Below are 288,358 nucleotides of genomic sequence, written 5' to 3'. Positions count from 1 at the left end.
TTGCATTGTCTTAGGTAATCTTCATATGTTATGGTGGATCTTTGTTGATTGTTAGGCTAGGGTTTTGTGGTTGAATTCATTTAGCCTTTCAATGTTGTTATTATTGTTATCCATTTTCACCATAAACATTTTGGCACGCCCGATGGGACATGGATTTTTCTTAGATCTATGTTTTTTGCAGATTTTTCTAACCCTATATTGCTATTTTGTAAAACAATTTGGAGAATAACCTTGTGCAGCTAGGGTTTTGGCCACAAAATCAAGATCTTGGAGAGATTCGATCATATATCACAAACGGCTAGGAAATTTTGCACCAAATCTTTTTTGTAGGTTGAAGAAAGTATCAGGAGCTCTCAAGCCAAAACTCAAAATTTTTGGAGCACATTTTCATTTTCTATGAATTTTTTATGATTTTTCATAAAAAATTAATTTTGAGAGAAAATGAGAGAATTTTTTGGATTTTATTACATTTTTGGAAATCTCTCATAATTATACATAGGATCTGTTATTTGTGATTTTAATTTTGATGCAAAATATTTCCCTAAAAATTGGATCTTTAAAAATTAGGGTTTTTCTTTAATTTGATCAGATCTCACAAACCGATTCGAATTTTGACATCAAATTTTTTATACAGGTCAGGAAAAGTATCAAAAAGATTCAATAAAAATTTCAGATTTTTTAAATCTATTTTGCATTTATTATGAATTTTTTATGATTTTTCATAAAAAATTAATTTTGAGAGAAAATTAGCGAATTTTTTAGATTTTCTTACATTTTTGGAAATGTCTCAGAATTATACACAGGATCTATTCTTTGTGATTTTAAATTTGATGCAAAATCATTCCTCAAAAATCAGATCTTTGAAAATTAGGGTTTTGCATTATTTTACTCATATCTCACAAACTGCTTGGATTTGTTGCAGAAAATTTTTGTGCAGGTTTGGAAGACCATTAAGACTCTCCCATAAAAATTTCAAATTTTTTGGATCGATTTTGCATTTTATATGAATTTTTTATGATTTTTCATAAAAAATTAATTTTTGGAGCAAATTAGCAATTTTTTTGGATTTTCTTACATTTCTGGAAATCTCTTGAAATTTTACAGGTGTTATTTTTCTATGATGATTCAGATCTTTGAATTGGTCAACAAAACGCATTATTGAAGGCCCCTATTTTCACAAAGTCTTTTGGATCTAAAATTTACCTAACTTGTGTGCTTGCGGGAAGGGGTGATTATTTCAAACAATCCAAACTACTAATAAATCTTTGTTGTAGATCCTTGGCAAGGGTTTTTGGATTTTTATTGTGTGCCTTGTTTTCATAGACTAGCAAACACTTCAATTGGTGCACTAAAATTGAATCATTTTCTTTTGTGTATGAAGATTACCTAAGACAATGCAAATCACATGAAATCACAAAGATTATACCATCACATGTCCAATAGGGTTTTGATCTTCATTCTTCCTATCTCCATTGATCTTGCTTGATATATTTGCTCTCAGATTTTATGTGCACAAGAGCTCAACAAAGAACGGAATGTGGTTGCAAGTAGAATCGTAGTGTAGTCAAGATGATCATTAGGTCATTAAGTCATTAGGGTTTGATAATGAAGGAAGCATCTCCTTAAATAGAAGACACAATATGAAATGGAGGGATAAGATTAAGAGGTGTAAAAAGGAGGTCGGCTATGATTAGAGGGTAGGTAAAAGAAATAATAAAATAATAAAATGGGTAGGTAGTGTATGAATTAAGAGATGAATGACATGTGTCATAGGTAGAAAAGGCTAATGAATTAATTAAATAAATAAAGATTTATTTAATTAATAGAAGAAATGGGATTAATTAAGTGATTTTGCTACAGTACCGCATGAATAGTGTTTTTGCTACAGTACCGAGTGAATAGTGTTTTTCCCACAGTACCGTGTGAATAGTGTTTTGCTACAGTACCGCATGAATAGTGTTTTGCTACAGTGCCGCGTGAATAGTAAAAATGGAAAATAGAGCAAGAGCAGTCAGCAGCGATGGCTTTCACTCACAGATTTGACCGCGTTCGCCGATTTCAGAGGCCAGCAGAGGCAGGAGAGCCGGTAAGTACCACCAAACCTCCTCGTACTTTGACGCATTTAATTTTGTCATTAATGCATGTCGAATAGGGCAATAAATGCACTTAGAAGTAGAGTTGAAAAATGTCAAAAACCGTCTAACCGCGTCTGCGTCGGTGCCAGACGCCTCTGTGTCCGACAGGCGCATCTTTGTCGGTGCCAGACACAACCCACACCTGGTGGACTCTAACCAACCACAATTTTCTGCCTTTGTTTGATTTTTCAATGTTTTCAGTGTTTGGGTTTTGCTTGAGTTTTCAATGATGTTTCACCAAGGAATAAAGAAAGTGCAAATAACATATGCTGCAAACTAGAGTATGGAAATGAGAGCTACAGCCATAAGCATTTTATCGAACATTTGCCATGCAATTCCTATTATGAAATGTTGACTTTCAGCTAGGGACATTAAGACAAACAGTTATCTTGCAAACTGAAATAAATACTACAAATATATCATATGCAACTCCTTTTTATTGATGTCCCAATTACCACAGATATGAAAGGGCCAAGACTCTTGGCTGACAGCTGAATATGATATGAAACAAAATACCCAGGTCTGAGTACAATGGCAGCATACAACCAACTTCGAATGTCTATTAAAGACTGAAATTAAATGCAAGAGGAACCTAATAATAGTGATGCTCGATGATGGAGATGAAAGTTGCAATCGGAATAAAGCACAAATACTGTAGCGCGGCACTGTTCACGCGCACTGTTCATGCGCACTGTTCACGCGCACTGTTCATGCGCACTGTAGCAGCAAACACAAACTTGCAATCTGCTCTTAACACCTTGAATAATTTGTTGATAATCTCTCCCAACAAGAATGATATAACTCCATGTGCCAAAGAAGGATGATTCACAACCAATTATAAATGTTCTCCAACAACAAACTTCAAACCCTTGTAGAAAACTTCACCAATTTGCACAAATGAAAGAACTGAAGTATTATTTCCCACAACTGCAATAATTCAGGTGTGAACTGGGGCATTCCTTGTTTGTGACTGTCTTATCTCCATGCAAACAGGTACAATGACTTTCTGGATCGAACATATGCCTCGATTGTGATAATAAAACCTAGCCTAACAACAAAGATCCACCATAACATATGAAGATTACCTAAGACAATGCAAATCACATGAAATCACAAAGATTATACCATCACATGTCCAATAGGGTTTTGATCTCCATTCTTCCTATCTCCATTGATCTTGCTGGATATATTTGCTCTCAGATTTTATGTGCACAAGAGCTCAACAAAGAACGGAATGTGGTTGCAAGTAGAATCGTAGTGTAGTCAAGATGATCATTAGATCATTAAGTCATTAGGGTTTGATAATGAATGAAGCATCTCCTTAAATAGAAGACACAATATGAAATGGAGGGATAAGATTAAGAGGTGTAAAAAGGAGGTCGGCTATGATTAGAGGGTAGGTAAAATAAATAATAAAATAATAAAATGGGTAGGTAGTGTATGAATTAAGAGATGAATGACATGTGTCATAGGTAGAAAAGGCTAATGAATTAATTAAATAAATAAAGATTTATTTAATTAATAGAAGAAGTGGGATTAATTAAATAAATAAAATATTTATTTAATTTAGGAAAAGGATAATTTAAATAAATAAATGTATTTATTTAAATGAGAAATAAGGCTAGAAGAGGATAAATGAATTAATTAAATAAATAAAGATTTATTTAATTAATAGATAATTAAGCTTAGATAATTAAATAAATAAAATATTTATTTAATTAGACATGACAATTTTAGGTGTCTACATTTTGCCCCTCTTTGAGACAATGCGGCTTGTCGCGTTGTTTCAAAGAAGATAAGATGAACTGATACAGAGTTGCCCCAGAATGGGAATGATATGCCCCCTCGAGAGATTGGATGAAAATGTCTGAAAAGATTGCAGATAATCTCTCGATAAGAAAGAAAGGCTAGAATGGATTGACCGAATAAAGTGACAAAGTCACGGGATAATGAAGACTGACTCGGGAAATGAAGGCGAGGGCTAGGGTAGGCTATAAGATAGACCACAGGCAAAAGACATCCTCATTGTCATCTACACCATCACAAGATCAAAGTGCAGAGCGAGAAAAGAGCAAGAGCAATCAGCAGTGATGGCTTTGGTTCACAGATTCGACCGCGTTCGCTGATTCCAGAGGCCAGCAGAGGCAGAGAGCCGGTAAGTACCATCAAACCTCCTCGTATTTTGACGCATGTATTTTTGTCATTAATGCATGCTAGTTAGAGCAATAAATGCGCTTAGGAATAGGGTACCAAAAAAGTCTGAAAACGTGCAACCACGTCTGCGTCGGTGCCAGGCGCGTCTGTGTCCGACAGGCGTGTCTGTGTCGATGCCAGGCACGTCTGTGTCTGGAACCGCGTCTATGTTAAATGCAAGCGTGTCTGCGTTGTGCAGGGGTGTCTGCGATGTGCAGGGGCGTCTGCGATGTATAGTCGTGTTTATACACCGCCTAGGCACGTCTATGTCCTACAGGTGCATCTGTGTTTTTCAGGCGCGCTTGTGCAGTCTGCAGGCGTGTTTGTGTCAGTCAAGCACGTTTGTGTTGAAAAATGCAAGTTTTGGTCTTTGAGGTCAAATCGGCAGTTCTGTGATGAACATACGCTGTCGATTGGATAAGCTGCTGAGAGGATACACTCAAGCAAGTCCTCTAGGAATACTAGGATAGATCAAGGCACTTTGTGATGAACAGTGAGTACCAAGATAGAGTACTTTGTGATGAACAGGGAGTACCCCCAAAGTATGAGAAGCACTTTGTGATGAACAAGGAGTGCAAATGTGAGTAACACTTTGTGATGAACAGGGAGTGTCACACACGTAGTACTTTGTGATGAACAGGGAGTACTACTAGAATAGAAGTAACACTTTGTGATGAACAGTGAGTGTCACTAGGATAGATAACCATATGCATTTAGATAAAAGAGTAGCATTTTGTGATGAACAGTGAATGCCACCATGACTGACATGATTAATTTGCTTGACTGCAGGAGTACTTGCCTATGCTAGAGTCACGGGAGAGATTCCCGTCGACACAGAGATTGCGACCTGAGTTGTCGTTTCAGGATAGAGCTATCATCGAGGAGATGGGTTTGAGACATATATTGTATGTGCCTGAGTTTCGGGCAAACATGGGTTTGCTGACTGCGCTGGCTGAGAGATGGCACTCGGAGACGTGCACGTTCCATTTGCCGATGGGTGAGATGACAGTCACCCTTGAGGATGTCTACAGGATTCTATGGATACCGATTGAAGGGGAGCTGATTCCGTACGATCGAGATGGAGACAAGGATGCCCTTAGATGAGTTTTCTAGGATCCAAGACTGGAGATGAGGGTGAGACACGTGGCATGGGATACCATGACATGGATAGGATTAGCACTACCAATAGTGTTGGTAGGAGTGATCAGTGAGTTCCTCTGTATCAGTTTTGTACCATTTTGTATAATGATGTAGACACCTGCGGGTGATTGTAGCCATATGATTTTGACATCATTGTATCATGACACTTTATATATATATATGAAATGATTCATCTTTGCGGCAGCTATATGCATGTGTACCTATGTGATGAGATGTTCTTATCTGATGCTTATGATATGGATGCAAATATGAATATGATGCAATGCAATTTTTTATTTATTTTTCGTTCGTTTATGTTTTCATATGTGTATGCATGATGCAAATGTGAATGTAAGTAATGCAGATGAATATGATAATGCAAATGTAAATTGTGCTAACAAGTATTGTGTGCAGGATGTGATGCAGTTGTGATATCTATATGTATGTATGAAATGCTTATATGTGGTAATGCAGGTGCAACTACATGAAATGCAAATGTTTTTGGTGTGTCATTATACTCAGTCATGTGATAGCAGGCTACGCGGACTTGAGAAGGACGATGGAAGTTAATCAAGAAAGGGGGATGGAAGACAGAACATATGAAAGTGAAAGAGCTTCTTGTGCGTTATCATCATTGAGCTTTATTATGGCAAAATAGGTTATGACAATCGAGGCATATGTTCGACCCAAAAAGTCATTGTACCTGTTTGCATGGAGATAAGACAGTCACAAACAAGGAATGCCCTAGTTCACACTAGACTCACAGTGTGCTCATATCCTTGGAGAAGTCATAGCATTACTAAGAGACAATCCACAGACAGAAAATACAAATAGGTGACAATACCCCATCCTCGCCTTTCTAGTCAAAGACATCCTGGAGATAGAAGCTCTAGTCAGAGACATCCCGGAAAAGCTAAAAGACATGTCACCAAAAAAGATGAAATCAAAAGAAAACCAAGACTCGACACCAACATCCACTGTAGTCCTCAAGTTTAGTGTCTCTTGTCACTTGTATAAGTCTTATTTGATTGTGGTCACAATGTTTACTTTCACAGAAAGGATAGATAGCACTGAACCATAATGTTGTCTGAGTCTGTTGAAAGATCTGATTTGTTGAAGCCCATTGTTGCTGCTGTGTCTCATCTAAAACTGACTGAATCCATGAAACTGATACTTTATTGCGGAGAAGATGAAACTTTATTGCGGATCTGTGATGCAAATGTTGCTTTATTGCGGATTGTGCGCGGATAGACTGAAGGAAGCTGGAAGAAACTATACTCCTTGAAACATATGATGTTCTCAGTTCCACACCCATCACTAGACGTAGGATTTTGCCTTAGCCACAGATAGGATCTGATTTGTTATGGATGGAAAGGGATGTGAAAAGGGAGGTTTATTATGAATGGCTAACCAATCTTAGGTAGATCAATAACAGGCCATGATGGGAATGGGTAAGTTTATTATGGATGAATAGGTTGTGAGTGTGTGCAAAGTGAAAGATGAAAATGAATCCTGAAGGAGGGAGGAGCAATGTCTCTACGCATGGCGCTGGTGACCCAGTTTTCACCATGGTACTTGCCCAGGGCGCCACCGAAGTGGTTTTCACTGTTGGGCGAAATTATTTCTCTTTACTTTTTTGATTTTTCAATGTTTTTTTTTGTGTCACAAGGCGCTTGTTTGCTAGGTTTTCACCAAGTAATGATTTTTTTGTTTTATAATTTTTTTGTATTTTTGAATTTTTTTGATTTTTTTTGTATTTTTGAGTTAGGATATTCCGACGAGCTATGTGTAGAACCTGCGAAGGTGCATGCTGTTGATAGGATCCTCCAAAGGTTCACCTTCTGTAGTTGAGATCTGATGTGCCCCAAAGCCATATACTGCTGTGATGATGTAAGGACCAAGCCAATTTGGTTCAAACTTGCCCTTCTTCTCTCTGTCCTGCTGATTTTTGGGATTTTCTCTGAGAACCAAGTCACCTACCTCAAATGTGCGAGGCTTGACCTTGTGATTGTAGCTGCGACTCATTCTTTGTTGGTAAGCTTTGAGATGATTAAAAGCAGTTTGTCTCCGTTCATCCAGCAGTTCTAGTTCTTGTAAGCGAGAGACTCTGTAATCTTCATCAGTGATGATGTTTTGCAAAGAGACCCGTAAAGAGGGTATCTCGACCTCAATAGGCAAGATGGCTTCAGAACCATAGACTAGTGAATAGGGTGTAGCTCATGTAGGCATACGGATGCTTGTGCGGTAGGCCCAGAGTGCAGGATTGAGTTGGATATGCCAATTACGGCCAGCGTCGTCGACTGTCTTCTTGAGGATTTTAAGGATTGTTTTATTAGACGCCTCAGCTTGGCCATTACCTTGGGGGTAATATGGTGTGGAGAAATGATGGGAAATATGGAAGCGGTCACAGAGTTCACGAACATCCTGATTTTTGAAGGGACGCCCGTTATCAGTAATAATGGAAACCAGAATACCGTATCGGCAAATGATATAGTTAAGGATGAATGTAGCAATTTGTTTTCCAGTAACTTGTGTGAGAGGCACGGCTTCAATCCATTTTGTAAAATACTCTGTGGCAGTGATAATGAATTTATGACCATTGGAAGAAGGAGGGTGAATCTTGCCTATGAGATCGAGTCCCTACTGACAAAAGGGCCAAGGAGACGCAAGTGGTTGTAGTTCTTGTGCTGGAGCATGTATGAGGTCTCCATGAATTTGACATTGCTTACATTTCTTGACAAACTGATATGAGTCTTTTTCCATATTGGGCCAGTAATATCCAGTCCTAATGAGTTTCTTGGCCAAGGTAGGACCACTAGCATGTGGACCACATATCCCTTCATGCACTTCACGTAACGCAATCTGAGCTTCGTCGCTTTCTAGACATCTAAGAAGAGTGCCATCTAGACCTCGCCGGTATAGGATATTAGCTAAAATGACATATCGAGAGGATTGGCGAATGAAAGTGCGACGTTGGTTATTTGATAGATCAGAAGGTAAAGTATTGTCTCGTAGGTATGTGAAAATGGAACCATATAACTGGGATTCGGGACCGACAACACATATCATCTCAGTAGGCATTATCGCATATGAAGGGACTAAAAGGTTATCCACCAAGAACTCATAGCGGGTCTCGTTTGGAGGTAAATCAATCAATGAAGCAATTGTAGCCATGGCATTTGCGACACGATTCTGCTCTCTTGGTATCTGCTCAAAGTCTATCTTTGTAAAGTGCTATTGCAGATCATCCACCATTTGTTTATAAGGCATTAACTTTTCATCTTTTGTTTGATAATCACCAGTTGCTTGACGGATAACAAGTTGGGAGTCTCCAAAAACACGAAGTTCTTGGATCTTCCATTGAACTGCAATTCGTAATCTTGTTGTTAATGCCTCATATTCCATTATATTGTTAGTGCAAGGAAATCATAAGCGGTACGATTTTGGTATAGAATCCCCTTGAGGAGTTATAAAGAGGATGTCAGCTCCTGCCCCATACTGTGTGTATGAGTCATCGAAGTACAGTTGCCATGGCTTTGCATGTGATATTGTTAAAATGGATTCATCTGGAAATTCGGAATTTAGAGGAACATCATCAATCATGGGAGCATCTGCTAATTGATCTGCGATGGCTTGTCATTTTATTGCTTTTCTGTCCACATACTCGATGTCGAATTCACTCAATATCATTACCCATTTGGCCAGTCGCCCAGTAGGTGTTGCTTTATTGAGAAGGTATTTTAATGGATCAATTCTTGCGACCAACTTAGTCTTATGAGTGAGCATGTAATGTCGTAATTTTTGTGAAGCAAAGACCACGGTGAGACATGCGCACTCAATTGGTGTGTAGTTTAGCTCATATCCCACCAATGTGCGACTGATATAGTATACTGCTTTTTCCTTGCCCCCAGCAATTTGTTGTGCTAAGAGTGCCCCTAGTGCTGTTGGAGTAGCTGATATGTATAGTAGCAGTGGTTGATCTAGAATTGGTAGCATCAGAACCGGTGGATTTAGGAGATAGTCTTTGAGCATTTGGAAAGCCTGTTGACAGTTGTCATCCCATTTGAATTTGATGTTTTTATGTAGTAGGTGCTGAAAAGGATTACACTTATCTGCCAGTTGTGCTATGAATCTTCGTATGGACTGGAGTCTGCCTTGTAAGGATCAAAGTTGACTGATATTTCTTGGTGGTTGCATTTCTAAGATAGCTTTGACTTTTACTGGATCTGCTTCAATTCCTCTTTTGGATACAATGAATCCTAGGAGCTTTCCAGAGGTTACTCCAAAGACACATTTCTTAGGGTTTAACCTAACTTTGTATTTTTCCAACCGATCAAAGGCAACTGAAAGTATGTCCAAGTGTGTATTTCTGTCTATTGATTTGACCAAGAGGTCATCAACATAATCTTCCACAGTTACATGCATGAGATCATGAAAGATAGTAGTCATAGCTCTTTGATATGTAGCACCTGCATTTTTTAGCCCAAAGGGCATGACATTCCAACAGAAAGTTCTCCACGGACAAGTGAATGATGTTTTGTGTTGATCCTCGGGTGCAATTCTTATCTGATTATAGCCAGAGAATCCATCCATTAATGATAGCATTTCATGACCTGCTGTGAGATCAACGATCAAGTCGATGTTTGGTAATGGGAAGTCATCCTTTGGACAAGCTTTGTTGATGTCTCTGAAATCTGTGCAAATTCTGATGCTGCGATCTGGTTTACTGACAGGTACCAAGTTAGAGATCCATTCCAGATAATCAATTAGGCGTATGAATCTGACATCGAGTAATTTCTCAAGCTCTGCTTTGACTAGTAATGCCACTTGTGGATGCATTTTTCTTAATTTCTGTCTTACTGGTTTTGCCCCCGGCTTGACCGTCAGATGATGCATTACCAAATCCGGATCCAATCCGAGCATATCAGTGTATGACCATGCAAAGTTGATTTGTCGCTTTTTGAAGAAACTTATGAATTTTGACCTTTCGGACCCTGTCAATGATTGAGCTAGGAATATGTTGTGCGGAACCTCTTCTGTACCGATGTTTGTTTTGATAGTTTCTTCTACCAACATGGATGATTTTTCCTCATATGATGATGGGAGAATGTCGAGCCTTCCATCTTCGGGCACCTCAAAGAGGTTTTCACCCTCAGATACGTCCTTTCTTTTTACTTTTTTGGAATCAGATAGTGCCACAGTGTGGTTTTCGCCATAAGACCCTTGATTTGTTCTTATTTTCACATTTTTGCAACTGGAAGGTCCGACACCCTCACCAAAATATGCCACGCTATTGAGTTCTATGGTGTATCCCGCTTTATGGTCTCCAGGGGGAAGATCATCTCGTATACCTAGATAATCAATAAAAGCTTCATCGTTTTGGAATGTATCCAACTATGCAAGTCCTTCATTATCCCAGTCAATGAGTTGGTGATGAACAAGGGGAAGGTCGTTAATGTCTTCGAAGTTAGCGGGGCTAAGAGTGAGGATGTGGTTATATTCGGGTATGTCAAGGTAATTATCGAGGTCATCGATGGCACTCTCCTCATCAGTCTCGATCGCGAGCGAGTCCAAATTATCATTACTAGTAGCGCATTCCGGAACAGGTGTTCTCATCCTATGTGATTTCAACCTAGAACCTTGAGACAAGGACTGTATAGACTCTTCATGGGTTGTTTCTTGACCAACTCTGAATTTGTTATAAAATTCCTCCTCTTCTGTGGGTTCATCTAGCTCTCTGAATGTCTCAGTGAGCTCATAGTCACTGGAAGATTTGTCTGAACCCCATTCCCATTCATTGGAGTCTGTAGAATAGTGATCCTCTTGTTGAATTTTGGCAATTTTGATTTGTGATGCCTCTTCTGTCCTTTTAGTGTGGATCTTGGAAGTCAGAAAACCAAGTCCCTTCGAGCGTTCTCTTTTTTCAGTCAATTCAGGTTGTAAGGGCTCCATAACGCCTTCTTTGCGTAACCCAAGAGGGCTTTTTCCATCATACCCAAATTTTTGTAGAATCTTGAAGCCTTTGCCATATTTCTCACAGGGTATATTGATCTGATCTTGTGTGTCCTCTTCAATGTCTTTGTAGAGCATTTTGTATAAACCTTCCTCTTCCAGTTCGCCCCATCTTTGAAAGGTAGTAGGGTCCCATTTGAGCGTCATGATAAATGTTTGCTTGTTAGGATGCGGCCTTCCATATTCTTTTGGAGAGTTCATGACTTGTCGTAAATACATGGTCTGATTTAAAGTGTATTCTCCCATGCCTTTGTCCTGAAATTTGCCTTTAAGTTCACCTTGTTTTGATGTCGAAGGTTTTAATGACTCAGGATCAATGTATGCCAAAGAAGAAACAGCTTCACGATTACTGGGAATGATGGTCTCAGTATGTGATCTCAAGTTATTGCAATATATGAACGGATTAGGATCGTCGTTAATTGTTACCTTGACTCCATTGTGAGGAAACTTAATGCATTGATGATATGTCAATGGGACTGCCCTCATTTCATGAATCCAAGGATGTCCTAGCAATATATTATAAGTGAGATCTAAATCCAGGATTTGCCAAACCACATCCTTTGTAACTGGCCAAATTCTTAGAGGTAAGGTGACTTTATATAAAGATTGCCAGATGTGTTTATTATCAATAGTCCTAAGAGTGGTTCCAGCGAAGAATCTATTGAGCATATCGCCAACCCTCTTGATAACTCACATAGCCTTACCATATCATCAACTCATTCCATTTCCACTCCACTTCTAGACTTGGATCAACAAGAATCACAAAAGCCCTTAGTCATTGGGGATCAAGAATCAAGCTTTGAAAAGAAAAATATAAAAGTCAATAATAAAGAAAAATCCTTTAGTCCAAATCAAAATCAAAAAGCTACTGGACTCTACAAAAATCAAAGTCAAGGATAAAAATCCTATGAAGCAAAAAGAGCAAGAGTTGATCTCCCCTAATATCAAAATAACTGGGGGCAAAAGTTCTACAATTTTAAGTCAAAAATCATACTTGTTGATCCTAAGTCTCCATCATGCTATCCTACTTTCACTTCTTTTCACAGTCATAAGCCTTCATTCCTCATCCACGCGTTCCACACATCCTTTCTCTTTTGGCGATACGTCATGGACTTTTAATGGAGCTTCCTCAAAGGACTTTGTTATCAGGGATGCCCAAACTTCTTTAGATGACACGCATATGGGCCTACGTAGTCCACACACTAGTAATTCTATCTCAGTTCCTTCATCAAGGAAGACAATCACTCGAGCTACACATCATTCAATCAAGGAACAATGCAGTTACAATCACAAAGTCAAGCCTCGCACATTTGAGGTAGGTGACTTGGTTCTCTAAGAAAACCCCAAGAATCAGCAAGACAAAGAGAAGAAGGGCAAGTTTGAACCAAATTGGCTTGGTCCTTACATCATTACAGCCGCATATGGATCTGGTGCATATCAGCCCTCAACTACAGAAGGTGAACCTTTGGAGGATCCTATCAACAGCATGCACCTTCGCAGGTTTTACACATAGCTCTTCGGAATATCCTAATTCAAAAATACAAAAAAAGCAAAAATTTTTAAAATACAAAAAAATTATAAAACAAAAAAAATCGTTACTTGGTGAAAACCTAGCAAACAGGCGCCTTGTGACACAAAAAACATTGAAAAAATCAAAAAAAGTAAAGAGAAATAATTTCGTCCAACGGTGAAAACCACTTCGGTGACGCCCTGGGCAAGTACCATGGTGAAAACTGGGTCACCAGCGCCATGTGTAGAGACATTGCTCCTCCCTCCCTCAGGATTCTCTTTCATCATTTCACTTTGCACACACTCATGACCAATTCATCCATAATAAACTTACCCATTCCCATCATGGCTTGTTATTGATCTACCCAAGATTGGTTAGCCATTCATAATAAACCTCCCTTTCAATCCATAATAAATCAGATCCTATCTGTGGCTAAGGCAAAATCCTATGTCTAGTAATGGGTGTGGAACTGAGAACATCACAGGTTTCGAGGAGTACAGTTTCTTCCATCTTTTTTCAGTCTATCCGCGCACAATCCGCAATAAAGCAACATCTGCATCACATATCCGCAATAAATTTTCATCTTCTCCGCAATAAAGTATCAGTTTCATGAATTCAGTCAGTTTCAGATGAGACACAGCAGCAACAATGGGCTTCAACAAATCAAATCTTTCAATAGACTCAGACAACATTATGGTTCAGTGCTATCTATCCTTTCTGTGAAAGTAAACATTGTGACCACAATCAAATAAGACTTATACAAGTGACAAGAGACACTAAACTTGAGGACTACAGGGGATGTTGGTGTCGAGTCTTGGTTTTCTTTTGATTTTCTCTTTTGGTGACATGTCTTTTAGCTTTTTCAGAATGTCTCTGACTAGAGATTCTATCTCCAGGATGTCTTTGACTAGAAAGGCGAGGATGGGGTATCGTCACCTATTTGTATTTTCTATCTGTGGATTGTCTCTTAGTAATGCTATGACTTGTCCAAGGATATGAGGACACTGTGAGTCTAGTATAAACTGGGGCATTCCTTGTTTGTGACTGTCTTATCTCCATGCAAACAGGTACAATGACTTTCTGGGTCGAACATATGCCTCGATTGTCATAACCTACTTGCCATAATAAAGCTCAATGATGATAACGTACAAGAAGCTCTTTCACTTTCATATCTTTTATCTTCCATCCCCCTTTCTTGATTGACTTCCATCATCCTTCTCGAGTCCACTTAGCCTGCTATCACATGACTGAGTATAATGACACACCAAAAACATTTGCATTTCATGTAGCTGCACCTACATTACCACATATAAGCATTTCATACATACATATAGATATCACAACTACATCACATCCTGCACACAACACCTGTTAGCACAATTTACATTTGCATTATCATATTCATCTGCATTACATACATTTACATTTACATTGGCATAACATTTTAAAACATAAAAGAACAAAAATATGGCATTACATACATATTTGCATCCGTATCATAAGCATTACATAAGAACATCTCATCACATAGGTATACAACGCAGACGCGCCCGCATTTGACATAGATGCGGTTCCAGACACAGACGTGCCTGGCACCAACGCAGACATGCCTAAACGTTTTTTGACATTTTTCAACTCTACTTCTGAGCGCATTTATTGCCCTATTCGACATGCATTAATGATAAAATTAAATGCGTCAAAGTACAAGGAGGTTTGGTGGTACTTACCAGCTCTCCTACCTCTGCTGGCCTCTGAAATCGACGAACACGGTCGAATCTATGCATGAAAGCCATCGCTGCTAACTGCTCCTGCTCTATTTTCGCTCTGCAATGTGCTCTCGTGGATGTGTAGATGACAATGAGGATGTTTTTTCCCCCGTGGTCTATCTTATAGCCTACCCTAGCCCTCGCCCTCGTTTCCCAAGTCAGTCTTCATTATCCCGTGACTTTGTCACTTTATCCGGTCAGTCCATTCTAGCCTTTCTTACTTATCGAGAGATTGTCTGGGATCTTTCCAGACATTTTCATCCAATCTCTCGAGGGGGCATATCATTCCCATTCTGGGGCAACTCTGTATCAGTTCATCTTATCTTCTTTGAAACAACGCGACAAGCCGTATTGTCTCAAAGAGGGGCAAAATGTAGACACCTAAAATTGTCATGTATAATTAAATAAATATTTTATTTATTTAATTATCTAAGCCTAATTCTTCTATTAATTAAATAAATTCTTATTTATTTAATTAATTCATTTATCCTCTTCTAGCCTTATTTCTCATTTAAATAAATACATTTATTTATTTAAATTATCATTTTCCTAAATTAAATAAATATCTTATTTATTTAATTGATCCCACTTCTTCTATTAATTAAATAAATGTTTATTTATTTAATTAATTCATTAACCTTTTCCACCTATGACACATGTCATTCATCTCTTAATTCATACACTACCTACCTCTTTCATTATTTTATTATTTCTTTTACCTACCCTCTAATCATAGCCGACCTCCTTTTACACCTCTCAATCTTATCCCTCCATTTCATATAGTGTCTTCTATATAAGGAGATGCTTTCCTCATTATCAAATAAAATATTTATTTAATTAGACATGACAATTTTAGGTGTCTACATTTTGCCCCTCTTTGAGACAATGCAGTTTGTCGCGTTGTTTCAAAGAAGATAAGATGAACTGATACAGAGTTTCCCCAAAATGGGAATGATATGCCCCCTTGAGAGATTGGATGAAAATGTCTGAAAAGATTGCAGACAATCTCTCGATAAGAAAGAGAGGCTAGAATGGACTGACTGGATAAAGTGACAAAGTCACGGGATAAAGAAGACTGACTCGGGAAATGAAGGCTTTGGTTCACAGATTCGACCGTGTTCATCGATTTCAGAGGCCAGCAGAGGCAGGAGAGCTGGTAAGTACCACCAAACCTCCTTGTACTTTGACGCATTTAATTTTATCATTAATGCATGTTTAATAGGGCAATAAATGCGCTTAGAAGTAGAGTTGAAAAATATCAAAAACCGTCTAACTGCGTTTGCGTCGGTGCCAGGCACGTCTGTGTCAAGAAGGTGCATCTGTGTTTTTTAGGCGCGTCTATGCAGTCTTTGAGTGCGTTTATGTCATGAAAGCGCGTTTCCATTAAAAAATGCAAGTTTGGTCTTCTAGGTCAAATCAGCAGTTCTATGATAAACATATGCTGTCGATTGGATAAGCTGCTGAGAGGATACACTCAAGCAGGTCCTCTAGGAAGACTAGGATAGATCAAGGCACTTTGTGATGAATAGTGAGTACCAAGATAGAGTACTTTGTGATGAACAGGGAGTACTAAAATATGAGCAGCACTTTGTGATGAACAGGGAGTGCGAATGTGAGTAACACTTTGTGATGAACAGGGAGTGTCACACACGTAGTACTTTGTGATGAACAGGGAGTACCACTAGGATAGATAGCCATATGCATTTAGATAGCGAGTAGCATTTTGTGATAAACAGTGAATGCCACTATAACTGACATGAGTGAGTTGTTTGACTGCAGGAGTATTTGCCGATGCTAGAGTCACGGGAGAGATTCCTGTCGACGCAGAGGTTGTGACCTGAGTTGTCGCTCGAGGACAGAGCTGCCATTGAGGAGATGGGTTTGAGACATGTGTTGTATGTGCCTGAGTTTTGGGTAAACATAGGTTTGCTGACTACGCTGGCTGAGAGATGGCACTCTGAGACGTGCACGTTTCATCTGCCGATGGGTGAAATGACAGTCACCCTGGAGGATGTATATAGGATTATGCGGATACCGATTGATGGGGAGCTGATTCCATACGATCGAGACGGAGACAGGGATGCCCTTAGACGAGTGTTCTAGGATCCAAGACTGGAGATGAGGGTGGGACACATGGCATGGGATACCATGACATGGATAGGATTAGCACTACCAATAGTGTTGGCAGGAGTGATTAGTGAGTTCCTCTATATCAGTTTTGTACCATTTTGTATAATGATGTAGACACCTGCGGGTGATTGTAGCCATATGATTTTGACATCATTGTATCATGACACTTTACATATATATATGAGATGATTCATCTTTGTGGCAGCTATATGCATGTGTACCTATGTGATGAGATGTTCTTATGTGATGCTTATGATATGGATGCAAATATGTATATGATGCAATGCAATATTTTTTTTTTTGTTCTTTTATGTTATGCAAATGCAATTGTGAATGTATGGAATGCAAATGAATATGATAATGCAAATGTAAATTGTGCTAACAGGTGTTGTGTGCAGGATATGATGCAGTTGTGATATCTATATGTATGTATGAAATGCTTATATGTGGTAATGTAGGTGCAGCTACATGAAATGCAAATGTTTTTGGTGTGTCAATATACTCAGTCATGTGATAGCAGGCTACGCGGACTTGAGAAGGATGATGGAAGTCAATCAAGAAAGGGGGGATGAAAGACAGAAGATATGAAAGTGAAAGAGCTTCTTGTGCGTTATCATCATTGAGCTTTATTATATACATATGATTTTGGCATTTTCTACACATGACATAGACGCGGTCGCATCTACATATCGTACAAATGAACAAAGTTGCATCCATGTCCAATAGGGTTTTGATCTCCATTCTTCCTATCTCCATTGATCTTGCTTGATATATTTGCTCTCAGATTTTATGTGCACAAGAGCTCAACAAAGAACGGAATGTGGTTGCAAGTAGGATCGTAGTATAGTCAAGTCCTTAAGATTAGTGATTAGCATGCATAGAATGATTAGGATGATTGATTATAATGCATAGAATGATTAGAATGATTGATTAGGGTTTGATAATGAAGGAAGCATCTCCTTATATAGAAGACACTATATGAAATGGAGGGATAAGATTGAGAGGTGTAAAAGGAGGTCGGCTATGATTAGAGGGTAGGTAAAAGAAATAATAAAATAATGAGAAAGGTAGGTAGTGTATGAATTAAGAGATGAATGACATGTGTCGTAGGTGGAAAAATTTAATGAATTAATTAAATAAATAAAGATTTATTTAATTAATAGAAGAAGTGGGATCAATTAAATAAATAAGATATTTATTTAATTTAGGAAAATGATAATTTAAATAAATAAATGTATTTATTTAAATGAGAAATAAGGCTAGAAGAGGATAAATGAATTAATTAAATAAATAAAGATTTATTTAATTAATAGAAGAATTAAGCTTAGATAATTAAATAAATAAAATATTTATTTAATTAGACATGACAATTTTAGGTGTCTACATTTTGCCCCTCTTTGAGACAATGCGGCTTGTCGCGTTGTTTCAAAGAAGATAAGATGAACTGATACAGAGTTGCCCCAGAATGGGAATGATATGCCCCCTTGAGAGATTGGATGAAAATGTCTGAAAAGATTACAGACAATCTCTTGATAAGAAAGAAAGGCTAGAATGGATTGACCAGATAAAGTGACAAAGTCACGGGATAATGAAGACTGACTTGGGAAACGAGGGCTAAGGTAGGCTATAAGATAGACCACGAGGGAAAATACATCCTCATTGTCATCTACACATTCACAAGAGCATATTGCAGAGCGAAAATAGAGCAGGAGCAGTCAGCAGCGATGGCTTTTGTGCATAGATTCGACCGTGTTCGTCGATTTCAGAGGCCAGCAGAGGCAGGAGAGCCGGTAAGTACCACCAAACCTCCTCGTACTTTGACGCATTTATTTTTGTCATTAATGCATGCTAGTTAGAGTAATAAATGCGCTTAGGAATAGGGTACCAAAAAAGTCTGAAAACATGCAACCGCGTCTGCGTCGGTGCCAGGCGCGTCTGTGTCCAACAAGCACGTTTGCGTCTGGAACCGCATCTATGTCAAATGCGGGCGTGTTTATGTCATGCAGAGGCGTTTGTGATGTGCAGGGGCGTCTACGTTGTGCAGGAGCGTCTGCATAGTATAGTCACGTTTATGCATCGCCTAGGCACGTCTATGTCCTACAGGCACGTCTGTGTTTTTCAGGCGCACTTGTGTAGTCTGTAGGCGCGTTTGTGTCAGTCAAGCACGTTTGTGTTGAAAAATGCAAGTTTTGGTCTTCTAGGTCAAATCGACAGTTCTGTGATATACATATGCCGGTAAGTACTTTGTGATTAGAGACATTACTCTTCAGCTGGATTCAGGTTTTGGCTTTTGCATAGGTTTTTTGACTCAGATTGGCACACTTACTATTTATAGTAAGTTACTATTTTGGGAGAGTCAGGGTTCCTATTAATAGAAAGACACCTGAGCAGAGCTTATTGGCAGTGTCGACCTTGATTGGGCCTTTGCAGCTATTTCTAGACTCAGTTCCACATACTTACTATTTATAGTAAGTCACTATTCAGGGTTTCTATTTTTAGACAGGCATCCAATCACATGGAGAACAGGGAGAGTCGACTCCTGGCTCAGACGGCTTAGCAATCAGACAAGTACATCAAGAGATATTAAAGTTTACGTGACTTAAGTGATTTATTTAATATTTTAATATTATTATAAAGTTCTAAAGTAACTTTATAATAATAAAGTCACTTTAATATAATAAAGTGCGTTAAGTGAATAATTTAATGTGGGAATAAATCTTTTATCCCACATTGGCCAGGAAGGTGTTTGAGCTCTCTTAAGAAAAGAATAAAAGGGAAGGCAAGAGTTCATTCTCCGCATCCAGTTGATGAATAGTATTTTGATTGATTTTTATTGTGGAGCCTAGGGCTTTCACAATTTTCTTCTTTGATCATAGGAAACGAAAACTTCCTATTGATAGCAATTTTGAAGGTGTGAAATAACATCTAAATTATTGCAGTTGTGGGAAAGAATACTTCAGTTCTTTCATTTGTGCAAATTGGTGAATTTTTCTACAAGGGTTTGAAGTTTATTGTTGGAGAACATTTTTTAATTGGTTGTGAATCATCCTTCTTTGGCACATGGAGTTATATCATTCTTGTTGGGAGAGATTATCAACAAATTATTCAGGGTTTTAAGAGCAGATTGCAAGTTTGTTCTTGCTGCTATAGTGCGCATGAACAGTGTGCGTGAACAGTGCCGTGCTACAGTATTTTGCTTGATTCCGATTGCAACTTTCATCTCCATCATTAAGCATCACTATTATCAAGTTCCTCTTGCAACTATTAATAGCTAGTATTGAAATATTAGGCATATAATTTTGCTGTTGTAAGTGATAACTTAGAATCAGATTTGGCATTGATGTAGTCTTTCTGTAAGCCAATTAGTCTTGGCAAATCCATAAAACCATTTTACTTAGGAATGAATTCAATAAAGAAGATATATGTTGCATACCATTTGTTTGACGAAATGTCCTTTTAATAGCATATATGATCAGCATAATAGTTGCATGCCAATTGTTTGTCGAAATGTCAGTTGGCTGTAGGTATGCATTCCATATCTAGTTTTCATGTATATGCATTAAAAATACCAAAAAGAACTGCACTCGCATACTAGTTCATTGTAAGAGGTATTGTCAACATCATTGGTGAACTTCCTAAATTTCATGGCAACTTTCAAAGTGTATCAAACAATCTGAAATACAAAAATCAGAATAGAGAAAGACAGCATACAAAGTGTTTGACAATATTCCTTGAGCCAAAATCATATCTGAAGATGGCCTACCGCACAAGCATTTGTACACCTATAGGAGCTACACCCTATTCACTAGTCTATGGTTCTGAAGCCATCTTGCCTATTGAGGTCGAGTTACCCTCTTTATGGGTCTCTTTGCAAAACATCATCACTGATGAAGATTACAGAGTCTCTCGCTTACAAGAACTAGAACTGCTAGATGAACGGAGACAAACTGCTTTTAATCATCTCAAGGCTTACCAACAATGAATGAGTCGCAGCTACAATCACAAAGTCAAGCCTCGCACATTTGAGGTAGGTGACTTGGTTCTCCGAGAAAACCCCAAGAATCAGTAAGACAGAGAGAAGAAGGGCAAGTTTGAACCAAACTGGCTTGGTCCTTACATCATCACAGCAGTATATGGCTCTGGGGCACATCAGCTCTCAACTACAGAAGGTGAACCTTTGGAGAATCCTATCAACAGCATGCACCTTCGTAGGTTTTACACATAGCTCTTCAGAGTATCCTAATTCGAAAACACAAAAAAATCAAAAATTTCAAAAATACAAAAAAATTTATAAAACAAAAAAAAAATCGTTACTTGGTGAAAACCTGGCAAACAGGCGCCTTGTGACACAAAAAACATTGAAAAATTGAAAAAAGTAAAGAGAAATAATTTCGTCCAATGGTGAAAACCACTTCGGTGGCGCCCTGGGCAAGTACCATGGTGAAAACTGGGTTACCAGCGCCATGCGTAGAGACATTGCTCCTCCCTCCTTCAGGATTCACTTTCATCCTTTCACTTTGCACACACTCACAACCTATTCATCCATAATAAACTTACCCAGTCTCATCATGACTTGTTATTGATCTACCTAAGATTGGTTAGCCATTCATAATAAACCTCCCTTTTCGCCTCCCTTTCCATCCATAATAAATCAGATCCTATCTGTGGCTAAGGCAAAATCCTACGTCTAGTGATGGGTGTGGAACTGAGAACATCACATGTTTCAAGGAGTACAGTTTCTTCCAGCTTCCTTCAGTCTATCCGCGCACAATCCGCAATAAAGCAACATTTGCATCACAGATCCGCAATAAAGTTTCATCTTCTCCGCAATAAAGTATCAGTTTCATGGATTCAGTCAGTTTTAGATGAGACACAGCAGCAACAATGGGCTTCAACAAATCAAATCTTTCAACAGACTCAGACAACATTATGGTTCAGTGCTATCTATCCTTTCTGTGAAAGTAAACATTGTGACCACAATCAAATAAGACTTATACAAGTGACAAGAGACACTAAACTTGAGGACTACAGTGGATGTTGGTGTCAAGTCTTGGTTTTCTTTTGATTTCATCTTTTTTGGTGACATGTCTTTTATCTTTTCCGGGATGTCTCTGACTAGAGCTTCTATCTCCAGGATGTCTTTGACTAGAAAGGCAAGGATGGGGTATCGTCACCTATTTGTATTTTCTGTCTATGGATTGTCTCTTAGTAATGCTATGACTTGTCCAAGGATATGAGCACATTGTGAGTCTAGTGTGAACTAGGGCATTCCTTGTTTGTGACTGTCTTATCTCCATGCAAATAGGTACAATGACTTTCTGGGTCGAACATATGCCTCGATTGTCATAACCTATTTTTCCATAATAAAGCTCAATGATGATAACGCACAAGAAGCTCTTTCACTTTCATATCTTCTATCTTCCATCCCCCTTTCTTGATTGACTTCCATCGTCCTTCTCAAGTTCGCATAGCCTGTTATCACATGACTGAGTATAATGACACACCAAAAACATTTGCATTTCATGTAGCTGCACCTACATTACCACATATAAGCATTTCATACATACATATAGATATCACAACTGCATCACATCCTGCACACAACACCTGTTAGCACAATTTATATTTGCATTATCATATTCATCTGCATTACATACATTTACATTTACATTGGCATAACATTTTAAAACATAAAAGAACAAAAATATGGCATTACATACATATTTGCATCCGTATTATAAGCATTACATAAGAACATCTCATCACATAGGTACACATGCATATAGCTGCCGCAAAGATGAATCATCTCATATATATAATCAAAAGTGTCATGATATAATGATGTCAAAATCATATGGCTACAATCACCCGCAGGTGTCTACAATACAAAAGAATGGTACAACACTGATACAATGGGAGCCCTCTAAGGCTATGATGAACTCCCTCCCTCAGAGCCGCCTGGCCTCGATGGAATCTGAGCCTCTGAAGGACCCACCCCAGGATCATCCCGCCTGCCCCCTGTATCTGGTGGTGGTGGAGGACCCATGACCCCACCGCTAGATGCCTGCCTCCTCCGACTCCCTCCCGTAGCTGTCATTGTACGTGACGGTCTATGGAAGCTCCTCGCCTGCTGATCTGCTAGCACTGCACCGTAGTAGAGGTCCCTCCAGTGTCCTCCGCCGCCTGCCTCCCTGCCCTCAGCACTGTCTCAGTCTCTTGTAGCGCTGAATCGCCTGATCTCTCTCCCGCTTAGTATCCCTGAGCCTCATCCTGAGTCGGTCTCTCTCCCTCTCCAACTCCTGTATCTCATCTACCTGACTTTGGCAGATCTCCCTGAGCTCAATCAGCTCATCCTCCTCTGGATCCCCACCCTCTGCCTCGGCCTGTGGCTCTCTCTCTGCAGGTGCCTGCCCCTGTATCGGTACCTGTATTGGTGCCTGTACGGGTACCTGTCTCTGTGCATGCCTCTGTCCCTGCACCTGTCCCTGTACCTGTCTCTGCCTGGGATCCTGTGCTGCTGGTACCTGTAGGGGTAATCCACCGCGACCCCTCACCACTCGAGCCTGCCGCTCCTCTCCACCCTCTCTCCGAGGTGCAACTCGCCTCTCTCCCACTACTCCCCTCCGCCTTCGTTGGCCTCTACCCCCATCACCTCCGCCATCATCATCATCATCTCCTCCTCCATCTCCATCCAATAGCTCCCCTGGATCTGTCAGTCGTGGGAATGGATGCTCCGCCCAATATGCTGAATACTCAGCATCCATCCCAGCATCATTGACCTCTAGCCACATGTCCCAGGGTAGAGGTATCATCTCTATCAACTGTGTCACTTCCTGATCATATGACAGTAGCGGCCCAAACTACGCCTGATCCCTGACTGTACGGGCATACATACCCAAGCCTCATGGCATCCTCTGAATCCGGCCAAACTGTCAGCCAACCCTGTCCACAAGCTGCCTCTCTAACACATAGGGCGTCCGCCCAATCAGATACCTACTCCGGAAGGTGTATGGCAACTCCACTGCGTCATCCTCCCACTCCTCGCATCCTAGATACGGTCTCCAGATGACTACATCAATATCATCCAGCACTCGCCGCCAATGCTCTAACCTGCCAATCCGTGGCTGGGAGGTGATCATATCGTACAAATGAACAAAGCTGCGTCCATGTCCCCTGCCTCGGAAGTGTATCAGCCTCGTCACTAGCAGATGCTCATAGGCCCAAACCTGCAGTAGTGTCACCCCGCAGCCCAATCCAACTGACCCATGGTATACAAACTGGTGAAGCTCATAATATAAGTGGGCCAACACACATGGTCCCCAAGCATATCTGGTGTGTTGCGTCACCAGTGTCTCCAATGCTCCACCCCAGCCCACTGCCAATCCCCATGTCGCCCTATCCGGACACAAGAACCCACTAATCACTCCTCCAATCATAGCTGGCAATGCTAACCCTGTGGCTGTCATGGTGTCTCATGCCACATGACCAACCCTCATCTCTAGGTCGTGATCCTAAAACACCCGTCTCAATGCCTCTCTGTCACCATCTCGATCATATGGAATCAACTCTCCATCAATCGGTATCCGCAAAATCCTGTAGACATCCTCAAGGGTGACTATCATCTCACCCATCGGCAAATGGAACGTGCACGTCTCTGAGTGCCATCTCTCAGCCAGCGCAGTTAGCAAACCCATGTTTGCTCGAAACTCAGGCACATACAATATATGTCTCAAACCCATCTCCTCGATGGCAGCTCTATCCTGAAATGACAACTGAGGTCACAATCTCTGTGTTGATGGGAATCTCTCCCGTGACTCCAGCATAGGAAAGTACTCCTGCATTCAAGCAAATTAATCATGTCAGTCATGGTGGCATTCACTGTTCATCATAAAATGCTACTCTTTTATCTAAATGCATATGGTTATCTATCCTAGTGACACTCACTGTTCATCACAAAGTGTTACTTCTATTCTAGTAGTACCCCCTGTTCATCACAAAGTACTACGTGTGTGACACTCCCTGTTCATCACAAAGTGTTACTCACATTTGCACTCCCTGTTCATCACAAAGTGCTGCTTATACTTTGGGGGTACTCCCTGTTCATCACAAAGTACTCTATCTTGGTACTCACTGTTCATCACAAAGTGCCTTGATCTATCCTAGTCTTCCTAGAGGACCTCCTTGAGTGTATCCTCTCAGTAGCTTATCCAATTGACAGCGTATGTTCATCACAGAACTGCCGATTTGACCTCGAAGACCAAAACTTGCATTTTTCAACACAAACGCGCTTGACTAACACAAACGCGCCTACAGACTGCACAAGCGCGCCTGAAAAACACAGACGGGCCTGAAAGACATAGACGTGCCTAGGCTGTGCATAAACGCGACTATACTACGCAGACGCTCCTGCACAACGCAGATGCCCCTGCACAACGCAGACACGCCCGCATTTGACATAGACGCAGTTCCAGACACAGATGTGTCTGGCACCGACACAGATGCGCCTGTCGGACACAGACGCGCCTGGCATCGACGCAGATGCGGTTGCACGTTTTCAGACTTTTTTGGTACCCTATTCCTAAGCGCATTTATTTCTCTAACTAGCATGCATTAATGACAAAAATACATGCGTCAAAATACGAGGAGGTTTGATGGTACTTACCGGCTTTCCTGCCTCTGCTGGCCTCTGGAATCGGCGAACGCGGTCGAATCTGTGAACCAAAGCCATCGCTGCTGACTGCTCTTGCTCTTTTCTCGCTCTGCACTTTGATCTCATAATGGTGTAGATGACAATGAGGATGTCTTTTTCCCGTGGTCTATCTTATAGCCTACCCTAGCCCTCGCCTTCATTTCCCGAGTCAATCTTCATTATCCCGTGACTTTGTCACTTTATTCGGTCAATCCATTCTAGCCTTTCTTTCTTATCAAGAGATTGTCTGCAATCTTTTCAGACATTTTCATCCAATCTCTCGAGGGGGCATATCATTCCCATTCTGGGGCAACTCTGTATCAGTTTATCTTATCTTCTTTGAAACAACACGACAAGCCGCATTGTCTCAAAGAGGGGCAAAATGTAGACACCTAAAATTGTCATGTCTAATTAAATAAATATTTTATTTATTTAATTATCTAAGCTTAATTCTTTTATTAATTAAATAAATCTTTATTTATTTAATTAATTCATTTATCCTCTTCTAGCCTTATTTCTCATTTAAATAAATACATTTATTTATTTAAATTATCCTTTTCCTAAATTAAATAAATATTTTATTTATTTAATTAATCCCAATTCTTCTATTAATTAAATAAATCTTTATTTATTTAATTAATTCATTAGCCTTTTCTACCTATGACACATGTCATTCATCTCTTAATTCATACACTACCTACCCATTTCATTATTTTATTATTTCTTTTACCTACCCTCTAATCATAGCCGACCTCCTTTTTACACCTCTTAATCTTATCCCTCCATTTTATATTGTGTCTTCTATTTAAGGAGATGCTTCCTTCATTATCAAACCCTAATGACTTAATGACCTAATGATCATTTTTTACTACACTACGATCCTACTTGCAACCACATTCCGTTCTTTGTTGAGCTCTTGTGCACATAAAATCTGAGAGCAAATATATCAAGCAAGATCAATGGAGATAGGAAGAATGGAGATCAAAACCCTATTGGACATATGAAGATTACCTAAGACAATGCAAATCACATGAAATCACAAAGATTATACCATCATATATATATGATGCGTCCATGTCCTAAAAGGTGTGACTTTATATATATGTTCGTTTATGTTTTATATGTGTATGCATGATGCAAATGTAAATGTAAGTAATGGAGATGAATATGATAATGCAAATGTAAATTGTGCTAACAGGTGTTGTGTGTAGGATGTGATGCAGTTGTGATATCTATATGTATGTATGAAATGCTTATATGTGGTAATGTAGGTGCAACTACATGAAATGCAAATGTTTTTGGTGTGTCATTATACTCAGTCATGTGATAGCAGGCTATGCGGACTCGAGAAGGATGACGGAAGTCAATCAAGAAAGGGGGGATGGAAGACAGAAGATATGAAAGTGAAAGAGCTTCTTGTGCGTTATCATCATTGAGCTTTATTATGGCAAAATAGGTTATGACAATCGAGGCATATGTTCGACCCAGAAAGTCATTGTACCTGTTTGCATGGAGATAAGACAGTCACAAACAAGGAATGCCCTAGTTCACACTAGACTCACAGTGTCCTCATATCCTTGGACAAGTCATAGCATTACTAAGAGACAATCCACAGACAGCAAAAGAAAATGGGTGATGATACCCCATCCTTGCCTTTCTAGGTAAAGACATCCTGGAGATAGAATCTCTAGTCAAAGACTTCCTGGAAAAGCTAAAAGACATGTCACCAAAAAAGATGAAATCAAAAGAAAACCAAGACTCGACACCAACATCCACTGTAGTCCTCAAGTTTAGTGTCTCTTGTCACTTGTATAAGTCTTATTTGATTGTGGTCACAATGTTTGCTTTCACAGAAAGGATAGATAGCACTGAACCATAATGTCATCTGAGTCTGTTGAAAGATTTGATTTGTTGAAGCCCATTGTTGTTGTTGTGTCTCATCTAAAACTGACTGAATCCATGAAACTGATACTTTATTGCGGAGAAGATGAAACTTTATTGCGGATTTGTGATGCAGATGTTGCTTTATTGCGGATTGTACGCGAATAGACTGAAGAAAGATGGAAGAAACTTTACTCCTTGAAACATGTGATGTTCTCAGTTCCACACCCATCACTAGACGTAGGATTTGCCTTAGCCACAGATAGGGTCTGATTTGTTATGGATGGAAAGGGATGTGAAAAGGGAGGTTTATTATGAATGGCTAACCAATCTTAGGTAGATCAATAACAAGCCATGATGGGACTGGGTAAGTTTATTATGGATGAATAGGTTGTGAGTGTGTGCAAAGTGAAAGGATGAAAGAGAATCCTGAAGGAGGGAGGAGCAATGTCTCTACGCATGGTGCTGGTAACCCAATTTTCACCATGGTACTTGCCCAGGGCGCTACCGAAGTGGTTTTCACCGTTGGACGAAATTATTTCTCTTTACTTTTTTCAATTTTTCAATGTTTTTTGTGTCACAAGGCGCTTGTTTGCTAGGTTTTCACCAAGTAAAGATTTTTTTGTTTTATAACTTTTTTTTGTATTTTTGAAATTTTTGATTTTTTTGTATTTTTGAATTTTTTTTATTTTTTTGTATTGTTGAAATTTTTGGATATTCCGAAGAGCTATGTGTAGAACCTGCGAAGGTGCATGCTGTTGATAGGATCCTCCAAAGGTTCACCTTCTGTAGTTGAGAGCTAATATGCCCCAGATCCATATGCTGCTGTAATGATGTAAGGACCAAGCCAATTTGGTTCGAACTTGCCCCTCTTCTCTCTGTCTTGCTGATTTTTGGTGTTTTCTCTGAGAACTAAGTCACCTACCTCAAATGTGTGAGGATTTACCTTGTGATTGTAGTTTCATTGTTCCTTGACTGAATGATGTGTAGCTTGATTGAATGTCTTCCTTGATGAAGGAACTGAGATAGAATTACTAGTGTGTGGACTACGCAGGCCTGTATGCGTGTCACCTAAAGAAGTTTGGGCATCTCTGATAACAAAGTTCTTCGAGGAAGCTCCATTAAAGGTCCATGATGTATCGCTAGAAGGGAAAGGATGTGAGGAACAAGTGGATGAGTGATGAAGGCTTATGATTGTGAAAAGAAGTGAAAGTAGGATAGCATGATGGAGACTTAGGATCAACAAGTATGCTTTTTGACTTGCAATTGTAGAAATTTTGCCCCCAGTTATTTTGATATTAGGGGAGATCAACTCTTGCTCTTTTCCTTTTATAGGATTTTTATCCTTGAATTTGATTTTTGCAAAGTCCAGTAGCTTTTGATTTTTATTTGGACTAAAGGATTTTTCTTTATTTTTTACTTTTAGATTTTTCCTTTCAAAGCTTCCTTTTTGATCCCCAATTAGTAAGGGCTTTTGTAATTCTTGTTGATCCAAGTCTGGAAGCGGAGTGGAAATGGAATGAGCGGATGATATGGTAAGGCTATGTGAGTTCTCAAGAGGGTTGGCGATATGCTCAATAGATTCTTTGTTTGAACCACTCTTAGGATTGTTGATATCAAGAGTTGCTTGCACCACTGGAGGAGATTTGCATTCAGACCTAGTAGCCACAACACTAGGTTCTTCGTACCCAATTCCTTGCAAATTATTTATAGATTGTTCATGTCGAATGAATGTGTTAGGAGATAGTGGGAGTTGATCAACATGAAATATATACTCACCACATCCTAGGTCTTTAATCTTGAACTTTTCTTTTAGCTCTGCTCGTTTGGATGTAGAAGCTTTTAAGGATTCAGGATCCACGTATGCCGATGAAGGAACAGCTTCGCAATTGACTGGGATTGTTATTTCTGATTGAGGTTGCAGATTGTTGCAATATATGAATGGATTTGGATCCGCTTTGACGGTCACTTCAACTCCATTGTGTGGAAACTTGATGCATCGATGATATGTAGATGGTACTGCGCTCATCTCATGAATCCAAGGACGTCCCAAGAGTATGTTGTATGTGAGATCGATGTCTAGGACTTGACAAACCACATCCTTTGTAACTGGCCCAACTCTAAGAGGTAAGGTGACTGTGCCCTTGGATGAATGCTCTTCATCGTCATATGCCTTGATGGTGATTTTGTTTGTAGAATTCACAGCTTTGTCAGAATATCCCAATTGTGTGATAGTGCTCAATGTACAAATGTTTAGACCTTCTCCTCCATCTATCAGGACTCGTTTGATTCTATGTTTGTGTATGAAGGCTTCAATGTGTAATGGTGCATTATGTGGTTGACTTACGAAGGCGTCATCGGCTTCTGTGAATGTAAGGGAGTGTGGAATGGAAAGGTATCCCACCATGGCTTAAAACTGGTCCACGTTCAGATCAGTAGGAGCGGCAGTATCTCTCAAGATTTTGTCAAGAATAGCTTTATGAGCGGGCGATATGCGTAAGAGCTCAAGGATGGAGATGAGCGCGGATGTCTTCCCTAACTGTTCTACAAGGTCATACTCAGGTTTGGTAGATGAAGAAGTGGTGATTTTAGTTGAAGCACCTGGCAAAGTAATTTTACCTCGACGAGTTGTAACATGACATTCAGAAGTAGGTTTGGAAGAAGGTCCAACACCTCTTAGGAAAATCTTAGGTCGCTGAGGAGGATTCTCAAGGTTTTTGTTCTTGATGGTAATAGTAGAGATATGATTGTCCATCGAGATATGATTGATAGTTGAATCATAGTTGTAAGGTGCTCTAGTATAGTTGGCTTGATCATCTGTGACTTTAGCTTTTCCATTGTCGTGCTTTGGGAATGGTTCCTTAAACATCTCATGTTCTTGATTAGATGAATGTCCCTCAATCTCAATATCACCTCTATTAATGAGATCTTGTATGATGTTCTTCAGTCGATGACAATTTCCTGTCTTATGACCCTTGCTCTTATGAAATTCACAATACTCATCATCATTCCACCAATTCGGCTTAACCTTTGGTTCATATGGAGGAAAATCTGGAACTATGATTACCTTGTTTGCCACAAGCTTCTTGAAAACTGACTCAAGTGGTTCTCCCAATGGAGTGTACTTCCTTCGTGATCTAGAAGTTGTTTGAGTATTTACTTGATTGTTTGTAGAACTTGATCCTGAAAAGATGAATTTGGGTCGCACTGTGTTGGCATCAACAACACCATCATTGACTGTGTTCTTGTTTTTATTCCAAAATCTTGGCTTGTCTTTTCCTTTAAAGTCGTCTTTGTTTTCCTTGAATATTTTAATGACTCCTTGTTCAATTAGGACCTTTTCTGTTGCTAAGCCTTTTTCGATAACGTCCTTGAAGGTAGACAAACAATCTTTCCTTAGATCATAGCCAATGTCTTTGTTAACATTCTGGGTGAACATCTCTACCATTTGTTTTTGTGGAATTTCACAAGAGCATCTGTTGGCTAGATTTCTCCATCTTTGTAAGAATGATGCAAAAGATTCTCCCTCTTTTTGCTTGGTGTTGCACAAAGTAGTGACTGATATGTCTATCTCTATATTGTAGGAGAAATGTTGAATAAATGCTTCTGCTAGGTCACCCCATGACTTAATACTAGGTGGAAGTTGGGAGAACCATTCCATAGCTTGATCACCTAAGCTTTGTGGGAATAATCTCATCAAATATGTCTCTTCTGCTGCTACCTCAATGCAAGCTGTGAAAAATTGTCTTATGTGTGCCTTAGGATCCCCTTTTCCTCTATACTTATCGAATTTAGGCGTCACAAAGTGTGTAGGAAAAGGAGGCATTGGAATTCTCTTGTCAAATGGATAAGGACATATGTCTCTCATTGTGTATGTTGGCTTCGGTGTATTTATGTCCTCCATTTTCTTTTGTAAGTCCCTGATTTGTTGCTCCAAATTGCTCTTAGGTGGAGATCGACTTCTTAGACCATACCCCATGCTTGAGGCACCAATTGGAGGAGGAGCATGTTGCATATATGGATGATATTGATCATACACATGTTCATATGGAGGAGGTCTATAATTATGTTGTGTATATGGACCACTTGGTATAGATTCATGTTGAGGAACACCATATCTATTTTGTGCATGTATACCATACTCTACAGGCATGTCATGTTCTATTGTATTGCCCCCAAATTTGACATGAGGTTTCCTTGTGTCCAAATTTTGAGCATGCCTTGGAATATCCCATTGCTTTGGTGGTTGATCCTTAGCATTGATATGTGATTGAGCATATTTTTCTCCATAAGACTTGCATAATGGTCTGCGAAGGTGAGTATCATATGTTTGACCATGTGTATGTAGGACCTTTGGTTTTTGAAGCAAAGCTGATGGTGATTCAGGTACCATGTGTGGTCCTCTATTTCCTCCACTATTAGGTCTCCTTTGATCCATATTGGAGTGAGGTTGTTGCAAAGGTCTATGTTCCATTATTTGAGACATGTCAAAATCATGAGGTATCTTGGCTCCACTTTGTGCCATCATGTGTAAGAAGTATTGTCTATCCCTCCTCATTATTTCCTCAACCAATCGATTGAAATGGGGATTCATAATGGATTCTTCCACATCTGCTGAATGTACTGAAAAGTTGTCCACATTGTCATTTTGTGTAGCATTGTTGTTTATAGTGTCCATGTTCTCAACATTTGGATTGTTTCTATAGACATCCATGTCAGGTAATGTAGTATGATCAGAATTGAAAAAGATCTCATTGTCATACTCATAAGAACTCATGTTTGTGGACTCTTGAGCCTCTTTAGTTTCTCTCCTAGATTTTTGAAGATGGGTTTCAACCATGAACTAGGTATTGACCAAGATGTGAGAGACTAGATGAAAAATGGAAAGAGTATGGAAGACCAAGAGTTGAATGGAATGTAAATGAATCTGAAGTGTACTTGCAATGTCCAAAGTGTAAGACCAAGTATGTATGTAGTAGAGTAGGTGTGACTTCCAAAGAGAGGATAGTTTCTCTTGATGAGGTAAGTTGACCTTGACTCTAAGTAAAACCAAATGAGACTCAAAGGTAAGAAACCTTGATGAGGGACCACTTAGCAAAGTGTTGTTGTATGTAGTGTGTTGACAAAGTATGATGTCAACAAAATGCATTATTGAAGGCCCCTATTTTAACAAAGTCTTTTGGATCTAAAATTTACCTAATGTGTGCTTGTAGGAAGGGGTGATTATTTCAAACAATCCAAACTACTAATAAATCTTTGTTGTAGATCCTTGGCAAGGGTTTTTGGATTTTTATTGTGTGCCTTGTTTCCATAGACTAGCAAACACTTCAATTGGTGCACTAAAATTGAATCATTGTCTTTTGTGTCTTGAGTAATATAAGCGCGTCTGTGAAGGGCAGAATAGCGTCTGTGTTTATAACAGCGTCTGTGTTGAATATAAACCCGTCTGTGTCAGATAACAGTGTCTGTGAAGTATACAGTCGCGTCTATGTCCAAAATTGCAAAAATCTTTACAGTCCAGCAAACATAAACAAGAAAATCGCAGAAGCGCATCTGGGTTAAACAGAGTAGCGTCTGTGTCAGAAAACCGCGTGTATGAAGTATACAGTCGCGTCTGTGTCCAGAATTGAAAAACTGTTACAAGTCCAGTAAGCAAACACAGTCAGTTTCGGAAATCTTGAGCTTCCTAGGTCATCTTTCTAAAGTTTCATTTAGCATTCAACCTGTCTTTGGGTCTCACAAAGTCCATCATTGCTTCACATCTCACATTACATTCACATTTATCTAAACTTGAGTCAAAAGGTCACTTGTTTGTCCTCATAATACTTTGTCAACACACTACATACAACAACACTTTGCTAAGTGGTTCCTCATCAAGGTTTCTTACCTTTGGGTCTCATTTGGTTTTACTTAGAGTCAAGGTCAACTTACCTCATCAAGAAAAACTATACTCTCTTTGGAAGTCATACCTACTCTACTACATACATACTTGGTCTTACACTTTGGACATTGCAAGTACACTTTAGACTCATTTACATTCCATCCAACTCTTGGTCTTCCATACTCTTTCCATTTTTCATCTAATCTCACACATCTTGGTCAATACCTAGTTCATGGTTGAAACCCGTCTTCAAAAATTTAAGAGAGAAACTAAAGAGGCTCAAGAGTCTGCAAACATGAGTTCTTATGAGTATGACAATGATATCTTTTTCAATTCTGATCATACTACATTACCTAACATGGATGTCTATAGAAACAATCCAAATGTTGAGAACATGGACACTATAAACAACAATGCTACACAAAATGACAATGTGGACAAATTTTTAGTACATTCAGCAGATGTGGAAGAATCCATTATGAATCCCCATTTCAATCGATTGGTTGAGGAAATAATGAGGAGAGATAGACAATACTTCTTACACATGATGGCACAAAGTGGAGCCAAGATACCTCATGATTTTGACATGTCTCAAATAATGGAACATAGACCTTTGCAACAACCTCACTCCAATATGGATCAAAGGAGACCTAATAGTGGAGGAAATAGAGAACCACACATGGTACCTGAATCACCATCAGCTTTGCTTCAAAAACCAGAGGTCCCACATACACATGGTCAAACATATGATACTCACCTTCGCAGACCATTATGGAAGTCTTATGGAGAAAAATATGCTCAATCACATATCAATGCTAAGGATCAACCACCAAAGCAATGGGATATTCCAAGGCATGCTCAAAATTTGGACACAAGGAAACCTCATGTCAAATTTGGGGGCAATACAATAGAACATGACATGCCTGTAGAGTATGGTATACATGCACAAAATAGATATGGTGTTCCTCAACATGAATCTATACCAAGTGGTCCATATATGCAACATCATTACAGACCTCCTCCATATGAACATGTGTATGATCAATATCATCCATATATGCAACATGCACCTCCTCCAATGGGTACCTCAAACATAGGATATGGTCCAAGAAGTCGATCTCCACCTAAGAGCAATTTGGAGCAACAAATCAGGGACTTACAAAAGAAAATGGAGGACATAAATACACCGAAGCCAACATACACAATGAGAGACATATGTCCTTATCCATTTGACAAGAGCATTCCAATGCCTCCTTTTCCTACACACTTTGTGACGCCTAAATTTGATAAGTATAGAGGAAAAGGGGATCCTAAGGCACACATAAGACAATTTTTCACAGCTTGCATTGAGGTAGCAGCAGAAGAGACATATTTGATGAGATTATTCCCACAAAGCTTAGGTGATCAAGCTATGGAATGGTTCTCCCAACTTCCACCTGGTATTAAGTCATGGGGTGACCTAGCAGAAGCATTTATTCAACATTTCTCCTACAATATAGAGATAGTCATATTAGTCACTACTTTGTGCAACACCAAGCAAAAAGAGGGAGAATATTTTGCATCATTTCTACAAAGATGGAGAAATCTAGCCAGCAGATGCTCTTGTGAGATTCCACAAAAACAAATGGAAGAGATGTTCACCCAAAATGTTAACAAAGAGATTGGTTATGACTTAAGGAAAGCTTGTTTGTCTACCTTCAAGGACGTTATCGAAAAAGGCTTAGCAACAGAAAAGGTCCTAATTGAACAAGGAGTCATTAAGATATTTAAGGAAAACAAAGATGACTTTAAAGGAAAAGACAAGCCAAGATTTTGGAATAAAAACAAGAACACAGTCAATGATGGTGTTGTTGATGCCAATACAGTGCGACCCAAATTCATTTTTTCTGGATCAAGTTCTACAAACAATCAAGTGAATAGTCAAACAACTTCTAGATCACGAAGGAAGTACACTCCATTGGGAGAACCACTTGAGTCAATTTTCAAGAAGCTTGTGGCAAACAAGGTAATCACAGTTCCAGATTTTCCTCCATATGAACCAAAGGTTAAACCAAATTGGTGGAATGATGATGAGTATTGTGAATTTCATAAGAGCAAGGGTCATAAGACAGGAAATTGTCATCGACTGAAGAACATCATATAGGATCTCATTGATAGAGGTGACATTGAGATTGAGGGACATTCGTCTAATCAAGAACATGAGATGTTTAAGGAACCATTCCCAAAACATGACAAGGGAAAAGCTAAAGCCATAGATGACCAATCCAACTATACTAGAGCACCTTACAACTATGATTCAACTATCAATAATATCTCAATGGACAATTACGTCTCTACTATTATCATCAAGGACAAAGCATCTGAGAATTCTACCCAAAGACCCACGATTGTCCTAAAAGGTGTTGGATCTTCTTCCAAACCTACCTCTGAATGTCATGTTACAACCCGTCGAGGTAAAAACACTTTGCAAGGTGCTCCAGCCAAGAACACTGCCTCCTCATCAACCAAACCTGAGTATGACCTTGTAGAACAGTTAGGGAAGACACCCGCACTCATTTCAATCCTTGAACTATTACGCATATCTCCCGCACATAAAGCCATTCTTGATAAAATCTTTAGAGATACTGCCGTTCCTACTGATCTGAACATGGACCAATTTCAAGCCATGGTGGGATACCTTTCCATTCCACATTCACTTACATTCACAGAAGTCGATAACGCCTCCGTAAGTCAGCCACATAATGCACCATTACACATTGAAGCCTTCATACACAAACATAGAATCAAATGAGTCCTGATAGATGGAGGAGCAGGTCTAAACATTTGTACATTGAGCACAATTAAACAATTGGGATATTCTGATAAAGCTGTGAATTCTACAAACAAAATCACCATCAAGGCATATGATGATGATGAACGTTCATCCAAAGGCACAGTCACCTTGCCTCTCAAAGTTGGGCCAGTTACAAAGGATGTGGTTTGTCAAGTCCTAGACCTGGATCTCACATACAATATATCGCTAGGACGTCCATGGATTCATGAGATGAGCACAGTCCCATCTACATATCATCGATGTATCAAGTTTCCACACAATGGAGTTGAAGTGACCGTCAAAGCGGATCCAAATCCATTCATATATTGCAACAATCTACAACCTCAATCAGAAATAACAATCCCAGTCAATCGAGAAGCTATTCCTTCATCAGCATATGTGGATCCAAAATCCTTGAAAGCTTTTACATCAAAACAAGCAGAGATCAAAGAAAATTTCAAGTTTAAAGACATGGGATGTGGTGAGTATATTTTTCATATTGATCAACTCGCACTATCTCCTAAGGTATTCAGTCAACAGGAACATCCTACAAACAATTTTCAATACCAAGGAATTGGTTGTGAACCACGTAGTGTTGTGGCTACTAAGTCTGAATGCAAATCTCCTCTAGTGGTGCAAGCATCTCTTGATATCAATAGTCCTAAGAGTGGTTCCAGTGAAGAATCTATTGAGCGTATTGCCATCCCTCTTGAGAACTCACATAGCTTTACCATTTCATCCACTCATTCCATTTCCACTCCACTTCCAGACTTGGATCAACAAGCATTACAAAAGCCCTTACTCATTGGGGATCAAAAATCAAGCTTTGAAAAGAAAAATTAAAAGTCAAAAATAAAGAAAAGTCCTTTAGTCCAAATCAAAATCGAAAGCTATTGGACTCTGCAAAAATCAAGGGCAAGGATAAAAATCCTATGAAGCAAAAAGAGAAAGAGTTGATCTCCCCTAATATCAAAATAACTGGGGGCAAAAGTTCTAAAATTTCAAGTCAAAAAGCATACTTGTTGATCCTAAGTCTCCATCATGCTATCCTACTTTCACTTCTTTTCACAATCATAAGCCTTCATCAATCATCCACTTGTTCCACACATCCTTTACCTTCTGGTGATACATCATGGACCTTTAATGGAGCTTACTCAAAGGACTTTGTTATCAGGGATGCCCAAACTTCTTTAGGTGACACGCATACGGGCCTGTGTAGTCCACACACTAGTAATCCTATCTCAGTTCCTTTATCAAGGAAGACAGACACTCAAGCTACACATCATTCAGTCAAGAAACAATACAACTACAATCACAAAGTCAAGCCTCGCACATTTGAGGTAGGTGACTTGGTTCTCCGAGAAAACCCCAAGAATCAGCAAGACAGAGAGAAGAAGGGCAAGTTTGAACCAAACTGGCTTGGTCCTTACATTATTACAGTAGTATATGGCTCTGGGGCATATCAGCTCTCAACTACAGAAGGTGAACCTTTGGAGGATCCTATCAACAGCATGCACCTTCGCAGGTTTTACACATAGCTCTTCAGAGTATCCTAATTCGAAAACACAAAAAAATCAAAAATTTCAAAAATACAAAAAAATTTATAAAACAAAAAAAAAATCGTTACTTGGTGAAAACCTGGAAAACAGGCGCCTTGTGACACAAAAAACATTGAAAAATCAAAAAAATTAAAGAGAAATAATTTCGTCCAACGGTGAAAACCACTTCGATGGCGCCCTGGGCAAGTACCATGGTGAAAACTGGGTTACCAGCGCCTTGCGTAGAGACATTGCTCCTCCCTCCTTCAGGATTCACTTTCATCCTTTCACTTTGCACACACTCACAACCTATTCATCCATAATAAACTTACCCAGTCCCATCATGGCTTGTTATTGATCTACCTAAGATTGGTTAGCCATTCATAATAAACCTCCCTTTTCACCTCCCTTTCCATCCATAATAAATCAGATCCTATCTGTGGCTAAGGCAAAATCCTACGTCTAGTGATGGGTGTGGAACTGAGAACATCACATGTTTCAAGGAGTACAATTTCTTTCAGCTTCCTTCAGTCTATCCGCGCACAATCCGCAATAAAGCAACATTTGCATCACAGATCCGCAATAAAGTTTCATCTTCTCCGCAATAAAGTATCAGTTTCATGGATTCAGTCAGTTTTAGATGAGACACAGTAGCAACAATGGGCTTCAACAAATCAAATATTTCAACAGACTCAGACAACATTATGGTTCAGTGCTATCTATCATTTCTGTGAAAGTAAACATTGTGACCACAATCAAATAAGACTTATACAAGTGACAAGAGACACTAAACTTGAGGACTACAGTGGATGTTGGTGTCGAGTCTTGGTTTTCTTTTGATTTCATCTTTTTTGGTGACATGTCTTTTAGCTTTTCCGGGATGTCTCTGACTAGAGCTTCTATCTCCAGGATGTCTTTGACTAGAAAGGCAAGGATGGGGTATCATCACCTATTTGTATTTTCTGTCTGTGGATTGTCTCTTAGTAATGATATGACTTGTCCAAGGATATGAGCACATTGTGAGTCTAGTGTGAACTAGGGCATTCCTTGTTTGTGACTGTCTTATCTCCATGCAAACAGGTACAATGACTTTCTGGGTTGAACATATGCCTCGATTGTCATAACCTATTTTGCCATAATAAAGCTCAATGATGATAACGCACAAGAAGCTCTTTCACTTTCATATGTTCTGTCTTCCATCCCCCTTTCTTGATTGACTTCCATCATCCTTCTCAAGTCCGCGTAGCCTGCTATCACATGACTGAGTATAATGACACACCAAAAACATTTGCATTTCATGTAGTTGCACCTGCATTACCACATATAAGCATTTCATACATACATATAGATATCACAACTGCATCACATCCTGCACACAATACCTGTTAGCACAATTTACATTTGCATTATCATATTCATCTGCATTACTTACATTCACATTTGCATCATGCATACACATATAAAAACATAAACGAACAAAAAAATAATAATAATATTGCATTGCATCATATACATATTTGCATCCATATCATAAGCATCACATAAGAACATCTCATCACATAGGTACACATGCATATAGCTGCCGCAAAGATGAATCATCTCATATATATATATAAAGTGTCATGATACAATGATGTCAAAATCATATGGCTACAATCACCCGCAGGTGTCTACATCATTATACAAAATGGTACAAAACTGATACAGAGGAACTCACTGATCACTCCTGCCAACACTATTGGTAGTGCTAATCCTATCCATGTCATGGTATCCCATGCCACGTGTCCCACCCTCATCTCCAGTCTTGGATCCTAGAACACTCGTCTAAGGGCATCCTTGTCTCTGTCTCGATCGTACAGAATCAGCTCCCCATCAATCGGTATCCGCATAATCCTATATACATCCTCCAGGGTGACTGTCATCTCACCCATTGGCAGATGAAACGTGCATGTCTCAGAGTGCCATCTCTCAGCCAGCGCAGTCAGCAAACCCATGTTTGCCCGAAACTCAGGCACGTACAAAACATGTCTCAAACCCATCTCCCCGATGGCAGCTCTGTCCTCGAGCAACAACTCAGATTACAACCTCTGCGTCGACGGGAATCTCTCTCATGACTCTAGCATCGGCAAATACTCCTGCAGTCAAACAACTCAATCATGTCAGTTATAGTGGCATTCACTATTTATCACAAAATGCTACTCGCTATCTAAATCCATATGGCTATTTACCCTAGTGACACTCACTGTTCATCACAAAGTGTTTCTATTTATCCTAGTGGTACTCCCTGTTCATCACAAAGTACTACGTGTGTGACACTCCCTGTTCATCACAAAGTGTTACTCACATTTGCACTCCCTGTTCATCACAAAGTGTTGCTCATATTTCAGTACTCCCTGTTCATCACAAAGTACTCTATCTTGGTACTCACTATTCATCACAAAGTGCCTTGATCTATCCTAGTCTTCCTAGACGACCTGCTTGAGTGTATCCCCTCAGCAGCTTATCCAATCGACAGCATATGTTCATCATAGAACTGCCGATTTGACCTAGAAGATGCAAATTCATACTTTTCAAACGCAAACGCGCTTACATTACATAAACGCGCCTACAGACTGCACAGAAGCGCCTGCACAACACAGACGCGCCTATGCCGGGCATAAACGCGACTAGACTACGCAGACGCCCCTGCACATCGCAGATGCACCCGCATTCGACGCAGACGCGGTTCCAAACACAGACGTGCCTGGCACCGACACAGACGTGCCTGGCGGACATAGACGTGCCTGGCACCGACGCAGACACGGTTAGACAATTTTTGACATTTTTCAACTCTACTTCTAAGCGCATTTATTGCCCTATTTGACATGCATTAATGACAAAATTAAATGCGTCAAAGTACGAGGAGGTTTGGTGGCACTTACCGGCTCTTCTGCCTCTACTGGCCTCTGAAATCGGCGAACGTAGTCGAAACTGTGAACAAAGGCCATCGCTGCTGACTGCTCCTGCTCTATTTTCGCTCTACAATATGCTCTTGTGAATGTGTAGATGACAATGAGGATGTATTTTCCCCCGTGGTCTATCTTATAGCCTACCCTAGCCCTCGCATTCATTTCCCGAGTCAGTCTTCATTATCCCGTGACTTTGTCACTTTATTCGGTCAATCCATTCTAGCCTTTCTTTCTTATCGAGAGATTGTCTGCAATCTTTTCAGACATTTTCATCCAATCTCTCGAGGGGGCATATCATTCCCATTCTGGGGCAACTCTGTATCAGTTCATCTTATCTTCTTTGAAACAACGCGACAAGCCGCATTGTCTCAAAGAGGGGCAAAATGTAGACACCTAAAATTGTCATGTCTAATTAAATAAATATTTTATTTATTTAATTATCTAAGCTTAATTCTTCTATTAATTAAATAAATCTTTATTTATTTAATTAATTCATTTATCCTCTTCTAGCCTTATTTCTCATTTAAATAAATACATTTATTTATTTAAATTATCCTTTTCCTAAATTAAATAAATATTTTATTTATTTAATTAATCCCACTTCTTATATTAATTAAATAAATCTTTATTTATTTAATTAATTCATTAGCCTTTTCTACCTATGACACATGTCATTCGTCTCTTAATTCATACACTACCTACCCATTTCATTATTTTATTATTTCTTTTACCTACCCTCTAATCATAGCCGACCTCCTTTTTACACCTCTTAATCTTATCCCTCCATTTCATATTGTGTCTTCTATTTAAGGAGATGCTTCCTTCATTATCAAACCCGAATGAGCTAATGACCTAATGATCTTAAGGACTTGACTATACTACGATCCTACTTGCAACCACATTCCGTTCTTTGTTGAGCTCTTGTGCACATAAAATCTGAGAGTAAATATATCAAGCAAGATCAATGGAGATAGGAAGAATGGAGATCAAAACCCTATTGGACATGTGATGGTATAATCTTTGTGATTTTATGTGATTTGCATTGTCTTAGGTAATCTTCATATGTTATGGTGGATCTTTGTTGATTGTTAGGCTAGGGTTTTGCGGTTGAATTCATTTAGCCTTTCAATGTTGTTATTATTGTTATCCATTTTCACCATAAACAAGTAGGAATGTTTTTCTCTTTGATAGTTGAAGGTTTAGGTTGAGTTATTTTAGGTTGGACAAGAGGAGAAGTAAGCCTCTCTATATATAAGAGGAAGGAGGTGGAACTACGCCATATAAAGGAGGAATGTTAGGTGTAGGATGAAGATTAGGTCCATCATGAGGAGGAGGTATAGGTCTAACCTTAGGAGAAATATTGTTGTTCTTCTTAGGAGAAGGCATAGTCACATCCTTGGGAGGAAGATTAGTTCTATCCGTGAGGGGAAGAACTTCATCTTCAAGTATGATAGGAATGTCAAGTGTTGGGGATCTAGGTTTACTTAAGGATAAGACTATATCTTTCTTCCATTTTTGATAAGATTGAAAAAGAGAATCGCTCCTTGATGGAAGAGATTGAAATTGCTTAGGCAAAAAGAAATCAATAGGAATGCCAGGGCTTCATTCGGATGGTCTAAATAAGCTATGGTTCACAATTATGATTTCACCATTGTGAGGAATTTTCAAACACTTATGGATTGGAGAAACAATAGCCTTCATGGAAGATAGCCAAGGATAGCCCAACTTCACACAGAATTTATCAAAAGAAGGTATGATAACAAAGCCAACATCCATAGATTTAGTATGAACTTCAACAGGAAGGGTGATAGAGCCAATGGTAGGACAATAGAATCCATCAAATAAATTCACAACTACATTAGAGGCATCATATATTGGTTTATGCAATCGTAAACTGAAAAGATACTCCTCAGTGATGATGTTAACCACATAAGAGGGATCAACAAGAGTGCCATGGCAAGGTATATCCTTAACCTTCGCAACTATGTATAAAAATCCATCGAGTTCTCTAATGGTCTCACTAGGATCAAATGTAATACAATAATCCTTAAGCGTATCTTGTTTTTCTACCATATTTACAAAGTTCAGAGCCATAGAAGTGAATTCCTCAGAGGAGAAAGAAGTATACTCAGTCTCAATCATGTTAGAGGTATGAGAAGGCAAAGGATCAGTACAAATTTTAAGATTTTGATTAGGAGGATCTATTGATTTATTTCCCTTACCATTCACACCTACCACAGATATAGTATTGTTATCAATCAAATCTTGAATCTTACTTTTCAATGCGAAACATTTCTCAGTATCATGACCAGGTTGACGATGAAATTGACAAAAGTAATTGTTATCAAAATAAGGGGATGAAAGTTTATAAGGATCAACTTGTTTTATAGGAGAAATTTTGATAACATTTCTTTGCAAAAACTGAGACATAATACTATGTAAATAATATTCATTCAAAGGAGTAAATTGTCTTTCTCTTTTGAATAAACTAGAAATAGAAGGCACACATGTTGTAGCATTCACATTGTTGTTGTTGATTGTATCATTGAACTTGTTGAAGAATTTTTTTGGTTTGAACTTTGCAAATGGTTGTTGAACATTCTCCCCTTTATCACTTAGAGCCATAGGAGTGGATTGCTCCATTTGACTCACAACCAGTTGATAATTATGGAGTGTTGCACACAACTGCGGAAAGGAAGTAAACTCAGACAAAAGAAGCTTTTCCCTAAATTTTTTTGCAAATTATAAATAAAAATTATTTGAATATCATTATCAGGTACATGAAAAGAAATTTGAGCATACAAATGCTTATATCTACCAATAAAATCAATCACTTTTTCTTTAACACCTTGTTTACAATGCATTAAATCAGTCAAAGGGATTTTAGGACCAGTGTTATTTTGAAACTGTTGGATGAAAGCATTTGCTAGTTATTGAAAAGAAGTGATGGAATAAGAAGGCAAAGAGAAATACCATTGTAAATCCTTATCTCTTAATGTTCTTGTAAAGAGTTTTGCAAGCAATCCTTGATAATAAGCAAAATCAGTACACAATGTTTCAAATGTTTTGACATGCATAAGAGAATCACCTTTTCCATTATAGAGTTCCAATTGAGGGACCTCAACATTCTTAGTTGGCACATCTTTAACAATATCAAGAGAAAGTGGGCTCGCAACAAAAAAGGTAGGCACACTAACCTTGGATTGACTCATAGAAGCAATTGTTTGTTGTAAGGAAGACACGGTTTGAGCAAGATTGTTTATTGTTGCTTCGGTAGAAGAATTGATGTTAGAAATGGCTGATTGAGAAGGTGGTGTGATGTTATTGAAGGAAGACATGGATTGAGAATAAGGTGGTGGGACATTATGATAAGTAGGCATAGGTGATGATTGCATAGGAAACGAGACACTTAAAGGAGGAACAAAATTGTTGAATGAATTGCCCCCTTGTGTCACATTGATTGGTTGAGGGATAATAGGAATACTTATGGAAGACATAGGTAAAGATGGAGGATTAAATAAAGAAGAGGGATTTCCCCCATGACCAATGGTTGTAGGAATGACATTTTGAGTTGATGTAGTCATGATGTTTGAATTGAAAGTAGGAATACTAGCCATTGAAGTGGTCAAAGGAATAGAAGAAATTGATTTGATTTGAAGGTTGTGAATAACCTAAGTTCTCAACACAACTCTTGATAGGCATGACATTAGAATCAACAATACAAGAAATGCCACGCAATATATCAATTCCATTCTTATCACTTTGAATCATGTGTTTAAGGCCTTCAATTAATGGAAGAGCCTCACTATTAGGGTATTCTTGGGACATCCATTGTTGAAAGTTATCAAATTGATTGTCCATTTTTGAAAGCTGATCTATGGAAATTATAGTCAAAGCTTCTTCATGTTCATCATGGGATTCATCAATGGGATAAATGGGCTCATGATTAGGATGGGAAGCATTAACATTATCCTCATTAAAGAAGTCACCCAAATTAGCCTCCATCTCCTCATTAATTAAACCTTGGGAGGCCTTAAGTCTAATGTTTCATCTAATAGGGATATTATAGGTAGGACTAATAGTGGTAAAACTCATGCACTAGAGGGAAAATTGAAATTTTGAATTTTGAACAAAGCTTACGAAATTGAGTAATGCAAAATTTAAGAAAATAATAATTAAACAACTTGAAATTTGTTGGAGGAAGATAACGACACAATTTCTAAAATAATAAATCAAAGGAAATTGGAATTTTAAAATTAGGGCCAAGGGGATACCACTTAATTTTAAAATTAATAAAAAATATAATTTTTAAAATCAGGGCAGATTATAATTAACCTCTTAATTTTAAATTTTTTCTTAAAATTTGAAATGTTGAATTTTGGAGATATTTTTTTTTTAGAGGTATAAAAAATTGACAAAAGCAACCAATCTTCTAGATTTAGTTTATTAAATACAGTCATAACAGTCTCCTAAAATTTTGGGGAAAAGTCGAGGACCATGGCGAAAATGCACACAATTTGACCAACTTTTTTCAAAATTTTCAAGGATGAATATTACAATGATTTTAAAGCTAATCCCAAAAAAAATGGCAGATTTTACGATTTCTAGCTAGGCGAAATTAAGGTTCAAATGTGAAAATAGGACCCTATTAGGGTTTTGGAAGAAAAAAGAGAATTGGACTGCAAATTTGAAAAGGGTCAAACCTAAAGGGGAGGGACACCTTTGAAAATGTTCAGAAATTTGAATTTGAATGAAATTGATTGAAATTTATACAAAATCCAATTGATTTTGAAAATTAGGGTTTTATGACCTAACCACTTAATTTTTGAATTTTGAATTTTGAAAAGAAGAGGGAAATTAAAATTTTGAATTGTAGAAATGAAGACAACTCTGAAAACAGACACAAATCTGAAAATTTAATGGGAATTCAATTTTTGCACAAGTTCAAGATAATTTTTGAAAATTAGGGTTTGAATAATTAACCACTTAATTTTGTAAAGTTAAATTTTCAAATTGAACAAGACAAGGAGAAAATTGAATTTGACAAAAAAAGCAATTTTCAGATCTAAGACAATAGCAAACAAAACACAAGTTCAATTTCAATCTTAAAACTAGGGTTTTGAATGAATTAACCACTAAGTGTGTATAAAAATTAAACTTGCAATTTTGTTCAAAGGAAAGAATGCATGACATCAGGTTCACCAAAATGTAATGTTGGGAATAATGACCGAATGAGAGATCTAGAGGAAAGTTTTTCTTCCCTCCGAGGAGTGATGAAAGTTTCACTTGGGATTTCCCTTCAAACACTTTTCACACATTACATTAGAAGAGGGGGGGAAATGCACTAGATTCAACCTCTAGAGAAGGAGATTGAATTTTGAGTGATATAAGAATGGTAAGTTAATCCCCGAATTTTGAGTGACATAAAAATGGTAAGTTAATCCCCTCTTCTGGAATGAGATTAGAATTGATTGAGTTGCATACTTATGACCAAGTGAAAAAGAGACAAAGATCTGATTATAACTCAATATAGAAGCATAGGATGAAGCTATTCTCCTCGATCTAGCAATAATATGTCAAGACGAAGCCACCCTGTGAATTTGAGAAAAAGTTGCCTAGACCATGGCGAAAGTGTACACGGTCCTCCAAAAAATCCAAGAAACAAAAAGGTTTTTTTTGCCTCTACAAATGGAGTCCAAATCTGAAAGTACAGCTATGCACCTACAACCTATACACAGAAAATAGAGGAAAAGGGGTTGGGATTGGGGGTTTGCCTTCAGGTCAAACCCTAGTTTTGGAATTAACCAAATGTTGAAAGAAAGTACTTACAAGTAAATGTAAATGAAAGATAGAAATGTAAATCACTCAAGGGAGGTTGTGATAGAAATGTTGATAGAATTGCTTATATGAAGTTTAATGTTGGAATGAATCTCCTCTTCAATGGTTGAATCCTTGAATTGAATGCAGCACCTAGCCTTGAAAGGAGACTTGAGAATACTCAATACTGGAAAGGAATTCTTGAATGCTTAAACTTATGCCTACCTTATCACTTGTCCAAATTTTCCACTTGTTTTACCTTATGCAAATGAGATGGCAAATGTGACTTATATACTCATCCATTAGGGCTAATTGACTAATTTTCTATCACAGGCCGACACTGGGGGAGTTTTCCCACTCAGTGCACAATCACCAAAGCACAATTGGAAAGGGTCATGTCCCAAAATAGGGCAGCGATAGGGGTGCCACGCCCCTATCCTGCCCTTTTCTCTAGAATAGATGTCAATCAGGCAGTGCGGAGGGAAAGAAAGATGGAGTTTTTAGGTGTCGAGCAAGTCTCTAGTCTCCGATTAGGCTTAGGTATTTGATTCACATGTGTGAGGACCCTAATGTGGTCTAAAATTGCAAGGGTCACAATTTTATGATGCTACAGATACTTAGAATTATTTAGTGAACTCAAATTTGCCTTATAATTTTGATATCTTTTTTGTGACTCATAGTGAGGAGAACCTTGCTACTTATAGTCATGGTTTTCCCTTCTTGATCTTCCCTTTTACTGTATCGATCGATGTCCTAAGATCCTTAGTCCACTGGGGGCTTGGTGCATCTTGCCTCCTTGACATGGTAGAAGTCTTTCAATCTTGTTTCCTTTTACTTTACCGACAGTATTGGTGTATGCTTATACTCCCGCTAAAGTGGGGGCTAAATGTAGTGTCATAAAATTGTGACCCTTACAATTTGCGACCACATTACGGTCTTCACGTTGGTGATTCGAATCCCCAAGCCTGATCGGAGACTTGAGACTTGCTCAACCCCTGAAAACCGTATTTGTTCTGCCCTCTGCACTGCCTAAGCCTACTTCTTGTCCTAAGACAAGGGTAGGACAAGGGCATGGTGCCCCTGTCCTACACATATACATATATGATATACATAAGTCATCATATAGCATACTAACTCTGAGGAAAGAAAAACTACCTTGTGTTTTGTGTTCATTATCCTTGGGTTTATTCCTCGTTGGGAGCTAAATCCTTGTGATAACATGCTCCCTCTCTTCTCTCTCTCTTGGGTGTATCCTACCTTAAATAAATCACTCCCGATAAGGCGTGCACGATCGCTTTAACGTGGGGGCATACACTCCACTCATATTTTCCTTTTCGATACTTAGAATTATTTAGTGAACTCAGCTTCGCTTTATAATTTTGGTATCTTTTTTGTGACTCATAGTGAGGGGAACCTTGCTACTTGCAGTCATGGTTTTCCCTTCTTGATCTCCCCTTTTACTTTGTCAATCAATGTCGTAATATCCTTAGTCCACTAGGGGCTTGGTTCATCTTGCCTCCTTGACGTGGTAGAAGTCTTTCAATCTTGTTTCCTTATACTTTATAGACAATATTACGGTACGCTTATACTCTCGCTAAAGTGGGGGCTAAATGTAGTGTCATAAAATTCTGACCCTTGAAATTTGCGACCACATTAGGGTCTTCACATTGGTGATTTGAATCTCCAAGCTTGATCGAAGACCCGAGACTTACTCAACCCCTGGAAACTGCACTTGTTCTTCCCTCCGCACTTCCTGAACCCGCTTCCTATCCTAAGACAAGGGTAGGACATGGGCGTGGCGCCCCTATCCCCTATAGGACAAGTGTGTGGCATCAATGTCCTCCTAGGACAGAGGCATGGCACCCTTGGCCTTGCCCTATTTTGGGGCCCCCTTCGTCCTATCTTTGCATTGGACTTTTCATAAAGCGGTAAAAACTTTCCCTATGTCATCTTGTCACAAAAAATCAATTAATTAACCCTAATTGACATGTATATAAGTCGCATTCGCCCTCCCATTTACAAAAAAGTTTTTAAAAAAGTTCAAGAAGCGATAAAATTGATAAGCAAAGAGTGGGCATAAGTTCAAGCATTCAAGCACACTTGAGCATTCAAGCACTCTTAAGCATTCAAGCATTCCTTACAACATTGAGCATTCTCAAGTTTCCCTTCAAGGCTAGGTGTTGCATTCAAGTCAAGGATTCAACTATTGAAGAGGAGATCCCTTTCAACATTCAATTCAATAAAAGCAAATCTACCTACATTCTATCTACAACCTCTCTTGAGGTTAATTACATTTTAGTCTTTCATTTATATTTACTTGCAAGTACTTTCTTTTATTATTTGGTTAATTCCAAAACTAGGGTTTGACGTGAAGGAAAACCCCCAATCCCAACCCCTTTTCCTCTCTTTTATGTGTGTAGGTTGCAGGTGTGTAGCTGTCTTTGCAGATTTGGACTCCATTTGCAGAGGTAGAGAAACACTTTTCATTTTGTATGTGGGTGTCGCGCCCATTAGCACACATGTCTAATGCAATGGTAGTGATCATGAGTTGCCTCACTAGTGGACCTCGTCGGTCGGGTGTAGGAGCCAACTGACCATGATCCATCCCCTTGTCTCATCAGGCATCACTCTACCTATGCAGTAGACCTACTCCCTCTTGTACTTGGTAGCAGAGCGATCAGCTCAATATCTAGCAGTCTCTCCCCTAGTGGGAAGGCCCAGAATACGGTATACATCCTCAAGGGTAATCGTCATCTCCCCCAAAGGTAGGAGGAATATCGAGGTATCTACATCCCACCTCTCCATCAATGCCATCAGCATCGCAGGATGAAATTTGATGGTGGGCATAGTCATCACGTACCATAAGCCTACAATGTGGAGCAACTCTCTCTCCCCCGGTGTGAGCCTTAGAATCTGAATTCGAAGGCTCCAAAAGGTGTGACTAGTAGTGTGCTCATGAATGTATGGAAGAATCTTCAAATCAAAACATCAAATCATCAGTAATTCATCATTGATCGTAATCATCCAAACAAAGACATCATCAATCTATTCTATTTGTCTGATGCCTGATCCCATGCACCCTTTGGCTACCCCGAACAGGGACCAGGGCGTCGTGAGTGGACCTGGGTGCCCCCCTAGTATCAGCTTGCCCAGGTGGGACCAGGGCACCCATGGAGGACTAGGGCATCCTCATGGGACCAAGGCACCCATGGAGGACCATGGGGCCCTAGGAGACCATGGTGCCAAAATAGGGGGCACGAGCATGATCTTGGTGATGACATAATTCAACATGGAATTTATTGCAAAAATGAAAAGTCAAAGACAAGTCAACTCACCTCTTCCAAGGATCGGTTGATGAGTATGGGCAAGCGTAGGATCTCCATCTGTGTAGGTCTCTTAGGTTGGTGTTGAGGCATGATGGTGATTAAGTGGGCTCTTCTATAGTGAATAATGTCAAAAAGTCAAAAGTGACAAATGAAGGTGTCACTTTAAAATTTATGAGGTATGCACTTTTTCATTTTTATGATTTTAAGTTATAAACCCTAATTTCTACACTTTTTCTTCAATCTATCATATCTTGAGTTAGAGAGATCCGATTTCCGTACCATCGGTGGCATTAGAATCATGAATTTTTCCTCTCACTCTAAATTGGTTCTATAAAGCACTTGGATTCACAACCAATCCTTGTTGTGAATGTGTTCATCAAGGTTTTCATTCCAATTCGTTGTGGTAAACATGATACCCTGTTTCACCTCACTAATAAGCAAGCCAAAATAGGGGGGATCATATAGCTACCCATAAATTTCATCACCTTCCTTAGTAAGCATTAGGTGATTTTGTGATCTAACATGTGGTTTTGTAGGGTGTGGGTCCTAATTATGTACTGCGGATACCACTGAGGGCTTCGTCGAACAACTTATGGATATATCCTTTTTCAAATGATGTTTACTTTTTCTATACTTTAGCTTGCATATGCACATAGTGTCATAGGACTACTATAGTGGGGGATAAATGTAGTGTTGTAAATTGTACGCCCTTCCTAGGGTGGTACAATTTTACACTTAGTTTATCACTCACCTTAGTGTGTTTTGTATCTTGCATTTCTAATCTCTTTTAAGCATTTAATTAAATCTAATCCTTATTTCACCTCTTCACATGTTATAAAGTTGGGCCATTTACCCTAATCGTGCCCCTCTTCATCTTATTCCTTCAATAAATCATTTAATCACAAACCCTAATTATGTCTTATTTCAACCTTTAAGGCCCAATTTCGCATAACAAAACATCTTGAAATCAAATGTAACTTTGGGATCCATTCTAATATCATCATATCTAACGGCCCCAAAAATTTGGTGAAAAGTTGGTCAAACCATGTTGAAAGTGCACATGGTCCTCGGCTTTTTTCCCAAAATTTCAAGAGAATAATCTTATGATATAATAATGCTTAACCCCAAAATATTGGTAGGAAATTAAAATCCTAGGTCAGCCTAAAGACAAAATTAAGATCTAGGGTTTCATACTTAAGAGTTATCTTTCTTCATTTGAAGGGGTCTTCTTCTGAGAATCTAAGAGAAAGTTTTTGGAGCATAAAGCGCCTTCTTTGCAGCGAAAGATTAGATCTTTGAAGTCTTCAACAACATTCAACATTCATCCATCAAATGTTCATCAAGCATCATTTCATCAATTGGGGGCTTTTGAAGATATAGAAAAGCAATAGGAGATCACTGACAGAAGATTGGCTTGTACCTCTCCCTTGGGGTTGGCCACCCAAACCCTCTTTTCCAGCTATAGGTACAGGTTCAGATCTAAGAGTGACTAGAAGTTTCAGGACCGGCAGAGTGCACATAGGTTGTCCAAGCATTTAGAACTCATCAAAAACCCCTAGGATAGGAGTGTGGTGCCTTGGTCCTGTTGGCATTTGCATGAAGATTGCATTAATGACATGTTATGTTGTCATTGATGTCAATTAACCAGTAATGATATTGTTACTATTGTTGTAATATTGTTTTGTAACCGGTAGGAAGAATTTGTGGAGTGAACTAATATTGATATATATTGGAGAGTTGAACTGGTAACCAGTAAACCCTACCTGTTGTTTTTGATAAACCCTAACCAATTAAGTTTGGTGAATTGGTTATATTGGTTTATGATCTAATGATGAGTGGCAATGATTATGACACATATGATTATTGTATGAAGGCAATTTTAAGTGATTTTGGTGAACTGTTGTAACGGTTTTTTTGTCTAGGGAATGAGAAAATGTATTGCATATAATAAAAATTGTGTGATGAGTTACTAAGCTCGATGAAGCATTGATCAAGGAGCGATCAAGGTTTTCTTGATTGATGTACAGAGATTGCTATGTAATCTAATGGTCATACTTGAACCAACTTGTTTGTAATCTCTATGAGAATTAGGTTTTTGTTGTGTTACCGACCTAATTGATTTTTTTATAAGGTCGATGAAGTTTTTTAGTTTAATGAGTTCGAAAAGAGTTGGAAAAGATTAGTTGAGTGTGTGGTTGCCAAATCGGATAATGTATTTGCAGTTTGAGTAAAGGGAGATAGGAACATGAAATGGATCTGATCAAGCAAGTGTAGTGTTATTCAGACAGATCAGCAAACTCCTATTGTTTTCTAACATTTACAGCAGAATTGAAATCCCCTAACCGGGTAAGCTCTAGCAAGCTTGGTACTATTCAAATCCTTTAAGAAGGTGATCCATTAGCTTGGATTTTCAAATCCTCTATCGAGGTTACTCCTTATAGGGTATTGCTTCTAACAAGGCATTGTAGTCAATCCCTTAATTAGGTGGTTCCTAATAGGATCAGTTCTTAACAGGACTTTTGTAAAGCTTTAAGAGGCTAGGCTCCTAACAAGGCAAACTTCATAAGAGTTCAAATAGTTATCTTGTGAATCTCATCTCACCGTGGTTTTTCCCATTTGGGTTTCCATGTCAAAAATAATTATGTCAAGTGGTGAATGTTTTTGTGGTTATGTTCTTATGGTTTATTTACTTAACTACTTAACTACATTGATAAGTTATGATAACCAGAAGCATTGAGAAATGAAGTCTATTGACATATGAAAAAACATTTGGATGTTTATGAGTTTGAAGTTGTTTACTGTTAATTTGTTGTAACAGTCAACCAGTTTACCTTATGAGTTTTTATCTTGACAGTGGTATTACATTGATAGTTCTAAGTTTACTTTGAGAGATTGATTTTTGAGATTGGTGAAGTTTGTATCAATTTTTCTATCTACCGATTCACCCTCGCCCCTCTCAGTAGTTGACCAGATACTTATTCTTTCATCATACCATCAGGTCTTGTCCAAGACAAGGGTGTGGCACCCTGGTCCTACCTATTTTCAGCAACATTTGGTAGTACAGCAAGTTGCAGGTCTCAGATCCTATCCTGTCAGTGGCAACTTTAGAATTGCAGAATCAGGACAGTGGCATGGCACCCTGGTCCCGAACATTTTGGCTTAGATTTCGGACACAGGTGCACCTTTGATTTTGCTTCCTAATCTATACTTCTTAGCAATTTATCAGTTGTTTTTTATTCTACATTTCCATATTAGGGTTTGTTTACTTACTTGCACTTTAGGTTAAATTGTATTTTGAATCATTCATCTCTCTCATTTACAGAAAAGGAATAGAAACCGTAAGAGGTAATCCACACCTCTCTCTTTCTCATAAGAACTTGTCAAAGTGTGTTACCTCCCTAGGCTCTTTCATATTCCATAAGTTTTTATGAGAGTCGGATTATCCCTTACACATTTTGGTGAACATCACATCTGGTTCACCAAAATGTAAAGTGAAAAATTGGATCCTAGTGACTCCCCACCTAAGAGAGAGAAAGGAAGCCACTAGGATGATTTTCACTTGGAGGAAATTTACATTCAAAAGAGGGGCTTGAATCCACTAGATCCAAATCCAAGGTAAACAAGGATGCGAATTCTAGGTGGATTTCAAGGGTAGAAGTGTGATTTACCCTCTTTTGTAAATGAGAAAGTTGACTTGTTGATTATGTAGAAAAGAGAGATAAAATGAGTGAAATAAGGAGCTACTGGTTCGGGATCGTGTTATAACTTCAGATCTGAGATATTTAGACTAATACGGATCTACCTTGCAATTTTGGAGAAAATTTGTCGGAACTGTGTTGAAAGTGTCCACGGTCCTCCGAAAAATCTGCGAAATGAAAAGGGTTATTTTGCCTCTGTAAATGAAGTCTGGATATGAAAATACATCTGTGCACCTGTAACCTACAAATAAAATAATGGAAGAGGGGTTGTGGATAGGGGTTTTCCTCAGTCAAACTCTAGTTAAGGAATCAACCTTGAAAGAAAGTAATTGCACATGCTTGAATGTAAACAATGGAAATGTGTACCTTGTAGATCTGCAATTTGTTGATGATGGTTGCTTTTCTTCTTGAATGTAATCATAAATGTTGCATGAAATGGAATGTAACATGACAAAACCCTAACACACACATATGCTTGCAAATGAATGTTGTAAATGTTGCTCCAATGGATGAATGAAGAAGACGCATGAAGAAGAAGACTTGATGGATGCTACAAGACTTGAATGCTTGAACTTCACCTATCATGTATTTCATGTATATTTCCTCTTTTGTCTCTTCTATCTTTTATGTAAATGAGAATATCAAATCCCTTTTATACATGCCTCAGAGAATTAATTCATCTCACCAAAGGCCGACATCTGGGAGATTTGGAATCCTGAAATATGGATAGGACTAGAGGGACCTATCTTGGGGCCACCCTAAGAGGGGGGGAAAAGGGAAACATGCCCTTGTCCTAGGGGGATAGGGGCGTCATGCCCCTGTTCTACCTATCTTGGGGTCCGGATAGGGTCCTGAGGCTATCTCAAGGCTCAAACAAGAAGGGGTTTGAGGTGAAAATACAGAGAGAAGTCCCAATTGGGAAGGAAGATGTTGTCACCAAGGTGAGGACCTCAAATGTGGCTAAAATTGCCAGGGTCACAATTTTATAACACTATATTTAGCCCCCACTTTAGCGGGAGTACAGATTACACCAATACTGCTTACACTAATACTGTCAGTAAAGTAAAAGAAATAGAGATGAAGATGAGAGATGCAGAGCAATTCCACAAGGAGTATAAGATGTCACTAATCTTGAGAAATCAAAGCCCCCAATATTAGGATCTTAACTCACTCAGTAATATGCAAGAGCACACAAGATTAAAAAAGGAACAAGACACACAAAACAAAGACAAAGCACAAAAGACACAAGACAAAAACAAGACACAAAAATACAAACCAACTAGCCAAAGAGACCTCGATACTCAGATGTCTCAATAACTAATCTGGACACAAAGACCAATGTCATCATATAAACATGAGCGATCACATAAAAGAGAAAATCTAACATCATCTATGAACCATCAATAGAAAAACTATGGGTTCATGAGAGGAAGGAGAGAGAGGACATGAATATACACTTTAGTGATCCATGAGAAGAAAGGCGAACAAGAGAGAAACCAGAAACATCTTGCCCCTAAAACTAGGTGATCCATGTAGAGAAGGACATGGAAATATAGCCCCCAAAGTCTATTTGGGTGATCCATCTAAGGGAGGAGAGTGAGAACACCATTAATTCCACCCAACCTCAAGCGTGTGTGTGTGCAATTGAGGTTTGAAGTTCCTCAAAGGAGTCTATGCCCGAGTATGCTACAACCTATATAAAATGTATAGTACAACTCAAAAAGGCATGATATCTCGCTCTAAGAGTCTATTCTCTAGTTTTGAGAATAATCACCCTGCATAAGAGAAAAGTGGCATCATCTCTCTCTAAGAGTTTGTGCTCTGGTTCCGAGAATTACCCACTGTACAAGGAAAACGTGATGACATATATCTTGAAGAGTTTATGTTCTGGTTGTAAGAATGACCCACTGTACAAGGAAAAATCAGTGTCATCTCGCTCTAGGAGTCAATGCTCTGGTTCTGAGAATGACCCACTATACAAGAGAAAAGTGATGACATCTTTCTCTAAGAGGCTGCCCTCTGGTTCCAAGAATATCCCATTGTACAATGCATGAGAGAAGTATGGTACAAAGGAGCGGTGTGGGTGCCCCCCCCCCCCCCCCTTAAGATGTCAACATAGGTTGATGTTGATATTTTAAGGAAAATAGAACAAGGATACCTACCTTCATCCCAAAGAAGATATGCGTTATGCAACAATGTTTCAAATCCAAGAAAGAGAGGGATTACTCTTCAAGCAAGGATAGAATGGTTGAAAATAGATATCTTATTGTAAGTGTAAAGGAGATCTTTGGAGGAGAAGAGATCTATGTTCAAAAGACATCTACCCCCCAAAAGGATTTGTCTTAGACAAATATAACATCTTCTAGAACAAAGCAAAGGAGAGAAAAAGAATGCAATCATTCCTCCTATTCCTAGGTGAAAGGTATTTTTTATGAGGGATGACTCACTTTTAGCCCCAAGAGGGATGGGTGAATTTACCATAGATGTACATTACCAAGTGGACAAGAGGTTGTAGCCAAGGACTTACACCTCTTGTATGAGAGAGAACCCTTAAGAAAACCACCAACAATTTTGTACAAGGAATGACATCAAGTAATAAATTTCACACCAAATACTCAATAGGGAAAAGTGGATCCCTAGATAAAGAGAGAGAGAGGGGGGGGGGATCATTTCCCCCCAAGTGTAGGGACAATGAGAAGAACTTACACAATCTTCTGGAGATAGATTAAACATAATCAAATGCACAATGTACTTGCATGAATGCATAGAAGGAAAGACATTAGCATATGTAAAATGTTAGACATTTCAAATAACTGGAAGACAACTAAGAGAGGGGGGTGAATCAGTTGTCACTAGATTACCAGAACCTTAAGCAATTACAACTTTAATACCGGAACACATAAGATCAATACCGGAATACATAAACCAATTACCGAAATAGTAGATATACCAATTAAGCACAAGCAACAATTAGAGAATAGATACCATTCAAATGAAACCAAGATTTGTACATGGAAAACCCAGTAAAGAGAAAAAACCATGGTGGGAAGCCTACCTATAGTCAGATAATACTTTTGCAGTAAGTATGTGATTACAAATTGAGGGCCTTGCACTTGCAGGAGGCCAACAGCTTAGAGCACACTCCTCATTACAAAAGGAGCTTCACTAACTACATAAGAATCCGGACTACAATCCGGAAGGAAGAATGAATTGCAATGATAGCATATCGTATGCCTGAGTATAGTTTTGGTTAAGCTCAATACTAGAGGACTTAATCCTCTTGCATAAACCCAACTCGATCACCAATGATCGACCAAATCCCCTGCATGAATTATTATTACGTTATTCGCTCCTATACCATTCGTAGATGATCTACAATGAGATCTTACATCATATATATACAAACCCTCAACCATAAACAATAAGGTCAGCCATGAGAAAAAAAAAATCCAACCCATAAGACATCCTGAAAATACATCAAGAAGACCAAACAATACATTACATTAAGCTGGTCCAAAACCTAGATAGAACCGGACCCAATTTAGGTCCACACACGCTAAAGCAATGATCCCAATCAGCCAAGTCTCGAACAAGATCACCATCATCATCCTAAATCTCTACTAGAAGCCACACCAACACCACTTATGCATAGTATCAAAATATCTTCAACAAATCTCTATCGGTGAAACCCTCACCGGATCAATAAACCAAGCTTACCAGCATATAAGATAGCATCCGATCACCAAATCAAAACCAACTAACTGAACATATATCTGAGTAGAATGAATAGAAGATCTAAGCTAATTCCATTAACCAAGGAATACCAGAGTATACCGGATTAAGATGATCTAATCCAACCAAAAACCAAACATCCTATCGGGACCAAAAAGATACCGATAAACAGCCAAAACAGCTAGTGTTGACATCAATGACAAAACATCAATGCAAAACATAATCAATTCCTCCAATATTCCAACATAAAATACATGTCTCAAGAAGTGGTAATCTTTGAAAGGAAAAGAGAAAAAAAAACATCACATATTTCCCAAGGGGGATTAATCATAAAAACATACCATTGCAAGACATGATAATCACATATGAAAAATGCAGCCCCTAAAGGAAATAGTGATACATGAGATTAAAAGAAAGAAAGAGAAAGGAGTGAAAATCCTTTCCCCCCAAGTGAGGAAGACAAAGAGAAAAATTACACATCTTTTAATCATGAGTATTGGCAAGTGATATGCCTTCTTAGTGAAACAAATCCTTGCAAGGAAGGGACACATACTTCGCAAGAGATCATTCCATGCCAGGGGCATATCCTGCTTGCTAATAATTGAGACCATAAAAGAGGTAAGTTTCCAAGAGAATGAAGGAAAGAGAAGAAGGGAACTACCCATTAAAGAATCTTCTCTTCAACAAAGAAACCCAAGTACAATTATATTCTCTCATAGGAATTATTATTATGCTAGAAAAGAGATCTAATCATGTGTAATGCACCAAGATAGAGATTAATATATAGAGAAATGAATTTCATGTTGTTGCCCCAAAGTCTGTAAAGTTGAAACAATATCACCACAAATGATAAAGAGCCCCCAACTAAGTTTACTATTTATGTGATAAGGGTGAGGAGCAACATGAAGAGAAAAGAGTACTAAGGCACTATTTTGATGTCAAGGAAGACAACTAGATCTATTGTAAGATAAATTTGTGCAAGATCATATTGCTTTTGAACAAATTTCTTAAATGCATAACATTTCCCAAGAGAATGTGAATGAGAATCATTAAAAATGCAATATTGAATACCTTTCACTTGCTTAAGATTATTGTTGTTATTTTAAGGAGGAAAGGAAATGTTCCTATCATATTTCAATCTCCAATAGATTCTTGCAGCTAGTCTTTTAGGATGATAGATATTGTCTTAACATAAAGGAGAAGAATTAGTAGAAGAAGAAGGTTTATCATCCACAATTCTAATTTTGCCATTGTCGATGCCATGTTGAATAGATTTTTGAAAATCAGGGCAATCATTAGCAGTATGGTCATGAGTTTGATGAAATGAACAAAAAAGACATTTTGAAGAAGAATAACTCTTGCGGGCTCTTTTGATATGTTGTCTTTTAAGATAATTTTCAAAATTTTGGAGCCTAAGGAGTTCATCCGTAGAAAGAGGAGCATCATTTCCTAGGCCTTTTGTAGTAGTTTGTGTATGAATATTTATAGGGACATAAATTCCTTGCTCAAATTTCCCAATTTCTTGTCCATTACAACCTTGTTTTGTGATTATATGAAAGCCACGACTATAAGGATGTTACAATTGACTAGATGGAGGAATAGGATCATGATTTTTTTGTAAATCTGATGTATAAGGGGGAAGAAAAGGATTTGTAGATCAAGAATGAGTATCATGTGAAATGACAATCTCCTTTCACTTATCAACCTTATCCTTTGTGGGGGATTGGGGATGAACATCTTCATCATCTAGAAGCTCATTTTTAGTTATTTCTATGTGAGGGGAGAGATCATGAATAAAATGCATGACATCATCCTCCCTACATATTCTTTGATGTTAAAGATAAGTCTTAGGAGAATAAGGAGGATCTAAAGATGTAAGAATGTTAATATTTTGATTTTGCCCCCCTTGCTCAAGGGTATGTGTAGAAGAACATGGGTCGTTGTCACTTTCCAATGCTTGCACTTGTTTAAAGAGAGAATTGGTTAGAGGTCTCATCTCCTCCACACAAGATACCCTAGGAGAGGTACAAGGGTTAGGATTTTTGGGTTTAGGATCTACAAAATCTTTAAGGTGATTAACATAGGAAATGCATTTTGTTAACAACATCACCATAATGCAACATAAATGATACATGAAAGCTTTGAGATATAATTGAAAAGAAAATAATTTGGAGATCTTAACAACACAATATGACCAAGTGCTATAAATGAATAGAAGCAACAGGAAATGAAAGAAACCCTTATTTGACACATGATTGTAGTAAATATTTGTGAAAAACAATGTAATCATATGTGAAAGAGCAAGTAAATCCAATTGATTAATTGCCATTGAAAGTATCTTAATTAAAATCTTAATTTGTTGGAAAAGAAGATCTAAAATTAGGAACTTTTTATGAAGATTTAATTTAAAATTTGAATTTGATGAAATTTGAATTTGTGTTCGACCTTAGGAGGTGTTAGAATTAATAAAGTACACCAATTTTTCAAGATTTAGGCATAAAAATACAATCAATTCCGTCTCCCAAAATTTTGGGAAAAAAGTCAGCGACCATGCTAAAAGTGCACACAGTCTGACCAATTTTTTAAAAAAAAATTTAGAGATTATAGATATTATGATTTTATTGCAGAATCCAAAAAAATAGCTGATTTGGAGATGTCTAGATCGGTCAAATTGGTAGTCAAAGGTCGAAAAGAAAAGGATCTTGAAAATTAGGATTTTGTTGTTTAACCACTGAATTTTGAGAATAAAAAGGCAGATTTGAATTATAATTTTTAAATAAAAAATAAATCTGAGACAAGCAATTAAAACTTTGCACTCCACAAGCTTAATGTTCACAAAATGAAAAATTAGGGTTTCGATGCAATTAACCTCTAAAATTTGCGAATAAATCAAACTTGGAAATGATTTTTTGAAATTCAAATTGCACTTAATCAGATCTAATAATGAGAATTCAAAATTAATGTGTAAGACGTCGAGTTCACCAAAATGTAAAGTGGAATATTGGATCCTAGTGACTCCCCACCTAGGAGAGAGAAAGGAAGCCACTAGGATGATTTTCGCTTGCAGGAACTTTACATTCAAAAGAGAGGCTTGAATCCACTAGATCCAAATCCAAGGGAAACAAGGATGTGAATTCCAAGTGGATTGCAAGGGTTGAAGTGTGATTCACCCTCTTTTGTAAATGAGAAAGTTGACTTGTTGACTATGTAGAAAACAGAGATAAAATGAGTGAAATGAGAAGCTATCGGTTCGAGATCGCATTGTAACTTTGGATCTAAGATATTTAGAATGATACAGATCTACCCTAAAATTTTGGATAAAAGTTGTTAGGATCGTGTTGAAAGTGTCCACGGTCCTCTGAAAAATCTGCAAAACGAAAAGATTTCTTCTGCCTCTGTAAATGAAGTCCGGATCTAAAAATATAGTTGCACACCTATAACTTACACAAAGAAAATAAGGGAAGAGGGGTTAAGGATAGGGGTTTTCCTCAATCAAACCCTGATTGAGGAATCAACTTTGAAAGAAAGTAATTGCAAATGCTTGAATGTAAACAATGGAAATGTATACCTTATAGATCTGCAATTTGTTGATGATGGTTGCTTTTCTTCATGAATGTAATTATAAATGTTGCATGAAATGGCATGTAACATGACAAAACCCTAACACATGCATATGCTTGCAAATGAATGTTGTAAATATTGCTCCAATGGATGAATGAAGAAGACACATGAAGAAGAAGACTTGATGGATTCTTGAAGACTTGAATGCTTGAACTTCGCCTATCATGTATTTCATGTATATTTCCCCCTTTGTCTCTTCTATCTCCTTTGCAAATGAGAATACCAACTCCCTTTTATACATGCCTTAGAGAATTAAGTCATCTCACCAAAGGTCGACATCGGTGAGATTTGGAATCCCGAAATGCACATAGGACTGGAGGCACCTATCTTGGATCCATTCTAAGAAGGAGGGACAAGGGCCCCACACCCCTATCCTACCCTATCTTGGGGTCCAGACAAGGTCCTAAGGCCATCTCAGGGCTCAAATAGGAAGGGGTTTGAGGTGAAAATGCAGAGAGAAGTCCGAGTTGGGAAGGAAGATGTTGTCGCCAAGGTGAGGACCTCAAATGTGGTTATAATTGCTAGGGTCACAATTTTATGACACTACAATTTGTAATTATGCAATGCAATCAATCAAAGAATCAAGTAGTTGGATTGTGCATAGAAGTTAGCTCTTAAGATTCAAGGTCTTGGTTGTCACCTATTCTACCAAGCCTATGAGTCGGTATGTTGTAACCCAGTTGTTACTAGTTGGATGTAATCAAATTTCATGCAATAGTAATTATTTGTTCTACATTGCCTCCATCATATATTTGTGTTTTCGTTGTATTTACTCTTGTTGACCAGTCCGGATTGATCTCTTTGAGGTCCCTCCTCACTGGTGACTTCTTCAAGTTGTTAATGTAGAAACCATAGAGAAACAATTCATAGAACAATTGGTCAAGATTGAGAGCAATCAGAAAGAGGTCAGAGGTTTACACTAGGACCTACTCAAAATTTTCAAGGGTTCCACTATGCAGGGTTCATTAAAAAGGGTTTTCAATGACAAATGCATCAAATGTGGGGATGCTACAACCAAAGAGAGAGGGTGGGACATTTTTTGGTTCTTCTATGGCAATAGAGATGAGGATATACCAATGTCAAATCCTTGGAATCTAGATTTAGGCAAATTGGTAGTGCCTAATATTTTTGTGTAGCCTTAATTGATCAAATTCATAACTAGAAGATATCACCCTAAGTCTATGACAGTAAGAATTGTTAGTAAGAGACACTGCATAGATAATTAGATGTTTTCATTTATGGCAACTGATGTTAGATATTCCATCCACAATTCATAATTTGTTCATATTGGAAGTGTGATTGAGTTTTGGTAAGGTCCGATGAGATCTGATGAGATAGAACAGTGTATCTGACAGTATTCATTATTTTGATTGGCAGTTCATTTTGGTTGAATTTTTTGGGTTGCAGATCTGTGGGAAGCTTCATGGATGTGTTATCTACTATATTATAGGTTTGTGGTCTCCAGTGATAATTCTTGAGTGAGTTGGAAGGTCTGGTATACAAGTTTTTGGATAGAACAATGTTCATCAACAGTCTCATGTGATTAATCATTGTGCAAATTATGTGGATGAATTTTGGTGGTTGTTTTTATGTTTGAGTATGGTAAGCCGACATTTTGTAAGCGTGTGGAAAATTCTTTTTTGTTTTCATATCCATTTGAGTTCGGATTGAGCCGACTTGGTATACATGTTTAATTTGTGTGTTATGTGTTTTGGGGCTGACATGAAGAAGACATAATTTGATGTTGTGGATATAAAAGAGCAATTGATATGATCATTTTTTATATCGGTGATTGTGTGGAAAGTATTTGTGAGTGATAATGCGCAGTTTCACGTACACAAGTGAAGAATTTGTGCTCTAGAATATAGAAGAACAGTATAATAGAGTAGTATAGTATAGCAGAGTAACATTATGTATTTTGTGCTTAACCGGAACTATACTCAAACATTTTTTTATTCTATTCAATAGTTCAAACCTTCATGTAATATTTTGAAATCATTTTGTAAGGCAGTGAGAATTCTGAGGTTGTAGCCCTTATTGTAATTTGAGCAGTGAGCTCTAGGCAGTGTGCCTAAATGCATGTGCATTCCCTTTATGTAATATTTCTATACTTCTAGCAGAGTATATTAGTATTGTGGGTCTCAATCCCACTGTGGTTTTTCCCTTAATTAGGTTTCCATGTAAAAATCTTGGTGTTATGGTGTTGTGGATATTTTCCTTATGTGTTTTCATCTTTCTTTTGTTCATTTGCATTAAGTGGTTCAAGAATCGGGTTAATAATGTTAAAGATTGTGGAACATTGGTTCACCCCCCCCCCCCCCCTCTCAGTGTTCCTTGATCCCAACAAGAACTACATAAGTAGACATCATGCTAGATTTGAGAAAAGAAGCTATAGTATCCTATTTTGACTTGAATAGAGAAGCTCTGAGAGAGATCAACTTGGCCAAATTTGAGGATGAATATAACAAAAAGAATTTGATTTTGAGGAGAGATGAAGTGCTAAGGTACAAAAAGAAGATGTACCAAGGAGAAAATAATTATTTATTACAATCAGAAATAGAGCCATTTGACTTTGTTACCTTTGAGCACTATTTTGTCAAAACATATTATGGATTGTGTTAGCTTTTGGAAATTGATGCACAAAAGACAAAAATGTATGTGTCTAATACTGATGGCAATGAGAATATAGCATTATCATTCAAATAAGTTATATGTTTGCTATATACACAAGTATTACTCCCTCTTATGTCATCTAATTTTGTTTCAAAACTAGACAGCATGGAGCCCAAGCCTCAGGCTCGTCATGGGAGATTCTAAAGGAGACCAATGGCCAGTTCAGAGATGGACTCAGATTTAGGATAAAAGATCCAAAAGGTTATATTGTGATGTTTCCTTTGATCATTTTGTTATGAATTTTTTGAGATGGTGTGGTATAGAATGCCAAAGGGTACTAGAATCAATTGTGAGGGCCCTAAGAGCCAAGGATAAAAGGACAACATAAGGGAAATTGCTAGAAAATGTGTTCTCCCACAATTTTGGTGACTTCTTTTTTGTTGAATATTAAATGATGAGAATATATGGGTGCCCTCAAGCACCACATCGGCTACCAATTTGTGTTCCCCCAAGGTTGACATTCATTGAATTTTTGTGGCAATTGATGTGGATGGAGAAGAAGTTGGTGGAGCGAAAGAGGAAGGGAACTCATCTACCTTGGTATATTCCATATATTGATTTTGTTGTAGATTTTGAATCTTTGGAGAAAGTCCAGGACTTCATAAGGGATAACTACCACCTGCACAGTGGAAAGATTAAAATTTATGATCCAAAGGGATATATGACCCACTTGAGGGTAAACAAAATGAGAAGAAAATAAATTCCCCATGAGCCAATTGAATTTGAGGAATGGGAAAGGAATTGCACCCTTGAACAAGTTTTAAAAAATAGAAGAAAATGGAATATTTTAGAGAAACTTGAAAGAGAGAAAAGGTAGAGATATCTCAGATTCATGGTTTTTGTTCAAATGTAAAAACTGATATGTTGAGGGTGTAACTAAACTTGAAAATTTTTGAACAACAATACACTCAATCTCAAGAGGATCCATCTGGGTCCGTAGAGGAAAGGACCATATACCAACTACCAAGTCCCTTGGTGTATGTAGGTAGAGGAAAATAAATTGTAGGCGAGGAGCAACAAGAGGTTTAAGTTGATCCTAAAATAGATCAACCCCAATGAAGGGTTAGGGCAGAACAAATTGAGATTGTAGAAATTTGAGATGATTAAGAAAGGATGGATCGACGTCCCCTCTCCCCTCCACGTGACATGTTCCATGATGAGGAAAATGAACAAGAGCCTATTGATTTCGATTGGGATCTCATGCCAAATGTGATCACACTTGACGAGGTAGAAGATGAAAGAATGATTGCTTCTTTACAATTAATTTACGATGATGATTTTGTTAAAAATCTCGAATTCAAAAGTTTTTGGCTTCAAGAAAAATTTAAAGAGTTATTAGAAGAAGAAGAAGCTAATTTTGACCCAGAGAACATTGACGTTACTCTTGATGAAGCCAAAATAATGGTTAAGGAGAGTGGCATGTTATTGGTCTCAGATTTGGACCTAAAGGAATTTTTTATGCTTGATCAAATAATAGAGCAAGAAGATCTTGCATTTGTCAAACAATTTAGCACAAGTAAGGGCATTAGAGGGTTAGGGTTCAAACCAAGCATGAAGGCATTGGCCCAATGGTACAAAGCCCCTAGAAACCATAAGAACATATTGTTGATATGTATAGAAGAGAAGGTAGAGGGTACAATGATAAGAACACTAAAAGACGCCTCTGCTCTAGAAGTAGCTACAGTTGTAGCTCATCCAACTCTTTTTGCATAGGTTATCATTAAAGAAGAATAAAAGAGACATGAGACAGTAAAAAGAAGGCATGTTGCCTTGAATTCAGCATACAATTATTTATATATACAGAATGTCAAATTGAAGAAGGAGTTGGCAAAGAATGAGTCAAAATCATCTTCCTCTACTATTATAATAGAGCACAAATCTCTTCCTCCTCGGACATCAACTAACCAAATAGGGTTCAACATTATGGATAATACTACACCCATTCCCCAATATGAAGTTAAGAAGCTCAAAGATCAAAATAAGGCATTAGGGTATATGATCAAGAGGAGGGAGAGAAAATTGTATGAAGCAGAGGTTAAAATTAAAGAAAAATATTTGAGTGTGATGGTTGGAACCATTTTGTACTTGTTGTAGATAGTTTTGAATAAATTAATTGACGTTCATAATGCATATCAAAACATTATTCCAAGTTTTCAAGCAATATAAAGAATTTATTGTACTTTTGAAGCCATTGAGAAATATGTGACAACCACAAGCTGCAACTTTGAGAGAATTATATATGGTTGTTAAAAGTCTCTCAATTGCCCCACCAATCATCAGTGCCATATGGAAGATTCTCAACATATTAACCAAATAACCGCAATATACTAAAGGCAAGGAACTGGTTGTACAAGAAAAGGTAGAATCCTTTAAAAACTCCAACATTGGACTATCCCAAGAAATTTGCATGAAAATGGAGAAATAAAGAGCCTAGATGTATGGAAGAAAGATTTTGAGAAAACAATACAAGTAGCTATAAATAAAATTAATGAAGGGGACCAACCCCATGTGTCTACCTACCATCTTTTGATTGACAAGATTATTGACACTGATGCTTTATATGGGAAGTTAATTGCAGAAGTGAAAAATGTGGTGGACAATAAATGCAGGGAAGCTCATGTCAAGGGTCAAGAAATCCAAAATTTCAAATGGTCAACTAGTTTCCAGATTGCACAATGGCATCAAGAGCATTGTACACTCGAAGAGGAGTGAGTAAAAAAACATAGTGCTACAAGGAAAAGACTATGTTTCTCACATGATTTAGCTACATACATAGGAGCCTTTCTAGATCATACAAATCACGGGTATCCTATGAAGATTTAGAGCACCTAATTATGTTGGAAGCATAGGTATTTTGGTCATATATTAATCAATGCCTTGGTCAGTTTACAAGACGTGTCTTCAATTGTTATTTGTTTATTTCTTCTTCAGCTTCATCATCAACAATAATGTCAACAACAAATTTTATCTCCAAGTGAAGCAGTTATCCAATAATGTACACATCAGCATCATGCCACATCACCAAATTTTGTAGCGGTAATTTTGTAAAGGGTAGTTATATTTGCATTTCCCTTCTTTTGGAGTGTAAATAATTTTTATCTTATATGATGCAACCAAAGGTACCTAGAATATTATCATATAGGCAAATTAGATCTTGGCATGTTAGCAATTGGCCTGAAGCTTGTTTTACTCCCTTCTTTTCTATAAAAGGGAATTCAAGGCCAATTGCAAGGGGTTCTAAGATTCCAAATTTTGTAATTGGGTGGGTAGAATAGAAAGTTTGAAGTTTGAAGTAATAGAATGTTATTTTGAAGTGAAATTTGATCTTCTCATGAATGTACCAGCTATTTTGAAACAATGAATGAATAAAGATTGCTTCAAATTGTCTCCTATTTGTGTTTTCTTATTCTGCACTGATTGTTTCTATCAAGGATAGGGTTGTTTGTCTCTGCAAATGATATTGTAGATGTGAAATATGTTGACAGGTTCTTTCCAAGGGAAGGATTAAATTTTGTAAATGTGTTTCTGCTAAATAGAAAGTACATTTAGTGATCATTAAGAATAATTTAAAGTGATTTTTTTTATATGCATTGGTGTCAAGTATCATTGTATGGGATTTATGTGGCTAAGTAATTGAGAATTCATGAAAATGTTTAAGATTCATGAAATTATGATTCTATTGCCCAAATTAAGCACTAATCTCTAAAAAATTTGAGTGAATTTCATATACCATTCAATTATTGTTAATGATAGGACTTCAAAATATGTCCTGCAAAACATTTTTGGTTGCTTGGTAAAACTTGTTTATCTCTAGCTAAATCAGGTCTCTGATATACCTGTTACCAAATTTTGCACATGCCAAATTTAGTGCCCTAATGAAGCCTTGCATTCATTCATTTTGAAAAGATCAAATCATGAACCGGGATGAAATGCATTATTTTTATCTACCTTGTTTGCTTCATGTGCAGATACAAGAAAGTAAGACAACATGTGGGTTAAAATGTGGCTCCCATGAGGGTTGAGCTTGGCATGTTGTAGATCACAAAGATATTATGCTCCATTGCAGATGAAGTGGTGTAGCTATTAAAACCTTAATGCCAAAAGAAACACAGAGCAAATGCAATCGGCTTGTGTAAATTTTTCACTTGGGCACCAAAGAGGGTTTTAAAAGGCTAGAGAACTTCCAAGCATTTTCAGTCGCCAAGCAGGAGGACCTTTTATCCCACATTGGCCACGCGGAGGGAGTTTATAATATTTAAATATGAAGTCACATATAACTATAGTGTCAAATCTTACGAGATTTTGACAAGAAGTGTCTCATCGCTCCGTGGACCCTGTATGCACGCGGATCTCAAGGCATCTTAATTTTGTGATCGGCTAGCGGGAAGAAGTTAAAGGTCGAGCAAGTCAGTAAAGATCAGACGCAGATCGGAGAGATCTAACGGTTGTTGTTGTGTCGCAATGAAAATATGCACACCGAATTATCACCATGACTTGGCGACTAATGACGTGGCTGAACAAGGAGTAAAGATCAACCATCAGATCAAGAGAGATTGAATAGCAGAGTAACATTCTAGGGCTATCCATGACTATCACTGTACCATGGTTGTGAAGTGCCTGGAACGAATACCCTCACGACAGGTGGCAATCCAGGTGGTCGTCTAGGTGGGCTCAGAGAAAATGAGGATGTGCCATATGGCAGAGAGAAGACGAAGAACCATGAGAAGACCAAGAGTAAAGATCAAGCAGATTTGATCACATCCAACGGTGATCGCACAGATCTGATGGTGGTCACTAAGCCGCAAGGAAAAGTTGCTCGCCCAGCTATCAAATGCGACTTGGCGACCAAGTAGTGGGGCCTGCTAAAGAAGAAATTCGGAGGAAGAAATAAAAAATGCAGATTAAGGTTGATCTAACAGAAGAGCTTCATTTTGGCAGTGAGTCCAGGTCGTGCTAAGATGGCAAGGCAGGAACCCCGGAACCAACCAGGATGTGACACGTGGTCGGCTTGATAAAAAAGTAGGTGAAATGGAGCGTATCATTGGTCATCGGAATAAGCATTTCAGTGCTAACCCGATGACCCGATGAAGAAAGCAATGCTAGTTACAGTCAGAAGCCGAAAGTGGTGGCAGGCAAAGTAGCATCCAAGGATCCATGCGAAATGAGAAGAAAAAGCCATCAAGTAGTTTGAGGTCTGGTTACTCAGCTCAGAGCAAGTTTGCATGAGTCTTTTGCATGATCTTGAGGTGATAAGGATTGATTTTGAGCACCATATGGGTCAACTTTTAGTTGACTAAGAGTTTGAACTGAATTGCATGAGTTTTTCTCATGATTTTGAGCCTTTTTGATGACTTTATTTTTTCTACGAGAGGATCGGTTTTCAGAGGAGATATTTATAATGGGAGTTTATCTTCAGTCATTCTGGAGTTATCTTTCCTCTACCTTTTGAAAGGTTTTTGTATAAAGTGACAAAATTTTATCTTTCTTCACTAATTCTTGATAATTCGCTGGCTGGTTTTAGCAGAGAATACATTCGTGTAGCTCATATGGAGTTTTATGATAGAATTCTGAATAAAAATTACCAAATTATGCCTTATGTCTTTATAGTTCATTTTCTTATCCTTGATTGAGAGTTAGTTTATTGTGTTATTGTCTAGATAACCTTTGAATTTTCTGTCTCATTTGTAAGTCACAAGTTGTGCACTGTGATAAATTGGTTCATTTGGTTGGTTGTGAAAGTTTCTCTTTCCTTTCAATTTCTTGAAGTTTAAATCCTTTGCATGAAATATTTATGTGTTATGAACCAGAAGTCTATTTGTGCAGATTGGTGTTTTTAGGATTGTATCTCTATCATTTTGAGATATCTTATTGATTCTTCACCTTCATTTAGCATTTGCAATTTCTTTCTAGTTTCATTTTAAGTTTTCCTATCCCTTTTCTCGGTAAATATTTAGAGTTTTCCACAGGGAACCGGCCCTTCATCTGGAGGTTAATTCTCACTATAGGCAACCCACAGGCCTGAGATTTATCCCATGTGTCACCAAGTTGCTTAAGCTTTCAGCTTGTGCACTATGGGTGCAATTTGAGTGACAACAGTTTTTGGCACGCCCGGTGGGACATCTTTGGATTGATCAATCCAAAGCTTTTTCCATAAAATTCTGATTTTTGGTGTGAAAATCAGAAATTACAGCCTTTGGAGGCAAAATCTACCCACACCTAGCGACTCCGATTTATAAGTTTGTTGGTTTCAGCAGTCTAAGTGCTGGTATGTTTCAAAAAGGTTTTGTATTCTAAATTCTAGTTATTTAAATGAGAAAATATGTCAGATTTTTAGGGACAGTATCATTATCCACCACCCTATTATGAAGGTATTGCTCCTGCACCTTCTTATCAGCCATACCCAAATAGCCATAATGTTGGTTTTAATCCAAATAGCCATATTACTACCAATAATCAGCAGGTTTATCCTTCTTATCACCCACTCACCACAACTCAGTCTGCATGGCAGCCTAATCCACCTTACAATCAGCCTCAAGAAGGCTATATTGATGCAAATTGATATATTTCAGAGCTTAGAGAGATAAAATGCATGGTACAAAAGCAACATGAGTTGTAGAAAAAAACATTGACTGATCAAGCTTATCATTATGAGAAAGAGTTGGAGGCACAAAAGATATATTATGAAGAAAATTTTGCAAATGAGGTTGTTGCTAAAGAGGAGCAACTTGTTGCTAAAGATGAGGAAATGAAAACATTGGAAGAAGAGGTAACAAAGGCGTTTGAGGGATTTGTTGATAGGGTAAACAATGCCAATGTTGTTGTCAAGGAAGAATTTGTTGCAAGAGAAAAGATTATGAGTATGTTTTCTACCAAGGTACAAGAGTTGATGGCTCAATTAGCCCCTTGCATCTTAGGTCAGCCAACAAATGTAAATCCATTGCATTTAGCTATGGAGGAATATCGGTTATGACAAATTGTTTATCCACCAAAAAAGCAAGGTGAAAAGAAAGAGTTAGCAGAGTTGGCTTACCAAGATCAGGATCAACAACATGAAACACAAAAAAGATAGTTTGAGGAAAATATTAAGCAACAGATCGCTGCAAAGGAGAAGGAAAAAGCTTCTGAGATCAAAATACCAAGCTTTAAATGAGGCGAGTCTCCTAAATCTCCAAAATTTAAAATTCCAAGTTTTAGGAGTCCTCAATCATTTCAAGAACCTATTATTGAACAAATGCATCCCTATAAAAAGATCATTCAAGAAGATCCCATCATGAATCAACCTATTAAAGAAGAGCCTCGCATATTTGCATTCCCAAATTTTAGACAACCTCTTTTAGTTCAAGAGCCTCAACAATTCATTCCTGAAGAACCCATTGATATCTTGGTTCCTCAAGATATTCAAGTTGAAGATCAAGAAAAAGAGGTACTTAGTGAAAATAAATCAAATCTCTCACCTATTAAGATGTGTGCTTATGATATTCAAGATGATAGGTTATATTTGTTACAAAAAATAGAAGAGGTTATAAATGAAGAACTGCAGGTTCAAAATCTAGAAAAATTTGATAATTGTCAAGTTCTTACTGATTTGTTTGATGAGCTACCACTTTTTGCTAAAGATGAGGAAAATGAACTTCAGATTGTAGTCATACCAACTGCACCATAGGAAGAAGAGGCTCAAAACATTGTTATTTTGATCACACAAGAGAGCTGCAACAAGGTAGCAGACAGTTCCCTCTTATAGAAAAATAAAAAATTATGATGAAGAGGAATCGTTTTGGGATGATCTAGAGGTTTTTGTTTCAGATTTAGATAATAAGGGGTCTTTTTCTGAAGACATTCGGTTGAAATGATAGGGTTGTGATCAACAAGAGAATGCACATGACAGTCACAAAGTGTTGATTCATGAGCATGAAATAGAGGATAATGTTGTTGAGTAGGTTTAGGAGGTCGATCTAGATACAAACTTGGTTCAGGTAGAGCAAGAAAATCAGCAAGACATGGATTTCCGAGGTAAAATCCTTGAAAGCAATCAGCAAAGTACAGTAAACAATACTCAAAATAGTGAAATTAACCAAGAGGTGAGTATTTTCTCAAGCATCATTGAAGATTTTTGTTCTAATCTTGCTAATAACTTGATACCTTTGGAAAGAAAAAATTTTGATCAGCATACTCAGGTGGAGGAAATAATTATGGTTCAGGAGATAGTTGACAGAGTAGAAACCAGCAAGGAGAGCCCAAGCTTTGTTCACATAAGGGGTTGTCCTATAAGATATCTTTCCAGATTGGAGGCCAAAAAGATAATGCAAGATGAGCTTATGCCTAAAAATGAAGCTTCAGTAAAAGGTTATCATCTTACTTATAACCTCACTGATAGCAGTATATATGAGCAAACAAAAGAGGTAGGCCACGGTATTTTCATACTTACAATACTTTTATTGCATTATGTGATGCACCTCTTCGTACTATATTTCTTCTCAGTTGTTCATAAGATTTTGAAACTTCCTAAGCTGGGAAGAAAAGGATGTTATTTCTCAAAACCAGTGAATGGTTTTGTATAACTAGGTTTCATAATTGGTTAGGGTAGGATAGAGTAGTTTTTTCATTTTCAGTTGAGTTTTTCATAAGTGCACATGATGCACATGTTCTCTGACTCTGTCTTAAACAGAGTTATGAAGGTTTGTTTTTAGTTTATTTTGCTATTGTTTTGCTATGAAATGTTGAGCTACAGAAGAGGGTTTACAAAATTCAAGAATTTTTCAGAGTTGGAAGGGCTGAAATGACTCCATAAGCCCAATGGATAATCCATGACTGATCTATAGTGTTTAGCAGGCAAACACTCCGCAGAAGTCACCAAAAATGTTACCAAATTTTCCACATGCCAAATTTAGTGCCCTAATGAAGCCATGCATTCATTCATTTTGAAAAGATCAAATCATTAGTTATTTTGTAATATAAATTGTTGTCTGCATTTCTTTAGTAAAACCAATCTTCAAAAGATACTTATCCAATCTTGCATACCAAGTTCTTGGAGCTTGTTTTAATCCATATAGAGCTTTTCTTAACCTGCAAACCATATCATTGTCATCTGTCAAAGAAAATCCATAGTCAATAGTACCTTTCAAATATCTAAATATCCCCTTGGTTCCTATTAGGCATATTTCCTTTGGATTCTTCTAAAATCTGGCAAGTAGACCAATTGCATGATCTATATTTGGTATGTTGTGAACAACATATTGCGATTTCCCAATCATTGACCTGTACTCCTTTTCATTAATAGATGTCGCTTCATCCTCTTTAGACAATTTACAACCTATAACCATTGGTGTCTCAACTGGTTTAGAGTCACTCATTCCAAATACCTTTAATGCCTCTTTCACATATTTAGACTGTGTGATGAAAATACCACTCTTCATCTGTTGAATTTGCAAACCTATGAAGAATTTTATCTCTCCCACTAGAGACACTTCAAACTCACTTTTCATTTAATTTGAGAAGTAACTCCTCACATCATCATTGCCTCCAAATATCATATCATCTACAAACACTTCACTAACCAGTATCTTATCTCCTTTAGATTTGAGATATATGTTATTGTCTTCATTGGTTCCCTGAAAACCTATCTTCATTAGGTGTGAATGTAACCTTTCATACCATGCTCTTGGTGCTTGCTTCAAACCATATAGTGCCTTGTGCAACTTACATACCATGTCCTTTGCATCAATCAAAGCATAACCAATATTTGGTTGCTCAATGCATACTTCTTCCAGTATTCCATTTAGAAATGTTAACTTCACATCCATCTAATATACTTTGAATCCCTTATATGTTGCAAATGCAAGTAAATTCTTGACACCTTCCAGTCTAGCAACTAGTGCAAAAGTCTCACAATAATCTTCTCCTTCTTCCTGTGCATAACCTTTGCATACCAATCTAGCTTTTTTTTGGACTACTACTCCATCTTCATTCAGTTTATTCCTGAATACCCACTTAATACCTATCACATTTTTATTCACCAATCTAGGTACTAGGATCCATGTGTTGTTCTTCTCAATTTGATCAAGCTCCTCCTCCCTAGCTTTGATCCAGTGATCATCTCCAAATGCTTCCTTAGCAATTCTAGGCTCAATAGTGCAGATCATGTTTGAATTCTCTCAAATTCTTCTTCTGGTTAACACTCCAGCATCCTTATCTCCAATAATCTACTCAAGATTATGATTGAGTCTCACATACCTCAGAATAATATGATCATTATCTATAGTTTCTTCTTCTTTATTATCATTATCTTCTTCAAAATCTACTTGTTCTGGTTGAACTGGTAGAATAGCATTCACTTTACCATTTTGGGTTTCACCAGTTTTGGTTCCAAAAATAGAATGTAAGGATCTTCATCCTTTTTCTCCACACTGGTTTCTCCTGATACTTCGGGATACTCATCCACTCAAACATTAACACTTTCAATGATTCTCTATGTCTGGTTGTTATAACATTTGTAGGCCTTACTCTTGGTGGAGTAACCAAGAAATATGCCTTCATCACTTTTAGCCTCAAACTTCCTAACATAGTCACCTCTCTTAATAAAACAGTTACTGCCAGATATCTTAAAATAACTGACATTAGGTGATCTACCATACCATTATTCATAAGGAGTTTTATCCTTACCTCTTTTTACCAATATATGGTTCATAGTGTAGACAGTTGTGTTGATAGCCTCTCTCCAGAAAGTTTTTGCTACACCTAGTTGTATCAACATCATTCTAGCAGCTTCAACAAATGACCGGTTGTTCCTCTTTGCAATACCGTCCTGTTGTGGTGTCTTCAATACATAAATTTGCCTTTCGATAGAATTTTTTTCACAATATCTAGTGAATTCCTCTTAAGTAAATTCACCACCTTGATCAGTCCTCGGACACTTTATCTTCTTACCACTTTCCTTTTCGGCTAAGGCCCTGAATGCCTTGAACTTGCTAAAGGATTATGTTTTATCCTTCAAGAATGTGACCCACATCATTCTTGAGAAAGATCATAAAATATCTATCAACCTAAATACTTTTAGTCCTTATTAGTACACAAAGATCTGTATGAACCAAATCTAACAGTTCCACTGAAATATATTTGCTCTTAAAAGTTGAGGATGTAATCTATCCCAACTGACATTCCTTACACAGAGCATTAACTGGTTTGTCCAACTAAGGCAAACCTCTCACTAACTTGGACTTACTCACATTGACAATGTTATCAAAATCTATATGACAAAATATCCTATGCCAAAGCCAACTATCATCTACTTTAGCAATTAAACAGTTGTTGACTTTAGGATTCAGGTGAAATAGGTTACCTTTAGTATGCTTGTCGGTTGCAATTAGTTCACCTTTTCTCCCATATATTTTGCACATTCCATACTTAAATTCCAATGGATAACCTCTGTCATTGAGTTGTGCAATGCTTAAAAGATTATTCTTTAATCCTTCAACCCAATATACATCATCTGCACTGCTCTTTCCATTAAGAGAAATAGTTCCCTTACCTTTTACCATGTAGGGTGAGTCATTACCAAATATCACAACTCCTCCATCAAATTCCTTCAAGGTAATAAATTTGCTCCGGTCACCGGTCATGTGGTGTCAACAACCACTATCAATGATTCAATCATCAAGATTATCCATGCGAGAAACTAATGCTTTCTGATCAGATGTCCTCTTTAATGGCTACAAAAATAATGTCTTCATTAGCATCTCCCTCAGATTCCTCGTCAGTGATACCACCATCAACTATAATGAGACAATATCTTTTGCCTTTTCCCTTGTATTTCTTGAACTTCTCACGCTTGTGCTCATTGTCACCATTAGGACAGTTAGCTGCAATGTGTCTAATCTTGTTGCATGCAAAACATTTCAAAGGTAATTTACCATTTTACTTACCGGTACCTCTGGGCAAAAACTTGGCCAACAATGCTTCAAGCTCAACCAAATTGTCTTCATCATCAGCTTCTTTACTGGATCTAGATTCATAACTGTGACTGACATCTCTATTTTTCCTTATAGAAGGGTTAGAAACTGAAGCTCAAAATGCAAATTCAGATTTCTGAACACTGCCATCATAACCATTTAATTCAAAAGCAATAATCTTACCGATGATGGAGTCAAGGGTTACCTTAGTTTTATCAAATGACTTTAGCTCCTGAATGGACGCAACTCAGATAGTGTATAGAAGGGTTCTCAACACCTTACTAACTGATGTGGAATCTTCCACTTTACCACTAGCACTCTTGATTTCACCAACTATCTATTTGATCCTCTGACCATACTCTTGTATATTCTCACCTTCAGCCATCTGCATCTCATCAAAATTTCCTCTTAGACTCTCTTCTTTGGAAATCTTCACATGCTCATCACCATTATAGATCTCTTCAAGTTTCTTCAATACCTCATAAGCAGTCTCCAGACCATGGACATCAACATACTCTACATCAGACAAAGAATTGATAATAGCCTCTAAGGCTTGATTATTTTCTTGTTGCTCTTTCTTCTAATCATCAATCATAATCCCACTAGGTGCAACATATTCAGTACCAGCATGTTCCCAGTATTGACTTCCTAGACTCTTGATATAAATTTTCATTCTATCACTCTATATTTTTTAGTTCTCTCTATTAAACTTCAGACCTTCTTTCTTCATCATGTTCTACAAGATCTTTACCTCCAGTTGTTAGGCTTAGACCTTAGAGGACCTAAAATGCTCTGATACCAATTGATAGTATGATGAAAGAATAAGGATTCATCAACTACTAAGAGGGGGGGTGAATCAGTAGATAGAAAACTGTATAGACTTTCACTAATCTCAAAATCAACATTCAAAACAAACTCTAAACTGACTGGTTTAAACATTGAACTTCAAATGCAATATTACTAACAAGTTAAACCGGTTGACTGTTATAACAGATTAACGGTAAAACATCTTTGAAACTCTCAAAACCTTTTAATTGAATCATTCAAATACTTTACTGACATAATTAATTACATATTTCAGATTGTTGTCAGTTAACATAACATATCAAAGTGGATTTAGCAGTTAAGCAATTCAACCATAATAAACATAACCACAAAAACATTCACCACTTGACACAATATTTTTGATGTGGAAACCCAAATGGGAAAAACCACGATGGGGATGAATACCCACAAGTATTCTAAACTCTTTTGAAGTTTGCCCTATTAGGAGTCTGGCCTGTTAAAGCTTTACATAAAGACCTGTTAAGAACAAATCATGTTAGGGACCACCTGGTTAAGGGATTGACTATAATGCCCTATTAGAAGCAATACTCTATTAGGAGTAACCTCGGTAGAGGATTTAAAATCCAATCTAATGGATCATCTGGTTAGAGGATTTGAATAACACTAAGCTTGTTAGAGCTTACCCAGTTAAGGGATTTGATTGTTGTAATTGTTAGAAAACAATAGGGGTTTGTTGATCTATTTGAATAGCACTACACTTGCTTGTTCAAGTCCTTTTCATGCTTTTATCTGCCTTTACACATACTATAGATACTTCATCTGGTTCAGTAACCACACTCTCTTACTCTCAATCACAATTGCCAACTCTACAACAAAACAACTCATCGACCTTATAAACAAATCAACAGGTCGGTAACACATCACAAACCTAATTCTCTTATATAGATTACCTTTACCTTCTAGGTCTTCTTGAAATTTGAATTTCTTATTTAGTTCTTGATTTAATATATAATGATTTACCTCTACAACCTCCAACTACTTCCAAGATACTCTTAAAGATTGCATAGGTTGAAGTGAGCTCAAGGCCTAGACTTGAACCTTCATTCTGATACCACATGTTATAACCCACTTAACTTAATCCAAAAACTCAACTAAATTTTTTTTAATATATAAAAATATTGATTTCTTATTTTTACTTATTCTTATTTATTTTTTATTCGATCACATACTTGGTTACATCTATCCAAATGAGATAGGCAACCATCCAACTGGGATGGGTATCTAACCATACGGGTTAGGCATCTATCCATACGGGACTAGGCATCTAACCATACGGGTTAGGCATCTAACCATATGGGTTAGGCATCTGTCCATATGGGATAGGAGGTTTCATCTATCCAATCCGGGATAGGCATCTACCCAAACGGGATAGGCATCTATTCATAAGAATAGGATATGCTTTGGCCAGAGACTTTAGACTCATCGGGACCATCCAGGTCCTGAGCCACTCTCTAAAGACTACACTCCCCTACTAGGAGTGCATCGAGGTCGCCATCCTTAGGAGTATTAAAATAATTATATAAACAATCTTGAGTTATGCCTCGGAATTCGGCCTAAAGCATCGGGAAGTCAAGTGAATCCATACGAGATTCCTTTTGAGTATGCGTTGAATTAATTTTAACCTTTCAATTAGTATTTGCACCATTTGATTAAAAGACCAAGGATTTTCAAGAACCAACTACTCACCCATAACCAAATCCTAATCCCCATCCCCAAACGCCTAAGTACAAGGGACAACTTTGTCCCTAGACTGCCTACATACCCATTTTGGCATGGGATCAAGGCGTAAAGTATGTAGTTCTAGTTTCTAACTATGGTTTAATGTAAACTGTGTGTTGGGTACGCAACCCTTTCTAGGGTCAATGTCCCAGACAGTTTCTCTGCGGTTGCTACCCATGATGGTAGCTCTATAGCAAAAAGGCTCAAGGTGACCTCATGCTTGTGGCCTAAAACAACTAGGTCCTATTTTCTATTAAATACGTCACCCTTAATCCATTATCATACTTTGAGCAATCATCAAGATAGATAAATTCCAAATTATCACACACTGCCAAACCCTAATGGGGTTTTCTAAGGTTTAATTGAGCGGATGTAAATTCATTTAAAAATTAATCTTTTTAAATTATCAATCCAAGGGGGATTACCCGCCCCTTGGATTTTAACTTCCAAATGATCCTTATTTCTCCCCAGCAATTTAGAGGGACGATGCAATAGATGCCGTTATTGAAGATTTATTAGGTGTTAAGTGCAGTAGTTCAACATGATGGTATTACCCATAAGTGTGACCCAGAGGCACCATAGATACCGAACGCCGCTAATTTTTGGTTTGAACTCCTCTTGTTTAGTTATCTAACTAGGAATTTAACTTTGAATTCATGAATCCTAAAAGAAGGAATATACCAATACAATTATGAAAAAGAAACTATTATATACAAGGAATTATCGCTTGAATTTAAAAACTAAACTATGAATTTTATGTAATTGAAAGGAACATAAACAAATTGACTACTTGGAATAGTATTTTCTCCGAAGGAAAGTTATGATAATTAAAAATTCAAAAACTTAAACTAAATACATGAAATTACTAATTGCTTGGAAACCATGATACTTTCAAAGATAACTTATGAAAATGATTTGAATTACTTGCAAGAAATAATTGTTTTGGACAAACCATTACACAATAAGTATGAATCCTAGTACTGATTTGCTTGAAAGAAAATTAAATGATTGAATAGAAAGAATTTGGAAATAAATTTTAACACCTACTTGTTTGAAGTGAAAAGTACTTAATAATAATCCCAATAGAGGGGGGAAATTTGAAAACTGGAAATGGAGGAAACATCGAAGCTAGATCCTCTAGTTCTGATGCCACTGTAGCTCAAGGATAAGCAATGGATGATGAGGATGGGAGACCGGATGGGTACCCATGGCTACGGGACCCTCCTCCTGACCGCAAAAAGATGATAGATTCCCCAAAATCAGGTCTCGAGGCTGTGAAAGTTGACTCAAAAAAGATCAAGGAGGTGCAAGCCCTCAAACCCTGGAGTAGTCTTTTTGCAAGGAAAGCAACTGGAAAACTGACTGGTAAATCGTCCTTTCCCTTTGTGAAAGATATATCTGATAGAAAAATGGGTAAACTTGCTATTGAGGTTCCAGATTTGGTTATCGATCATAGCATTTATTTAATGGCTTTTTCTCTGGTGGGGAAGTTTGATGGACCATGACCCAATATTGAGGATGTTAGGTCTTTTGTAAAGAGAAAATGGAGAATGAAAGGTCAGGTTGATGTTTCTGCCCTGTCTAAAGGATTTTTTGTTTTCTCCTTCTCTTGTGGGGAAGATATGGAAGCAGCATTAAGAGGTGGCCCTTGGATGTTTGGTAAATCCTCTTTATCTATGAGAAAATGGTCTCCTAACATGGAACTCAATGACTCTTTCTTTAAATCTGCTCCAGTCTGGGTAAGGCTGCCAGGCTTGCCGATGGAATTTTGGGTTGAGGATGTTTTCTCAGGAATTGCTAACACCTTTGGGGAGCTTGTTGCGATAGATCCAATGACTGCAGCTCATAAAAGAGTGGTTTATGCACGCATCTATGTCAATATTTCGCAGAAGATGGACCTTCCTAGCACTATTGATATAAGTTCCAAACTTGGATTATGAGAACAAACAATAGAGTTCGAATCACTCCCCTTTGTGTCCTTTTCTTGCAAAAAAGCTTGTCACTGGGCTAAGGCCTGCCCTAGCAACCCTAAAAAACCTGTGACGATAAACACCCACAAACAAGTTTGGAAAGAAAAGAATAATAATAAGGAAGGTAACAAAGTGGAAGGAAGAAGCGGAAGTCCTGGTAATATACCAGAACTCTCAGAAGGAGATAGAAATGACCCTCCTAAGAATCCCCCTTTGAAGGAGGATAAAAAGATTGAAATCAGGGAGTTTGAGATCAAAACAGTCAATACTTTTGAGGCTCTACAGATTCAGGAGGAGGAGAATGCTATTAGTGAAGAGACACTTGAAGATGGTGAGATTGAGAATATCACTGACTCTCATCATGAGGTCCCTCAAGTTTCTATAACAAAAAGAGATGAACAGAGCCTAGATGAATTTGAAGGACATGAAATTAAACTTGGAAGGAGTAACAAGTTTGGATCGCCTAAGGTTAATCTAAATGTGTTATTCCAGAATATTGGAGTTGATACGCCCACATCATCCCAGAAAAGAGGAGAACTATGGAGTAATATGCAAGACGAGCCCAGAGAGGAGAAAGAGGAAGAAATAACAGGGAATGGAAAAAAGAAAAAAAACAAGAAGGCAGGATGCCTTAATGGGGTGAAAACTAGGGCCAGGTCCAAGGCTGATATTGGTGCATCAAAATCCCCGTCGCGACGTAAAACTGTGAAATGGCATAGGGACCAGGAGAGAAAGCAAAACATAGCTGATGGAAGGCAGCAAGCTATACAGGAATCCTACCCCCAGGTTTCCAAATGAAGGTAATATCATGGAATATCAGAGGCCTAAATGGTCTCAATAAACAGGATATATTACGGAATCTCATTCAAGACCAAAAACCGAATATTATCCTTGTTCAAGAAACCTAAATGAGTAAGGAGAAAGTGGAGAATTTAAACTTCTTTAAAAATGGAGGGGTTTGTGGTAGCAGCTCGAATGGGGCATCTGGTGGGGTGGTTATATTCTGGAACAAGAAAACTATTTCAGGAGAAATGATTGATGAAGATGGTAACATAATATCCATGAAAGTTAAAATCATCCATGAAGGAAAGGAATGTGTGATTACCAATATCTATGCCCCTAATTCCAAATCTGCTAGAAGCAAATTTTGGGATAAAATCCAGCAAAAAAGAAGATATTTCCCTAAGAACAGTTGGGTTGTGATGGGAGACTTCAATACTCCTCTACAAGGCACTGATAAATCTGGAGGAACTCAAGCTCAACCGGATAGTAGATCTGACTTGATGGACTTTATCAATGTCAATGCTCTTATTGATATGGATCTTAATGGAGCTTCCTACACCTGGTCTAACCGCAAGGATGGTGAAGACCTCATTTAGGTAAGACTTGATAGATCCCTTGTTACTAATGATTGGATTCTTTCTCATAGATGCTCCCTATCTGTCATCAATAGAATTGGTTCGGATCATTATCCCATTACTTTTGTTGCTGAGAACTTTAAGAATAATCAAAGCTTCCCTTTCTGGTTTGAGAAGATGTGGATTTCTCACCCCTATCTTGAAAAATCTATTGCCAATTGGTGGAATATTGATGTGAATGGAACTGCCATGTATAAAGTTGCTAAAAAACTTAAAAACATCAAAGTCAACATTAAGATATGGAACAAGAAGGTCTTTGGTAATATTTTTTATTCAAAGAAAAAGTTGAAGGAGGAACTAGAATAGATCCAAAACTCTATACAGAAAGATGGCTATAAAAAGTATCACAAAGCTATGGAAGATGATGTTTTAGTCAAACTTCACAACATCATTTCTAGGGAGGAAATCTATTGGAGGCAGAGATCTGGGGCGATTTGGTTGGAGGCTGGGATAGAAACACTAAATTTTTCCACATGACTTCTTTGAAACATAAAGTTGCGAACAAAATTTCCAGATTAATTGCTGAGGACAAAATTCTTCTTAATGAGGATGAAATTAGGGATGAAGCTGTTGGTTTCTTCTCTCAGCTCCTAACCAGGAACAAGGATATTGATTATACCCAACAACATGATTTGGTTAATATCATTCTCAAGATCATTAATCCTAATCAGAATAAGGCCCTTTCTATTATCCCTTCTGCTGGGGAAATTAAAAAATTCATCTTGTCTTTTCAAGGGGATAAAGCTCCGGGTCCTGATGGCTTCCCTATGTTTTTCTTCTAGGAATTCTGGCATATTGTGGGAGAAGACACGGTCAATGAGGTAAAAGAATTTTTTGGCTCTAGAAGAATCCTTAAGGAATTCAATTCCACTTTTATTGCCTTAATTCCTAAGGTTGTTGGGGCGGATTCAATGGGAAAATTTAGGCCAATAAATATATGTAACTCTTTCTATAAGATCATATCTAAAGTTTTGACTACTAGAATTTTGGCTGTCCTCCCCTTCATCATCTGTGATGAGCAGAAAGGTTTTGTTCCTGGCAGGCAGATTTTGGACTCTATCATTCTTGTGCATGAGAATATTCATTCCCTCAATGCTGCTAATAAAGAAGGATTTTTGATAAAGTTGGATCTGGCAAAAGCTTATGATAGAGTGGATTGGCAAGTTCTTTTTAGAATCATGGAGGCTTTTGGATTTAATGAGAAGATAATCAAAATTATCAGAGAGCTGATCTCCACTCCTATGTTTTCAATTCTCATTAATGGATCTCCTACTAAATTCTTTAAATCATCAAGGGGGCTCAGACAAGGAGATCCCATATCTCCTATTCTTTTCACCATCTTGGCAGAGAGCATGAGCAGATTGATCCATAATTTGAAAGTGAATAAAATCATCAAAGGCCTTCAACCTTCCTCTGCTAATGTCTTTTGTTCTCACCAATAGTTTGTTGATGATACTATCCTTATGGGATATTCATCTGTTGGGGAGGCTGATGCCTTCAAAAGTGTTCTTAATTCTTATGCTTTGTCTATTGGGCAGCAAGTCAATTGGGACAAATCGGCTATATACTTCATGAACACTCTGGTCATAAGACAATAGAGAATTGCTAAAATTATTGGTTGCAAGGTGGACATGCTCCCTTCCACCTACCTGGGTATCTCCTTGGGTTTAGTTCCCCCAAACTCCTTCTGGAATATGCTTATTGACAAACTCAACAAAAAACTTGCTAGATGGAAAGGATCCATTTTATCTCAGGCTGGGAAGTTGCAGCTTCTTCAAGCTACTCTCTAGAATCTCCTTGTTTATGCTCTCAGCTTATTTGGTACCTCGGCTAAATTTGTTGAAGCATTAAAAAGAATCCATAAGAGATTTCTATGGTCAGGAGTTGAAGAAAAAAAGAGGATATCCTTGGTTGCTTGGGACAAAGTGTGTAAACCAAAGAGCAAAGGAGGGCTTGGGATTAAAGCTCTAAAAACTTTTAATAAAGCTCTCCTTGCAAAACAAATATGGAGAGCTTATGACATCAAGAAAGATTGGAACCAAATCTGGTTTGACAAATATATTCAGAATCAGCCTCTCCAGGATTTCCTTAACTCTGAAGACATCCCTGTCGGATCCTTCATTTGGAATAGTATTATCAAATCCATAAAAGTGGCCAAAGTTGGAGCTGGATGGGTCCTTGGAAAAGGTGACAAAATAAGGTTTTGGGAGGATCCTTGGATGAACAATGAACCTCTCTTTGATCAAGGAAATAGTCAACTTATTGAGGAATGTAAAAGGAGGTTTGGACCTATGGTGTGTGACTACTAGAAGGAGAACAAATGGGTGAGGCTTGATGTTATACATGTTGGATTTTCCCTGCTCCAAAAGGAGCTGCTATCTTTTTCTATTAACAAAGACTATGATGATGTGTTTCTTTGGAAAATTAATCCTAGAGGTGACTTTACGGTTGCTTCTGCCTACAAAAACACTTTCACTCAGACCAATAACCCCATTTGGGGTAAAGTTTGGAACAGAATTCTGATCCCTAAAGTCAATATGTTCCTTTGGCTTGCTACTCACAATAGGATCCTAACTATTGACAATTTGGTCCGAAGAGGTTTCATATTCCTTAACAGGTGCAAGCTATGCCAGAAAGAGGAAGAATCGGTTGATCGTCTATTTTTCCACTGCTCATTTACCTGGGAAATTTGGAGTAAGTTGTGGGAGAAATGGAAAGTTGATTGGGTCATGAACAAGAGTCTCAAGGAAATTATCTGGCAATGGACATTCCCCACCAATTGTCCTCTTATCAAGAACCTTTGATCCCTGATCCTCCCCATGACTTGTTGGGGAATTTGGAAAGAGAGAAATAACAGAATATTTAGGGAAGCTAAGTGCACCTCTTAGGTGGTCTTTGAAAAAATTTGCAGGGCTATAAAAGAGAACATAAATATTCCTCACAGGATTAATAAGCAATGGCTTGTTACTGATATGAATGAAATTGAAAAAGGCATCCTCACTTAATGGAACTTAATACACAAAGTTTGTAGATCTAACAATAAGAATAGGAGAGATAATATTGTCTAGTGCTTTCCTGATCATGATTGGATAAAGGTGAATTTCGATGGGGCGGCTAAAGGCAACCCTGGGAAGTCTGGTGGTGGAGGAGTCATCAGAAATGCCCAAGGTGTCTATATTGTGGCTATTGCTTCTCCTTTTGGGGTCCAAAATAATCATGTGGTTGAAGCTCTGGCCATGCTAAAAAGCCTCCAGCTTGCTCAAGGATTCAAATTTTAAAAAATTTGGCTGGAAGGGGACTCCCTAAATATCATCCAGGCCCTTAAAGGTACTAGTTCTGTTTCTTGGAATATTACTAACTTAGTTGAAAGTGCTAAAAAATTATTAAATAACTATGTTAGTAGTATCATAACTCACACTCTAAGAGACGGCAATAAGGTTGCGGACCTCTTAGCTAATGAAGGGGTCAATTTAGAGGTGGATGTTAAATATATTGGAGAGACCCATTGTAAAAGGGATGTTAGAGAGCAATTATTTTTTGATCGCATCAATGGGTCAAGTTAATATCATGATTATCTTTTGGGGTCCGGATTCCAAAGACAAATTTTGGGGGCAGATTAACTATCAGTTAATGATTGCCTTTAGGCATCATTTCTATGATCAAATGTGTGAGGGGGATTATAATAATAAATGTTGGTTTTGTGCGGCCATTAACATAAGCTTTAAAACTACGAAAGGGACTTTGTTCTGTTATTCCAAAATTTTACACAAGAACTTGGGGTTATACCTGCGGATTATGAGATACATCTTTGGGTACTTCTACTTGTTGTTCAAAATGGGTGGTAACTTAAACAGGAATGAGCCCAATGGCTGTGAAAACTGGAAGAGTGAACGAAAAGTATGGAGGAGGCTTCATAGATATGGTTTTACTGACTATATGGAAAAGCTACATGGAAGCAAAAAATCGGTGTCACATGGCTTTGCTAGAGGCTGGAACAACAACAGAGTCACATTGTTCGAGGAGACATGGCAAATTGATGAGTATCTGGTTGTGGAGGTCATGGGTCTTCAGAAGGAAGGCACTAAATTCTACAGAGACTGGAAGTATACTGCTGAAGCATTCAAAAACTTCCCGAAATCGGAGGATGAGAAGGCCAAGCTTGTCAAGAAAGACAACATCTCCTACTACCTTCCCCAACAGGTAAAGTCCTTTTGGCAGAAAGTTTTAAGGGTTTTGATGGAGTTTCTCACTGTTGATGGTAGATTCACTAAAATCTATAACTATCATTTTGCAATTCTTAATCACTTTCGTCATGGGGTTAAAATCTCCCTGCCTTTTTACTTAGCATATCTCTGAATGAGAGTTTGACTGATCACGCTAAAAAGCCTAATTCTTACCCCAAAGCCCATCAGGGGCTCATCTTGCTCATTTATGAATACCTGAAGGAAAAAGCTAGGGCTAGCAAAGATGATCACCTGGTTACTAATGCACATATTTCTGAGAGCTGTAAAGATTATAAGTCGGATGAGGATCAGCCTAATGCCCCTACCCATAAAAAAACGGAGAGCTAATACAAATAATGTGGAAATAGAGGTGCATTGTGATTTGGAGGAGGAAAAGGGGAAGGATATTGAGACAAAAATGGAGAGTGAGAAGGATGAGAACGTTGGTGAAGAGAAAGAAGGGGTTAACTCTGAAAACCCTTATTCTAACCCTATGGGCTCGGATAGCAGGAATGTCGCCCTGAATTCTAAGGAGGAAGACAACCCTAATTCTGTGGGCACTGAGCAGAGTGGGGATTCAGTGAATACTATTTTGAATACTGCCCGTAACTGTACTCTAGAATCCTTCAACTTCTAGAAATGAGTTATTGACAACATTACTAGCATTCAGAGCAAACAGAGGGACCTGGGAAATTAGATAAACAATTTGATTAAGGAAACAAATTCGGGGAAAAAGAATGAGGAGACGGAAACCAGTGAAGCCAAGGAGGAAATCGAGATGGAGGACTGGCTAGAAAAAGGCCTGATTAAAGGGGATTTGAAACATCTGGACGATGTTATCAGAATTGTGAAAGAACAGGCTGAGGAGGATAAAGACAATATCAATACCCGAGTTGCTCGAATTGAGAAGGCTCTGAAAAGCTTCATGAACCACAGTCTTGAGGTCCTAAGAGTTTCGTCACATAATATGAATGCCTTGGTGGATCACTTAGAGAGGAAAAATCAAGATAAGAACTTGGTAATCATTGAAGGTGTACCGACCTCCAGCTCCACCCAACAAATTTCCAGGCGAAGGACTAGGCAGGACACCACTGAGATGGAGACCAAAACGAAAGACATCCAGCTGAAACAGGAGAGCAATAATCTGAGGGAAGCGGCTAAGGCGATGATGCTTTTGGTTCAGAACGCTGAGGAGTCTATAAAAGTGATCAATTGATATGTAATGTTGAGTTTTGGATGCCAATTTCTTGTTGGCTCCTTGTTGTCTTTTGGTCCTAGCTGTTGGTTTTTGTGCTGGTCTTTTGCAGCTATTTTGTCTTGTTTCTTTCATGCTCATCTTTCGTATTGTAAGTGGGTTTCGGGTCCCTTAAAACCTATTTTTTCTTAATCAAAAACTTTACATGCCCGAAACTTAATTAACATTAATTCTTAAAAGATTTATATAAGTATTTATGTTATTTTTTTAATGTATTTATCTATATATATTGATTTGATCTGAGTTTATTAAAATAAAAAAATAAACAGAGATAGACTTGGGAATTAAATAATATATTCACTAAAAGATATAATTAATTCACATAGAACAATAAGTGAAAGAAAATAAATAAGTAAATAAATAAATAAATAAATTTATCTCTGATGCATTCTAAGATGGGTAATAATTTTTTTTATTTTTTTTTTTCAAATTTCTCAGAGAAGTGATATTATTCAGGGAGAAAGAAGAACAAATTTTCTGAGGGAGATTAAAATTTTCTTGAATAAATGATCAAGTATATGTTCACAAAAAAACAATTAAATTAATTCATATTCTCAGAGAAGTGATATTATTGAGGAAGAAAGAAAAATGCATGTTCCCAGGGAGATACAAATTTTCTTGAATAGATGAACAAGTATATGTTCACAGAAAAATAATTAAATTAATTCATAGAGAGAGAGTAAAATTTATTTACAGGGAAGGAAAGATTATATTCACGGATGTTTACATAGAGGAACAATTTTATGCTTTATGCTCACAAAAAGAGTAAAACAAGATCTATACACGGATGAATAAATTTATATTCACAGAGAGAATATTTATTCACAAATAATAAATAAGAGAAGTAAGATTTATACACAAGAAATCATATGCTCACATAAATAAGTTTATACACATGAAAGTAAATAAAATAAAATAAAATAAATAAATAAAGATTTATACACAGATGATCAACATATATTCACAGAAAGATAAGTTTATTCACATGGAGATAATTACATATGGAAAATAAGATTTTCTTTTTTTTTACAAAGATCCTTTTTTAGATTTTAAAATTCAAGAAAGCAAAAGCAAAGATTTGATTTTTATTTCTTTTTCTCTAAAACAGATTAAATTTATAGAAAGAAATATTCATATGCATTTTTTTCGAAAAGGAACTTTTATCAGTGTATTACTTTTTTTTATTTTTTTAATATATTTATAATGAAAATAGATTTTCTTTTGATTAATCTTTCTAAACAATTTAAGATGAGCATTTTTTTTATATATACATGAAGATTCCAGAGAGATAAAATCTATATATAAAAAAAAATACAAATTTTTCACATGTAAATGAGAGAATGAAATAGAGGGGAACTTGGATTGTTGAAGTTTGATGTTGAATCCTCTCCAATCTTCCAGCTATCCTTCTTAGATCCTTCATTGTAACTTCGTGAAAAATTCTTCAACCAAACTTAAAAGAAACCTACTATACAAGTGACTACCAAATTCTACTTCTACCAACAAGAACAAGAACTCTAGAAAATTTATTTTCATCCCCAAACTATGAACTCCTTTTTTGAAAGATTTGCATACATTATATAGAAAAGATGCACTAATTCCACTATCAAGATAATTAATTGAAAATAGAGGTTCTTTTTCTAAAATTTGTTTCATGCAAAATTGATTAATCACTTGGTGGAGGAGTTACATGCAAGAATATGCAATTTGAATTTTACCTCTAGAAGCTTCTATTTCCTCCTACGACATGTGCTAAATTAACATATTGAGAAAATAAGAATTTTCAAAATTAATTTCATGCAAAATTATTGTTGTCATAGTGGGGGTTACACTTGACCATGCATTTGAAATTCAAATTTGAATTCTCCCCCAAAAATGCATTTTGTAACTCCTTTGTCATAAAAATGCCATGAATAGAGTTATTCTTGTCATAGAATAATTTTGTAACTCCCATGTCATATATTTGCTAAATATAATATTTATTCTTTAATATTTTAAATTTTAAATTTCTTTTCTAGAATCTTCTTATTTCTCCTACACCATGTGCTCAATTAGGATATTGAGAAAATAAGCAATTTTCAAATAAATTATGACCTCATGTGTGTGTCACCACTTAAATTCCTTTTTATTTAAAAACTTCAACCTCATTTCAATTTATTTTTTCTTTCTAACATTACTCATAAAATTAATATTATAATAATAATATTATTATTATTATTATTATTATTATTAACAAGCCATATCAAGGTCAAAAAGAGGGTTATGACATCATCGGTTAGGGTTTAGCATATCAACGGGTAGGGTTTACCGGTTGATCTCACTCCTTCTCTAGTAATATCGGTTTCCTTCACAAATTCACTTATCGGTAGCAAAACAACATTATTACAACATCATTACCGGTTATAACTGACATCAATGACAACATAACATTTCATTAATGCAATCTTCATGCAAATGCCAACATCCAGAGCGTCATAAGCCAGCACCAGCATCATCTTCGACAGTTTCTAAGAAGGCCAAGCATAAAGAATGTTTCAAGAGATAGTTAGAATATTTTTGCCACTAAGGAATATTTTTTTAACAAGAATCACAAGCGGTCCAATTATCTTGTGACGTGTGTTTTCTCAAGCCTGAATCTTGTTCACTCCCTTGTTTTATTAAACCGAATTCAAGGTCGTGTTTAATGGTCTTTTCTGGTTTCTAGAATTTTGGTTCCAGATGAGTCCTAGTAGAAAGTCATAGGTGAAATTGAGTACAATTTGTTGTCTGATACAGAGCAAATAGATAGAAAGTTCAATGTCAAATTTTGTGAAGTTGTTGAATCCTTGGAATGTATATTGTTTTTGGCAAAGCTAGGAATTGAATTTAAAAGGACAAAATTCAAATCTATTTCTCTCCAATGTACAATTCTGCCATATTTTGAATGAAATAAATCAAGGGTTTCTTTTCATTTAGCTCATTGTTGTGGTGTGTAATTTCTATTTCATTCTTTAATCTAATGGATTAATTAAAATGATTGAATAGAATTACAAATTGATAGGACTTGTGTAGGGATTTCAATAAGAAGTCTTAGGTTTGGTTACAAATGAGATTTATTGTAAGGCAATAATATCTTAGATCTATATACTAGGGTAACATTTTGTCATACATCAATATGCACTTTGTGAATCTAATTTCCCAATGGGATAAGGCACTGATCTAGGCTAAATACTGCTCTTGCTATCAGTATTTTGTCTGAGTCATCTTTGGCTTGATATTTCATGTTGATAGAATTTTGCTCATTCTTAGGTGAATTCAGGTATTCAATTGGAAACACCAACAGATTGGCAACTCTACTGGGAAACGTTGGTATTTTTGTCAAATTGCAAAACCAATAGTCTATCCAGGGTGTTAAAGGGTCAAATATCCAGTCATCTGTTGAGTAATTTGTGAGAGCTTTATGCAATTTGTTAGTATTTTTAAGAATTTATTGGTTCTTATGTTTGGGTTAAAACTTTGAAAGATTGACCTTCTAAGTGGTGAGGCAAAGATCTTGGAAAGCACGCATGAGCGGTGAAAAGATCCAACACACAGCTACTTGGAGGAGTCTAAAAAATTTGAATTTGATTTTTTTTTAAATCGCGCCAAATCAAAGCAAATGAGCTAATCAGAGAAGAGTTGCAGATAAGTGGTCACTCCAATAAGTGGTGAACAAAAGGTGGACTATAAAAAATAAAGGTATTCCTAAATCCTCTCCTTCATCGAATTTGGTAAAAAATAGCATTGAAGTTTCTCTAAATTGTTCTGAGGATAGGTTACATTTGCCTAGTTATCAAAAGGGAAAGGGAATAGTATAAAATTACTTCATTGATTCTCACACACCTATTTATGGAGTAGATTAGAGTAGTGGTGAGAACTCTTCCCCTAGAGAGAGTCTTCATTATGATTATACTTTTCCAATTGCAAACAAAACCCCTCAGAGTCTAGGAGCCTATTTCATTAAGATCTTGTCCAGGCAAAGGTTACTTAAGACAATATAATGGAGGAAGTTGAAAGAGTCAGAGTTCAACAAGAATGTGAGCAACACTATGCAAAAAGTCTACTTACTACACAAAGATCCTTTATATTTGTAATTGTTGTTTCACACCCTACACCAATGAGCCAACCTATGCTCAAGCCCCTTATCCAGCCCATTTTCTAATGTAAACATATGTTCTGCATCTGGGGGTCCCCAAAGAGAACCAACTAAGCAAGAGCTTCAAGCTGAGATTGAGCAGATGAAAGCCCAGATGACCAGACTACTTCTTAAACAAAGAGAAGCCATGGCGCAAGAAATTTTGAACCTCACAACTTACCCTTCAATGTTTCTCCCATTGAATTCAAATTTAAATGGTGCATCAAGTGGACCCTGAGGATCAATGCCATTAAATGTTCCTATATCCCATCATGTGGCATCCTCCGTATGCATTCCTTCCACATCAAATGTGTCACATTCTTTAACATCTGCAATGATTAGCACACATACATCAACTCCCATAGCTAGCTCTGTGTCATTACAATCTACTAGCAATGTTTCCCATAACTAACAAATGAGTTAGAATGTATCATCAATTATGCAAGGAAGTATGTCTTCATCTACTCCCTTAGCCACCATAGCATGAAACACAACAAACATTGTTCCAAATACATCCTTACTCCATGTAGGTAGTCATGTTATGGTCACAAGCCAATGAGGAGCTTCTCAACAACAATATACACAAAATCAATATATTGGATAGGGGTATATTTACCTCCAAGTTCCACCTCAGTACCCTCGAGTCAACCCTATTGGTGGTCTCAATGCATACCAACAATACCAATAGCAACTTGCTAAACAATAATAGTGTCAACAATATTAGTGTCAACAATTTAATCAAGGGTATTATAATTTTTTATATTGATGCTGAAATTCAAATCAATATCAATTGATATCAAAAAAATTCAATTTTAATATCATTTTTTAAAATTTTGATATCAATTTCAAATTTCAACTAAATTTAAAATTATGAATTCATATGCAAAAAATGATAAACTAAACGTCAAAATGTTAATTATAATTTTTGAGATATATTGAATTCTAATATATTAATTTCAATTTTCATATCAATTTTTATATATCTTTATTCTAATTTTGATATATCAATTTCAAGATGTCAATTATCAATTTTGATACCAATTCAAGATATCAATATCAATATTGATCTAAATCAATTCAAGATATAAATTTCAATGACATATCAATTAATTTTTCTTTATCATTTTCAAGATACCAATTTTGATATATCAAGTCAAGATTATGATTATATCAATTTTGATATCAATTGGTTAAATTATGATATTATAATTTGAATTGAATTTGATTAAAAAAATCATTTTATAGCGATTTCAAAATTCAAATTAATTGATATCAATTTGAATTTTGATGTTATCAAAGTCAATATCAATTTTAATTTTGATATCAATTCAAAATCACAAATTGATAAACTAATGTTTAAGATATTAATGTAGATTTTAATTTGATATATAAATTCATTTAAAATGTGAATAATAAAAAACTGATACCAATATAATTGATATCAATTTTGATATATTATATCAAATTTCATATATCAATGGATAATTTTAACAACTATATATCAGATTTAGGTAAGTTAGGGTTTTTCAATTCAATTATATTGCTGAATTAAAATCAAGGTTTTCATTTCAAATTTAAGGTTTATATTGATGAAATAAAGTTAGGGTGTTTTCCTAAAATGGGTGGTTTTATTTCAAATGAGAATTTAAGTTTCCAATTTAGGGTTTATTTCATATATATACATGCAAATATAAAAAAAATTAGTGTTTATTTTTTTTATAACTATTTAATTTTTAATTAAAAATAAAAAAAATTTAAATATTTCAAGTAGGTTGAAGATCTATCTTAATATGGGAGCCAAGAGGAAGAGTGTTGAAGTTGGTGGGTTGATCGATTGATGTAAGGTTGACTTGAGGGCGATGTACTTTTAAGAAATTTGATTTTAACCAAAACAAAATGACACCCTCACTATTTTTTATTTTTTTTTTAATAATTTTAGTCAAAAAATTTTGACCAAAATCATTTCTAGCATTTTTTATTTTTTTTTCAAAACCATTTGCGCCACATAGATGTCGTGTGGTTTTGACTCAAACTTATTTAGCTAAAGCCTTTTCAATTGAAAAGGTGTTGATCAAAATTAATTTGCTAACAAAAAATGTGATACAATTCTAAACTTCACCCAAAAAGTATTAACAATGTTCAGTAAAAATCTTAATAAAAAAAATGACATTTAGATCTAGGATAGTATGGAAATTTTGAAAACACTCTTATTTTCAATGATATGTGGTATTATACATGAAAAAAATTAGCAACAATCTATCATCAAATTGTATTTTTACTTTGGTAGTCTTGGAAATAATGAATGGAACCCAATTTTGATTATATGTGTATATATAATTTTAAATCATTCACAAATAGCTTCTAGTGTCTTAGAACAACATTAGCTCATTGTACTATTTATTGCAATTTGGTGCCTATTGTTGAGATATTATAAAGGTAAATTTTAATCTAGTCTAATCATATATCATTTAAATTTTTGTTTTTTAAAAATATGCTTAAGTTGTCCACAATTTTATATCATGGGAAAACAGTGTGTGATTGCCAATGAAATTATAGACAATTAAGGACAAAGATAATACAATCACCAATGAAATTATAATTAAGGTTAAAAGTGTTGTGTGATTGCCAAGGAAATTTACTAGAATTTAAGAAATATGTATATATTCATTGTCAAATTATAAGCAATTCAAGACAAATGTTTATTATCATTATGTAATAATAAGCATTTTTGAGAAAATATTTATTATCACCATTCAATTATAAGCACTTAAGAGAAACCCTATACACTTGCCTCAAAGATATAAATCATCTAAGGTTGATGTGTATAATTGCCTATGTAAAAAAAAAAAAAAATTGTTTTTGGGTAGAACTAAGTAACTAAAAACTCAATGTGAACTCAATGTGATTGGGGATTTGTATTTAAGAAAGAAAAAACTCTCCATTCACTTGTTGGGCACTCAATTCACCCATTTCTCACATTGTGAATTTGTAATTTATAGTCCTCATGATTGACATTTGACAGGTCTAAAATAAGTTGTCAATTATGAGATAAGAGGGTACATTGTCAAAAGTTGACAAATAGTCAATAGTTGTAAATCTACTTTAGTCTCACAATTGTAGTGAGTTACAAAGATATAATTATCAATTGGCATTTTATTTTATATTAAATATTGTATGATAATCTCTATGATACTAATTCTCCTATGAATCTATGTATTTTTCATTTATTGATATTGATTTAAATGTTATCATTGCATTGTTCTATGTATTTTTTTTATTGCACATTTCTCATGCATTGATAATGATAGAAAATGTTATAATCCATTTATTGCATAAAACTATGTCATTTTTCTCATTGTTCTATATTTCCTTTTTACATAGACCATATCAATGACTATGGCTATTGGTTAAATAATTATATCTACTTTCAAATTAATTCATGTTGATTATTCAAATGGCAAATATGTGTTTTATTTATCTCTCCCCATTAGATCAAATTGCATCAACAAACCTCTAATTGGAGATGTTGAAAAAAAAATCCTTGCTTGCAAACAATTTCAAACCTTTTTAGATGAAAATAAGATTTGAGAAATAGAGGTGTCAATAATTCAATGTGAATTTTTTTTTTAAAAATGGGTAAACCAAGTCCAACAAACTATAAAAATTTTGCAACATGATAAAACTTGCAAGACACGAATAGGGAGTTCATAAAAGGTAAGACAATATATTCAATTGAATGGATATGTTAACTTAGAGTCTATGATGACTTTAAAGGATGTCAAAAATATTGGAGTATGGATGAAGGCTATGCAAATTGAGTATTATGCTCTTTTAAAACATGGAACTTGGAATTGGTTGATCCTCCACAAGGTTGTAAACTTATGGGTTGCAAGTGGGCCTTTCAAATGTACAAAGTAGATGGCTCGCTTGACAAACATAAAGTAAGTCTAGTAAAAAAGGATATGCTAAAAAACAACATAGATCATGATGAAACATTTGCACCACTGGACCACCATTCATGCTTTATTGGCTCTATCAACACAAAATGGGTGAGAAATTCATCAAATGGACATAAGAACTGCATTCTTTATTGATGGTCTCAAATAAACAAGTTGTCTCAACCAAACAACGATATAGTAAGTAGTCAAGAACATTGAGCATGCAGACTTTGTAAAGTTGTTGTATTGTTCGATTCAAGCCCCACAAAACTAAAATAAAAAACTCACTTAACATCTTGAAGTTGAATTTCAAGCACATTGAATTTGATGATATAGCTCTTTTCATCAAAAAAAATTGATGACACATTTGTATATCTAGTTGTTAATGAGGATGACCTATTTCTAACTAATAATAATGAATAGTATATTACAATTGTGAGGAAGAATTGAAGCAAGGATTCGACATTATTGAGTTGGGACACCTTTGTTACTATTTGGGTATTAAAGGTAATTCAAAAACCCAAAGCATATCTTCATCAAATAAAATTAGATAGGTGATCTTTTATGTATGTTTGGAATGTTCAATTGCAAACCACTTAGTAGTCTTATAAAGCAAAGTTTGAAACAAGTAGTATTGAATTACAAACCAGCCAACAGATATTCTCACCAAAGCGCTTAGAAAAGAGGAGAGAAGTCCTAGAAGTTCAGGGACATGTTTGGTTTAACCAAAACTTGTTTAGATTAGGGGTGAATGTAAATATTAATGTTTGCATATTAATCTTCTGAGTTACCAAGCTTTTTCTGTTATGCAACAGTTAAACTGCTCTTTAATGCCCTTCAAATATGAATGTAAATCTACTTTTCAAATAACGAAATAACATTTTGTTCTGTTTTTAAATCCTAACATGACAAATTGGCCTTTGAAAGATTACGCGGCATTTAAAAGCACACATTCAAAGTTGCAGAGTGAGGATGACCTCAAGGTCACTATCATTGTTTTAGCCTTCCATTGATTAGTACAGTGGAAATACAGATTACTGTACAGAGACAAACATATTTATGCCCACATCCATCTTTATAATATTGCATTGTACAATTGGTGATATTGATCTAAATGGTAATTACATGTGTATTAGGACTTGTATGGGTAAGATAATTTGCAAGCTAGAATTTGGCACCTGTAAACTGATAAATGACTAGTCTTCATTCCAAGGCTTATTTCAAACAACCACCTAAAAACACAAAAAAGGTCTTTAAAAAGGATGAACAGAAATATTTGTCTTCTCATTACACATCATTAGCTGTTTGTATGATATCATTATACTTTGATTGCTTCAGGTCCCACAAATGTTGTTATGAGAAACAATGACCAGCAAAATGATGAATTGAAACCAAGCAAAGTGACATTCTTTCAAGTTCAGCATATGTCAGAACCTCTCCCTCAAAGATAAAAGGCAGAATATCTCCAAAAAAGAGAGTTGAGACCAGGATTCAAAAATATCTCCATTACTGTATCTAGTCAATAGTAAATACATTCTTTAATTGGGAAAGTACTTTAGCCTCTGCGGTGACAGAGTTACATTATGACCAGATTACCTAAAGGTCAAAGCTTCCCGTCCAAAAAAATGTTGCTCAATATTAACAAATTGAGCACAAATTGAAATAACCTTACACAATTAACAATGCAGGACCATTTCCTTGGCTGGCCAAGTAGTTTCAAGTTTTTTCAAATGTCCCATCCAAACTTTGTCCCAGTTACAAATGTACAATCTTTGAATATGCTTACTTAATGTTTTGTTACCATCTTAGTTCCATCTCTAAAATATTTTACTGTAACTCAAAAGTTTTTCTAGGAAAATACTTAAATGGGTATGATAAAGATGCTTTTAGATAAATGCAATGCTCTTTAAAGATTGACTTATTTTCTGGCTTCCTGCAATACACTGTCTACTGCTTGATGCAAACAAGGATTCTTTGAATTTGATAATTAATGGGCTGCTATTCAAATATTTCTAAATGCTGGGAGTTAAGCTGATGATACTCAAAGATGCCAAACATTTCAATGTTATATATCAACGTTTGTTAAGAAATCATTTATAACTTTCAAGGGTTTTGTCGCTTCACCCCATTTTATCACTTCACTCCGTGCCAAATTTTCAGATATCTTTTCCTGAGTATCTAGGTCACAGCAGAGACATCTCCACCATCTTCCCTTACAAGCAGAAAGACTTACTCTAACATGAAACTGTTAATGCGGAAGTCTTTCCATTTAGCACAAACTCTAACCATGTGTCAAGCTGAAACGTGGAAATTTTGATTTAAAAATTCAACTGCTCATATATCAGTGGTATGACATTTATACAATTATACACTTGAACATGGAAGCAGAGCTAGCTAATAACTGCACATTCCAGTGAAATGAGAAACTATGGGATACAAAGTTGAGAAAGCAATTACTGTTTTTTTCTCAAACTCATCCTTTGGTGTAAATGGCTCCTTTGAACATATTCCATCATTTCAATAACCATAGAACCTTGCCTCTGCCCAAAATACAAGAATAATTGGTGACATTGAAGATTTCTAGGACTTCTCATAAGATTGCTCTAGATTGGTGCAATGAAGAAATCTTTTGCATTAGCTACAACTATTTTTGGATCCTTATTCTTAACAATTGAAATGAATTTTTTCTTTTCTTTTCTGGGCATTCTAATATAAATAAAAATTTATTTTCATGCATTGCATGTTCAACACATCATGCATTTGTAAACACCCTTTCAATAATTCCATATGTGAATACAATTTTGAATGTAATGGGACAAAAGAATTGCTTCGTTACAATTCATTAGGTATGACCCTTTCAATCTTAAATTCCAGACATATAACCCAATTTTCAACAAAGCACAACACCTCCTATTGATAAAATGGATATTGCGGGCAACCTAGATCATGAAACTACGGTAGTAGATACAGTAATTATCTTTCTTACTGATAAGAACCTAAAATTCGGTCCCATAGATTATGTGGTCTCTGAAAATATCTAGAAAATATCACTTCGGTTATTTATTGATTTAGAGTCCCAATAAAACATCAAAGTTTCTCAGAAATATCAAACATGAAGATTAGAGAGAGAGTATTTTGTCATCATCTCTTGTACAATCAAATAATCATCAATAATTGTCACATGAGTCCAAAATCAAAATTTGCTAGAAGCTTATCATTTGGAGTATCGTCCCTAATCACATATACAATCTACATTAACACTCCTGGACAAGCAAAAGTTGTTCAGAAAGTCCCTCATTGATCTGAAGAAACAAAACAGCCTCATAGCAAGCAAGAGGAAGGATTACCTCTTAAGCATTTGCACCTACAAACACAGGCCGCATAAATCAATAAGGAACAATCTTGGCCAAAACCGAAAATCAAAGAGTATTTCAAAGAATTGTTTGTGGTGGCTATCATCAGCAGAAAAGCCCTTCCTAAAGCTAGCTAGGATCTTATTTGAAAACGAACAAATATCACTCCAATCTAAACACTGTACAAAAGTGATCCCTTGCATAGACAAATAAACCAAAGAAATTAACTGCCCTTTTCTTGGGGTAGCCTGTAGGACTAGAAAAGCTTCCCGGAGACTACATTCAATAAAATAAAATCCATCCTCATGGAAGTAACTTGGCACGTTGAAATCAACTATCCAAAAAAGAGATCCACTATTTTTAACTGAAAAGAAGCGATCAGAGCCCAGACTACTGGCCAGTAGAGGGTCACAGAATCCAAACTTCAGCCTCAAAATGAGTTCAACCAATTGAACCAACGAATCAACAGCAAGAGAGCTTTAAGTCTCATCTTTTAGTGGAAATCATTTCTTTGCACAGCAGCTTAAAGACTTCCACAGAATATCCATCATCCTTCTCTCCTATGCAGATTACTGCTTGATGTACCAACAGAAGTCTGAGAAGAAATCCTATTGGGTTTATTGGTTTCTCTCTTCTGGGGAGAAAACAGTTGGGTGAAACCAAACATGGCACCCTTTGTTGATGCTCCTCCTCCTCCTACCTTGGACGCTCTGAGAGAACAAACAGGTACATTTAGAACAGGAGTAACTCTGACATTGGCAGAGTATGATCTCTCCATTGCTCTCCAGTTTTCCTTCTGCCTGCAATTCCTGTAGTGGGGATCCTTACTTCTCATGTTTGCACTGAAGCTACTAGGACTGCTACAGCTCCTTTCTAGACTCTGGAACACGATTTTACCAGATGAGTTCATCCGAGGGCTATCAACTGAGGACCCTCTGAGAGGAAGCTTCGTATCAATATTTCTATATGGGCTCCTCCCAACCCTAGCACCTCTTCCATCTGAAGTAACATCAGGGAATCTGGGCTTTCTAACATTCACTCTCAGTGGTGCCCTAATAGGATTTGGATTTCCTTTCTCTGAATCCAATGAATACCTAGGCAAATCCTCCAGATCTGCAGCGCATGAAGTTGATGAGACCGAGATGCGGGCAGAGCCTGAATCGGCATCAGAGTCTCTTGGAGGCTGATGAGCCAACAAAGGCTGGCTGGATAGATCTAGTGATGAAGAAGAAGAAGACGAAGAAGAAGAAGAAGAATGTAGTTTTGAATCTGACCCTCGGAAGAGATGCTTGAGGGACTTGGGCGTCAAGTGGGTCTTTGTTGCAAGCGAGGACTTAGGGGCATGTTGGGATGCATGCAGGGAAAGAATATCCTGCTTGTGGTTCTGGAGTTTCTTCAGCCCTAGAAGCTCCTTCCACCTGCTGGAGCATCTGGGGGCTTTGGGAGACACACTTAATGAATCCACATTGTTACAGATCATTTGGATTGTTGTTGGTCTTGTGGTGGTGGTGGTGGAGGCGATGGTACCAGAGGCTGTGCCCCCTCCATCATTAGAGGAAAAAGATAAGGGTTGGTCTGTGAAAGGACCAGACCTTGAGGGGCACTGAAGGGGCATGAGCTTCCCCTGATAGAATAACTCATCTGCTGGCAGCATTGAAAGTGGGTCATCTGGTAAACTCAAACAGAACTCAAAATCATTACTGTTGCTATTGTCTGTTTCCTGCATACCTGGTTCTTGCGGGTCTTCTTCTACTTGTTGATGACTGCTACTGCTGAAATTACTTTCAGTGCTTTCAATCTCCCCTGTTTCCACAAAATCTTTGCTGAAGGAGATCCTGGGACTGAGCCACCCAAAAGAAGGAGCAGGAGGGCAGTAAGATGGACAATCCTTGAACCCCTCTGAAACCCCCACACTCTCCACAAAATCCACACATGCCATCACAGAGCCCACCATAGATCAAACCCAAATGCTATCTCTCAATTGTAATCTACACCCACATGCCCAACTGCAAAACCAAATGCAAGCAAGAACACTCCTCAGACCATTCAAGCTCAAACCGAAAACCACCCCACATGGCTGCTAGAACATGCATGTAGGACAAAAATGCCTCAAAAAACTACCTTTCAATCTAATTAAAGAAAACATTAAACAACTAATATTGGACTGTGGAAGCTACGAAATCTTTGAAATAGGGGCCCACTGATCAGGGCACTCGGATCAAATAACCAACTATTCAACCCCATTTGTTGGGTCCCCAGGAGAGTTCACAGCATTGTCAGTCCAACAGTAGCCTGCCACGCCCGCAAGCCTCCCTGCACCATCAGTACACTGCATCCCAACCTTGCCACGTCATCTGCCACGTACACTACCCGACAGGGCCTATCCCTGCCGGGTCCCGGGCCCCCAGCTGCCTAAATCCAAAAATTGACCAGGCAATTTTATAACACAAGAAAATTTAATTATTCCGAATACCCAAAAGTTATGAGTTTCGAGCAATGTGACAGTCCTGATGTTGACGCATCATCGGGGAGCTCGCAAGGCACGTGAGTAAAAAAAAAAAACAGTATGCCATCGCCTTCCATCCATACATTATCCAGTACCTAGTATCACCTATCTATGCCTTCTCTCCAGATAAGAGAATATATTCCTTTAACCCAGTATTTTGGGTTTCCATCAACGCTTTCTGTGTTTTCCTTTCCATATTCTGGAGTGGATGTCACATGCGCCTGCCTTGGTTCTCATGTTTTTAATTCACAACTCACATGTTTGCAACTTCTTCCCTGCTTCCTGCGCCTGTATTTTGAGGCAGAAAAACGGGATTTTTATAAAAATTACTCAAGTTCCTTGGTCGGGATTGGGTGGTGTTGAGGTTTTTTTGTTTTTTTCGGTTGTGTTTGGAGATTAAATTGTATTAAGATTTTTTAGATTGATAATGTAGTTTTTGGATTTAACTGTGTATTTTTAGTTTGTCATTTCAGATCATATTCAGTAATCTAGTAATTTATTATGAGACAGAGGATAGTAATTCAAGATGTCAAATATAATTCATTATTAGAATGAAGATAGTAATTTCAAAAGTAAAGTGGGATTAATCATGAGAAAGATGAGAGTGATCCCAAATGTAGTGTTGGAGTTTTTGTTGTGTCTTGGAGCATAATTCTTATTAAGATTTTTTAGTTCATGATTTCAATTTTCCACAATTCATAATGTTTAATTGCTGTTGTTTTTGGATATGATTGTGTTTATATTTTTGCATCAAAACTTTTAGGATCACACTTTGTGATCCATCATCAGGATGATAGAGAGCAACAAGGAGAAGTAAAATGGATAATGTTGCAGACCTAGCCAACCTAAAAAGAGAGAGGGAGGTGGAAAGAGAGTGAGGGTACCGATTAGGGACAAGTGTCAACTGAAACGTTTTGATGCAAAAAAATACACACAATCATATCCAGAAACAGCAGCAAGTAAGATTTTTTAGACTTATAATATAGCTTTTAGATTTAGTTGTGTCATCAGTTCAGATCACAATCTTAGGGTGGGGTCTGATGGAGGGGCTAAGCTTCTATTTTTAACAACAGGGGTCCCATGGAGTAAATTTTGTAGTATTAGGAATTTTTTCCTAGAAAATAGGAGCTCTCCTTCATGATTTTTTTCCTAGAAAATAGGAGTTGTGTTTCATGAAAATAATTATTTTTAACTTGTTTTATGGAGCACTGCTTCCTTAAATTTCAGAGCAATTTCAGAGCTTAAACTTTTAAGGTGCACAAGAAAATTCATGGGACCAACAACTTTAAAATATTCCTAAAACATCTCAGTAGCTCTAGAAAACTCATACGGTCTAACTTTTAAGTTTTTTTCCTTGATTTCTTTTGTGGTATATTTATAAGACAACCTTATGGACAATTTTTTTTTAAACTTACATATTTATAGAATAATTAAAATACCATAATTTTATGGTAGATGTTTTGAAGGATGATTTGTATTTTATAAGCATATCAATCAACTAACTCTATTGACACAAAGATAATACTACTCAACATAGCAACTCACATGTAATCAAAAGAATGACATTTCGATTGATAGATACGTGGATAATGGACATACATATGTTTTTAGTAGCCTAGTGAAATGTGATTCATCATTAGAAAGAAGATAATAATCCAAAATGTGCAATGTCAAATGACAAACGTGTCTAGTTGAATCCAAAAGCTAAAATTATCAATATGACACATAGACTACAAAAAAACTCATACCATCTAACTTTTAGGATTTTTCCATGATTTATTTTGTGGTATATTTATAAGACAATTTAGTGGACAGAAATTTAATGCTACTGGACATAGTGACTCAAGGACATTTTGATTGATGGATACATGTATAGTGGACATACATATATTTTTAGTGTGCATTATACATTATGTCTGTAAAAAGAGATCGGTCTTAGGTAAGTTGATGTGTACCCCTCTTTGATTCTTAGGTGAGGTGATGTGCACCCCCTCCTAACATAATTTTGAGAATATCAATAGCTACTCACATTTAATTAAAAGAACGACATTTTGATTGATGGATACATATATAATGGACATACATATGTTTTTAGTGGACATGGTACATTCTTGATAAGGAATAGCCAGCAGCCATTTAATAGATGGTTTATTTGTATCTGGTTCTTAGGTAAGCTGATGGGCCCCCCTCTTTGGTTCTTAGGTAAGCTAATGGGCACCCCTCTTTGGTTCTTAAGCAAGTTGATAAAAGAAGAAGAAGACAATTTTAATGTCCAAGTCGATATGTGCTCCCCTCAGACAATTTTAATGTCCAAGTCGATATGCACTCCCCTCCTAACATAATTTTGTCGTCATTTGTTTAGAAATATGATATAGACTCCTCTCTATCTATAATTAAAATTAAAATTCAAAAATGTGACTCATCACCCAACTGAATACATGAACATGTTCTTAAAATAATTTTTTATCATTCCTGATACACCAGTACAAAAAAAATTCTACCATAAAACAGATTTAAATTTTAAAGAGGACAATCTGCCTCCCCTTCACCAATACAAGACTACAAAAAGTATTCTATGTTAAAATTTTAAATGTCTGTCACTTAACGTATCTACCAACCTCTTTTATTACTCTATTTATTCATATAAGTTGTTAAAGGATTAGTGCCAGACAGTCATTATAAGCTGCAGATTTCAACGGCTATTATTGCAGTCCGTATGATTAACAATGTTTTGCATGAATATAAAATTAGGGTTTTGGATTGTTTTTTTCCATTTAAAACAAATCCTCCATATTAAAGAAACCTCGAATCATAACTGTAAACTGAAACTTTTACAGAGTGGCAATCAAACCTTGCATGTGGTAATATCGCTGTCAAGGGCTATGAAGTGTCGCTATTAAAATAATTAAATAATAATACAATAGTCCTTTTTTGGGGGAAGTCTAAATCTATAATAATAATGACAGTTTTAAATTTTGCTAGTTATAATTATTTATAGAAGCTATTAATGTGGGTTTGTTTGCTGTCAAATATTTTTATTGGGAATAAATTACTTGTTAGAAACATAGATTTTCATTGTAATATTATATTTTTTTTATTTTTAATAATTTAATCGTTATGAAAAAATATAAAATATGTCAATATATTTATATCTTTTTTGAGACATCTATTCCATTTACATATGATAAATTGTGTGGAAAAATAGATATTTTGAGAAGGATATATTTTATGTGTTTTAGATAGACTTTTTAAAAGATAGTTCTACTAGTTCAATGTTGCTTTTAGGTTAGATTTTTTGACAGTTTTTTGCATCAACGTTTTGAATCACACTACATGATCCATGATGATGGATCATGTAGTGTGATTCGAAACGTTGATGCGAAAAACCGTCACACAATTTAACCAAAAGCAACATTGAATAGATCTATGGATTGTGGAAACCTAATATCATTAAGTTCTACTAGTTCTAGTTTGAAATTTTAATTATCTAATGGTGGATAGGTAGGTATACATTGTTTTGATTATAACTTTTGAATGATAGTTCAATATCCCTTATTCTTGAATGAGTTGGATGCAAAACAATGAAATCTGGACTTTTTGTGACTTCAAAATGTGACTAAGTAGTTGATCCTTTGATTGTGAAAATGACCTTTTCAATGGTAGAAATGATTTTTACTATGAGAATGAAATTATTGTCTACAAACGTTTTGTGCCTACAAACAAAGATATGCATACTTACACCTACTATTAGAAAACCTAGTGGTATCAACGAACATCGTTTGAAGCTTATTATGTAAGGATATTCGCCTTAGATAAGCCACATGAATGATTTGATGATTTTGAAAAGTGTTGGAAAAAAACAAGCAACAAATGTAAATAATGTTTGTGTGGATACAATAATTCTAGGCGATTAACACATAAGACTTGATGTAGTGGAATGTGATGCAATAGATATTGGAATGACTTAAGTGTAAGACCTAGTGTGTTGTCATGTGTTGTATAAGACCTAGTGTGTTGCCATGTGTTGATGCGAGAAGCGATGTGACTAATGTGGAAAGATAAACAATGGAGGTTGGTTGATCCTTTATAACAAACAAATGTGGTGGGGTTGTCTTAATGATGGATGGATCCTAGATGATTCACCTAAGGAGTGTTGTCCATTTAAACTTGATATAGGCACATAATTTAGCATGGGAATCAATATATTGTTGGCATGTTGGCATAACTAGTGCAGATGGAGAACGATGACTGAACTGGTAAAAGACCGTTTGTGATGACATTGTCATGAAGAGATTGAGATTGCATGATGGATGACTTTGATCAGTTATTTGTGTTGTCATTGATGGCAACTAATGTTTATTCATGTCTACTGATGTTTACTTAAGATGTATTGTGTCATCTAAATCTTTTTGGTCTACCAGAGAGAGCTTATCGGTAAAGAATTAAGAAACTGGGAATTAGGACCTTAACCAATAAACAAGGAAATATTTTGATTGTATTTGGCGATTGGTGATGATTGAGGCTTTGTAGTTTTGAATGTGATTTTTTATTATTGTAACATGTATTTGACCGGAACCGCATCATGTTGTGACAAGCAGATGTTATGTTTATAATTTATGTTGATTTTTTGCTAGGGTTTAAGGACCGGTAATGATTTTTGGTTTGGCGGTGATCTACATCAAGTTCACATGTTGGTGATAACATGGCATAACCCACGTCAAGTGTTTGAATTATGTTTTGGCACGATCAAGATGGAATTTCTTGGGAATATGCAAAGTGCTTAGCGGAATATGCTAAGGGTTTGACTTTGTATCAGATCGAGTTGTTGTGATGAGTTACGATCACTCAACGATTGATATTGATTTGTAATTGATTGTAATGATCCACATGATGATCTATAATGAGTTGTAAAGATCTGTGATGATCTATGTTGTAAGTGTCGTGTGTGTGAAGTAGGGTACCTGCAGTTGCAACACAAACACTCAATAGATCATTACAAGCATGGTTAGAAAATTGAAATCAAATGAAAGATAAACCATGACAAAGCGACCTATCGCCTCCTAAGAGATGTGAGTGTGGATTTGCTCTCAGATTTGGATAAGCAATCCCAGTGACTTGACTACACCTAGATAGAGGATTTAAAATGATATGATATGCAAGCTAGATGAGATTGATTGTGCTAGATTGATCCAAGAGGCTAATTAAGCTAATGATATGCATGATTAAACTATGACGATGATGCAATTAAGCTAGAATAGAGATTGATTATGCTATATGATTCAATAATTATGCTAGAATATGATCAAATTACACTAGATCTAAGATGCAATTGCTTATGATAACAATGCTTAAATGATATGCTAGAATGGATATGCCTATAGTTGTTGGTATTATGTTTTCATTGATGTCAACCGGTATAGGATGACAACTGGTATGGGAGATTGATGAGCAGTTTTGTCATTGATGCATACCAGAAATGGTGCCATTGATGTCAACTAGCATAGCAACTCACCGATAAGGAAGAGAAGGTCATCTAGTATAATGGCCATTGGAATCACCGGTACACAAGTTAGTGTTGACTTGTGTTGAAGACATAAGGACTGCAAATCGGTAAGTGACATGTTGGCAGTGCATATTTGCCAACCAACAAGAGAGCAAGATGTTGAGTTGTTGTTTGTGATGAAGAGGTGGAATGTTACTTGAATCACATCAACACGGGAGGAGAAGGATGTACAGGTCATCGATATACTGTGTGGATATAGAATAGAAGGACTCCCACCGGATAGAGATGCAGTCACCAAATGAAGAGATGACTAACAGTGAATGTGCCCAACCGATTCACATGTGCCTGATTGAAGATATGTTTCTCAAACAGGGAAGCCATATTGGTGCAATGCAAGATGAAGATTGCAAGGATCCACTACCACCGGTAAGTGGAGCTTATCTCCTATTATGCATGGAATACATCATAGTCCTCCGAGATAAGACAAAAGGTTAAAGGTAGGTGATTGAAGGCTCACACCGAATGAACTAGTGAAACACTAAGCTGCCTTAGGTGCATGAGATCAAGGATATGCACCGGATCAGTTGGGTAGACAATGATGAGTTGTCGGTACAGAGATTAAAGGATATGGTTGTCACTTTGACAAACCAATTGATAGGAGAACCGGTCTACTGATGAAGAAGGAAAGTTTGAGCAGTTGTAGATAGATGGAGCATGTTGAAGATTGATGACATGATGTCATCAAGGTGTTTTCTAGTAAGTATGACCACCGGTAATGCTGACAAAGTGTAGATGCAGAAGGTTCCCATCTGATGAAGGTGATCATGAGGTAGGCTGGCATATGTGTCAATCGGTTTTGGTGCTCCACTGGAAGAGAAGCAGAGTGCAAGGTTGATGGCAGACCGATTAGGATATAACCGATAGAAGAACCCAGTTGTGTGGTTGGTTGGTGATCTTGTCTAGACTGACATAGAAGACTTAGCAGAGGTGTATGTAGACTGTGATGACACGTAGGAGACAGGTGTCATGTATACAATGGTCGATGAAGAGTTATCAATGGAGTAGGTGGTGATTGGTCGACATTAATGTCGATAGCGTGTTTCACAGGTTGAGAGCAGAAGATTGTGGCTCGAGGACAAAGATCTGATTTGATGACTTCATGATCGAGGTCGAGTATCGAAGTGTTGATTAGGGTAGGTAAAGCTAATTGTGTGATCACTTCATAGGTGTTTGACAAGTGCAGACCGAAGAAGGTGTCATGTTTGCCAAATAGGGCAAATGCGTTCTGAATGCAATAGGATTGGCGAAGTTTGTTGATCCGCTGCAGGTGGTCGATCTCTGGATGGAGATCTGATTGGATTTGATCTACCTCGAGGTCTATGAAGAAACCCTAGCGAGCTAGAAGTTTGAATGTCGGTCATGGCGGGAAAACTTAAGTATAAGTATGTCGACTCATGAGTGAAGACAATTGATGATGTTGCAGGGCGAATGATAAATGATAGAGTGTGAAGGAGCAGCAATGAGCCGATCAGTTAGAGACTCCATCAAAAATCATATAGACTTTGTATTGGAGGTGCAACCGGTGAGAGGGTTTAGTAGAGGATTAACCAGATAGGTCAGAGCAACCGGTATACTGCAAAGTGAGTTGCAGTGGGGCAAACTGGTAGTGCATGTACCTGTAGAAAGGCAGAGAAGGAGTTGCAGTGTAGAGCAAGCAGTTGAGGAGATTCAAAAATCCAAAGATCAGTGCAGAGTTAAGCCTACAACTGAAGTAACAGGAAAGTTGAGAATCGGTAGTGTGCAAAGAGCATAACCGACAGAGAAGGAGAAGAGGTTGAACTGGTAAGGTTGCAGCTGAGAGAAGGTGAGAAAAGAACCGACAGAGATCTGTAGAGAGGAGAACCGATGGAGAGACATACATGAGAGTTACAAAGTTCTTTTGTAACAAGAAGATAACTTTTGTATTGAAAATATGAATTTGTAATCACTGAGTTGGAGCTCGGTGCAGGGGTTGGTGCTCCTTGGGTTGGTGCTCTAAAATCATGGGTTGGTACTCCTTGGGTTTGTTCCCTAAAGCAGGAGTGGTACTCCTTGGATTCGTGCCCTAAATGTTGTAACCGAGGTTTTCATTGTGAGGCTAGATTGGAGCAATAGTCTTGAGTAGCACTTCTCACCGAGGTTTTTCCTATATTGGGTTTTCCTTGTACATATGGTATTATGTGGTGTCCCTTTCATGTGTGGTTGCATTTGTGTTATCCTCCCATCAACCGGTATGTCTGCTTTATGTTAGATCTATTAACCAGTGTACACACATAGGATAATTAAAGAGAAAAGTTTGCAAACCACTGATTCAGCCCCCCTCTCAGTGGTACATTGTGTCTAACAATAGTAACAATGCATAAGATGAAAATGAGATGGGATGTGCCTATAATAATAATGCATAAGATGAAAATGAGATGGGATCCTTTGTGCTCCAAAATGGGAGATATTTATAGGATTTCCAAGGCTAGGGGTGAGGTGGCAGGAATCAACGGTCAAGATTGAGTTTGAAGATATCAAGGGTGAAATTGGAGGAGGTTGGAGAAGAGGTTGGAGGGAGGGACATTTGTCATCTCTATGGTGACAAGTGTCAAGGTGCCTTGCTCATAAGAGGGAAAGTGTCCAAGGGAGGAGACATGTGGCATAAGTGCCATGTGTCTCAAAGGGAGGATATCCAGCCCATAGGAGGTTAGGATAAGGAGGTTAGGATTTGCAAGATAGGATAGGGTTAGTTAAAACCAGGGTTAGGTGGAATGGGTTAGGTTAGGGGATGGTTAGGTTAGGTGGTTAGAAGTGACGAGGCATGTGGGTAATTTGAAATAGGCTAATTAACTTTCAACAACTCATGAATTGATTTGTTTTAATTAATTGGGGGATTATAAGGAATGAGTTAAATGGGGGGAGGATCAATTAATTCAGATTAATTAATCAAAGGGGACTATTGAAAGGAATCTATTAAATAAATCCTTAGATTTATTAATAAGTAGATGAATGGGAGAATTTAATCAAATTGCTAATGAATTCAATTAAATTGGGAAGGGGGAATTAATTAAATAATTTTTTATTTAATTAATTATCTTCAAACCATTTTTAGGTGTATATAGTAAGTCTTAGGGTTTTGTTGCCGGCCTAGTTGTAAAATTTATTTATGTCGGTACAGTTGATGTTTGTTGTGTCGGTGATTTTGAGAAGTGTGTGAAGTCAAACCGGAGTGTGAGAAGATTTGCTAGAGTGTTGCAGACTTAGTGATTAATTGGATCTGATCAAACAAGCAGCTGAGTGCTTTACACAATTCATTCACTATTGTTCCCTAACAGTTGCAGCAGATAAAATCCCTTAACCGGGTAGGTCCTAATAGGCCTCACATTGTAAATCCCCTAATAGGGTGACTCAACATCTGAGTTCTAAATCCTCTTGTGAGGTTGATCCTAACAAATCAAAGCTCCTAATAGGGCTGAGGTAAATCCCTTAATCGCGAGACTCCTAACAGGGTCTGCTCCTAATAGGGCATCTTTGTAAGCTCCTAACCGGGCTTGGCTCCTAACAGGGTACATTCTGAAAGAGTGAAAAATTCTTGAGGCTACCAATTCCCACCATGGTTTTTCCCTATTTGGGTTTTCACATGAAAATTATGGTGTTCATGTGGTGAATTTTCTTGATGTGATGTTATGCTTTACTTTCAGTTTATGCATGGTTAATGAACACTTAATGTGCAACATTGATATATTAGTTTAGCGAATGTTTATCAGCAGATACCGGTACCAGTAAATGACTCTAGTGTTGATCTATGTTTGATTTGGTGAAAGTTTTATGAGTCTAAGTTTCTGATTTCAAATTTTTGTTAATACTAATTCACCCCCTCTCAGTATTAACCAAATCCTTTAAGATTAACAATTGGTATCAGAGCGTTGGTCCTCTGTGTGCATAAATCCTAACAGCTTGAGGGAAAGATCCTATGAAAGAATATGAAGGAGGGTCCCAAGTTTACCAAGGACAACAAACAGATATGGAGTGATTGGATGAAGATTTGCATTAAAGGAATGGGTTCACAGCATTGGAATCATGTGGTAACCAAGTATGTTGCTCCTACTACTAGCCCCTTGACACTGGATGAACTTAAAAACAATAAGAAAACATTCACGCCCTTGAAGAAATTGTAAGTACTTTGTTTGAATCTAAGTATATATATGTTCATGGATTAGAGACTACAAATAAGGTATGGGAGAAATTAAAATTAATTTATGGAGGAGATGAACATGTACAAAGGGCAAAGGAAGAAAGTTTAAGAGGAAAATTTGATGATATGAAAATGGTTGATGGTGAGAACATAGCACAATATGGTCAAAGGATTAAGGAAGTTGTAAGTGGTATAAAGAGTGTTGGAGGTAAGATTGAAGATGATATTGTTGTTAGTAAAATGCTTAGAACTCTTTTACCGCAATATTCTATCAGAGTTTCTTCTATTCAAGAATTGAGATCTATTTGTAAAGATAAAGTCACTATTGATTTTCTAATTGGAAATTTAACTGCATTTGAGCTAAATAGTTTTGATAATAGTGTTTCTAAACTTTCTGAATCTACTTTTAAGGCTTTTGTAACTGGGACATCTGTGAGGAAAGAAAAGGACATTTGTCATAATCATGTGCAGGTCTAATCATGGTAGTAGTAGAGGTGATGATGAAGAAGATCGTCTGATGGAACTTGAGGCATTATTGGCTAAAAGATTTCCTAGAGGAACATGTAAATATAAAGGTAAATTACCCTTAAAGTGTTTCTCTTGTATTAAAATTGGACACATAGCTGTTAACTGCCCTAACACTGATAAGAAAGAGAAGTTGAGGAAATTCAAAGGAAAAGGCAAGAAACATTGTTATGTTGCAGCGGATGAAGGTGTGACTGATGATGAATCAGAAGAAGATGACAATGAGGAGATAGTATTTATTGATGTTAAGGAGGATTTGATGGATGAGAAGGCATTGGTGTCTCACATGGATAGCAATGATAAATGGCTAATAGATAGTGGTTGCTCACACCACATGACCAGTGACAAAAGTAAGTTCTTATCCCTCAAAGAGTTTGATGGAGGTATTGCAAGGTTTGGTAATAACTCTCCCTGCATGGTTAAAGGCAAATGATCAATTTCATTAAATGGGAAGAGTAAAGCAAGTGATGTTTTTGGGTTGATGGACTAAAACATAACCTCTTGAGTGTTGGACAACTTAATGATAAAAGATATCTACTTGAATTCAAAAGTGGAGTGTGTAGGATTCTTGGAAACAATGGAGAATTGATTGCTACTAGAAAGTAGACTAGAGGTAATCTATTTTATCTGAATACTAATATGAATGATTGTTTGGTGGCAAAAATTGAAGATAGCTGGCTGTGGCACAAGAGATTTTGTCATGTGAATTTTGACAATTTGATTAAAGTTAGTAAGTCAAGTATTGTGAGAGGTTTTCCCCAGCTTGTGAAACTGGCAGGACTATCAGATGGGTAAGTTGACCTCTGTATCTTTAAAGAGTAAGTCTTTCTCTTCAAAGAATATTCTTGATTTGGTTCATACTGATCGTTGTGGTCCTATGAGGACTAAGAGCTATTTTGGTGATAAGTATTTTATGATCTTTACTGATGATTTTTCCAAGATGATGTGGGTAACTTTTATGAGAGAAAAGTCTGAGGCATTCAGTAAATTTAAAGCATTTAAAGCTTTAGTTGAGAAAGATACCAAGAAGAATCGAAAATGTTTGAGATCTGACCAGGGAGGTGAATTTACTTCTGATGAGTTTATGAAGTTTTGTGATGAATAGGGAATTAAGAGGCAAATGTCAACTCCTAAAACTCCACAACAGAATGGGATAGCAAAAAGAATGAATAGAACAATTATTGAAGCTTCTAGAACCATGATGAATCAAGGTGAAGTACCAAAGATGTCTTGGAGAGAAGCAGTTATCATTGTTGTTTATACATTGAATCGGATACTTGTCAAAAAGGGTAACAACAAAACACCTCATGAATTATGGCATGGAAAGACTCCTAGTGTAAGTTATTTCAAAATTTCTGGGAGTAAATGTTTTATTAACAAAGATGATTACACTGAAAAGTTTGATGCTAAGTGTGATGAAGGTATTTTTCTTGGTTACTCTACAAAGAGTAAGGCATTTAAATGTAATAATAAGAGAACTAATAAGATCATTGAGAGTGTCAATGTGAAGATAGATGAACTCTCTGAGAAATCTGGTGAGACCAATAGATCTGAGCCTGAGAAAGATGAAGAAAGACTTGTGTTTATAGAACCAGAAGTGCAGAAGGATGATGAGCAAAATTTTCAACCAGGAAATGTAGAGAACGATGAAGAAGATGAAGAGCATGAAGTAGGAAGCACATCACCGGAACCGATTATTCTAAGGTATGTCAGGCTAAATCACTCTGAAGAACAAATAATTGGAGATAAAAATGTTGGTGTAGAAACAAGAAGGAAAATCAGAGAAAATTCTAGATTGATTTCTACTATTGAGCCTAAAACATTTAGGGAGGCATTAAAGGTTGATGACTAGATTAATGCAATGAATGACGAATTGGATCAGATAGAGAAGAACAAAATATGGACACCATTTCCTAGACTGAAAGATAAGAATGTGTTTGGCACTAAGTGGGTCTTTAGAAATAAGTTAGATGAAGAAGGCAAGGTTGTGAGAAATAAAGAAAGGTTGGTTTGCAAAGGCTATGCACAAGAAGAGGGAGGAGATTATGGTGAAACCTTTGCACCAGTGGCAAGATTGGAAGGAGTAAGAATGTTACTTGCTCATGCTGCATTTAAAGGATTTAAATTCTATCAGATGGTTATTAAATCAACCTTTTTTAATGGTATCCTTGAGGAAGAAGTGTACATAGAATAACCGGATGGATTTGCTTTGTCTGAGGATAAAGATATGATTTGCAAACTACATAAGACACTGTATGGATTGAAGCAAGCACCGAGAGCATGGTTTAAAAGATTGCATGCACAGCTAATCAAGATAGGATTCCAGTGTACCAATGAGGACAATAACATATATCTAAAGATCTACAGAGACAAAATATTGATAGCCGAAGTCTTTGTGGATAACATAATTTTTGGTGGTAATGATGATTTATGCATGGATTTTGCTGAGATGAAGAAAGAATTTGAGATGTCTCTTATTGGTGAAATAAAAAATTTCATTGGGTTGCAGGTCTAGTAATTGGATGGTGGAATATTTATTTGTCAGAGTAAGTATGTTAAAGAGGTGTTGAAAACATTTGGCATGGAGGATTATAAACCAGTTCGTACTCCAATGGCGATAGGCTACAATTTGTCTAAACAAGATGATTCACCATCTATTGATGAGAAAGAATACAGGTCTATTATTGGTAAATTGTATTATGTTGTTCATAGCGGACCTGATATTGCACATGTTGTTGGATTGGTTGCTAGAATTCAAAAGGATCCCAAGGAGACTCACTTGGTAGCGTTGAAAAGGATATTTCGGTACCTGAAAAGAACATTAGATTATGGTTTATGGTATCCTTATTAAGGAATTTTTTCTTTGAATGTGTTTACTGATGCAGATTGGGCAGACAATGTTGACGACTAGAAAAGCACCACCAGTGGAGCTTTTATTTTTGTAGGCAAATTGGTTGCCTGGACAAGTAAGAAGAAAACTTATGTTTCTTAGTCAATAGGAGAGGCAGAGTATGTTGTAGCATCAATGAATTGCACGCAAGCAATCTGGATGAGATATGTGCTTGAAGGATTCAAATCTGATATGTCTAATCCGATAACTATTTACTATGACAATACTAGTGCAATTAATATTTCAAAAAATCTTGTGTTACATGCAAGAAAAAAGCACATAGAATTAAAATATCAATTTCTAAGGGACAAAGTACAGAAAAAACAAGTCAGAATGGAGTATGTGACAAGCAAAGAGCAGCTAGCTGACATTTTCACTAAACCATTGCCGAGGACAACCTTTGAGTATCTCAGAGGTAAATTAGGGGTTAGACCCCTACACAAGAAGAACTAGGATGCATGCGATGCATCAAACCAGTGGGCTTAATGAGTATTTTTTACTTTGGATTGATGAGATGCAGGCTACTCCATAGGAGGAGTAACTTAGATGAGTTTGCAGACATGTTGAAGACAACAACAATAGATTTGTGATGCTTATGCACCTTTGACATTGTTGTCAAAGGGGGAGAAGAAATATGTTCGGTCATGGGAGAAGGAATGAAGATAAAGTGTAACCGACAGATGACTAACAGATGAGGTGCAACAAAAAAGAGAAGAGTTGCAGAGAAGCTCCAGAAGAGAGCAAATCAGTATGAGTTGAGTACGTTGATGTTTAGTGTTGCCATCAATGTCAAATGGGGAGAATGTTGGCATGATTGGCACAACTGATGCAGATGGAGAATGAGGACTGAACCGGTAAAAGACTGTTTGTGATGACATTGCCATGAAGAGATTGAGATTGCATGATGTGTGAGATTTTGCCAAGATCTAGAGGCAATGGAAAGCTCAAATAAGAGAGAACAAAATAGATGATAGGAATAAACTGTATTCTATCACGATGCAAAATACTGATCAACTGGATCATTAAAAGATGTTCAATGATTGCCCATACAAACAATGTAGATGAGCATGCTTATATAGGCAAGGCTATATAGATATGTGAGCACACAAACATGACATGTGGCTCAATAAGAAACAAGGGTAGGTAGGAAATAGGTGTGGGTAGGTAGGAGAAACAATATAATATTCCAATGAGGTGGAATGTAACAACAAGATAAGATCAACACCATAAAAGGTGGAAATTCTCCTACACACACTATCCCATTATGGCACAAACACCCAAGTGTCTCATACCCAAACTACTTTGAAATGCATTATCCTAAGTAAAATTAAGTAAGGTGTAATAATATCCATGATGAATAATTATTTACACCAACACCCCCCCTTAAGTGCAACTTGGGGGAATGCACTTAAGTCGACAATGCATCTAAGCAATGCAAGATGGGTCCCGACTACAAGGCCATGTTAGGTACCTATTACCTATTTTTCACTACAAGCTCAATATGCCTCAGAAGGAGAAACAAGTGCTAAGTATGAAAAGAATACATGTTTTTGTCTAACTTGTTTTCTTCATGTGCAGATACAGGGAAAATAACTTTTTGTTCATTGAATTATAGCATGTGGGGTAAAATGTGGCTCCCATGAGGGTTGAGCCGAGCATGCTAAGGGAGATGGGTATTTCTTTGCAGTTTTTTGAATTTTTGCCTTATCGGCAAGACCTACCCCAATGACCTGATAAGAAGTGCAGAGTGCGGAATGTTGTCATCGGCTATCGGAAGGAGCTATCTTAGGTTATCCTGATTACCCAATGGAAAGGCCCAGGCATAGTCCATTTATCCCACATTGGCCGTGGGAAGGAGCCTTTCAGTATTTAAAGGCAAAGTCCCACACATATTAAGTGTCAAAGCTTACTGGCTTTTGACAAGGAGCAACTCAATGTTGGTGGGCCCCCCGCATGCGCGTGCATCTCAAAGCGGCCAAATTTTGCAGTAAAAGGGCAAATTAATAGGCAAGCAGGTTGCAAAGGATCTGATAGTTGTCACTATATCGCGATGGGAAGATAATCGCCAAATACTTCCCGTGACTTGGCGACAAAGCACGTGCCAAAAAGGGAAAGTTAAAGCTCGAGCAAATCACTGAGATCCAATGGAAGATCACGGAAGATCAGACGGTGGAGTGACATTCTGGGGCTATCCATGACTGTCGTTGTACCGCAGTTGTGAAGTACCCGGAATGAATACCCTCGCGACAGGTGGCAGGTCAGGTGGTGTCGAGGTGGACTCTGGGAGTATCACAAGGTGACATGTGGTGACACACCTCACGACAGGTGGCATGTCATAAAAGTAAATGTCGAACAAACCTTGGCTGCGATAGATCTCTAAATGGTTTCACTGAATGCATCAATTTCATCGAAATAATAGGTATCAGTGAAACTACAGTTTCAATGAGACATGAAAATTGTTCACCGAGGGAGGTAGTTTGGCTGAAAGACTGATGCCGAACAAACCAAAGTAAAACAATGGGTCCAGTGGTGTTGAGGTGGTGGATGAGGTCGTGCTCAGGTGGATCAGGTGGAAAACCGAAGATTGACATGTGGCACAGATGGACGAAGAGGTAAGGGTCGAGCAGATCAAGGAAGATCAACGATGATCACAAAGATCTGACGGCTATTGCTAAGGCACAATGAAAAGTTGCATGCCCAGTTATCGCTGTGACTTAGCGACTTATGATGTGGCGGTTTAGGTGGAGCCCAGGTAGTGGCCACAGGCAAGTTGGATTGTAACACATGGTAAGGGTCTACAGATGAGTGACTCAAAAGTGGGCCCGTTTTGAAGAAAAAGCAGAGTGGTTAAAAGCCAAACAAGTTCCTGAAGATCCGAGGTTTGTCGCTATACTGCAATGAAAAGGTACATAAAGGTTAATCCTTGCGACATAGCGACAAGATGTCAACAATCCTGATGGTTTTTTTATGTGTTGATGGTTAATGCAGGCAGTTAAATCAAATGGTCAGGTAATTGGTAACATCTAGGTGAACTCAACGCAAAATGACGTGAAGTTGTGTTTAGTTTGGCTACTCTTTTTTTCAATTTTGGAAGAGTTTCTCTCTTAGTTAAGCCCCCTGATTTTGAGGAAAAGCTTAGAATTGATGACAACTGATCCATCTTGGAGCCAAAAATTCAAATTTTGAATTTTTTCAAGATTTTGTATAAGTGATCATTTTTCACTCTTTTTTTAGAAGAGAGTTATGGAGTTGGTATCTGTTCAGTAGCAGAGATCTTTGCTCTTGTAACTCTTTTTTTTTTATGAATATTTTCAGATTTTCATGAGCATTATTCAGACTTTGTAATGAGAAATACTTCTTGTTTTCAATAAACAACTGAATCCTTCTCTTATTTTCTATGCTCTAAATTTTGTTGTGAATATTTTTGGATGAATTAGTTGTGATTATTATCAAATAATTCTTCATATTATCTTTATTCCTTCAATGTTCAATGCATGGTTAAGCATACTATAGTGCAGATCAGTGTTTGAGTTATACTTTTTGGTAAATAAAGTTGTGGGAACTATCTTTGTTCTCCTTCACAAAAATATCAGAAAGACTGAACCTTTCACATGAGGCTTGTATGCAAAGTATGCAATCTAGAGTTGTGAGTGCTTTAGTTTTCTTTATTGGATTCTTGTGAGTTCCTTATCATTGCAAGTCATTTTCAATCATTGGTGGATCACCTAGGAGTAGTTAATTTGTCTTATGCATATCATTCTTCCCTTTTCTCAAAATTTCAAGTTAGTATTAGGTGATCAAATAGGAAGTCGGCCTATAATCCGGCGGTCTGCTCTCATAATAGGATACCCACAGCTTGAGAGTAGTCCAATGTGTCACTAGATTTTAGGAATTTCAAGCTTGCATCGGGTGCAAATCCATGTGACAACAGTTTTTGGCATGCCCGGTGGGACCGTTGGACTTTATAGTTCATAGAAGGCCACCATATGTTATCTTGGTGTGTGCATCAACAAATTATTTTTCACACCTGGCGACTCAAATCTTTGGTATTTTAGCAGTCCAACCTTCCTAGCTTATGAGAAAATACCAGACTAGGCAAAGTGCAACCTCAATCAATCATACCCAGTTATCACCCCCAAAAAGGAGAGCTAGGGTAGTTAACAAAGTTCTAGATCCAACAGTTGGTGTGTTGCCTGTTAATTCTAATTCTTACCCTATTGTTACAACTTATAACAATCCACTGTTTGCAATTTCTTCCAATCAGACCAAATATGGCTCTTAATCAACCCCTAGGGTTCATCCATTTGTGCCTTTTAATTAGGGTAGTCCTTTAAATTTGATTCAACTTGATGACATACCAGCTGCATCACTTAAGAGTTTGCCATTTTTCACTGGAGAGGATCAAACAACATCTACTGAACATATTAGAGATATAGCTTCCTTGTGTGGAGTGCATCATTTTGTTGTAGAAAATGTTGCTTTGAGGCTTTTGGTAGCCTCTTTCAAAGGGAAATCCCTTCAGTGGTTCAGGGGCCTGCCTGTGAACTCAATAGCTACATGGGATGAGCTGGGACAACTTTTAAATCGGCATTTTGAAGACAAGTTAGATCATCTTTCATTGGTGGAGCAACTCACTACCATCAAAAGAGCTCCACATGAGCATATGATGGATTTCAACTACCGGTTTCAAAAGACTTGGAATTAGATTCCAACATCGGTAAAACCTTCCAATGATTATGCTTTTTTGTTTTACCTAAAGGCTTTGAATAGTGATATTGCACTCATGATATAGTCTATGGGGGGAAATACTTTACCAACAACATTTGATGTTGTTGTTAGGGCTGAGAATAGTCTTATTCAAGCAAGGAAGATAATACCTAGGCCTCCCATGCTAATTTTTGTTGATATACAACCCATTATCCCTGTAGTTCCACCTATTATAGCTGTTGTACCTTTATTTCCGGCATATAATGCTCAAGTTGTAGCTCAAGAGCATGTTGTACCTTTATTTCCAGCATATAATGCTCAAGTTGCAACTCAAGAGCATGTTGTACCTAGTCATTTGTAGGAGATAATAAGTATTAAGGAAAAAAATGCTAACCTACAAAAGACTGCAAAATTTTAGTAATGAGTTGGTTAATATCAAGAAAGCCCAAACTCCACCACCTTACCAAATTCATTTCCAAGCTCCCTACCAAGCCTCGTACCAGCCAAACTCTCAAGGTCAAAGAAAGAATTTTAACCAAAGGCCTTTTCAACAGTATAATCCTAATACACCCAGATCCTCAAGGGATATTGTTCTAGTCCAAAACAACTTGGTAGCTGACTATAGTGGTGTTTTCCTTGCAACAAGCCACATAACCAGACTACATGCTCTAATGGCATGTTAAATTAGGCATTGATGGTGCAAAACAGTGTTGGTGTTCCAATAAATCAGTCTTAGGAAGTTAATGAACAACAATCTACACCAATGGAAGAAGGTAGTCCTGATGTTACTTTGATGAATTGGCAAGGTGAGGAGTTTTGTGGGGTTAATCAGCCTCAAAATTAGTCATATATCCCTGTAGAAGCCAACACAAGATCCAAGAAAAGGGTTGTCGACATGGGGCAGCAAACTGATAATAATAATAATCAACCTTTCTTAAGTACCCAAGCTTAGTCAGGGCCTTTCTCGGCTCAAAATACATAGTTTCTTCAGAGATCACAGCCTGTGGTGACCAAAGATCAGCCAAAAAGCAAACCTCAGCCAGCACAAGTGCAAAAGGACATTGTTGTTACTAAGGGACAACTGAAGGTCAGTATGACTGATTTTAATATTTTGGATCAATTTAAGAAACCTCATGTTAGTGTGTCAATGTGGGATTCACTAACTCTACCTGGGCAAAAAGATTTGTTACATGATGCTTTGTCTAACCTTTCCTTGACTGCCCAACCATCTAATTAGCCAGCTTCAAAGGTTGTTCTTACCAATAAGAATCATCAGAAGAGTGAACAACAGTCTCAACAATCTAAGGTAAACAAACCACCTCCCTTTTATGTCACTCTAATTATTGGCCAACACCTAGTGCATAACTGCATGATAGATTCAGGTGCAAGTAGCTCAGTCATGCCCAAGTGGTTGGTTGACCAATTAGGACTGACTTATGAGCCATTGAATAAGGGTGTAGTGCAGTTAGATGGGACTACTGTAAATACTATAGGAGTCATTAAAAATTTGAGTCTAACACTCCATGCTTGCCCCAATTTTTGTATTCTGTAAGATGTTTATGTGATAGACCTGCCACCCTTCTTTGCAATTTGCTTATCAAGAGACTTTACAACCAAATTAGGGGGTTATTTGTCATCTGACTAGTCACATATATTTTTTAGGACTAGGTATGGAACTAAAGTTACTATTAAATCAAAAGCTTTAGCTAATGATCACATAGAACCCTATGTCCCTAGTGCTGTCAATGCCAATTTGACCATTCACGAGCAAGATGACCAACCCATTTTGCGTGATCCAAACACCCCTATTGATGACATTCCTGACATTATTTTGGATGAATGAGCAGCTGAGAATCTTGAGGAAGATTCTTTTAATAATATGGATAAGGTAAACCTTGGAGTCTATATGTTTCATGAACAAGGTTCTGCTGTCCCAAATTTGATGAAGGATGCTAGACAACAAGATAATCAACATCAAAATGAGCTTTGGAAGCTCTATTTTGATGGGTCAAGAAGTAAGAATGGTTTTAGTGGTGGTTGAATGTTAATTTCCCCTGTTGATGATAAGTATTATGCAACTTTCAGGTTTTCTTTTAGTTGCACCAATAATACAGCTAAGTATGAGGCCTTAATTCATGGTCTACAATGGGCAAAGAGAGGAATGAACTGTTTGCAGGTTTATGGTGATAGTGAACTGGTTGTCAACCAAGTAAGAGGTCTCCATACCACTAAGAATGATCTTTTAAAGTCTTATAAAAATAGGGCATGGGATCTTATTGAATATTTCCAAGCTTTCAATCTGTTGTCTATTCCTAGAAATCTTAATAAGCATGTCGATAGACTTGCTGCAATAGGAGCACAGTATGATATTCCAAGTGATATCAACAATATTAATGAACATCAATATGTAAAAGTGATTGTTAGGTCTTCCATTCCTAACAATGCTGATTATTGGCAAGTTTTTGATAGTGATCAGGAGATTATTAACTTTTTGAGGGAAGAGGCAGAGTTTTCAAATACCAACCAAGAGAAGCTTAAGCAATAGTATGATGATCAGGTCATACAGCTGAAAATATACAAGCTACCTAAGGGTTTGGTCACATTGGAGTCAATTTTCAATGAGGATGATCAAGTGAGAAAAGAAAAATCCAGCTTGCCGATCAAGGAGGAACATTATGGAAATGTTGAAATTTTCAAGGATAAGTTGTTAAAGCTTGGCAAGGTGTGTACTTTAGAGGAAAGGCATGCATTTGTTTTACTATGCCAAGAGTTTAGTGATATATTTGCTTGGCAATATTCTGATTTAAAAGGCTTTGACCCTAGTATTGCCCAACATACCATAGAGCTTGAGCCAAATGCTAAACCTATGAGACAAAAATAGAGGCCTCTTAATCCAAAGCTTGAGCCCCTTATGGTCAAAGAACTTAATAAACTCATTGAGAGTAGCATCATTTTTCCTATTAAACACACCTCTTAGGTGTCAAATCTTGTCCCAGTTAGGAAAAAGAATGGTGAAATCAGACTTTGTGTTGATTTCCGAGATCTCAATAAAGCCTCTTTGAAGGATAGATATCCACTGCCCTCTATGGAGCAGATTCTCTAAGTTGTTGCTAGTTCTGAGAGATTCTCCTTGCTAGATGGTTTTTTCAGGTTATAACCAAGTCTTAGTGAAGGAGGAAGATCAATTTAAAACAACATTTACAACTAAATGGGGCACTATGGCATATAAAAAGATGCCATTTGGTTTGCCAAATGCTGGTGCCACTTTTCAGCGTGCTATGGATATGGCATTTCATGGTTTGATGTATAAATTTGTACTTGTTTATTCGGATGATATCACTGTTTTTTCTAGAAATTTAGTTGAACACCTAGCTCACCTAAAGAAATTTTTTGAGAGGTGTAGAGAGTATGGTATATCTCTTAACCTGAGGAAAAGTGTGTTTTATGTTCATGAGGGTAAGCTCCTGGGCTATGTGGTGTCAAAAGAGGGTATTACTATTGATCTGGAGAGGGTAAGTGTTATTCTTTCCTTACCTCTACCAGCACACAAGAAGGGATTGCAAAGCTTCTTGGGTAGGATTAATTTTGTTAGGAGGTTTATTCCAGATATTGCAGAATTATTAAAACCTCTAACTTCTATGTTGAAAAAGGATATTCCTTTCAACTGGTCTAAGGATGGGAGGAGGAGTTTTGAGCTTATAAAAGAGGCACTTGCAGCTGCTCCTACTTTGCTAAACCCATATTTCTCAAAAGACTTTATTTTGTATGCTTATGGCAGTATTGATAACATCTCAGCTATGTTGGTTCAAGAAAATGAGCATGGTTTGGAGCAACCTTTGGCCTTTTTCAGTCAAGGCCTTAAGGATTATGAGGAGAAATATTATTTTGTTGAAAAACATGTTCTTGTTGTTGTTAGGAGTTTGAAAAAGTTTAAATATATGTTGTCTAACAATAGGATTAAGTTGATGGTTGCTCACCCCTCAGTTAAAGAGTTTTTGCTCAACAAAGACTTAAATGATAAGAGGGTTGGTTGGGTGACTAAGGTGATGGAATTTGATGTTGATATTAAGGTCACCAAGCTAGTTAGAGGTAAGGGAATGTGTGAGAAGCTTGTTGATCACATAAACAACAGTGAAGAGGATGAGGAGAAGGTTTTTTTAGCCCTCCAAGATGAAGAACAAGTAGCTGTTCCTATTCCTCCTATTAGCTAGGTATAGGAAATGACCCATTTCTTGCTGACCGGTGAGTGTCCTCATGGATCGAGTAAGTCAAGAAGAAGGTATTATAGACTTCAGTACATTTCCTATGTACTCTTGAATGGTTTTCTATTCAAAAAGGATTTTCATGGTGTATTATTGAGGTGCATAGATGTTGATGAGGTTGATAAGGTATTGCATGAATTTCATGAAGGATCAACAGGAGGACACTTTTCAGCAAGAGCTATAGCTCTGAAAATTATGAAAGGAGGCTATTATTGGCCTAATTTGTTCAGAGATGCACATTCCTAGGTTAGAAAGTGTAAACAATGTGCCATGTTTGCAAGAAAAGAGAGGTTGGCAGTGCTGCCATTGCAGCCTATTCAGGTAGAATAACCCTTTATGAAGTGGGGTTTGGATTTCGTTGGAGTCATAAATCCACCTTCAAGTGCTGGCCACAAGTGGGTGCTCATAGCCACTAATTATTTTACTAAGTGGACTGAGGCTATAGCACTGAAGGAAGCAAACGAGACAGTTGTTTTGAACTTTTATGATGAGTTGATAACTAGATTTGGTGTCCCTAAATCTATAATTTCGGATAATACTCTTGCTTTTGTAGGGAGTCGAATATATGATTGGGCAGTAAATAATGGTGTTTATCTCAACACCTCATCTAACTATTACCCTCAGGGCAATGGACAAGCTGAGTCCACAAATAAGAATCTGCTCAGAATCATCAAAAGGACCATGGAAGGAAATCAACAAGCTTGGCATACCAAGCTTAAATCAGCCTTATGGGCTACTAGAATCACACCAAAGAGGTCCACTGGAATGTCTCCATACATGCTTGTGTATGGGAAAGAGGCAAGGTTTCCTATTTCACTTGAGTTTCCAGCCCTTGATCTATCTAACCAGCTGGATATGATTGAAGAAGAACCTATGTTAGCAAGATTGGCTCAGCTGTTTGAGCTAAAGGAAGTTAGAAATAAGGCAATGAGGCAAATTGAGCATCACCAAGCTCAAATGAAAGGATCTTTTGATAAGAGGGCTTATCCTAGAGTGTTCAAGGAAGGTGACATTGTCCTAAAATAGGATGAATTCAAGAGCAGGCCAGACAAGAATACAAAGTTTGATACTTTTGGAGTGGGCCTTATATGATTTCTGAGTGCAAGCAACACAATGCCTTCCAGCTGTCTAAGTTGGATGGTGAAGTTGAACCAATCCCAGTTAATGGGATTCACCTAAAGCATTGCTTTTGAGGTATACTTAAAATTTGTACATGTTTCAGTTTTCCTAGTGGTAATAAGTGCTTTGCACAATAGGTCAGTTTGTAGTTTTGTTTTCCTAAGTGTCTAGTGCATAGTTCATGAGGAGTAATAAGAGTCATACTGTTGCAATCCATCGAAGCTATAAAAGAGAGGTGTCCATCATACGAAACAAGGAATATGTTTATCCCCTCTCACGCACAAAAGGCATCTCCCTCATATAGCTGCAATAAATTGTTGTAGTGTTTCAGAAGTGTTTTGTTGTTTTGTCTTGTCCTAATATGTCAATACACATGCCTAATTCATGACAGTAAGGTGTTAAGCTCACTACCATAAACCACACACCTGTACTCCATAGATTAGGATAGGTTTTTGAGAGAAAAGAGTGTTTTTGCAGTCATGTGTGATGTGTTGTTTCATTTTTCTATCAGTCTCAGTGACTCTGTGCCCAACGGAACGGATAAGGCAGCTGGTCAAAATGTTTAGCCAAAAAAAATATGGCAGATGTTGCCAAAAATGTTACCTATTTTTGCTACAAACTCAATATTCCTCAGAAGGAGAAACAAGTGCTAAGTATGAAAAGAATACATGTTTTTGTCTAACTTGTTTGGTTCATGTGCAGACACAGGGAACATAACATTTTGTTCATTGAATTATAGCATGTGGGGTAAAATGTGGCTCCCATGAGGGTTGAGCCCAACATGTTGAGGGAGATGGGTGTTTTTTTGAATTTATTCCTTATCGGCAAGACCTACCTCGATGACCTGATAAGAAGTGCAGAGCGCAGAATGTTGTCATTGGCTATCGGAAGGAGCTATCTTAGGTTATCCTGATTACCCAATGGAAAGGCCCAGGTGTAGTCCATTTATACCATATTGGCCATGGGGAGGAGCATTTCAGTATTTAAAGGCAAAGTCCCACACATATTGAGTGTCAAAGATTACTGGCTTTTGACAAGAAACAACTCAGCGTTGGTGGCCCCCCCATGTGCGTGTGCATCTCAAAGCAGCCAAATTTTGCAGTAAAAGGGCAAATTAATAGGCAAAAAGGTTGCAAAGGATCTGACGGTTGTCGCTATGTCATGATGGGAAGATAATCACCAAATACTCCCCGCGACTTGGCGACAAAGCACGTGCCGAAAAGGGAAAATTAAAGCTCGAGCAGATCGCTGAGATCCAATGGTAGATGAAGGAAGATCAGACGGTGGAGTGACATTCCAGGGCTATCCATGACTATCGTTGTACCACGGTTGTGAAGTACCCGAAATGAATACCCTCACGATAGGTGGCAGGTCAGGTGGTGCCGAGGTGGATGCTAAGCGTATCACAAAGTGACATGTGTTGACATGCCTCACGACAGGTGACATGTAATCAAAATGAATGTCGAACAAACCTTGGCAATGATAGATCTCTAAATGGTTTCATCGAATGCATCAGTTTCATCAAAATAATAGGTATCGATGAAACTGCAGTTTCGATGAGACATGAAAATTGTTTGTCGAGGGAGGTAGTTTGGTCGAAAGACTAATGCCGAACAAACCAAAGTAAAATGGTGGGTCCGGTGGTGCTAAGGTGGTGGATGAGGCTGTGCTTAGGTGGATTAGGTGGCAAACCAGAGATTGACATGTGGCACGAATGGACGGAGAGGTAAGGGTCAAGCAAATCAAGGAAGATCAACGGTGATCACAAAGATCCGACGGTTGTTGCTAAGGTGCAATGAAAAGTTGCACGCTCAGTTATCGCTGCAACTTAGCGACTGATGATGTGGTGGTTTAGGTGGAGCCCAGGTAGTGGCCATAGACAAGTCAGATTGTAACACGTGGCAAGGGTCTGCAGACGAGTGACTCAAAAGTGGGCCCATTTGGAAGAAAATGCAGAATGGTTAAAAACTGAACAGGTTCCTAAAGATCTGAGGACTGTCGCTATACCGCAATGAAAAGGTGTATAAAGGTTAATCCTTGTGACATAGCGACAAGTCGTTAGTAGTCTTGACGGTTTCTGTTATGTGCTGACGGTTAATGCAAGTGACTAAATCAAATGTTCAGGTAACCGCTAGCCTCCAAGTGAACTCAACACGAAATGACGTGAAGTTGTGTTCAGTTTGGCTACTCTTTTTTGCAGTTTTGGAAGAGTTTCTCTCTCAGTTAAGCCCCCTAATTTTGAGGAAAAGCTTAGAATTGATGACAACTGATCCATCTTGGAGCCAAAAATTCAAAAGCTTTGTATAAGTGATTGTTTTTCACTCTCTTTTTTAGAAGAGAGTTATGGAGTTGGTACTTGTTCAGTAGCAAAGATCTTTGCTCTTGTAACTCATTTTTTTTATGAATATTTTTAGATTTTCATGAGCATTATTCAGACTTTGTAATGAGAAATACTCCTTGTTTTCAATAAACAACCGAATCCTTCTCTTATTTTTTGTGCTCTAAATGTTGTTGTGAATATTTTTGGATGAATTAGTTGTGATTATTATCAAATAATTCTTCATTTTATCTCTATTCCTTCAATGTTCAGTGCATGGTTAAGCATACTATAGTGCAGATCAGTGTTTGAGTTATACTTTTTGGTAAATGAAGTTGTGGGAACTATCTTTGTTCTCCTTCACAAAAATATCAAAAAGACTAAACCTTTCACATGAGGCATTTATGCAAAGTATGCAATCTGGAGTTGTGAGTGTTTTAGTTTTCTTTATTAGATTCTTGTGAGTTCCTTATCATTGCAAGTCATTTTCAATCATTGGTGGATCCACTAGCAGTAGTTAATTTTCAGTATTAAGCATATCCTTCTTCCCTTTTCTCAGAATTTCAAGTCAGTATTAGGTGATCAAATAGGAAGCCAACCTATAATCCGGAGGTCTGCTCTCATAATAGGATACCCACAACCTAAGATTAGTCCAACGTGTCACTGGATTGCAGGAATTTCAAGCTTGCATCGGGTGCAAATCCATGTGACAACACTACCTATGTACAAATGTAAATGCAATCTCCCATTAATGAAGAAAGAGAAAAACCCAATGGGAAAAAACCCTCCCCCAAAAGAGAGACGATGAAAGCATACAATGCTCTCAATGATGAATGAGAAGAACACAAAACCTCATTTGAAGAAAAAGTCCCCCCCCTCAATTAGAGAGAAGAGACCATGAAGCCCCCCCTCAATGTCGAATCTCCTGCAAAGATTGTCCAATGATGTTGACCAAAATACCTCCCCATAAGGAAGAAAGAGAGCCAATGCTGCACCAATAATGTCAAAGTGTGACAAAACCAGGTACCAAGTCGATGACGATGAATCACTCACTGCAACAAAATGAAGATCATGTATGGAGACAACCTACTTTGAGCATCATCTGGATACTCATAAATGGCAGAAATATTGGTACAATCTCAGTCTCACAGGGTCCATGCACAAATGTGTACAATCTAAGTCTCAATTGGAGCCATGCACCAAGTCTCACAAGATATTCCTAATCTACATGTACAAGAGGATTACATCAAATATGTCAACAATGGCAAGATACAAATAGGTGTGGCACTTTATGATAGTGTGAGTACAACATTGCTCATGCAAGAGCATACAACATGATAGTGTAAATTTGGAAACATGAAAATGATGCCACCAAGAAGCCCTATAGAATACTGCAGAAAAAGATGCCTATGATTGGGATGTGGCCAAGAGATATAAAGGAGCAAATCACCGCCCCCCCCCCCCCCCCCCCCCCCTTGACTGCCAGTTGGAAGTACTGCAAGACATGTATGAAGTGACAAGAAAAAATTGTGTTCCCAATTTGACTTATTAAATGATAATTTTGTTTTTAGAAGATTTTAAAAATCTAAAAAAAACAATTTATTATGCCCATAGAAAGCTAAAATGGACTTGTGTTTTCTGTGCTTGATGAAATAGTAGGTAAGTATGCTCTCACCATCATACGGTGATCAGAAAACCAGACCTACTTTCTTTTATGTATAAGCTTTAGAGGACTTGCCTTCCCGAGTTGCCTTGAGGGGGCTAGTGAGTTGCCTTGAGGGGGCTAGTGAGAGGGGAACGACCCAAAGAGGAAACGAGCTAATACCGAGTCCTTCCAATCCACTCTAAATAAATCGTGTTTGTGATGAAAGTCACAAGCAACATGTACTGATAAGTTCATACAGACACTATGTTTCCCCATAAACCCTATGGAGTGTAACCTCTATAGGCTGGGAACCTTATGTATTTATAGAGTTGAAAATGTCACATGTATGGCCACATGACTGGAAGCCTTTATTAAAAACCACTTGTACTAGTTGCCAAAATCCTTCTAGTTGTTGGCGCAAGAGGTCGGACTTCTGAAGCGACTCACACACATACAGTTCTTAGTAGAGATATAAATTTTTCCATGGGGAGTTTTCATGGAAACTGGTGCTTGGCTGCCCCATAGAAGTGATTACCGAGGGTGAAGCCAGTGGGGTCAAGCATCTAAATATCCTCTTTGAATAGCGTAGCCTCGGGGGAAATCCCATGTGAGATTCAACAATTATTGTCTCAGTCTGCCATAGGATTTGCACTTGCTTATGCATTTTGTTTTTCAAAAACATTGTGTCTTCTATGTCTATGACATGTTCAAAATGGTCAAAAATTGAAGAAAATAATTATCTAAAAATGAGTGAAAATCCAACAACTTGCTGAAGGATTTGAGAAAAATCCTTGAAACATAATCAAAATAGTGCTTTCAAGCAACAAAATAGTGCTTTTATCCCATAAGTTAACACTCTTTGCCACAAGAGCTAGCACAAAGGCTTTTCACATCTAAAAAGCATATCAAACCAAAATTTCAACATTAGTATCAAAACACTTCTTGAATAGATTTATCTCTAAACTATCACACATTTTCAAACTAGTTCAATAACTGGGTCACTAATCCAATAGGATATTTCCGAAAGGTTTCCATAAGCATAAACATTCAACAAGCTATTGATTCAAAAAATTTAAGTGCAAAAATCAATATCATTGTCAAGTTTCTCATCGTGATATATCAAATCCTCTATCACAAAGCTTGATCAATTCATCTTGTGTTCATTATCTTGGATATATCTTTCCTATTTTGAATATAGGTTATATCAAAATCAAAATTGCACCAACAATGGAATCAAACAAACTTGTAAACTATCAGATGCTTATATGAATTTTAAGTATCGCCTTAAGAAAAGAAACCCCAGTTATAAATCTACTCAAAAAAGAATAATATTCTTGTATATCAATCGCAAGATCTTATTAAAACATAGGACATTCCTACACCGTTTTCATCACTATTTACGTGGTTGCGGGACAAAGTTTGATGAAGAAATTTTACAAGGATGTTCTTTTCAACAAAGAGACGCTTTATCACAACGAACAAACAATAGTGGTAAAATCAACAAAGCATATCTTCCTAAACTAATAATCACTTATTGAGTTGTCCTTTGGAAACTTCAATTTTTTTGAAACAATCACATGCCAGTTTGGACTAGAGCTCAATACAAACAACTTAGAAAATAACAAAAACAAATGGAGGAAGAAGATAATTTGATATTCCAAACTTTTGGCTATATCGTTGTTGACGAAGAAGCGGTCAATAACACCATTAGAGACCTTGAGAAATATTTCAAATTTGATAGACTAATGGAAAAAATATTGGCAAAACAAAAAGAGAAATATATTTTGATGTTGGCAAAATCGGGAGCTAAATTACCACAAGACTTTAACATAGAAAGCTTGAAACAAGATGCGGAGGCAAGTAACACCCAAAACACAGATGATCCAAACAACAAAGATGTAAACAAAGAAAGACATGAAGAGATAAGAAAAAAATGTGATGACACAAGAAAATAATGTAGTGATAAAAAAACTTACAAAGAAATAAGGAGAAACTATATGGATAATCCGTTGTTAAACCTTACTCAACAAATACAAACTCTACAACAATAGATACAAGATATGCAAAATGGAACAAGCTCCAAGAAGTATTCATTGGAAGATATTTGCCCATATCCTTTCGATAAAAAATTGAATATGGTACCATTTCCACAACATTGCGAGATCCCTAAATATGACAAATACGATGGAAAATCTGATCCTCAGGATCACATTAGGGAGTTTTGTACTATGAGTATGGAATTTGTGCACGAAACTTACCTGATACATCTTTTCCTTAGGATTTTAAATGGATAATCAATGGAATGGTTTTCAAGATTACCATACGGAATCAAATCTTTTGAAGAACTCGTGAATAGATTTATTTCACAATACTCCTACAATGTAAGGAATGAGATAAAAATGCTGGATTTATGCAATGTTAAACAAAAGAATGGTGAATCTTTTATGATCTTCTTGCAGCAATGGAAACAGATGTTTAATAGGTATCTAAGAGATGTACTTGATCAAGAAAAGATGGACATATTCATTGATAATCTTATCAATGAAATGAGTTGTCGACTAAAAATACAATGTCCTCCCTCTTTTGCCAAGATGATTGAGAATGGTCTGAAAATAGAAAACACAATGGTAAAGAAAGGAGAGCTAAAACTTTATAATAATTCTTACAACAACAACAACAACAACAACAACAACAACAACAACAACAACAACAACAACAACAACAACAACAACAACAACAACAACAATGGCAACAATGACAAACCCAAGTTCTGGTCAAAGAATAGGAATGTCATCAACGGAGGAAATGATGACAATAGTGCTACAAAACAACAACCCATTTTTAATCTATCAAGTCAAATCCAAAACAATAACAATCAAGAAAGAAATAAAACCAAGTCTCTCTTCTCCAATCCTTGCAGGAAATTCACAAACATTGGAGAACCATTGGAATCAACTTTAAAAACTCTTCTTGCAAACAAACTGATTGTTTTACTAGAAGCAAGAAGTTATGAACCACAAGTCAAGCCTAATAGGTGGAATGACAATCATTTTTGTAATTACCATCGGAATAAAGGACACCAAACAAATGATTGTCAGAGATTGAAACACCTTATCCAGGATCTAATCGATAATGAAACTATCACAGTGGATAGCCATAAGACAAACGAATCCCACCTAGCTTTCAAAACTCCACTTCCAAATTATGACAAAGGTGAACAATCCCAATTAAAAGATGACAAATTAAAAGCCAAAGTGAATTGCACTTATACATATGATGATATGGTAAATGTCATCATTGTTAAAGATAATCCACCTTCAGAGCCAATCAATGTCATTACGAGAAGCAAAGCGAAGGTCACCTTTTCGAGTATAACAAAAGAATCAACATCCACTTCACAACAATAAAATTTAGTAGAGAAATTACAAAGAATACCTGCTCAAATATCAATTTTAGAACTTCTCAAAGTTTCACCTATGCATAAGGAAATTTTGGAAAAAGCTTTAGTAGAAACGACAGTTTCAAAAGACTTGGATGTGGATTAGTTCCAAAACATGGTGGGACACCTTATTGCCCCTCATTGGTTATCATTTTTTGAAAATAATGACGCGTCCTTGCAACATCCTCACAATGCTCCTTTAAATGTTAAAGTCACCATTAATAAAACTCATGTCAAACACATACTGATAGATGGTGGAGTGTGCTTAAACATTTGTGCTTTAAGTTTAATAAAAGCTTTGGGATATTTAGAAAATGTAGTAGATCTAAAGAAGAAAATAAATATTAAGGCTTATGATGAAGGAGAGTGTTTTTCTAAAGGAACTGTGGTGTTACCAATCAAAATAGGACCCGTGGAAAAGAATACATTATGTCAGGTTTTAGATTTGAACCTCTTTTACAAAATTCTTCTAGGAAGGTCGTGGATTCACACCATGCAAGCAGTTCCTTCTACATATCATCAATGTGTAAAATTTCCTCATGAAGGACAAGAGGTCACTATAATTGTAGACTCTAGTGAATATTGCAATAATCTGAAGCCAACACAAGATACAAGAGTTCCATATAACAGAGAATCAATATATCCTACCAAAGAGATTCAAGAAAAGTTATGGGAAACCTTTAAGAAAAAGCTCAAATTGAATGATGAAGGAATGGGAAAATATTCTTTGCATAATTTTCCACTTTCACCTAAGTCATATGGAAAGCCTACAAATATCCAATCAAAGACCTCAGGGAAATCAAAAGACATGTTTAACGAAGCATTTGTTAGAGTTGGAACACTTGAAGAAGAAACCGAAGACAAGGACATTTTTGGTTGGTTGTACAAAGATGAAAATGAAACTATAGCAACAACTACAGAATTCAATATTCCCATAGAAAAATATGGCAAGGGTTATAAAATCATGCAAAAATGGGATATGAAGGAAAAGGACCAATTGGTAAGCGACATCAAGGTATTTCAGAACCTATTTGTCCCCACTCGCTATCTAAAGAAGATAAATCAGGACTTGGATATCTAAAATCAAATCAAAAGAAACATAATCATCAACAGCCAAAGTGGAGAAAGAAATCAGTCTCTAAAGAAGAACAATGGCAAGAAAAGCTAAATCAAGCAAGAGAAATAGTAGCCAATAAGCAGAAACAAGAAGAACATGAGAAACAAGAAGAAGAGATTGCAATCAAAAGAAAAGAAGAATCTTGTCAACAAGTTCAAGGAATACGAGCAAGTGCAAAATCTGAACAAGATATTCCAGAAGCAGTGAAAATCGAGATGGCAGAAATCAGGGAACTTTTTGCACCATACAACATTCCTGTGTGGTATAGTGGTATAGTCCTAGACAATGGTTCAGAGATAGATTCAAATGAATATGAATGGGGTCTAGATGTCTCATCTAGTATATCAAGTTAAGAAAGAAATGAAGAGCAAGCAGCTATCACAAAGGAAGACTTGTCTATTACAAAACAAAAGATGGAGTTAGAAAGAAGACAAGAAGAACTCATAATCCAGAGAAAAGAGGCATATACAAGACAATAAAAGAAAGAGGATGCCAAGGACAAAGAAATAACTCCACAAGAAGCAAAAATAAATATGGATCAAGCATCTGGAAATATCAGATTTCTATCAAATAAAGAGCAAGATGTACTAAGGTATGGCAAAACCATAGAAGAACTAAGCGATAGTCAAATAGGATTTACTATTAGTTCAGAAGAAGCTGAGTTTGAAAGAAGACAAAAGCTAGCAAAAGAATTATCTATATCATGTACACAAGTATGTCAACTTCAAAATGCAAATGAATTTATTGAAAATAATCAAGAAGGAACTTGCAATACTAAAGATGTGTGTGTTGATATAATCCATTCATTTAAGGGACAAACGTCATATGAAGAGCCATTTGAGTGTGAACTAAAAAATACTAATACTGATTTTGTTAGAACTAATTGGAGAATACTTGGGACGGATAATCCTCAAGATCATTCTATCTATGACATTACCTACTATACGCTAAATTATGACCATTATGTCATGAACTTTGAAGCACCTAACGATGACAATGATTATGACTTACCCCTTCTTCATCCTAAACTAATTGATTGGGATAATCTAGAAAACCTTGAATTAGATGTCTTTTTCAATGATAATGACTTAGCTATGTATCTTAATGTTGTCGAACCCATAACACCTAAGATATATTCCATTGTGGAATCAAGTAATGTTTCTTGCAGTTAGGAGAATGCCAAACTTTCCAGTTGCAAAATTGAAATAAAACAAGGAAAGAGGCCTACTATTGAAAACCATTTCATGGAAACACTAAATCAATCAAAAGGGAAAATAAATGACGTATCTGACGGTGAAAACCTCTTGGAGGTGCCAAAAGATGGAAAGTTTGACATCCTCCCTACATATTTTCAGGAGAGATCTACTATTCTAATAGAGCCAACAGAAGAAATAAACATTGGCACATCAAAGGATCCCAAGATACTTCATTATGCTGGCTCATTATCAGAGAAAGAGAGGAAAGAATACATAGAATTCTTTAGGAAAAGACAAATAAATTCTTGGTCCTATGCTAACATGTCGGGACTTAATCCCGATCTTATAATGCATCATCTCAATGTGGATTTAAAAGAAAAACCACTTAAGCAAAAGCTAAGGAAGATGCATCCACACATCGTTCTTCTTGTAAAATCTGAGCTAAAGAAACTATTAGATATGGGTTTCATAAGACTTGTTGCCTATCCAGACTGGGTTTCAAGCATTGTACTAGTCTCAAAGCTGGATAAAAGCATAAGAGTCTGCACCAATTTCAGAGATTTGAACAAAGCATGTCCCAAAGATGATTTCCCACTACCCAACATTGATATAATTGTGGACTTATCAGCAGGGCACGAGTTGTTTTCATTAATGGATGGCTTCTCATGATACAATCAAATAAGAATCACCCCTGAAGATCAAGAAAGTATAACATTCACCTGTGCATGGGGTACTTATTGTTGGAATGTTATGCCATTTTGGGTTAAGAATGTAGGAGTGACTTATCAAAGGGCTATGGTGATAATTTTCCATGATATGATGTATATGATGAATACTAAGAGGGGGGGGTGAATTAGTATGCCAAAAATCTCTATACTTAGACACTTAAACAGTCTAAAGATAAACCGGTAAAATAGTTTAACAGATAGAATGGTTATCACACATGCAAACCAAAATGCAAATAAAGCATTCACCCACAAAAGAAATACAACCATAACACAAGATATTTGACGTGGAAACCCAAATGGGAAAAACCACGGTGAGATGGAACTCACAAGTCACTATTTGCAGAATAGAAACCAGACCGGTTAAGGTCTTTCAATGTTCTTCACCAGAATAGATCCTGTTAGGAATTTCAATCTCTGTTAGGAGATAAGTTCGATTAAAGACTACCTTGTTAGAGGATTTTAGATTCACAGAAGTGAACCACCTTGTTAGAGGATTTTACAATAGGCTTTTGGGCCTACCCGATTAAGGGCTATAGACTTGTCAAAGATGTGAGTAATCAACAAGTGTTTGATCTATCTAATAGCACAAACTGCTTGGTTAGATTCAGTATAGCTCACTGCTAATGCATTCCATCATTACTTTAGTCTTCTCTATCTCTCTCTTAGTTACAACTTGATCTTCTCAGATAAGATCGCTCTTACAACAACTTAACAACCACCTTAAACCCTAGCACAACATGAACCCTTTCAACAACAGACTGAAACCCTAGACATGATGTCCTTTTAAAGGAATCTGATTTCATGTCGGTCCAATAGGATTACATTACAATTTCCTAGGTTCAATGAATCTAGACATACTCAATAACATGACACAAAAAGCACCGTCAGTGTGTCGGCACCGTCAATCTATCAGTGGATTGGTAACTCATCACAAAATGCCGGTTGGTAACTCATCACAGAGTATTACCGGTTCATACAAAATACTAGTTGTCGGTTTGACAAAAATGAAGACTGGTAAGAATGTGTTATACTACTTTGCTTCCTCGTACCACTTGAGATCTACAAACCGCTTGGGGTCGACATGCCGCTTCAGACCGGGAAACACATTCTGCAAAATCACCAATAGTCTAAAGACTAGAATACAACATACTGGTTGGAACAAATACCGGTTGAGCTCTAGCTCATACATATAAAGGGGATCTCAATACAAGTGCATGTCCATCAATAACAATCACAACATAAACATAAAAAATGCCAACAATCTACCCCTTTGGCATTGATGGCAACACTTAGGAAAATTTTGATATCTAAGTGTTTTACAACAAAAACATGCCATTAACAAAATTGCTCCCCCTAAGCATATAAACTATCCCTTAATCAATACAATGTATAGCAATTTTGCATACAGAGCATAAACATTGAGATATCAGAGCATATAGCATATATCAAAACATATATCAAAATTTTAAAACCAGATACTTCTCCCTATTTGTCTCCAAAATAGATAGAGTACTTCTCCCCCTTTGCCAACAATGACAAAGTACCGTTGAACAACCCTATTTCCATTTGATATTGAAATAATAAAAGTTTATGACAACAATGAATAATACTTGTCAAAAACTAATTTATAGTCCTGCAAAAATTGTTTCATGGATAGAGACCAGGACTCAAGTAGGGAGGTGGCCACTTCTTTCTCTGTTTGCATCTGGGATACCTGTTCCTCCATGGCATCAACTGTGCTCAGCTCCTGTGTAACTATCAAGGCATCCGGGTTCAGATAACACTTCTGAAGAATTTGTAGATGTGGAAGTAAAACCAGGTGTAGCTCCTGCAAATCTTTAGATCATGTACTGATCTTTTGCTCCATTTTGGCTGACTAGATCTGGAACTGGTGAACGGTTTGCCCATAAGTTGCAAAGGAATCATAGGGTGGCTTAAATGTGCTCAAGTAGGTCTGTAAGTCCATTTGAAGCTTTTGCTTCTGAGTTAGCACATCATCACAAAATAGATGGGGTTGACAGATTTTGCTTAGTAGCAAGTTTCCCTCATCCAAAGTGTCCCTTATATCCTTTTGGTCTTTCAGAAGTTCAGACTGGAGCTCATTCAACTTTTTCACCAGAATAATGTTAAGAGCCTTTTGATACTCTTTCTTGACATTTGCCTTAGCTGCTTCTTCCAGGCTCTGCACTTGATCATCCACTACAGTACATAGTAGTTTGAGCTGTGCTAGTGATGATTCAGTGTTAGGAAGATTGGTACCGAGGATCAAACCGGTAAGGGTGTCTACAACCGCTTGAATTATGTCTTGCTCCTTTTTCCTGCGAATAATTTCAAGGCTCTCTTGAGCAACCTTGATGCTCTGCATAAGCTCTGACTCACTTGTAGACTGGAGATCGATAGGACTAGCGATATCAACCAGTTTGGCTTGACTCCCGGTTGCCTTCGGAGTCTCCATCTGTATGCTCTTCATTGCTTCCGTTGCCTTGTCTACTTCTTCCTTCTTCTTTTTCTCTGCTTCCTTCCTCTTCTCCTCTTCTTTCTTTTCTTCCTCTTCCTCCTTCTTCTTTTCTTCCTCTTCCTTCTTCTTCTTTTCTTCATCTTTTCATTTCTCCTCTTCCTCTTTTCTCTTCTCTTCCTCTTTTCTCTTTTTCTCATCTTCATCCCTCTTCTTCTTCTCTTCCTGTTCCTTAGCCGCTTCCTATGTGTCCTTGGCTTGCTCAATGCCCTATTCGGCTTGTTGCCCCTGTTCTATTCCCATAGAAGGTATGTCCTGAGTGACATCTTCTATGTCCAGTGCATCGACATCAATAGTGTCGACTGGTTCTTCAATCAGGTTTCCTTCTTCATCAAAAACTTCATCTAGTTTTGATATGACCGGTTCTTTTTCTGCTTGCAGGTTGACCATTCATGCTTTGTGGGCTTGAATAGCATGATTCATATGCTGATGAGTGTCTTTTTCAACATCATCAACTCTTCCCTCCAACAGCCAAAGTCTTGTTCTCCTTATGAAGAAGAGTCATTTATTTTGGTCCAAAACATCAAATAATTCTAAGTTTGAGAGGTCAGGAAAGTACTATGCAAAGACTTTCTCCCTAATCTCCTGTTCTTTTTCAATGGCAATGTGCCATTTATTGTCTAATGCTTTATATAAAGAATCTGGTGTCTAAGATTTAATCTCTGATGGCGATCAGTCATTTTTACACAAATAAAGAATAATTTCCTGTAGTACTTCATCTTTCTCCTCACTATTAAAATCATCATAATAATCTACTAAATCATACATTAATTTTCTCCTAATGTTCTTAATTGTCCTTTGAAAATGTGTCAAAGATTTGTATGAGGAGATATCAATATTTACCAGTGCAGATGCTGCCAATTCATTCTTCTTCATCTTCTTTGTCTGTCTGGCCTTCTTTAGCTTTTCATCAAACTCAGTCTCTTCAGAGTTCGGTTCATTTGACTTAGTCTTCCTTTTTCTTTCAAAGACTTTTGCCGGTGTCACTTCCAGTTTCTTCTTTGCAGGTGACCGCTTGGTCACTCTTGGAGTTGTAGTAGTAGCCGGTGCCGATGCTGTAGGCACTACCTTTGCTTTCTTTGTTGCCGGTTCTTTTCCTTTCTTAAGAGAGGGTTCCTCTACTAGTGTAATCCTCTCCAGATAGGTTCCAGTCCTCTTCGCCTTAGGATCAAGAGGCAAGGCAATAAGGGTTGAGGCATACCCTTCTAGCATATCATACATCACCTCATAGCCCATTGGCTCCACTTCTTCCATTCTAGGCTCAACAGCCTCCATTAAGCATTTGTCCACCTGGATGGTGAAATAGATGTCATCTTCATATTTCTTAACAATATCACCTGAGATCCTCACCCTTTGACTCATCTTCCTTCTGAACTCATCAAAATATTTGTTTAGCACATCAAGGTAACCGGTTCCGATAGCTTGAATTCTTTCCTTGATCTGTTTGGTTACCGGTTGGTCAGGGGACCACTGGACATCTCCTACTCCAGGAAAGAAGCCTTGGAAATAGAATAACAACCCAACCAACAGTTGTCCGAATTTGAATCTCAGTGCATTATCTTGTTTAATCGACTTCAGATTAGACAAGAGTTGCCTCTACATACCACTGCATAGGTCAAATGATGCATCCTCTTTAATCATCCAATAAGCAGCATTTACCACTACAACAGATACAAAATTAATCCTACTGGCTGAGAATGTTCTATAGCCTATCACCATGCAGGTGTATTTCACCAGATCATCCTTGATAGGATTAACTGTCATACCCCATGAGTCACTTGTTGAACCGGTGAGCTTGGCCATTTCCGTTTTGCTTACCGTTCTTAGGGCTGACACTTCCCCTATGTTACAGAAACTGGTGATTGCATGAATTGCCTATGGCATGATATCATGCATCCTCTCCAGGTACATCTTGTCACCATGGACTCTGCTCAAAATGATCCTGATCTGATCCTCTGTAAAGTCTTCTAGAAAGCATACTGCATTATGGAGTTTCTTCTTCTCTAGGATACTAAACTCCTGTTTGATTTTCTTGTCCTTGCCACAAAATAAACCTAACTGGGTGTGAATAGCTAAAGACCCTAGGTCTTCTATTTTGCAATCAATATAATCAGAAATTCCCTCTTCAACTATTACTCCAGCCAGAACTTGTGATAGGGCATTATATTTGGACTTCCTTTGAATGAAACTTTCTGACTCAATGGATGTACTAGAACTGGTATGAGATGCGAAAGCCATTGTAGAGTATTTTAAGAACATGAAAAATACCTTTACAACGCAAATTTAGGGCTTCCTGGTTCTGCTTCACTCCACTCTCCATCGGTTGCCAAATCACCGCTTTGTGTTCTCCACGACCGTTTGCAAATTGAGTTTGAATCTCCTTCAAGACTTGTCAATTTCTTGAAATCTTAGCTCAAATCACCTTTTCTTTGCTCTGCACTTTGAAAAAACTTTTCTTCGCTCGAAAACAGATAGTGAGAAATGATTTGAAATATGCTTTTATACATGTCTCTCACCTACCGCCATTAATGCTCCTCTGTTAGGGCATAAACCCTAATTTGCCTCTTTTACTGTTTCCAGCCTTCTGCCAAGCGACAGGTATTACATACCGGTTAAGGTATTTTACCGGTGTAACCAGAGGGTTTCACAATCATTTTGCCATTTGCTCCCCCTAAGCCTCTTTGGAGCTTAGTTTGCCGGTTTCGATATTTCCACACTAGGTGCAGAAACCGGTTCCTCTTCCAACATTGTTGGTTTTTGTTGAAATGTGGTGACTGATCAACAAAGTACTATACACTCAGCACGTATCCTTGTTGGGGTTCAGGTGCAGCAGCCCCTAAGAAAAGCGGGGGTTCGGGGGCGGGAGCCCCCGAGAAATTTTTTTTTACCATTTTTTCGTTGATGAAAACCAACATTGTAATAAAACCCTAAAAAGGCCGACTTTGTTTGTTGCCCCAAAAATGCATGTTATAAGCGGCTGGCATGCTTAAGGCATTGTAAGGTTGATGTACTATTTTTGCTAGATAATAAGAAAGATTGGACGACTGTGTATGGTGGACGTAACCCATTTTGGGTGAACCACGTTAAATCTCTGTGTTATCTTTGTCCTATTTTATTTCTTTATCTTTTGTATTTAAATCTGCATATAATTGTTAGTTCATAGTTGCTTCGAATCTGCTTGAAACCCTAACAATTGGTATCAGAGCGAGGTATTTTGTAAATTGGCAGGACTCTCAGATTTGAGTGGGAGCAATGGAGGATTCCAAATTCAAGGTCGAAAATTTTAACAGCTAGAATTATCAGTTATGGAAAATGCAGATGGAGGATTACCTATATCAAAAGGATTTGTGGCGGCCATTAGAAGGAAAGGCAAAGAAACCGACCACAATGTCAGATGAAGAGTGGGACATTTTAGATAGAAAGGCACTGGGATCCATTCGATTGTGCCTTGCGCCATCTATAGCATTCAATATAACAGAAGCAAAAATGGTTGTAGATTTGATGGCAACATTGGCTAAGTTGTACGAGAAACCCTTGGCTTCGAATAAGGTATTTATTATGAAGCGTTTGTTTAATTTGAAAATGAGTGAGGGAGGATCTGTAGCGGAGCACTTAAATGAATTTAATACAATTACCAGTCAATTGTCTTCGGTAAAAATTACCTTTGCAGAAGAGGTTAGGGCTCTCTTGATTTTATGTTCTTTGCCAGAAAGCTGGAATAGCTTGGTTATGGCTTTAAGTAACTCTGTCTCTGGTAAAAATACTTTGGTATTTGATAATATTGTTGGTGTTATCCTAAGCGAGGAAATGCGAAGGAAAAACACAGGTGAGACTCCAACATCATCGGGTAGTGTTTTGAATGTGGAGAACAGAGGAAGATCAAAGGAAAGAGGAAAAGGCCCTGGGAATGAGAAGTCATGAGGGAAGTCAAATAAAGGACGCTCTCAATCTAGAGGAAAGAAAGATTGATGGTATTGCGGAAAGCCTGTCACCTAAAGAAAAACTGTTGGTCTCGAAAAAACAAAGGAGACAAAAATGAAAATGACAGTAAGGAAGCTAATATTGCAAGTAATACTTTACAAGATGCTTTAATCTTATGTTTGGATAATGTTAATGATTCCTAGGTAATAGATTCTGGGGCTTCATTTCATGCTACACCCCATAGAAAATATTTTCTAGATTATGTTCAAGTTGATTTTGGATAGGTATATTTGGGTGATGATGAGCCCTGTCAAATTGTTGGAAAAGGAAAGATAAAGATCAAGTTGTAGAATGGTAATGACTGGTTTCTGTAGGAGGTAAGACATGTTTCTAATTTAAGAAGAAATTTAATTTTTGCAGGGCAACTAGGTAGTGAAGGTTGCATAGTTACCTTCTCAGACAGTATGTGGAAGGTCACTAAATGATCATTAGTAGTAGCTAAAGGTGTGAAGGTAGGCACATTATATCTGTGTACTAGTAACACTTACTCTACCTTAGCTGCTATAGACAAAGTTACTACAGGGACAACAACAATAAATGTTGTAAGAACAGATTCGATAATGTGGCACCATAGGCTTGGGCACATGAGTGAGAAAGGGATGAAAACCCTTCACTCCAAAAATCTATTGCTAGGACTAAAGAAGATTGATTTAGAGTTCTGTGAAAACTGTGTTTATGGTAAACAGAAAAGAGTTAGATTTCTCAAGGTTGGGAAAGAGAAGAAGAGTGAGAAGTTAGAGCTTGTACATTCAGATGTATGGGGACCGGCTCAGGTATCATCTCTTGGTGGCTCTTGTTATTATGTTATTTTTATTGATGACTCAACCAGAAAAACATAGGTATATTTCCTAAAACAAAAATCAGATGTTTTGAAACTTTGAAGAAATGGAAAGCTTTGGTTGAGAATGAGACAGGAAAAAAGTTGAAGTGTCTCAGATCGGATAATGGAGGTGAGTATTGCAGCAACGCATTTGAAGATTACTGCTCCTTAAATAGGATTTGAAAGCAGAAGACAGTTCCAGGAACTCCACAGGAAAATGGTGTTTCAAAGAGAATGAATAGGACTATCATGGAATGCGCGAGGAGCATGAGATTGCATGCTGGATTGCTCTTACATTTTTGGGCAGATGTTGTACATACTATTGTCTATTTGATAAATAGAGGACCTTCAACCCCTTTGGATGGTGGTATTCCAGAGGAGGCATGGACTGGTAAAAAGGTAAATTATTTTTTTCTAAAAACTTTTGGTTGCGAAGCTTTTGTCCATGTTGATAAAGAAAACATAACCAAGCTTGATGCTAAATCTCATAAATGTACTTTCATTGGATATGGGATAGATGAATATGGCTATCGGTTATGGGATTTTGAAAATAAGAAAATAATTAGAAGTAGAGATGTTATATTCAATGAGAAGGTTATGTATAAAGAACAGATGCAGGAAAAGAAGCATGAACAGGACAAACAAGAATATGTGGTGTTGGATGAGATTTTAGAAAATGAAATGCCACAGGTACCTAATGCTCAGCAACAACAGATTGTCCCACAAACTCCTGCAAGTGTTAGATGTTCTACGAGGACAAGTAGACCCCCTGAAAGATTTTCTCCTTCTTTGTATTCTATTTTATTAACGGATTCTGGTGAACTAGAAGAATATGAAGAAGCAATGCAGGTAGATGCCAAACAACAGTGGGAGCTAGGCATGAAAGAGGAGATGGACTCCTTGACAAAAAATAAGACTTGGGACTTAGTCCCTTTACCTGCAGAAAAAAGAGCCTTGCCTAAAAAATGGGTTTATCGGCTGAAGGAGGAGGAAGGAGGTCAGAAAAGATATAAGGCCAAACTTGTGGTAAAAGGTTTTGGACAGAAAAAGGGTATAGATTATGATGAGATATTTTCTCCAGTTGTAAAAATGACTTCAATTAGAACTGTACTTAGTCTTGTGGTTGCAGATGATTTACATCTTGAACAATTAGATGTCAAAACAACTTTTCTCCATGGAGATTTGGAGGAGGAAATTTACATGTTGCAACCACAGGGATATGAGGTCAAAGGTAAGGAGAACTTGGTGTGCAAGTTGAAGAAAAGTCTGTATGGCCTAAAGCAAGCACCTCGACAATAGTATTTAAAATTTGATAGTTTCATGGCTAAACAAGGTTATCATAGATGTCATTCTAATCATTGTGTATATTTTAAGAGATTTGATAATGGCAGTTATATTATCCTGTTGCTTTATGTTGATGACATGCTTGTTGTTGGGTCTAACATGCAACATATAAATGAGCTTAAATAGAAATTAGCCAGGTCATTTGCTATGAAGGATTTGGGTGCAGCTAAGCAAATTCTCAGTATGAGGATTACACGGGACAGAAAAAATAGAACCTTGAATTTGTCCCAAAGTGAGTATATAAAGAAGGTGTTGAAAAGATTTAACATGCAGGATGCAAAAGCAGTTAGTACACCTTTGGCTAGTCATTTCAAATTGACTAAGGAGATGTGCCCAAAGGCACAGGAAGAGGTTAATAAAATGTCTAACATCCCATATTCATCATCTATTGCCAGTCTGATGTATGCAATGGTATGCACAAGGCCAGATATTACACATGCAGTGGGAGTTGTGAACAGGTTTATGAGTAATCCGGGTATGGAACATTGGAATGTTGTGAAATGGATTCTTCGGTATTTGAAAGGAACTACTACAAAGGCATTATGTTTCAAAGGATCTAATGCTGCTCTAAGCGGATTTTTTGACTCTGATCTAGCAGGTGATATTGATTCATGGAGGAGTACTACAGGGTATGTTTTTACTATAGGGGGAACTGCAGTCAGTTGGATTTCTAGGCTGCAAAAGATTGTTGCACTTTCAACCACTGAAGCTGAGTATGTTGCTGCTACAAAATCCAACAAGGAGATGATTTGGTTGCAATGTTTTCTGGAGGAATTGGGTTAGACACAAGAGGATAGCCCATTGTATACTGATAGCTAGAGTGCCATTCATCTTACGAAGAACTCTACTTTTCATTCAAGGACAAAGCACATTCAGCTCAGGTACCACTTCATTCGGACTATTTTGGAGGAGGGTTAGTTACGGCTTGAGAAGATTCACACAAGTGAGAATCCTGCCGATATGTTCACGAAGGCAGTTCCACAGGAGAAGCTGATTTCTTCATCAGTTTCTATTGGTCTTCTTGATTGATAATTGTGGAATTTATACCAGTCGAGTCCTAATGTTTTATCTAGCAGATGTTGCATGTACAGTGGTGTCGTGTAGTATCAGTCTCCAAGTGGGAGATTGTTCGGTGTGGAGCCTGATCAGTCTCCAAGTGGGAGATTGTTGAAATGTGGTGACTGATCAGCAAAGTACTGTACACTCAGCATGTATCCTCGCCGGGGTCCGGGGCTGGGCCGAGCCCCGGGCAGGGGTTCGGGGGCGGGAGCCCTCAAGAATTTTTTTTTTATCATTTTTTATTGATGAAAACCGACATTGTAATAAAACCCTAAAAAGGCTGACTTTGTTTGTTGCCCTAAAAATGCATGTTATAAGCGGCTGGCATGCTTAAGGCATTGTAAGGTTGATGTACTATTTTTGCTGGATAATAAGAAAGATTGGACGACTGTGTATGGTGGACGTAACCCATTCTGGGTGAACCACATTAAATCTTTGTGTTATCTGTGTCCTATTTTATTTCTTTATCTTTTGTATTTAAATCTGCATATAATTATTAGTTCATATTTGCTTCGAATCTGCTTGAAACCCTAACAGGTTTCTTCTTCCAGGTTTTGTTCATGTCCACTTGAATTGTTTCAACATCAATTTCTCCTTTCTGAGTGACCAGTATATCATCAGATATACTCTTTTTGCTTCTGCATAATCTTGCAATGTGACCCAGTTTGTTATAGTGATAGCAAACCAATCCAAGTGCTCTCCAAGATCCATTGTTCATGTTTCCATTCTTCCTTCTGCATGTAGCAGTAGTGTGACCATGTCCATGACAAATCCAACAGTTTGCTCTCCATCTGGTTGCCGGTTGATAACCATTGTTGCCTGACTGATAATTGTAAGCATTAAACCGGTTAGGGTTCCGGTTCACAAAAGATTCCAGACCAACTCCTTGGGTCCTCTGAGGATATCTTCTAGTATTGTTCATGACAGACCTGCATTCAGATGCTCTATGCCCAAACTTGTTGCATGCATAACAATGACCATTAAACTTATTGGATCTAGGTACATTGTTGGTAAAATAAGGAAAATTATTGTAGGCTTTGCTCCTACATATATTGGCAGTGTGTCCTTCTTTAAGATAGTTAAAGCAAATAGGTTTGAATTTTTGCTTAGCTTTTCCTTTAAGTGCCGGTTGCTTCTTTGATGCTTCAACATTTGTTCCTGAGGATTCTCCTTCCTCATGTCCAGAGAAACCAAGTCCATTGGTATTCTTTACCAGTCTAGATGACTCAAGCTTTTGCTCTAGCTTGACAGTACTTTTGCTGAACTTAGCAAGTATTTCCTTTGACTTAGAGAGTTCTTTGGAAATAGCAGTATTTGACTCCATTAGGCTTGCATTTTCAGAGATGGCTATGTTCAGTTCATCTTGTACTCCTTTTTCCATTCTGCTCTCATGAAGGTGAGCAGTCAGTGCACTAATCTCTTGTTTCAACTTGGAGATCTCATGATCTCTGTCCTTTACCAGATCTTCAGCTTTCCTCCGGTTATGAAGCTCTTGACTAAACTGGATAGTCAGTCCTTCTAACTCCTTTCTCAGATTGGAGTTTGAATCGTTCAACTTATTTACTTCTGCAATCATGGCTTCCATATTAGCTTCATCTTGAGAACTATTTTTAGATAGCTCCATCAGCTTCTCTGCATGTTCTCTCCTTTTTGCTTGAGATGCCTTGTATTTGACCATAAGATCATCATAGGCTTTCTCAGACTGAGTGAGCCGTTGAGTAAGTTCCCTCAAGGTGTATTCCCCCATATCTCTTTCCAAGTGGTTAAACTTATAGAAAGGTAGGCTCTGATACCAATTGATGAATACTAAGAGGGGGTGGTGAATTAGTATGCCAAAAATCTCTATACTTAGACACTTAAACAGTCTGAAGATAAACCGGTAAAACAATTTAATAGACAGACCGATTATCACACATGCAAACCAAAATGCAAATAAAGAATTCACCCACAAAAGCAATACAACCATAACACAAGATATTTGACGTGGAAACCCAAATGGGAAAAACCACGGTGAGATGGAACTCACAAGTCACTATCTGTAGAATAGAAACTAGACTGGTTAAGGTCAGACCAGTTAAGGTCTTACAATGTTCTTCACCAGAACAGATCCTGTTAGGAATCTCAATCTTTGTTAGGAGATAATTCCGATTAAAGACTACCTTGTTAGAGGATTTTAGATTCATAGAAGTGAACCACCTTGTTAGAGGATTTTACAATAGGCTTTTGGGCCTACCTGGTTAAGGGCTACAGACTTGTCAAAGATGTGAGTAATCAACAAGTGTTTGATCTATCTAATAGCACAAACTGCTTGGTTAGATCCAGTATAGCTCACTGCTAATGCATTCCAGCATTACTTCAGTCTTCTCTATCTCTCTCTTAGTTACAACTTGATCTTCTAGGATAAGATCACTCTTACAACAACTTAACAACCACCTTAAACCCTAGCACAACATGAACCCTTTCAGCAACAGACTGAAACCCTAGACATGATGTCCTTTTAAAGGAATCTAATTTCATGTCGGTCCAATAGGATTACATTACAATTTACTAGGTTCAATGAATCTAGACATACTCAGTAACACAACACAAAAAGCACTATCAGTGTGTCAGCACCATCAATTAATCGGTGGATTGGTAACTCATCACAAAATGCTGGTTGGTAACTCATCACAGAGTATTACCGGTTCATACAAAATACCAGTTGCCGGTTTGACAAAAATGAAGACTGGTACGAATGTGTTATACCGCTTTGCTTCCTCGTACCACTTGAGATCTACGAACCACTTGGGGTCGACATGCCGCTTCAGACCAAGAAACACATTCTGCAAAATCACCAATAGTCTAAAGACTAGAATACAACATACCGGTTGGAACTAATACCAGTTGAGATCTAGCTCATACATATAAAGGGGATCTCAATACAAGTGTGTGTCCATCAATGACAATCACAACATAAACATCAAAAATGCCAACAACATACATTTATGGAAGATTATGTAGATGATATACTTGCAAAATCTCATACAAGACAAGAATATTTGAACATCTTAAGCAAGATCTTTGATAGGATGGAAATATATCAGCTGAGATTAAATCCAGAGAAATGTGCATTTGGAGTAACCTCTGGAAAACTTCTTGGGTACATTATATCAGCCCGTGGAATTGAAGTAGATCCTGAAAAGGTCAAAGCCATCATGGAGATGGAGTCACCTAGGAACATAAGTCAATTGTGATCTTTACAAGGAAGATTGCAATCAATAAGAAGATTTGTCTCTCAATTAGCAGATAGATGTCATCCATTCACTCATCTTTTACATAAGAATGTTCCATTCAAATGGGATCAAAAATGTGAAGAGGCTTTTATGCAAATCAAAGAATATTTCTTGAATCTTCCAGTAGTGGTGTCACCAATAAAAGGGAAACCATTATTTCTCTATATCTCGGCAACAAACGTATCATTAGGTGCTCTCCTAGCTCAACATGATGAAGAAGGAAAAGAAAGAGCAGTGTATTACATCAATAGAACACTTGTCGGCTATGAATTGAATTATACATCAATAGAGAAGACATGTCTAGTGGTTGTATTTGCAACTTAGAAGTTATGACATTATATGCTAACTCATTCTGTGAAGCTAATAGCAAAGATAGATCCACTAAAGTATTTGTTGAACAAGTCAACTTTGACAGGCAGATTAGCCAAATGGGTTATGATGCTAAGTGAATTTGATATAGAGTATGTTGATTGAAAAGCTATCAAAGGATAGGTCATTGCTGATCAATTAGCTGAAGCACCTTTACAAAATGACATACCATTGCACATTGAATTTCCTGATGCAGACATTCTAACAGTAAGTACAAAATTTTGGGAATTGTACTTTGATGGTTCTTATACATAATATGGACTAGGCACATGAATTTTATTCATCACACCTTAGGGACACACAATTCAAAAATCATATAGACTGCGATTTCCATGCACAAACAATACTGCAGAATATGAAGCATTGACTATTGGGCTCAAAATGGCCATTGAATGGAATATCAAGGAATTACATGTTTATGGTGATTCACAACTTATCATCAACCAAATAAATGATGATTATCAAACTAAGGATGACAAGCTCGTTCCCTAAAAACAACTAGTAGAAGAGTTTAAAGAGCACTTTGCAGAAATATCATTTACTCAAATCCCAAGAAATGAGAATAAAGCAGAAGATGCAATGGCTACAATAGAATCTCTCTTACAAAATTAGGAGAATCGACAATGTTATGAATTCCTCATGGAAGATATCTTAAACCCTACCATTCAATCCCAGCATACCTACATGATTTGCCATATATTGGGGATCAACCACTCCTTATATGGCCAGACCTATCAATACTTAAAAGAGAATATCATTCCTCCTGACCTATCCTGCAGTCATCCCGCTATACTATTATTGCTGATACCTTATATAGGCAAGTTCTAGATAGTACTTTATTGAGATGTCTTGAACAAGAAGAATCTGAGAAAGTTCTTAACGAAGTATATGCAGGTATTTATGGCACACACTCAAGTGGATTAACACTGGATAAGAAAATTCTTCGTATGGATTACTATTGGCCTACTATGGAGAGAGATTCATTCACATATGCCAAAAAATGCAAACAATGTTAGATCCATGGGAATCTCATTCACACACCAGCACAAGAATTGTATCTTATGGTCGAATCATGGCCATTTTCTTAATGGGGCCTTGATTTGGTAGGAAAGATAAATCCTTCATTTTCTAATGGACATATGTTCATTCTGACTGCTACTGAATATTTCACTAAATGGATTGAAGCAGTACCTCTGACAAAAATGATAGGAAAACAAATATCATCATTCATCTTGAATTATATAATCTATCGCTATGGAGTTCCTATGACCATTATCACTGACAATGGATGACCATTTAAGAATCAAGATGTGAAGGAACTATGTGAGCAATTTCATATCCAACATAGCTTTTATGCTCCATATTATCCACAAGGAAATGGTCAAGCTAAGGCATCAAACAAGACTATCTTGAAAATCTTGAAGAAAACAATCAATGAAGCTGGAAAAGACTGGCACATTCAGCTAAATCCTGCTCTTTGGGCATACCAAACTAGCATCCACACACCAACATGGGCAACTCCATATTGCTCAATCTATGGAATGGAATCCATATTACCCATAGAAGTAGATATACCTTCTTTGCGGGTTTCCTTGAAAGGTCTTATACTAGAAGAAGAACAACGAGTCTCTAAACTCAAGGAACTTGAACTGATCTAGGAACCTCGCCAAAATGCAATAGATCTTTTGAAAGTATATCAACAAAGAATGGAAAGAAGTTATAATCATAGAGTCAAGCCACACATTTTTCAGATTGGAGATAGAGTTCTAAGGGAGAGTCAAAGAAATCAACAAGACCAAGAAAAGAAGGGTAAATTTGAACCAAATTGGCTAGGACCTTTTGCCATAGTAGTAGCATATGACTCAGGAGCATACAAGTTATCTACCCCTGAAGGTGAATTGGTTCGATGAACCTATCAATTCTATTCATCTCAAGAAGTTCTATACTTGAGATATAAAGTCCTGAAAAAAATCAATACAAAAGCATATAAAGTCCTGAAGAAATCAATAAAAAATCAGAAAAGCAGAAAATTCCTAAAAAGTATAAAACAACGAAAATTAAAAAATTAAAAAAAACAAAAAAAAACATTTGAATAACATATTACATAATAATTCATTTGCATTCCCATATAGATCATTGCATTTGCATCATTTAAGTTAGTAATCATTTTCATTTGCATCCAAGGTCATCAAAATAAAATTAAAAAAAAAACATTTATCATTGCATCATCATAATGAAGATCATCACATCATGCATATAATCAATGCATAAAAGATCATCATCATATAGAGTAACATGCATAATAAAGATCATCGTCATTATAGATTCCATGTCTTCATATAGATCATTATAAAATAATAAAAGTCCAAGTATACAATGATATCAGATCAAAAGTACAAGTGCCTCATCAATACAAAGTCAAGTCATGACTGTCCTGTACTACTACCACCTGACTCTGTCCATCTCTATGGCTGTGGGCAAGAAGATCCTCCTGATGCCTATCTCCCATGATCACCACTCCTCTGAGGAGGTCCCATGACTCCACCGCTGCTAGTATCCATCCTCATAGTGGTATGATAGCTACCTGCTCTCTGGCTGTCTGTGACTAAATCCTCATATAGTCGTTGCCAATGGGAAGTCTCCTTCCCAACCCAAACTAGTGCTCTAATAGTATCAGTTGAGAGAGTACCAGATCCAACCTGTTGAATGTGATCAAGGAGGCCCTGAGTATCCTGATGTCTCCTAACAGCTTTGTCTCTCTCTATCATGAGTGTCTATACCTATGCTCTAAGCTGATCTATCTGTGCTATAAGACTATCCATGGTCTCTTGCTCTGGTACATCCTATTGTGGCACATGAACACCACTACCCTCATCTCCACCTCCCTATCCACCTGCTAGAATCTTAGTCTGAGTAGCTCTCAGAACCCATCATCTAATAAGTGGAACATGATCCTCTGGACCCTCATCCTCTCCACCATGAGCTGCAATAACCTTAGGGTCTGGCTGAATCTAACCAAAATCAATGCCTCTCCTGTAGCCCCCATCTAGTCTAGTCATCCTACCTCCTCCTATAGAGGGAAACCCTCTTGGTGATCTCATCCCTGCCCTGCCAGTATCCCCCCTCCCAATCCATCCAACCTCTTTGCCACCCATAGGAAATAGTCTCCCAATCCTATGAACTAGTCTAAACGGTCCTCCATAGAGTCTTAATCGACCTCCTCTCGATTCGGGTCTCCTATCGCTACCACCTCCATCTCCACCCTCATCTCCATCCCCTCTGGCCTCCTGAGTAGTTCTAAGCTCTCATCTCCATCTTCGTCTCCTAATAACTGGATCATCTGAATCGTCATCCTCATCTCCTAAGCTGGGAGGAGGATCTGCTGGATCGGTAATACGAGGAAATGAGTGTGCTAGTATGTTCTGAGCATAATCTGTAGTAACCCCAGGATCTAGAATGTGAAATCTCATATCATAAGCCACCCTAGGAGTAGCCAGAAACTTTGCATGTTCTATCTCAAATGAAAAAGAAGGTCCCTAATCTCACCTATCTCTCTACCGTCGAGCATATATCATGACACTAGTAGGCATAGGTTGAATGATACCAAACTTTCTCAGAATGAGACTAATCAACTATCTTTCAACAATGTATGGAGTCCGACCAATGAGATATCTACATTGCATAATAAATGGTAATGTTTGTGCATCATCCATCCATGGATCACAATTGATATAAGGTCTCCAAATAACACTATCCAGTGAATCAAGAACCCAACACCAATACTCCATCTTACCAACTTATGCTAAGTAAGGACACCTGCATATAAATAAACATATGGCTGCCTCTCTCCATGAACTCTATGATGAATAGGTCAAGTAATAGCAATGTGCTCCCAACACCAGATCTGCAAAAGTGTGCATCTTGTCGATAAACAAGCACTCTCATCGAAAACAACCTGATGAAGATCATGATACAAATGAGGAAGCATACAAACACCCCACGTATATCGAGTCTGATATTGCATCATGCTCTAAAGAATCTCACCCCAACCAACAACAAAACCTTGAGATCTCCTATCTGGACAGATGAATCCCCCAATCAAACCTACAAGAATCACAAGGAGAGTCTCGTAATACATAATCATATCCTCCCATTGGATCTCTCCTCTTAAAATTCTCTCATCACCAAATACAACTCTGCATGCCTATGTCCCTCCATGATCCTGAAAATCATATTGAACTAACTCACCGGTCACTGGGATGTGGAGAATCCTGTAGACATCCTCAAGCATCACACTAATCTCACCTGTGGGCAGATGGAAAGTGTTATGCTCGCTATGCCATCTCTCGGCTAACACTGTCAACAATCTCCTATTATGGGGAATATCAAGCATGTATAGCAAGTGGTGTAATTCGCATGCATCTATATGTCTCACCTTTGCCTATGTAAGCTCTGGCACTAAGTGCCGCATCACCAGGAATTTCTCCCAACACTGGAGAACATCAAGTTTCTCCTATTTACCAAGAGAATTAGATCATCAATCATCTATCTATCAAATTAAAGAGATCGCTAATCTCTCACATCAACAATTAGTAAATCTTTTCACATGAAGCAAATCAGGCTATCAAATCAATTTAAACCTATCAATCATGATTTTCTATCAATCACTGAGTTCAATCAAACTCTGCTATGCTCTTCATCAGAAACTAAATTAGTTTCTTAGAGCTAATCTATCCAATCAAATCAAATCGATCAATTGTTTATCCTATCAATCAACATTATCAAATCAAACAATCAAGTACCTATTCATCACAATTGCACATCAAAATGCCTAAATCTAATCATCAAAGTGAATTTTTACTATGAAATACATCAAACACATTCATCTGAAACAAAAGTGCTATTCTATTGAACACAGGTGCTAAACCATACATATGCATGAACCTTTTTAACAAAAGCGCTAAACCTTCGAGCATATGCGTGAACCAATCAAAAGTGTTGTTTTAAGCATCAAACGCGCAAAAACTAAGAGCAAAAGTGCTAACATACATCACACATGCGCTAAAAAAATGAGCACATGCACTAAACTTATCAAAAGCACTAACAAAACATGCAAAATCGCTAAAAAAGAAAAAAAAAATGCTAAACATAATTGCCGAAAATTGAAAAAATTCAAAATAACAAAAAACATGCTAAACAAATATGAAAAATTGTACGATAAGTTGCAAAATGTTTGGGATAAGATACATACCAGATACCCATACTCAAGAGGTCACTGATATCGTTGAACGCACTCAAATCGATGGTTCTCCAATGGGATCACCATTTTGCCACCTCACCAAGACAATGTCTTCACAAAGATGACAAGGATGCAAATGAAAATAAAATTAACTTTGGTTAATTTTATATTTACTATTTGGAAGGATAATTAATGTTTTTCAATGGGGCAATTATATTTATTTTTCATAAATAAATTTAATTGATGGACCTTTTCAATTATCATGAGATCAATCGCTTATCCAAAATTTTCAACAAATTCACGATCAATCTCCCGAGGGGGCACACAATCAGGATTTTTATCTCCATCAGGCACACTATCGAGACTTGATTTGATCTTTGAAACAATGTTGTCTTGACATCATTTCAAAGAGGGGCAAAATGTATACACATAAAAATGGCTATGAGTGATTAAATAAATATTTTATATTTATTTTATATTTATTCTTCTATTAAATAGTTAATTTGAAAAGATTAATTTATTTAATTCATTTCGTGTCTTTCTATTAATTAATTTAATTGAAATATTTTATTAATTAATTCATCTATCCTATTTCTCTAATTAATTAAATATCTAATATTTAATTATTCTTTCGATCAATTAATTGAATATTTAAATATTTTATTATTTCTTCCAATCATTTGAATATCTAATATCTAATGGTTATTCTTATATCTTATAGTCTCAAATATTAAATAATTTCTAAAATTATTTAATCCCTTATCCAACTCACTTTCCATCTCCACTTCATCTTTCCTTTGCTAACTCATCAATCATGTGGCTAAAGATATTGATATTTTTGAAATATTAATTCATCATTTATCTTCAACCTCCAAATTTAATGAAATATTGTGTACGTACACATATTTCCTAACCTTCTTCTATATTCTCTCCAACACCACTACATCTTAGGAAGGACTTGAGTCCACTTGTCCTCTCATGCCTAAATTTTCTCCAACCATCCCTAGATTCCCTCAGTCAGCAACCCAGTCAAGGTGAGATGAGTGACACTTGTCTTCTCCTTCCCCCTTTCTCTCAACTTTCACCTTTGCTCACAACCATCCAAATTTACAGATCTGATCATGACCATTGATCCAAGCCACATCATCTTATCCTCTCAAAGTCTATAAAATCAGGAGTTTGAGTTGAGAAAGAGTTAGTCTTCAAGCGAGTCTTCAAGTGAGTTTTCAACTTAATCATTTGTGAAAACTTATGCATCTGTGAGTTTTAATCTTGAAGCAAATAGCATAATCATTTAGCATAGTCATTTAGCATTACATATCATAGTATCAGTTAACTATCAATTATCAATCCATTCTTCATATGCCATCTTGGAAGCTATCAGTGCTTGTATGAGAGAACACCATCTGTAACCAGGAACAATGGAGTTAGGACACAATGAGACATAAATCATGAAGGTAATAATAGTGTTTTTATTTTATATCAATTTCATGTAGTTTCATTGGTTGAGTTTGGATTTCCTGTAGCATTTCCTTTGTATTTTGTGAAACTAACAAGTTGCAGGTAGTATTCTGATGATGAAATTCAAGTTGACACAGTTATTACAATATTTCATGAATCCTAGTGGCTATTACAAAATCTAAATTGTCGTTGATGATATTTTATACTTATTAGTTATTAATATATTAGAGAATACCGACATGCATTTGCATTTTTTATTTTTCATTTATAAATGATTTATTAATGTGCTAGTATGTTCCATGATTCATTATAGAGTTTAAATTGTAAACATTGTCTTCAAATTTGGTTTATTAAACTTGAATTTTCAATTTCTATTTATGAATACTAATAAACATATACAATAATTTTAGATAATAGATTGTTATTGTGTGATACCGATTTGTACTGTGTATACATTATTTTCACCATAAAATCACACTAATTCCCTATTTTCATTTCACATCTTGGAAACTAGTGGAACCTCTATAATTATTTGGGCTCTTTGCATTGATAAAACCCTACCCAAGTTTTCTTAAGACTCAAATCCTAAGCCTTTGCATGGTCATATATGCCCTAAACCCATAAACCCTTTTTTATGTTTTCAAGCTGACTTTCTATTCTTGGTTTTTAAATATTAAGTCATAACCTTGAAGGGTTAGCATGGATACCGACCCATTCCCTAATAACTTGTTGATCTGAATGTTCTAATATTTCCCAAGTTGTGGGATTTCTTTTTCCTTAGTCTTTTCCTTCGCCTTTTAAGAAAGACCAATGGTTCATGTAGCCCTGCAAGCTTCAAATTTATCAGTTTTGTTGATACATGTGAGATATTGCCATGTGTACAATGCTTCCCATCATACATTAAAGGAATGCTTGCCTTTGAAATCTAAAAAACAATGTCAAAACTATGAATGTCTACTAGGAGCCGCACTGTTGCGATATGCCACCACATGTCTAATGGCCATGTAATATTGTGGTCCATCACAATTAAATCCTAATATTATGGTCCCCACACTCACTCTTGAATTTTATGAGTTGACAACTCTTTACTGCATTGCTATTTTCTTAAAACAAACTACCATAGCAATGTAAGTTGTGAAGCTTTGATATTGTTCTATGTAACAAGTGTCTTAATTGGCCCTATTATCGTTGGGCCATTTCCATTGGATCATATTGTTTATATCCATCACATTTTTTCAAAGGTGGTCCTACCATCAAAATGGGTCTATCACCTCTTCATATGGTGGGTCCTAATTAAAATATGTGAACATGTAAAATAATTACAGGTGGCTCATCTCATTACATCACACTGCTTAAGTCTATTGCATGTCTTGAAAGATGGGCTTACCATGAAAATATGATTAAGCAATAAATTTCCACATATCTTTATGGGACCAATGGATTGTCTAATAGAAAAATTAGCTGGTCTATTAATGATTATTAATATTTTTTTGAATACCTTTGATATTTCTAATCGATGAAAATCAACAACCCATGTTTAAAGCAACAAAAAATGGTTAGTTGCAGACTACTGGTTCATGCATGTGGGCCTTAATGGCAAATTTTGTTGATATCAATCAGCCATCCACATAGTCACTTAATTATTTCATTCATTTGAGAAAAGTGAAGAGCTAAGAAGAGTCATATTTGAACAATTAGTGTACATTGTAATTCAAGAAGTGTGATCAATTGACTTTGCATTGGGCAATAACAAGTAAGTTTAATTTTGGGGCCTTGTGTTGTTTATTTATATCTATGAAATAGTCTTCTCAATAGCACTTAGTTGTTAAAAACAAATACTATGAATTCTATAGAATTGTTAAATTCTATAAAATAATATTGAATACTTAAATTTTCCCAGGGAGCCTAGTTTTTATGATTCTTAAAAACCCTAATTTTTAATATGATGGATGAAAATTCAAGAAGAGATAATAATAAGAGGGGCTTGCATGAAGATATTTTTTGTTGATTTATTAGATCTTCAAAAAGGGGAAGACATGTCTGGGGTACATGTATTTTATTGATAGACTTATGGATAGGGAAACAACTTGTGGGAATTCTTACATCCCAATCAATGAATAAATATGTTCATGTATGCTTACAAAAAGAGTAGAGCCCTAATGCCAATGAACAATGAATGGAGATTGGATTTTGGAAGGCTTGTTGTACCAAATTTTTTAATCAATGTAGACCTAATTAGAGAAGTTTGAAAATGATATAGTCCAGGTAGTGGACTTGTCTACACAGACATGGGTGTTTTGTTGGTCGGGTTTGGCAAAGAATCTATTTGTGAAACATTTATGCTAAAACCTAATAACCACATGTCCATTGACTTTCTATCTTTGAGGAGGTAATACGAGAGGGGAAAAGGTAGCTTCAAGGTTAAATAGTTTCCATTTCATAAAAAGGAGAAGGATGGGAAGCCTATTGCATTTTGTAGGATAAATTTTGAGCCCTTTGATTATGATTTTTTTAAGAATCATTTCATAAAGACTTACTTTGTAGTTTTGCATGTGTTGGGAATTGATGTATAGGCCAAGACGCTTGTGCATCTAATGGGCTTGGCTATTGACATTCAAAAAACATAAAGTGACACCTTCTCTAACTTTGTTTTCTATATTTCTAATGGTATTCACAAAGCCCTTGAGGATATCAAACAAGGTAGCCTTGTTATTGATTTTAGGTGGTATTAATTATTGTACCAGATTCTTTTGTATGATGGAATTAAGGCTTGGCCTTGGGGATTGAATATGAAGTTAAGAAAGGTAGATGAGTAGAATTAGAGTTTTTCAATTCAAGAATGGATGTATTAATGGCACATGCATTGTAATAAATCAAATTTGTCATAACTAAGGAATTATTTATCAATATTGTGATGCAAAATTTGGGGTGCCCAATCAATTGGAGATTATCTCACAAGGTGAAGAAATTTTTTAGGCCCCTTGAGTAAGTTCTTGACATAGGAGTAAAGCATAATTGGGGAGAATGATTTTTCTACATCATGTACACTATTATAATAGTTTACAATGTACCTGTTAAACTCCATGTTTTTTCTAGAGATGTAATAGATAGAATTGATTTCCTAGAGATCATTTGGAAGTTAAATGAGTCTGACAGGAACATCTAACAAATATAAATATAGATCCTTCATCCCAAAAAATACATTTCTCTTATTTTGAGATCATGACCAAGGAAGGATTGGAGTTGGTATATTCCAAGTTACTGCCATACCAAATGGATTTTGAAATATTTAGAAACTATGATCTAGAACACTTTCTTCACCAAACCAAGGTTGGGGCTAGATTAGGACCCTTTGTATACGAATATGATTATTTTGAGGAATTAATCATAAATGCTTCTTCTAATGTAGAGGTTTAGAGGAGAGGAGAGATATGGGTTAAGGTATAGATGGTAGAGGTAGAAATGAAAAAGATGGACCCAAAAAACAAAGGGGCACAAATTAATTTGAAGGACCTATTGGAGGACCTAGTCCTATGGATAAGAGTAATGATAGACAATACAAACAATATAACTGCCAATTTTCCTATTAGTGGATAGGCCTCATTATTCTATTTGGCCAGATACTTCACCATGACCTTTGGTTCAGTATCATGAAAATGTACCAGACATAAATTAATTAAGAGAAACTGTCAAACTAACCTCCTCCCCCTAGGGTGTTGGTTAAGGATAAGCCTCAAGATAGAATGATCATAAAGTTTGAAATAGGAGGAGAGGTATTAGATGATGTCATAGCATTAGCATGCTCTACATTTATGTTTGATGATAATTTTGTGCAGTCTTGAGGATTAAGGGACTTTGTCCTAAAAATAAAAAGGAGTAATTTTTTAATATGGCCAGAGAAAGGTTTGCTTCGAGGTTTCATGAAGCTAGCTAGAGATTTATAGCTAAAGTCTTTGAGGAAGTTAATTTTTAATATCAAAGATGAACCCTAAGGAGACAAGACATATTATAAAGATTAGTGGATGCTTTATACTAAAGAGATGAGGCCTCTCTTCTACAAATATATTGGATGCCATAAGAAGATAATCTTTTTACTTCCCAATTTTACCAAATGAAGAGCAGGTCAAGGAGTTGTATTTTAGATTAGATTATAGCTCTCAATATGAGGCATAAGTAGTGTAAAGCGGAAAAATCGAACCCTAGTCGTTCTCCCCTCCCCAACTCCAAGGAGAGAGAAGGGAGAGTCACTAGGGTTGATGGTTTTCACTTAGGAGGGACTTTACATTCAAAAGAGGGGTTGAAACCCACAAGATCCAATCCCACACAATGCAAGATTGGATTCTAAATGAGTTTCAAGGGTTAAGACATCAAGGATACCCTCTTTTGTAAAGAAATGTAGATAGAAAGATTAAGCTAGGAATGGATGTAAAGTGGGAAATATTCGCTTATAAACAGAGATAGGGTTATGATATGAAGCTGCGGACCTGGAATTAGCAGTAAAATGTCGAGACGGTGCTGTTCTGCAAATTTGAGCGAAAGTTGACGGGACGATGGCGCCCGGCGTGCACACGGTCCTCCGAAAAATCCATGAAACGAAGGTGGATCTGTTCGTCTCTGCACAAGGATTCCAGATCTTCAATTACAGCCGCGTACCTGCAACCTACACACAGAAAGAGAGGACGATTGGGGGGTTAGGGATGAGGGGTTTGCCCTTAGGTCAAACCCCGGTTTTGGAATTAACCAAGAAATGAGAAATGCTGTAAATGAAATGTAAAACAAGTACTAATACCTTGTTGTAAGGATGTTTGTATCCTTATATGCGAAGGTATAGATGTTGTTGTATGTTGTATGTTGTATGTTGTAGTATGTGATCTCCTCTTCAATGGTTGAATCCTTGTCTTGAATGCAACACTTAGCCTTGAATGGAGACTTAGAATGCTCAATTTCTTGAAGGAATGCTTGAATGCTTGAATATTGCTTTCGCGCCTTGCTCACATATGTCCTCTTCCCTTTTTGAGAGAGGAAATGTAGTTTATATACTTGTCAATTAGGGCTGATAGACTAATTTTCCCAACCTTAGGCCGACCAGGAAATGTTATTTTCCAATTTGCAAACATAAAGACCCAAGACCCAAAAGAGACCGAGCCCAAAATAGGGCCAGGGACCAGGGCGCTGGGCGCCATGGTCCTGGGGGACCAGGGCGCTGGGCGCCCTAGTCCTGAAGGACCAGGGTGCTGGGCGCCATGGTCCCACCTCCAGGGATAGCAGGGTGCAAGGAGGATCAGGCCAGGGTGTTGAGAAATGCAGTTTTTGATGTCATGAACAAGTTTTGGGGTCTCCATTCAGGTTCCGTGTTGCATCGCCATCGTGAAGACCCAAATGCAGTCACAATTGCAAGTGTCGCAATTTTAGGATGCTACATTTAGCCCCCACTTTAGCGGGAGTATAAGCGTACGCCAATACTTCCGGTAAAGTACAAGGAAACAACATTGAAAAACTTTCACCACGTCAAGGAGGCAAGATACACCAAGCCCCCAGTGGACCAAGGATCTTACGAATTCGATTGACAAAGTAAAAGGGAAGATCACGAGGGAGAACCATGACTGTTAGTAGTAAGGTTCCCTCACTATGAGTCATGCAAGAAAGATATAAAAAATTTTCAAGGCAAAGCTAAATTTGTCAAGAAATTTTCAAGTATCTTGAAAAGATATGAACGGGATGTATGCCCCCCTATGTTAAAGCGATCGCACACGCCTCACCGGGGGTGATTGCTTTAAGGTAGTGATACATATAAGAATGAGAAGGGAAAGGAGCATGTTATCACAAGGATTTAGCCCCCAAGTGTGAGATAAGCCCAAGGATAATAGACACAAAACACAAAGCACAAGGTGACTTCGCTTTCCTCGGGGTCAGTATGCTGTATGATAATTCATGTATATCATATGTATGTATGCATAATTGTTCTTCATTCCCCAGTCAAGGAAGGTCACCTAGAAGAAGGGAACACATGTGTCTTTTGAGTCAACATGAGAGAGATTGAGAGATCTCAATGCTTTGCATCATCCTCAAGTAGACAACACTAAGGACAACAAATAGAAGAATGAGAATAACACATAGAAGAAGTAACAAAAGAGAGGGGGAGAGAATTTGCTATGCTAATGAAACTAGTCTAGCACGTCATCTACCCCCCCGATCTTGCTGATCAGTATTTAGAGAAGGTAGGAAACATGCTAGAGGAGGAACATCCAACACAGCAGATGGAGCTATCACAAGGTCCAAACAAGGGCTATGTTCATGTTCCAAGCCATGTTGTTCTTGTCTAGGAGCTACGATAAGTGCTTTAGAAAATGCGTTAGATAAATGGTTATCAACATCAACATATTCATATTCACTATCAGAATGAACAGGAGTAACATTTGCATCATGAATAACATTTTCATCTATATCATCATCAAGATTTATAAAAATAGGATCTTTAACTCGCACCGGATCAAGACCATCATGCATCTTATGTTTAGGAGATTTTGGCTCAATCGTCGGCTGAGGAGAAAGTGGAATAATACTGGCTGAAGGTGTTTTTGGGGATTGCAAAGTTTGAGAAGCAGCTGCCTGAGCTCTAAGATGACGCTTTCGTCGGCGTTCACGTGCAGAATGATTTCGTCTAGTCTTAGTAGGAAGTTGCAAAGATTGAGGAAGAGGAATGTTCTCATCCTTATTACTTGGGTGTTTAGGTTGTGGTCTCTTAGGTTGAACAATAGGAGAAGAGAAAGGTCTCTTCTCTCCATAAGAGGAAGGAGGAGGAACTGCTCCATATAAAGGAGGAATATTCGGTTTAGGAAGGAGACCAAGTCCATCATGACGAGGAGGTATAGGTCTACTTTTAGGAAGTTTATTAGATATAGGCATAGTCACATCCATAGGAATGGGTTGGGAATCTTCTTGAGGAAAGACATTAGTTTTATCTTTCAAAGGAAGAACTTCCTTCTCAAGAACGATAGGAATGTCAAGTTTGGGTATTCTAGGTTCACTTAGAGATAGGATCATATCTGTTTTCCACTTTTGATAAGATTTGAAAAGATGATCACTTCGCAGAGGAAGAGATTGGAATTGTTTAGACCAAAAGTAATCAATAGGAACGCTAGAAGTTCTTTCAGCTGGTTTCAAGAGACTATGATTGACAGTAACAACTTCATTATTATGGGGAAATTTCAAGCACTTGTGAATAGGAGAAGCAATAGCTTTCATGGAAGATAGCCAAGGATAGCCTAGCTTCACACGAAATTGTTCGGATGATGGAATAATAGCAAAGTCCACATCAAGGGATTTGTTATGGACCTCAATAGGTAATGTAATAGAACCAATTGCAGGAGAAGAAAATGCATCAAATAATTTCACAACCACATTTGTTTCGTCATAGATTACTTGATTCAATTGCAAAGTAAAAAGAAATTCTTCAGTAATGATATTAACCATACAAGAAGGATCAATAAGCACTCCACGGCAAGATGTATTCTTGACTTTTGCAACTATATATAAAGGACCATCAAGTGCCCTGATAGTTTCACTGGAATCAAATGTGATGGAAGGTTCTTTAGGGATTTTCTGCTGCTCCACAAAGTTAATCACATTCGGAGTCATAGACACAAGATCATCAGGTGAGATAGAGGAATCAGTAGTCTCAATCGCATTAGAGGTATGAGAAGGCAATGGATCAGTAAAAATCTGAAGATTTTGGTTAGGAGGAGCTACAGATGTGTTGCCTTTATCATTCACACCAGAAACAAAGATATTATTATTATCAATCAAATCTTGAATTTTCCCCTTTAAAGCAAAACATTTTTCAGTATCATGCCCAGGATGATGATGAAATTGACAAAAAGATTTGTTATCAAAATAGGGTAAATTAATCTTTGCAGGATCTATTTGCCTTATAGGAGGAAGAGTAAGCACATTTTGTTCCAATAACTTATTCAAAATACTATGCAATGATTCATTCAAAGGAGTAAACTTTCTTTCTTTCCTGAAAAACTTAGAAATAGGAGGCACACCTGATGCTGCATTCACATTGTTATTGATGATGTTTTCATTGAATTTAATGGACTCTTTGTTCGGTTTAAACTTCCCAAATGGTTGTTGACTACTATCACCCTTATCACTCGGAGCCATAGGATTTGCTTGTTCCATTTGACTCACAGTCAGTTGATAATTGTGAAGAGTTGCGCACAACTGTTGGAAAGAAGTAAACTCAGAAAACAGGAGTTTTTCTCTAATATCTTTTTGTAAATTAGAAATAAAGATTCTTTGAATATCATTGTCAGGCACTGGAAAGGAAATTTGAGCATACAAATGCTTATATCTACCAATGAAATCAGTCACTTTTTCTTTAACACCTTGTTTACAGTGCATTAAATCAATCAAAGTAACTTTAGAACTTATATTGTTTTGAAATTGTTGAATGAAAGCATTTGCAAGTTGTTCGAAAGAAGAAATAGAATAGGAAGACAACAAGCAATACCATTGTAGGGCTTTATCTCTTAATGTTCTAGTAAACAGTTTTGCAAGCAACCTTTGGTCATAAGCAAAATTGGTACATATTGTTTGAAATGTCTTAACATGTGTTAGAGGATCACCTTAACCATTATAAAGCTCCAAATGTGGAATTTCAACATGTTTAGGGGGAATAGCTCGAACAATGTCAAGAGAAAGTGGACTCGCAACATCAAATGTGGGCACACTAAACTTAGATTGATTCATAGAGGCAATTTGTTGCTGTAAGGAAGAGACAGTTTGTGCAAGATTGTTAATGGTCGCTTCAGTCGAAGAATTCATATTAGACATGTTAGATTGTGATGGAGGTGTTATGTTATTGAAAGAAGGTAGAGAGTAAGGTGGTGGGACACTATGATAGTTAGTCATAGGAGATGATTGGACAGGAGGAACACTACAAGGAGGAATGGAATGATTAAACGAATTGCCCCCTTGCTTCATGTTCATTTGTGGAGATATAATGGGAACACTCACTGAAGGAATGAATGAAGAAATTGGATTGAATGAAGGAAGAGGGTTGATTGAAGAAGAGGGATTGCCCCCATGACTGGTGATCATAGGTGGGATGTCTTGTGTTGAAGTAGTCATTATGTTTGATGTAAAAGTAGGTATACTAGCAATAGGAGTCGTCAAAGGAATAGAATGATTGACTTGAGTAGGAGGTTGTGTATAACCTAAGGTTTCGGCACAACTTTTCATAGGCATCACATTCGAATCCACAATGTGTGCAATACCACGCAAAACATCAATTCCATTCTTATCACTTTGAACCATACGTTTTAGACCCTCAATTAATGAAAGAGCTTCGCTATCAGGGTATTCTTGAGACATCCATTGTCGAAAACCATCAAATTGGTTATCCAACTTTGAAAGTTGTTCTACAGAAACCTCATGGAGAGCTTCTTCATCATTAAGAGGATTAGAGGAATTACCCATGTCCTCATTAAAAAGGCCATTCAAATTAGGTTCCATCTCCTCGGTAATTACACCTTGGAAGGACTTTTCGTCTAACGGGAATAGTGTAAGTAGGGCTTATTGTTGTAAAACTCATGCACTAAAGAGAGAGAGAAGATTTTGAATTTTAGAGGTAGCAAATTTCAATAAAATCAGCCAATCTCCTAGATTTAAGCTGTAAAATGCAATTAGGACAATCTCCCGAAATTTCGGAAAAAATGTCCGGGACCGTGGCGCTCGGAGTGCACACGGTCCTCGCAACTTTTTTCAAAATTTTCAGGGATGAAAGTTATGATGATTTTAAAGCTAATCTGAAAAAATCGAGTGATTTTACGATCTGTAGATAGGTCAAACTAAAGTTGCAATCTCAAAATTGAACCCTACCAAGATTGTTGAAAAATGCAAATTTTGAATTTTGAAAAAAAGAGAGGGAAACTGAAATTTTGAATTTTATGATTTTAGAGGGAATGCTAAAAGCAATGCAAGTTTTGAAATTTAAAAGTTGACTCGATTTCATGCAAAATTCGAATTTGAAAGTGGAAATCAAGGTTGTTACAATTAAACACTTAATTTCAAAAGTCACAAATTGTAAAAATTTGAATAAAACACTGAAATTCTGAATGAACACCAACACACTTTTCAGATTTAGGACTGCAAGAAACACAATTTTGATAAAAATTTCAATTTCAACAATTTTTGAATGATTAGAAGCCTCAATCCAAGCAATCGCTAGACCAACTTTGACTTTAATTTTGAAGGTGTTAAAATTGATAAAATCAGCCAAGATTCTAGATTTTAGCAGAAAAATATAGTAAGATCTAGCTCCCGAAATTTCGGAAAAAATGTCGGGGATGATGGCACTCGGGGTGCACACGGTCCTCGTAACTTTTTTCCAAATTTTCAGGGATGAAAGATATTGTGATTTTGTTGCGGAATCCAAAGTTACAGCCGATTTGGAGGTGTTTTGATCAGTGAAATTATCAGTCAAAGGTTGAATCAAGAAGGTCTTAAAAATTAGGGTTTTGACATTTAACCACTTAATTTTCAGAATTAAAGCACAAATATGAATTGACAATTTGCAATAGAAGGGTAGATCTGAAACAAGCATTAACAATTAAACATTCCACAAGTTTAATTACTAAAAAGAAAATTTTAGGGTTTTTATGCAATTAGCCTCTAAAATTTGCAAAAGATCAAACATGGAAATATGATTAAGGAAGCAAATTTTTCAGATCTAACCATGAATAATCAAAATGAGGATGTTCACGTTGGGTTCACCAAAATGTAAAGCGGAAAAATCGAACCCTAGTCGTTCTCCCCTCCCCAACTCCAAGGAGAGAGAAGGGAGAGTCACTAGGGTTGATGGTTTTCACTTAGGAGGGACTTTACATTCAAAAGAGTGGTTGAAACCCACAAGATCCAATCCCACGCAATGCAAGATTGGATTCTAAATGAGTTTCAAGGGTTAAGACATCAAGGATACCCTCTTTTGTAAAGAAATGTAGATAGAAAGATTAAGCTAGGAATGCATGTAAAGTGGGAAATATTCGCTTATAAACAGAGATAGGGTTATGATATGAAGCTGCGGACCTGGAATTAGCAGTAAAATGTCGAGACGGTGCTGTTCTGCAAATTTGAGCGAAAGTTGACAGGACGATGGTGCCTAGCGTGCACACGGTCCTCCGAAAAATCCGCGAAACGAAGGTGGATCTGTTCGTCTCTGCACAAGGATTCCAGATCTTCAATTACAGCCGCATACCTACAACCTACACACAAAAAGAGAGGATGATTGGGGGGTTAGGGATGAGGGGTTTGCCCTTAGGTCAAACCCCAGTTTTGGAATTAACCAAGAAATGAGAAATGCTGTAAATGAAATGTAAAACAAGTACTAATACCTTGTTGTAAGGATGTTTGTATCCTTATATGCGAAGGTATAGATGTTGTTGTATGTTGTATGTTGTATGTTGTAGTATGTGATCTCCTCTTCAATGGTTGAATCCTTGTCTTGAATGCAACACTTAGCCTTGAATGGAGACTTAGAATGCTCAATTGCTTGAAGGAATGCTTGAATGCTTGAATGTTTGAATGCTTGAATATTGCTTTCGTGCCTTGCTCACATATGTCCTCTTCCCTTTTTGAGAGAGGAAATGTAGTTTATATACTTGTCAATTAGGGCTGATAGACTGATTTTCCCGACCTTAGGCCGACTAGGAAATGTTATTTTCCAATTTGCAAACATAAAGACCCGAGACCCAAAAGAGACCGGGCCCAAAATAGGGCCAGGGACCAGGGCGCTGGGCGCCCTAGTCCTGAAGGACCAGGGCGCTGGGCGCCATGGTCCCACCTCCAGGGACAGTAGGGTGCAAGGAGGATCAGGCCAGGGTGCTGAGAAATGCAGTTTTTGATGTCATGAACAAGTTTCGGGGTCTCCATTCAGGTTCCATGTTGCATCGCCATCGTGAAGACCCAAATGCAATCACAATTGCAAGTGTCGCAATTTTAGGACGCTACAAGTAGTGTGGTCAATATTTCTTGATGACTAAAAGTCACATATTACAAAGAAGGTAAGAGATCTTATTGGCAACTTGATTTTTATATGGTTGAGTGACACATCTATAATGCAAGCAGCTACATTGGTAGTCAACACTGCTCTTTTTACTTAGACAACTATTAAAAAGCCTCAAGCTAATTTAAGTAAGTTAAAATTTGACAATTACAAATTGATTGAAGAGTATTATAAGGTGGTGTCACTTGTCCCTTCTCCATACGCTCATTGTACTTCTTCTACTCCATCTTACTAGCCACTAGCACACTGATAGTTGGGAAACATTCTGCACACTGATAGTTTTTATCATGAATCATTAATTAAGGTCCTAATATATTATGAAGAAATGCTAATAGATGAGTTGCCTCCTATTTTGGTAGTGTAAGGTAAGTTGGAGAAATATTCACACAGGAAAATTAATTTTTCCTTAATATTTTTCACTCATCTCATTGAATTGATAATTATGGTGTTATAAACTTGGATACACTGAATTCTATGTCGGTCAAGATTTATTAAATTGAAAAATGGATGACCAGTTATTACAAGGTTGTGGAGACAATGGTAGAACATGGTTACATTGATCATATGAGATAGTTAATCGATTTCCTGGGCCTAAAGCCTAGAGAGAATTTGAAACAAAACAAATATTTCTATTGTAATTGTAATTTTACGTGTGACAACATACATAATTGTATTCAATAATAGCATTAATTATTATTTGTTCTCATTCTTGGATCTAAATATAGCTGGTGCCATTTTATTTATTTTACAAATATTTGTCATGACATATGAGAAATATAAACTAATTATGTAAAACCCTAACCAAATTACAAATCCTAGAATCCTTCAAAATGAAGTTCAAAAATGGGTTTCAATTTTATATTATTTTTCTAATAAATGAATACATAGAAGTTTTGCTAATTTATAATATCTCTTTCAAATTAACAAATTTATAAATCACATTTCTAGGCCTAGTCAATTCTAGATCATCATATTAGCTTTTGTAGTATGCTCCACTATTCATTTGATGGATTTGCAAGTTGCTCTAACGTATTATATCTGACCCTCAAATTTTTTGACAATTCATAATGGAAAGTGAAGCTTGACTTGAATGTACTGATAAGAGATTCATTCAAGGATAGCAATGGTTTGATAGAATCCAATTTTTTTGCCTCATATATACCTTTAAAGGAATTTGATCCAAATCAATCCTCATCTTCTCCTCCATCTTGTTCTTTAAAGAATCATTAACAATGTATCACTCCATTGTGTCAAAGGGCTTCAACAAACCAAGCTATGTGAATAATTCAACTTTTTTCAACCTAAACTAGAAATTTCTCAGCTTCACCTATATCTGAATCATATTTCATACATTTATTGAAAAATCAATGTGGTTTAGAATTTCTTTGAATGCCAATTCACTATTAGAGCATGTGTATAGTTTTTGCAAAATTTGATTAGTTATTTTCTCTTCTGATTTTAAGTTTCTGTTGTCTATAACATATTGTTTGAGCTTCTTGCATGTTATATCAGATTGACAAGCAATTGAAAAACTTGAAACACTTGACCAATCCTTTGCATTATTTCCTCCCAAATATTTTGTTTTATATGCCTTATTGTTTTTCTATATACTTCAAATTGTCTTTCTAAAAGATTCATTTCCATCTCATTCATTCATTAGGGCTACAGTCAAATTGTCATTGGCCTCTCTAATTTTCTCATTGTCAGTTTTCAATCAACATGATTTTTGCTTCACTTAGTTGGGCCTTTTGTAGGGCATCGGTTTGCATAAGGTCTTGTTCTAATTTTTATGTTTTGGCTATTTAATTTTTCATATTTCTTTATGATTTCATCTAGCTTTTCATTGAATTTACTCATTTCCACCTATGCTTAATCATTCTCTTGGATTATAGATCTATAGAGCCAAATTTTGTTATCTTATTCTCCAAATCCCCCCTCTTGTTATCTATTGCTTTCTTGTGTACTTTCTAATTTTCTAGGTCTTCCTTTAACTTTTCGATTTGAGACTAAAATTGAATTTTGGCTGTCTCTTGCTTTAGCAATGATGTGTACACCTCTTGGTTGTTCCTTTTTGATACATTGATTTTGTTAAAAAAATTCATTTCAAAAAAATCTATTTGGACAATGCTCACTACATATTTAGATTGATATATATGATGCTCTAGTTTATTGTTAACTTTGGGCACAAAAATTGTGTACTCCATGGTTTATTTATCTAAGTTACATGTGGAAAATACCTTGGTTGTTGTAGGCTTTGTCTTTTGTTTTTGATTGGTAAGGGGTACTTTTTAAGGTGTCGAACACTATTGTTGTTCAAATCTGTGAGCTCACTAGCTGAGTGAAAGTACCAAGCCTGCAAGCATAGCGGCCTAGTGGGGATTTCAACCTTGGTGGTGGTTTCACCAAGCAAGTGTTTTAACCATTGTACTACAAGGGTCACCCCTTGCTATAGGCTCTGGAATTACTACAATATCCTCTAGCAATTTCTTCTTGTCTTCTTTATACATCTCTTTTCTTTTTAATCTTAGCTTCATATTATTTGTAATCAAAACCATGGATTGTTTGCACAATCAAATTACTAAATGGAAAAAGAGTACTAGTACTTTTAGTGTTGGGTAAATTTTTAATTATTGGAGGCTAGCGTTGGCCATTGTTATCTTGGTCACACTAAAAAATCAAGGGGTGACTTGTGGAAATAATTCCTTTGAGCTCAAAGTAGAGGTAGTTGGACTTTGAGCTGCCATAATCTTTTGCATTTTTAGAATTCTTTGATCACTCAGTTTTTGTAATTGTTTAGTCTCTTCTAGTGTTGGTCTCTTCTAAGATAGTTTGTTGTTTTAGCATTGGTTGCACTCATAATTATATCTGATTGTCACTACGAGGTTGTAAAATTGAAGAGTTGGTAGAAATAAACTCAACTAGGCTTTCTGTCATTGTTTTCCCTTTGGAAAATTTATATGCTCCAATTCCCCAAAATCACGTGTTTCTTTGGGGGATACTTTTGTTACTAAAATAATACCTTGTCCACTAGATCCCAAAGCACCACCATCATAAACCATTTTTTCCACAATGGATGCCCCTATAGAATATTTTTCTTTTGTGGCATCACATAAAAAAGGTTTGTATGAATCCACTACCTTGCAATTGGGATCCAAGGGTTGGTTTTCCCCACCATCATTAGGTTCATGAGTTACATAATAATCATTAATTTGTTCATCCTCACTCTTAGCTTCAATGGGATGCTCTTTGTTCCACAAATTTCTAAATTCTTCATCCTTTGGGATGTCATCAAAATATGCAGTAGTATTTGGTTCATCTAAGCCCTTTCTTATAGACCATAACTCATCAATTTTTTACTATGTCCATTTTTTATCTGTACAGGCCATCATTAGAAGTTTTGATATTTTTTGTATAGCAGACGATTTGAAGCCTAACTCTTTATTTCTTTTTTCTGCTTCTATTTCATTTGCAAAAACTTGATCTTTTTGACTTTTAATTGCATCCAAGAATAGTGTAGAAGTAAGGTCCCATTCTTGGAGGAGGAGAACACCACCTTCTTCTACAATTTTCCTGCCTTCCTTGGGAGTCATGTCAATAGTATAAAAATTGACCCTCTTCATAGTTTAAGCAACTATCTCATCATATTTTGAGGGGTTAGTTCTCATTTTGTTTATCTCCAACTTCTCAAAATTGTGTTGCCCTTTATTTTAATCCATGGTCCCTTAAATTTAGGATTTTTCACAAACTCATCATCAGCTATGAATTGAGCATATGCCAACGCTCTTACATCATAAATTTCATCAAGTTTGGCCTCTCTATGCATGTCTACTTTTTTCTCTAGTATCTAGGTGGTCCTTGTTTTCTCAGGTGATGAGGGCATAGGTTGATTAACCTCTTCTTCTCTTGACCCTATTCTCTTTGCTACTTCTTCATTTTATTTTTCTCTTGCAATCATAGAATAATCAACCAAGTGTGGTTTATATTTTATTTTCCTCTTGGTTGGTTGCTACTATGATGAACCTGGAGAAGGGCCTTGTACAAATTCTATGCTCAATTATTTTAAAACTACTTTGACTTGGTAATTGCACGGATAGAGGTGGCTTGTGAACAAGCCTTCTTTCAAATACTTAGGCCTTGTCATTCGACTAAAATTATCAATAATCATATTGATCCTCTTAATAGTATCAATAATCTTAGAATATACCTTGGGGTAATTAGGATTATTTTCTTTCTTTTCTCCTCCCTCATGATGATTTCTCACTTTCTTCTATTTGTATATACATCTTCTATGGTTTAAAAATTCCTTATTACATCCTTATTGTATCACACCTCATGCTTGAAGGCTCCCCTTTTGATCTACATTCTGAATCAATAGAGGAACTCTTTAGGCTAAAATTTTCTATTTGTTCCTATTTACAGATTAGATCCCTTTAGGATTGAATATATAGATTCTCAACTTTCTCTTCCTAAATTAAAATATGCAAAAACCATGTAGTGTGAAAATATGTTCCCTTCTTTTTCCCTTTGAGGTGCATTCTCTCCACTTCATTCATTTGCCACATATACTCTAAGTACACTATTCTATTGGGCATAAATTTGGGCAATATTTATGGTGAAACGGGGCACCATACAATCTAAAAACAATATGGTCTATGTGAAAATACCAATCACTCTAGTTGTGATCGATATTTTAATTTGGTTTTCTTTATTTTAGCCTCAATATGATGACAATTTGAGGAGGCAACATCTTTATATTTGCTCCAATGAGGCCCATGGTCCTTATAAAAAAATAATTTTGAAGGGAAACATAACCATCATTGCTACAATACTTATCCCTTATATATGTCCAACATTGGATAGGAATTATATCATTCTTCTCATCTACCACTATTGCTTGTAAAGGATTGGTCCATTTACCCCTTACCTCATACAAAAAAGTGAAACAACAAGGAATAGAACCTAAATTTGATGGTTTTCTCATTTTCCTTTATCTTGTTAAAACCCTCACGTATCTTGTCATAAAGATATATGGAAAAATCAAACTCTATATTCACCATTAGGTTCTGGATATCCATAGCCATGAACTTGAGTTCAATTGGAATTATATTTTCTTTATCCTTCCCTAAGACCTTAGAGAGGGCATAGTAGGTCTTACTGTTGTGACCAAGATTGCACCCATAATGCTTAAGCCGAAAGCTCAACAATCTTGTGATACATGGGAAGATTTCTAGGTCTATAATGGAAATAGACCTCTAGAGAAAGCTAGTTCTCTGATGAAACCTCCTAGAATTATTGACTTGAATGGGAAAAGGGATACCACTAGAAGGTGATTGCACCAAAATTGTTTTAAAGTAACTTACCTAAACTATAATGAACTTCAAAAAATACTCCAAAAAATGTTTCACAACTCAATTTAGGCCCTGTAGTGCATCAAAATTTCATATGAATGTTCTGATTTTTAATATTTGTTTGAAGGAAAACAAGGTTTTCAAAATTGCAAATCGATTGAACAATCGAAATCACACTCATACAACTTGTACTAACATGGACTTTCTTGTTTTTGAAAGCATAAATGAGACAAAAATAAAGGACTTATGAATAAAATCATAATATTTAATCAATCATACACAATGACAAAGAAAACACGATCAATTATTGAAGGAAACCTGTTGTATTTTATTGAATACTAAAAAAAAGTTATTACTATTATGATGCTTGAATAATGTAAAACATGAGCTACAATCTCTTGCTTCTGTGAATGCAAGCAAAGAAAGAACTAAGGAAAAGAAGAGAAGATACAAAAGATATATTAAATAAGCTTCATTCAAGTAGAGACTAATGATCGAACTCCAACTTCTAGGTTAATGGTGAACTTGAATTAGGCTTGAACCGATTGTCTTCTTTCTTGACCTCATCTTCAATTTACATGATATTAGCCTCCTATGTTGAATTAAAATGAAAAGCCTTAAAAAAGGGAGTCAAAATTGTTGGTAACTAGGGGTGAATTGCTTCAAAAGTTATCTTAAGAGGTGATTAACCCATAAGGATTTATTAACTGAAGTATAACGATTGCAAACACCTCCGAACTCCCTCTTATCATGCCTTAAAATGATTGGATAAATTAAGATCTAGCAAACTGATTGATAGAAATCCAACATCATGGGGTTAGATATAGGTCATATTGTGAAAACAAAAGGTTACAACTTTGTCAAATTGATATTTTAAGGCCCCAAATTGAAGGTTACTGGTGCACACATGTAATGGGCTTCTTAACTCATGCTTGGACTGCTATAAGGACTTCAAAATATCCCTTTTCTTTGGCCTCAACTTCCCTTCAAATCAGTACTTTCAACCTTTTGAAAATGATATTTCCTCTTCATGGGAGACTTGATTCTTATACTTGTGAAGAATCTCATGAAGGCCTAGTGTTATGTTTAGTTTCTTTGATTTGGAAAGCTGTAAGATCATTGTTATATCATCACTCAAGTTCAAACCTTTTTTCTTGATGTATGACACTATGATGGTCTTCTTAGGTCTGTGACTATGTTTTAGTAGGACTGTGTTCTACCCAATAATATTGTAATGGTGAAATATTAGGGTTTCCACCCCAAGAGAGATGAAAACCACTATTTTTTCTTGGGTTGACCATTACATTCAAAAGGGGGAATCCAATAGATTCAATCAAGAATCAACAAGGATTGAGATTGAATATTGATTGAATTGATTAATTTGGGATCCCTCTTTTATGAGTTGAAATGTTGAAATTAGGAAAAGTGTTGAAAATGAAGGTAAATATGCGGAAATAGTGAGCTACAATCATCAAATTGAGGCACGCACCTGGATCTGAGTAGTATATGTAGATTCAAATCTAATCCTTGAAAAATCTCCAAAAATGTCGAGACTGAAGCACCCGTCACTCTAGTCCTCCTAACGTTTTGCATGCCAAAGAGGTTAATTTGTCTGTACACATAATGATAATTTTGAAGATCACAACTTCATACCTATTTATTGTACATAGAAAGAAAGGGAAATAGGTTGGGAATAGGGGCTTGCCTTAGGTCAAACCCCTGTTTTGGAATTAACCATCAAATTGAGATAAAGATAATTGAAATTGTTGTAATGGAAGGTTCTCCTTTTGAGGGAGATGCTGAATAATGAATAAAAATCAAATGATATAACTCTGTCTGAAGTTTGTTTGTCTCCACACAGAATTAGGGCTTAATGAAGTCTTTGATAAAATAGGATGTAAATCTGCACTTCAATACTTAAATCTTGACTTTATTACTGATCCAAGGCTTGAGGGAAGATTGATTATTGCTCAATTGATCTTGAATTCTCGACTACTTGATGTCAAATTAATTTCATGTGTGTGGATGTCATAATGAGAGGGGAAAGTCTCCTTTTATACTTTCCCATTGGAAAAAATTGCTAATTTCTTGATATGAGCCGACACAGAGTTGGAATTCTTGCTTAATTTTGAAATAGGGAAAAGGGTTTTAAAGAGACCCCAATTGGGGGGGGGGGGGGGCAGAGTGTGGTGCCCAGGTCCTAATTAGGACTAGAGCATGACACCCTATTCCTAGCCCTATTTAGGGCTAGGATAAGATGCCATGTACATAGAAAAAATTAAAAAATGATGCAATGCATGAGGGGCATGAGCATAATCAAGTCCCAATCAGGCCAAGGGGCACAAATGCTAAGACAGGGACCTAATACAGTCAAAATTGTACAAGGGTGCAATTTTAGGATGCTACATATAGCCCCACTTTAGGGAGAGTATGAAATCAATCATAGTCTTGGTAAAGTACAAAGGTTTCACATTGAAAAACTTTCACCAAGTCACCAAGAAGGAAAGATACACCAAGCCCCCGATGGATTTTAGGATCTTATAACTTCATTGACAAGATAAAAGGGATATCATGAGAGAAAGATAAAGAGATAATGGTGAATAACAACTAGTAAGGTTCTCTTACTATGAGTCATGAAAATAAAAATACCAAAATTATGAAGCAAAAGACTAAGTTTGCTAAGTAACTTAAGTATCAAGATATGCAAGAGAGAGAGAGAGAGAGAGAGAGAGAGAGAGAGAGAGAGAGTAGAGAGAGATGAGAGAGAGAGAGAGAAGAGAGAGAGAGAGAGAGAGAGAGAGAGAGAGAGAGAGAGAGAGAGAGAGAGAGAGAGAGAGAGAGAGAGAGAGAGAGAGAGAGAGAGAGAGAGAGAGAGAGAGAGAGAGAGAGATCATTGAACAAAGTGTTTGACCGCACATTAAAGTGATTGTGTAAACCTTGTCAGGAGCAATTGCTTTAAGGTAAGATACACCCAAAAAAGACAATCATGTTATCATAATAATATGCACCCAAGAGAGAACAAATTAAAGGATAATGATCACAAAACACAAAACACAGAGTGGTTTTACTTAACTCTAGGGCCAATATTATTTTTATGATAAATAATATATATCATGCATATATATATATGCACAGAATTGTCCTCATCCCCCAAAGAAATCAAAACCACCATTGAAGAAGGGCACATGTGTCTTTTGAGTCAACATAGGAGATATCAAAAGAGATCTCAACACTTTGCATCATCCTCAATTAGACACTAGGGACAAAAAAATAGAATAAGATAAAAAACAAGAAAGAGAGGAGATATAGAGAATCTACAATGCAAATGGAGCTAATCAAGCAAATCATCTACCCCCCGAACTTTCTCATCATTGTTTCGAGAAGGTGGACAATGTGCAAGAGGAGCTACATCAAGCATATTAGATGGAGCTATCACAAGTTCCAAACAAGGACCATGCTCTAATGATGAGTCACTTTATCTATTACTTGGAGCTAGGGTTAATGCTTTTGAAAGCTATTTAGATAAATTATTGTCAACATCAATATATTCATATTCATCATCTGAAATATTTGGATCAATTTTTTTTTCATTAACAACATTTTTACCTCTTTCATCATCAAAATTAACAAAAATAAGAGCTCTAATAGGAATGGAACTTGAACCATCATTTGTCTTAGTCAGTTTATGCCTTGGAGATTTAGGTTGAACCTCTTCATTAGGAGAAGGTTGAGAAAAATGGGATTATGTCAAGAGTTGGTGTCTTCAAGAAAGAAGTATTTTGAGAAGCAAGTTCACAAGCCCTCACACGATGTCTCCATTGACGTTCTCTCGCATAACGGTTTCATTTAGTTTTAGCTGAAGGTTGTGAAGGTTTATGATCAATAGGAATAGGATTATTTTCTTCTTTGAAGGAGGGATGCATAGGGCAAGGTATTTTAGGTTGAACAATAGGATACGCTAGTCACTTCCATTTGTAAGATGTAGGAGGCAGAACCACACCTTACAAAGGAGGAATAGAAGGTGTGGGAAGGAGACAAAGTCCATCATGAGGAGGAGGAATAGGTCTATACTTAGGAGGAATAATATGTTTATCCTTGGAAGGAGGAATAGATTGACACTTAGGAGGAAGGGATTTTGTATCCTTGGGAGGAAGAATAGACTCATCCTTAGGAGAAGGAATAGATTCTTCTTTAGGAGAAAGAATATCTCTATCCTTAGGAGGAAGAATAGACTTATCCGTAAGAAGAGGCATATGATCATTAGTTGGAGGAAGACCAAGAGTTGGATTTCTAGGTTTACTCAAGGATAAAATCATCTCATTTTTTCCATTATTGATAAGATTGAAAAAGAGATTCACTTCTAGGTTTAAAAGGTTGGAATTGTTCAGACCAAAAATAATCAAGACAAACATCTCTTTGCCTAATTGTGGGTTGGTACATGCTATGATTACTAGTTATGATCTTGTCATCAAGAGGAAATTTTAAGCATTTATTAATAGTAAAAGGGATTTCTTTCATGGAAGAGAGCCAAGGATATCCCAACTTCACACGAAATTGCTCCAATGTAGGAATTATAGTAAAGGTAATATCTAAATTTCTAGTACCAACCTCAAAGGGAAGAGAAATAGAACCAATGGTGGGACAAGAGAAACCATCAAATATTTTGATCACCACATCAAATTTCTCACATGTCACTTGATACAATTGTAAAAGAAATTCTTCAGTTATCACATTAACTATACAAGATAGATCAATAAGCACCCCTCAAGAGGGTATGCCTTTGATTCTCATAGTGATATATAATGGGCCATCGGGTGCTTCAATTATCTCACTAGGATAAAATGTGATGCATAAGTCCTTAGGAGGTTCATTTTTATCAATAAGGTTCACCACATTATTGCACTCAAGGTGAAGATCATTGGGAGGGAAAGAAAGATGATCAATCTCAACCACATTAGTGGAATGGGAATGTGAAGGATCAGTGAAAATTTGAAGATTTTGATTAGGAGGAGCCACAAATTTATTTCCTTTATCATTTACACTAGCTACAGATATAACATTGCTATCAATCATGTCTTGAATCTTACTCCTTAAGGAATAATTTTTTTCCATATCATGACCAAGCTGACGATGATATTGGAAAAAATATTTGGAATCAAAGGGAGGTGATAAAGGCTTAGTTGTATCAATTGATTTAATAGGTAGAAGTTTCAACACATTCCTTTGTAACAACTGTGAAATAATACTATGCAAAGATTCATTAAGAGGAGTGAATTCTTTTCTAAAGTATTTGAAAATAGGAGGCACACTTGTTGCGGCTGATACTTGAGTGTTGTTGTTGTCATTAAACTTGATGAATCCCTAATTTAGTTTGAACTTCACAAAAGGTTGTTATGTACTTTCACTTTTATCATTCAAAGCCATTGAAGATTATTGTTCCATTTGACTCATGGTAAGGTGATATTTATGAAGTACTACGCACAACTACGTAAAGGAAGTAAGCTCAGAAAAGAGAAGTTTATCCCTAATATCTTTTTGCAAATTAGAAATAAAAATTCTTTGAATATCTTGATCAGGAACAGGAAAAGCAATTTGAGAATACAAATGTTTATATCTACCAATAAAATTAGTCACTTTTTCTTTAACACCTTGCTTACAATGCATCCAATTAGTCAAAGTAGTTTTAGGACCGATATTATTTTGAAATTGTTGAATGGAAGCATTAGCCAATTGTTGAAATGAAGTAATAGAATAAGGAGGAAAATAACAATACCATTGCAAAGATTTATCCCTTAGTGTTCTAGTAAATAATTTAGCCAACAATATTTGGTCATGAGAAAAGTCGCTACACAAAGTTTCAAATATTTTCACATGAGTCAAGGGATCACCTTTTCCATTATAAAGCTCCAATTGAGGAACTTCTACATGTTTAGGAGGGACAAATTAGACAATGTCATTGGATAATGGGCTTGCTACATCAAATGTGGCCACATTATACTTATATTGAGTCATATAAGTTATTTGTTGTTGCAAGGAAGACACTGTTTGGGATAGATTATTGATGGTAGCTTCGATGGATGGATTGAAATTGGACATGTTGGATTGAGGATGGGTAACATTGTTGAATGGAGGAAGGGGTTGAGAATAAGGAGGTGGAACACTATTGTAAGTAGGTATGGGAGATGATTGGATGCCAAATGGAAGACTCATAAGAGGAGGTGTGAAGGAATTATGATTAGAGGAGTTGCCCCCTTGATTGACATTTTTAGGTATGAAATTTTGTGTAGAGGTAGTAATGATGTTTGATGTAAATGTGGGAACACTAGCTATAGGGGTAGTCAAAAGAATATAATGATTAACATGACTATGAGGTTGTGTATAACCAAGGACTTCAACATAACTCTTCATAGACATAATATCAATATCAATAATATGAGTAATACCACGCAACACATCAACACCAAGTTTATCACTTTAAAACATTATTTTTTAATCCTTCAAGTAGTGGTAGAGCCTCACATTCTGGGTATTGTTGACTCATCCATTGTTGAATATTTTCAAATTGATATCAATATCCGTCAATTGGTCAACGGAAACCCTAGTTAGTAATTCATCCACATCATGAGAATTATGTAAAGAATGAGGATAAACAGGGTCATTTGTAGGATTGGAAGAACCACCAAAATCCTCATGGAATAAGTTGTCCAAATTAGGCTCCATCTCCTTAGTAATTAAACCTTGGGAAGCCTTAATTCTACAACTTCTTCTCACAACAATATTATAGGTTGGACTAATAGTAGTAAAAATCATGCACTAAGGGAGGGAAATTGAAAATTTAAAACTTGAAACTTGAAATTTGAAATTTGAATTTTGAAATTTACAAAATAATTGAATAATGCAAAATTTTAGAAAATGATTATTCAATTAAATAAGCAAATTGATTGAAAAGATAAAGAATAATTGTGAAAAATTATGCAATCTACTAATAAATTTAAATTTAAAAATTAGGGCCTTGTGAAAAGAACCTCTTAATTTTTAAAATTAGATCTAAGGTTATATTTTTGAAATTGAAATAATTAATCCAAAATTGGGCAACCCACAAGGTTAATTTAAATTTAAAAATTAGGTTTCTTGAAATTAACCACTTAATTTTAAATTTGAAAATTTGAAATTTGATCTAAGATTGCAACTTTGAATTTGAGGTAGCTCTAAAATGATAAATTCAAAATTTAAACAACCATAAGCTCACTCTTTAAAATTTTAAAAATTACGGTTTTTAAAATTAACCACTTAATTTTAAAATTTAAATTTGAAATTAAACTTGCAAGTGAAAATTTGAAATTTGAAATTAAACTTGCAAGTGAAAATTTGAAAATTTGAAATTTGAAAACACTCAAAAAGGAAATAATTAACCCAAATTAAGAAATTCACAAGCTCAAAATTAAAAATTAGGGTTTTAGTGAAATTAACCTCTAAATTTTTAAAATTTGCAAGGAAATCAAACTTGAATTCTAAATTGCATAAACACTCATATCTGAGAACATAAATAAAAAATAATGGTGTAAGGAGTCGGGTTCACCAAATTGTAGTGGTGAAAAATTAGGGTTTCCACCCCAAGAGAGATGAAAACAACTAATTTTTGCTCGGGTTGACCATTAAATTCAAAAGAGGGGGAATCCAATAGATTCAGTCAAAGATCAGCAAGGATTAAGATTGAATACTGATTGGATTAATTAATTTGGGATCCCTCTTTTGTGAGTTGAAATGTTGAAATTAGGAAAAGTGTTGAAAATGAAGATAAATATGTGGAAACAATGAGCTATAGTCATCAAAATGAGGAACGCACCTAGATTTGAGCAGTATATGTAGATTCAGATTTGATCCTAAAAAAACCTCCAAAAATTTCGAGATTGGAGCGCCCATCGCTCTAGTCCTCCTAACTTTTCGTACACCAAAAAGGGTTGATTCGTCATTGCAAATAATCCCAATTATAAAGATCACAACTTTGTACCAGTTTCCTGCACACAAAAAGAAACAAAATTAGGTTGGGAATAGGGACTTGCCTTAGGTCAAACCCCTATTTTGGAATTATCCATGAAATTGAGATAAAGATAATTGAAATTTTTGTAGTGGAAGGTTCTCCTTTTGAGGGAGATGTTGAATAATGATTAAAAATAAAATGATATACCTCCTTGTAAAGTTTGTTTGTCTCCACATGGAATTAGGGCTTGATGAAGTCTTTGATAAAATAGGATGTAAATCTCCATTTCAATGCTTGCATCTTGACTTTATTGCTGCTACAAGGTTTGAGGGAAGACTAATTATTGATAAATTCATCTTGAATCTTGATTATTTGATGTCAAATTGAATTTCATGTGTGTGGATGTCAAAATGAGAGGGGAAAGTTTTCTTTTATACTTGCCTGTTGGAAAACTTGCTAATTTCCTGACATGAGCTAACACAGAGCTAGAATTATCGCTCAATTTTAAAATAGGGCAAAGGGTTTTAAAGAGGCCCCAATTAGGGGGGACCAGAGTGTGGCGTTGTGGTCCTACCCCTATTTAGGGCTAGGATTTGATGCCACGTGCATATAAAAAGTCAAAAATGATGTAATGTGTAAGGGGCATGAACATAATCAGGTCCCCATAAGGCCAATAGAAAATGCTTGAGGATGTTTTTCCTTAAGGATATTGATAGATTCCTTGTTTTCTTCTCTATAGATCCAAGAGGTAACATCTTCTTCAATACTTCATCTAAAGGACCCCATTTCTAAAAGGTAGTCTTTTACATTGTAGCATGAGACTTTTTTAGATGTTGAATTGTTGAGGATGACAATAAGATTTTGGAGAAAGTGGAAGATGACCAATATATAGTATATTCAGGTGATTGTGGGTTCGAGTCCCACCAAGCATGAAAAAATGAATGTAATGAAAATATTGTGCTAACTAAATGCATAAGACACTAAATAAAACACAAAACACAAGCTTATACCTTCGTATCCTTCCTGGTGAGCCAAAATGGATGCACCTATTCCATTTGATTTTCTCTTTTGATATGGCGATATGCGCATTTATCTCAAACAACATAGCAATATGGGGATTAGGATGATAATTTTTGTATAAGAATGGTATAATTGCAAATGATTATTTGTGAAGGGAGAAAGCTCCAATTTATAGATTTTTTGATGAAAAATGGATTGTGAAGATGCAAAGTGGCATGGAGGGCTAGGATTGCATGAGAGAACTTGAGTTGGATTGAAGTCATAGCCTTGGCACATGTGTCACAAGGTGACAAAATTGGGAGGAATACTTGTTGTGGGGAAGAGGGAAATGTGTGCTCACACATGTATGAGAAAATATCAAGAAGAACATATCGGGAAGAACATGAGGATGACTAGTGTAATCAAAAGTGGCAAAGTGGAAGAGGTGTAAGAGGGGAGAGATGACAAATGGAAGAATAGAAGAAGTATTTTAGGAAGACCAATCTAACACATGTGAGAGTACCAAATAAAATATTTGGTTAAAAGATGAGTTGGAAGTGGGAAAGTGACTTATGCATGCAATTCATTTATGAGGGTTAGTCACATGTGGATTTAGGGGCTTGCAGTGAATTAAAAATTAGAATAAGTGTTAATGAGGGACATAATTAAAAGATTAGTTAGTTAATTTAATTAACTAATAAAGATTAGAATAAGATTTTTTTGATGAATAGTAGCCATTTTTTATTAATAGAGATAAATTACACTATTCAGAAAAAAAGTAGGGGGATACAAGATCACCCCTTAGGAGTTAGATGGGCAACACCAGATAAGAAAAAAACACAATAACATGGGCTGAGATCAAAGAGTAAAAAACATAAAATGTTTGTTTAAGTAGCTAGGGCAATGGCCAAAGGAGATGGATATTTTTCATCTTTAGGACCCCATACGTCAATGGGGTTAGGGTTATCATCTAGAAGGGACAACCCTTCTTTAGTAGCAGCCTCCCATGTCTCCTTATCCTTAGTAGTCTAAGAGGGAAAAATTTCTAGGGGAAAATGTGAAAAGCCTTTACAGGAGCTAGGCAATCTACTATCACTACAAGGAGCTAGCCAACCACTACCACCAGTGGGAGTTGGTCACCCAATGGTGCCACCATTAGTAGGATCTTCCCTCCCCAAGCTCCACTCAGAGGAATTACCTCCACAAGGAAGAGAGGAAGAGTGTCACCTATTAAAAGTTATACCATAACCAAATTAGTGGCAAGGAGCCTAGGACCATGAGGTCTAGGAGTGACAAGTGGTGGAGCTACGTCCATGTCATCAAGCACATGAAGCTAAGGGTCCAACAAAGGTACTAGCATAAGGATTTGGACACACTCAGGATATTGTACAAGGGGCATTTCCCTAATTATCTAGAAGGGTCTAAAGCTAGGCCACTTCCAATGCAAATTTGTTAGGTTGCACTTGAATCTAAAGCACATCATTATTACAAATATAAGCTTTAGTAAAAAGCAAAACATGAATGTAAATAGAACAGTTGAAAAATAAAACAATAAGCATGTCTTTCTAAATACTGAAGAGTATTTCCACCCTAAAAGCATGCCAAATTTGACAAAATTTGAAAGGGATACGAGGGAAAGCCCCTAGAAGGTCCATATGCTAAGAAAAGGGCTCTGGCCTGAAAGATCGAAAAAATTCATGAATCCAATTCCACAAGTTCTAAGCCTAGCCAAAAAACCCAAAAAGGTAGATGAAAGTCTCAGGTTGGCCACAAAAGGGACAATGCGGCTCTAGGATGCCCAAATGCCCCAAATGAGAACCCATAGGCAAGCCTTCAAAAAGAATACACCAAGAAAAATAAGAAAGCTTGTGTTCTAGGATAGTAGACCAAATAATATTGAATTTGTGATTCTAATTCACTTGAGAAGACTACAAATTTCATCAAAGGTTTAGAGCTGGTACCATAGGTAGGTGCAGAGAGAGCCAACCATACCCCATCTGGGGTTTGTAACTACAAAAGTCTGTGTTGGGAAACCAACACTAGTCTTTCCACCAAGGTTTTATTAAATAAATACCTAGCTTGTGTAGCCTATTCAGAGGTAGAGCCAAGATGACAGTATCAAATGTCGGTCGATCTAATTGGCCAAGTTGAAACTGAGTTCTTATATCCTCCCAAGATCAAAGGCTCATATTAACTCTAGAAAAGAAGTCTTAGGGAGTATTAATGCCATGCTTGTGAAAGTAGAGATAACAAAATCTAGACACTCGATCCAAGGGAAGCTCCTAAATTTTAATGAGCGGAGACCACTAAATGTTATGTTGGTTGAATGAGAGACCATCTCTAAAACCAAAACCATCCCACTAAAGATAGGGTTTGATAGTGTAGACACCTAAAATTGTCCTATCTGATTAAATAAATATCTTTATTTATTTAATTATTTTAGCCTAATTCTTCTATTAATTGAATAAATCTTTATTTATTTAATTAATTCATTTATCCTCTTCTAGCCTTATTTCTCAGTTAAATAAATACCTTTATTTATTTAAATTATCCTTTCCTCTTAAATTAAATAAATATCTTATTTATTTCATTGATCCCACTTCCTCTATTAATTAATTAAATCTTTATTTATTTATTTAATTCATTAGCCTTTTCTATCCATGACACATGTCATTCATCTCTTAATTCCTACACTACCTACCCTCTCATTATTTTCTTATTTTCTCTACCTACCCTCTAATCCTAGCCGACCATTTATCTTTTACACCTCTTAATCTTATCCTTCCATTTCTTATAGTATCTTCTATATAAGGATATACTTTCTTCATTACTAAGCCTAATGATTCTAAAAAAAAGGCATCCTAGCATTCAAACTTTCATATGCGATCAAGCCTACCTGCAACCACATTTCCGTTCTTTGTTGAGCTCTTGTGCACAAATAAAATCTGAGAGCAAATATATCAAGCAAGATCAATGGAGATAGGAAGAATGGAGATCCAAACCCTATTGGACATGTGATGGTATAATCTTTGTGATTTTATTTGATTTGAATTGTCTTAGGTAATCTTCATATGTTATGGTGGATCTTTGTTGTTGTTAGGCTAGGGTTTTGTGGTTGAATTCATTTAGTCTTTCAATATTGTTGTTATCCATTTTCATCATAAATTTTTTGGCATGCCCAGTGGGACTCTTGTCCCTTTTGCATTTAACATCTTTTGTTGTAGATTTTGTGTTTTCAAAGTTGCAGATATGACATTTTCAACAACATTTTGACATTTTTGTGTTTGTGCATTTTGAGATCGCGTTTTTGATTTTCTACCGCATCTGTGACATTTGGGATCGCGTCTACATCTTCGACAGTATTTTTACTTTTTTTGCAGATTACAGTGCCGCGTCTGTGTTACCTAATCGCGTCTATGAAGCATTTAGACACGTCTGTGTTCCCTAGGCACGTTTGCATATTTCTATAGCGTTTGTGTTAGTGTTAACCGTGTTTATGATTCATCTTTTGCATTTCAGTTTCTTGTGATTCAGTTTTTGGTCATTCAGATTTCAGATCTGGTTTATATTGAGCTAACATCTTCTAATCTAGCTAACAAAATTGGTGCAGCTTGTCTTGAAAGAAAAATTGTTTTGTCGAAGGCCCCTATTTCACAAAGTCTTTTGGATCTAAAATTTACCTAACTTGTGTGCTTGCAGGAAGGCATGATCATTTGAAATAATCCAAATTACTAATAGATATTTGTTGCAGGACCTTGATAAGGGTTTTTGATCTTTATTGTGTGCCTTGTTTTCATAGACTAGCAAACACTTCAATTGGTGCACTAAAATTGAACCAGTGTCTTTTGTGTCTTAAGCAATAGGCTCTTTTTGTTTAATCTTTAGAGGGCCTGTCTCCCCGTGTGGTCATTAGAACTACTAGTGAGGAGAGAATGACCCAAGTGGTAGTGAGGAAAACCCACCTCTTCCGAATCACTATAAACAACTGTATTCATGGTGAAAACCATGGATAATGTGTGTTGATTAGTTCATACCGACACTATGTCTCCCCATAAACCCCTTTGATCAAATTTATTTGATCATTTGTTGGGCGTAACCCCTACCGGCTGGGAGCCTTCTGTATTTACAGAGCTGAAAGTACCACATGTATGGCCACATGAGCGGATGCCCTTACTAGCACCTTTTTGTTTTAGAAAGCCAAAATCCTTCTAGTTGTTGGGTCAGGAGGTCAGACCTCTGGAGTGACCTACACACATACGGTTCTTAGTAGAGATACAAAGTTCGCCATGGGGATTTTTCGTTGGGACCGATGCTTGGCTGCCCCGAGAAGTGAGTGCCAAGGGTGGAGCTAGTGGGGTCAAGCATCTAAGTATCCCATCTGAATAGCGTAGCCTTGGGGGAAACCCCATGTAAGATCAACAACTATTGTCCTGGCTAGCCATAAGAATTGTGCTTGTCTTCTTTTGAACAATCAAACATTCAAGATCAAACAACAAAACATTGTGTCTTTTGTGTCTTCAAGTGTATGCAAAACAATTTTACATCAAACAACACACTTTTCTTTGAGTCATTTTGAGTCTTCATCAACATTGTGTCCTCTTGTCATGAAAAATAGTCAAAAATTTAGATTGGGTCACAACAAAACAACTTCACAAATTGGAAAAATCGCACTCAGTTTTCAGAAACGCATTTGTATCTGACAAAGTCACATCTGTGTCATATAAATGCATCTATGAAGTATACAGGCACGTCTGTGTTCAGAATTGAAAAACTTTTATAGTCCAACAAACAAGAACAATCAATTTTTGACTTATTGAGCTTCCTAGGTTATCTCTCCGGGTTTTCATCTAGAATTCAACCCATCTTTGGGTCTCACAAAGTCTATCATTACTTTACATCTTACATTACATTCACATTGTTCTAAACTTGAGTCAAAAGGTCACTTGCTTGTCCTCAACCTTACTTTGTCAACACACTACATATAACAACATTTTGCTAAGTGGTCCCTCATCAAGGTCTATCACCTTTGGGTCTCATTTGGTCTTACTTAGAGTCAAGGTCAACTTACCTCATCAAGAGAAACTATAATCTCTTTGGAAGCCACACCTACTCTACTACATACATACTTGGTCTTACACTTTGGACATTGCAAGAACACCTCAGATTCATTTAAATTCCATCCAACTCTTGGTCTTCCATACTCTTTCCATTTTCATCTAGTCTCACACATCTTGGTCAATACCTAGTTCATGGTTGAAACCCGTTCCCAAAAATTAACAAGAGAACCATTACTTCACTGACTCCAATGGATAGGAATGGGGTTCAGACAAATCCTTCAGTGACTATGAACCCACCGAGACATTCAGAGAACTAGGTGAACCCACAGAAGAAGAGGAATTTTATAAAAAAATCAAAATTGGTCAAGAAACAACCCCTGAGGATCCCACATAGTCCTTGCCTCTATGTTCTAGGTTGAAATCACAAAGAACGAGGATACCTGTCCTGGAATGCGCTACTAGTAATGACAATTTGGATTCATTCACGATCGAGATGGATGAGGAGAGTGCCAATGATGACCTCAACATACATGAATATAACTGCATCTTCACCCTTAGTCCTATTGACTTTGAAAACATTGAAGGTCTTCCCCTTGTCCACCACCAACTTATTGACTGGGACCATGAAGGACCTGTACAATTTGACACATTCCAAAATGATGAAGCCTTTATTGACTATCTAGGCATACGAGATGATCTGCCCCCTGGGGACCATAAGGCAGTGTACACTATAGAACTCAACAACATGGTATATTTTGGTGAGGGTGTTGGGCCTTCCAATCGCAAAAACATAAAAATAAAAATAAATCAAGGGTCTTATGGTGAAAACCACATTGTGGCATTGTCTGATCCCAAAAAAGTAAAAAGAAAGGACGTATCTGAGGGCAAAAACCTCTCTAAGGCACCCGAAGATGGAAGGCTCGACATTCTCCCGACATCATATGAATAAAAATCATCTATGTTGGTAGAGGAGACCATCAAAACAAACATTGGTACAAAAGAAATTCCACATAACATATTCCTAGTACATTCTCTAATAAAGATAGAAAGATCAGAGTTCATAAGTTTCTTCACACAGTGACAAATCAATTTTGCATGGTCATATGCTGATATGCCTGGACTAGATCCGGATTTAGTAATGCATCATTTGATAGTCAAACCGGGGGCAAAACCAGTGAAACAAAAATTAAGAAAGATGCATCCACAAGTGGCATTGTTAGTCAAAGCAGAGCTTGAAAAATTATTGGATGTTGGATTCATACGTCCAATTGACTATCCTGAATGGATCTCCAACTTAGTGTCTGTCAGCAAACTAGATCGTAGCATCAAAATATGCACAAATTTTAGAGACATCAACAAAGCTTATCCTAAGGATGATTTTCCATTGCCAAATATTGACCTGATCGTAGATCTCACAGCAGGTCATGCGATGTTATCTTTGATGGATGGATTCTCTATCTATAATCAAATAAAAATCGCATCTGAGGATCAACACACAACAACATTTACTTGTCCTTGGGGAACTTTCTTCTGGAATGTCATGCCCTTTGGGCTAAAGAATGCAGGTGCTACATATCAAAGAGCCATTACTACTATCTTTCATGATCTCATGCACATTACGGTGGAAGATTATGTTGATGACCTCTTGGGAAAATCAATAGATAGAGATACACATTTGGACATACTTTTAGTCATTTTTTGATCGGTTGGAAAAATACAAAGTAAGATTAAAGCCCAAGAAATGTGTCTTTGGAGTAACCTCCGAGAAGCTCCTGGGGTTCATTGTCTCGAAAAGAGGAATTGAAGCCGATCTAGCCAAAGTCAAGGCCATCCTAGAGATGCAACCACCGAGAAATATCAGTCAACTTCAATCTTTGCAAGGGAGACTCCAGTCCATACGAAGATTCATAGCACAACTTGCGGATAAATGTCATCCTTTTTAGCACTTGCTAGACAAAAACATCAACTACAAATGGGATGATAACTATCAACAGGCTTTCCGGATACTCAAAGATTATCTTTTGAATCCGCTAGTCTTGATGCCACCAGTTCTGGATCAACCCCTATTACTATACATATTCGCTACTTCAACAGCACTAGGGGCACTCTTAGCACAACAAGATGTTGAGGGCAAAGAAAAGGCAGTCTGCTACATCAGTCGCACTTTGGTGGGATATGAGCTAAACTACACACTAATTGGGTGTGCATGTCTCACTGTAGTCTTTGCTTTGCAAAAATTATGACATTACATGCTAACTCATAAAACTAAGCTGGTCACAAGGATCGATCCATTGAAATACCTTCTCAATAAAGCAACGCTTACTGGGCGGCTAGACAAATGGGTGATGCTCCTGAGTGATTTTGACATTGAATATGTGGACAGAAAAGCAATAAAAGGACAAGCTATCACAGATCAATTAGCAGATGCTCCCATGATAGATGATGCTCCTCTAACTTCAGAATTTCCAGATGAATCCATCTTGATAGTGTCACACGCAAAGCCTTGGCAACTATACTTTGATAGCTCATACACACAACATGGTGTAGGAGCTGGCATCCTCTTCATCACACCTCAAGGGGATTCCATACCAAAATCATATCAATTATCATTTCCTTGCACTCATAACATAGCAAAATACGAGGCATTAACAACTAGATTACAGATTGCAGTTCAGTGGAAGATCCAGGAACTTCATGTTTTTGGGGATTTTCAACTTGTAATTCGTCAAGCAACTGATGACTACCAAACTAAGGATGAAAAATTAATGCCTTACAAAAGAATGGTGGATGACCTGAAACAACATTTCATGAAGTTAGACTTTGAGCAGATACCAAGAGAGTAGAATCGAGCCACAGATGCTATGGCTACTATTGCTTCACTAATCGATCTACCACAGAATGAAACCCACTATGAGTTCTTGGTGGATAACCTTTTGGTTTCCTCATATGAGATCATTCCTACTGAGATGATATGTATCGTTGGTCTTGATTCCCAGTTATATGGTTCCATTTTCACATACCTTCACAATAATACCCTTCCCCCTAACTTAACCAACAACCAATGTCGCACTTTCATTCGCCAATCTTCTCAATACATCATTTTAGCCAATATCCTATACCGTCAAGGTCTAGATGGCACTCTTCTCAGATGTTTAGAAAGGGATGAAGCTCAGATTGCATTACGCAAAGTTCATGAGGGGATATGTGGTCCACATTCTAGTGGTCCTACCTTAGCCAAGAAACTCATCAGGATGAGATATTACTGGCCCAATATGGAAAAAGACTCATATCAGTTTGTCAAGAAATGTAAGCAGTGTCAACTTCATGGAGACCTCATTCATGCACCAACACAAGAACTTCAACTAGTTGCGACTCCTTGGCCCTTTTGTCAATGGGGACTCGATCTCATAGGCAAGATTCACCCTCCTTCCTCCAATGGCCACAAATTCATCATCACCACCATAGAGTATTTCACAAAATGGATCGAAGTCGTGCCTCTTACACAAGTCACTAGGAAAATAATTGCTACACTCATTCTCAACTACATCATTTGTCGATATGGTATTCTTGTCTCCATCATCACCGATAACGGGCATCCTTTCAAAAATCAGGATGTTTGTGAACTTTGTGATCGCTTCCATATTACCCATCATTTCTCCACACCTTATTACCCCCAAGGCAACGATCAAGCTGAGGCGTCTAATAAAACCATTCTTAAAATCCTAAAAAAGATAGTCGATGATGCTGGCTGCAATTGGCATATCCAACTTAATCCCGCACTTTGGGCTTACCGCACAAGCGTCCACACACCTACAAGAGCCACACCCTATTCACTTGTCTATGACACTAAAGCTATCTTTCCTATTGAGGTCGAGTTACCCTCTTTACGAGTCTCTTTGCAAAACATTATTAGTGATGAAGACTACAGGGTCTCTCGCTTACATGAACTTGAACTATTGGATGAACGAAGACAAACTGCTTTTAATCATCTCAAGGCTTATCAACAATGAATGAGTCGTAGCTACAATCATAAAGTCAAGCCTCACACATTTGAGGTAGGTGACTTAGTTCTCAGAGAAAATCCTAAAAATCAGCAAGACAGAGAGAAGAAGGGCAAATTTGAACCAAATTGGCTTGGTCCTTATATCATTACAACAACCTATGGATCTGATGCATATCAGCTTTCAACTCCAAATAGCGAACCTTTGGACGATCCTATCAATAGCATGCACCTTCGTAGGTTTTACACATAGCTCTTCCGAATATCCTAAATATCAAAAATACAAAAAAAAATCAAAAAATTCAAAATACAAAAAAATCATAAAAATAAAAAATGTTACTTGGTGAAAACCTGGCAAATAGGTTCCTTGTGACACAAAAAAAAATCGAAAAAAGTAAAGAAAAAACATTTTTTTTCCAATGGTGAAAACCACTTCGGTGGTGCCCTGGGCGAGTACCATGGTGAAAACCAGGTCACCGACACCATGTGTAGAGACATTTCTCCTCCCTCCTTCAGGATTCACTTTCATCCTTTCACTTTGCACACACTCACAGCCTACCCATTCATAATAAACTTACCCATTCTCATCATGGCTTGTTATTGATCTACCTAAGATTGGTTAGCCATTCATAATAATCCTTCCTTTTCACTCGTTTCAATCCATAATAAATTAGCTCCTATCTGTGGCTAAAGAAAATCCTATGTCTAGTGATGGTTGTGGAACTAAGAGCATAACATGTTCTGAGGAGTACAGTTTCTTCCAGTTTTCTTCAGTCTATCCGCGCACAATCCACAATAAAGCAACATTTGCATCACCAGTCCGCAATAAAGTTGTCTTCTCCGCAATAAAGTATCAGTTGCATGGATTTAGTCAATTTTAGATGAGACACAACAACAAAAATGGGCTTCAACAAATCAAATCTTTCAACAGACTCAGACAACATTATGGTTCAGTGCTATCTATTCTTTTGTGAAAGTAAACATTGTGACCACAATTAAATAGACTTATGCAAGTGACAAGAGACACTAAAATTGAGGACTACAGTGGATGTTGGTGTCGAGTCTTGGTTTTCTTTTGATTTTATCTTTTCGTTACATGTCTTTTAGCTTTTCTAGGATGTCTTTGACTAGAGATTTTATCTCCAGGATGTCTTTGACTAGAAAGGCGAGGATGGGGTATCGTCACCTATTTTTCTTTTGCTGTTTGTGGATTGTCTCTTAGTAATGCTATGACTTGTCCAAGGATATGGGGACACTGTGGGTCTAGTATGAACTAGGGCATTCCTTGTTTGCAACTATTTGATCTCCATGCAAATAGGTACAATGACTTTCTGGGTCAAACATATGCCTTGATTGTCATAACCTATTTCACCATAATAAAGCTCAATGATGATAACGCACAAGAAGCTCTTTCACTTTTATATCTTCTATCTTCCATCCCCCTTTCTTGATTGACCTCCATCATCCTGCTTGAGTCCATGTAGCCTGCTATCACATGACTGAGTATAATGACACCAAAAATATTTGCATTTCATGTAGTTGCACCTGCACTACCACATATAAGCATTTCATACATACATATAGATATCACAATTGCATCACATTCTGCACACAACACATGTTAGTACATTTTACATCATCATCATATTCATATGCATTTCTTATATTCACAATTGCATATGCATAACATATAAAAACATAAAAGAACAAAAATATTGCATTTCATCATGTACATATTTGCATCCATATCATAACCATCACATAGATACATGCATCATATAAAAGCATCACATAGGTACACATGCATATAGTTGTCGCAAGGATGAATCTCATATATATATATATAATCATAACTGTCATGATACAATGATGCCAAAATCATATGGCTACAATCACCCGAAGGTGTCATCATACAAAATGGTACAAAACTGATACATAGGGAGCCCTCTAAGGCTATGATGAACTCCCTCCCTTGGAGCCAGCTGGCCTCGACAGAGTTTGAGCCCTGGAAGGACCCACCCCTAGATCATCTCTCCTATCCCCTCTCTCTGGTGGTGGTTGAGGACCCATGACCCCATCGCTAGACACTTGTCTCCTGTCCCTCCCTCCAATGGTCATCACTATCCGCGATGGTCTATGGAAGCTCCTAGCTCACTGCTCTGGTGGCACTGCCCCATAGTATAGGTCTCTCTAGCAGCCTATCTCCTCCCTGGCTCGCAGAACATAGGAATATCTGGCCCCTGTATCCTCTGCTTCCTGTCTCCCTGCCCTCAGTGCTGTCTCAACCTTTGTATAACGCTAGATAGCCTGATCCCTCTCCTGCTCAGTATCCCTCAGCTATCTTCTGAGCCTATCCCTCTCCTGCTCGAGATCCTGGATCTCATTTGCCTATCCCTGATAGATCTCCCTCAACTCCAACAACTCATCCTCCTCCTCTCCTCGCTCACCTTGTGGCTACTCCTGTGGCTACAGCTGTCCCTGTCCCTATCCCTATCCCTGTACTTGTCTGGGACCCTGTGCTGCTATCACCTGTAAAGGCAATCTGCCTCTGCCCCTCACCATGTGAACCTATCGAGTCTGCCTCTCCTCTCCACCCTCCCTCCTTGAAACCACTCTCCTCTCTCCTACTATACCCTACCTCCTCCATCGACCTCTACCTTCACCATCTCCATCATCATCCCCATCACCTCCGCCATTTCCATCTATCAGCTCCTTGGGATCCATCAACCATGGAAACGGATGCTCACCCCAATATGTAGTATACTCTGCATCCATCCCTATATCCTCTATCTCTAGTCACATATCCCAAGGCAAGGGAATCATCTCTACTAGCTGCATCACTGCCTGATCATATGACAATGGCCCGAAATGCACTATATATCTCACTGTTTGAGCATACATCCTGAAACCCCGTGGCATCCACTGTATCCTGCCGAACTACCTGCCCACCCTATCCACCAACTGCCTCTCAAGAACATATGGCATCTGCCCAATCAGACACCTGCTCTGAAATGTATATGGCAGCTCCACTGCCTCATCCTCCCACTTCTCACACTCTCGGTATGACCTCCATACTACAGTGTCAATCTCATCAATGACCCTGCACTAGTACTCTAATCTCCCAATCTGTGACTAAGATGTAATCATGTCATACAGATGTACAAAACTGCGCCCATGGCCCCTGCCTCTGAAATGAATCGGTCGTGTCACTGGCAGATGCTCATATGCCCACACCTGCAATAGTGTAACTCCACAGCCCAATCTTGTCAATCCATGGTATACAAACTGATGTAGCTCATAATACAAATGTGCCAGATGACACGGTCCCCATGCAAATCTGGTGTGTTGTTTCACCAATGTCTCCAGTGTACCACCCCATCCCATAGCCAATCCTCATGTTGCCCTATCCAAATAGAGGAACCCACTGATCACTCTTGCCAGTACTGCTAGTAGTGCTAATCCTATCCATGTCATGGTATCCCAAGCCACATGTCCAGTCCTCATCTCTAGTCTTGGATCTTGAAACACTCATCTCAGTGCATCCCTGTCTTCGTCTCGATTGTAAGGAACTAACTCCCCATCGATCGGTATCCTTAGTATCCTGTAAACATCCTCCAAGGTGACTGTCATCTCACCCATAAACAAATGAAATCTGCAAGTCTCTGAGTGCCATCTCTCAGCCAGCACACTTAGCAACCCCATGTTCGCTCGAAACTCAGGCACATACAAAATGTGTCATAGGCCCATAGCCTGAACCGCTGCTCTCTCCTTGAATGTCAGCTCTACTTGCAAACTCTGAGTCAACGAGAATATCTCTCATGACTCCAGCATAGGTAGGTCTTCCTGCAGTCAAGCAAATCAATTGTGTCAATCAAAGTGGCATTCCCTGTTCATCACAAAATGCTGCTTTTTATTCTAATGCTTATGGCGCTCTATCCTAGTAACACTCCCTGTTCATCACAAAGTATTGTTGTTTATCCTAGTGGTACTCCCTATTCATCACAAAGTGTTGCTATTTATCCTAGTGGTACTCCCTATTCATCACAAAGTACTGCATTTTTTTTGCACTCCCTGTTCATCACAAAGTGCTTCTTTTTTTAGTACTCCCTGTTCATCACAAAGTACTATGTTTTGGCATTCCCTATTCATCACAAAGTGCCTCGATCTATCCTATCCTAGGGCCTCTTCTTGAGTGTATCCTCTTGAGTAGTTTCCTAATTGGCAACATATGTTCTATCACAAAATTATCAATCCTAGCCCTATCTGCTATCCTAGTCTTCCTTAGAGGACCTGCTTGAGTGTATCCTCTCAACAGCTTATCCAATCGACAATGTATGTTCATCACAGAACTGTCGATTCAACCTAGAAGACATAAATGTACCTTTATGACATAAACACACTTACATACTACACATACACGTCTTCTCTACACAGATGTGCCTAACATACATAGATGTGCCTCTTCTCTGCACAGACGCACCCATATAGCATACATGCATTTGCACAACACAGACGCGCTTGCATCTGACACAAATGCCTTTGCATTACAAACACAAATGCGCCTAGCCAACCCAGACGTGCCTGGCACCAGCATAGACGTGCCTTAGCTTTTTTTACCCCTGCTTGACAAATCTAAAATGCATTAAATGTGCTACCTAACATGCATTTATGACAACATTTATTGTGACAAAGTACAAGGAGGTTTTGCGGTACTTACCGGCTCTCCTGCATCTATTGGCCTCTGAAATCAGTGAACATGATTGAATCTGTGAATGAAAGCCATCGCTGCTGATTGCTACTGCTCTATTGTCTCTGCACTCTGATCTCTTGGATATGTGGATGACAATGAGGATGATTTCCCCTCGTGGTCTATCTTATAGACTACCCTAGCCCTAGCCCTAGCCCTCGTCTCTTGGGTCAGTCTTCGTTATCCCATGACTTTGTCACTCTATCCTATCTTGTCAGTCCTTCTAGCCTTTCTTTCTTATTGAGAGATTGTCTACGATCTTTTCAGACATTTTTCATCCAATCTCTCGAGGGGGCATATCATTCCCATCTTGGGGCAACTTTTTATCAGTTCATCTTATCTTCTTTGAAACAACGCGACAAGTTGCATTGTCTCAAAGAGGGGCAAAATGTAGACACCTAAAATTGTCCTATCTAATTAAATAAATATGTTTATTTATTTAATTATTTTAGCCTAATTCTTCTATTAATTTAATAAATCTTTATTTATTTATTTAATTAATTCATTTATCCTCTTCTAGCCTCATTTAAATAAATACCTTTATTTATTTAAATTATCCTTTCCTCTTAAGTTAAATAAATATCTTATTTATTTAATTGATCCCATTTCCTCTATTAATTAATTAAATCTTTATTTATTTAATTAATTCATTAGCCTTTTCTATCCATGACACATGTCATTCATCTCTTAATTCCTACACTACCTACCCTCTCATTATTTTCTTATTTTCTCTACCTACCCTCTAATCCTAGCCGACCATTTATCTTTTACACCTCTTAATCTTATCCCTCCATTTCTTATAGTATCTTCTATATAAGGAGATGCTTTCTTCATTACTAAGCCTAATGATTCTAAAAAAAAAGCATCCTAGCATTCGAACTTTCATATGCGATCAAGCCTACTTGCAACCACATTTCCGTTCTTTGTTGAGCTCTTGTGCACACATAAAATCTGAGAGCAAATATATCAAGCAAGATCAATGGAGATAGGAAGAATGGTGATCCAAACCCTATTGGACATGGGAAGAATGGAGATCCAAACCCTGTTGGACATGTGATGGTATAATCTTTATGATTTTATTTGATTTGCATTGTCTTAGGTAATCTTCATATGTTATGGCGGATCTTTGTGGTTGTTAGGCTAGGGTTTTGTGGTTGAATTCATTTAGTCTTTCAATATTGTTGTTATCCATTTTTATCATATATAGATAGCTTCCCAACCTTTCCAAATGCTTTGTGGCCATAAAAGTACCTATTATCTACATGACATCATTCATAGTGAGAAGAGCTTAAAATCCAATCACCTTCCAAGAAGGTATATTAGTAGGAAAACCTAAAAAAATGCAATGGCAAAGAAGAATCTTCCAAGATTCATTACCAGTAATGGCTCATATAACCCATTTGAAACATAGAGAAAGGCCCTATTAGTGAGTAGAAAGAAGTTCAAGGCCACTAGACTCTTTAGGAAAGGAACAAAACTCTCAAGCCACATTGTGAAATTCATGGTGGTCCATAGACGAGGCCCATAAAAAGTCTCTAAGAAGTTTTTTGAGCTTGCTATAAGAGGATTTAGAGGGAGCCCAATAATAAGAATAATAAACATGAGTGGTAGCCAAAATCTTGGAGAAAATATAAAACTTCCCTGGAAGAGAAAGCAGCTTGGTGATCCAATAAGCCACTTTCTTCTCAATTCTATTGAGAATTGCATTCTAGAGGTCCACAGGAGATACTTGAAAAAAAAAGGGGATTCCCATGAATCAAAAAATTTCACCATGACCAATCCACGTCCATCCATACCAAAGCATCTGGCAGGGGGTGAAAGGAAGGATTTCATGTTTCTCTAGGTATTGTGTCATTGAATAGAAGACTTAGAGGCTAAACAAAAGGTACCAAGGAATCACAAGGTGTTTATGACAATTGTTCATCTTTGATGACAGTGAGAAAAAAATATCTACAAAATGGTCATTGACAAGTTGAGAAGAAGACTCAAGGAATGAAATGCCCCTAACCTACCTTGTGAAATATCATTGATGAGTAAATACCCAAATCCCTAGGTGACCAAAACATATAAAGAAGAAGTCACAGGGTAACCCTGATGAATAGATCTGAAAAACCCAAAAGCTAAGGATTGAAAAGCATTAATGGTGATGCAAGAAAAAACATCCACAAAAAGCATTTTCATGGACAGGATAAGCGAGGGCCAAAACCAAGAGCTTCCAACATGGCAAGAATGAAAGGCCATTCAATTCTATCATAGGATTTGGCAAAGTTGATATTAATAAAGAGGGAACTCTACTTAGATTGACGAGCCCACTCCATGACTTCCCACACTAGAATGATGTTTTCTAGAGTAATTTAAGATTTAATGAAACCAGTCTACTTAGGGCGAACAATCTGTGGAAGAAGATGATGAATTTTCAAAGCCAGAGCCTTGGAAATAATCTTATAGGAGACATTCAACAAGGTGATAGACCTCCAATTGTAGATGTCTTCAAGGTTGTCGGCTTTAGGTATGAACTTTGTATGTTCTTTATTAATAAACTGGCCAAGGGATTGAGAATGAAAGGATTCCAAATAGACCTTATGCAAATCAGGTCCCACACAAGGCCAAAGAGATATATGAAATTTGTAAGGAAAGTCATTGCCCCTAGAAACCTTATCATCAACAATGGAGAAGGTGGGTTCCTTGAGGTCCTGAATGGTGTGTAATTGATCATAGAAAGCCATTTGGGCTTCAACAAACTAAGAGGAAACAACATTAAGACAATCCCTTTGAGTTTATCGTGCTTAGGTGAAGCATCTTGAGAAGTGAAAACCTTCTCATAATGGAACACAAATGCCTAGAGACTGTCTAATATCTTAAAAAACATTGTTTACCCTTCCTTAATCCTCTTGATGCCAGGGGAGGAATGACTAGCATGCAAATCCAAGAAAAATCCCTTGGAAGCTTCATCCCCAAACTTAAGCAAGTGAAGTTGAGCCTTGATTTGGGAACCAAAAGCAACATGGCTATCAACAATCTACTTCTAGTGACAAAGTTGAGAAACCCTAACTTATAGAGTGGGATAAAAAGAACTGGTCACAAGAGCCTCTATGGAATGGAAAATTTCTAGGGTAGTAGCCTCATATGATTGTCGGTGATACATAGCTAACTGTCTTCCATAAATTTGAATAAAGTAAGTTGTCCTCTAAATAGAATTATGGGCCATCATGGATTGGTGACTTAGAAAGGAATTATTTAAAAAAAAATTGAGTCTTGGATAGACATACATGACACATTTGTCATTAAATGTTGAACTTGATGGGATAATGGTCTAACAAGGTAACCTTGGGGAGAGAAAAAAATAGGAGATCTTGATAGTACCAAAAAGAGAAAACATATTGTGTCATTATCATGGCATGATCAATCCATTTAAAAGATAATGTAGGAGCATCCTTGGTTCTTGGCAATCTTGCATCAACCAAAAACATTTCCTTTTTAGTTTGTTCTTGTTTTTGTAGTTCAACGTTTCATTCAGTGTTTATTTGCATTTTCTCACCGGATCTTACAGAGTTGGATTTTGATTGTGGGTATGTTCATCTACCTTATTCTTGGTTCGTAGGACATTTGGATCTTTTCTCGACATGTTATCACTTTTGGAATACGAGACAGTTTTCTAGCTTAGAACACCAGAATTGCTTGGACCTATTTGCTATTGGTGAATCTTGCAGATCTCTTTTGTAGCTTGCAGAGCTTTAGTTTTTTGTTTCCAACGTTCCTTGGCATGTGGCCGACCTTCCCTTGGGTATGTACTTCATCCTTTATATTTTTCAAAGGAATCTCTTTAACAAAGGTTGATCTTGTTGTTTTCACATTTCATCTTGATGCATCAGCATTTGTTTCATCTTGGGCTGACATGGATCATCCTTGATCACATCAATCAATGCAATCTAACATGTAGTAGGCAGTGATTAGAATATAAAAGATATACATAATTCTTAGATACTCTAGAGTTGGCTCACATTCTTGCTTGAGCCGAATGTTTGCTTAACATACATATTCTATAATTAGGCATGTGAGTCAAATGTTGTAGCCCACATGTTGTGGGCAGTTTGTAATCAATTTCTTTGATTTAATAAATCTAATTCTACATTGCCTCCATCATATTGTGTTGTTTGAGTTATTTTAATTTTCTGCATGGTCTGGATTGTTCTCCTTGAGGACTCTCCTAATCGTGAATGCACCAAAAACTTTGTTAGTACAGGATAAAAAATTATTCCATGTATGCCAAATATCATGAGGATGACAACGATTTGTATTAGGATAAAACAGATCCAATTTATTGTGCATGTAAAAACACACCTCCCTTTCACCAGCTATCCATCAAAAGGGAATTGAACCTTCCTTGTTAGAGGCAACCTCAACCATATTGAAGTTGATACACAAAACCCAAGTAGCAAGTGGCAATGAATCAAAAATCCATTGCCACAACAAAGATCTTTCAACAACATCATTGGGAGCATAAACATTAATGATCCCAAAGGAATTATTATTCACAAACATGAGGATTCGGACAAGCTACTGAGTGGGATCTAACCCTGAGCCACTATAGAATATTTCCAACATGGCACAAGGAGAGTGAAAATACCTCCCTATCCTACCTCATGAGAAGAAGCGAAGACTAGGCTAGTTGGCCAAATAACTCTGCATGAACTAGAAAGCATGAATGAAGCAATTTTAATTTCTTGAAGATAAAATACATCTAAACCAAGACATTTTTGTCAAGTATCCTACCTAGAATACTTTATGGTGAGGTCAATGAGACCTTATAAATTCTATGATAGATTGTTCATGATTCAAATTATTGCATAGTATCCTCATCCCCAAGAGAGGAAGCTATTCTACAAAAAAATTGATGCTTCCTGGAAACTAGGGTAGGCAACCCTATGTTTTTCTAGAGCTACATATCCCACCTCTACATGTCTATAATGGTTGTGAGAGTGGTGGAGATAATTAGGAAGAGTGGATAACACCGAGGCAGGTTAAGGAATTTGAGCCTAAGTGACATGAATCAAATGATCTGTAGCCATAGGAGTACAAGATTCCTTCCCATTGGAAGAAGGGTTTGAAATAGTAGGTTGCACCTATAATTGAGGTAAAGATTGATTTGTGCCTACGGTTGTAGATGTGGCTATGGTTCCAAGGAAATAGAGCTTTTTTGCTTCTCATAAGTTGAGGTTGGTGGTAAAATTTTCCCTCCACAAGAAACTATTGTCCATCATTCCTCATTTTTAAGGCCCTCTAAAGAGCATAACAACTTAGACTCCTTGGGAGGATCCTTCAACCATAGAGAAGGCAAAGGGTATTCCTTGATCTTATGCTCAAAATACTTATAATAAAAATAAGTATTGAGAAAATTCATATAAAGCACTCATTGCGAGTGACAAAGACTTCCTATCTAAATATCAATAGTCTCTTTGAGGTCATGAGACAAATCTACCTCAATATAGACCCTCTTCTAAGGATGGGAATGGTAAAAATGGTTAGACTTAACACAAACTACCTTGCCAATAGCTTGGGAAATGGTTTGCAAAAAATGCCAACAAGGCAAAGGGAGGCTAGTAAACTCAATCTAGATCGAGACCTTGAGTTTCTTGTCATTAAAGACATAAAACTCTCTCAACCAAGGCTGAAACATGAACAAGGAAGATGAAACATACCAAGACCCATTTTGAAAAATGGCTTGAACATGGTTTGGCTCAACAAAACTAAACAAAAAAAACCTTTGGTAATATTTTGGATGCCATCAAGATGAACCCCATGAGGGGCCCAAGTCTTAGCAACCTAGTCATGGAGCATGGTTTCAGGTGGAATCCTCCCTACAAAATACCCAATCAAAGTAAACTATTCAAGCCACTAGCATTCACTATTAGAATCTTGAATAAACAAAACAACACCAGGGGACCTAGTAGACATACCTCATGAAAGACTTTGAGAACAAATTTCTTGGGTTGTTTGTTCAGGGGTGCCATGATCGCTAGTCACCAATGCTCCAACACCAATATCAAATGTTTGGTTGAGGCTAGATGAGGCCTTAATAAACCCAAAAAAGTCTCACAATAAATATTTTGTGATGATAGGCTTACTCAAAAATAGATAGAAGACAGAAGCAAGAAAAACCCTATAAGGATCCTAGGTGCGATGGCTTTCCTTTTGAATTCTATAAAGATCTTTGGCCTTGTGTGAGACTTAATTTGTGGCTAGGTTGGGTTTTATTAATTAAAATAAGAATGAGTAGACACTATTAATTGTAAAATTAATTATGAAAGGAGCTAATAATTAATTTAATTTAATTTAATTAATTATTGCAACCAGAAAATAGAGGTTAAGTTAAACTTGAATTAATCACAAATTCAAGAAGTTGAATTTAGGTGTCTACACATTGATTTCAACCTTTAAATCAAAGAATATATGAATATGATATGAAAATAATTCTCCCCTTGAAATGAAAAGTAAAAGGATGTCCAATACTTTCATAAAGGAAAACTCCTCTTTATATAATGCTTCATCTTGATATTAATGACATCATTTTCCCTTTTTTCAATAGCTCTCCCACTTCTAAAATCAATGGTAATGATATTTTAATTACACTTTCATTCACAAATAGATCATGAGAAATATCTGCTTCTTCTCTAATATCCTTGAGACTTCATCATTGAGTTATCTTCTCTATGGAGCTGAAATATAATGCAATGATTGGCTCTCCCTAAATTCCTACTTCTCCCTATGTATTTAGTGATATCTCTTGTGTATGAAGTGTTGTTTGCATGAGGATATATTTTTAATTCTTATCATTATCTTGTTCTTTTTTCCTTCTCCAAAATTTTGTATATTCTCTTTTATGTTGGGCTATAGTATCATCTCTCGTGTTGTATTTAGGTTGTTCCACATAACCATTTCTACAAAAATGTTTTGTGTATCCATAATTGTTACACTTTGAGCATATATTATTTATTTTTCTAAAGGAATAAAGGAATTATAGTTCCTACTTGAGAACCCATAAGGACTTCTAGTCTTGTTCCAACCAATTTTTTTACATGTGTTCTATTATCTCTTGTTCTATGACCAAAATGATTACAAAATATCAATAACCATAGAAAGAATGTTTAAACTTGGTCAAACATGGATATCTTAGAGGGAAGTACTTTTTGAATTTTTCCTTCTTACATTTAGGAGGACTTGTTTTTAGTGGAACTTGATTTTCCTCCTTCTTTCTAATTTCACTTTTGATAGGTTTTTTTTAGGGTTTTATCATAGCTTTTTTGGTTCTTTTTCATTTAACTTCTTTAGTGTCTCCTTGTAATATTATTTGTTGGCCATTTTACTTTCTTTGTATCCAAGGCCAATCTTTATATATGATGACCTTTACTAATTTATAATATCATTCAATATCTTGGTGTTCTCAAATTTGTGATTTCTATTTGATTTGGAGGTTTTTTTTTCTAGTCCCTTTCTTAATGAAGCGATTTCATATTCCAACCTCTCATAATATTTTTCATTTTTCCTCAATTAGTTTCTTCCCTCCTATTTAATCCTTTTCCCTTCTTCAATTTAAATTTTTTAGATCAATGATCGTCATTCTAATTTTCATATGGGTTATATTGCTAGTTCAACTTACTATTGTATTCCATTTATATGAATAATCATAGCATTATCTAGCTTTGAATGGTTTATTTCAATTGGGCACACGTGCCTAAGATTTTATATGAAGACATTCATGAGTGTTGAAACATGTTTTAATGGCAAATTTAGACCTAGGAAAAAATAATGTTAGTTTATGGCTACTCATGGAGATTTTTCAACCCTTACATGCTTGTCCATTCCTCTTATTACAAGTAAGAGGATTCACTATGCTTTGCTACTCAATTTGATTATTTATATAATTATTTCTTTAATGCATCAATCCATGAATCTAAAAATGACATCACTCATATTTATTCCTACTAGTAGCAAATATAAGATCTACAACATCATCATATGTATTTGAAGCTTCTGGTACAAGTTGTTGAGTACTTATGCATCGATTTAGTTTGGGAACCCATCTAGGAAAGATAAATTTATGAAGGGAGGAAATATGAAATTGATTACATGGACACATTGGTTATGCATTGGAGATATTTAAAAAAAAAGTAACTCTTGAACATAGTTACACATCTCAAATTTTTTTCAAGGTGCTTGGAAGAAATATGCAACATTTTATATCTATAGAGTCATGGTTTTTTATGCAACTTGTCATGATAGAACACTAGGGAATTAGGATATCAGACCTACATATTTACAATTTCTTGAAGACAATTGATTTTCAAGATGGAGGACTTGTCACGTCCCCTTTAATTTAAAAATATTATTTTTTCTCTTTTATGGGTTAATTGCACAAGCATAAGGAGAATAATATTGATTTAATGTTTAATAATTTTGAACTATTTATAATATTAGAAAAAATAATATTAAATTAAATGATAAATGAATATCAAAATTGGTCTCTTGGGTGTTGGGTTTCTTGGAGTTTTATAGGCAATTGTTGGGTGGAAAATTGATGATAAAAAATACTGGTAACCATCGAAAGCTAATTGATTATCAAGGGCTTCTTATCTTCCTTTGGAAATTAAGAGTCTTAGATACCCTCTTGAGGAATTTTACCTATTTAAATGTAGAAATGGTCATTTTATGGGAATTTCTTATTATAGATTTATCTCTCATACTTGTAGATTTGCAAGAAATTTATTCAATGGAGAGGTTTGTAGATGAAAAATCATAAGCATCAAAAGGTAATAGGAAATAAACCCTTTTATTTCAAAGTAAATCTCGCTTAGATCTTGCATTTATGTTGAAGAAGAATAAGTGGTTTTAGTAGTTTTCTAGTTTCAGTGTGTGGTTTAGTTTGGTATGATTTCATTATAAAATTTCTAGTTTATTTGGTGTGTTGACAATAGATTTTCTTGAGAAGCATTGCTTATAATAATTCTAGTATTATTATACTTTTAATAAGGTTCTCTAATAGTATTTTCACTTGGAAACTATTTTGTTTCTATTTTGTGCTATTTAGAGTGAGCTAGGTGGTTTCCAATGTATTATATTTGTGGTTTTGTTGTGATTTTTGGAGAGAAAGGGTAAAATAATATTTTGTTATAATAAAGCAGATTGTGGGTCTAATTTAGGTTTTTATTAGGTCATATAAGCTATAATTTCATTTTAGATATTGGACAATGCAAGTTTGTGGTGTTTTGAGTGAATTGTGTGGTCCTAGTTTGTCCTCGTTTTGTAGGTTTTGCTCATGTTTTGGTGTATGAAGCCATATCAATTTTTAAATTTGATTTCGAAACTGAATATTTTTTGTTGATATAAAAAAAATTCAATCCAAAGGTTTTCTATAAAGTTTCATTCAATTTGATTTCCTTTTTGTGCAAGACTAGATGACTAGTTTTTGGTGTTTTCGATGAAATTTGATAAATTAATTTGTGAATCTATTTTTAGATTTAAAAGTAATCATTAATTTTTTATCAAGATCATTACATCTATCTATTAAACTAGATCACATTTTTCATGGTTGAAGTTCCTTTACACCTTATCCACTTAGTTAGAGTAACTTTATATTTCTAATTCATCAAACCATTATTACTTTTTATAATAAGTAAAATGTGTCATCCTTAGCTTTTGTCTTTAATCATTTTCAAAGATAATTACTCAAAATAAGTTCTAGTGGTTTTGATTATTATTTTTTAAAATGATTAACATATGTAAATTAATACATGATTGTTTTATATGTTTTTGATGGAGTACTTATTGAAGATGAACAATAATTCCTTAAAAGAAGTTCTAGTAGTTTTGATTATTATTATTTTCAAATTCTTAACATATACAAATTAATACATGATTTTTTAGATAATTTATAGGTTTTTGATGGAGCACTTTTTGTAATAAGATTTTAAGAATAATTTATTATTTTTTATCAATGTGTATTATTTATATTTCACAAATAATTAATTTTCATGTTATTTATTTTCTTTTGGCATGAATTTGTCTAGTAGTTTGCATGCACATCAAAATAAAGGAAAAAATAATGGTGAAAATTGCATACCCATACCATTTTTTCCTAATTATTTGGGCACACTTTAGTTGGAGTATCTTAGATATAATAATAAGAGTATTAGTGTCATATTATTGCATGCATTCAAATCATAACATTTCCATATCCAAATCCTTTTATGTATCATCCTCATAGATCTATTATCAATCTCCAAATTCACTATTTATCACCCTAGATCATATATATCAGTGTTTTTTATTAGATTTATAGGGATAGGGCCTTGATCCCATAATAGAAAAAAATAAACAACTTATAAAAAACTAGAAAGAATAACCAAATAATAGGCACACAAGCCTATAAAAAAATCGTAAAAAAAGAAATAGCTCCTAGGAGATAGAAAAACATCAATTAATGGGGTTCCAATTATCAACCAAGGATTCAAGAGACCCCTCCCAAGATTATTTTTCTTGAATGTGCATACCCTTAAATTTGTTTTTGTTGTCCCCTTGAGAATCCATGTCTTTACCTTACTTCTTCCTCTATTTTTTATTTATTGAGTGACCTGTTGTCATAAAAGTTTGCACCCTGTGATGATCAACCTTGTGAAACATGGAAACAACCTCCCACGTGTGGGACTTGTAGAAGTGAGGTTGAGTCTTCGGAGAAGGTCAACTTCCTTTCCAATCTGAGTGCAAGTGTTGGACTAACTCGACATTGAAATAACTATTCTACTGGTTTGACAGGGAAAAGGGAGAAAGAGGGATGCTTGAAAGAGGAAAAAAGGTTCACACCTAGATTGAAATGTGTTCTCCTTGCCTATGACTACACAAAACACTAATAAAACCACCCCAAGTATGCACAATATTCTACCTAATTCAGCTCCCTATAGATGAGTGAAGGTTGGAGTTTTGAAGAATGGCAAGAGGAACATAAATAGCTCTCAGATGTCACCCAAAAAGGGGATCAACACAAACACTTATGCAAATGGAAGCAAGAAATAGATTCATTCAAATAAAGAGGTAAGAGAAATAAACACATTTTTTTAAACTGAACAAAGGCAAGAAGACTAACTTTATTAATGGAAGGCAAGGCAACATTTAGAGTTGCTGAAAAACAAGAATTTTGCAAGAGAAAAGAAGAGAAGATCCTATACAAATGTTACAGATTTTCCTTTATAGTTCAAGCATAACTCAGATAAGTATAGTTAAGAAACTCTAACCCTAGCCAATGTTAGGTTACAAACTATCAAAGAGGGAAGGGATCAAATCGACAAGTTGATCTGATATGCATTCATTAAAGCCTCTAAGAAGATCTTTCATCCCTCGAAAGAAATGAGAAATCACTGCAACTAGAAAACCTCTAAGTCGATGGCATGCATAATACACTTGTAGGGAAAAAGTCTCCATTCTGAATTGAATAGGCATGGTGGCATCAAAAAATCAGCCTGTAGGGGTCACTTCTGAAGTAATGGTAATGGAATCCAACACCTGTATTGAATTTTTATTGGATCTAGGATGTCGGCCAAGAAAAGAAGATCGTCTCGACCATCGTGTCGACAACCACTGCCTATAAAGAAATTTAAATGCCAATGACTCAATGAAGATTGAATGTTGACCGTCAATCTAAGAGATTCATGCGAAGATGAATGCATGAGATCTCTCCATGTAACCATCCATTAGGCCCAATGCAATATTAAAATGTGACCATCAAATTGGGCCTTTATGAAGATTCAATGACCGCAGATGACCGACGTGGCTCTCCAGGCCCACGTTTCCACTTTTCTATGAAACAGGGATAACACTCTCCTCCTCATGACTGCATCGCTTATCATGTAGTTGCATGAAAGTGAAACATACCATAGCTGTCAAAAGGAAAAAAATCCAAAAACTCTCGACCACACAATATAGAAAAAGGAAAACCTCAACAACAACCTCATCCCATCTCACCATCGCATATCGTGTTGTCGTGCAAAAATGGAAGTGTTCATCTTCAATGTGACAAAGCGATAACATGGAACTTTGCCAGTCGATAGCGAGTGAAAAGGGGTTGGTCTCGTCATGGAGAAGGGAACCTCCAACCGGTGTAGTTTAAGTGATTTGACCACCTCAACCAGTCAGCAAAGGAAAAGAATAATGCTGAAAAAGGTTAACACAAAAGACTTAAGGGATTATGGTTATAGGCCTTAGGGGTTTTAATAGGGGTTTTAGCCAGTGATGATTTCTGAGATCGATTATCTGCATGGCTAAAGTTGACACAAAAATGTTCAACATTTATGGCAACTCAAAGGGGATGGTTGATGGTATGATGAACCAATAAGGATCTGGTAAACTACAGAGAGGGGGGGTGAATTAGTAGATAGAAAACTAACATAAACATTTCACCAAACAAAAACAACCTCTCAAGTCAAACTCAGAACTGACAAATTGCAATGTCACTATCAAGTAAACCAATTAGCTGTCATAACAAAATAACAGTAAAACAACTCTGAAACCCACAAACCATTTAACCAAAACATCCAAATGCTTTACTGACAAAAGTAAAAGCTCATTTCAGGTTGCTATCGGTCATCATATCATAACTAAGTGGATTTAGTAGTTAAACAAATCAACCATATCAAACATCACCACTTGACACAATAATTTTGACATGGAAACCCAAATGGGAAAAACCACGATGGGGATGAATACCCACAAGTATTCTGAACTCTTCTAAAGTTTTCCTTGTTAGGGACCAAGCCTGTTAAAGATTTACAATAAGTCTTGTTAAGAACAGATCCTGTTAGTGACCACCGGGTTAAGGGATTGACTATAATGCCCTATTAGAAGCAATACCCTGTTAGGAGTAACCTCGGTAGAGGATTTGAAATCCAAGCTAATGAATCACCTGGTTAGAGGATTTAGATAAAACTAAGCTTGTTAGAGCTTACCTGGTTAAGGGATTTGACTATTGTAATTCTTAGAGAACAACAAGAGTTTGCTGATCTGGTGAATAGAGCTACTTTGCTTGACCAGATCCTTTTCATGCTTCTATCTTCCTTTACACATATTGCAGATACATCATCTGGTTCGGAGACCAATCACTCTTACATTCAACCAAAATTGCCAACACTACAACAAAACAACTCATAGACCTTATAAACAAAACAACACATCACAAACCTAAGATCTCATAGTGATTACAAACAAATCGGTTCAAGTATGATCGTTGGATTACATAGTAATCAATGCACATCATTCAAGATAACCTCAACCACTCCTTGATCACCGCTTCATCAAACTCTATAACTTATCATGCAGTTTCCAATACATGCAATGTGCTTGCTCATTCCCAAGACAAAAACCATTATCTCTACGCGCCAAAAACCATTTGAAACTCTTCTCATACAGCATGCATACGTGGCATAATCATTATTGTTCATCATTTGATCATAAACCAATACAACCAATTCACAAAACTTCATCAGTTAGGGTTTAGCATATCAACAAGTAGGGTTTACCGGTTGATCTCACTTCTTCTCTAGTAATACCAGTTTCCTTCACAAGCTCTCCTATCGGCTACAATTCCCTTCACTAGCTCTTCCTATCAGTTACAAAACAACATTATTACAACATCATTACCGGTTATAATTGACATCAAAGACAACATAAAAGTTCATCAATGCAATCTCATGCAAATACCAACAATCTCTCCCTTTGGCATTGATGGCAATAAAAGTATCAATACCCTTGATTGCTATGATTGTGAATAGGAATCCTGGTTTACATTTTACCTTGTATTCTCCTTCAACTGAGTCTCCATGTCTTTAGCTGGTAACGGAACTGGCTATAGATCTTCTCTCTATCAATCAAACAATTCTTCTCCCCATAATCATATAGTTCTTCTCCCCCTTTTACAACAATGCCAAAGTGAAAGTAAAACATGCAGTGTCATACTTCATTGTTCTGCAACATCAACATGCAATGTGATGCTCCCCCTATGTAATAACTCCACTCTACACCAATCCTGCTTCAAGATTCTTCAATTAGCTCCGGGACTGATGTATTCCACATCATGCTGAATGGACCTCATGTAGGTGCAAAAACCCTAACTCACCTCTAAGATACTCAAAAGTAGTCTTAGGTAGAGGTTTAGTAAATATATCTTCTAGTTGCTCCTTGGTAGATACATACTCCAATAACACATCTCTATTCTGCACTTTCTCTCTTAAGAAATGATATTTCAGCTCAATATGCTTGGTTCTAACATTCAAAACCAGGTTCTTTGAAATATTTATCACAGTGGTGTTGTCACATAAAATCTTTACCGGTTCTGTAATCTTCAACTTGAATCCTTCCAAAATGTGTTTCATCCATATTGCCTGGGTACAATTCATATACGCTGCAACATACTCAGCTTCAACAGTGGACTGTGATATACAACTCTTCTTCTTGCTGCTCCATGAAACAAGTCTTCCTCCAAGAAAGAATGCACCACCGGTTGTTCTCTTCCTATCATCAACATTACTTGCTCAGTCTGCATCTGTATAAACTTTTAAATCAAAGTTACCTGCCTATCGATACCATAATCCATAGCCAATAGTACCTTTCAAATATTTGAATATCCTCTCAGTTGCTATCAAATGTGTCTCCTTTGGATTCTTCTAAAATCTGGCAACTAAACCAACTGCATGAGCAATATTCGGTCTGTTGTGAACAACATAATGCAATTTCCCTATCATTGACCTATACTCTTTTTCATCAATAGATGTAGCTTCATCCTCCCTAGACAATTTACAACCTGTAACCATTGGTGTCCCAACTGGTTTACAGTCACTCATTCCAAATGTCTTCAATACCTCTTTCACATACTTAGACTATGTGATAAAAACACCACTCTTCATCTACTGAATTTGCATACCTATAAATTTTTTTATCTCTCCTACTAGAGATATTTCAAATTCATTTTTCATCTCATTAGCAAAGTCATCACTCATGTCATCATTGCCTCCAAATATGATATCATCCACAAACACTTCACTAACCGGTATCTTATCTCCTTCAGATTTGAGATATATATTATTGTCTTCACTGGTTCTCTGAAAACCTATCTTCATCAGGTGTGAATGTAGTCTTTCATACCATGCTTTCAGTGCTTGCTTTAAACCATATAGTGCCTTGTGCAATTTACACCCCATAACTTTTGCATTAGTCAAAGCATAACCATCAAGATGCTCAATGTATACTTCTTCTTCCAGTATTCCATTTAGAAATGTTGACTTCACATCCATCTGATATACTTTGAATCCCTTATATGTTGCAAATGCAAGTAGAGTCCTAACACCTTCCAATCTAGCAACTAGTGCAAAAGTCTCACCATAGTCATATCCTTCTTCCTGTGCATAACCTTTGCATACAGATCTAGCTTTGTTTCTGACTACTACTCCATCTTCATTTAGTTTGTTCCTGAATACCCATTTAGTACCTATTACATTTTTATTCACCAGTCTGGGTACTAGGGTCCATGTATTTTTCTTATCAATCTAGTCAATCTCATCCTCCATAGCTTTAATCCAATGATCATCTCCAAATGCTTCCTTAGTAGTTCTAGGCTCAATAGTGGAGATCATGCAAGAATTCTCTCTGATTCTTCTTCTGGTTAATACTCCAGCATATTTATCTCCAATAATCTGGTTAGGATTATGAGTGAGTCTCACATACCTTGGAATAACATGATCATTACATTCAGGTTCTTCTTCTTCACTATCATCATCTTCTTTTGAATTTACCTATTTCGGTTGAACTGGTACTACATCATTCACTTCATTAGCTTTTGGCTTCACCGGTTCTGGTTCCAAAATCAAAATGCAAGGTTCTTCATCCTTTTTCTCCTTACTGGTTTCTTCTGAGATTTCAATATATTCATCCACTCGAACATCAGCACTCTCAATGATTCTCTGTGTCTGGTTGTTGTAACATTTGTATGCCTTACTCTTGCTCTTAGTGGAGTAACCAAGATATATGCCTTCATCACTTTTAGCCTCAAACTTACTAACATAGTCACCTCTCTTGATAAAACATTTACTACCAAAAATCTTAAAATAAATTGCATTAGGTGATCTACCATACCAGTATTCATAAGGAGTTTTATACTTACCTCTCTTTACCAATATCCTGTTCATAGTGTAGACAGTTTTGCTAACAGCTTCTCTCCAGAAAGTTTTTTCTACTCCTCCTTGTATAAGCATCATTCTAGTTGCTTCAACAATTGATCGATTGTTCCTCTCTGCAATACCATTCTGTTGTGGTGTCCTTGGTGTAGAAAGCTACCTCTTGATTCTATTGTCTTCACAATATCCAGTGGATTCCTCTGAAGTAAATTCACCACCTTGATCAGTCCTCAGACACTTTATCTTCTTACCACTTTATTTTTCATGTAAGGCCTTGAATGCCTTGAACTTACTAAAGGCTTCTATTTTGTCCTTCAAAAATGTGACCCACATCAGTCTTGAGAAACTATCAGTGAAGATCATAAAATATCTGTCACCTTGAACCAAATCTATTGTATGAACCAAATCTAACAGATGTTCTGCTAAAAAAGATTTGCTCTTAAAAGTTGAGGATGCCATCTTTCCCAATTGACATTCCTTACATAGAGCATTCACCGGTTTGTCCAACTGAGGCAAACCTCTTACCAACTTGGACTTACTCACCTTAACAATATTATTAAAGTTTATATGACAAAATATTTGATGCCAAATCCAACTATCATCTACTTTAGCAATTAAACACTTGTTGAATTTAAGATTCAGGTGGAATAGGTTACCTTTTGTCTACTTACTAGTTGCAATCAGTTCACCTTTGCTCCCATAGATTTTGCACATTCCATTCTTGAATTCGAATGGATAACCTTTGTCATTGAGTTAAGCTACACTTAAAAGATTGTGCTTTAATCCTTCAACCTAGTAGACATCATTTGCACTTCTCTTTGCATTAAGAGAAATGGTTCCCTTTCCTTTTACCATGCAGGGTGAGTCATTTCCAAATCTCACAACTCCTCCATCAAACTCCTTCAAAGTAAGAAATTTACTCCGGTTACCGGTCATGTGGTGTGAACAACCACTATCTATGATCCAATCTTTAGAACTATCCATGCAAGAAACTAATGCTTTCTAATCAGATGATTCCTCTTTAATGGATACAAAGACAATGTCTTCATTAGCATCTCCCTCAGATTCCTCACCAGTGATACCACCATCAACTACAATGAGAAAATCTATTTTGCCTTTTCCTTTGTACTTCTTGTACTTCTCACACTTATGCTCATTATTACCATTAGGACAGTTAGTTGCAATGTGTCCAATCTTGTTGCATTCAAAACATTTCAAAGGTAATTTACCTTTGTACTTACCGGTACCTCTAGGAAACCTCTTGGCCAACAATTCTTCAAGCTCAATCAAACTATCTTCATCATCGACTTCTGTGCAGGATCTAGATTCATAGTTGTGAATGGCATCTCTGTTGGTCTTGGAAATAAGCCACACCTGGACCAATGATGGACTGGTCCAAGAGGGGTCAGTAGCTCAGTGGTAGAGTACTCCAGCAGCATATGGAAGGTCCTAGGTTCGAGTCCTAGCTAGTCTATGTCTCAACATGGTATCAAAGCCAGGTCCAGGCTAGGAGCCCCAAGCACATGAGAGGTGTGGCTTAAGGGGGGGTGTTGGTGTTGGAAATAAGCCACACCTGGACCGACGATGGAATGGTCCAAGAGGGGCCAGTAGATCAGTGGTAGAGCACTCCAGCAGTGTATGGAAGGTCCTAGGTTTGACTCCTAGCTAGTCTATGTCTCAACAATCTCTACTTTTCCTTATAGAAGGGTTAGAAACTAAAGCTCTAAATGCATAATCGGATTTCTGAACACTACCATCATAACCATTTAATTCAAATGCAGTAAGCTTACCAATGATAGAGTCAAGGGTTACCTTAGTTTTATCAATAGACTTTAGCTCCTTAATGGCTACAACTCGAATAGCGTAGACCGGTAGAAGGGTTCTCAACACCTTACTAATCAATGCGGTGTCTTCCACTTTACCACTAGCACTCTTGATCTCACCAACTATCTCTTTGATCCTCTGACCATACTATTGTATATTTTCACCTTCAACCATCCGCATGTCATCAAATTTACCTCTCAGACTCTCTTCTTTGGCAATCTTCACATGCTCATCACCTCTTTAGATTTATTCACGTTTCTTCCATACCTCATAAGCAGTCTCCAAACCATGGACATCAACATACTCTAAATCAGACAAAGAACTGATAATGGCCTCCAATACTTGATTATTTTCTTGTTGCTCTTTCTTTTGATCATCAGTCATAGTTCCACTAGGTGCAACTTATTGAGTACCAACATGTTCCCTGTATTGACTTCCTAGACTCTTGATATATATTTTCATTCTATCACTCCATATTCTATAGTTTTCTCTATTAAACTTTGGACCTTCTTTCTTCATCATGTTCTTCAAGATATTCTATTAGTCTTAGACCTTAGAGGACTTGAAATACTCTGATACCAATTGATGGTATGATGAATCAATAAGGATTCGATAAACTAGTGAGAGGGGGGGGTGAATAAGTAGATAGAAAAATAACATAAACTTTTCACCAAACAAAAGCAACCTCTCAAGTCAAACTCAGAACTGACAAATTGCAATATCATTGTCAAGTAAACCGGTTGACTGTAATAATAGAATAACAGTAAAACAACTCTAAAACTCACAAACCATTTAACCAGAATATCCAAATACTTTACTGACAAAAGTAAAAGCTTATTTCAGATTGTTGTCAGTCATCATATCATAACTAAGTGGATTTAGTAGTTAAACAAATTAACGATATCAAACATAACCAAAAAACATTCACCACTTGACACAATGATTTTGACGTGGAAACCCAAATGGGAAAAACCACACCAGGGATGAATGCCCACAAGTATTTTGAACTCTTCTAAATCTTGCCCTGTAAGGAGCCAAGGTTGTTAAATCTTTACAATAAGTCCTATTAAGAACAAATCCTATTAGGGACCACCCGGTTAAGGGATTGACTATAATGTCCTATTAGAAGCAATACCTTGTTAGGAGTAACCTTGGTAGAGGATTTGAAATCCAAGCTAATGGATCACCTGGTTAGAGGATTTAGATAACACTAAGCTTGTTAGAGCTTACCTAGTTAAGGGATTTGATTATTTAAATTGTTAGAGAACAACAGGGGTTTGTTGATCTGGTGAATAGCACTACTTTGCTTGATCAGATCCTTTTCATGCTCCTATCTACCTTTACACATACTGCAGATACATCATCTGGTTCAATAACCAATCACTCTTACATTCAAGAACAAATTTTGGGTATTCATCCCCACCACGGTTTTTTCCAATTGGGTTTCCACGTGAAAAATCAGTGTGTCATGTGTGATGCTTTTTCATGTGATGTTTTAGTGTTTTCTATTAAGCGGTAATGCATGTTGATTCAATGGTCATTATATTTCTGATGTATTACTTGTTTAAGCATATGGGTGAAGTGGAAATGAGATATTAGGTTTTAAGCATATGGGTGAAGTGGAAATGAGATATTAGGTTTTGTGAAGATCTAAGTGTTATCAGTTTATGAATTTCATAGTCACTGTGTTTTACCGGTATTGCCTTGATTTAGATCGGTGTTGTTGTTTACTGGTTAGCGCAGTCTTTGATGTTTAAGTTGTTAGAGGAAATTTTTTGTCTATACTGATTCACCCCCCCCTCTCAGTATCTATTGGATATTTGTTGTTCATCATTATTCATCAATTGGTATCAGAGCATCTTCCAGGTCCTCTATGTTGTAAGCTTAACCACTTGAGGAAAAGATCCTATTCTAATGATGAAGAGGGAAGGTCCTAAGTTCAATAGAGATAACTTTAAGATATGGAAGGACAAAGTGAAGATATACATTAAAAGCATGGGTTCTCAAAACTGGAACTATGTTGAGAATACTTATGTTGTCCCTACTAATACTCTCACTGATGTTCAAAGAAGAGAAATTTAGGAGAATGGGCAAGTCATGGAAGCTCTTATCAGCAGTCTATCTAATGTTGAGTTTATATATGTTCAGGAGAAAGACAATCCCAAAGATGTATGGGATACTCTGGAGTCTATCTATGGCGGTGATGAGCATGTGAAGAAGGCTAATGAAGAAAGCCTTAGAGGAATGTTTGAAGACATGTAGATGGTTGAAGGAGAGACCATTCAACAATATGGGATAAGGATTAAAACTGTTGTTGGAGACATCAAGAGTGCAGGAGGTAGAATGGATCATTCCACCATTGTTAGCAAAGTTTTGAGATCCTTATTACCAGTCTATGCAATAAGGGTTGCTGCTATTCAGGAGTTGAGATCTATTGACAAGACAAAGGTGTCCCTAGATTCCATCATTGCTAAGTTGACCACATATGAGTTAAATAGTTATGATGGCAGTGTTTAGAAGACTGATTCACCCTTTAGAGAATTTGCTGCACTATCTAGAAAGGGAAAAGAATCTAGTACTAGTTGTGAACCTAGAGAAAGCAAAGATATGGATGATGAGGAGATCCTGATGGAATTTGAAGCTCTTCTAGCCAAGAGACTTCCTAAGGGAACTGGAAAATGGAGAGGTAAGTGTGTGGGAGAAAAAGTGACACTAAGCAAACATGCCCTAATCTCACTTTCAACCACACACTTGTGGAATACGAAAGAGCCTAGAGGTATCACACAATTGGCTACTTCTTTTTGTGGAAGAGAGAGCCATGGACTACCTATTAGGATTTCTATTCCTTTGTTGCAATTGAAAGATGAAATGATGCAAGTTCAATCCCTAACCCCAAAGTGCAAGTATGAACTAATAACAAGATTGCAGAATTGAACTTAAACAATGGAAAGATGTAAACACAAGGACAAGACAAGAATGCAAATGCGTACCCGGAGTTAAAATCTGACTGAAAATGTTCGGGACGAGGGCACGAGCGCCATTGTCCTGATTCTGCCCCTGAAACTGCTCCGGAAACTATTGTTTTGCAAAGTTGTCAAAAATGCTGAAAACTGTTGTCAGAAGGACGAGGGCGCCCAGCGCCCCTGTCCCAGGGACCAGGGCGCCCAACGCCCCTGTCCTGGTAGGACCAGGGCGCCCCACGCCCCTGTCCTGGTCCTTTGCTCTGAGATTTGGTGTGAAGTTCGGTCTTCGTCTGCTTCTTCCAGATCTGTAACTTGCGGCGTCGTCCGAATTCCGAAACCTGCACTTATATCTGAAAAGGGTATGGGCAGCTATATAGGGTTTTGCCTTAGTCAAACCCCCGCTTCGGTGATTTCCACCTCCACGAATAGCCAAGTTGTATTGTAAAATGTATTGTGTGTGCAGACCTAGTGTGTGTGCAAGGTCCTCAAATGCAAGAAAGCAAACTAGAGCAACCTAGAAAGTAAACCCTAATTGCTTGTAAATGATAATGTAAATGCTCTAAATCAAGATGCAAAGTGATCTAAAGCATGAATAAAGGATATATTGAAGCTTATGCAAAGACATGAAAACAACATGAAATCATACCCAACCCTCAAGGGAGGAGTACAAGCCAGTCTTCAGTCGGTAATCTCCTATTGTTCTTCAATGTCTTCCAAGCCCTAAATGGGTGAATGAAATTGATAAATGCTTGATAGAAGGATGTTGAATGTTATTGAAGTCTTCAAAGATCTGCTCTTTCGTTGCATAGAAGGTCCTCCAAAGCCAAAAATTCAGATCCTTTCAAATGAAGAAAGAGAGCTCTTATATATGAAACCATAGGTCTTAATTTCGACTTTTGGCCGACCTAGAGATTGGATATCCCACCAATTTCTTGGGGTTAAGCTTTATTTTATGATTGGATCGTGCTCCTAAAATTTCGAGAAAAATGTCCGGGACCATGTGCACGTCGGGCGCCATGGTCCCGACAAATTTTCACCAAATTTTCAGGGCCGTCGGATATGATGATTTTAGAGAGAATCCCGAAGTTACAGCTAATTTCGAGATGTTTTGACCCCCGAAATCAAGCCCCCCAAGTTCAAAATAGGACCTAATCAGGGTTTTTGATTAAATGATGTATTGGAAGAATAAAATGAAAGGGGCACACTTTAATGAAAAGGGCCCAACTTTATGATATGGGAGATGATAAAATAGAACCTTAGACCTAATTAATTTGATTAATTAAGTGCTAAAGGGGAAATGCAATGCAAAATGCAAGATGCGCCAAGGCGGGTGCTAAACTAGGTGTGAAATTGTACCACCCTAGCAAGTGCGTACAATTTACAACGCTACATTTAGCCCCCACTTTAGCGGTCATATGAACACTACGTGCATATGCAAGCTAAAGTACAAAAAAAAGTAAACATTATTTGAAAAAGGATATATCCATAAGTCTGTCGAACGAAGCCCCCAGCGGTATCTGCAGTACACAGTTAGGAACCACAACCTACAAAACCACATGTTAGATCACAAAATCACCTAATGCTTACTAAGGAAGGTGATGAAAATTCGAGGGTAGCTATATGCCCCCCCTGTTTCGGCTTGCTAATTTTAGTGAGTTGAAACAGGGTATCATGTTTACCACTTCGAATTGTTAAAGAAAATTGATGACAAATGCTCACAAGAAGATTTGATATGAGATCAAAAACTAATGGAGAATCATTTGGTAAGAAAGAGGACTAAATCTCAATTCCAACACAACAAAGAGTGTGAGGATTTGAGAGTTCTCTAACACAAGATGAAGGATGTAAATGGAAACAAAATGCAAAGAGAAGAAAAGAAAGGAAAAAAGAATGAATACACACATTGGTGATCCATGAGAAGAATAGTGAGAGAGAAAACATGGACTTCTCGCCCCTAGATCTTGTCTAGGTGATCCATGGGAAAAAGGGCATGGAAAACTAGCCCCTAGAGTCTGTCTAGGTGATCCATGTAAGCGAGGAGAGTGAGAAAGTCTAGCCTTATGTCGCTAGTTCCACTCAACCTCGTGCATTTGTGTGTAAGTGAGGTTAGAAGCACCTCATAGGAGTCTATGCCCGAGTATGCTACAACCTGTATATGTATAGTACAAAAGCGTGACATCTCGCTCTAAGAGTCTGTGCTCTGGTTCCGAGAATAATCACCTTGCATAAAAGAAAAATGGAGACATCTCGCTTTAAGAGTCTGTGCTCTGGTTCCGAGAATGACCCATTGCTCAATAAGTGTAATGTTTATGTCATAAGCAAAGTAGAACAAGGATACCTACCTTCATCACAAAAGAAGGTACCCCAAAAATGCAACAATGTCATAGATCCAAGCAAGGGAGTTTTTGCACTCTTTAAGCAAGGATAAGATAGTTGAAAAGGGATATCCTGTAGTATGTGTAAAGGAGATCCTTAGAGGAGAAGAGATCTTTGTACAAAAGACACCTATCCCCGAGAGGAATTGTTTTAGATAAATATAACATCTTCTAGAATAAGACAAAGAAGAGAATAAGAATGCAATACTTCCTTCTTTTGTGAGGTGAAAGTGATTCTTAATGAAGGATGATGCTCTTTTTAACCCAACTGGGAGGGTGAATTCATTATGGATGTATTTTACCAAGTGCAAAAGAGGTTATAGTCAAGGACTTACACCTCTTGTAAGAGAGAATCCTTGAACAAACAACAACAAATGCATACAAGGAATAAAATCAAGTAATAAAGTTCACACCATCCACAAAATAGGAAAAAGTGGATCCTTAGATAAAAATAAGGAAAGATCATTGCCTCCCAAGGATAAGGACAATGAGAAGGACTTACACAATCTTCTAGGGAGAGATTTAGACATAAGCAAAATGTACTACATACTCACATGAGTTCATGCGAGCAAGACATTAGTGTATGTAAAATGCTCCTCACAAGAAGTGGGTAGGATAAGAAAGAGAATACACATCTTCTCTCATATCTAAGAAAAGAGGATTCTAAAGAAAAGATGATCAATATTTCCACACTATTACCCCTTAGGAACAAGAGATGACATAGAAAAATTAGGCTATTATGTTGCTTCAAAAATATGATTGCACTTGAAATTGTACCATCATGAATGACAATGAGCCCCCATTAAATGAGCTACCAATGTCACATAATGATGAGCAACATAATAGCCATTAATGTTATTTAAAGACATGATAGATTGAATGAGGTATTTGAATATGACATGCTGAATGCTCAACTATAAGTGAGATAAAAAACATGTATAAAATAATAAAAATTGAAGAAGAAAAGTCGCAAGAAATCTTAGAAGAAAGATGAGTGTAATTTATTAGAGCCTTATCCCTGGAGGAAAGGACTTTATGATGAATAGGAGATAAAGATTCATAAGTGGATTTAGAAATTTGAGGGGAGTCATAAAGAGATTTGTTCATCGCCAAGATTTTCTTATGAGGGGAATGAAAGTTGATAGAAGTAGAAGATGATTTAGTTGAAGTGAGATCATCATCACTACTAAATATAGCATTCACATTGAGAGATGGTCTTTTAGATGCTTTGGTACGTTTGCAGGGATTATAGCCGAGTCCAAAGGCATAATTGTGAAAATTAGTCTCTAGAGGAACTTTTATCCCTTGTTCATGAGCGCCACAACCATTTCCATGATACCCATGCTTAGCAAAAATGCGAAAACCACGACCATAACGATCAGCCATTTCAGGAAGAGAAGGTGATTTTTCATAAGACAAAGAATCAAACTCTTCATAATTAGAGGTGTGAGGAGAAGAAGTTTGAGAAGCGGCCACAAAATTATTGCTCATAGGTTCAGGTAAGATTGATTGATTTTTAGTTTCTTCCTTCTTTTTAACTTTAAACTCTCTAGGAGGAACCCTATACTCACCTACAAAGGTGGGATTAAAGTCAAGAGATCCCCAATCGTCTTCTGTGAGAACCTTCTCAGGATCAAAAGCCTCTTCATGTGTAGATTCAAGTTGAGAAGGATCTTCATCCAAAGAATTTTGATTATCAGAGGATGATGATTTGTCCATAGGTAAAGAGTCATCACTAGAAGAGGAAGATTTAGAAGAACTCCCTTTGGAAGTAGATGTTTGCAAACAAGTTTGAAAATTAGTATCACCTATCAAGGTATATGTCTTATTGTTATAAATGAATTTAACTTCTCTATGCAATGTAGAGGGGACAGCTTGCATACCATGAATCCAAGGTCTCCCTAATAACAAGTTGTATGTTAGATTTCCTGACATAACATGGATAGGAGTAGGCAAAGTAACGGGTCCCACTGTGATGGGTAAGGTGATAATACCTAATGAAGACTTAGCCACATTATCAAAGCCTCGAATGGGATGAGAGTCAGGCTCAATAAGGGATGTATCCACATTCATCTTATGCAATAGATTAATGCTACACACATTAAGGCCAGAACCATTATCTACCAATGTTCGTCTTATAGCAGTGTCATTTATGATAACCACAATCATCAAGGGATCATATTGTTGTTGAATTTCACTAGTAGGCAACTCATCTTGGGTAAACACAATTTGAGCTTTAGGATTCATCACAGAGTTAACCAAAGACACTATATTACTAGATGTATTAGGTGGAGGAACATTCAAATCTTTCAAGGCATCTTGTAACATTCCATGATGAGCGGAAGAAGTTTGGATCAAATCCCAAAGGGATATCTTAGCAAGGGTAGCTTTAAGTTGTTCTATGAGATCATAGTCCTTACCAAGAACTTGTGAAATACGAGGAGCTCGAGGAAGAATAGGTTGAGGATTAGGAAGAGACACTGGAGTAACAGGAGGAAGATTAGGTTGCCTATTGTTTCTAGTATTATAAGTATGGGCAACCGCATGATAACTCTCTCTAGTCAATTGCTTAGCATACTCATAAGGGCTCTTAGTAGAATAACCTCCTTACACAGTAATAATAGGTTTCTTAGGAGTGAAAAAAGAATCATTAGCATAACCACCTTGAACCACTAAGATAGGCTTATTTAAAGGTTGAGAATTTTGAGAAGGACAAGCACCTTGGACAGTGAAGAGAGGTTTGTTAGGTGTTTCATTCACATGTATCAAATTGATTGAGGATGGTTTAGAGGAATGAACAAAAGTGTTGGAAACATTATTGATAGTCTTCTCTTGCACTAAAATCTTATCACAGATTAAATCAATTTTAGGAGAGAGACCAGGGTTAGGCATTGATGTTCTAGTAGGAAAAGTAATACTAGGAAAGGTCATATCATCCTCTATCATCAAAGGATCTACATGGGGAATCAACTCTCTAGGAGAAGAATCAACATTACTCTCTAAAGTCTCACTTTTGAGAGGGAGATCTTTGAAACAGATGTTAACCATCTTGCTTTGAACTAGGGTTTCCTTATGAGTAGAACCAAGTTGAGGAGAGGGAGATGCTTTATTTTTAGAGGGAGAATAATTGAGATTCAAGGAAGGAGAGAAACTATCAAGGGAGTTTCCAATCTTGATTTCATCCCCTTTGGCTAGGGTTCTCTCATGGGATAGAGAATAATCTACACCTTCTTCTAATGGTTCATCCCAAATAGTGAAGTGGTTGAAAGGGATGTTTGAAGTATTGTCAATTTCGGGAGAGGAGATAACATTGTTTATTAATTCCTCATCCTTAGGAGGGAGAGCATCAATAGATGTGTTAAACTCATCCTCTTTCCTCAAAATATGTTCAATAGGGGAGAGAGAATTAAGGAAATTGCTTATTATTTCATCTTCTTTCTCTAAGGGATGCTTATGGGTAAGACCAACTTTAGGAGAAGGGTAAGCATTTACCATTAATTCATCATCTCTAGTGGGAATTTTGTTGGAAAAGGAAAGGCCATCACTAGGAAATGTAGGGATAATGTCATCTTCTTGCACAAAAGGATCCTCATGAAGGGAGTGTTTTTTAGGGGACACAAAGGCATCAAGGGCATCATTCAACAAAGCATGATCATATCTATTAAAAGGTTTATCTTTTGATTCAAAAGGAGATATCTCTTCATAGAGGGGATCATTGAAAACAACCATGTTACTAGATTTAGTGGAAGAGCTGATAGGAATGTACCCTTGAGAGGAATCATTCGACTTATCTTTCTCATCACAATGAAATGGTATAGTATCAATGTTTATGAGTTTTTGGTAAAATGAAGGTTTGGTATATTTAGGTTTCAAAAATTCATCTAAAGCTTCATCTAACTCATAATCATCACAAATATGAACATCTTGCAAATAAAAATCTGACATTTTGAAATTGCATAAAATTTTAAACACACAATGCAAAGAAACACACTTTTTTTTTTTCTTTTTAATGAAAATGAAATGAAAACACACTAAATCTAGATCTAGATCTAACAAATGCAATGCAAGAGGAAGCAATGATAGATTCACGTCGGGTTCACCAAAATGTGTGGGAGAAAAAGTGACACTAAGCAAACATGCCCTAATCTCACTTTCAACCACACACTTGTGGAATACGAAAGAGCCTAGAGGTATCACACAATTGGCTACTTCTTTTTGTGGAAGAGAGAGCCACGGGCTACCTATTAGGATTTCTATTCCTTTGTTGCAATTGAAAGATGAAATGATGCAAGTTCAATCCCTAACCCCAAAGTGCAAGTATGAACTAATAACAAGATTGCAGAATTGAACTTAAACAATGGAAAGCTGTAAACACAAGGACAAGACAAGAATGAAAATGCGTACCCAGAGTTAAAATCTGACTGAAAATGTTCGGGACGAGGGCGCGAGCGCCACTGTCCTGATTCTGCCCCTGAAACTGCTCCGGAAACTGCTGTTTTGCAAAGTTGTCAAAAATGCTGAAAACTGCTGTCAGAAGGACCAGGGCGCCCAGCGCCCCTGTCCTAGGGACCAGGGCGCCCAGCGCCCCTGTCCTAGGGACCAGGGCGCCCAGCGCCCCTGTCCTAGCAGGACCAGGGCGCCCCACGCCCCTGTCCTGGTCCTTTGCTCTGAGATTTGGTGTGAAGTTCGGTCTCCGTCTGCTTCTTCCGGATCTGTAACTTGCGGCGTCGTCCGAATTCCGAAACCTGCACTTATATCTGAAAAGGGTATGGGCGGCTATATAGGGTTTTGCCTTAGTCAAACCCCCCCTTCGGTGATTTCCACCTCCATGAATAGCCAAGTTGTATTGTAAAATGTATTGTGTGTGCAGACCTAGTGTGTGTGCAAGGTCCTCAAATGCAAGAAAGCAAACTAGAGCAACCTATAAAGTAAACCCTAATTTCCTGTAAATGATAATGTAAATGCTCTAAATCAAGATGCAAAGTGATCTAAAGCATGAATAAAGGATATATTGAAGCTTATGCAAAGACATGAAAACAACATGAAATCATACCCAACCCTCAAGGGAGGAGTACAAGCCAGTCTTCAGTCGGTAATCTCCTATTGTTCTTCAATGTCTTCCAAGCCCTAAATGGGTGAATGAAATTGATAAATGCTTGATAGAAGGATGTTGAATGTTATTGAAGTCTTCAAAGATCTGCTCTTTCGCTGCATAGAAGGTCCTCCAAAGCCAAAAATTCGGATCCTTTCAAATGAAGAAAGAGAGCTCTTATATATGAAACCCTAGGTCTTAATTTCGACTTTTGGCCGACCTAGAGATTGGATATCCCGCCAATTTCTTGGGGTTAAGCTTTATTTTATGATTGGATCATGCTCCTAAAATTTCGGGAAAAATGTCCGGGACCATGTGCACGCCAGGCGCCATGGTCCCGACAACTTTTCACCAAATTTTCAGGGCCGTCGGATATGATGATTTTAGAGAGAATCCCGAAGTTACAGCTGATTTCGAGATGTTTTGACCCCCGAAATCAAGCCCCCCAAGTTCAAAATAGGACCTAATCAGGGTTTTTGATTAAATGATGTATTGGAAGAATAAAATGAAAGGGGCACACTTTAATGAAAAGGGCCCAACTTTATGATATGGGAGATGATAAAATAGAACCTTAGACCTAATTAATTTGATTAATTAAGTGCTAAAGGGGAAATGCAATGCAAAATGCAAGATGCGCCAAGGTGGGTGCTAAACTAGGTGTGAAATTGTACCACCCTAGCAAGTGCGTACAATTTACGACGCTACAGTAAGTTCCCTTTGAAATTCTTTTATTGCAATAGGATAGGACACATTGTTGTAAACTGTCCTAACAGTGATAATAAGGACAAACTGGAGAGGTTCAAAAAGTTCAAAGAAGGAAATAGGAGAAATTGTCTTATTGCAGTTGATGAAGGTTTCACTAATGATGAATCAGAAGATGAAGAAAGCGAAGACAAAGTATTTGTAGCTGTTAAGGAAGATGTGTTAGACAAGAAGGCTCTTGTCTCCCACTTTGATAATTCCAATGAGTGGATTATTGACAGTGGTTGTTCTCACCACATGATTGGTGACCGGAGAAAGTTTATGTCTTTGGAAGAGTATGATGGAGGTGTAGTCCATTTTGGTAATGATGAACCTTGTATGGTAAAAGGCAAAGGGTCCATCTCTCTAAATGGAAAAAGAAGTGTTGATAATGTGTATTGGGTAGAAGGTCTCAGGCATAACCTTTTGAGTGTTGCTCAGTTGAATGATAAAGGGCTCATTCTGGAATTGAAAGATGGAGTATGCAAAATAAAATGAAAGAGTGGTGAACTAATGGCCACTGGTATGCAGACCAATGGTAACTTATTTCAATTAAATACAAATATCAATCAATGTCTAATGGCTAAGTGATGACAATTGGATATGGAATAGGAGACTCTACCATGTAAATTTTGATAATATTGTGAAGGCTAGTAAGATCAAGGCAGTTAGAGGATTTCTTGTGCTAAACAAACCAGAGAATCCTTTGTGTAGAGAATGTCAACTAGGGAAAATGTCTTCCTCAACCTTCAAAGGTAAATATTTCATAGCAGATAATTTACTTGATCTTGTGCATACTGATTTGTGTGGTCCTATGAAAACTAGGAGTGTTCAGGGAGATAGGTACTTTATGATTCTTACTGATGATTGCTCAAGAATGATGTGGGTCACATTCTTGAAAGACAAGTCTGAAGATTTTGGAAAGTTCAAAGCCTTCAGAGCACTAGTTGAAAAGGAAAGTGGTAAGAGGATCAAATGCCTTAGAACTGACCAAGGAGGTGAGTTCACCTCTGGAGAATTCAATAAGTACCATGAAGAGAATGGCATCAAGAGGCAACTTTCTACCCCCCAGACTCCACAACAGAATGGCCTAGTAGAAAGGAACAACCAGACTGCAGTTGAAGCAGCCAGAACAATGCTGATTCAAGGGAAGCTTGCTCACACTTTTTGGAGAGAAGCGGTGAGCACTGCAGTCTACACTATGAACTGGGTACTCATCAAGAAAGGTAAGGATAAAAATACTTATGAGTATTGGACTGGTAAAACTCCAGTGGTAAGCTACTTTAGAGTGTTTGGTAGCAAGTGTTATATCAAGAGGAGTGAACACTAGAGCAAGTTTGATGCAAAATGTGATGAGGGAATGTTCCTAGGGTATTCCACCAAGAGAAAGTCTCTTAAGTGTTTTAACAATAGGACTCAGAGAATTGTTGAAAGTTTCAATGTTAGAGTTGATGAAACCTCTAAGAAACCTGAGGAAACCAGCAGTGAGCGAGCGGTAGATGAACCGGTTGTAACCTTCTGGGAACCGGTTGCAAAACAACCAAGTACAAGTAACCGTGCTTCTACACTAGTATTTGCTGATGTAGATGAAGATGAAGATGAGGATGAAGAGGAAAAGCAAGAGGAATCAGCCAAGATCATTCCTAGGTATGTAAAGCTACATCATGATCCAAAGTAGATCATAGGAGATAAGGATGCAGGAATTCTTACAAGAAGAAAGGTCAGAGAAAATTCTTGCATGATTTCTGAATTTGAGCCCATAACATTTAAAGAGGCACACAAAGATGAAGACTGGATTAAGGCTTTGGAAGAGGAACTTGACCAGATAGAAAAGAATGGTACATGGTCTTTGGTACCCAAACCTGATTAGAAAAATGTTATTGGCACCAAATGGGTTTTTAGAAACAAGATGAATGAAGATGGCATAGTGGTAAGAAACAAAGCAAGACTGGTATGTAAGGGATATGCTCAAGAAGAAGGAGAAGACTATGGAGAAACCTTTGCTCCAGTAGCTAGATTGGAAGGAGTTCGAATGCTTCTTGCATATGTAGCCTTAAAGGGATTCAAAGTGTATCAGATGGATGTGAAATCTCCATTCCTAAATGAAATACTTGAAGAGGAAGTGTATATAGAGCAACCAGATGGGTTTGCCCTATCAGAAGATAGTGATATGGTGTGTAGGATATGTAAAGCCTTGTATGGATTGAAACAAGCACCTAGAGCATGGTATGAACATTTACACTCCCATCTTGTGAAGATTGGATTTAAAAGAACAAGTGAAGACAATAATATCTATCTAAAGTCAGAAGGAGATCAAATTCTGATCTATGAAGTGTTTGTTGATGACATAATTTTTGGTGGAGATGACAAGATGAGTCATGCATTTGCAGATGAGATGAAGAAGGAATTTGAGATCTCACTAATTGGAGAGATTAAGTTCTTCATTGGACTACACATTCAACAAATGAAAGATGGTATCTTTATCACTCAGTCCAAGTATGTCAAAGAGGTTTTGAAGACCTTTGACATGGAAGACAACAAACTGGTTGGTACACCGATGATGACCAGTTGTAAATTATCAAAAGATGACTCAGCGTTGGTGAATGAGAAGGAATACTGGTCAATGATTGGTAAGTTGCACTATGCAGTACACAGCAGACCGGATATTGCACATGTAGTGGGCATTGCTACACGTTTCCAGAAAAGTCTAAGAGAATCCCACTTGGTAGTAGTCAAGCAAATTCTTAGATATCTGAAGGGAACTATAGATTATGGATTGTGGTATCCATACAGTAATGATTTCAATGTCAAATTGTTTACTGATGCCAATTGGGCTGGTAATGTGGATGACCGGAAGAGCACAACCGGTGGTGCATTCTTCCTTGGTGGTAGATTAGTCTCATGGATGAGTAAGAAGTAGAGTTGTATCTCTCAGTCTACAATAGAGGCATAATATGTAGCAGCATTTATGAACTGTACTCAAACAATTTGGATGAAGCATGTATTAAGTGGTTTCAAAGTCCCTGCATCTAAACCGATGAGTATATTTTGTGATAACACTAGTGCAATTAATATTTCCAAGAATCTGGTATTGCATGCTCGAACCAAGCACTTCGAGCTCAAGTATCATTTCTTGAGGGAGAACGTTCAGAACAAAGAGGTTGTATTGGAACATGTTTCCAGTAAGGAGCAGTTAGCAGATATATTTTACCAAGCCTCTACCGAAGGCTACATTTACCTATTTAAGAGGTGAATTAGGGGTGTTCCCCCTTCAATGGGTGAACTAAAGGTATGTGCTCCACATCAGTCAGGTGTTGCATTGTCAACTCTTTTCAGGATTCATGTGTTGAAGGATGCTACTCCTTAGGCGGAGCAACATAGTAGATCATGGATGTTTATGCTTGTACTTTGGCATTGTTGTCAAAGGGGGAGAAGATGTGAAGTAGAAAAGATATCTACAGTATTGAAGACATATAGTATGGTAGAGATTGGGGAGAAGATTTGAAGATGTAGAGATATCTTTGTATATTGCCATCAATGCCAAAGGGGGAGATTGTTGGCATATGTGCATAGTATGTTGATATGATAGTTTTGTATGTTGTCATTGATGTCAATATGCTGAAGTATGAACTGGTATATTGAAGTAAGCGATCTAGCAAGTGAACATGTATGATGGTACAAGTGAAGTGGTATGATGAAGTGTGAACCGGTATGATGAAATGAATCGGTATATGCAGAAAGTGAACCGGTATGTGAACCGGTATATGGAAAGTTTGTATCAGGGTTTCTAGTTGATGCATTCCAAGTCTATGTGATTCGACCGATGACATCCTATGATGAGTTAGCATTGAAATGGATGAGATCTCGTTGCCACATCAACCTTGTGCATGCGAAGAATCTTCTTGAGGATCTTGCATGAAGAAGATTGATTCTATCCATGTCGGGAATGTGCAAAATCTCAATAAACGATGGAGAGCGCGTGATGGGTTATCAGCTTCTAGAAGCGGTGAAGAACAGACGATGGAGAAGGCCTTGAGATCTATTCAAGACTGTTTTACTCTATGCAATGTGTTTGAATGGTCAGGATTAGACCGATTGTATTGTTAACCTAGATGCTTAGGGTTTTAGGTTTTGGCTACCAACCTAATTGTTGTCTATAAGGTCGATGATGATTCTCATTTGAGATTGTTGGCAAATGTTATGTGTGTATCCAAGTGAAGAGATAATTGATTCTTGCCAGACCGGAATAGTGAGTAGAGATCTACAGAGTGTGATTGCAGTAGTAAAGGAACTAAAGTGGATCTGCCTTGGCATTAAGTGTTGTTATCAGATTGGTGTATTATCTATTGACTTCTAACCATTTCAGTAGTTGGAAAATCCCTTTACCGAGTAGCTTTAATAGGCTTTTTGTAAATCCTTTAACAAGGTGACTCAAAATCATTGAGTTCTTCAAATCCTCTTGCAAGGTAACCTTTAACAGGGTTTTAACCTTTAACTGGGTATTTAGCCATCCCTTAACCAGGTGATCCCTAGCAGGATCGGTTCCTAGCAAAACCTGTTGTAAAGTCTTTAACCAAACTAGGCTCCTAACAGAGCAAACTTCAGAAGAGTTCAAGAACAACTTGTGGGTATTCATCCCCACTATGGTTTTTCCTAGTTGGGTTTCCACGTGAAAAATCAGTGTGTCATGTGTGATGCTTTTTCATGTGATGTTTTAGTGTTTTCTGTTAAGCGGTAATGCATGTTGATTCAGTGGTCATTATATTTTTTATGTATTACTTGTTTAAGCATATGGGTGAAGTGGAAATGAGAGATTAGGTTTTAAGCATATGGGTGAAGTGTAAATGAGATATTAGGTTTTGTGAAGATCTAAGTGTTATCAATTTATGACTTTCATAGTCACTGTGTTTTACCGGTATTGCCTTGATTTAGATCAGTGTTGTTGTTTACCGGTTAGTGAAGTCTTTGTTGTTTAAGTTGTTAGAGGAAAGTTTTTATCTATACTGATTCACCCCCCTTCTCAGTATCTGTTGGGTATTTGTTGTTCATCATTAATGATCAATCTCATGCAAATTCCAACAATGGCAAGCCTACTTGGCACAAGACCAAAATCTAGGGAGGAAATCCATTGGGAATAGAGTCAAGGCCTAAATAAAATTAGATACCCTCTGCCCCCACAACTTGAAACAAAAAAATCAATATTTGGCCATTCTAGAAGAGATGACCTATGCACGCACACTTCTTGGAAAAAATGGAAAAGAACTAATTAACAATTACATTACTAAAACTCTGAGATAAGAAAGCCTCTAACTTTGTCAAAGATGATCCTCTTGAAGGAGCTGATTTCTCTCAGACCATGGTTGCAATCAACAGCCAACTACAAAAATTGAAGAATCTTGTATGTATACATCAGTGAATACATGTTACTGATGTGGCGAAAAGAGAACTCACCATTTATCTTGTTGCTGCAGGGAATCCACATAAAATAAGCTTCTGAAGCACATGGAGCAACATCCAATTCATGCTCAACAACAAAGGGAGGGGCACTGCTATCATTGTTGCCCTACTCCGGGTATGAGTTGAGGCCAAATGAAAAGGCCTCAAACTCATATGAGGGTGACAAGTATACCATCTCCTTGTCTTGATCCACATGAGGGGGCTCCTCACACGTATCAAATAGGAAATTTTGAAGCTCAGATACATTGTCAAGTTGAGCATCTAGAAGAATATCTGCATGGTCAACATGTTGCTTCACAACATCAACTAACTTGTTACACTGGTCCCAAGTAAAATATTCAAGCTCAGGGACCTTGTCCCTAATGTCAAAAGAAACATCTTCACACTGAATGAAGGCCTCATATTCAACATCATTACATTCAGGGATAGGGTTGAACTAGCTTACATCTTAATCACATGTGCTGATATCTAGCTCATCAACACAAATATTAGGTTTATGAGACATCTCATAAGAAGATCTAAAATCTTCAGATTGTCTCTCTATTTTTTCTTCTATATTCAAATTAGCATCCTCCCGCAAGTCCCTGATTTCCTTGGTGAGATTGGGGATAGGGGTATCTTCATCATGGATACAAAAGGTGCCAAGGGCTGTACCATTGACCTCATCAGTTGGGTCAACTTGAAAACAATTTACCCACTCATCAAGTAGGCAATTAGGAACTTCTTCCAATTGAGTTGTGGGCTCTCTAATTAACACATCCTCATTCTCCTCATGGAAGGAGCAATTCATATTTATGGGGCTTGGGATGTAGCTCTCAATATGGTCTAAAGAAATAGGTTCTGCCTTAATGGTCACCTTTGTACCATACCTTGTTCTGAACAACATGTGAGACCAATCAAAAGATAGATAACCCCCTTTCCTAGCAGTGAATTCCCTTGACAAATAAATGGTGAAGTGAGTAGGGAGATCAATAAATGAAATATCTTGCAAGACACTGCAACCCAGTTAGGCATGCAAGGCTAAATTTCGATTCATTATGACTCCTAGAACCTGAATTGTTCTGCCATCAAGTTGCACAACTCCTCTTCTCATAGGCTCATATTTGATGCCTAGGCGGTCAACCACTGTCTCCTAGCCCCACTATCTATCATACAATTATGAACAAGTTTAACACATATGATTAATGATAGATAAAAAGGGGGAGGGTTACTGATTTTCTTTGGATTGTCTACCTCCAAAGGTTGCATCAGGCTTGTAGGAGTTGGAGAGTTGTAACCTCCTTTTGTTATCATCTTTGCAACATTGATTTCCATCAAGGCTTCCTGGAGTAGGTCTCTCTAAGATGGGATATTAATTGCATCCCACATAGAGACATTGAAGTTGGCCCTCTTCATTTGTTCAAAAATGCTAAAGGGAACGACGACCCTAGCAAGAGCCTTTGTAGCAGCAATATCAAGCTTTGATATTGTAGGAACCTTTGGTTGCTCCCCTTGTGTGACCTTTTGAGTCAAATCCTATTTGATATTTGGAGTAGCCACCTTATCAGGAGTCTTTGGAGTTGAAGTTTGTATAGCAGACTGAGAAGCTCGGCTTGTTGTGGTAGAAGTTGCATCACTGCACATAGCCCTCCTCTTGGATCTAGTATTGTTGGCCATAGGGTCACTGCTAATTTGATTAATACCACAAAATTTAGCCTCCTACCAATACATGAAATAATAATCTGTCTACGGATGGTTTGGATAACCACCAAATTATTGTTGTCCTGAACTTGTTGGTTCATCCTATGCCATAAAAGCCTGAGAGAATTCTCCATTTTTGCAAGCAATCTGATTATGAGACTTATTCCATTGATTGCACCATTATTTCTCTTGAGCAATTTTTTTTTGTGTTGATACCAATGCCTTTGAATTACCTACAGCCGTGGGGTTCAGACTATTCAGGGGCCTAGCATTGCTCCATTGATTGTGCCCTTGAAATTTGGGCCTCAACTATTGATAGCTCTAATTTTCTAGTTGGTAGGACTTATTGGCCTGCGAAAACTGTCTCTTGACTTAGACCAAATCATTTCCAAACCCTTGTAGTTGTTGTTGTAAAGGGTTGATTACTTTTTGCATTAAGGCCTTAAGAGAGGCCTGCAACGAGGTCTATAGAAAGGTCTACAACTCCTTAATCTCTAAAGATAATGGAGAAGGTTCAGGTGTGAGAAATTAGCTTGTATATGTCACTAGTATAGGCACCAAAGTAGGTTGTTGTGTAGGAGCCTCTAGGAACAAGGGCATTCAAGGTCTAGGAGCTAATTTCCCTACCTATATTAAATAATTTTCTGCCTTTATAGAAATGTAGAAACCCCTGGTAAATTATCTCCTCCCATTGATTGTATCATAGTGGTAATCTCACAATCAAAATCCTTGGGGAAATATAAGAATATGCCATTGGAAGATGGCTTGACCAATGCTGGGATCCTATCCCAGGTCTTCTAGAACCTTTAGTTGAAATCTCCCATGAACTCATGGGGTACTCTTTCAATGGTTGATAGTTGTTCTATAAGTGATAAATTGTCACTCCTATCTTCAAAGTGTTTGCACTTCTCTCCTAACTCATCCCAGTTGTGGATAGAGTTGGAGGCTAACCCTATGTACCATTTTAGGGCCTTTCCTTCAATGAAGAGGATAGGAACCTTACTACAACATTATCTTCTATCACATCAAATATGATGCATATACTTGGCACATCTTAGATGTGTTCTTCAGAGGTGACAAAGGTCTCTCCAGTAAAAAATGCGAGTCTTTAGGTGGTGCAGGAGCACCCAAAGACACAAATAAAGTCTAAAAGAGCCTATTATCACCCATGAGGTGAAAATGATCATCTGTAATAGGTTGATAGTTTTATGAGTCAATAAGACCCAATCGATGTAAGGCATTGTCATGGTTGCATTTTATAAGCCACCATGGATAAATGACCATGTGGGTCAGTAGGAGTCTAGGCATGAGTCAAGAAAATAAATATTGGTCCTATAAACATTAGACCAATCCTTGGAATAGGTTGAATACACCTTGGAGTAGCCAAAATTGAAAAGTGCAAGTTGACAACTTTTGTTGTCATTGCAAAATATTGTAAAAAGGGATAACTAATCCTCCAATGGTTCCAAAGTTTGAAAAGTGGATGGAAACTATCAGGGAAGATATATTATGCCCACTTGGATTGATTCTAGGTTGTTGTTGGTGTACTTGTTGAGGTTGATGAAATTTGATGATGTTTCAGAGTTTGAAGCAATACAATATACTTGGAGTTTATTTGAAATTCTATGTTTTTGTTGTTTATTTTTTACCAATACAGATTGGTGGATTTTTGAAACCAATTGGATGAGTTAAGGAAGTCTCTTACCTTTCATTTGAATCAAGTTTGAGGTTTTGTAACAATTAGGTTTTAGGGATCCATCCAAATCTAACTAGATTGGTCACAAACCCTATCAACACCTAGGGTTTCGCTGTAAAGATGCCCTTAATCTGACATTTTCATCGGAGGACCAAAAAACCTATGGGGAAAATATTAGAAGGGCCATTGTATCATAATATTTTGGTTTTGGTTTGTAGGGAGGCTCCAAGTCCGAAGAGATTGAATTGACCCTAGGCAGGCATCTCTATGTGACCACCTGAACTATATAAGTAGAAATCACTTGTAGAAGATGGGATAAAGTCTTAAAAAATTGGATTTGGTGGTTTGACACATTACCCCACCTTTTATAAGTGTTGGTTTAGTTGGGGGACTAATACAAGGGGTACTTGCTTTGTAAATTAGGCCTAATTGGCTTAATTAGGTCTAGAAGGACAGTAAGGGTACAAACCTTTCAACTTGTGGTTAGAGCCTGAGCCTTTGGGGAATTGTGTAACCAGATAAAGGGTATCTGAATCTACCTTTATTTTGTCTTTTCCTTTGTAATTTTGTTAAGTTGTGCTTGGAAAACTCAACCGGTAGGGCTACTAGACAATTGGACAGTTGTGAGGCAAGTATTCCCTAACACATCTGATAGCCATATCTTATGTGTGTTTTGTGTTGGTTGAACCACCAATAGACAAAATACAATAGGTTTCCATCCCATTGGTACCGAAAGGTACTAAATTAGTTCACACGAGGGTAGAGTGTTTTCATCATACCGGTACTGGAAGAGACTAAACATGTATGGAAACAGTCACACAAATTGTTGTGTGAGTTGAGTATTTAGTAGGTATGTTGTTCACTCCATGAAAAAATAAAATAACTTGTTTTGGACATAGTAGTTGTGGGTGAGAGAAGGTTTTCACCTAGTTTGTTGCCCGGCTCTATATCATATTGGTATCAGAGCACAAGTTGAATCACTTGGGGAAAGTAATTTGTGGTGTATATCCACAAAAGGAAGTGAGGGAGAGGATAGAAAAATGCCTCCTAAGATTATGTCTCAAGATTCCATCAAGAATTTGTTTGAAGAGATGTTTGAAAACAGAGTGAGGGAGTTAGACAAGGCAAAAGGCAAAAGAAAGGAGGGTGGATGTGACTCTGATGAAGAAGAAGAACAAGGGGGAGAAGAAGAGACCCCAAGGTAGGAAGCTAAGTTACCTGTAGATCAGAGAATTTTTTGAGGTCCTAAAGTCCATTGGAAGAGAATCTTCATGAGGTAAAGATGGCATCCCTATGTTTAGTGGGAAAATGAACACAAAAGAAGTGATGGATTGGATTGAGGCATTGAACAACCATTTTGAATGCAAAGAGACCCCTGAGAATAAGAAGGTTATCTTTTCTAAGTCCAAGATGAAAGGAGTAGCACTCACTTTGTAGAATTACCTCCAAGGTGAGAGGGTGAAGGAAGGTAGAGGGATGATAACCTCATGGGATAGAATGTTGGTGAAAGTGAAGGCACAATTCATCTTGGTAGACTATGAAGTCCAAGTCTACAATAAGTTGCAAGGTTTGAGGAAAAAAGACCTTGAGTACATATATTGAGGAGTTCCATAGGTTGAGTCTAAGGAACAAACACCATGGGGAGGAACCGAAGAAAGTGGTAAGATATCTTAGTGGATTGAAATATAGTATCCAAGATGAGATCAACATACTAGCATTGGAGCTAGTGAACAAGTGCTTTCAACTAGCACTAAGAGCAGAGGAGAAGCTAAAGAGAAAGAATGATCAGAATAACAAAGGTAGAGGGGGCACAAACTTTAGAGGAAGAGGCCCAATGAATGGTAGAGGACAAAGTCCTAGGCCACAAGGAGAGGCTAATCAAGAAAGTCAGCATGGAGATGGTAACACAAGAAGGGGTTTCAGAGGAAGAAGACCCAACCATAGAGGTAGATTTGGTGGAAAAAACTCATAGCCTTTCAGATGCTACAACTACAATCAAGTAGGTCATACCGCGGCTAGGTGCCCTAAGAGGACTGGATCAAGCTCCCAAGGAGAGAGGATAACACATTTGGTTAAAGACACTGATTGTCAGAGTGTCAATTCACCTGATTCCTACGGACTTCCAGAGAGAGGAGAAGCCTTGATGATGAGGAGAACATTGTTGAAGGTACCAAGCAATACTCAACCTCCATAAAGGAAGACACTCTTCTGAACTACATACAAAGTAGGAGGCAAGCTATGTAAGGCTATAATAGATTCAAGTTCAACTGAAAATTTAGTATCCTTAGAAATGGTAGAGAAACTAAAATTGAGAAGAATTCCTCATCCATTTCCATATAAATTTTCTTGTCTTACTAAAGGAAAACAAACCTTAGTAGAAGAGAAATCATGGGTTGAATTTCAGATAGGAGCATACAAAGACAATATTTTTTGATATTGTTGAGATGGATGCCTGTCATCTTCTTTTTTGGGAGACCATGGCAATATGACCTCAAGACCCATCATGATGGACACAAGAACACCTAATCCATCACCAAAGATGAAAAAGTGATTAAATTGATACCCCTTCTTGATAACAGTGAGGATCAAAAGGAGAAGGAGGCCAAGATCATGATCATGGAAGGAAAAGAGTTACTTTAAGGCAATCAAGGAAGAGGGAATACCTTGTTTTGCAGTGATGTTAGTACCAAGGCAAGAAGAAGAGCCCATTTCAGATGGCAAAGTAGAAAAGAAAAGGGTGACAGTCCCTAAGGAGGTGGAGGAAATGGTGGAGGAAATGTTGAGCAAATACAAGGACATAGTTGCAAAAGAGTTGCCAAGAACCCTACCACCAATAAGGGAGCTAATCCATTGCATTAATTTTATTCCCGATGCCACCTTACCAAACAAGCAAGCCTATAAAATGACTCCCCAACAAAATGAGGAAATTGCAAGGTAGATCCATGAGTTGCTTGATAAATGTTTCATAGGGAAGAGCTTGAGCCCTTGTGCAGTCGTGACTATCTTAGCACCAAAGAAGGAGGGAACATTGAGATTGTGCACTGATTCCTAGGCCATTAATAAGATAACCATTAGGTATAGGTTCCCTATGCCTAGAATAGAAGATTTGCCTCATTGTTTAGGAGGTGCAAGGTATTATTCTAAGATTTATTTAAAAAGTGGTTATCACCAAATAATGATTAGAGCCGGTGATGAATAGAAAATTGCTTTTAAACCAAATGAAGGACTGTATGAATGGAGGGTGATGCCATTTGGTTGTCAAATGCCCCTAGCAATTTCATGAGACTCATGGATGAGGTGTTGAAGGAGTTCATTGGTAAGTTTGTCATAGTGTATCTAGATGACATCCTAGTGTTTAGAAAAACAAAGGAGGAGAACCTAAAACATTTGGATATGGTCTTGAGAAGGTTAAATGAAAAGAAACTAATGATAAACATGGAAAAGTGTGTGTTTTTGCAGGAAGAACCAACTTACCATGGGTTTGTGGTTTCTACAGGAAATCTGAAAATGGATGTTGATAAAGTGAATGCCATTCTCACATGGCCAACTCCTACAACAATTGGTGATGTAAAGAGTTTTCATGGCCTAGCTACCTTTTATAGGAATTTTATCAGGAATTTTAGCCAAATTTGTGCTCCTATGTTAGAGACCATCAGGGGTGGACAGAAGTGCAAATTTTCATGGACCAAGGAGGCAGATGAAGCATTTGAAATGTTGAAGAAAAAGGTATCACAACAACTAGTTCTTACCTTACCGAATTTTGACAAAAAATTTCAGATTGAATGTGATGCAATTCATTTGGCAGTAGGTGCAGTACTTAGTCAAGAAGGTAGGCCAATTGCATTTTTTAGTGAAAAATTGAATGATGCTAAAAATAAATATTCTTCCTATGATTTGGAGATGTATGTATTAGTTTAGGCACTAAAGAAGTGGAGGCATTATTTTCTTCCCAAAGAGTTTGTTGTGTATACAGATAATCAGGCACTAAGCTTCCTAAATAGTCAGGATAAATTGAGCCATAAGCATATGAAGTGGGTTGAGTCCATTTAGGCCTACATCTTTACAATCAAACACAAGAAAGGTGTCTCAAACAAAGTTGTAGATGCTCTTAGTAGGAGGGCAGTAATAGTTTTAGAAATCTAGTTGGAGAGTGTAGGAGTTGATTCCCTCAAGGGTATGTATGTTGTAGATGAATATTTCAAAGACATCTACAAGGTATGCACTAAGTTTGGTAGATGGTATCATTTAGAGTATTCTGATTATTTGATTCAAGGTGGCCTTATTTTCAAAGGATGCCAGTTATGCATTCCTAAATTTTCAATGAGGGATAACATAATTAAGGAGAAGCATAGTGGTTGTATGGGGGGACAATTTGGATTGGACAAAACTCTTGAGTTGGTGAGAATATTTTATCACTAGCCTAAATTGCGGATAGATGTCATAAAATTTTTGGATTCATGTGTGGTGTGTCAAAAGGCCAAAGGGACAACAACAAACACATGACTATACCAGCCATTGCCCATTCCTTCAAGACCTTGGGAAAGTGTGAGCATGGATTTTGAATGCAAGATGGCACATTTTTTGCCATGAAAGAGCACAAGTGATGCTACATATGTTGCAAACCTTTTCTTTAATGAAGTTGTGAGAATACATGTTTTACCCTTGAACATTGTGTTGGACAAAGATGTGAAATTTGTAGGACATTTTTGGAGAACTTTATGGAGGAAGTTAGGCACAAACTTGTCTTTTAGTTCAACTTATCATCCCCAAACGAATGGCCAAACATAAGTGGTCAATAGGTCAATTGGAAATTTGTTAAGGTGCCTCACCAAGTAGCATGGTGAAAAGTGGGATTCCATCATCTCCCAAGCAGACTATGCCTATAATGATTCTATCAATAGGAGTACCGAAAGGAGCCCTTTCCAAATTGTCTATTGACTGAATCCAAGAGGTGTGCTGGAATTGAGAAATATACCCTCAACTAAACATATCAATTCTTGTTTAGAAGAATTTTTTGAAGGGATAAAGGAGATTCATGACCAAGTCTGGATCCAATTGTAGAGATGTGCAGTTCCAAGTTGGAGACATGGTATGGGCCAATCTAAAAATGGAGAGATTGCCAAAAGGGAAACACACAAAGCTCATGATGAGAAAGATTAGACCTTGTCCAATACTCAAGAATTTTGGGAACAATGCATATGAAATCTAATTACCTTTAGTTATAGGTATATCCCCAATATTTAATGTTGCAGATCTAACGCCATTCAAAGGTACAGTGCAGGAAGGTACATTTTCGGTGGAGGATGCCGTAGACATACTGAAAGACTTTCCAAGTCAAGGGCCACACAAACTTGAAAGGATATTGGACACCAAGATTGTGAAGAAAACTAGGAATAAGGTCTACAAACAATACCTTGTCAAGTGGCAAGGACTCCCTGAGATAGATGTAGTATGGATGAATGAAGACCAGATGAAGAAACATGGGACTACATTATTGGAAGTCATCTCAATTGGACTTGAGATTCAATCACCCAAGGAGTATGGTTCAAGAGCATCCAAAGACACAAATAAAGTCTAAAAGAGCCTAATATCACCCATGAGGTGAAAATGATAATCTATAATAGGTTAATAGTTTTGTGACTCAATAAGACCCAATCGATATAAGGCATTGTCATGGTTGCATTTTATAAACCACCATGGATAAATGACCATGTGGGTTAGTAGGAGTCTAGGAATGAGTTAGGAAAATAAATATTGGTCCTATAAACATCAGACCAATCCTTGGAATAGGTCGAATACACCTTGGAGTCACCAAATTTGAAAAGTGCAAGTTGACAACTTTTGTTGTCATTGCAAAATGTTGTAAAAAGGGATAACTAATCCTCCAACGGTTCCAAAGTTTGAAAAGTGGTTGGAAATGATTAGGGAGGCTATATTATGCCCACTTGGATCAATTCCAAGTTGTTTTGGGGGTATTTTTTGAAGTTGATGAAATTTGATGATGTTTTGGAGTTTGAAGCAATACAATATACTTGGAGTATTCTAAACAACTGTGTTTTTGTTGTTCATTTCTGATCAGTACGGATTGGTGGATGTCTAAAATCAACTGGATGAGTTAAGAAAGTCTCTTACCTTTCATTTGAATCAAGTTTGAGGTTTTGTAACAACCAAGTTGTAGGGATCCATCCAAATCTAACGAGACTGGTCACAAACCCTACCAGCACCTAGGGTTTTGTTGTAAAGATGCCCTTAATCTGACATTTTCATCGGAGGACCAAACAACATGTGGGGAAAATTATAGAAGGGCCATTGTATCATACAATTTTGGTTTTGGTTTGTAGGGAGGCTCCAAGTATGAAGAGATTGAATTGACCCTAGGCGGGCATCTCTATGTGATCGCCTAAACTGGAGAAGTGGAAATCACTTGCAGAAGATGAAGAAGATGGGATCAAGTCTTGAAACCTTGGATTTGGTGGTTTGACACCTTACCCCACCTTTCAGAAGTGTTTTTTTATTTGGGGGACTAATACAAGGGGTACTTGCTTTGTAAATTAGGCCTAATTGGCGTAATTAGGTTTGGAAGGACAGTAAGGGTACATACCTTTCAACTTGTGGTTAGAGCCTAAGCCTTTGGGTAATTGTGTAACTAGATAAAGGGTATCTGAATCTACCTTTATTTTGTCTTGTCCATTAGAATTTTGTTAAGTTGTGCTTGGTGAACTCAACCGGTAGGGCTACTAGGCTAGCGATAGGGCTACTAGACAATTGGACAGTTGTGAGGCAAGTATTCCCTAACACATTTGATAGCCAAATATTATGGGTTTTTTGTGTTGGTTGGACCACCAATAGACAAAATCTAACAGGTTTCCATCCCACCGGTACCGAAAGGTATTAAACTAGTTCACACAATGATAGAGTGTTTTCATCATATCGGTACTGGAAGAGACTAAACCGATATGGACCCAGTCACACAAATTATTGTGTGAGTTGAGTATTTGGTATGTGTTTTTTTCACACCTTGAAAAAACAAAATAACTTGTTTTGGACATAGTAGTTGTGGGTGAGAGAAGTTTTTCACCTAGTTTGTTGCCCGACTTTGCATCATTAGGGCTGCTACTAGGATATCATTCCTATGTGTAGTGCCCCTCCCTGATTCATCTTGCTTTAAGTTCATCCATAGACTATATTGATATAGCTTAATCTAATTTATGATGATTTGATGGTATCTAACCATGTACTAACCCTATTCCATGATATGATGATTATGTTAGTGCTTTTTTGATTGTGAGTGTCTTCTATTGTATTCATGATAGAGATGATGTCATATCACTCATTGCGAGCATGATTTGATGTTGTGATTCTCTTCACTTGTCTATGTATTTTATGATATATGTTATTGTATATGTTATTGCACTTGTGTTGGTGATGATAGGTTTGCAGGTACCAGACATTGACTCCACCTGGCTTCACAGCTCTGAGCATGTCTCATCCCAATGGCAAGTTGATCGGAGATGACATGAAAACCCATTCTACACTCTAGGTTTAAGATTGATTACCCTTGTCAGTCTTTATGTGAGTTGTTGTTTAGTGTCGAGTGATCTCTTGAGTTGCCCTTTGTTATCTTGCATGGCGTATTGTGTTTATTGTTTGATTTAATTATTATTAAATAATTAATTGATCTATATAGTTTAATAATGTTAAATTAAATTAATAGACTTATATAGTTTATAATAAAATAAATATATATAGTTGGTAATAATAAGATAAATAATTAATTGGGAAAGAGTAATATTGGATAAATGATTTTATATCATATTATTTAATTATTGATTTGGAATGAATATTATCATTTATTAAGAAAAGGCTTTATTATTAATTAAAATATTTAATTATATAAATAGCCTTTGATTTATTATTGCGGCTTTAATTTATTATATCCTTGGTTTATTTATTTGTTGATTGGGCTTTGTATAAATTGTGCCCATGAGTATTTTTTATTTTTTTTAAATAATGCCTAGTAAAATATTTAACGTGACTGACGACGTTGGCATGACACGCCCTTCGGCTCCACCTGAAACACTTTTGATCTGGAGCTATGAAACGGTGAGGCCACAACCGGGGGACCTCATCCCCACACTTCACTTGTTCAAACCCACGAGCACAACAACCCAGTGAAGACACAAGGCCTGCGAGCACAATGGCCCAACAAGGGTTTGAACCTTGGTGGCCGCTTCACCAACGAAGTGTTTTAACCGCGACACTACATGTCCAAAGACAATTGTGCCCATGAGTATTATTTGATTGGTTATTTAATTATTTATATTCTTGGGTTAATTGACTTAATATTTATTCTACTTATCCTATTTGGTAATTGGTTGAATTTGTTGGGTAAGTAAATAATATATTATTTTAATATTTTATGCTTTGGTTTTTGGGCGTGGTAGGTAAGAAATATTTCTTTATTTTTTATTTTTATAGGCCGACATTTTGTACAGGTTGGCTTTGATCTTCTATTTAATCGATTGCCCCGCCTGTGCATTTTATTGGGTTAGCTATTCCTGAGTTCTTCTTTGCAAATTATTTTCTTGGTTGGGTTATGCATTCTCTGTGGTTTTGATTTTTGGATTGTTTGTGAGGAGCTTGGATTGTTTTGGTTGAGCTTGGTTAGATTCATTCTTCTTCAGATTTTCAATTCGGCATTTACCAGGTTGAAGGACTCTTCCTTTGTATTTTCAATTTTGAAAGATTGTCTAATCCATGTTTGTTCTCGGGAGCTTTGGGAAAAATAATGTATTTTTATAGTTTCATAGTTTACATAATTTGATTTATGACATTATTGTATAGTTAGACTATAACCGGGGGGAGAAATTTATTATTGTTTGAGAATTTATTCTTGTCGTGTCGGCTCTATGAATCTGGGTCTAAGGTTGTGGCTTGTTCTGTATTTGATTCTTGCTTAGGATTGGAGATTGGTTATTATTCTCGGTTTTCTTTTATGTATTATGGTTGTTGAGCATGTATGTGATTCTTTCTAAGTTGTGTTTACCCAGATGCCATGTCGACCATTTCTAAGAAATCTTTCACTATGGCTTATGGCTTGGTATTTTATTTATATCATTCGATTCCTATGGTCTAGGCATCCCTTTTGAGCCTTCATTTGCAATTTTTTGTTGCTTGTAAGATTTTATTTCCTTATCGCAAATTTTCTAAGTCTGTGGTCTTATTTTTGCAAATGCGTGAAAACTACTAATGTGCGATAGAAATTAACAAATAGGCAATTTTCCTTAACATATGCGCTAATTTGTGTCACATATCCGCTATTAGAATTAGTATATGCAATGCTTTAGTATAAATGCATTACTAGCCTATGTATATGCATGATATAACTGAACATATGCACTGTAGGATACAATATATGCGCTACAGAAACTTGTAAATGCACTGCACAGTTATGTGAACACACGATTCTGGCTATTTTATGTGTTTTAAGTCATTTTTCTAGATTTTTCAGTTTCAGTCTAGGTTTTCCAATTTCTCAGTTGTTTCAGGAGTCTTTCCAGAGGTTGTGTTGTACTCTTGAGTTCTCTTGGATGTCCACAGTAATGTTTTGATGCGTTATTTGATCTTTTGTGTTGTTACAAGATGATTAATACCTTGCTATGTTAATGAATTTTTTTCTCTATCATGTTGTGTGATCTATATGACCTATGTGGTGTATGTTATTGGAATTGTGCATTTATGATGTTCTATCTTGGTTAGTCAGATTGCATTTTGTGAGCCTTCTTGCTTGATTTCTTATGTTATTAAGGCCTAGGAGCATGGTTAGGGGGAGTGGACTTCCATGAGTCTACTAAGGTCATGAGGAATAGACTGATAGGATTCTTGAGTAATAGAGTCAGGGTCTAGACCGTTTGGATAGCTCATTGAAAGTTTTCCATTGTAATTGATAAGTGATAACATAATAATTTGTTAGGAACCAGAAGGACAAATAAGAGGGGGTGGGGGGGGGGGGTGTGAATCAGTTGTCAATGAATTACAACCCAATTATAACTTAATCTAACTTAATACTTAATACCGGTAAACCAAACTTAATGTCGGTTAATAGATTAGCATTTAATATCAATATCGGTGAAACTTAATGCATGAAACAGAAAGAGAAACACCATCCACAACACATTACACAAATATTTTTGACATGGAAACCCTGTAAGTGGAAAAACCACGATGGGAAACCTTACCCATAATCAGATGATACTACTGCAGATAGTATATGTATATAAATGGGGTCTGCACATGTAGAAAGGCCAACCGCCTAGAGCACACTACTCAAATCGGAGTCGCAATGACTATAGTAGGATGGTTAAATCCTAGAATATTGTACTACTTCAAAGTGCATCTACAATGATGGATTCAGTACCAGTTTAAGCTTTTATAAACACCTTCAAACCTTTCTTTAACCTTCAAATAATGTCTGCTTGATTCGCTCTATGATCTGCTCATATGATCTTCAATATTCACACATACTGTGATCATACCACACTTCCACTCTTCCACACTTCATCTCACAAATGAGATCTTACATTTATACAAAACCTAAGACCAAATGTATAGGTTGGCTCACTAACAATATTACAATTAAATCAATTACAAATAAGTCTTGATGTGATACAACATGTCAGCTCAATACAATTACAACAATATCCAATAAATCATCTCCATAACGTGCCATGCTGATCTAGAATAGATAATGCATACCAGTCCATAACCTAGACCTATCTGTCGGTAACAACAAATATGGCAACCCAATTAGACCAATAACCAAAACACCAAAACCAAGTATCCAAACCATGTCTTCAACATAATCAAGTGATCTCCAGATGATAACAAGTCATCATCAGTTCTGGTGAACCATATAACCCGTCGGTGAGCATATACTGGTGACTGTGCATAAGTCCTAACCTTGCCGGTGAACACAATGTGTCGGTTCAATAGTAAACCAATATAACCATAGTGTCAAATCAACAATGTAGATCTCCAAAAGGATAAGTGTTGACATTGATGAAAAAACCAATGCAACACATCTATAATACCAACAATCTCCCCCTTTGGCATTGATGGCAACACTAGATGGAAAACATCTAAGTGCCAAAACAGAATGCCAAAAACAAAAAACAAAAAATCTCCAGAATAGATCAATACCGGAAATCAAAACCAAAATACATGGAGTATATATCTCTCCCCTAATGAATAATGTTTTTCCATAGATATCTCTTCCCCTTTGACATCAAATGCCAAAGCAGTTAAGAAGAAATACCAGAACATACAACCACCTACTCCCCTTGAGAAGTAGCTCTCCTCCATCAAAGCCGAAAAAAGATTTATCTATTAGTTTCTATCGGTTTGATGCCAATCTTCAATCATCTAAGTCTCTATCGGTGAGGGTATTACCCCAAGCTTCTCTCTGAGATATTCAAGGTTTCCTTAGGCAAAGGCTTTGTACAGATATCTGCAATCTGCTCTTTAGTATTCACATAATCCAATCTTACTTCTTTTTCTTCAACATTCTCTTTTAGAAAATTATATTTGATAGAAACATGCTTATTCTTAGAGTGAAATACCAGATTCTTTGATATATCACTTGCTGCTGAATTATCATAATAAATGATTATCAGTTCTTTGCATTTTACCTTTATGTCCTTCAACATTTGCTTAATCCATAATACCTGAGTACAATTAGTTGCTGCTGCAACATATTCTGATTCTGCTATTGATAATGATGTACAAGTCTACTTCTTTCTTATCCATGAAATCAATGGTACTCTTTCTGTCATCTACATATCCTGCCCAATTTGCATTGGTGTATGCACATAAATCAAAATTTTCATCTTTAGGATATCATAAACCAAGATTTTTGTGCCTTGTAGATACCGAAAAATCCTTTTTACTGTTGATTCCTGATTTTCTTTAGGATTACTCTGAAATCTTGAAACAATACATACCACATTCATTATATCAGGTCTGGTTTGTGTCAAATGCAGTAAACCTCCAATCATAGATTTGTATCTTGTCGAATTAACAGGAGCTGAATCATCCTTCAATGTCAATTTATCAGTTGTAGTCATAGGAGTACTTATCGGTTTAGATTTTTCCATACCAAATTTCTTCAGTATTTCCTTCAAGTATTTTGTTTGACATGAATATACCTTTATCAGTTTGTGAAATCTGCAATCCTAAAAAGAATTTTATCTCCCCAATCATAGACATTTCAAATTCTTCCTACATCTTGTTAGCAAAGTCCTTACACAATCCATCTTGACCTCCAAAAATGATATCATCAACAAAGACTTCAATAACCAAGATGTCATCATTAGTCACTTTGTAATATAAGTTGTTGTTAGCATTACCTTTAGTGTAACCAAGTTTCAAAAGACATTTGTCCAATCTAGCATACCAAGCTCTAGGAGCTTTCTTCAATCCATACAAAGCTTTCCTTAATCTGCAAACCATCAGGTTGTTCAATGTAAACTTCCTCTTCAAGATCACCATTCCAAAATGCACATTTTACATCCATCTAATATACTTTATAGTTCTTATGAGCTGCAAATGCAAAAAATAATCTAACTGCCTCAATTCTAGCTATCATTGCAAAGGTTTCATTATAATCAATTCCCTATTTCTGTGAATATCCTTTACAAACTAATCTTGCTTTGTTCCTGATTACCTTACCATCTTCATTAAGTTTATTTCTAATTACCCATTTAGTTCCAATTACATTTTTGTCTTTAGGTTGGGGAACTAATGTCCATGTATTGTTCTTTTCAATTTGTTCTAATTCATCTTGACAAGCTTCAATAACAGATGCTGGTTCAATTTGAGAAATTAATCATACCTCTTCATTTGACAGTCTTCCTCTTGTCATAACACCTTGATACTTATTCCCAATTATCTGATTTTCTGAGCGATTCAGTCTTACATATCTGAGCTTATTCACATGCTGTTGTTCTTTAGTTACTATGGAATTCTCTGATGATGTCAGTGTGACTGGATCCACATCTTGTACTGGTGTAATCTGTATTGGTTCATTTATGATAATCTCAACTTCCGGTTCAGAATCTGCAGACCTTGAATTTCCTCTAAAGTGTTCATCTATTTTTACATTAGCACTTTCAATGATCTTCTGCAATCTTTTATTAAAACATATAAATGCCTTGTTCTTAGATGAATAACCCAGAAATATTCCTTCATCACTTCTAGGATCAAATTTACCAACATACTCATCTCTCCTAATATAGCATTTTCTTCCAAATATTTTGAAGTATTTAAGAGTTTGAGTATTACCAAACCATAGTTCATAAGGGGTCTTACCAGTTTCACCTTTGATGTGAACTCTGTTGAAAGTGTAAACCATTGTATTTACTGCTTCTCTCAAGTACACATGAGGTAGATTTGCTTCCAATATCATGCTTTTGGCTATTTTCAGAATAGTTTTGTTCTCCCTTTCCACAATTCCATTCTACTGAGGTATTTGAGGTGTTGATAGTTGTCTTTTGATTCCATTCACTTCACATAATGTATTAAATTCCTTAGATGTATATTCTCCTCCTTGATCAGATCTTAAACATTTGATTTTCTTACCGGTTTCATTCTCTATCATTGCCTTGTATAACTTGAATTTTCCAAAAGCCTCTAATTTCTCCCTGAGAAAAGTAACCCAACACATTCTAGAATAATCATCAATAATTAGCATAAAATATCTATCTCCTTGTAGACTTCTTGTTCCTGCCAGACCACACAAGTTAGTATGAATTAAATCAAGAACATTATTGGATTTCTCAGAAATACTCTTAAAAGTTGTTCTAACTTGCTTTCCCATTTGACATTCCTTACATACCGGATTATGAGGTTTCACAATCTTAGGTAAATCACTTACTGCCTTAGTTGAACTGATCTTTACAATGCAATCAAAATTTACATGACAGAGTCTTTTATGCCATAACCAACTTTCATCAATATGTGCAATCAAACATGTTTTATCACTGTTATTCAAATGAAAGATATTACCTTTAGTCCGATTACTAGTTGCAATCTCCAATTTAGCTCTGTTCATGATTTTGCATTTTACATTCTTGAATTGTACCTGAAATCCCTTTTCAACTAATTCACCAACACTTAAAAGATTATGCTTCAAACCTTCAACGTAATAAACATTGTCAGTATTGTGCTTACCATCCAAAGATATAGTGCCTTTTCCTTTGATTAAACAATCTTTATCATTGCCAAATATTACTAGACCTCCATTATATTCTTGAAAAGATAAGAATTTACTTTTATCACTAGTCATATGATGTGAACATCCACTATCAATGATCCATTCATCTTTTTCTTTAATTTTAGCTGCCAGGGCCTGCTCTACCAGTGGGACAGTAGGTGTCGGTTGATCTTCTTTTATTGTAACAAATTCCCTTCCATTGTCCGTCGGTTCTTCATCTGAATCATTTGTAACTCCTTCATCAACATAGTAACATGATTTATCTCTATTCTTCTTAAATCTGTATCTCTGATATTCAGGGTTAGGCTTATATGTTCTTTTAACTTCCTCTCTCAATCTTGCATGTCTATCAGGACATCTAGATGTTAGGTGACCAACTTTATTGCAATTAAAACATTTAAACGATGCTTTATCTTCATACTTACTTCCAACTAGACCTTTATGCATCTTCCTTGCAAATAATGCTTCAAGTTCTTCAAGTTCTTCATTTTCCCTCCTGATATCTTCAAGCTCTTTTGCATAAAGTGATTTCCAATCAAATTTGTCAGATGATGATGATGATGCTACAGATGATGATGCTCTGAAGGCTAAATCTGTCTTAATTGTAGCAACATGACCAAATTCCTCAAGATCAAATGCTGAAAGTTTTCCAACCAAGGTATCTCTAGATTCTGATGTATTAGGCATTGTTCTCAACTCATTAATAGTAGTGACTTTCATTTTGTAAGCCGGCGGCAAAGCTCTTAAAACTTTAGAAACAATTTCATCTTCACTTAAGGATCCTCCACAACATTGTATTCCTAAAACAATTTCATTACCTCTTTCCATAAAAGCAGAAATTCTTTCATCTTCTTCCATTTTCAAATTTTCATACCTGATACGATAACATTCCACTTTTACAATTTTGACAGTGGTATCTCCTTCATTCAATGTTTCCAATTTATCCCAAATAGCTTTAGTAGTAGATCGGTCTAATAATCCCATAATTTATTGATCTGATAATGCACTCAGAAGTGCTTCTCTTGCTTTGCAATCATTTTCCTGATCTTTACCCAAAGTTGGTGGATTAGGTTGATACGGAGTAGGACCAACATAGCCATTCTTTTTAACTTCCCATATGTCTCTTCCAATGCAATTCAGATGTGTCTCCATTCTAATCTTTTATATACCATAGTTAGTTCCATCAAGTTTAGGACTCTCCTTCCTGAAAATGTTCGTTGCCATAGGATCTCCTCAAGTTGTTAGGCTTCTGCAAAAAGAGGACTTAGCTCTGATACCAATTTTTAGGAACCGAAAGGACAACTGAGAGGGGTGGGGGGGGGGGGGGGTGAATCAGTTGTCAATGAATTACAACCCAATTATAACTTAATCTAACTTAATACTTGATACTGGTAAACCAAACTTAATGTCGGTTAACAGATTAGGAGTTAATATCAATACCGGTGAAACTTAATGCATGAAACAGAAAGAGAAACAACATCCACAATACATTACACATATATTTTTGATGTGGAAACCCTGTAAGGGGAAAAACCATGGTGGAAAACCTTACTCACAATCAGATGATACTACTGCAGATAGTATGTGTATACAAATGGGGTCTGCACATGCAGAAAGGCCAACCGCCTAGAGCACACTGCTCAAATGGGAGTCACAATGACTACAGTAGGATGGTTAAATCCTAGAATATTATACTGCTTCAAAGTGCATCTCCAATGTTGTATTCAATACCGATTTAAGCTCTGATAAACACCTTCAAACCTTTCTTTAACCTTCAAATGATGTCTGCTTGATTCGCTCTATGATCTGCTCACATGATCTTCAATATTCGCACATACCATGATCATACCACACTTCCACTCTTCCACACTTCATCTCACAAATGAGATCTTACATTTATACAAAACCTAAGACCAAATGTGTAGGTCGGATCACTAAGAATATTACAATTAAATCAATTACAAATAAGTCTTGATGTGATACAACATGTCAGCTCAATACAATTATAACAATATCCAATAAATCATCTCCATAACATGTCGTGCTGATCTGGAATAGATAATGCATACCGGTCCATAACCTAAACCTATTTGCCGGTAACAACAAACATGTCAACCTGATTAGATCAATAACCAAAACACCAAAACCAAGTATCCAAACCATATCTTTGACATAATCAAGTGATCTCCAGGTGATAACAAGTCATCATCAGTGTCGGTGAACTATATAACCTATCAGAGAGCATATATCGGTGATTGTGCATAAGTCATTGACCTTGTCAGTAAACACAATGTGCCAGTTCAACAGTAAACTAATATAACCATAGTGTCAAATCAACAATGTAGATCTCCAGAAGGATAAGTGTTGACATCAATGACCAAACCAATGCAACACATCCATAATACCAACATAATTAATATTAGGTGGGTTGGGTAGAGTAACACATCTAAGCAAGATACAAATTAAAGTTTTGTAATACCCATCTTATGGATCAGAGTGAAGTGGTAGATCTGGTAGCCGGGTAAATCATACTACCTTGATTTTCTTAAAGGTTGAGATGGTTCCGCATGTGTATCCTATGTGGTAGCATGTGATGACACTCTTTCCCTACATGTTGGTCCTAGTTCCTTAGGTCTTGTTGTTGAGTTTCCTCTGGAGGTTTCTTGGTTGTTCAATATGTTTTCCTTGGTTTGTGTTAGAGTTGTTTCCTCTTTGGTTGTTAGGTGCCAGCTTAGATCTAGAGTGTGTGTGGGATCTTGTGTCATCTCCTAGCACGGGGGGTGGTTGCTTTGGTTCCACATGGTCTGGTGGTTGGTGTCTTTCTTCCATTGGGATGATTTTCTTGGATGTTTTGTGTGGATGTGGATCTCTTATCTCTTCAGCTCGTGGATGTATATTCGTAGCAGATTATTGAGCATGATTCATTTGACATATATTTGTAATTGTATTAGAGAACTATGCTCATTGTTGTTAAATACATTGTAATCATGTATCTAGTAGATGTTATTATGGGAAAAAATGATGTATCATGTGTATCTTGAGAATGATTAATAATGAGAATAATGGATATTGAATCTATGGATGTGTACTTAGTACTATGCTTGTGATGATGTAATTAGTTCATATTGCTATGGTTTAATAATGTGGTAATTGGTATTGAAATGGTTATTTGATGTTAAAGAAATGAATGGTTGGGTTTAGGAACATTTGGTATTGGTGCTTTAAAATGAACCTCATGGGATGGTTTGAGTATTCATAGATGGATGTAATCATACTAGGTTAAAGTAATGAACCATATGTGATTGTGTAAAAGGAATTAATGATAGTACGCTATACTAGATTTGGATCATGGAATTAAATATGTTATCATTTTAAGGAATTGTTAAATGATTAGTTTAAGTAATGGCATTGAGATACCCTAGGGAAGATAGATGTTGTTGATGTAACTATATTTATATCCACTTGTGTATAATGTTGATGATCATGTTTATGTTGTATTAGATTATGTGATGTTTTTAAAAAAAATTGTTATCTCTATTTTGCATGTTAGTTACTGTATTTCTCTAGGGTATTTTGGTGGGCATTACACTTTGGGTTAAAACCAAAGGGTTGCCACCATTAAAGGGGTCAAAGGTGTGTTCTCTAGGGACTTCCATGAGAAATAACAATCTTTTAATGTGAATAGTAGGGCCTCTAGATTGAGAAGGTCTGATAATAGGAGGCATAGAATGAGACCTTAGGGATGTAGATACTTCTTCTTGGATTCCCCTAATAGGTGACAATGAATGCCTACCTCTAGTTCTCCTATAACCTAAATAAGGGAGTTGAGTAAATTGAAAAATACCATTTGAAGATGACCTAGTTTGTCTTCTTGGCATAAAAGCTACTACTAGTCAACACCAAGAGTCTGGATTTATCCTTAAGAGTTACCAAGTGCTTGATTGATTGCCTCCAAAGGCAAAGATGCTAAAAGTAGCACTAAATCCTCAACATGAATATTTGAATGTGTCCCATCGAGCATGCCAAAAATTATTGTCACAAAAGTTTGCACCCTATGATCATCAACCTTGTGAAATATGGAAACAACCTCCCAAGTGTGGGACTTATAGAAGTGAGGTTGAGTCTTCAAAGAAGGCCGACTTCCTTTCCAATCTAAGTGCAAGTGTTAGACTAGCCCAATACTGAAATATCTATTTTAATTTTTTGACAGAGAAAAGGGAGAAAGAGGGATGCTTGAAAGAGGAAAAAAGGTTCACACCTAGATTGAAATGTGATCTCCCTGCTTATGGCTACACAAAAATCTAATAAAACTACCCTAGGTATGCATAATATTCTACCTAATTTAGCTCCCTATAGATGAGTGAAGGTTGGATTTCTAAAGAATGACAAGAGGAACATAAATAGTTCTCAGATGTCACCCAAAGAGGGGATCAACACAAACACTTATGAAAAAAGAAACAAGAAAGAGATGCATTCAAACAAAGAGGTAAGAGAAATACACACATTTGTTTAAATTGAACAAAGGCAAGAAGAATAACTTTATTAATGGAAGGGAAGGCAACATTTACAATTGCAAAAAAATAAGAATTTTGCAAGAGAAAAGAAGAGAAGATCTTGTACAAGTGTTACAGATTTGCCTTTATAGTTTAGGTATAACTCATATGAGTACAATTAAGAAACCCTAACCCTAGTGAGGGTTAGGTTACAAAATTTTAGAGAGGGAAGGGATCAGATCGACAAGCTAATCTGATATGCATTCATTAAAGCCTCCAAGAAGATCTTTCATGTCTTGAAAGAAATGAGAAATCATTGCAAGTGAAAAACCTCTGAGTCAATAGCATGCATAATACACTTGTAGGGCAAAAGTCTCGATTCTGCATTGAATAGGCATGGCGGCATTAAAAAATCATCCTGTAGGGGTCACTTCTGAAGTAATGGTGATGGGATCCAGTAGTTGCATTGAATTTTGATTGGATCTAGGACACCGACTAAGAAAAGAAGATCGTCTCGACCATCGGATCAACAACCACCACCTGTAGAAGAGTGTAAATGCCAACGGCTTAGAGAAGATTGAATGTGGACCGTCAATCTGAAGATTCGCGCGAAGATGGATGCACAAGATCTCTCCATGTAAGCATCCATTAGGCCCAATGCAAGATAAAAACATGGTCATCGGATTGAGCCTTTATGAAGATTTGATGATTCTAGATGACTGACGTGGCCCCTCGGGCTCACGTTTCCACTTCGCTAAGAAACAATGATAACATTCTCCTCCTCCTGGCCGCATCTCTTATTACACAGTCACACAAAAGTGGAACATAGAACAACTGTCAAAAGGAAAAAAAGCTGAAAACTCCCAACCACATGATATAGCAAAAGGAAACCCTCACTAACAACCTCATCCCCTCTCACCATCGCATATCACATTGTCACGTGAAAATGGAATATCAGAACAGGGAACAAAAAGGGAAGTGTTCCTATTTGATGCAACAAAGCAATAACAAGGAACTCCGCCATTCGGTAGCAACTGAAAAGGGGTCGGTCTCGTCATGGAGAAGGGACCCTCCAACCAGTGTAGTTTAAGTGATTTGATCGCCTCAACCAGTCAGCAAAGGAAAAGAATAAGGCCGAAAAAGGTTAAGGCAAAAGCCTTAAGGGTTTAAGGTTTTGGGCCTTAGGGGTTTTAGCCAGTGATGATTTCTCAGATCGGTTATCTACATGACTAAAGTTGACACAAAAATGGTCAACATGACCCAAAATTGTAACCATCACTACCTTCATCACAATGCCTTCAATAATAGAGACAAGTCTCTCAATAGTAGTTTTGATCATCTTCATTTTATCATAGAAACTATTTACATCCATCTTGTCCTCCATATCTCTCATTCTAACCTATAAACTTACCAATTAAACTTTGAGAGAATTGAGGGAGTCCTTATCAAACTCATTACCTTCATCTTTACCACCTTCACTAACTATATTTATTTCCTTTCCCAAAGAAACAATTAGTAAATTTTCCTCAGGTCCTATACACTTTCCTCGTCATCGTCATCCTCTTCCTCTCCTTCTTCCTCACCCTCTTCTACCTTAGTTCCTTTAGTATTCTCTTTCTTCTTATAATCCCCATCTTCTCCATTATCCTCCTCTTCAAAAAAAATTCCAGCCTTCCCCTACTCCTCATCATATGTATGAGTGTTGAATTGACCTAGGTCATATATTTAGTTGTATATTTGAACTCCAAATATTTAAAATTAATTTTTTAAATTTGGACCTTAATAATCATTGTGAGCTAACTTAAGAAACATTTTTATTGATTGTTGTATATTTTTATTTTATTGAAGGGCATTCATTCATTCATTAAAATAATCAAAGAATGTTAGAACAAAAAATAGATCAAAGAGTATGAAAGAAAATCTTCTATTTGTGACATCATCCAAAGTTCACTTCACACTTTATTACCATCTCCAATATTTTTCTATTAGTCATAAAGCTAGTGCATTAATTGATTGACTAAGAAGAATGTGACTCTCTAATTCAATATATTTCTGAATGGTGTTTGTAAACATGTCTATCCTTATAAATTTTTAAATAATATAAATTGATGCAAGTAAATTTGAAAAAAAAGGTCCACATCCTACTATTTTCAATTTACAAGTTATAGTTCAAATTTTTAAATCAATTAAGATTTGCACAAATCAAGTTTGTACTTAAATAAGTGAACCTAGGTAAAAAGCAATCAATTTGCATAATCTTATATATCAATTTGAGAAAGCCCTGAAATTTAATATCATTGGCATATCAATTTTTACCATCTATCATGACATATTCTCATTATCAAAATTCAATCTAAATATCACATTTATTTATTTTAATTTTCATATCAATTTTATAATTTAGTCCCAACACATTATCCTTAATAATATTCATTTGTCATTGTGATTTATTTAATTATCCTAAGATAATTTAGGCGATATTTTCTCTTATAAAAAAACAAACATATATATATATATATATATATAAAGGCTCATCCTCTATATATATATCTATGAGTTTGAATGTAAATATTAAAAAAAAGAGTTAAGTTTCCTTAAAGAGATTATTACATTAAATATATAAAATAAAAATCTCTCAAAAGGTGATTCATATATCAAAAAAAAAAAATACTATGAATTTTTGGTGTAAACATCAATAAATTATTAGGTTTTAGTAAAACAATATTATCTATCTTAAATATCTATAATTTTTTTAAAGAATATCAACAAACAAAATTATGGGATGAAGTGGGCCACTACCTAATAAAAGATCAAAAAACTCAAATTGTTAAAAAAATATTCTCAAATAATCTTGAAAGCCAAGAAATGAAATATCATGTTTTAGGTATGCACATCAACAAATGATTACATTTGGGTTCTTCCTAGTGTGTTGGTGAAGTCCTGGTGTTGTTATTGTGACCACCAAGGTTCAGACTCTCATTAGGCCAATGTTATCGCACAACTTGTGCCTACATTGATCGATTGTACTCGTGAGTTTAAGCCTTAGCATTGTTATTTGGGGATGAGGTTTCCCATTTGTGACCCCACCAGTTCATAACTCTGAGTCAAAAGTGTTTCACATGAAGCTAGACGACATGTCATTACCATATGCTTATTCAAAAAAAAAAGAAATTAAGATTAATTTTCTACCAAATTTCTCTTGTATATTAAAATACTTTTTAAAAAAGAAATATAAATATAAATATAATTTTTTTAATAAATTTTATCCTTTCTTAAATGTCTATAATTCTTTTGAGAATAACAATAAATAACAAAAAAAGCACGAAATTAAAACAAATAAAAAAATATCACTTTGAAAGACATGGGTGCAGAGCGAAAAGGAGCGGGAATCCCAAATTTCAAAACTAGGAATGGCGGACATCCTAGGGAAGGCAGTTTTTCTGGGGTCGGATCTGGCAATTAGGCAAGAGGATAGGCATCTCAAGGGTCAGAAGAGGACAAGGAAATAGTCAAACTGGGGGAGGACAAAGATTCTACAATTGGGGACCCACATGACAGAGGTAAAGGTAAAAAATGGTCTTCGCTCTTTGGAGTGAAGCCGCTAGCTAAATCAGGGCTCCCAGAAGTTACAAATATCTCAGATCCAATTTCAAGGCTGGTTGCTATTTCTGTTCCAGATAAACTGGTAGATTTGACTGTTGCAGGTTTAACCATGACCTTAGTGGGACGATTTTCTAGCTTTAGGCCTAACATTGATGTTGTTAGGAATTTCATATGGAGGAAATGGATTTTAAAAGGTCAAGTGGATGTGGCAGCGTTGCCTAGGGGGTTTTTTTCCTTTGCTTTTAACTCTGAAGAAGATATGAATAAGGCTCTATGTGAAGGCATATGGATGTTCGACAAGTCAACTTTGGCTCTTCAGAAATGGGTCCCGAACCTCGCCCTTGATGATTCCTTCTTTGTTTCTGCGCCAGTCTAGACACACCTCCCGCTGGAATTCTGGAATGAGGAAGTCTTTAAGGGTATTGCAAACTCTTTTGGAGAACTTCTTTTGATTGATCCGATGACGGCGGCTAAATCAAGGTTGGTCTTTGCTCGCATCTGTATAAATGTTAATCAAATGACTGATACGCCCCAATCTATAGATATCATTTCTAAACTAGGAAAATGGACCCAAGCTATTGAATATGAATCACTTCCATTTGCCTGTTTCCATTGCAAGAAATCAGGGCATTGGGCAAAATCATGTCCACTTAAGTAGAGTAAGGAAAGCAAGACTGACAGCAATGTCAAGTATAAAAAGATTTGGCAAACGATTGATAAAAAAGGAGACTCATCAGCTGAGTGTGATCAAAATAAGGATGTAACGGAACTGGTAAATGAAGTCAAGAAGGTTGAGATTAGTAATAATGAAAAACAAGATTGTGTCTGCTCTAATAACCAAACAGAGAGTTCTAAAGAAGGGGAGCAAGGTACAGAGTTGAACAACAAAAATAACCCAGAGGACCAGGAGGTTGGATCCGTCAATCAGGAGAAGGAAGAGGCAAGTCCCAATGAAGCTATACCTGTTTCTTCTTTCTCAAAATCAGTCGAGGAAAACTTTAATGAAGCTCAAGAGTTTAACCCTTCTGATATTGAGCCCTTATTTCTTTTAACTAATGGAATCCCAAAGCCTCCTCTATGTAAAACCCCATCACATGGTATGGTTATGGATATCCTGGAAGGGAATCTCTGGATTCTCAGTTCTAAAGAAGGGAAAATGAATAAGGAGGAACTCAATGGAGGGATCTCAACTAGATGGAGGAATGAGAAAAAGGTAGATGTTGGAAGCCAGAACAAAAAGCAGGGAAGGCCATCTCTAAAACATCAAAGGGAACAGGAAAGTTGGAAGAACCATTCTCATGGAACACAGTGTTCCATCGAGTCAGCCCTATCTCTAGTTAAGGTATGAAGATAATATCCTGGAATATCAGAGGGCTGAATGCCCCTCATAAGCAGGACATGTTACGAAACATCATAAGAGATCATAAATCGGATGTGGTCCTCATTCAGGAAACCAAGATGTCTAAGGAAAAAGTGGAAAAGATTAGAATTTTTAAGAATAATAGTGTCATAGGATCTAGCTCGGAGGGAGCTTCTAGAGGAACTGTGATTTTTTGGAACCAAAAAACCATCAAAGGTAAGGAAATTATCTCTGCTTTTAATAGGAACTCAGTGTAACTTGAGCATATTAAGGATAACTTTGTTTGGCTGTTAACTAATGTCTATGCACCTAACACCAAAACTGGGAGAGTTAAATATTGGAGAAGCCTTGCCGATGACAGACTTAAGTTTGTTGATCAAAGCTGGATTATAATGGGAGATTTCAATACTCTGCTAAAAGAGGAAGAGAAGATGGGAGGTCTCCCCTTGCAGCTTGATGGGAAACAAGACCTTATGGAGTTCATCAATGATCAAGCTCTTATGGATGTGGATCTTCAGGGCATTAACTACACTTGGACTAATAGAAGAACCAGAGTTGACCCGATCCAAGTAAAGTTAGATAGAACTTTAATTTCTCCTGAGTGGTTAACCAAGTATAGCTGCTCCCTTGCTTCTGTTATCAAAATTGGGTCAGACCATTATCCTATCTCTTTTACTGCAAACTCTTTTTTGGCGAAGAGAAACTTCCCTTTCAGATTTGAAAAAGTGTGGTTATCCCACCCCTCTTTGGAAGCTTGTATCGCTGATTGGTGGAATTTTGAGGTTGAGGGTACGGCTCTCTTTAGAATAGCTAAAAAAATCAATATTTTAAAGGCTAAAATCAAAATCTGGAACAAAGAGATTTTTGGGGACATTTTCAAGAGTAAAATTCAAATTAAAATTGAAATTAAAGATGTTCAGGATAGAATCCAAGAGTTTGGGTTGTCTGAAGAACTTAGGGTGGCAGAAAATTTTCTTTTGTCTAAATACCACACCATTATTTCTAATGAAGAGACGTTCTAGAGACAAAGATCAAGAGCCTTGTTCTTGAAGGAAGGTGATAAAAATACCTGATTTTTTCACTTAACTACTCTTAAGCATAGGGCAGCTAACAGGATATCCAGATTATCCTGTAATAAAGGGATCTTAACGGAGGATAATGATATTAGAAAGGAAGCTATGGAGTATTTCAGTACCCTATTGGGAGAAGTGGATAACCTAGATATCAGTAATCAAAACATCCTCTTGCAAGCTATTCCTTCTACCCTGACTAATGATAATAATAACTTTTTATCCTGTATTCCCTCCAATAAGGAAATCAAAAAGGTGGTGTTTTCTTTTCAGGGAGATAAATCCCCTCGACCGGACGGTTTTCCAATGTTTTTCTTCCAAAAATTTTGGCACGTCGTGGAGGCTGACAACTGTAATGGTGTTAAAGAATTCTTTGGCTCTAGAAGGCTCCTAAAGGAAATAAATGCTACCTTCATTGTCCTTATTTTGAAGATCCCAGGTGCTGACTCTCTCAATAAGTTTAGACCCATTAGTCTGTGCAACTCTGTGTACAAGATTTTATCCAAGGTTCTCACTTCCAGGTTGCTAGAAATTCTTCCTAGAATTATCTCCATCCAATAGAATGGCTTTGTCCCCAGTGGACAGATTCTAGATTCCATCATATTTGTTCATGAAAATATCCACTCCCTGAAAGTGGCGAATAATCATGGTTTCTTCCTGAAGTTAGACATGGCTAAAGCTTTTGATAGAGTGAACTGGCATTTTCTTCTAAGGTTCATGAAAGCGTTTGGTTTTGGTGAAAAAGTAATTCAGCTTTGCTCTCAACTTATGGAAACTTCCTCTTCTTCTATTAATGTCAATGGTTCCTCGTCTAGTTTCTTCAAAAGCTCTAGAGGCCTTAAATAGGGGGACCCCATATCCCCTATCTTGTTTACTATTTTAGCTAAATGCCCGGGTACATTTATTCTTAAAAATGTGGAAGATGGAAATCTTAGGGGTCTGAAACCATCTTCATCCAATGTCACTTGTTCTCATGAACAATTTGTTGATGATTCTATTACTATGGGGGAAGCTTCCATCTTGGAAGCTAAAAACATGAAGAAGGTGTTGAATACTTATGAATCTGCCTCTGGTCAAAAAATTAATTTGGATAAAAGTTCTTTGTTCTTCATCAACACCCCTGTTCAAAGGCAACTAAGGATTGAAAGAATTCTTGGTTGCAAAATTTCTGAGCTTCTCTCTTCTTATTTGGGGCTTCCTCTGTGTATTAAGCCTGAGGATTTTTTCTGGAATAAGCTGGTGGATAGATTTAACTCAAAACTTGTTGGTTGGAAAGGGGTTGTCCTTAGTCAAGCGAGCAAAGTTACTCTGCTTAAATCCACTCTCCAAAACCTACCTGTTTATGCTCTTAGTTTGTTCAAAATCCCCAGAAAATTTGCGGAAGCTATTGAAAGAATCCAAAAAAAGTTTCTTTGGTCAGGGGTGGAAGTCAAAAATAGAATTCCCCTTATTGTCTAGAATAAAATATGTTCTCCTAAGGCCTCAAGTGGGTTGGGTTTAAGGAATATTAGTTCCATGAATAAGGCTTTATTAGCCAAACAAATTTGGAGAATGAAAGGGGAGGAAAGAGAATGGAACTCTATCTGGAAAAACAAATATCTTTATATGCAACCTTTTGAGGAAGAATTCTTAGATGATTCTTTTATTGTTGAAGGTTCAGCTATTTGGAATGTTGTTCAATCAGCTAAAAGCTGGGCTGCTGCTAGACGAATTTGGAACCTTGGGGATGGTAGGAGAATAAGATTTTGGGAAGATAGGTGGATATTGGACAAACCTCTAGAGGAAGTTCCAATCCTTAATGAATGGAAAGACTGGTTCAAAAGTAGGTTTGGGGAGCTAGTCAGAGACTACTAGAGAAATGAGAATTGGATTGATTTTAGCCAGCAGTGTCCGGGGCTTAAGTTCCTTCAGATTGCTCTCTCTGCTAAAGTTCCTACAGATAACAAAGATGACAGATTGATATGGAGGGAAACCCCGAATGGTAAATACTTTGTTTCCTCAATTGTGGCTATCCATAATGAATTCGTGGAAGAAATTCCTATTTGGGCTAAAGTCTGGAACAAGAAGTTAGTTCCTAAGGTTAATATCTTTTTTTGGATTTTCATCCAAAACAAGGTTTTAACCCTGGACAACCTTCAAAAGAGAGGTTTTGTTTTTCCTAATAGGTGTTCTCTTTGTTGTAGGGAAGAAGAGATGGCCTGCCATATTCTTAATCAGTGTACTTTTAGTCAGGAAATCTGGAAAATCATCTTAAGCAGGTGGAAATTGAGCTGGGTTTTTTCGAACTCCCTAGGGGAGTCCTGGCAGCAATGGCACTGCCCCAATTCTAATCCTAAGATTGTGGAGACTTGGAGACTTACTCTTCCGAATGTTATCTAGAATATTTGGAAAGAGTGCAACAATAGGATTTTTAGGGATAAAAGTGTTATTCCTGAAGTGGTGGCGGATAAAATTTACAGGAGTATATTTGAATGTATCTATGGTACTGATTATGGACCTGCTGCTAAAGAAGACTTCAAAGATAGGTGGAACTTCTCTACTACTACTACTAGCAAGGAGAAGGGAAGAGAAAGTCTCGTTTGGTGTTTTCCTCCTCAGGGGTGGATGAAGGATAACTTTGATGGGGCCTCTAAGGGGAATCTGGGTAAAGCTGGATATGGGGGCATTGTCAGGAATTTTGCTAGAAGTTGCTTAGTGATAGTGGCTGGTCCTTTGGGGAGTCAAACAAGTCATTTTGCCGAAGCCTCAGCTGCCTTGAACACCTTAATTTTAGCCAAGAATCTTAATCATGATAAATTATGGCTCGAGGGAGACTCACTTAATATTATTAAGTGTTTGAAGGGGGAGTTAGAGCCATCATGGTCAATTGAAAATATTATCATGAAAGCTAGGGAAATTATTGCTAGTTTTAAAGATATTATAATTCAACATGCCTTTAGAGAAAAAAATATGGTGGTGGACTGTCTGGCGAATCTAGGTGTTAATTCTGATTCCCAAATGATTTGGCACGGGGAAGATGTTAACATAAACATTAAAGAGCTCCTTAGAAAGGATAGATATATGGGAAGGGAAGGACCGCATAATCATGACAGAGAATATGAATAATTTATGCCTTGATGGAAAGGTAATTATTACCTGGCAAAGTGGTAGATCCCCAACCATTTCTTATAATACATCGCATGCTTTGTGGGTCACCCAGTTCAAAATCTCGAGTAACTACAAGAAAGAAGTGTTGAGTTTGCAGAGGAACAGAGCCGATAATCCGAATTTGAAGATGGGAGGAGTTTTAAGGAGGGAGGAACCAGATAATACGTCAACATGGAAAGCGATGCCGAAAGTGTGGGCGAAGCTAGAAAAATGGTCCCTCATAAGTTTTATGGAGAAGCTAGTGGATTATGACAAAGATAGGGTAAATCTCGCCGTTTCCAAAATTTCTAAAAATTGGTGTAATGGATCCTTTAAAATCTATGGGGTTAAGTTCAAGTTGGACGTGGGCCTCATAGCTACTGTGACTAGCATGCCCCATACTGGGCTTAATTTTTTTAGAGACCTTAAAGTCTCCAACAACGCGGTTAATCTGTTCCCACGGAAGGAAAAAGAGAAGGATAGAATTGGCAAAGCCATAGGGGGTTACTATGAAGCTGCTAATATAAAGAAAATCTGGGGCTGGGTTTTGAATGCTATAATGGAATATATCATGATTGACGGCCGATTCTCCAGGGCCCACACCTACCACTTTGTTCTTGTAAACCATTTCAGACACGACAAAAAGGTATCCCTGTCCTACTACCTTTTCAGGTCCCTTTCTAGGTCCCTCAATAAACACAGTAAGAATCCCTCAATTCCGGCTCTCCATTGCGGGCTTTTGCTACTCATTTATGAGCACTGTAAAACCCTCGCCCTGCTGGAAAACAAGAGGTTATCTGCCTCTTCGGGGAAGAGAAAGATGGAGGGAGGCGATTCCGGCAAGGAGAAGGCATCTTCTAGCAAAAAAAGAAAGAGTGCCCCTGGGATGGAAACAGAGGAAATTGGAAAAGAAGGCAGTGAAATGGAGACAGATGATTATAATGGTGAAGATAGCTGGAAAGATGAGGAGGTAGGTATTGAGGAAGAAAGTGGTGATAATGAGTCTGACAATGAAAGCCCTATCCATAGTGACTGCCCTGGCAAGGACAACAACCATCCTATGGAGGATGTGGATTACAAGGATAATGAGGAAATATATGCGAATTTCGAGAGGGAAAGGAACAAGGAACCTGAGAAGGATATGACTAAGGACAGTTTAAGCAAGGACAAGGAAAGTGCAGATAAAGGGTTATTCTTGGATAACCTTAAAAAACTCACTGAGGTGAGACTGGATTATCACAGATGGACCTATGAACTCTTGAAGAACCTGGAAAAAAAGGGGAAAAATACGGATGAGAAGAGGGAGAATGATGACAGGGAGCAGATAAAATGGAAGTAGGATATGGAGGAGAAGGTTAAATCACTGGAAGAAGGGAGAGAGGTCATGAAAAATTTGTTGGGCATTATCCTGAATATCCTGTCAGCTGTCACTAAAAACTTGGAGGATATTGCTAATGTCTTTGATCATACCAGCTCTCCTAAATAGGTGGTGGAACTTGACATGGATGATGAGACTATCCAAATTGGCAGCAGTGAAGCTACTCCAGTTGGTGGTGCTGCTAAGAGGACCAGGGCAAGTATCGAGAAAGTTGTGGCTGCTTCTGCTAAGGATCTCCCAAATCTCAGGGATAACATCAAAGATCTGCATGGGATTGGCAACACCCTGGCTAATGCCCTGAAAAAAATCAATTAGTTTGTCTTCCTAGGTCTGGCTGGTTTTGCTGGCTTTATGGGGCTTTAGTCGGTTTTCTATGGTTTTCTGCTGGCTTTTTGTTGACCTGTTCCTTTTTGTCTCTCATTGCTTTTTCTGTTAAGCTCTGTTTGTAAAGGGTTTCGGGGCCCCTTCAAAACCTGTTTTTACCTTAATAAAAAACAAAAGCATGAAATGGCCCACTGCATAAACAAATTAAGAAAACAATGAATTTGTGAAAAAGAATCTTACCAATTTCCAAAATCTAATAGTAAATTAAACTATATTTTTAATTAAAAGACTTACTAAAATGACTAAAAAAATGCTATGAATTCAATTGAAGCCAAGTTTGAACCCATATATTTTATTAGTAAATAAAACATTTAAAAAATTGAGACACCCATTTGTCTTGTCAACGTTGTGCTTTATTTTACTGATATGACAAGGCAATTAGTAATTGTATAATTCAATAATTTGTACTAAGGAGGATTTGGTGACATAATTATTACCTCGACAATAAAGACAATAGAACTCTCTACTCTTGTCTCCTCTTAATTTCCCATCATTGTTAGACTATATATTGATAAAGTTTTTGTTAAGACTAAAAAGTAACCCCAAATTCTTGGGTGATTGTTCCCTTTATTAATTTTTTTATATATTGCTTTCTGTTAAATCTTTATATATTGTTTTATAATTTTCTTTATGTTTTTTATTAAGAAAACAACGTTAATCAAGGCCCTGCTCCTTTATATTAAATATGAGAATTTGGAGTAATAAATTATGTTTTACATGTCTCAAAATGTTGTATGGTAAAGATATGGTTGAGAGGAATTGTATGTGTACAACAAGGGTTCTATTCAGAAGAAATTTATTTGTGCGTTGATATTTTTTATTGTAGAAGAATATTTTAAACAAAAGACATAAGGCATCAAGTTTTTGTCATTAGTGTGGTTAGTTTAGATTAGATAAAGAAGAGATCAAGATAGAGGGGGGAAGAGGTATAAAAATAGATAAAGAGATTGAAAGAGGTAAATGGAGAGATAAAAATAGAGAGATAGATGTGTCCGAGTTCAAAGATTGTTCAACCCACCAACTTTCCTACTATTACAAACAAAATAACACAAATATAAAGTCATTCATTTCTCTAACAAATATAATTTTAAGTAAAGTGTAGATTCTATTGCACTCTTAGATTGCATTTTATTCTTTGTATTGCATTTTTTTCAATTTAATAAAATTGTGAATTTTTATTTTAACTTTTAATATAATATCATTTAAATGACCATTGATTTCTATAGCTATATAAATTCAAATATGCTAATAAAATTAAAGAGATGACCATCAATTATTTGAAAATTCCATTTCGACATAAAATGCATGATATAAAACATAAATTGATAAAATACTTTAAACGTCTATATTAAAGAAGACTATTGAATTAAAATTTATGTGTATTTTAAGGTTAAAAAAATAAAAATGTATGAATCTTAATTATACTTGATGAAATAATATTTTGTGAGAAGCATTGATTTGTCTAATTTAAATATTTAACATGATCTAAGTAATTTAAGCATTTATTACGTTGTGTTTAAATTTTGGAGATAATGAGTTTTGAATTTTAAAGGATGAAGTTAAAAATATTTATTTGAAGGATAACGTTGAGGTCATCTAGTTATAAACCTCTAATTTTAAATAATATCTTAATAATATCCAATTTCTAGATTATAACCTCCAAACTTTAAATAATAATAAAATGTTATTTTTTCTTAAATTATCCAATGAAGATATTTTTATTATAATTTTAAATGTTAAAATATATAATAAATTAAATAAGTGATCAACAATATTTAAATGTTAGATTGTGAAAAGACAATAAAATTAAAAATCAAACATATCCTTAAAAGAATGAAAACATATAATAAACTATATACTCTTTATTGAATCATACACTTTCATCAACTTCATCTATAATATTTTTCTTTTTAATTATTTTTTATAATCAAGAAAATTTATGTACTTTTATTTTGTTATTATCTTAAAATATTCAATTAATATTAAGATTTTTTTTTGGTGTGCATGTATTTATATATGAATTGTTATACTTATATATGTTTAAATATGTTTAGTGAGAGAAAGATAAAGATAAATTCTTATTATGAAAATTAAAAATATATGTATATATAATAAAATTATTATTTTAGACCATATTAAATAATTACCAAAATAATTAAAATTAACTTAATTATCTATTTATAGATAAAACTAGCATCATTAAGAAATAACTTACTTGTCTAAATAAAAATTAACAAATATATGATCTACTAAGTGCATAATATACATTAATTGTTTTGTGGGCCCATTTCACCTCGAAAGAAATAGATGAGAGGTAAAACCATGTTTGAGATGAGAGTTAAAACCATAAGAGCATGAGTGAAAAGAGTGGAATGAGGGTTTTTCGTGCAAGAGTCTAGAAGAGGAAATATGGTTTTCATGCAAGATTCTAGAAGAGTTGGTGATTTGCTATGATCATATCCAGTAGAATAGAATGCTAAAGGAAGTTGGCATCTCTTCCCTCCTTAGTCATGGCTAAAGAGGGCCCAATTTGAGAGGATCCTATGGGGTTTCATCAGCCCAATATTAATTTGGGCATCAACTTGTGTTTAAAGGTAAAGCAAGAAAAGCGATAGGAATTCCTCTGAAGATTTGGGGGACAATCATATAGTTGAAGCCCCTTCTGAAAGAAACATTTGATGATTAATTACTTAACTTAACCATGAACGATACAAATGGTGAAATAATGTGAGTCAGTGATATGTTATGGTAGCACATTAAGGATGATTTCTATCTAGTCTATCTGGAAGCAATAAATGGAAGTTCCTTAGGTCTAGATATTAATAGAGGTTTAATAAGGTTTCTCCCAAAAGCTCAAAGAATACATATTATATCTCTAGTTGACAACCTATTACATTACATAATACCTCTTATAAAATTATTGAAAATGCCTTAGCTTCAAGGATTAAACCAATTACTAAAATGATAGTTAGACCTAAGCAAACTGGATTCCTTGGTGGTGGATTCATTCTGGACAACTTGATGTTAGCTTGGAGAACTAGTGAGTGGGCTCAACAATCAAGGCAAAATGCTTTGTTGGTTAAGCTAGATTTTGATAAGGCCTATAATAGAATGTGATGGAAATTTATTTTGAATATGTTGCAATGGTTGGGTTTTGATCCCAATATATGTAGACATGTTCAGATTTTGTTCAATGATTCTAATTCTCTTTCGAGGATCAATAATTTTATGTTTAGCTCATTTCCCTTACAACGTTTGATAAGAAAAGGTTGCCCCTTATCGCCATTCCTTTATGTTTTACTTGTTGATGCTCTTGGTTATATTTTTCAAAAATATAATCATATGGGCTTAATTAAAGGCATCACTATTCCTAATAATTTAGTTGTTATTATCTCTCATTTTGTTGATGATAGCTTGTTGTTTATACAAAATTCTGAATTAGAAGTTAATAATGTTTTGGAGGCCTTGGATTTGTATTTCTTAGTTTTGGGCTATAAGTTAGCTAATCATAAAATTTGGCTTTTAATGATCCAATTTGATTCAGTGTTGCATTGGATTCCTCATCAGTGGAAACAAATCAAACATGAAATGATTACATGGTACCTTGCATTCCTTTTGGCTTGGGAGTCTCTCTTCATGATACGTGGAATTTGTACCTCATAAAATTGAAGAAAAAAATCTTTAATTGGGGCAATAGGTATCTCTCACTAGCTAGAAAAATTTAGGTTGTTAATTAGATTTGGCCTCCCATGTTTATTATTCTTCTTGCTGGATGCCAACCTAAAAATGATACGAGGACCTTAATAAACTTGTTTGTTAATTTTTAAGGACAAGTTGGGATGGTAAAATGGGTTTTAGATATACTTCTTATCTCCATTGTATTCAACCAAAACATAGAGGGGGGTTAGGCCTTTTGGATCCCAGGACTCAAGGGATCTGTTTATCTATGAAATGGATAATAAGAGCTATTTCAGGAGATGAGCAATGGAAGATCTTGGTGCAACATTGGATTTCCCTTAATGTTATGAATAATAAATGGAAATCAATGGGATGGTTGGATAACATTTTACTTACTCCTTTCTTTCATATTAAAGCCTCTTTTTCTTTGCAATCTATTTGGAAAGATTGGCAACTTTTATGCAGTTGTTTGAATTGGAGAAAGAATTCATTTAAGAATGGTTTAGCTTTTCTCATTCATCTATTTAGTGGAATCATCTTGTGCAATATCAAGGAAAAATTTTAGCTATAATGTCTCATACATAGGCTAACTATCTATTTAAGAAATGCGTGAAAACCTTTAATGATCTTTGGGACTTCAATTCTCTTGATTGGATTAGCTGGGATTGTGCTAAGGTTTCTTTTAAATCTAAGAAAGAATTCCAAGAGTTTTCTAATTTTTGTTAAGTCCTTGGTTCTTATGAAACTCTTGATGAAGATATGTACTCTTTTGTAGTGCAGTGTCTTAAAGGACTTGTTATGGCTATAGAAATTTTTTTTTCTATTTTTCCCGCTAAAAAATATTTACCTACAAATTTTGCCAAAAATGAGGTTAAATCTAAGACTTAACAATAAATAGAATTGTAGATTCAAAGAGAGGAAATGAAGGAGTTTGAGTGCTCAAATTTGGTTGTCCAAGGCTGAAGTGAATGCTCAAATTTTCTCATGGAAATTTTTACATCAAAAGATTCTTGTAGAAGATAAATTAAGTTTTCTAGCTTTGCATTCTACAAAATGCTTTTGTCAGTGTAGTGAAAACATAAAACATATTTTTTGGGACTATCTAGAGCCAAAAAAATGAAGTTTCTTATTTAATAACTATCCTACTATCTTTTATCATGCTTTAAGATGGAAGGAAGCCATTTTTTGTATTGGTTTGCGTAAGAATGTAATTGCAAATTCTATGAGACATGCATTTTGTTACATAAATGGAAAAGTAGATGCCAAGATATGTTTGGTAATCATATTTTACATCAGGAAGTAGATATTCTAACATTTTACTTAGAAATCATGGTCCAACTCATTTTCTTATGTTCTCAACTGAAGATTGGGTGAAGGAATGGTGACAGGTATAGCAAATAGCTAGATGAGATCAAATATCAGTTTTTGCATCTTCAGGAAGGAGAGATTAAATGTGTTAGACAACTACATAGACTCCTCAAGTTTCAAGTTTGATGATGTTCCACCAATTTAGTATCTTTCCAAACACTTTTTGGATATGCTTCTATATATATTGCAACTTGTATATGTTGAATAGTGCTCATGTTCTTTTCTATTGTAGTGAGTTGATTGGATCAACTGGGTATATCATTGCACTTTTGAAGCCTTGTGAGCTGGTGGATTCAATTTTTTGACAATGTGATCATATTCTTTCTTTCCTTGCAGTCCTTTCTTGGACTACTATTTATTTTTATTGTTATTAAAAATCGTAAGAGCACAAATATTGTGTTGGCACATTAAATCTACCTTTCATTTATACCCACTTGGTAATTTAGAGGTAACTCTTTTGTACTTTATTTGGTGTGACTTGAAGTGCAAGAATACATTGAATATGGCAAAAGTAATAAATATCTAGGTATTTGTATAGCAATAAATGGTGTACCTATGCATAACAATTATATTTTTTGAGAGAAAATTAAGTTTTGCATTCACACAAACCAATGATAATAAAGAAAAATAGATTTTTTATAATTATTTAAAATAAAAATTAAATTTAAACTATAAATTTTGTAATCTTATACAATCATTGGTTAAACTAATTAAAGAAAAAATATTAATGAATACAATAGTATCCTACCTTGGCATGAGCTAAAAATTGCATATGGAATATTTAATTAATGTTTGATTAAATTTTGGGGTTCTTACCATAGTGTGTTGGTTAAGTGTTGGTGTTGTTGTTGTAACCACCAAGGTTCAGATCCTATTGGGTCATTATGATCACAAGGCTTGTGTCAGAGGGTGTGTTGTGTCAATGTCATTGGGCCATTATGATCACAAGATTTGTGTTGGAGGGTGTGTCATGCCAATGTCACTAATCACGTTAAAAAGTTTGTTGGACACTTATTTAAAAATAATAATATAAAAATAAGATAAAATAAAAAATATAATATTTTATTAAATTTTCTTTGATTTAAAAAAAAAATCATTTTTAAGTTATGTTCAGATAAAGAACTTACTATTAGTATTTTTATTTTTAAATTACAATTGATTTAAATATAAAATACGAGTTTTTATTTTTGAAGAAATATTATGATTCTTTTAAATTATTTATAATAAGAATTTGTATATGAATTTGTTAAAATATTTTTTAGTATTTTTTTGTTTCAGCATCAAATATTTTAATATTATTTTATCAAATAATTATAACTTATATGATATTATTATCATATAATATAATTACATAGTACACATCGCAAATAAATATTTTATTTAATTGTAGGTATAACTTTTAGATTATTGTATATATTTTTTCAATTCATAAAACAAATTAGATTACCTACATTTCTTTTTGTTAAGAAGATCATGTCAATCACAATCTTCCATTTTCAACCAATTTAAAAGACAAGTACTAAAACCATAAAAAAATTCTCCGTAAAATGCAACTAAAGTTGTGAAGGATTGTATTAATAATTGATCATAAATATTACATTATTTTTCCAACCAAATTCAAAATTATATACATTTTAATAGAGGAACCAACAAAAAAAATTGTGTTGATCTTAAACACCCCAAACAAACTATGGACACATATAGACCTTGGGCACTATGACCATCACCCATACTTGTGTGTGTGAAAATGGTTTGTAGCTATAAGCACAACAATTCAATTAAGTCATTAGATGTATTGTTAGTAAATCAATAATCAATAAGTAATAAACCATAACAAAGCGACTAATTGCCTTCTAAAAGATGTGAGTATAAGATTGCTCTCAGATTTTTTTAAGCAATACCAGTGACTAGACTACACCAAGACGAAGGATTTAATCTATATGATATTAACTATATGGATGCAAAATGGATGAATAATTCAAGCAATAACGAATTCAAGCAATATGGATTCAAGCAATATGGATGCAAATAATCTAAAAAAAAGCACAATGCTCTTCAATGACTCCAGAGCGAAATTAGCATGATAATAATCTCCAAGCGTGTTCTCAAAAATCTTTGGGGTGAATTGGAATGAGAGCTGAAGGCTGAATTTATAGAGAATTACAAGAGAAAAGCTCAATTTAGGATTAATTGAAAATAATTGAGAAATCAGGTTTAGCTAACCTTCAGATAGATTCTAATTATAGTTTAATTGAAATTGTAAGGCCTTCCCCAGACCAAGCTTTGATTAACTTAGTTGACCATGTTTGACCCTATTAATAAATACTTTATAATTCAATAGAATGGACTGTGTTAGACAGATAGATTGGTGAGAAAAGTAATTGAACCAAGTTATAGAGTTATTGCACCTTGTGGTGTACATTTTGATGTGTTATGAATTTGAAATCCTAAAAGATCCATTGATTGGATAATCTTGATTTAACGTATGTCAACTATGTTTGGATGTAGAACTTATATGATTCCATGATTGGATAACATTGATGAATGTTGATGCTTCATTTATATGCTTTATGATATAGAACTCTATATGATTCTAGAATAGGATAAATTGGAGATGATGTATGTCATTATTGGATTTGCAGGACTTTATTATGAGGATAGAATTAAGATGTATGTTTTATGTGTGGACCAAAATTATGAGAATTATGATAATTGCTTATGTGGATTTATTTGGATATGAGATATATTGAATTGTTCAAATGAAAATTGTATGCGAAGTGTTTGATGTGTATTCTAATTCATGTGTTTAATATTATACGAGGTTATTGAAAATTACTAGTGTGTATTTGAGTGGCGCAAGAAAAGATAACCATGTGACCATGGAAATATTATGGAGAACCAAACCTAGACCTATGTATGTTCGTAAAACCAGGGTTTGTCTATTTGGAGAGACAACACCCCGTTTGTGTCATATTTTATTCGTAATAGTAGATGATGCATGTGTGTTAAATGTTATTTATTTGATTTATTTAAACCCAACAAGAGACAAGATTTCATGTGCAATTGTGTAAAAGTATTTTCTTTGTGTCACTTGACACATGTGTTGATTTATGTTTGAGTTTTTAAATTTGTCTCTTGGAGGGAATTGTTTAACTATAGCTTTTTCAATTAATGTAATGTGATTCCGTAAATGCCTTGGGTAAAGAATCTTTGGGATGGTCAACATAGGTTTGACCCGAAAATAAACTTCAAAGGGGTTAAAAAAAGGGTTAAATGGACACCTAGGGGTAGTTTAATAGGGTTTCCTAAAGCCCATAAGGTATACCTAAGGGTTAGGGGTAATTTTAGGCAAGTTTCTACTCCCATGTGACCTTTTAGACACCCTAAAAAGTGACTTTTCTAAGTTGTGCGAAAATTAAAATTTGAAGACTTGAACTAAGTTGTGAACCTTCCTTTTCGAATGAGAGTTCCCTTTCCCATTTTACCTTACTTTCCTTTTTCAGTTTTAGAAACTTGGGAGAACTCACACTAGTGTCTTCTTAAGCAAGAAAGAGATATTTTGGGGGTAATGACCCACTCTCCATTTTTGGGAGACAAAGAATTTTGAAAGGAAAAAGATAGATTTGGGGATTAAGAATTTGGGTAAGGGTAGAAAGGAAAGTCTGGTGGAATTGGGCTGCTCATCCACAACAAAACTAGCATACCTTTGGGCAGTTTAAGGTTGGTTCTACCTTTCTTGTAATGGTTTCTTATTGCATGTTGTATTAAAAGAATGGCTTGTGTTAAAGGCTAGTTTTCCTTGCATGTATTCCTTGGAAATTTATTTGGTGTTTTGTGCTTATGCAATTTATGTGTTTTGGGAGTAATCAAGACCTCCTACTCTTGGGAGAGAGGATGGTCTTGTGGGTGGTATAAGTGATAGCCCTCGAGTGAGAGGCTCTCATTATGAGAGTGATCACAAGGGATTTTATGGACCCTTGCTGCATGGCTTGTTTATGCATTGGGGATCATAAGGAGGGAAATAAGGCATGAATGCCTTGGGGGGCATAAGGAATGTGGGGTTGTTATATTTGATGTATTTGGTTTTCCATGAGGTGGCTATATGTTTTGGTTTTCCATGAGGTGGCTATATGTTTTACCATACTTGTAGTCTCCTCAGGGTACTTGGTCCACTACCACCCTTGAAAAGACATCACAAATGTGTGGTGCAGTGTAGCCTAGGTTGGGATTGTGTTTGAGCTTGTGTTTTCCCTTGTCTTTTGTGTTTGCATGTGTGTAATCCTGTCTAGGGCTTGGTTCTCCGAGCTCGAGGGTGGCTACTAGTTAGCCTAGGCTGGGAGGTGAGCACTCCATGGTCATCTCTTTGATTATATTTGTAGGTTGATGAAAAGAAAGAATTGGGACAGTGGAAAATCAATGGAGTTATTTGTTGCAGGAATCTGATTTGAAATATTTTAATTATTTTGTTTTAAAAGTCCTCATCTTTAATAATGAGAGACCCATTTGTAATATGACGATAGTGTCTTTGAAATATGTTGTAAAGAAATGTAATAATTATTTGTGCTAGACTCCAGAAAAGGAATAAGTAATTTCTGGTTTTTAATTTTCTATGGTTCTGGAAAAAAAAATATAACATTTGTTGTGTATAGAATATTTTGAAAAGAAAGTAAATTGTTTATTTCCATTACGCATATAAAACAAATTATTAGAAAGAAGATGAAAATGAGATTTGCATGCATATAGTAGGCTGGTAATAAAACATTTGATCTATACATGGAAATGTTAAATTTAGTTTATTTAAATCTGTTATTTAAATTATTTGCAGAAATAAAATCAAAAATATTATATCCATCTCTAAGGTTTTATTTAATAAATTATATGTTATTCTAGTTGCGGTTAAATTTAGTAAATTTTGTCATTTAAACAATTGTTGTTAGATTTATCAAATTTTGTCATTTGTTTATTGCAGAAATAAATTCTATAGTTAATCAGATTTATTGAAATAAATAATTTCTTAAGATGTTGTTCTAAGTATATTTAATACTGTTAATTACTTTATTTTTGCATAAAGAAAAGCCATATTTAGATAGCCTAACTATTTCTTTTGGCAACTAGGATGTTAAATAAAGGAAATATTTAAAATGGTTAAAATTGAAGAAATTATCTATTCTGTATTATATGTTTCGGAATTAAAAAAAATACCTGCCTATATTTACAAAAAAATAATAATTGCATAGATACAATATGATTATATATATATATATATAATCATAAACAAAACTTATATGCATATACAAAATGATAAACTTGGAAATGAATTCATCCCTTAAAATTAAACTAAATGATAAACTTATCTAATTAATATAAATATATTTTATCATTTACAATGAACAACAAAAAAAATATTATTAAAATCTTTATTAAAAAAAAATTATTAAAAAAATAAACATAGGGCAGTGCTTGGGGTTTGGGCCGAACCCACTGTGCGAAGCACAGCGGTCGGTGGGGAAGCCGAACCACTATGGTCTGCACAGTGGTTGGCGCAGCCTGAGCCGCCACTGTGGAAACCCACAGTGAGCGGCACCCCTGGGAACGCTGTCGCCCACCGCCTCAAGAAACCCTCACCTTGCCGCCATGGCCGCCATGGGTGAGCCCGTCCCTGCAACATAAGGATAAAACCCTAGCCCAATTAGGGCTAGGGTAGAAGAAAGATTGAAAGATAATACATAAATATGAATGAATAAAATAAAAAGGGCTCTATTAATATATAAATAAAATTAGGGTTTCATGGATTTTCTTTAATAGAAAAATATAAATTGTATTTTTATATAATTATATATATATATATATATATATATATATATATATAGAGAGAGAGAGAGAGAGAGAGAGAGAGAGAGAGAGAGCTATAATATGAGCAAAGTTGGGTAATGTGTTAATAATTCTGGTTAAGGAAAATATATACAATTTAATTATATATATTAAAGAGTTTTATAATTTATTATTCATATTAATGTTATTTTAATTTAAAAATATTTATTAATAATGTTGCTTAAGGGCAGGTGGTAGATCTAATATTTTATTAGTGATTTAATTTTGTTATAAATATGTTTTCTTATAAACGTAAGGTTACATTAAATTAAAAAAAAAGGGGGTGTTAGATTTTATTATTATTTTGGAGTTAACCTAAATATAGATTTTAGAGATTAAACTTATGAGACAAATTTCATTATGTTTTTAATTGACATTTATAAACTAAGTGTCAAAACTAATTTAATTAGTCCCTAAAATAAATTAATGACTATTGGAGATTAATTATAACTTCGTCAAATATTTTAGAGAATTTCGATTTAATCAATCTATTGACTAAATTTGATGAGATAATAAATTAACTTATTTAGTATTCCACATTTAAATTAAATTATTAAGAAAGGATGTATTAATAGGATGATGGGAACTTGATATTTATTAAATAATTGGTATCGGACCAAGCAATTTTATTAATGTCTATTTAGAGGAAATGGATTTAATTAAGTACCAATAGATGCAACTGAAATGATAAGGACTTTTGAGTGAAATCATTATTACTCTTATAACATTTATTCGTTCTGCTTGTTAATAGGAATTATCATGATAGTATTTAATATCATTCAAGAATTCGCTTGGAACAACTTGTTAAGATGTCTCAACTAGTTAAGCAATGGTTGCAAGTAACTTTAGTGTTTTAAAAATTAAGTGTAAAAAAAATAAAATTTGTTGGTTGTGTTTTGCCCTCAAAGTTTGGGCATGACAGAAATGCATTCAGATTAGAAGTCTCTGTTGCATTGGAAATAATATTAAATTAATTCCATGCATTTGTGATAAAAATAGATAATTCTTTTATTTATTCAAGAAAAGAGTCTTTTTAATGCAACTGAACTTCTTTCTTCTAAAAAGCTTTGAGTTTCAATTTTAGAGAATAATTCAATAATTCAATTTAATTGCTTTTCTGATTTCAAGTTCTAAATTTAGAAAAAGAAATAATATCTCAGGTTTGATTTCTCTCTCAATTCAATTCTTTTATTTTATTTTTCAATTCAACTCTTGCTTTGTAATTAATTCCTTTTTTTGTAATAAATTAATTCCTTTTGTATGATTAAATGGCAAATTTATTTATTAATTAAATATGCAAAGATATTTAATAAATTAAATAAGATAATTTGATCAAAATGATATTCTTGGAAATGATTCAATTAATTAAATAAATATTTAATTAATATTGAGTAATTGATTTGCCATGTGATATTTGATGATTAAAGAATTAATAATGTACCCAAGGTTGATTTAATTGCCTTTGGTTAGGACCTTGGTGATGTTGTCGAGATTAGGGGCCCATGGTTTAGATGACCATTTTTAGGGTATTACAATACCTAGCTTGAATGCAAAAGACAACTATGCCCAACTGAAACAAATGGCCGAGAAAAAAAGACCCACATCCATGAAAACTGCAAAATAAAACTAGGGTTGTGATAGCCACATCTACTACACATGCCTAACCAAAACTTGTTCTTCAAAGATGGAACCATGCAAACCAGAGACTAGAGAAAAAAACCCCAAAAACTAAATTCACCAGCAATTTAGTCTACATCCCAATAAAATTCATTAGAACTAGTCACCCTCACGAATCTCTCAAGTTAGAGGAAATTATAGTCCCAGTCTAAGCTCACCACGTGTCAAGGGAAATATCTCACCAAATTTTCTCATCTATGTCAAGAAAGCTCCTACACTTTCATGTTCAAGAGGAATAGTTGTTGGTTTACCACCGTGCTTGGTTGTAGTAACTTAGGAAGATCCCATGGTCATTAAACCCCTTCGGTCTCAACAAAAACCACAATATCAATATCATCCTCCAAAAATTTTAGCTTGAAGATTTCACAAAGCAACACTAGCATATGAACCTTTGTATCTCCCAAATCTAATACAGATGCACAAAAAATGAGAAGATATAACCATGTTTACTTGATACTTGTCCACTAAGATGAGAAATTCCCAACCAAGAACCATCATGGCCACCTCCATAGATAATTTGTAGGGCTCCTTGTAAACAACCTTTAGCCTCTAATCTAAAATGTTGCCAAGAAACGACATTTGCTTCTTGTTGCAGCTTAGAATGATTTGGGTTTTCATTAAAAATCATATGCTATAAATAGAAAGGGGCATCTAAATATGGGAGTGGTGGACAAAATTTGCACAAGCTGAGAGGAAGGGAAAATAAAATATCATAAATGAGTATGCTTGTTGCAGGATAACTTGGTGCCATGCCATCCCTTGCCAATGACACACCAATGTGTGAAAAGACATCATTGCAACAATTTGAAAGGAAATCATCTCCATGGTTGTTGGGGCATAAATGCTAAAGATCCCATAATAGAGAGTCCAGATACGAGTTATAAAATAAAATAAAAACTAAACTTATAAATCCACTTCAACATTCATGGATATGAGTTTGATACCATTTTTTGCCTCGTTTACCAACTTGTCAACATAGCTATTACCCTCTAGGTAAATATGGTTGATGGTATATGGTTTAAAATAGTAGAGGATTTGTTGGGATCATTCAAGAAGGGCCCACAATTTCCAATTTTGGGTGGACCCTATTCTAAGAGTGTTGATTACTAACAAGAAATTGCCTTCAATTGGAATCTTCTTAAGGGCCAAATCTCTGTGAATGTTGAGGCCATGAATAACTATTGAAAGTTATACCTCATTTTTGTTCCTTTTAGGAGTGGTCTATAAGATCTACGAATCATTGGTCTAGCCCAATCTTGAATGATTCAACTTGCTCCTGAGGGTCCTAAATTTTCCCTCAAGGCCCCATCAAAATTAAACATAATCCAAGTATGTTGTGGAGGGGACCAAACCACTTGTTATTTTTCTAAAAGGGAACCTAAACCCTTAGACCCCTTCCATGAAGGAACACCCTCAACCCCTTCCAATTTAATCTCATCTTGTCATCATGTTCTATGTGTTGAGCACACAAATACACTCAGAAGGGGGGGGGGAGGGGGGGGGTTGAATCAGTGTTTTCTTAAATACTTCTAAAATCACTTTTTATAATTCACAACTAATTAACCATATAATGTAGGAGAATATGTAGATTAATAACACAACACACAACACCGGGATGTACATGGGAAACCCAAGATGGAAAAAACCATGGCAAGAAAATGTTGCTTTGAGTTATTGTCCAAATCTAGCCTAACAAAATGTATCAACTATTTACAATTAATTCGAAGACACCAACCTTCAAAAGACACTGATTTCCCCAATTTTTATGGACTCCAATCCAAAGGATCACCAACCCCTACAGTTTATGGACACCAATCCAAAGGAGCACCAAACCCTACAGTAACTTACTCTGAATTTGGGACACCAATCCCTTTACAACATTCAAGACTACAATCTTGATGAAATAAGAAATTAAATGAACCTCTATAGTTCTACTATCTCTCTCTAGAAATTTGGTTCACACCATTTCAGCTCTGTAACTCTCCAACTTTGCAGCTCAGATTGATAAAACAATATTATCTCTCTTTGTTTTGCTTCTCTATAACTCCTCAATCTTTCTTCACACTTCAACTACGTCTATATCAATTTTCATTCTATTTGTAGACTCTGTATTAACCTTCAAAAATTCAGTCAATACCACATCACAGATCATATAATCAACAATTTGTATCATAATCATGCAACATGATTTGTACATTTTCCTAAGTTTTATTAGGAGCGTTCATTCAGTCTTTTTGCATTCAGTTCTTATCATCACAGAATAGAGAATCCATCCCATTTTGTAACTCATTAGAGTCCATCCAATTGCATTCAATAGATAGCTCTCTAAGTTGACTTGTGCAAGTTCCTAGAATGTTTTTTATCTTTCCAAAACAAGTTCCTCTAGATCCTTTAAATCTAGACCGTTGATCCGCTTGATTTGACCAAAAAGATTTGGTCATTGTTGCCACTGTGCCAGTTCCACATGCCACATCATTTTATAGCTTGCACAATCTCCTTGCATGTCACATGAGAGAGTTAGTTTTACTTTACCTTAACTATCAGGAACATGTGGCATTGAGTCACAACATCGAAACATGACTTCTTCTTACATCATCAAACCTTTCAAAGTTGCACTTTCTTCTATCCATATAGCATTGTGGGCCCCAAAACAATATGTGGCATTCTCTTGCCACATCACAAGCTAACATCCTATTGTTATCTCCAAGCCATGAGGATGTAGCTCAACATTTGTTACAATTATTTACGGTTTGATCGTAACATCACAACCTTCCTTGGTGGTCTGTCCTAACCGCTATGATCATGTGCCTAACATTTCATGTCAACACCTAGCGGTCCATCACAACATCACAATCTTCCCTGACAGTTTGTCCTCACCATTGTGATCTTGTGCCTAACGATTCATCAAAGTCTCACAACCTCCTCTAGCATTTATTCCAACTATCATGATCTTGTGCCTTACACTTCATCCAACAAAAATCATGTGAGTCATTGCTGACTTAACCTATTCTCGTCGGTCAATATAAAAACTTGATACCGTCACCATACTACCAATGTGGGATAAATGGCTGAAACTATTACACGCATAGGTTTGTTCTGCTCAAATGTGCACATCTACTCTATTTCAGCTAACCATATGGAATCTAAAAGACTTCTCTATCAAATACCTCTCTCGATACTAATTCCTTCCTTCAGTACATATCCTTTTGACATCAATGATAAGATTATTAGATCGAGATCAATAATCTCCCCCTTTGTCATTGATGGCAATACTTAACTCACCGTTTGCATCTCACTACACTCCCCCTTTGATATTTCCTTCTCCATTGTATCTACAAAATACTCTCCCCTCCTTTGTCATCAATAAGAAAGGACAGACTAAAACTCTGCTACATGGACAAACTAAAAACCTAGATGCTCCCCTTGAGTAGAAGCTCTCTCTTCAAAAACATTTCACAAGGAAGAAAGGGGTAAAACCCCCCAAAATATTTCTCAAAAGCACAAATATCTCCTTGGGAAGTGGCTTTGTAAAAATGTCAGCAAACTATTCCTTTAAGGCAACATACTCTAGACGAACTTCTTGATCTGCAACCTTTTCCCTCAAAAAGTGGTGCTTGATAGCCATATGCTTTATTTTGGAATGCATCATAGGATTCTTTGATATATTAATAACATTGGTATTGTCACAAATAATTGGCACTAGCTCTTCATACTCTACCTTGATGTCCTTCAAGGTCTTTTTGATCCATAACAACTGAGTGCAACATGAAGCAACAACTATATATTATGCCTCTATAGTAGACAATGACACAGAGTCTTCTTTCTTATTTTTCCAAGAAACCAATTTGTTCCTAAGAAAGAATGCACCACCACTAGTGCTTTGTGTATCATCAACACACCCTACCTAATCAACATCTGTATAGGTATGTAAGCTAAAATATTTGCCTTTAGGGTACCATAATCCACAGTCTTTTGTATGTTGTAGATACTTGAAGATCCTTGTGACTGTCTTCGCATGAGTTTCCTTTGGAGTAGCATGAAACCTTGAAAGTATGCATACAACATGCATTATTAGGCCTATAATTAGTTAAATACAACAAAATTTCAATCATTGATCTATACCTTGTCTAATTTGTCGATGGAGATTCATCATATTTGCTTAGTTTACACCCTGTCACCATGGGTGTGTTAGCTAGATTGCAATCTTCCATCTGAAACTTCTTCAACATTTCCCTCACATACTTGGCTTGACTAATAAAAATACCTTTATCTATTTGAGTGATAAAAAAACCAAGAAATAATGACAACGCACCTAACATAGACATTTCAAATTCATTTCCATAGCTTCAGCAAACACTTTACACATCTCATCACTACTTCCCCCAAATATTATTTCATCAACATACACAACCACAATCAATTGATGATCTCCTTCAAACCTAATATACAAATTACTATCTACAACACCTTTCCTAAACGCTTGATGTTGTACTTGTGAATCCAATCTTGCATACCAAGCTATGGGAGCTTATTTCAGCCCATACAAATCTTTCTTAAGTCTACATACAAAATTTTGATCTTTTGCAGATAGCCAACCTTATAGTTGTTCAATATATACTTCCTCTTCAAGATTTCAATTTAGAAATGTATATTTGACATCCATTTGATACACTTTGAAGTTCTTATAGACTAAGAATTTAAGAAACATTTTGATTACTTCCAAATGTGCCATAGGTGAAAAATTTTCTTCAAAGTCTATGCCTCAACCTATGCATAGCCCTTGCACACAACTCTAGCTTTATTTTCAAAAACTTTACCTTCTTCATTTAATTTGTTTCTAAATACCCATTTGGTTCCAGTTACATTCTTGTCCTTAGGTCTAGGGAGAAGCTCTCATGTTTCATTCTTCTCAATCTAATCGAGTTCTTCTTGTATAGCATCAACCCAATTATCATCTTGACTTGCTTCCGTGAAGTTCTTGGGTTCAACCAAGGAAATTAAAGCAAGGCTTTCAGATCGAGTATCATTTTCAGATTGAACTTCTTGTGTTTTCATTGCAATATTTCTCTTTGTCTACACACCTACATTTTTATCACCAATAATCTGCTCTTTTGGATGGTCTCTTTGTGGAACTTCTTAAGGTGTCTTTGTGTCTTTCCTTGCTGGTTCCTAGACTATTGGCTTAGTGTGAACTAGTCCAGGTTCATTTGAGTCATCATCACTTGCTTGAGTACACAGTGAATCATCATCAAAATTTACATGTACGCTTTCCACAGTTCTACGTAGCCTCATATTATAGAATTTATATGCCTTTCTTCTTGAGCAATATCCAACAAAGTATCCTTCATCTGATCTAGCATCAAATTTTCCAAGATTGTCATAATATTTCTTTATGTAACACTTACTTCCACATACCCTAAAATCACTAACTGAAGTTGTCTTTCCTATCTATAACTAAAGGAGTTTTAGAACTATTTGGTTTGAGTTGCTCTCTGTTTAGAATGTAAACTATTGCATGACCAACATCCTTCCAAAATCTATCAGTTAATTTTGACTCATTCAATAGGGTTCTTGCTATTCCTTGTATTGTCCTAATTTTCCTTTTAATGACATCATTTTGTTGTGGTGTTCTAGTTGTAGAAAAATGTCTTTTTATACCATGTTTTTTACAGTAATCCTCAAATTCATCTGATGTGAATTCTCCACCTTTGTTAGACCTTAAGCATTTCAATCGTAGATTCATCTCATTTTCAATCATAGGCCTAAAAGATCTGAATTTCTCAAATGCTTTTGATTTTTCTTTCAAGAACCACATCCAAGTCATTCTAGTGAAGTCATCTATGAACAACATGAAATATCTTTCACCATTCCACCCTTTTGTTCTCATGGGTCCACATATATCAGTGTATATCAACTCAAGTGGTCTTGTAGTTGAGTTCTCTTTAGTCTTGAATCTCACTTTTGTTTGATTTCCAATCTGACAATGTTTACATACAGTGTTTCATGGCTTTGTGATAGCAAGCATACCTCTTACGACCTTCTTTGAACTTGATTTGACAAGACTGTCAAAATTCATAGGTCCCAACCTTTTATGCCATAGCTATCTTTAATCAGTTTAACTCATAAAATGTTTTGATCCTTTCCTTTCCTCGAGCTTGTTAAGTATGTATAAATTTCCATCTATTCTATGTGCATCAACAATTACTCTTACATTTTTCTTGATATCACATCCTTTCTTGTGGAATACCACATTATACCCATTATCACATATTTGACTAACACTAAGAAAATTGTACCTGAGCTCTTCAACATAGAAGACATTTTGCATTGTTGTCCTTCCATTATCAAAACTGACAAAATCTTTTCCAACTATAGTAGCAGTTTCATTTGATCCAAATCTTACCATTCCTTTGCAATTCTATTTTAATGAGAGAAATTTACTCTTGTCACATGTCATATGATTTGAGCAACCGCTATCAACATACCAAGTACCATTCTTATCTTGTGCATGAAACACAACCTGAACAAGAAGAGACTTCTCTACATTTTGCTCTTCCTTCTTCACCTTCCATTCCCTTTTAGTATCTTTCTTTTGATCTACTTCAGGTTTAGTCTTCTTTTCTCCTTTAGTATTCATTTTCTTATCTTGTTTGGGAGACTTATTACCGCATCTACAAAAAAATTCTATATGACCAAGGTTGTTAACTTTATAACATACTGTGGTGAAATTAGCAAGAGTTGCAAATGGATTTTGACTCATGAAAGTATTTATTCTTATATTGAGTCTACAATCTACTTCTTTATGACCAAACTTATTACAAGAGAAATAGTACCCAAGAGAAGAATGATTGAACCTAAATGCTTGTGGTTGCCTAGAAAGAGGTGACCTTCTGAATCTTCTCTTAAAAATCAATGAATCCCTCAATTTCCTTGTTTTCAGATTTCTTATCAGTTGTCATGGCCTTTTTTGCAACTAATTTGATCTTCTCTTCATCTTTCCTTTTATCTTCAACTTTTGCAAAGACATCATTGATTTTTCTTTTCTTTTTATCTATCATAGTGTTGTTATAACATTGTCCCTTCTCAAATCCTAGTTTAGTTAAGATATTAGATTTCCGTTGTTTACTCAACATGTTATCTAAGGCTTCAATGATTTTTTCTTACTTCCTTAGACATACTATCCTGGCCTCAAGTGGCTCACATTCCTTCTCTTTGGCCTATAATTTTTTTGTCAAAGCATCCTCTATCTTCTTTGCTTCTTCAATTTTAGTTTTGAGATTGATGATTAGTGCATCAAATTCCTCAATCTTCTTTTTATACTTTTGATTCTTTGTTCTTGTATGATCTAGTTCATTCAAGGCAAAAATGATCTCTCCTTCTAAATCAACCTTAGCTTCTTCATCATTATCATTCTTTTTAGTATCAACCTCAACAATTGTTATGAATAAATATTCCTAAGTTTCAGGTTCAATGACATCTTCTACATCACTTTTAGCATCAAAGGTACCACAATCTTCTTTGGAATATAGACTCTTTTGGTTATTTCCTTTCTCGTACTTAGGAAATTTTGATTAATTCTCATTTTCCTTTTTGTTTCTACATTGTGATGCATAATGTCCTAATATACCACATTCAAAACATTTGAATGGTAAGTTTTCTTTGTACTTACTTGATCCTCGTTTTAATCTTCTTACAAATTTGGCCTCTTCACGGACAATCTCAGAATCTTCCACCTCAACATCCTTAAATGAAGCTTATCTCTTTGATGTATCAACTTTTCCTATTCTCATTTCATATGCAGAAAGAGATCCAAACAATTCATCCATAGAAAGTTTATCTAGGTCCATAGCTTCTTCAATAAAAGAGACACTTGAGTCATACCTGGAGGGTAGAGATCTTCACACTTTCTCCACTATCACAACATCCTTAACCTCTTCATCGAGTCCTCTAATGGCATTGACAACTTCATCCACTCTGAGCAAATATTCTGCAATTCATTCTTCTTCCTTCATCTTCAATCCCTCAAACTGAGCTCTATAAGTCTGCAATTTTGCTTGCTTATGATAATATGATGAAGCTATAAAGATCTGGTCAACTACTGAGAGGGGGATGAATCAGTAGTTGGAAAATAAATTGAATTTTCACCAAACTTAATTTCAACTAAGAATCAACTCACAAAGTTTACCGGTTTAGTCACTTTAACAAATCTGTAGCTGCTATGTTAAGCCTTACTGGTTGATCTAATACTTTAGTGATATAATGCAATAGATCTGAAACTTAAATATCCTTTGAACAAAACCTTAAACCACTTCACTAATACTAATAATAACATATTTCAGATCATTTCCAATCATTTAGATATATCTATGCAGATTTACCAATCATTCATATCAACCATACCAAAAACATATCCACAAAATCATTCACCACTTGACACAATGATTTTTCACGTGGAAAGCCAAATGGGAAAAACCACAGTGGGGATGAATACCCACAAGTATTCTTTAACTCTTCTGAAGTTCACCCTATTAGGAGCCAAGCTTGGTTAGAAGCTTATACAAGAATCTTCTGTTAGGAACAGATCCGATAACGGACCACTCAGTTAAGGGATTGACTACAAATACTCTATTAAAGGTAACCTCAGTGGAGGATTTCAAATCCAAGCTAATGGATTACCTAGTTAGAGGATTTCAACAAAAATCCTGTTAGAACTTACCCTATGAGGGGATTTCAAACTACTGTAATGGTTAGAGAACAACAAGTTCTTTGACCGATCTGGAAATAACACTTCATTGTTGAATCAGATCCTTTACTGCTCCTATCTTCCTTCACATCATTCTGCAGACACACCTCTTGGTTCGGAAACAATCACTTTCACACTTTATCAAATTTTCCAACCACTCATTCAATCAATCCATCAACCTTATGAACAAATAAATTAGGTCAATAACATAACACAAACCCTGAAATTCTCATAGAGATTAAAAACACATCAGTTCAATCTTAACCGTTAGATTACATTGCAACAACTTTACATTATTCTAGGCATCTACAACCACTCCTGGATCATCGCATTTTGAATCTTGTAACACAACACGCATTTGACACTTCATACTATGCATTTGATCATTCCCAAGATAAACGGTTTTTACATGCCAAAACCTTCTCAAAAATCATCACGTGCAACATGCTTTCGTGGCATCTTCATTACCGATCATCATTCAATCATAAATTATCACAACCAATCTCCAAGCTTCATAGGTTAGGGTTCTACTTCTCAACTAGATATGGTTACCAATTGATCTGCATTGCTTCATTACCGGTTGCTTTACTGCTTCATTATCGATTTCTATTGACATCAATGACAACACTTCCTAATATACTTATTCAATGCAATTTTCATGCAATACCAACATTCTCCCCCTTTGGCATTGGTGGCAATACAAATATTAATACCAATTGATTGTCATGATTGAGAGTAAAACATATACTATCCTTCAAATGATTCAGGTATAGAAATTGTGGTTTACATGTTTCAATATAAAGTATCCTTCAACTGTATCTTCATGTCTTCAGATGGTAACTGATCTGCAATCTATCTTCTTTCCTTAACATATAAGGCTATCAATCATATACTTTTCCTTTTTGTCTCTCAATCAGATTTTTTTCTCCCCCTTTGACAACAATTCCAAAGTGAAGGTAAACCATTATGTTTCTTATCCATGCATCATCGATCTACAATTAGTTGCTCTCCCTGTGGAGTAACTCTATTCTTCACCAATCCTTCTTCAAGATTTTCAATAGGCTCTGGGATTGATGTCTTCCATATCTTCTTAATTAACTTCATGTAGGGGTACAACCCCTAACTTACCTCTAAGATATTCAAATGTAGCCTTAGGTGGAGGCTTAGTAAAAATATCTTCTAGTTGTTCTTTAGTGGAAACATGCTCCACTGATACATATTTACTTTGAACTTTCTCTCTCAAGAAATGATACTTTAGCTCTATATGCTTTGTCCTAGCATGCAACATCAGGTTCTTAGAAATATTTATAGCACTACCGTTATCACAGAAAATTCTTACCAGTTTGGATATCTTCAGCTTGAAACCTTCCAATATGTGCTTCATCCAAATTGCTTGGGTACAATTCATGTAAGCTGCACCATACTCAGCTTTTGTTATTGATTGAGAGATACAACTTTGTTTCTTGCTGCTCCAAGACATTAATCTTCCTACAAGAAAAAATGCTCCTCCAGTTGTACTTTTTGTGTCATCAACATTGTCTGCCCAATCTGCATCAGTATAGACTTTTAAGTCAAAGTCTCTTGCATATGGATACCATAATCCATAATTTATTGTGCCTTTCAAGTATCTAAAAATTATCTTGGTTGCAATCATGTGTGACTCCTTCAGATTTTTATGAAATCTAGCAACCAATCCTACTGCATGAGTAATGTCCGGTTTTCTATGGACAACATAATGTAGCTTACCTATCATGGATTTGTATTATTTTTCATCAACTGGTGCAAAATCATCTTCCTTTGACAATTTACAGCCTATAACCATTGGTGTTCCAACTGGTTTACAATCTCCCATTCCAAAATTTCTCAACACTTCCTGGACATACTTGGATTGTGTAATAAAGATTCCTTCCTTCATTTGTTGGATTTGAAAACCTATGAAATTTTTTATCTCACCTACTAGTGACATCTCAAATTCATTCTTCATTTCACTAGCAAAATCATGACACATATCATAATTACCTCAAAAAATGATATCATCAACAAATACCTCACTTACCAGTATTTTATCTCCTTTTGTCTTGAGATATATGTTACTATCTTCACTGGTTCTTTGAAAACCTATCTTTACTAAGTGAGAGTGCAATCTTTCATACCATGCTCTTGGTGCTTGTTTCAATCCATATAGTGGCTTATGTAGCTTGCACACCATATCCTTTTCTTAAGTTAACGAATAACCATTTGGTTATTCTATGTAGACTTCTTCTTCCAATATTTCATTTAAGAATGTTGATTTAACATCCATTTGATATACCTTAAATATTTTGTATGCTGCAATTGCAAGTAGAGCCCTTACTCCTTCCAATCTTGCTACTAGTGCAAATGTCTCACCATAATCTTCACCTTCCTCTTGTGCATTTCCTTTGCATACGAGTCTGGCTTTATTCCTGACCATTGCTCCATCTTCATTCAATTTGTTTCTAAATACCCACTTTGTGCCTATTACATTATTGTTTTCCGGTCTAGGTACCAATGACCATGTATTATTCTTCTCTATCTGATCAAGTTCTTCTTCCATTGCCTTGATCCATTATTCATCTACAAAGGCTTCTTTTGTTGTTCTAGATGCAATGGTGGAGATCATACAAGAGTTTTCTCTTATCCTTCTTCTAGTTAACACACCTACATTCTTGTCTCCAATAATCTGATCGGGGTTGTGATTGAGTCTAACATACCTTGAAATAACATGATCTTGGTTTTCAGGTTCTTCTTCTTCTTCACTTTCTTCATCTTTTGCTGGACCTTCCTGTTCCGGTTGAGCTGGGACCTCTATGTTCAGTCCTCCAACTTATGGCTTTACCGGTTCTGGTTCCAAAAGCAGTGTGTTTGTTTCCTCTTCTTTCTTCTTGCTAGTTTCTTCAGATTTTTTAGGAAATTCATCTACTCGGACATTGACACTTTAAATGATCTTCTTAGTCTGATTGTTGTAGCACTTGTAATCTTTTCTCTTGGTGGAGTAACCAAGAAATATGCCTTCATCACTTTTGGCATCAAACTTTTCAATATAATCACTTCTTTTAATAAAACATCTGCTACCAAAATTTTTGAAGTAACTAATACTCGGTGATCTACCATACTAGTACTCATAGGGTGTTTTGTCCTTACCTTTTTTGACTAGTATCTAGTTCATTGTATAAATAGTTGTGTTGATAGCTTCTCTCCAAAATCTCTTAGCTACACCTCCTTGGAATAACATAGTCCTAGCAACTTCAACCACTAACTGGTTGTTCCTTTCTGCAATACCATTATGCTATGGTATCCTTGGTGCAGATAGTTGCCTCTTGATCCCATTGTTTTCACAGTATCTAGTGAATTCATCTCAAGTAAATTCACCACCTTGATCAGTCCTTAAACATTTTAGCTTCCTTCCACTTTCATTCTCAACCAAGGCTTTGAATGCTTTAAATTTGCTGAATGTTTCTGTCTTATCCTTCAAGAATGTGACCCACATCATCCTTGAGCAGTCATCAGTAAATATCATGAAGTACTTATCTTCTTGAATACTCCTAGTCTTCATTGGTCCACATAGGTCATTATGAACCAAATCTAGCAAATGTTCAGTTGAGAAAGATTTGCTCTTGAAGGTTGAGGTTGTCATTTTCCCTAACTGACATTCCTTGCACAAAGCATTCACGGGTTTGTCCAACTGTGGCAATCCTCTTATTGATTTTGACTTGCTGACTCTTACAATGTTATCAAAATTCACATGGAAAAACCTTTGATTCCAAAGCCAACTATCTTCTACTTTTGCAATCAAACAAATGTTGACTTTAGAGTTTAAGTGAAATAGGCTACCTTTGGTTTGTTTTCCAATTGCAATCAGTTCATCTTTACTTCCAAAGATCTTGCATACTCCATTCTTGAATTCTAATGGGTAAGCTTTGCCATTGAGTTGAGCAACACTCAAAAGATTGTGTTTCAGACCTTCAACCCAGTAGATATCATTTGCACTACTCTTACCATTCAGGGAAATGGATCCTTTGCCCTTCACCATGCAAGGAGAGTTATTCCCAAATATGACAATACCTCCATCAAGTTCATCCAATGTTAGAAACTTGCTCTGATCACCATTCATGTGGTGTGAACAACCACTGTCAATAATCCAGTCATTTGAGTTGTCCAAGTGAGAGACCAATTCCTTCTAATTTGATATGTCTTCTTTGATAGAAACAAATATAATGTCCTCATTTGTATCTTCCTTGGATTCTTCATCTATAATACCTTCATCCACTCCAATGAGACAATTTCTATTTTGTTTTCCTTTAAATTTCCTATATTTCTCTCATTTTTCCTCATTATCTCCATTAGGACAGTTAGCAGCAATATTTCCTATCCGATTACATGCAAAACATTTCAATGGTCATTTACCTCTATACTTACCGGTACCTCTGGGTAACCACTTGGCCAACAATGCTTCGGGTTCCATCAGGATATCTTCATCATCTACCTCTCTGTTGGATCTAGATTCATGACTATAACTTACTTCTCTGC

At 36.6% G+C, this 288,358-nt stretch overlaps 1 protein-coding gene across 1 annotated transcript; it reads right to left on the bottom strand.

Annotated features, from left to right (window-relative positions):
- Nucleotides 1-98,159: 98,159 nt before the first annotated feature.
- Nucleotides 98,160-100,458, bottom strand: LOC131059977 (uncharacterized). Its single transcript, XM_057993046.2, has one exon. It carries the CDS (start codon nt 100,274-100,276, stop codon nt 98,870-98,872), a length of 1,407 nt encoding a protein of 468 aa, XP_057849029.2. The 5' UTR covers nt 100,277-100,458; the 3' UTR covers nt 98,160-98,869.
- Nucleotides 100,459-288,358: the final 187,900 nt, after the last annotated feature.

The sequence above is a fragment of the Cryptomeria japonica genome, chromosome 8 (genome assembly GCF_030272615.1).
Source record: "Cryptomeria japonica chromosome 8, Sugi_1.0, whole genome shotgun sequence".
NCBI lineage: Eukaryota > Viridiplantae > Streptophyta > Pinopsida > Cupressales > Cupressaceae > Cryptomeria > Cryptomeria japonica.
The sequence above is the reverse complement of the archived record's forward strand: the minus strand, read 5'-3'. Positions and strand labels throughout refer to the sequence as shown.

What these genes read in the sequence shown, in the direction of transcription:
- LOC131059977 (XM_057993046.2), bottom strand. Translation starts at nt 100,276, where the DNA reads ATGGTGGGCTCTGTGATGGCATGTGTGGATTTTGTGGAGAGTGTGGGG.